The sequence below is a fragment of the Globicephala melas genome, chromosome 8, assembly GCF_963455315.2.
Source record: "Globicephala melas chromosome 8, mGloMel1.2, whole genome shotgun sequence".
NCBI classification, from domain to species: Eukaryota; Metazoa; Chordata; class Mammalia; order Artiodactyla; family Delphinidae; genus Globicephala; species Globicephala melas.
Genome location: NC_083321.1, coordinates 95558958 through 95847315, shown reverse-complemented (window position 1 = coordinate 95847315; position 288358 = coordinate 95558958). Strand labels below are relative to the sequence as shown.

The 288358-nt window shown below is 42.6% G+C and overlaps 3 protein-coding genes across 15 annotated transcripts in view; all 3 read right to left on the bottom strand.

Annotated features, from left to right (window-relative positions):
* GRIK4 (glutamate ionotropic receptor kainate type subunit 4) overlaps positions 1-108950 on the bottom strand; it is a 446784-nt gene extending 337834 nt beyond the window's left edge. For 6 of the 7 annotated variants that reach the window (XR_009564976.1, XM_060304197.1, XM_060304199.1 and 3 more), the window contains exon 1: positions 108772-108950. The gene's annotated coding sequence lies outside the window, so the exon portion shown is untranslated. The remainder of the gene's footprint in view (positions 1-108771) is intronic. The other variant, XM_060304198.1, reaches the window with a different exon arrangement.
* Positions 108951-127326: 18376 nt separating this feature from the next.
* On the bottom strand, positions 127327-271723 carry ARHGEF12 (Rho guanine nucleotide exchange factor 12). Of its 4 annotated transcripts, XM_030839438.3 has the most exons (41): positions 271482-271722; positions 208817-208840; positions 207207-207292; positions 205542-205598; positions 186533-186631; positions 185805-185854; positions 183614-183671; positions 181171-181349; positions 179381-179458; positions 179065-179184; positions 177383-177523; positions 172493-172567; positions 170120-170212; positions 168439-168549; positions 168054-168152; positions 162703-162745; positions 162308-162413; positions 161740-161877; positions 161211-161243; positions 160781-160895; positions 159975-160080; positions 158283-158495; positions 153555-153687; positions 153217-153252; positions 152089-152243; positions 150971-151117; positions 149790-149875; positions 146512-146637; positions 144780-144894; positions 143070-143170; positions 141128-141205; positions 139940-140015; positions 139244-139411; positions 138302-138389; positions 137732-137818; positions 137514-137593; positions 136982-137218; positions 134371-134841; positions 133164-133480; positions 131973-132042; positions 127327-131432 (listed from the first exon to the last, which is right to left on the bottom strand). In XM_030839438.3, exons 1-41 carry the CDS (start codon positions 271511-271513, stop codon positions 131422-131424), a joined length of 4638 nt encoding a protein of 1545 aa, XP_030695298.2. In that variant the 5' UTR covers positions 271514-271722; the 3' UTR covers positions 127327-131421. The 4 variants fall into 4 exon arrangements, with proteins under 4 accessions (XP_030695298.2, XP_030695308.2, XP_060160178.1 ...); XM_030839448.3 differs by lacking the exon at positions 205542-205598 and having other exon boundaries at positions 271482-271723; XM_060304195.1 differs by lacking the exons at positions 205542-205598; positions 271482-271722 and adding an exon at positions 233511-233665.
* Positions 271724-275088: 3365 nt separating this feature from the next.
* On the bottom strand, positions 275089-282620 carry TLCD5 (TLC domain containing 5). Of its 4 annotated transcripts, none has more exons than XM_060304191.1 (3): positions 282411-282620; positions 280144-280343; positions 275089-278383 (listed from the first exon to the last, which is right to left on the bottom strand). In XM_060304191.1, exons 2-3 carry the CDS (start codon positions 280340-280342, stop codon positions 277845-277847), a joined length of 738 nt encoding a protein of 245 aa, XP_060160174.1. In that variant the 5' UTR covers position 280343; positions 282411-282620; the 3' UTR covers positions 275089-277844. The 4 variants fall into 4 exon arrangements, with proteins under 4 accessions (XP_060160174.1, XP_060160175.1, XP_060160176.1 ...); XM_060304192.1 differs by having other exon boundaries at positions 280144-280318; XM_060304193.1 differs by lacking the exon at positions 280144-280343.
* Between the last annotated feature and the right edge of the window lie 5738 nt (positions 282621-288358).

Here is a 288358-nt window from a genome sequence, read left to right as displayed (position 1 = left end):
TCCATGATATTCGTTCACCAACCAACTTCAGTGAATATCAGTGAAATACCTACTACGTGCTATCCCTGGGGATTCCACAGTAAAGTGAACACTGGACCACCCAAGCCCAGATGCACCCCCGGTACTGACCCAGGGATTCCCAAGGCAACTTCAGCACAGACAGGGCCAGGCTTCACCTCCACCTGGCCCGTTTCTCCCAGGTGCCACCGACCAGTGTGCCCCGGGCCTTGGGCAGTGGAGGAGACCCTTGAACCTCCAGGTGTCAGCTAGCACATCAGGAACTGTCACGGTCTCCCCTGCTGGGGCTGGCTCTCTGTCAATCATGGCAGGCAGATGCCTCTTCAGAGCAGACCACGAGGCAAACGTTCTAGTTTCTTTGGTCCTAGAAGTTCTGGCTATGTGACTCTACCATCCTGATGAGCCCTGGACAAGTAGGAACAGGCGGGAAGTGCAGCAAGAGGGTTTCCAGACCATGTGGGTCCAAAGCAATGAATGGGCAGCAGCTTTGGAGTCCTTGAGATTTGATCCAAATGGGGGTTCAGACAGAGGGATGGACTTAGTGAGCTCTGGGGATCTCTAGGGGCCCAGTGTTCCCTGGGGAAAGCCTGGATCAAGGTGAGCTTGAGAAGTGAGCGCACCTAGAAGTAGTGTTAGTCTGGCCATGGGAAGATGGTAAGGCCATAGGATACAGGGTCCTAGAAGCACCACCCTGTGTGGCCTTGAAACAGCACAGCTTCCCCACTCCCACCCCAACTCACAAAAGAGATGTCACTCTCTCCTCCAAGGGCAAGGGAAACTCATTAGCTTCCTTCCAAGAAAGTGTCTACGTCAAGTCAATGAAAGCAAGTAAAATGACTTCAAGTTCTTCCCGGCGTCTAGTCGGAGTACCTTAAACCCATTCTTCATTCCCTGGTCTCTGTTCCTCTGGTGGCAGTCTTGCTTCATTTGTCACCAGCACACAGGGGAGGGAACTAAAGTCCTCCTTTCGTGGGCTGCCAGTAGCCCTCTAGATCAGTAACAGCTGTAACGACTCAAAGAGAAACACATCATGTTTTTATGTGATTCCCCAAATGAATTCTCTTTTTTTTAAATTAATTAATTTGTTTATTTTTGGCTGCTTTGGGTCTTTGTGGCTGTGCCTGGGCTTTCTCTAGTTGCGGCGAGCGGGGGCTACTTTTCCTTGCGGTGCGCAGGCTTCTCATTGCAGTGGCTTCTCTTGTTGCGGAGCACGGGCTTTAGGCGCGCGGGCTTCAGTAGTTGTGGTTCATGGGCTTCAGTAGCTGTGGCTCGCGGGCTCTAGAGCGCAGGCTCAGTAGTTGTGGCACACGGGCTTAGTTGCACCACAGCATGTGGGATCTTCCCGGACCAGGGCTCGAACCTGTGTTCCCTGCATTGGCAGGCGGATTCTTAACCACTGTACCACCAGGGAAGCCCAATGAGTTCTTTTTGAAAGCATCTTTGTTGGGGAGCACTTTGAAATAATTAAAGTCGTCCATCAAATGATCCTGGAGATCTCTTGCTATGAAAAGCCTTTAATTTCATCCTCCTTAATGTAATTCTATCCCAGCAGATGAACTCGGCTTTTTATATTTCTTCAAATACCGTGTCAGGGCCTTTAATCAGAGGTAGGATCTGAACGGAAGAGGGCTCAAGCAGTCCCTGTGCACTGGTGCCTGCGGCAGGGCAGCGGCGGCCACCATCCATACCTCCCCACACCCCCACAGGCCGCTTTCTCCACCGCCGACGAATCGGTTCCACCTGGAGGTGCTGATTCACCCATCCATCCACCCACCCTCCCACCAAACACACCGTTTCTTCCATAACCCTGGCTCTCTGTTTGGAACAGAAGGATGAGAAGATAAGGAAACACAAGACAGATAGCACTTCTGTCCACTGAAACTCAGGCCAAAATGTGGCCTCTACCAGACAGATGGAGCTGTGTCTGTTAAAGGGGGAGATAGAAGGACCTAGAGAGAAAGCGCAGCTGAAGAGCTGACCAGTCAGCATCGCCAATGCTAGTGATAAGAGGCAATGATACTGGAACTTCCCTGGTGGTCCAGTGGTTAAGAATCCACCTTCCAATGCAGGGGATGCAGGTTCGATCCGTGGTCGGGGAACTAAGATCCCACATGCCTCGGGGCAACTAAGCGCGCACGCCCCAACGAAAGACCCCACGTGCCGCAACTAAGACCCGATGCGGCCAAAATAAATAAATACATACATACACACAAATTTTAAAAAAAGAATACACCATTCATGTGTAATCTATTAAAAAAAATAGGCAATGATACTGAATCCCTAACCTAAAATGAGGCACAGAGTCTGTTCATAATTTCCATACTGCTTCTGCAGATCAGGCCCCTTTCTCGCTCAGCCTCCCCTGGCCCTTCTTCCCTCCCTGCCTTGGCTGACCACACTATGAAATTAAAATCTATTTTTAAATATTTGTTTACAGGGCAGCTTCATGACTGCTAGTCTTTAACTTTAATACGAGCGCATCTCATCTTTTCCAGGTCTCTCTTCAATGCCCACCACTGCCCTTCCCCCTGGATAACCAGATACACGAAGTGGTCTTCATTCAGGTGTGGCTTCCTGAGCTTTCTCTCTGGGGCAGCAGGTGGGGAGAGGGGCTGGACGGGGGCAGGGAGGTGGGAGCTGGTTCACAGTCCTGGAAGGAAGAAACAAGGGTCTGCACTGATGGATAAGGAGGAAGGACTGAGCTGTCAGCAATTCCCAACGCACCCCCAAAATGCAAACACTCTGGGGAGGGTAGGAGATCAAGGGTCCGTCAGTCTTAAATGATGTCCTGTGAAGGACTTCACCCAGGTTGCTTTCTCCCTCTGTGACAGCTGGTTCCAGAGAGGGTTCAAAGAAGCTGGGGCGGCCGGCACTGTGAGATGGGCAGGACAAGCCCTCCAGAAGCACCTGTGGGCTATTTAGCAGAGCCTTATAGGGTCTGTATCCTGGGTGTGAGGATGCGGATGGGGCAGCCGCCAAAGGCAAAGTCCGCTAGAGCCTGGCCTGGAGCCCAGCTTGGCACGTGGTTACAGGTGAGGGGCTGCAGCGGAGGCAACCACGCTGCCCAAAGATTTCTGTCCCGTAGGGTCCCAGGTTGATGTCCACAGAAAGGACTGAGCAGCCAGTTCTTGGGCTCTCTGTTGGCGATGCCCCCTGAGAACCACCAAGGGGCCCTCAGGAGCCACTGATGAAAGGCTGAAGCGGCACATTGAGATGTTTGGATTTCAGCATAATTACTGCGATAACAATTTAATCATTTAAAAACACTATCTTGTGCTGCTCTAATGAAGAGAGAGGCTCTTTTCCATATTGTTTGTGCCATCTGTGAACAATTTTCACATTAGCCTCTTAGAATGGCAAAGCAGAAGACTGACAGTGATGTAGAGGGGCAGAGCAGGGGCGGGGAGGGGAGAGAACATGGGATGGGGTAAGAGAGCGATCAAGCCCAGTGCGGAATCAGGGCCCCAGGGCAGGGTGGGGGCTGAAGTGTGAAGTGCGACCCTCTGTAAGCAGACCCCGTCCTGGGGCCACGGGAAAGACAGTGGATGGAGATGTGGCCCTGCTTTGAGGGTACTTCACATTCAGATGGGAAGAAAGTTCCTAAATTTGTGGGGACGGTAAGGAAAAGCAGAAGAACCCAGCACAGTGGTTTTCAAACTGTCGGTGGCAATCCGTAAGTAGGTCCCTGGTATTAATCAAGTAGATTGCAATCAGTAAACTTTTTAATGAAATAGAATAGAATGGACAATATCAAAGAAATATCATTCCCTACTGAAAGAAACCAGGGGTGACCTAAAGAAATTCCAGGTAAGGAGCAAGGAATACACGAGGTAAGCCTGCAACATCTTGTGCTAAAGAGCAAGGAACTGCCCCTAGACTAGTGGGGCCTAATGAACAAGGGGCTGCCTTAAAGGGGCTCCCACTTGGCCAACGATGGGACAATCTGAGCCTCAGAAGGAATAATGATGGTAACTGATGGGAACTCACTGAGAGTGTAAACATTCACCAGTAATTGTAGTAGATGATGGTGGCTCCCCTCAAACACAGGTTCCCGTCCTGATCCTTGGAACCTACGAGTACTACCTTATATGGCAAGCTTATACGGCAAATGGTGTGATTCAGTTAAAGATCTTGAGAGGAGGGCTTGTCCTGGACTATCAGGTGGGTCCTGAAGGTAACCATATGTATCTCTATAAGATAGACACAGAGAGCAGAAGGGACACAGAGGGGCAATGTGAAGATGGAGGCAGAGACTGGACTGATGCAGCCAAAAGCCAAGGATGGCCAGAAGCCACTGGAAGAGGCATAGAACAGATTCTCCCCTAGAGCCTTCAAGGTAACTCTGCTCTGTCAGCAGAGTTACCTTGATTTCAAACTTCTAGCCTCCATTCAGACAATACTACAAAGCTACAGTAATCATAACAGTGTGGTAATGGCACAGAAACAGATATATGGATCAATGGAACAGAATAGACAGCCCAGAAATAAACCCATACACCTAGAGTCAATTAATCTTCGACAAAGGAGGCAAGAATATACAATGGAGAAAAGACAGTCTCTTCAGCAAGTGGTGCTGGGAAAGCTGGACAGCTGCATGTAAATCAGTCAAGTTAGAACATACCTTCACACTATACACAAAAATAAACTCAAAATGGCTTAAAGACTTAGATATAAGACATGACTCCATAAAACTCCTGGAAGAGAACATAGGCAAAACATTCTCTGATGTAAATCCTACCAATGTTTTCTGAGGTCAGTCTCTCAAGGCAATAGAAGTAAAAGCAAAAATAAACAAATGGGACCTAATCAAACTTACAAGCTTTTGTACAGCAAAGGAAACCATAAACAAAATGAAAAGACAACCTACAAACTGGGATAAAATATTTGTAAATGATCCAACCGACAAGGGATTAATTTCCAAAATAAACAAACAGCTCATGCACCTCAACAACAAAAAAACAAACAACCCAATCTAAAAATGGACAAAAGACCTAAATGGACATTTCTCCAAAGAAGACATCCAGATGGCCAACAGGCACACAAAAAGGTGCTTAACATCACTAATTATTAGAGAAATGCAAATCAAAACTACAATGAGGTATCACCTCACACCAGTCAGAATGGCCATCATCAAAAAATCTACAAACAATAAATGCTGGAGAGGGTGTGGAGAAAAGGGAACCCTCCTACACTGTTGGTGGGAATGTAGATTGATATAGCCACTATGGAGAACAGTATGGAGGTTCCTTAAAAAACTAAAAATGGAGTTGCCGTATGATCCAGCAATCCCACTCCTGGGCATATAGCCAGAGAAAATAGTAATTCAAAAAGATACATGCACCCCTATGTTCATGGCAGCACTATTCACAATAGCCAAGCCGTGGAAACAACCTAAATGTCCATCAAACGGATGAATGGATAAAGAAGATACAGTATATATATACAATGGAATACTACTCAGCCATAAAAAAGGTGAAACAATGCCATTTGCAGCAACATGGATGGACCTAGAGATGATCATACTAAGTGAAGTAACTCAGACAGTGAAAGACAAATAGCATACCATATCACTTATACGTGGAATCTAAAATATGACACAAATGAACTTATCTACGAAACAGAAACAGACTCACAGACGTAGAGAACAGACCTGTGGTTGCCGAGGAGGAGGGGGTTGAGGGAGGGATAGATTGGGAGTTTGGGATTAGCAGATGCAAACTAATATATATAGAACAGATAAACAACAAGGTCTTATCCTACTGTATAGCACAGGGAATTATATTCAATATCCTGTAATAAACCATAATGGAAAAGAATATGAAAAAGAAAGTTATATACGTATAACTGAATCACTTTGCTGTACACCAGAAATTAACACAACATTGTAAATCAACTTACTTCAATAAAACAAATTTAAAAAGAAACAAACTGGCCTCCAGAACTGTGACAGAACAAGCTTCTGCTGTGTTAAGCCCCCCAGTTTGTGGTCCTTTTTAACGGCAGCCAGAGGAAACGGATACAATAATGATACCCAAGAAAGAGAAAGCCAAAAGCAATGAAAATAGGAACTGTCAGAGCACAGAGCACACAGCATTTCAGTTTGTATACACATATCTCTAGGTAATCTGGGTTGGGCTCTGACGTGTATTTCTTGCTGTGCATCGTGGTCAAAAGATTGAAAAACTCTGGCCCAGTGCTTGAGCGCATGGGCTCTGGAATCAAGCAGCCCAGATAAGCAACTCACTTCTGCCCTCTTCAGACCATGTGGCCTGGGGCAGGTCACTCACCCTCTTGGAGCCTCCGGTCCTCATCTGTACAATGGGATTGCTGTGGGGATACATGAAATAATGCACCTGCCATAGAACCTAAGGCGCCCTGCGTCCTCAAGAAATGCTAGCTGCTGTGGATTTGTTGTTATGGTTACTACTACTACTAAAAATAATAATAAAAGATATACATGAAGACAAGCACAAGCTCTACCCCAGGCCCATGGAGACTGTTACAAAGGCTCTTCGTCCTGACACTCCAGCTGAGAAGCCTCGAGGGGTGGCAGGATCAGAGTGTGTCAGAACTGACCCAAATCATGCAATCAAGTCCCTCCACTTCAGAGAGGAGGAAACTGAGGCCCAAGAAGAACACTGACTTTGCCCAGGTTACGTAGTTAGTAAATGAGCAAGATGGGGCTAGAACTCAGTCTCTGAATTCCCGATCAGAGGCAGAGGCACGCTATCCCCAACTCCCCTTAACCTTCCATTTGCCCCTCAGCCACTCCTGCTGGCCTCCTTCCAGCTCAAGCCTTCATGCCACCACCAGGGTCCCAGGGGAGGCTCCTCATGTCCACCCCCCAGGAAATCCCTTAGATGCAACGTCCATTGGTCATCCAGGAGAGGGTTTCTGTGCCATCTGAGCTTTCTTTGCACTGAACAAGCTCACAATATCCTATGATTACCGGTTGAAATGATTCCCATATTTCTCCCTGACAGCTCCAAGTGCCTGATGCCCTGATCCTGTTCTAGCAGGAGGGCCTACAGGCCTCCAAGCAGCCAGCTGATCAGCGACAAGAAAACGGCACAGTGAGAAAGGTTTCACCGGGGAGAGCGTTCCCAGGATCTCCTGCCAGCCCTCCAGACCCCCCGTACCCTGAAACCTTCCTGCCCTCACCCAGGACTCAGAGCAATCGAGTTCCTTTCCCAGTGGACAGGGGCTTTGGGCTGGGCAGCATATAGACTACTCCATGGCATCTCTCAGCCAAAGAGAATTCAGCTGATCTGGAGAAACAGGGAAAAGGTTTCTCCTTGTTCTCAGCACTGAGCCACCCAGCCCTGAAATAAGGGCTGAGGATATACAGGGTTTAGAGTCAGGCAGACTTGGATCGGAACGAGAGCTTTTCCACTGACTGGCTGTGTGATCCTGGGCAAGTGACCAAGCTGTTCTCTGAGCCTCATCTGTAAAAAAGGGGTAATGAGGTCGACCTCTTTGGACTGTTTTAAGGATTAAAAGAGATCATGTTTGTAAAGGGCTTAGCACAATGCCTGGCACATCATGTATGTCCCATAAATGGGGGCTGGGAGGAGCAGAAGACACAGTAGTGGTGGTGGCGGCAGTGAGCAGTAATAGTACTATAATATCTGGCACATGACTGGAGCTAAATAGATGTTTACTAAAAACACTAAACAAGAAATTTTCCACCGGGCTGTGAACATCTGCATTAAAAGCTTTCCCCATCTATGAACGTTTATTCCTTTTAATCACCTAGTCATCTAGCAATTATTTATCAAGCACTGCTATAAACTGAATGTTGGGATATGTTGGGATCCTAACCCCCAATGTGATGGTATTAGGAGGTGGGGGCCTTTGGGAGATGACTGGATCATGAGGGTGGAGCCCTCAAGATGGGATGAGTTCCATAAAAAAAGAAGCCCCAGAGAGCTCCCTTGCCCCTTCCACCCTGTGAGGTTATACCGAAAAGACAGACCAAATCTGCTGGTACAGAGAAATACATTCCTGTTGCTTATAAGCCAGCCAATCTATGGTATTCTGTTAGAGCAGCCCAAACGGGCCAAGATAAGCCCTAGCACTGGGAATGCAATGGAGGGCAAGGCAGACAGAGCCCCGCTCTCACAGAGCTTATCGTGGTTCTAAACCTTAACCGTCTGGGGGGTAAAAGAGTATTTTGAGAACCTAATTGAAAGTTTCAATCTCTTTCCCAGAAAGACACACATGACTACATATACATAACATTTTGCCGACATTCAGGGGGCTCAGAGAAGGTTCTCACTGAGAATCTTGGTCCTAAATGAACTTACTGCTCTAGCCACACTTACTCGCTACCGTTCCTGGACCCTCTTGGACCAATCCAGCAGAGGACGAGGAACCCAGAGCAAAAGCCCGGTATAAACTGTCTGCTGCAGAGAGGGTCCTGGAATCGCTTGCACAGGTAATCATAGTGTGTCACAGGCTCGCTCAATGCAAGGAAAACGCAGTGGTTCATGGCCTGATGCAGAGGGGCATCTGATAAAATCTGAGCAGACCCATTCCATGTCTGAAAACTGCTTCCTTGAGGTCCTGACTTGGTTCCACATGCTGGCCTTAGGTTTTCTGACCACCTTGGGAGGGGTCTGGTGCCTCTTGCGTGCCTGTCTCTAATCCTTCTACCGCCCACTCGAGGTTCTGCCTCTCTTCCTGCACAGGGGCCAGAGCTGCCCACTGTTCCTGGGTGCTTGTTACAGACCCAGCCTGACTCCCCCCAGCTCTCCCATGCTGGGCAGGGACGTGATCCTGCCATCACACCTTTCCTCGTACAGTTTCCCTAGAGAGAAACCCACTTTCACCCTCACCCTCACTCTTACCCAGTAAATCCTCTGGGGAATTTTCAACCATATCCCAGGCCGTGGTACTCCCTCCTCTTCTGCATTCATCTTCCACAGATGCTGGGAACATCTGACCATGGCCAGTCTCTGCCCATAGGATCTAAGCCCCTTGAGGGAAGGGTCTCTGTCTGATTCATCTGTGAATCCCCTGGAGCTGAGCACAGAGCCTGGCACATAGTAGGTGCTTGGGCGATGCTGTTTTCTTCTTTGGGAAAACAGACTACGGCCAGAGAGGGCTGGGGCAAGGGCAGCCTGGGAGGCTGGTGAAGAGGGGGGCGCACACTAGCTGAGCCCAGTGCCCTCAGGCTGAGGCAATGCAGGGCCGTTCTCCTAATCCATCCACCCTGGTGGAACAGCTTAGGGCCAAATCCTCTGGACCAAAGTAGCCAGCTTCCATCCGGTGAGAGAGAGGCCTAAGCATGGCTCCTTGGGGGACATCTCTGTCACAGCCAACATGAAAAAACAATCCAACAGGCTCTTCCTCAAGACCCCCTTATGAAAGCCCTGTTCTCCATCGCCGTCTTTATGACTGAGCTCCAGCTAAGCAGCCCCTAGGGATCCCTTAGTGACGGGGTTATTGGCCCAGAAGCCCAGCAGGTACAGTCCATCACGGCATGGTCCATTCCACCGGCCCCTCTGCTCCTGGGGCTGGGCCAGACGCCAGCGGCTCAACTCTGGCTGTGTTCCCAGCCCCCTGTCCCACCCACCACACACAGATCTCCCCGTTCTTCCCTCTGCCCCTTATTCCCACAGAGATCCAAGGCCAGCCGTGTTTTCAAGTTCCTAGGACAGGCAGGGTCCAAGGTCTCTGGGACTGTTCTAAGGATCCTGGGTGCTTGAACTGTCAGCTGGCAGACAGCTGGGACCCAAGGGAGACGGGCATCTGAAATCAGCCGTTAACCCTCTGCCGTCTCTGTAACCCAATTCCATCCTGCCTCTCCCTGACTCCTGGGATTTGGGGATTGGAAGGGATACTAGGTTCCAGCCTCAGCACATGAAGAAACTAAGGCCCAGAAAAAAGACGTACAAGGACACACAGCAACTAGTGGAACTTAAATCAAGATCTCCTATTCCTACCCTGGGCTCTTCGGCCATGTGATTAAAATGAAAGTGAGCACCCGGCTAAACAGGGCCCTGGGGTCCCCTGCCCACAAGCTGTGATCATGAAGCCAGACGGCAAAGTCACTGTTCCAGGCCCTGTGGGCAGGGAGAGTGCCAGCCAGGCCCAACAGGTGGAACGTGTTCCTGAAGGTCTCCGGGAGCTCCGTGGGACAAAGAGAGTGACAAGAAGGTGCTGGCACGGCTGGGCTTCCTGGAATCGAGGGGGGAGCTGGGCCCGGGCAGCTGTCAGGCCCTGCCAGGCAGAGACAAATTCATCAAAGGGCCAGAGGCTGGGATGTTCTTCAGAACTTGATTTAAAGGCAATTCCCATCCACCCAGGCCCAGGTCCCCCTCAATCCGTAATCCAGTTATGGAGTTACTGACGGACATTTAGACAGAGCTGACCTCATTTGGGTATCTTTACACAGAGGAGGCCCACAGGACTAGCCCACCCAACGTGTCAGCATTTTGGGAAATGCCAGTTTCCCAATAAGCAAGCACCCAGATCCTGAGATGAGGCAGAAGAGCTGGTACAGGGCAGAGTGAAGGCCCCGGTCAGAGCTCCAAACTTGCCTCCTACCAGCTGTGTGAACTGCGGTGAATCACTTCGCCACTCTTTGCCTCCGTTGCCTCAACGGAAAAATAATTTACATTTTTTTACCCTATTTTTTAAAAAAATTATCCTATTTCATGGGATACAGAGAGAGCAAGATGAGGTGTGCAGGAAAAGCACTGAGTACGGTGTCTGGCATCCCGGAAGCCCTCCATCAAGGACGATTTGTTTGTAGTTTTCATAAATCAGATCACTGCCTGGCTCTGCAGGAAATAAAAATTGTACAAATGCTCCTAACCCTGGAGGGCAGCTGGCACCTCCGTGTGAGACGGTTATGGCCCCAGGAGCTGCCCGTACCCAGTGGGCCAAGCACGGGTCTGGTCTGCAGGGAGATTCAGGGCGGCCAGGAGAAGCCACGGGGCCCTGCCCACCTCCCCTCACACTCTCCAACTTGAGGGCTTCCAGCCTCGGGCACATGCAGCTCACCTGAGAACTTTCTGGTCCCTGGAGCCCACGCAGCCCACGCACACAGGCAGGCCCCAAGTGTCACATACTTCGGTCAGCGGCCAACAGGATACCTTGCCCTCGGATGCTGTGCACTTTCTCCATGGTCCCCAGTGGGGCCGGGTGCTGGTTGCCCATAGTTACAACCTACTTTATTGTCTTCTTTCCCTTTGCCGTCTCGCTTCTCAGGCAAACGAGTATTTCCTGAGATCCCCTTCCAAGTAACTTGCACTTACATCTTCATCCCAGGTTGGCTTCTGGGGGAGTGAGGCTGGCCAAACCCAGGGTGCGGGCCAGCCACTGCACCAGGCGCCTGCGCTCACCACCAGCAGAGGGAAGGAGGAAGGAAGGAAGAAGGAAGCTAGCAAGGATGTGGGCGGAGCCTACTTATAAGGAGGAGGAGGGAACAGACGGGAGGGCGCACTGACTGATAACTTAAGACCAAAACCCAACTCCTAGGAGAAAACAGATTGTCAGCCACTGAGTCAAAGCAGAACAGAGTGTCTCTAAGTTCACAGATTCCCCAATTCTGGGCTACAGTAGGGCTGGCAAGTTTGCCAGAAGGATTCATCGGGCCAATTTTTAAATGTTACAAGCATCCTGAGACATTGAGGAGGGCAGCATGCAGAAAGATCACCCTGCACCAGGCTCTTATTCAAAGCTTCCCTTGGACCACACAGACATACATTCAGAACTTAGGTACTTCTCGGCCCCAGAGCCCGGGGTCACCTTCTAACCAAGGAGAGAGCCACAGAGTCTCTGGGATAGACAGACATGGAGGGCATCTTCTCCAAGTCCCGTCTGATACGTTAATCCCTACCCATCACTTCTACGGCACCCTCAAGGGGAGCAGAAACAGTGCATGTACGTGCACAGACACACATACAAACCAGTGTGCACACACACGTACATACACACATTCATTCATTCTCTCTCTCGGTTGCCCTGCCCTCCTGATCAGTTCGCCCAATGCGAATCAGCTCTACACAGATTAAGAGGATTATTGCTTATCGAGAGCTTTGTATCTCCAAAGCTCTTACCAACACCAGCTAATTAACCAGACACAGCCCCCTTTCCCTCCGCTGCAGTGTATACAAAGTGTAAGCCGTGAATTGACAAGACCTGGGATCTAGTCCCAGGTGGGGAACATGTCACCTTGCACAAAAGACAGAGGAGTCATTATTATGGTATCCCACGCAAGAGACGGAGAAGCGGAGGGTATAAGTAGCTTGCCGGAGGTCAGTCAGCTAAGAAGTGGCTGAGCTCGGCTATAAACTTAGGTCTCTGCAACTCCAGAACCCGAGTTCCCTTAGTCACTCCTACGTACGTACAGGTGTTAGTCATCACCCTCATCATTTTCAGTCTCCAAGATGACATGCAGAGACCAACCCTTCCAGCCTGGAAGGACTGTTTATCCCGCACCCCCAGCGCTCACACATAGAGCTCTACTCACTGGGCGGGTAGCTGGTCTGAAATGGTCGTCTTCTCACGCAAACACTCCAGTTAACATCACGTGCTCAGAAGCCCTCTCCCCTCCCTGGACTCCAAGTTGTGGGCAGTCACTTCTCTTTCCCCTGGGTTCCCTGCCCCTGGCCTCCAGAGCCTGGAGCTCAGGACTCCACATGTGGGGAAAGCTCAGAGCTGCCGGGGCCTCTGCCTGGCCCGGAACCCGAGCAGAGACCCTCTCCCTTGTGATATCTCCCGGATATCACAGGGAAAGCCCCAAAGCCAGGGACCATCCACCACAAGGCAACCCAATTAACCAAGCTGTTCATGAAGGTCACATTTACAACTTCTGTTGTTCAAATCGAATAATTCTCTTTAACTGAGATCTTTGCCTTCAATAAGGTAATCAGTGCCTGTGAGGAAATGAGCAGAAAACCTCTCAGGATTTCCACCCATCATATGGAATCCCACATGCCATATGTTTCAGCACTGGGATGCAGGTTTAGTCAATCCTTTCAAACACTGTCACTCTTTAACAAAGCTAATACGACTTTTTTTTTTCTCTTCTTGGCTTCGAAAGTCTTAATAGGATAGAAAATTTGAGGAAATCAATCAGTAATTAATTACCCATTAAATGTGATTTACCCGGTACTGTGAGGACACAGAAGTATTTAATAAGATCCTTGCTTTCTGGGAGCTTAGAATTCTGGATAAGCAGAGAAACTAGCATACCAAGTAATGAGGTAACAGCTGACTAGGCTCCTGGACTAGAAACAGAGTTAGAAATCATTCATGCCTTCATTCACTAATATACCATGTAGACCCCACTAGTAGCAGAATTTATACAGGTGGACACTGTGGTAGTTCCTAGGGGCAAGAGGTGTCCAGTAAGGAGAGCCATGGGGTATACCCCAAAGAACTCGGAGGAAACAGGTTATGGAAGCAAGGGACTACAGGACAAGGTAAAATGACAAATATGTCCTAAGAAGAATGAACTAAGTATTCAGAAAAGATGGAATCAGCAGGACGCGAGTTGCAATTGGCCCCGTAAGGAGGGAAGCTGGGTCACAGGCTCCCCGTCACTAGGAGGGGATGCTCTAAACACCAAAGCACAGCGTTCCCTGCACAGCATGAAAGAACTTACGATTAATCTTGGAAAATGAGAAGCTATGTTCATACTCACTGGCTTCATTCTACGCGGTGCTTACCAGGCCTGGAGTTAGGTCATTCATTCATTCAGTGACCATTTACCAAAGGCTGATGCTAAGGATACCAGGGAGAATGAGGCACAGTCCCTGCTCACTGAGCTTGCAGTCAGATAGTGGAGAAAGACAAATTCTAGAGACAATTGGATAAGTGCTTGTACTGCACACAGCGAGGTGTGGAATCCAGACTGGGGTGGCGGGTGACAAGGCAATATGCCCAGAGGAGGTGATGACCGAGCAGAATCCCGAAGGACAGGTAGGAGGTGGGAGCGCAGGCTGCAGCCCATGACGATGGTCACAGTAACGGGGATTCTCATACACCATCATTACCATCATTTTCTGAGTGCTTACCTTGTTTTGTGACAGAAACTGTACTTGGTATTTCTCTCTCATACACACACACACACGCACACGCACACATCAACTCAAATCATTTTTGAGTGCGTGTGTTTAGGATGTGAGTGATCCTTAACAGCTGCACTACATGTTCAATGTTATTATTCCTGTTTGATAAACGGGTTGACTGAGACCCAGAGAGGTGAAATGACTTTCTCATGGCCACAGAGCCATTGCCGGAGCTGGGACTTGAATCTGTCTGCGTTCTACCCACTATTCCAGACGTCAGAACTATGGGGTGGAGCATGTAACTGAATTCCTTCTTGGCCTCTTGGACCACTGAACCATCCACAGGTCCATGCAGTCAGAGGAGTGACCCCATCCCCGGGCCTTGGGCCCCCAGTCTCACACTCCAGTCCCTAGTGCCTGAGGAGGGAGCAACCCTGGAGGGCTGTGAGCCCAAAACAAAGTCTCTCCCCCTCACTTCCGACTGGAAACTGTTACGACGTGGCCTAAAGGTTCCTTCAAGACTGCCTGCTCTGACGGTCTCAGACTCTGGCTCTAAAAGGACTGATGGAGCAAACAAGGTGGAACAAGAGACAAGGCGGAGTTTCCCACCCACACGCTTCACCTGGGCCCGGCCAGGTGACTTAGCAAGGATGCCCAGTCCAGCAGAGCAGACCTCCCCAGAGCAGGGGTGCTAATCCCAGAGCTCCTGAAGCCCAGGACGCTGCAGGGGGCTCCTCTCTTCCGTGGTCTTCCCGCATTTCACCCCCTCTGAAGTGGGTACCATCTAGAGATAGCCACCTTATCCTGAAGCTCCCTCGAAAGCTTAAGAGTCAGCTCCTTGGGCCATGACGGACACGCCACCTTGTCTTCTGGGTGCGCTGCTCCTGAGGGATGGTGCCCTCCATCCCGTGCCCCCGCTGACCCCAAGTGCCCTGACTGCCGTGCTACTGCCTTCCACTCAGGTGAGAAAGCTCACCGGCAGGAACCGTGATGCCAGAAAGCTGTCCCTCCACCAGCCCCACCGGCCACACACACAGCAGCCCCGCGTTTCCTGAGGCTTCAGGGACGGGAACCAGGAGTCTGCACACAAGAACAAACAATCTCATCTCCGAGTGTATATTTTGTCTTCATTACGCCACCAGGAAGGTGTTAATATACAACTTACAACATATTAATCAGCCCTCTAACTTCCAAATGCTAACTGCATCATTAACATTCATGTTTTCTTCAATTACTTGGCTGCTCTGAGAGAGGAGAGTGAGTCAGCTCTTCAATAAATCCATCTCCCGTGGACGGCTCAGGGATCATAAAAGGCAGCCCGGGCCTCCACCCTTACTGTGGAGAGGGGAAATTCCTGCTCCCAGACTTTGTCACTGCTGCCTGGCCCAAATGCAGGCTGGCCATAAAAAAGCAATTGAAGCTGAGAAGTGAAGGGGAGAAAACAAAAGAGGGAGGAGAAGGCAGGTGGGAGGGAAGAGGGCAGGACACGGGGAGGAATCATATCAGCACCCAAGGATCATAGAGACCAATTAGTCTAACCACCTCATTTTATAAATGAGAGGACTGTGGCTCAGAGAGGGTGAGTGACTTGCCCGAGATCACACAGTGCATTAGTGGAGAGAACAGAGGAAAAAGGGGAGAGGAAAATAGTGCAGAAGAGGAAAGAGTGATAGAAGGAAAAGCTGGCAGAAAACTGGTCAGTAAAGATAGAAAGAGGGCGAGAAAGAAGAAGCAGAGAGGAGGGGACAAAAGATGTGTTACAAAGAGGAAAATCTGAAACAGATGCAGCGCAGAGTGGCCTTCAACTTCAACCCCAGCTGCTCAGCTCCCAGGTCCCTGAGGCAGGAGAGGGTTGAGCTATGGGTGTAACATTTTGGATAGGGGACGGACAGACCAGAGGTAAGGGGGAGGGAGGAACCGGGAAGCACTGGGGTTGGGTCTCTGCCCCAGGCCTCCAAAATTTAGCCAAACTAAATACACGCCTAATTAAAATGCCTTTATCCCATAGTGGCGCTATCCAAACTTCACTTGGAATTTGTTACAGACACTGGTGGCTATAAAATCAATTTGCTATTGTATTTCAGCAAAGCAGATTCAATCACCTCCCTGCAGCCAGTGGACTGCAGACCAGTCCTGAATTGAAGAGGAAAGAGAAAAAAAGCCTCCTGCTGGCCGGTCACTTTTTTGTCCACAGGCTGCCACCCAGCCAGGCCTGTCCACCTTGAGGTGGCATCCAAGGTCAGCACACACTGGCGCTTCCAGAAGGCTGAGCTGGGGGGCTCAAAGCCCAGCGAGCGGAGAAGCGGGGCCAGCTCTGGGGCCACTGTCCTGGGTCCTCCAAAGACACAGGCTCTGATGGTTGTTCTGACCATAGTTGAAAACCCACACAGGTCAGCACAACCTATACAGTGCTCTGAAACGACCAGCTGTTTGAGTCTCATGACTCAGGAGGTGGGCATGGTGGGCTGCCTCCACACTGAGGGAAAAGCCTCAGAAGGATTAGGAGCATGGCCAAGGTCACCCTCTCAGTAGGGGGGTCAGCAGAGACCATGTATGTTAATGACGACAGCATTCAGCCCTGGAACACACAGACACACTCACGATACGGCCGAGTGTACAGACTCCAGCAGAATGTGACCGGCGGGGCTGGCCCTGAGAGCCACTGCAGATGTGCCCCCAGGCCGAGCAATTTTGAGCTTTACCAAGTCTCCCCTGCAAGCTGCCGCCCATCTGTCTCTTCCTTTCTATGCCCACTGCTATATTCCAGGCCGGGACCTGGGATGCCTGCAGCAGCCCCCTTGCTGCCTCTGCTCTCTAGCTTCTGCTCCCACTACTCAACTGAAAATGCTCCCCAAACACCCATGACCTCCTCATTGCCCAATGGACACTGTTGCGTCCTCACCTTCCTGGACCACTCTCTCAGTGCACCTGTCTTCTCCAACCCCTTCCTTCCTGGAAACTGCCCCCCCGGGTTTCTGTGGTTTCCATTGCTTTTGTCTGTTCTTCTACCTCTGGTTACTCCTGAGTTGACTCTGAGCTTTCTTCCTTAGCTTGCTCTATAAATTCTCGTGTTTCCCAGCTCTTTCTTCTCTCATCTGTTCTTCTAACCCCTTACGTGACAACAAGTAACTTAATCTGAGCCCATGGCTTAGGCTCCACCTCTACCCAAATGAAGCTAGATTCTGTGTCTGGAGCCCACACCCCTCTCCTGAATTCCAGATCCCATCAATCAGCTACTTGCCAGGTGTTTCCACGTGGCACCCCAAACTCAACATGTCCAAACTCAACACATTGTCCCCCTTTCTGCCCCAGATGACTACTCCTCCCAAATTCTCTCTTTCTGAAACGGCATCACCACCTAATCAGCTGTCATCCTTGACTTCCACCTCTCTCTTAGCAACCGCAGAGATGCCAACAGTGCCCCTGCACGTATCCCCTTGGCAAGCGCCATTCCTGTACGGCAGGCACCTGTGACTCCCGGGCTGAGGACTTTCTCCTGCAGACCACAGTGCTGGGTAATTAAGCATGGATGCAACCCTTAGCCAATGACAAACGGAACCCAGATGATGACATCCCAGCTCCCTGGCCCTTCAGGTGGGACACCCTGAAGCCGTGTTCCCCACTGTCTCTGCAAGCCCCCAGCACAACGGAGCCCCGTGTGCCCACAGCACTAAACTGTCCTTTAAGATCCTTGCATTGAATTCCTTTCCTTCCCTGTCCTATTTTGCCATTGGTGTTTCCTGTGATCACCCCTCAAATAAACCTCTTACAACCTAAATCCTGTTCTCAGGGTCTACTTTTGGGGGAATCCAGCCTAAGTGCCCACCAATCCTGAATCAGTTACACCACTGAGTTCACATCCTAAATGTCTCCTGAAGCGGCGTCTTCCTCCTCCACCGGGATCCAGCCCTCATCACTCTCCCCTGGGTTACAGAACCAGCCAGTTGATTGGCTTCCTTGACCCTCCTCTTGTTCTGCTCCAAACCATCCCCAATTACACATCTGATCATGGCATTCCCTGCATTAAAACCCTTCAGTGGACCCCCACTGTCTATAAGATACAGCCAAATGCTTTTATCCTCACGGCTTCAAAGGCCCTCCGTGATCTGCCCTCACCTCCTGTCCACACTCAAGCCCATGAGGCTCCTCCCTCAACCCTACAATCCCAGCCATACTGAGTAGCTCCCAGATCCTCCAAGGCACACTCCACAGTGTCCTTGCCCTGCCTCTGCCCTCTGCACACTTACTCTTAGCCAAAAAGTAAATGCAAGGATCCCTCATTCTATGAAGTCTTTCTCTCTGCCCCATCCCCTCGCCATCCCCCCATGCGAGAACCCCATGCTTTCCTCTCCATACTCGCAGTTCCTCTGACGTGCTTCTCCTTGGACACCTATGGCAGTCTGGTGTCCTGAATGCCACATACACCTTCCTCTTTGAAGGTGAGGCAATAGTTTATCATCTTAAAATCTCCGGGGTTTAGCTCAGTGTCTGCCACTTAGTAGGGGCTCATGAAATGTCAGTTGAAAGCATGAGAGCTAGAACGGAGGGAAAGAATGAACACACTCACAGCCTCTTCCCCTCAGGCGCTGCCACTGGCTTGGCCACTGTCTGACATGGGATCTGGAGACATCTGGCCGAGACCTTCCACAAATGTTTATGATGCTATGCAAATAACTCTCCCCGGGGATGATACTGCGGTCTTTTTGCCCCTGGGATACAATGTTCTGTGCCAAGTGGGCTGTCAGTGGGGACACTCAAGCGAGACACTGAGGACACTGAGGTCTGCAGTGGAGGGGTGGGGTGAGGGAATATAATAAAACACTACGCGAACAAATCTGGGCCCCACGCCATGAAAAATGTGCATCTGTCCTTGACTTCGGTGGCAAATGAGGCGTGAAAACATATCAAAATGTGATATTCAATATATGGATGTATTTAATATTTCGAGAGACTGGAAATCGGTTACCAGAGGTTTGAATGATAAATCATCAAGCATATGGACTTTTTCGTGTCTGCACCTGGTACGTACCATTCCCAGGAAGAAAGGAGGGGAGAAAGAGAGAAACAGAGGACAAGAACGAAGGGCCTAGAGACTCTGAAAGGCAAGATCCAGAGACACTCCCCCACCCCCGGCCCCCTGCCACCAACACACCTCTTTCAAACCTCCCACAAGTTTGCACATTGAGTCCCGGCTGCCTGCAAGCACCTTGCCCACCTAGAGAACTTCATTCGTCCTGCAAAATCCAGTGCTTCCTTTGGAATTCTGTCTAAGCAGCTTCCCTGGCCCTTGTACCCTCTGGCCCCAGACCCACAGAAAGCAGGACACGCGTTGCCTGTGCTCAGCCTGGCCTGGCGTTCTAGATGCTGAAGTGTTGGTGGTTTAACACAGCTGCCTCCCAACCACACTGTAGGTTCTCTGAGGACCGAGACGAGGTCCCCCTCACTTCAGTATCCTCCAGAGCCTGGACCATCCCTGACACAGAGCAGACACTCAATTCACATGGCACTTGAACCCAAAGAGAGGAAGGTCCAGCAGCAAGCACTGTGGCCAGCAGACAGCTCTGGGGAACCTGCTGTGGCCCAGATGCTAAGCTAAGGAACTTGGCTCTCATGTTGCTCTTTCACATAAACTTCACCAAGACCCTGTGCTCGAAGTAGTATTTGTCCCATTTAACTGACGAGGAAAGTGAGGCTCAGAGAGGTTTTGTCACCTGTGCTGAACACTACTCTGTGCGCTCCCAGAGGACAGGAGACCCATCTGCCTCCTGACGCAAGCCCACAGCAATGCCCGGCGGGCGGTAAGTCTTAGAACCTTGGTTGCCTGAGTGTTGATTCCTAGCCTCCCTTGAATATTCATTTTGATGTTGAATAACATGCTCAGGTATCCCAGGTCCCCCCACTTGGCTGGCTATCAGTATCACCTGGGAGTTTTAAACATTTCAGAGCTCTGGGCCCCTCTCCTGGCCATTCCAATTAAGTCCAGAGTAGGGACTGACCATAAATATTATTTTTTCTTATTAAAGCTCCCTGGCTGATTCTGACAATGAGGCAGATTTGGGGACCACCAATGTGGTCCACATCTCAGAACCTCTCATCTGCATCTTGCCTATGTTCTCTCCAGCTCGGATGTTAGGGCTCCCGGGGTCCAGCTCCCCCTTCCTGGGACAGGAGCTCTTTTTGTTTAGTACCACCCCTCCCCACTCCCCGGTTCTTTTCCTTGTGAAAACCTCCCGTGTCCTCATTTGTCTTCAGGTCACAGCTCCCTCTGCTTGGGGATGACTGTGAGCCTTTCCTGCCCCAGGTCTGTGCATAAACTTGTCCGAGCTTAACCCAGCCCCACTCTGAAACCCACCTCAGCAGGACAGTCGGCTCTCCCCAAATGGTAACTCCCCTTCCTGACCAAGGTCAAAGTTACCCTTATCTAGTTCATCTCTTCCTGAGACATGAAAAGAAGGGAAATATTCAAGGGGCACCACCGGCTCAGCCAGGGGTCCTCGACCTCAGCACTACCGGCATTGGGGCTGGAAAATTCCCTGTTGCTGCCCTGTGCACTGCAGGATGTGTAGCATCACCCCTGACCTCTGCCCACTCCATGCCAGCAGCACCTCCTCCACTTGTGACAACCAAAAACGTCTCCAGACATGACCAAATGTCCCCTGGGAAGCAAACTGCCCCCAGCTGAGAACCAAGGAGTTAAGCCATGAAGGAACATTGAACTTGAAGGCAAAGGACTTTGAATCCCAGCTTCTGGCCCTTCCCTCCCTGCGTGTATGTCTTTATCTTTGAGATGGGTCAACGACATCTCCATGCTGGGTTGTTGCAGGAAGTAAGTGAGATTGAATTAAATAATCTGAGTTGGGAGAATATGCCTAAAACAAACCAGAGAGACTTTTCGAGAAAGGGTTGAAAGCAAATACCACGATCAGCAGTGCGCAGGTAAACTGGCTCTCAAGAAACATCTATCTAGATGAAAAGGTCTGATTTGTAGTGTTTGCTGAGTTCTACGGTGTGACTATGCCCAATATAGCCAATTTCAAGCCACCAACCTGATGTTACTGAACGTGGAGTTGGGCATATGTGCAGACTCCCTCTCTCTATTGGCCAGCCAAGCCTATGAAATAAGTGTGACCCAGGCAGGCAGGAGGCTGTTGGGAAAGGTGGGCCTGTAGCCTCACCAGTAAATGCCCACCCTGCCCAAAGACGTGCAAAGTCATTTCAGAGCGACAGCTTCTTTGGACAAACAAAGCCTGTCTGCCCACAGGACGCAGCCCGCCCATCTGTGACCTCAGCTCTAGCGATTCCCCATTGGAAAGCACTCCTCAGCCCTCTTTCTCCTTCTCTCTGCGTTCCAGCCTCTGCTGTCAGAGCTGGCACTGAACACAATGAACACTGAACAGGATACTAATATTGTTAGTATTAACAAGATACTAGTGAAAATGTAGTCAGGAAAGTCAGGTAAGACAGAGCCCCTCACACCCAGTCAGGCCTTCAACAGGGACGATGGCATTGGGTTCAGACAGTTCTGTGTTCAAGCCTCCTTCTGCCAAGGTAGAAGCACACTCCTTCAAGTCTCTGGGCCTTTATTTTCTCATCTGCAAAATGGGCTACCAATGCCTGCCCCCCCCCCCCCCACACACACACCAAGGGCTGTGATGATGCCAGCCTGAGAGAAAGTCTACAAGATGCCAAGCTAGCTCCTCGCTCCCTCTTCAGGCAGGTGCCAGTAGGACCGTCCACCCACTCCTCGAAAGGACCTAGCAGTCCCTAAATGGGGCTGCCGGGCCTGCAAGGAGCCTGTAGGGTGGTAATCAGTTCCTATCAGGTTCTATTTTACCTATTAAATGGAGACTGGCCCCAGGAAGCAAAAATTCCCATCAGCTGAGAATAGCAAAAGGATGTTGTCAGTTTCCTCATCATGTCAGAGAAAACAGACATGGGGGATCTAGGGCTTGTCAAAGGCAACAAAGAAAGAGGAGGGGCCCATCTGAGTGGAGCTGGTCCCCAGGGGCTCCTGATCAATACTGAAAGTGAAGCAATCTGGAAATGTAAGGAGCCGTGGGTTGAAAGGGAAGGATGAGAGCCGACAGAGGACAGCTCCAGGGTACCTGGCTGGTGCCTGATCTGGTGTCAGGAACCCCGGCAAAATCAAGGGCCAGGGTCAAGGGCCTAGAAGATGAGAGTTCCCTTTCAGTCCTCCAGGCCTGCCAAAGTCGGGGGACACACCAAGCCCAGCCCGGGGTCCTCACTTGAGATTGGCAAGTCCTGAGCTCCCGTTGTTCCAGAAAAAACAAAATACAGAAACTCCCTCCGGCTGTTTTTCCTGTTTGCTGCTCCTTTTCCTTCTCATTAACTCTGGCTTCAGATTTGCTCCCATTCAGCTCTGAGTTAGTTTCACTCCAAACTCACTGGTTGCTTTTTACTTTCACTTCCCCCACACATTGAGCCTGTTTATTCCTTATTTATTTTGCTCATCTCAGCCCCTTTACTTCTAGGAGTGATTTCAGCTACCAAAAAAAAAAAAAAAACAGAAAACAAAAACAAAACAAAACCAAAAAAAAAAAAGAAAACCCCAAAACAAAAAAGACCCACCACATACAATCAATTCAGAGACAAGCTGCTTGCAAATCGCCAGGAAGTGAGAAAAGGTCTCCCCTCCTCACTACCGGCCCCCTCCCCTTAAACGTAGGGATTTGATCTTTAAACCAAAAGCCACTAATGTGCTGTGTGATTTGAATCAAGTCACTTGCCCAGTCTGGGCCCAAGGTTCCTCTTGTCCACGATGAAGGAGCCACACTAGTTCTCCGGAGTCCTTAATCTTTTTTAGGATCACCGACCTCTCTAAGAGTGTGAAGAAAGCTGCAGGTTTAGCTCTCCAGTTCACTTTCTATACATACACGAATGTGGCCTGTAATGGCAGGGGCTCCTGGAACCCCTGACCACCCTCGTGAGAGGGGTTCCTGGGTCCCCGAACGGGATCTCCTGCAGCCCAGACAGGAGGAGCAAAATGGAGACCGACATCTCTCCCCAGCCCTCTGTTCAAGGAACAGACGAGGGCCAGGCGGGCCTTCCTGGGAGCCCCTGAGAGTGGAAAACCAGTTTCCCTGGCTTAGCCTGCGGCGCTACTTCTGGAAGGCCGCCATTCAGGCAACCAAAGCTGATGTGACATTTGTTTAATTTTCAGGAAAACTCTACTTTTTTTTTTAAAGACACAGAGGGGAAAAAGCCACCCTCATAAAACCTTTCCCTCTCTCGCTCTAATACGACACGTAAAGGCTGACAATCACAAAAAGTCAGTCACGCTGAGAAGCCCGCAGGCCGTGTGGAGAGGGTGCCGGGGCACTCCCGGGTGAGAAGGGCAGCCTCCGGAGCCTCTGCTTCCAGGGGCAGAGGATGCAGCCTTCGGTGTGGAGCTTTCAGGCTCCCACACTGGGGTCTCACCTCCCCCTTCTCCCCCTCCCACCTTGGCAACTGGAGCAAGCAGTTCACTACCACCTGAACCAGAGCTGCCAGAACCGCCCCCCGGAACCTTCCGCCAGGGGCTTCAGCCGCCTGCACAATGGTCGAGGGGCGAGCTCCCTTCCGGAGCGTTTCTCCTGTGCCAGGCCCTGTGCTAGGTATGCAAGCCAATGCAGGAAGGAATACGACCAAAACCAGCCGATAATTTGAACCAGTCTTAGCTGCAAGAGACACCAAAGGCCTTTCACGTTTGGGTCCCGGGACTTGGGGCCTGGCTGTGTTTGACTCACTCCCAGAGTGATTCACCCTGACAAGGCCGAGCTGGGGAAAGGCCCACGGTGTTTACACCTCCCACACCCCTGTTCTCTCCCTGTTGGAAGGTTTCAGGGAAACGTTGAACTGAGACCTGAGGGCCTAATAGTACCCAAGGCAGGCTGCCTTGAAACTGGTTCCCCTAAACATCTGATTATAGCAGTTTCTACTCAGAAAAACAGGTCACCGGGCTTCCCTGGTGGTGCAGTGGTTGAGAGTCCGCCTGCCGATGCAGGGGACACGGGTTCGTGCCCCGGTCCGGGAAGATCCCACATGCCGTGGACCAGCTGGGCCCATGCGCCACGGCCGCTGGGCCTGCGTGTCTGGAGCCTGTGCTCCGCAACGGGAGAGGCCACAACAGTGAGAGGCCCGCGTACCGCAAAAAAAAAAAAAAAAAAAACAGGTCACCATGGCCTTGGAAGCACAGGAGAGAGGCTGGGGGTGCTGGGAAAATAGAATCTGAGATAAAGCTGTCAAGGTATACAGAGACTCTGTCACTGCTCGGGTTCTTCTGAACCTGTCCCTCCTTCAAAGAGCCTGAAATTCTCTGGTCTGCATTTCCCAGACCATGGAGGGAAAACCACGTAAAGTTCAGATGGAGAAACTACAGAGCATGCTGTGAGCCCTAGAGAAGGGTGAGGCAGGGACACAGAGCTGCCCCCTCCTCCATCCTGTAGCTACAAGCCATGGAGCCAGGACGGTCCCCACCACCACTCCAAGGCAATCTGGAGCAGCTGGTCCAAAGAAATAAAAATAATGAAAGATAATGGTCAGTTATGAGAACGTGGATAAATTACCAATTGATGTTTTGTTTTCTCATTCTCTGCATGTTAAAAACAAAACAACAACAAAATGAAACATCTGTCTGGAAACAGCCTTGGTGATAGCCTGTCCAGATGTAGAGGATCAATAAGTCCCCTCTCCAACCCTCAGCTGACAGGACCAGGATTGTGAAATGGCCCTCTGAAGAACACTACCCTTTGTGGTAGAACAAAATGACCACAAAAGCTTCCCATCTCTGATTGCGACCCGTCGTACTGCAGCTTCCCAGCCACTCCCATCAAGAGCTGGAGTCTATTCTCCACCCCTTGCATCTGGGCTTGAACACGTGGCTTCCCTGGCCAACTGGACGTTAGCAGGCATAAAGTAACAGGGGCTCTAAAGGCGCTTGTATGTTGGGGCTTCCCTCCTCTGCTGCAAAGAACCTTCCACCACCACGTGAATGAGTAAAGACAGACAGGATTTAAACCCGCAGAGTTATTTTCAAAGACGAAGGATGGATATCCATGGCTACATCTATGTCTACAGCTACATCTGTAGATATGAAACACATGGAAGACGGGCCAGGCCGGGGCTAGCCTCCTGGAGGATGAGACCGTCTGGCCCTGGCCCCAGCTGATGTTGACGCAGGCCATCCAAGACTTTCCAGTCCTAGTCAAGCCAGCCCAGACCGTAGGAGCCATTTAGCTAACACAGAGCGGCAAAAAAACAACGAAGTTTGTTGTTTTAAGCCACTAAGTTTGGGGGAGGTTTGTTACACAGCAGAAGCTACGCACTGCACTCTCCCTGCCATTCACTCTCAAGGAAAAGAACTGGCCGGCTCCTCAGGGGTTGGGCTGACTGGACACAGCAGGCCAGGAAAGCGTCCTGGGCCAATGGGGAAAAGACCACCCAGCACCAGAAGCCTGAATTCAAACCACGGTTCTGCTACCTGCTAGCTGTGCGTGACCTTGACAAGATGCTGCAGGAGTCTGTGAGCCTCAGCTTCCCCATCTGCACAATGGGGACAGCAAGCCACTGCGTGAGGTCCTTGTGGGAAGGAGATGAGAGAACGTCTGGGAAAACCGCTACTCAAAAAGGCTTTGTCTCGCTTTGACTCAGCCAGACTAGACGGTCATGGTGTCTTCCGCCTTAAGTGCAGAAGAGCGGACAGTACAGGAAGGGTGCCCAGAGGGACCCACTCTCCCTGATTCCAGACCTGCTCAAATGGGAGTACCTCGCAAGGGCATGAGGGAAAGTCTGTCGCTAAAACAGCCACTCAGATCTGTCGCTGAGGCACTTGGTTTTTAATCTCTGAGAAAGAGACTCTTCATCCCACGTTCACCGCATCAGCAACTCCATAAGCAAAATGTAGAAAACACAATGTCTTTATTCATTCCATCAAGCGGTAATTAGGGCCTGGAACAGGAATCTTCCATCAGCAGGCACTCTGGCTTCTAAAAGCCAGGTAGGTTTCTAATTGGGCTGGAGGATGACTCTGGGGGGATCTCAGAGTCTGCTGAAGAAGGCCTCATCCACAGCTGCAATTTCTCTTTTCCATTCACAGCCTTAGAGAAAAGATTAGAATGCTGAGCTGTATTAGGAAATTAGACAAAGTGGGAGCCGCTGGGCAAAACACACACAGCCCACAACCTGGAGGACCCCTGCAGGTCCCTTAATGTAAACATGCTGGCAAAGCGCTTGGCTCAGGTAGCCAAGTAAGATGGAGAGGCAATTTTATTTTTGTTGTTTAAAAAGAAGCAGCTAAAGAAACTGCCTTTATGTTACACTGAGACTCTGCTGCCTGCCGCTGGGCTCAGCTGAAGAGCCAGGGCTCGGGCAGGGAGAAGGGGCAGGTCAACACCTGCTGGGTAGAGCAGCCAAGAAGGGGAAGAGAAAGGAAAGGGAATGGGCAGTTCTTGGGTTCCCGTGGTGGCAGGTCCTGGGAGAGGTGCTGTGCCTACGTGATCCCACTGCATCCTCCTGAGAGCCCAGCAAGGGAAGCTTCATCGTCCCAGTGGGAAGGGATGTGATGCCAGTCTCCCAGCAGGTAGGGAGCAGAACCAGATTGGAGCCCAGGAGGAGAGGGGTCAACCATCAGGGTGAGCGGAGACACTTCTGACAACCAGGCCTCCCCGGGAGCGAGGCCTTCTGAGGCCGGCCTGGCAAGAGGCTGCGGTGTTCCCAGTTCAGTAAGCAGCCGCGGACTAAGCCAGGGGTCCTGAGGGCCCCGGGTATTTACACACAAAGAAGCACCAGGTAAGGCGAGAACTGGGTGGGATACAAGGTTAGCTGCTGAAGCCCCTTCTCAGACCATAGCTCACCTTCCCTGCATATACACACCCTCCCTTACCTCGCCGGTCTGGCCGCTTCTTCCATATATGTTATAGCTACAGATATATAGTTATAGACACAACATCGATCTCCATCCTTCCTCTTTGGAAATAAATTTGCTGGTGTGAACCCCACTCTGCTCTCCTCCAACTTCCTCCCTGAAGCTCTCCCCAATACCCTATATCCTACTTCCCAGGCAGAATTTTTGTTCCTTCACGTGTGTTCACATAGCCTCTTTTCCCACACTCATCACATTGTATTATATTTACTGGTTAATAGGCCTCTCTCCCTTCCTAGGGTATGAGAATAGAGGCAATTTCTTATTCATCTCTGTATCCCCAACAGTCAGCACAATGGTTGACACACAGTGGGCATTTAAAAATATCACTCAAAGAAATCCATTAAACAACTAATTTTTAATCACCTGCTATGAGCTGGATTTTCAGGATACAATGATTTTAAAAAGTGATAAAGAAGGCATTCCCTCAAGGAACTCAGAGTCCAGGGGAGTCAGACAAGTGGGGGCCCACAGTACAGGCTGGTAAGTGCTTTGGTGGGTGACTGGGGTCCTAAGGGTACATGGTCTGGGGAGGGAAGCTTCAGGAAGAGGACGCATCTCAGCCAAGACCTATGGAAGCATGGGAGGTGCTGGGTGATGAAGAAAGAGCTGTTCCAGGCAGATTAAGCTGCATATGCAAAGGTCCAGAGGTGAGACAGACTAAGGAACATTCTAGAAACTACAATACCATAGGTCAGAACAGCTGGAGTACAAAGTGTAGATGTCACCGAGTAGCAGAGGAGATGGGAAGGAGGAAGAGCATGGACCAGATTGTTCCTCCATTCATGCAATCAGTCGGCAAACAGGAGGTGAGCACTTTCTCCCTGTGATGCACCGTATTAGGTGATCGGGCCAAGGTGATGAACAAGATATACAGTCTCTGCCCTTATGGAGCTTACAGGAGGGGAAGAAAAAGTGAACATAAGAAATAATTTCAAAAGGTGCAAAGGGCTATGAATGAAACTATTAGGAAGTAGACGGGGCAGGAAAACCTCTGTGCGAGAGCAATCTGAGCCTGAAGGATGGAAAAGCACTGACCACATGAAAAGCAGGGAACAGAATGTGCAAACCTTCTGCGGCAGGGAAGAGCTTGGCATGTCCACAGGCTGAAAGGCCAGTGAGGATGGGACACAGCGGGTGAGAGAAAGGTTATCAGTTAGGATGGGTTCGGTTGCAAGCAACAGAAAACCTTCTTAATGGGGACTGGAACCGTAAAGACATGTATTATCCCACTGAAGACGAGGCTGTCAATTACAGGGTGGATTCTGCTGCTCAACCGCATCTACAAGGACCTGCCCCTCCTATCTGCCATCCTCAGGGAGCGGCAGCATCCTCTCCCATCACGGTGCCCAAGCACCAACCTCATCCTCACCGACCAACATCAGAAAAGCAGGAAGGGTGCCTCATCTCCCCCTCCTGCCTAATTCTCTCATGAGGGCAGTGCATCTTTCCTAGAAGTCGCCAGGAGACATTCTTATCTTTTTGACTTTTAATAAATTTATTTATTTATTTTTGGCTGCATTGGGTGTTCGTTGCTGCATGTGGGCCTTCTCTAGTTGCGGCGAGCAGGGGCTACTCCTCGGTGCAGTGCACTGGCTTCTCATTGCGATGGCTTCTCTTATTGCGGAGCACGGGCTCTGGGCGTGTGGGCTTCAGTAGTTGTGGCACGCGGGCTCAGTAGTTGTGGAGCATGGGCTTAGCTGCTCTGAAGCATGTGGGATCTTTCCGAACCAGGGCTCGAACCCATGTCCCCTTCGTTGGCAGGCGGATTCTTAACCACTGTGCCACCAGGGAAGTCCACAGTCTTATCTTGAGTCCCATGGCACAGAACCAATCACGTACCCACCCTTAAACCAACTGCTATCAATGGAGTCATGGCATTACCATGATTAGCTTAGATTAACCATGGTCACATCCTGTGCAAGGGAGAAGGGCTCACCTTCCCTGAAAAAGTCACCACCTTTTTCGTGGAAAATCCCCCTTTCTGAACAAAATTGGGGTTCTGTTACAATGGAAGATGGGAGGAAATGGCTGTTAGGAGGGCAACTGCTCAAGAAGAGGGGGCACAATGAGGATGGGGAATTAGATAGGTGGGCCAGATCACAGAGAGCCTTATAAGGAGTAGCAAGGAGTCAGGATTTTATTCTAAGGATAACGAATAACCACTGCAGGGTTTAAGCAGAGGAATAACATGCGACAATTTATGTTTTTGAAATGCTGTGCTGGGTGAAGGACTGGAAGCAAGAGCGGCAGTAAAGAGACCAATTAGGAGGCTATGGTCCTAGGTCAGGAAAGAGGTGACGGTGGCCTGGACTGAAGGGTGGCAGGGCAGATGGAGAGAAGGGTGTACATCTGAGACACATGTTGGATGTAAACCAGCCAAACTTGGTGGGATATGGGCTGTAGAAGGTGAGAGGAAGGAGAAATCAGGGAGGACTCCCACATTTCTGGCCTTGCAAATTGGAGGACATGGGCGCCATTCACTGAGATGGGGGAAGATGTAGGGAGAAACAGATTTGAGAAAAGCAATCAAGAGTTTGGTTTCTTTTTACATGTTTGGGATATCTGTAGAACATTCAAATGAAAAATTCAAGTAGATAGATAGAATGGCAGGACCTACCTGAGCTCAAGAGAGGAATTTGGAAGTTATCACTATATAGATGGTATTTAAGCTTGGTAACAGGTGAGTTCACCTAGCGAGGGTGTACAGATGGAGAAACAGGCCAAGGATCAAGACGTGGACATCCAATGTTTAGACAAGAGAAAAGGAGGAATAAACGGAAAGGGGGGTGTGGGGATCCAGAGAAGCACAGCCTTCGGAGCCTAGAGAAAGGGTTTCCGAGCAGGAGAGGGTGTGGAATGCTGCTGAGAAGCCAAGATGAGGACAGCAAAGTGTACGTGGGAGTGGGCGACACGGAAGCTACCGGCGACCTCCAGGAGCTGTGAAGTGGGGTGGTGGGGAAGGACGCCAGATTGAAGTGGGCGGGAGGGTGACTGGGGTGGACAGTGGAGGCGGTGTGTGCCGACAGGACTTCTGAGTTGTTTGGCTGTGAAAGGGAGCAGAGATGGCGCAGGAGTTGAAAGACAAGGTACGATCGCAGGCAGCTTGTAGCTTTTTCAAAGATGACAGATAAGAGAGCAGGTCCGGACACTGCTGGAAAGATCCCAGGTGAGGTCTCTGAGAAGGTGAGAGGCTGGGAGCCAGAGCGCAGGTGGAAGGACCGGGCCTCGGAGTTTCAGGAGGGATGAACCCGAGCACAGCTGCAGTAGGCTCGCAGCCTTAGGGGCTGGAAGGATGAAGGGGCTCCAGTCTGATGCCTCTGTCTCCTCCCATACCTAGGTGAAGTCTGAAGTGAGATGCTGAGCTCAGGCTGAGGTGTGGGAGGGGAGGTGGGAGATCTAAAGGAAGAGAAGGGAAGAAATTGGCACCCTGCAGAGTGAAGAGTGAGTCTACTAGAGAAACAGACAAAAAATCTTAAAAGGCCATTGTCTTGAACTCCTATTTTCAGTTAGGCAATCTCCACCCAGCCTAAGGGAACACAGGGCTGAGCGGAACAAGGATCAATTGGGAAAACAGTGCAGAAAGCTTAGTTCCCGTTGTCAGGGCTCATCATTAAAGAGAAACTGGTACATTTCTATGGGGGTCTCTGGCGAGCATCTCTGAAAGGGTGAGTGCGGTCCTGTTTTGGTGAGTCAGCCCGCATTTCCCTACCAGCTCATATACAATTTCCGGGATGCTTCATCTTCATTTCCGAAGGATCTGTAATTGGCACTGGTTCTTAAGCTCGAACATAAAGTTTTCCTGTCCCTGAAGTCCCTCTGTCTAGTACTTAATGGCCTGTAAACTGCTTAAATAAACCAAAGGAGCTCCCATTTTAAGGCACCCAGCAGCAAATCCTTCTGTCAAGTGACTTTTTGTAACGCAAACAGTCTGGGCCTAGAGGTTTTCCTAAAGGGAGGGCCACTTGCATTCTGAGCTTTGTGGCCAAGAGCAAGCACAGGTGGTTTGTACTGACATCTTTTATTTCCTAGGACATTGACACACATCTGCTCAAATTAATGACTCTTCCAAGATCTCTCCCCTGACTCATTGGATGAGAACGAGAGCTCCTGGGCGGATGCGAATACAGAAGGGAGGGGGGATGCTAGCAGAGCAGGCCTAAAACAGTCTGCAACGTCTCACGATGGAAGCAACAGCACGCCACCGCTTACAACCGAAATGTTTGTCTGTGAGCATCAATCCAGAGCCACCTGGGACAAAGATAGAGAGAGGAGAAAGCTGTTGTGACAGTCCCGATCAGGGGAACTCCAGTAAGAAGGAGCGGGGAGAGGCAGGGAGAGGGAAGGAGGCAGAAGGAAGCTGGGGTGCACACTGAGTGCATCCACGGGGAACCCCGCCAACACGCTTTTCAGTTAAACTCCTGCCATGATTAGCACTATGGCTACGATGAGCAGATATCAAGAGGTAGGGCATGAAAAGGTAATCAAGTTACTCAGAGAGAAGGTGGCCACGGACGGATGATGCCCCCCAAGGCACCAGCTCCCCTGCTGACCAGTGGCACAGCCAGACCCAGGCCCACCTGCCAGACTTTGGGAGGACGGGAGAAGGGGAGACAGATGTGGCCGATCTCCCAGTATGGTGACTGGCCTCAGTTTACCCCTCCAGTCGAGAAGGAAGCCGGTGAAGAAGCCAGATCTCCTGTGAGTTAACCACTGAACAATAACCATCACAATTGTGTCTCTTGGCCTTAGGTTAGGGTCAGCCTAGAGGAACCCAGGGAAGGGAGGGAGCTGAGGATTAGTTAAGTCACATCATCCCTAACCTCTCGACATCTTCACTTAACCCACCTTTAAAAGAGAGATAGTGATACCCAACCCAGGGGTTGCTGGGAGAATCCACAACGTGGGTAAATCACTTAGCGCGGTGCCTGGCATCAGTAAGGACTCCACAAATGAAAGGCTACGTGGGGCCTGGGGGAAGGGACCCCGTGGCAGAGGCTGCCTCCAAAGTGCCATCAGATCCCACTGACATGGGTCACTGAGTCGTGCCTGTATCACCATATGGTCAGCCTTGGGTTCCCAAGAAGTGGCCTGAGTCCAGATCAGGAGGTCAGTAAAGTATATTCACGCATCCCCTGACTCAACTGAATCGAGTGCCAATTACATGTGAGGCACTGTGCGCAGCCTAGAAATACAGTATGAGGGAGGCAGCAGGCCAGCAGAAGGGAGCACCTGGACATCAGCGAGCAGGGACTCATCACTAAAGTTTCACCTGGAGCCGCGGACCGCAGGCCACCAGGCTGATCTGCACGGTCAAGGGTTCCTTCTGGGCAGGAAAGCAGAGCCTGCCCGATTTCATTCTATTTCTCTGGGGAAGACAAAGCCGGAGGCTATGAGGAAATGTGCCACCCAATCAGGATGAACTGAGAAACCAGGGTGTGGGGAGGGGCCTCCTAGTGCCAGCTGAAAGGAAGCAGAGGCAGGGGTAAGTGACAGCTGCTGGGGAGGGGCTGAAACACTCAGGAGAAAGAAGAAAAAGCCAATGGGAATTAATCCTTCATGGATAAAAAAGGCATTGAGACCTCCCAGGCCCAGACCTTGACTTTTGAGATAGGTTATTTCCTTGAATCAGCAGGATACATCAGTCAGAAAGAGCAGAGTCCACAGTTGACTCCGCCCCTCCTTTGCCATGTGACCCTGCACCCCTTACCTCCCTCTCTGGCCACAGGGGTTTGGGTAGAATAACTTTTGAGGCTCCTTCCCGCTCTGGTCTCCAGAAGTGATGGAGAGAAAAGCCTTTCCATGTGAAAATGCCAGCAGACCGAGCAGGGTTGTGTGTGCCTCCCTCCGGCCTTTTTGGCCATCAATACCTTTTAAATATATATTAAAAGAAACAAAAGCACTCTGCCCTGCTAAGGATGGTTGTTATTGCTAATGAGGGGCAGAGTGGGCAGAGGGCTGGGAGGCTAGTGAGACGCCCTGGGGGACCCTCTGTGGGGAAGGTCATGTTTTGTTTTCCGAGCTCCCCCTGTGAGCCAGGGAGTGCAAACAGGGAGTGCTCCCAAAGCAAACTGTATTAGGCTCAAAGTCTTTGTGCATTTTTCAAACCTTCTGAGCCCCGTCCTTCTGCAGCAGCTGCATCTAATTCTAAAGCTTGACTGGCAGCATGAGACACGGATAGCCAGTAGTGAGGAAGCTCCTAGGGCTGAGCCAGGAGGAGTTCCTGAGACTTTACCTTGGACCCAAAGCTTGCTCTCCAACCTGCTGAGCCCTCCTAGAAAGGTCTTTACTATTTAGATGGTGCCCAAGGTAGGACTTTGACCTCTGCTAGGAAGAGGCCAGGCACTGCATACCTACAGCCTGTAGACTGTTTCGATAAGCCTGGGCAATGAGTTAAATTTAGATCAGTGTTTCTCAAAGTGTGGTCCCCAGACCAGCAATATTGGCATCACCCAGGAACTTGCTAGAAATGCAAATTCTTGGGCCCCTACTGAATCAGAAATGCTGGGGAGCAATGCTGGGGACCCAGCAATCTGTGTTTCACAAGCCCTCCAGGTGATATGGGTACCTGGTAAAGTTTGAGAACCACTGAGATAGTATAATAGGTAGGGGTCATTCTTGGGCCCAACACAAGCTGTTTTAACAACTAGTGTCTTCAGGGACTTCCCTGGTGGTCCAGTGGCTAAGACTCCATGCTCCCAACTCAGGGGGCTTGGGTTCAATACCTGGTCAGGGAATTAGATCCCACATGCCACAACTAAGAGTTCGCATTCCGCAACTAAAGATCCCGCATGCCGCAACGAAGATACCACACGCAGTGGTGAAGATCCTGTGTGCTGCAACTAAGACCCGGAGCAGCCAAATAAATAAATAATTGAAAAAAAAAAAACAAAGAAAAAACAACTGCCTTCAGCTTGGACTACTTGGTGCCTTTATGTTACCAGCCAGCTGGGCCCCACACTGCATCTGACTTTTTTGACCCTTGGCAGAGAAGGTAGTTCCATTCCAAGCAAAAGTTCCTGATGACCAAATGCAATCGATAGGTGAATGGATAAACAAAATGTGGTATATACATATATACATACATCCACATACAATGGAATATTATTCAACCTTCAGAAGGAAGGAGCAACAAATAATCCTGAAATTGATATGGAACCACAAAATACCCAGAATTGCTAAAGCAATCCTGAGTGGAAAAAAAAGCTGGAGGCACAACCCTCCCAGACTTCAGACAATACTACAAAGCTATAGTAATCAAAACAGCATGATACTGGCACAAAAACAGACAAATCAATCAATGGACCAGAATAGACAGCCCAGAAATAAACCCACACACCTATGGTCAATTAATCATCAAGAAAAGAGGCAAGAATATACAATGGAGCAAAGACAGTCTCTTCAGCAAGTGGTATTGGGAAAGCTGGACAGCTGCATGTAAATCAATGAATTCAGAACACACCCCCACACCATACACAAAAATAAACTCAAAATGGCTTAAAGACTTAAATATAAGACATGACTCCATAAAACTCCTCGAAGAGAACATCGGCAAAACATTCCCTGACATAAATCCTACCAATGTTTTCTTAGGTCAGTCTCCCAAGGCAATAGAACTAAAAGCAAAAATAAATAAATGGGACCTAATTAACCTTATAAGTTTTTGCACAGCAAAAGAAACCATAAACAAAACAAAAAGACAACCAGGGGACTGGGAGAAAATATTTGTAAATGATGCAACCAACAGGGGATTAATTTCCAAAATACACAAACAGCTGATACAGCTCAATAACAACAACAAGAACACAAACAACCCAATCAAAAAATGGACAGAAGACCTAAGTAGAAATTTCTCCAAAGAAGACATCCAGATGGCCAATAGGCACATGAAAAGATGTTCAACATCGCTAATTATTAGAGAAATGTAAATCAAAACTACAATGAGGTATCACCTCACACCAGTCAGAATGGCCATCATCAAAAAGTCTACAAATAATAAATGCTGGAGAGGGTGTGGAGAAAAGGGAACCCTCCTACACTGTTGGTGGGAATGTAAATTGATACAGCCACTATGGAGAACAGTATGGAGGTTCCTCACTCCTGGGCATACAACCACAGAAAACTATAATTCGAAAAAATACATGCACCCCAATGTTCACAGCAGCACTATTTACAATAGCCAAGGCATGAAAGGAAACTAAATGTCCACTGACAGATGAATGGGTAAAGCATATGTGCCCACCCCCACAACACACACACAATGGAATACTACTCAGCCGTAAAACAGAATGAAATAACGCCATTTGCAGCAACATGGATGGACCTAGAGAACATCATACTAAGTGAAGTAAGTCAGACAAAGACAAATATCTTATGATATCACTTATATGTGGAATCTAAAAAATGATACAAATGAACTTATTTATGAAACAGAAACAGACTCTCAGACATAGAAAACAAACTTATGGTTACCAAAGGGGAAAGTGCGGGAGGATAAATTAGGAGTTTGGGATTAGCAGATACAAACTACTATACATAAAATAGATAAACAACAAGGTCTTACTCTATAGCACAGGGAACTATATTCGATATCTTATAAGAAACTATAATGGAAAAGAATCTGAAAAAGAATAGATTTATATACATAGATACAAATACGTATATATTGTATTTATATATAAATGAATCACTTTGCTGTACACCAGAAACTATCACACTTTGTAAATTAACTATACTTCAATAAAAAATAAAAATTAAACTATATGGCGAGGCTAAAAAATAAATCAATAAAATTTTAAAATAAAGTTAAAAAAGAAGATGGAAGAAGCTTAAGACATTATGCTAAGTGAAATAAGCCAGACACAAAAGGACAAATATAGTGTGATTACACCTACATGAGGCAGTTAGAGTAGTCACATTCACAGAGACAGAAAGCAGAAATAGTCCCCAAGGGGCTGGGGGTGGAGGGTATGGGGAGTTAGTATTTAATGGATACAGAGTTTCCATTTGGGAAGTCGAAAACGTTCCAGAGATGGATGGTGGTGATCACACCACAGCATGTGAATACACTTAACGCTGTTGAACAGCACGCTTAAAAATGGTTAACATGGAAAATGCTAAATTTTATGATGTGCATAGTTCACTGCAATTTAAAAAACAAAAACCAAAGCTCCTTGTGAGAGTTTGCCGATGCCACAGCTTTTCTGACTCATCTGCTCATAAAAGGCTCCCCCTTATCTCCAGAATGAAGTCCTAACCTTCTTTTTCATCTTGCAAGACTGAAACTCTATACTCGTTAGACAATTCCCTTTTGCCCCCTCTCCCCAGGCCCTGGCAACCAACATTCTACTTTCTGTATCTATACAGATAGACCGTATACAGACCTATACAGATTGACCGTAAACCTCATATAAGTGGAATCATACAATATTTATCCTTTGGTGACTGGCTTCTTTCACTTAGCATAATGTCCTCAAGGTTCATTCATGCTGTAGCATATGACAGGATCTCCTTCTTTTCTGAGGTTGAAGAGTATTCCATTGTATGTATATATATACATAAACCACATTTTGTTCATCCATTCATCCGTCAATAGACATTTGGGTTGCTTCCATCTCTTGGCTATTATGAACGGTGCTGCCGTGAACATGGGTGTGCAAATATCTCTTCAGACCCTGCTTTCAATCCTTTTTTCAATATATACATAGAAGTGGGATTTCTGGATCATATGGTAGCTCTATTTTTAACTTTTTGAAGAACTGCCAGACAGTTTTCCACAGTGGCTGTACCATTTTACATGCCCACCACCAGTGAACAAGGGTTCCAAATCCACTTCCCTGCCAACACTCGTTGTTTCTATTTTTTGACAGTAGCCATCCTAATGGGTGTGAGGTGGTATCTCACTGTGGCTTTGATTTGCATTTCTCTGACGATGAATGATATCAAGCATCTTTTCACTTACTGGCCCTTTGTACATCTTTGGAGGAATGTCTATTGCCCATTTCTTAATCAGGTTATTTGATTTTTTGTTGTTGAGTTGTATAGTCCCAATTTTCTTAACGTGAAACCCAGCGCCCTTCCAGACTCAGCCCAGCCAACCTTTCCACTCTAATCTCTCACCACCCGCTATGCCAGCCAGCGATTCTCAGTGGGAGTGACTTTGCACCCAGATGTTTGGCAAGTCTAGAGACATGGTTGGCTGTCACAACCTGGGGACTGGAAGGGATGCTACTGGCATCTAGTGGGTAGAGACCAGGGACGCTGCTAAATATCGTACAATGCCAGGACAGTCCCCACAGGAAAGAATTACCTGGCCCGAAATGTTAAGAACCCTACGCTGCTCCCTGACACCACACTCTTCCACTCGTTATTCCAAAAACCTTACCCGTGGCTTACACCCTTGACCTCCTGGAATGCCTCCCGGGCCCTGACGCCTGACTGAATCCTCCTGAAAACCCCACTGCTGCTGTAAGGCTTTCCCAACCAGTCTCGTTCATAGTAACTCCCTGACTCCGAGAACCGAAAGTTTAGCCAGTAAATACCTTGTATTATGCCTACTGCCTCCACCTCCCAGAATCCCTATCCGCCTCTGCTTGCGCACAGTAGGTACCAGATACACGCTCGCTCATTAGTCGCCAGGCAGTAAGAAAGGGAGTCGACTGGCAGGGTACTCACCTCACTGTAATACTCCAACACCAAGAACGCTCTACTCCAAGAAGCTTCTGCCGCAGCTGACCCCAAATCCAGGCACAGAGAAACCCGAGGACGGGAGGCATGCCAAGAGCACCCACCTAAGCTCTTTCCTCCCTCTGGATTCTGTGTCCTCCAGAGCAGGCCACACATGAGCAGAGACAGGCGCTCTGGACATCTGTGTCTTGTTCACCTCCGGCCACCCGCCCTCCTGAGTCCTCCAGAGCTCACAATGCAGACCCATACACAGAATCCAGGAATACGGTTGGGCAAATCCTGGCAGCCAAGCGACTGACAGCGGTTTTCACCCTGAGCCCAGCAGGGCTGGAACAATGAACACGTATCAGTTTGGAACGAGAAAGATCTCTTAATAATGCAGCCAGTGGCTCCGCAGTGGCAACCTTGTCCAACAAGGCCCCGCTCCTCTCACTCAATTCGAAAGGCAGCTCAGCAGCCTCCCTCCCTATGAAGACTTTCCCAGTACCTGGACAGGTAATCCAGCAGACCCAAGACACCACAACGTTAGGCGTATCTGCCCATCCGAGCCTCGGCCCGGCCAGCCTCAGGAAAAGACATTTTCCCCTACCCTTCACGTTTCCTCTGGTTGGTCTAAGAATCAAATTGACATGAGACATTAATAGGAGAAAAATCAAATCAAAGTTTAATAACATGTATACCTGGGAGAGACCCAGAAACACTGAGTGACTCAGCAAAATGGCTGAAACCCTCACCTTAAATACCGTCTTCAGATAAAGACAAAAGAGGGTGTTGGGGGTAGTGGTTTGGGACCTCAAAGGGGAGGAAGGGAATTCACATCGATAGGGAAAAGCAAATGTTTGGTAAGTGTTTGGCAGAGACAGTAGGACACAGAGAGGAATTTTAAGAAACAGACTTTGCTGGGTTCCCCCCCACCCCACCCCCGTCTACACTATAGTTCATACTATAGTGATCTATGCTGATAGCTCCTGTCCCGGAACAGGTCCTTTATCTACATTCTGTTAGGCAGTCGGGGGAAGGTCCGAGATTCTTCCTGAGTCTCTTGGGCCTTAAAAATATTCAAGCCTAAATGAATCCTTATGCCAAAGAGACACTTTGGGGTGGCAAATTTGCTCCCTGACACTTGCAAACAGGGTCTAGGATGAATGGGCTGGGCCTGAAGAGCTCTTGACTTGCTACACAAGTTCCCAGCCCAAGCACCTTAGCACACCCATCCCTACCTAGAACCCCCTTCTGGAGCGATCAAGATAATAATAACGACATATGTCTGATACTGTGCTAGGCAATTCACATCTGCCATCTCATTAGGTATCATTATCCCTATTTTGGGTGTCAGAGACTTGAAGTAATTTCTCCCAGGTGACACAGGCAATAAACAGCAGAGAGCTAGGATTCAAACCTTGAGCCGCCTGATCCAAAGCCCAGGTTCTTCTCCCCTTACAGTCTTATAATACAAATTACAAGCGACATTCTAAGAACCTTGTTTCCATGTCAAAACGGCTGCGTGGTTGTTTCCCTCCAACCACCCCTGCCTGGCCCGCGCTGCCTTCCCCGGGGGGCCTCTCACCCCTGATTGCCAGTGTCGTTACATTAGGCATCTTTTCAGTCCAGTTCCCATTATATCATCTCAGCCTGGCATTATAAAGCAGCCCCACCATAAACATCAGCTTGATTACAAGCAGTTGCCTCCAATAAAGAAGCATGCATAATGTATAGAGAGGCAGAAAGAGACACCTCTATATTTTCAGCTTTGTAAAGGCAAATCACCTCAATTGTTTAATCAATAATAATGCCTCTCTAACTCCTACTGTTATTATGAAGCAATTTCAGACAGAGTGAGAAAGGAGCATCACATCTGTACTGCTGTCAGGACAGACGGGGTCTGATTAGGCCGACGGATGAAAGCTCAGACCTGATGCCGGTCCACTGAAGGCCTGTGTCTGGATCCCCATCACCCCCGCGCCTGGGCAGAAGAGGAGCTGCAGGGATCTCAGGAGCAACTGCACATCAGGTTTGGGGGAGGCCGGAGCACAGAGATATTCACCTAAATGGTGGGGTTTGATCTAATCAGGGGATCCCTGGGGACAAGCACACTCTACAGGTCACAGGAAGGGCAGCCTTGCTGGTGGCGCTGAGGGAGGGGAGACTAGGAGTAGAGGGTACTCATCCTGAAGGTCTCACGTCACCTCTAACTCTCCATCCCTCCAGCCACTGCCAAGTTCAGACACTCTGCATCTCGCAATGAACATGTGCCTCCTCACTGACCTTCCTGATTCCTGTTTCATGGCCTCTAATTCACACTGTGGCCCTGGTCATTTACCTCAAATAAACATCTGAAGGAACAAGGGATGGCCCCTCCCTCACAGAAAGTTTGCCACTGATTCCCCTGATATATACACGAGAAAGTCCAAGCTGCTCTCTCTATGTAAAGGCCCTGCCTGAACTGGCCTTGTCTTCTTCCAGACTCCCATCAATCCTCCTACCCATGCACCTTTTCTCCAGCTGCTCCAAACTCTGAAATTTCCTGAACACCCTACACTTCATGCCCTAAAGCCTGTGCACATTCTGATCCTTCCCCTGAAATTTCACTCCCCAGATCTTCTCTTGGCAAACTCCTGCTCACCTTTAAGACCCACTGACTTGATGTCCTCCAAGGCCTTTCCCTGCTCCACCCTATACTCCTGCCCCAGGGCTCTGCTGCACCTTACACACACCTCTACCTCTGAATTCAGCACATAGCACTCTTAAGTGTCAGCTTACCTGTCTGTTTCTACGTGCCAATGACTTGTATAATGTTTGTCTCCAGCCCTTACCTCTGCCCTGAACTTCAGACTCATATGTCCAGCTGTCTCCTTGCCTAATTCTCTCAGGCCTATGGGCACCTCCAAAATATAACTCTAAACTTCCAATTCCCAAACTTGTTCTCTCCAAGGGTACCCCACCTTAGAAAGTGGCACCCTGATCCAACCAGTTAATTGAGCCAAAACTCACAGTCACACTTAATTCCTCCTTCTCCCTCATGTTCCACATCCAAAGACAAGTCCTGTCAATCCTATCTCAAAAACATTTCTAATGCAATGAACTATCAGAAAGAGAAATTAAGGAAACAATTCCATTTACAATCGCACCAAGAAGAATAAAATATCTAGGAATAAACCTACCTAAGGAGGTAAAAGACCTGTACTCAGAAAACTATGAGACACTGATGTAAGAAACTGAAGATGACACAAACCAATGGAAAGATATAATGTGTTCATGGATTGGAAGAATTAATATCGTTAAAATGACCATACTACCCAAGGCAATCTACAGATTCAATGCCATCCCTATCAAAATACCAATGACATTTTCCAAAGAACTAGAAGAAATAATTTTAAAATTTGTATGGAAACACACAAAAAAAACTGAATAGCCAAAACAATCTTGAGAAAGAAAAACAGAGCTAAAGGTATCATGCTCCCTAACTTCAGACTATAATACAAAGCTACAGTAATCAAAACAGTATATGGTACTGGCACAAAAACAGACACATAGATCAATGGAAGAGAATAGAGAGCTCAGAAATAAACCCATGCACTTATGGTCAATTAATCTATGGCAAAGGAGGTAAGAATATACAATGGAGAAAAGACACTCTCTCCAATAAGTGGTGCTGGGAAAACTGGACAGCTTTTTATTCTTTATAAAAGAATAAAATTAGAACATTTTCTCACACCATATACAAAAGTAAACTCAAAATGGATTAAAGGTCTAAATGTAAGACTAGAAACTGTAAAACTCATAGAAGAAAACATAGGCAGAACATTCTGATATAAATCATAGCAATATTTTTTTGGATCTGTCTCCTAAGGCAAAGGAAACAAAACCAAAAGTAAACAAATGGACCTGATTAAACTTAAAAGCTTTTGCACAGCAAAGGAAACCATCAACAAAATGAAAAGACAACCTACTGAATGGGAGAACATTTTTGCAAATGATATGACTGATAAGGAGTTAATATCCAAAATATAAAAACAGCTCTTACTACTCAACATCAAAAAATTAAACAACCTGATTAAAAAATGGGTAGAAGACCTGAATAGCCATTTTTCCAAAGAAGACACACAGATGGAAAAGATGTTCAACATTGTTAATCATCAGAAAAATGCAAATCAAAATCACAATGAGATATCACCTCACACCTGTCAAAATGGCTATCATCAAAAAGACCACAAAAAACAAGTGATGGTGAGGATGCGGTGAAAAAAGAACCCTGGTACACTGTTGGTGGGAATGTAAATTCGTGCAGTCACTGTGGAAAACAGTATGGAGGTTCCTCAAAAGACTAAAAATAGAACTACCATATGTTTTTTTTTCTTTTTTGGCGGTACTTGGGCCTCTCATTGTTGTGGCCTCTCCCATTGCGGAGCACAGGCTCCGGACGCGCAGGCTCAGTGGCCATGGCTCACGGGCCCAGCCGCTCTGTGGCATGTGGGATCTTCCCGGACCGGGGCACAAACCCGTGTCCCCTGCATCGGCAGGCGGACTCTCAACCACTGCGCCACCAGGGAAGCCCTAGAACTACCATATGATCCAGCAATTCCACCCCTGGGTATATACCCAAAGAAAATGAAAACATTTATTTAAAAAGATATACACACCCCAATGTTCACAGCAGCATTATTTACAATAGCCAAGATATGGAAGCAACCTAAGTGTCCATCAACAGATGAATGGATAAAGAAGATGTGATATACATATGCAATGGAATATCACTCAGCCACAAAAAAAGGAAATTTTGCCATCTGCAACAACATGGATGGATCTGGAGGGTATTATGCTTAGTAAAATAAGTCAGACAGAGAAAGACAAATACTGTATGATATCACTTATATGTGGACTTTAAAAAATAAAACAAACTAATGAACATAACAAAAAAGAAACAGACTCACAGATATAGAGAACAAACTATGGTTACCAGTGGGGAGAGGACAGTGGGAGGGGCAAGATAGGGGTAGGGGATTAAGAGGTACAAACTACTACATATAAAATAAGCTACAAGCATACTTTGTATAGCACAGGGAATATAGCCAATACATCATAATAACTATAAATGGAGTATGACCTTTAAAAACTGTGAATCACTGTGTTGTACACCTGAAGCATATATTGTAAATCAACTATACCTCATCAACAACAACAACAACAAAAGAATGATAAATAGCAAAAAAGAAAGAAAGAAAACAGTCTCTGCCACATAATAAAAATGCAACAAATCTAGGACCAAAAAAATTTTTAATTAAAAAAACCACATCTAATGCAAAAGTAATTCAGTGGAAGAAGGATATCTTTTCAATAAGTGGTGCTGAAACAACTGTATATGCATTTGCAAAAAAACAAAAAGCAAAAAAAACCAGAACCTTAACTCAAACCTCTCACTACATTAAAAAAATACCTCAAAATGGATCATAAACTGAACTTTGAGAGGAAAACATAGGAGAAACTATTTGTGACCCTGGATTAGGTGATGAGTACATAGATACGATACCAAGAGCACAAACCATAAAAGAAAAAATTGAGAAATTTTTAAATCAAAATTAAGAACTTCTGCTCTTCAAAAAGCACTGTCAACAGAATAAAAAGAATCCAAAAGGATTAAAAGCAGGGTCCCAAAGAGATATTTGGGATATCAGTTTTACAGCAGCATTATTCACAATAGCCAAAAGGTGGAAGCAATCCACGTATCCATGAACGGATGAATGGATAAACAAAATATGGTCTACACACACAATGGAATATTATTCAGCCTCGAAAAGGAAGGAAATTCTGATACTTACCACAAGATGGATGAACCTTGAGGGCACTATGCTAAGTGAAATAAGCCAGTTACAAAAGGATAAATACCGTACGATTCTACTTAATGAGTAGTCAAATTCATAAAGACAGAAAGTAGAATGGTGGTTGCCAGGGGATGGGGAGCTGTTATTTAATTGGTACAGAATTTCAGTTTTCAAAGATGAAAAGGGTTCTACAGATTGGTTGTGCAATAAAGTGAATGTACTTAATGCTACTGTGCTGCACACTTTAAAAAGTTTAAGATGGTAAAAATTATGTTACATGTATTTCACTACAATTTTAAAAAACAGAAACAACAAAACTTAGACCGTCAAGATAGGATTCTCAAAGAATCTCAAGAAGAAGCAGCGGTCTTCTGGAACTATTCTCTGAATGACAACAGAGATGTGGTCTCTGATTTTTAAAATTATATATTTAGTCTTTAGTCTTGGTTCTGTTTTCATAAATATACTTGGTTTTGTGATTTAATTAATTAATTTATTTATTTATTTATTTTGGGCTGCATTGGGTCTTTGTTGCTGCGCGTGGGCTTTCTCTAGTTGCAGCGAGCCGGGGCTACTCTTTGTTGCAGTACACGGGCTTCTCACTGCGGTGGCTTCTCTTGTTGCAATGCACGGACTCTAGGTGTGCGGGCTTCAGTAGTTGTGGCATGCGGGCTTCAGTAGTTGTGGCTCGTGGGCTCTAGAGTGCAGGCTCAGTAGTTGTGGCACACGGGCTTAGTTGCTCCGTGGCATGTGGGATCTTCCCGGACCAGGGCTTGAACCCTTGTCCCTTGCATTGGCAGGCGGATTCTTAACCAGTGTGCCACCAGGGAAGCCCCTGGTTTTGTGATTTAAATGAGAGAGAAAGTGAGAAAGACACAGAGACAGAGAGAGAGAGGGAAAGAGAAATCACAGACTGGGAGAAAATTCTTGCAAATCACATATCTGAAAAAGGACTTGTATCCAGAATATATAAGGAACTCTCAAAATTCAAAAAAAAAAAATAAAAAAACCAAACAAACAAGAATACAGGAATGTATGAAAGACTTAAACAGATATATGACCCAAAAAGATATAGTGATTGAAAATAAACAGATGAAAAGATACTTACAGCTTTAATCATCAGGGAAATGCAAATTAAAACCACAATGAGATACCATTATATATCTATCAGAGTGGAAAAAATTGTAAGGACAATATCAAATGCTGGTGAGAATTCAGAGAAACTGGAACTCACATACATTGCCAGTGAGAATGCAAAATGGTACAGCCACTCTGAAAAACGGGTTGGCAGTTCCTTATAAAGTCAAACATACACTAAGCAGATGACCCAGCAATCCCACTCCTTGTATTTACCCAGGTGAAATGAAAACAGGTTCACGTAAACACGTGTACGCCAATGTTCACATTCAGCTGAGCTTTACTTGAAATTGCCCAAAACTGAAAACAACCCAAATGTCCTTCAAGTGGTGAATGAATATAGAAGCTGATATTTCCGTAGAACGGAATACTATCTAGCTGTAAAAAGGAGAGTGAGCTCTTTAGATATATAGCAACATGGATGATTCTCGAACGCGCGATGCTAAATGAAAGAATGCATTATGCTAAGACTCCATCTGCTATATACCCTATGATTTCATTTATGTGACTCTGTAGAAAAGGCAAACCTATGGGACAAAAAGAAGATCAGTGATTGCCAGGGATGGAAGACAGGGGAACGGATGACCCAAGGGGCACAGGGGAGTTTGGCAGGTGATGCAATGTTCCATATCTTGACTGTGGTGGTGGCCACACGATGACATTCGGTTGTCCAAACTCCCAGAACTTTACACTAAACAGGGCAAATTTTATTGTATGTAAAGTGTACCTTCATAAAAAAAAAAAGACAGCACACATATCTGGAATGTGCCCAACAGGCATCTGCTGTTGCCAGGGCCACTCTGTTCAAGCCTCCATCAGCTCTCACCCAGCCTACTGCTACCCATCGCCTCTTAACTTTTCCTCCCCTCTAATTTATTCTTAAAGAGCGGTCAGAATTACTTTTCGCAAATATAAATCAGATTATGTCTCTTCCCTGCTTAAAACTCCTCCAGTGCCTTCCCATCTCTGTTTAGAATGCAATCCAAATTCTTCCCAGGCCCAAAGAGCCTGCTGGCGCTCTGGCCTCCCCACACACCCTCCCCTTTGTCGGCCATGAGCCAGCCACTCTGCCATCCTCTGTCTCTCGAGGACACCAAGCATGACCCACTAGGGGACTCTGCTCCCGCCTAGTTCCCCTGCGCTGGAGGCTTTACCCTGACCTCTGTCTTACCTTTCAGGTCTGAGTAAATGTCAGTAAATGTCTCTCGCTTAGTTCGTCGCACCTCGTCATCCTGCACCCTAACCCCTCATCCAGCCCAGGGCTGTCTTTTTTTTTTTTTTATTGAACTATAGTTGATTTACAATGTTGTGTTAGATTCAGGTGTGCAGCAAAGTGATTCCGTTTCATATATATATGTATTTTTTTTCAGATTCTTTTCCCTTATAGAGTATTACAAGATATTGAGTAGAGTTCTCTGTGCTATATGGTACATCCTTGTTGATTATCTATTTTATATATAGTAGTCTATATCTGTTAATCCCAAACTCCTAATTTATCCCTCCCCCCTTTCCCCTTTGGTAACCGTAAGTTTGTTCTCTATGTCTGTGAGTCTGTTTCTGTTTCGTAGATAAGTTCATTTGTACCATTTGTTTAGATTCCACATATAAGCATATCGTATGATATTTGTCTTTGGCTTACTTCACTTAGTATGATAATCTCTAGGTCCATCCATGTTGCTGCAAATGGCATTATTTCATGCCTTTTAATGACTGAGTAGTATTCCATTGTGTATATGTACCACATCTTCTTTCTCCATTCATCTGTGGATGGACCTTTAGGCTGCTTCCATGTCTTGACTATTGTAAACAGTGCTGCATCGCGTTCTGATAATATTTATTTACCACTGGTCACCCCCGCTCCACAAGAGTACCATCATGCTGAGTTTATTCACTTGTAAATCCTCAGTGCCAGGACAGGTCGTGGCACACAGTGGGTGTTCAATTAATGCTGTTTGGGCTGTTATCTTCAGGGAGGAGTCTGTCTCTGAGCCCTCCTAGGCACTCACGGTGGGGCTGAAGTAGAGAGGGTCACTCAGACGTGAGGAGAGAACAGCACTGCCCGCAGGATCCCCTACCCGACTCTGGGTGGAGTACATAACCTGGAACTTCCACTAGCCGGTTAGTGACACAGCTCAAACCCAGCCCGTGGAACTGGTGGCATTAACAACCCTCTCTGAGGCTCTACAGAGATGGGTCAAGCTGGAGCCATGCAAGAAAGGAAGGAATACACAGCAGGGCAGTACCAGGATCCTCTGGCCTCCTTGGCCCAGCCCATCCCTTAGCCCTGCCCACTCCCAGTAAGACAGGCTGGGACCTGGAACCCTTTGCTGCAATGCTTGCACCTGGACAAATGTCTCCTCAAGCAACAAAATACAAAGAAACTATAAGGGACTAAAAATAACTGCACACATGCACAGCTGGGGCAAATTATGGACAAGATACAAAAAGACCACAAAGCCAACTGCCACTTTCGAAGAGCCAGGAGCAAAAGCAGGGTACTGCATATGCCCCTGCACACAGCATCACCTAAGGGGTGGGCAGACCACCTAAGCCACCCCTGGACACACCCCTACGCTCACCCCATATAAGGAACCAGCTCGTCCCACCTTCCCCACCGTGGAAGCAAGCGAGTGAGCAAGGGAACCTGTTACTTGTTCTCACACCCTCTTGCCGCAGCAGGAGCCCCAGAAAAGCCTTGCCTGAATTTCTTGTCTAGCCGCCTATCAGTTTCTACTGATTAAGGAGGCCAAGAGCCCTGATGGTAACATTAGGTTCCAGGGCTGAGGGGCAGCTGCTGAGCGCTTCTCGGATTAAGGATCTGATGAAAATAGCTGTACTGAGAGCCAGGCGTGTGTCTGACACTGCGTTAGGCATCTTTCAGAGAAGGGAAGGTGGCTGGCGTGGCTTACTAGGTGTCTGTATGTCCTAGAAGCTCTAGCCACGTTGTCTCATTAACACCCACGACAACCCTGTGAGGTTGGCAATAGCATCCTCATCTTTATGTGACCTCAGAGAGGTCATGCATTTTGTAAGTGGCAGAGCCTTTTGGACCTGTGAAAATTAATAAATGGAAACCTCATTTAAAACGGAGTCAGGAGGCCAGAAGCGGGCGCTCTCAAATCCTGCTGCTCAGGTCAACTGCATGCCCCACAGGCACCATGCACTCCCAAACAGGAGATGCAACTACTTTACTCTGCAAAGGAAGAGTTTCTCCTTGCTCAGCAACAGCCCAGCCAATGAGAAGCCATCACTGCCCTGAACTCCTACTTCCATCCAATGAACTTTCATTTAGAACAGCCCCTCCCACCTCCCCCCTTTCCCTATAAAATTAGGTTCCCTTCCTTTATTCTCTGGACATGCCTGTGGTTCCCCATAGGCTGCACATTCTGAGTTGCAATTCTTGGCTGTTGCCAAATAAACCCATTTTGCTGGTAAAGTAACTTGCTGTTTCAATAATTTAATTTTTGGTTTTTTTTTTTTTTTTTTTTTGCCACCCAGCATGTGGGATCTTAGTTCCCCAGTCAGGGATCAGACCCATGCCCCCTGCAGTGGAAGTGTGGAGTCTTAACCACTGGACTGCCAGGGAAGTCTCTGTTTTAATAATTTTAGATGAATAGAGTCCTTGTCTAGAGCTGGTTCCATCACATGCCTAAGGGCAACTCTACACACATCCTCTCTCCAGCTTCTTGGGGAGTATTAATTCAGCACGTCCTCAATCTAAGAGTGGGGGAGCAGACCAGAGCCCAGAGAATCCTGCTGCTGTTGTAACATCGGGCCTCCCCTTTGTTGCCCCTGGGCTGTGCCCACTTCTGTCCCTTCATATTCTCATTTCCTGTCTCCTGTGAGAGCAGACTCACAGCTAATGAACCAATGTCCCTGCCCTCGGGAAGACAACTGGTGCCCTTCTGTCTCCCTGCCCCCGGCCTTGTGGCTCCCCTTCTCCTGCCCCCATCTCCCTATCTGCCCCGTGTCTCTCCCTTTGTCTCTGTCTGTTTCTTTGCCCTGTGCGTGCGCGCGTGCGTGCGCGCGTACATACACACACACACTTGCACACTGCCACCACCCCTTTTCCAACTCACTTCCTTCAACTGTTGAATTCACTCTGCCCAGAGGACAGGACCATGACAGATTAAGCCTCTGGATAACCTGCTGCAGGGACTCCAAGAGATCAAAAGACTGTCTGGGCCGCGGCTGTGGTCCCCTGGGCTGGAGCCGAGAAGCCTGTGCACCACGCAGGGGGGGCTCGTGGCCACCTGGACACTGCTCCAGCATCACCCCTCTTCATGAAGCTCTCAGCCTTGCTAAGTACATACCAGTCCACCCGTTGGCCATGGCTGCACACCTGGTCACCGGCGGGGAAGGGCTCTGTCCAGCAGGTGCTCTGGGCCAGATCAGCTGCCACCCAGTAGTGTGGTTGGGAAGGGCTAGAGAGGCGAAGGCAGGGATTGACATAATTTCACGTCTGGCCTTTCCTAGCCGACAGGCAAAATGACTCTGATATCCCCTAGCTCTCTAAATTAGTTGTATTTTACAATCCCTCGTCTGGCAGGAAATGTCCCATTAAATCTTAATGATCTGCCTTCCGACAAACTCCCCAGGCCCTCTGTCCCCTGGAGGACACCGAGCCCTGGAAAAACAGGGTGGGGTGCTGGTTGGGGAAAGGGGGAGATGAACACCCAGGAGATGGTGTCCGGAAGGGGCTCCCAACACCCTTCATTGGGCAGCTGTCTTCAGAACAGGAAGTAAGAAGGTCCTTCTGAACCAAGAGCTCTCCATCATTCCACGTGCTTCACAGGACCCAAACCTCCCTCTCTCCTCTCAGGCCACAGCCTACCCACCTATCTGAAGCCCGCCTGGCCCCCTCCATCCCAGGCGCCTGCTTCTGTCTCTAGGCTACAGAAACCAACAGACTCCAACTCCACAAGGCAGAGAATTCGGGACAGAGCTGCACCCTGCCCCACTTTCCATGCACACAGCCCCGGCCAGGGGAGAAATCTCTCTGTGAAAGAAAGACGCCGCATGACCTTCAGGATTATTCAAATATTAACTACCTGGATAAACAGTCTCTCCTATATTCTCATTACCACCTCTCTGGCTGAAGCTAAAGTGCAATATTTCTCTTTTATATCCAGAGTGAAGATGTTTCTGGTGGCTCCTGGGGAGAGGGGAAGGATGACGAGAAAGAGAAGGAGAGGTCAAGCTTAAGGGAGAGCGAGCAGGATCCTTCCAGGTCCCTCCTCCCCCAATACAGGCAATCTGGACGCCCAGCAGGAGTTAAGGGGAGACCTTTAGCGGCAGGCTAAAGGCCACCCAGGCCAAACAACAGCCAGCATTGTCACTGGCCCAGCACAGACTGGTGGTCACAGAGGGGTCTTGGGAACACAGGCTCATGAGGCTCCATCCATCCACCTCCAAGAGCCCCTTGCATGACCTTGACCTTGTCATCACTTGGGCCTGCTTCTCAGGAGGCACCACCACTTGCCCCTGGCCAGAAGGGCTGTCCATGACCATCAGAGCTGTAAGCAGTGCTCCTCCTCAACGACCTTCAAGTAAACACTGCACGTTCTTGGCTGGACCCTTTCTTTTCTCTCTTTATTCTCTTGTCTCATGTAACCTTTGGTCTCCACCAGGCCAGGATATGAGAAACCTAAGCACAGGTGTGTGATCCCTCCCTGCTTCCTCCACCACCCCTGGCCACTCAACACTCTCCCCAGGTCAGTAGCACCTGCTTCTCCACACTCCCAGTGCGCCCTAGAAGGGGAAGAGAAAAGGGAGGCCTCCGTCCTCCTGAAGTCCAGCCTCGCCCAGGAGAGAAGACAAATCCATTACCAACCCGCATTATCACAGCCCATTTTAAAGTTACTACTGTGGATTCTGAAGATGTCGACAATGAGGAATCCTATCATCCCACTAATTAATTCAGCAATCTCCCTGAAATAACAGGAGTTGTAATTGCAATTCCAAACTCACCCCTCGACCACCGGCATCAACTAATTAAACAACCATCAGCCAGTACCAGGCTTTCATGGGGAAGAGGGTCTACACCTTTTCATAGCTGCAATTAGGAGACACATTCAATAATCAGAATGAAATACAAATTTACCCAGGAGCCCAGTAAATTATGGCCATTCATACTCTGTTTTCCTACGGTCGCCTCCCAGAAAATGAAAAGGGGGCTGCATCTTCCAGCTGCAGCAGGACGCCACCTGGACCACCTCTGAGCTGCCCCTCAGGGTCCTCCTCAACAGCTCTCTGCTGCTCAGTTCAGAAGCGCCAGGCAAAGTGTGAAATGTGCTGGATGCCCACGCCTAGTTCTGCCAGCATCCCAGGGGTACGCAGCAGGAGGTCAGAGTGGCTGGAGGCGAGAATCGGAGTTGTACACACTGTCGTGCCTGGGTGGGTGTGTGACGCACACGCCCCAAACACACACTCATGCTCTCAAGAGCACAAGCCCTTCAGAACACCCTTTGCATTGTCTGCAAAAATGCCCCAGGGCGGGAGAAAGGCTTGGAACGTGGGGGGAAGACCCACAGGCCAGAGGGAAGAGATGCAGATGAGTTTCAGGAGGAGCCACTGAATAAGGTGTGAAAATTAAATCAGGCAAAAGGCAGTGGCTGGGCAGGGAGAGGGGAGGAGAGTTGTGAGAAGATACACACGGAGAGATACCAGCACCACCAAGGCGTCCTCGGCCCACCACAGGCTGAGCGGAAAACCTGCAGTCTTCAGAATTTGCAAAAACGCTCATGTCCTCAAATGGAGGGAGCAAAAGATCCCAGCATTAAAGCACATAATCGAATCATCTCAGTTGGTCTACCTGAGCGATCCTGGGCATGGCAGGGCTCTCTGAAGTCGAGAGGGTTCCAGAGCACGGCGCCTGTTCGCCCCTTCCAAGAACTCCCAGATGGCAAAGCAAGAGTGATTGACCAAAAGCACAGGAGAGCTTTAGGAGAAATTCAAATGAAGGGGTTTCTTGGCAGAAGAAACTGGAAACTCCTTGTGGTCGCGGGCTCCTTCCCTCTCACTTAGTAGAGACCTGGGCACATAGTAGGTGCTCAATAAATACACGTTAAGTAGAGGGGCTGGTTTCCGGGACACCTCTCTACTCAGTGGGCACTGCGCGGAGACGCAGAGGAAAGAGCCCCCCTCCCTGAATACTGATTGACAGAGTGCTTCATGGACCACAAGTGATGCTCTCAGAATGTGTTCGTTCATTCATCCAAAAACATTCACTGAGCGTCTACTCCACACCACCTGCGTGCCAGGCACCAGGGGCTCCATATGAGCAAGACAGGCAGAGCCCTGCCCTGACAAGCCCACAGAGCCAGGGAACAAACGGCCAGGAAGAGCGAGAAATGCAGCAATAAGGAGGTAGAGGGTTACAGCCTCCCCCAGAGGAAGAGAATTCAAACTGAGACCTGAGGAATACATAGCAGGGAGCCAGGTGTCTCCATGCCCTCATCTGTAAATGGAAGTAATAGGAATGCCTGCCTCATAGGGCTGTTGTGAGAATCAAGGAGATGATGTACGAAGGTGTTCTACCAGGTCTGGTGCCCGGCACACATGGCTTAAGTGTTTGCTATTTTACTACTATTACTTCTACTACTACTCTTATTATTATTACTATCATCCCCTCTTCGGGAGAAGACCTCTAACTACAGAGGTCCATCCTTCCCAGAGGCTTAGTCTCAGATGCTCTTCCCAGCACCGTGCCCTGCCCATTTAGGCATAATCACACAGTGTGGCCCACTGTTCAGTTCAAGCAGCATTTACAGAGCCCCTACTGCACACCTGGCACAGGCTGGGGTGTGTTTTGGACTTGCTCATGAGAAGCTTATGATAAGGGTGGAGAGAAGACACACAAATTACTAAATCTCATATTTCCCAGACTATCCCGGACGCACTGGTATTGGCCCTGGAGGTGAGAGGATTTGTCAGGCGATGTTCTCAGGACTGGAAGGCCCTCCCAGGGCAGCAGCTCCCAGCCCGTGAGCCAGCGGGGATGAGTCAGCAGGAGCCCCAAGGCCTGGCCATCAGCCGCCTTCTGTCTGGGCCCCTAGGATGTAGAGGAGCCAAAGTGAGAGGCACCTCCAGATATAAGGGGCTGGGAGAGGGTCCTGAGCCCCAAGCCCTGGGCCTCGGTGGCTCCCTGGCTCCCAAGTCAGGCCCGTCCACAAACGGTGCATGGCGGCCAGGACCAGGGCCTGCTGAGTCCCAGTGCAGCGTCCCCCCACTCCTCCTTCCTTTCCTGGTCTGCCCTCTTACGTACTCGCTCATGACCATTCTGAGTCCCACATGCTCCAGTTCAGACTTCCCATCCCCATGTGCAGCTCCTCCTCCACCCAGGGAGACAAGATTTGAGCTGGACACCAAAGGCCCGCCAGCGAGAGCGGAGGGACGCTGAGCTGGGGTCCAGGGTCCCCAGCAGCTGTGGGGTGGCATGGGTGGGGCAGCGAGGCCTGGACTAATTCAGTGACTTCTTGTTTTCTGCTCAACTTCTCAGCAATAAATTGCCAAGGCCTTTTTCATACGCCGCAGCTCTTGGAAACCATAAAGAATCGGATTGAGCACGCTTAGCAGCACATTCAAGGGGAAATTCTCACACACATGAGTACAGATTTATTCCCTGATGACAATGGCATATTAGCTTTATTGATCAAGCACCAGCGTCGTCAACAACAAACATTTATGGGGCTCTGGCTCTGAGCAACTGCCTGTCCTTCAGCCCAAACCGTGGACCCTGAGGACCCCATATTGAACGGGCAAAACCAACCAGAGATTCACATCCTCGGGGTGATTACAAGCCACAAGGGGTCAGTTTGCTTTAAATACAGTTGAAATACCTCAAATTGCAAGACACTGGGCTTTTATCATGCCTAGAACTCTACTAGATCAATAATAGACTACTGAGTAAATGAATGAATGAGTGAGTAAATAGTCACCTTCAGTGGCTTTGAGCCTCATTACCAGATTCATGGATGACTGAAGCCTCTTGCTTTTCCATCTTCTTGTAGCAGAATATTTAATGGCCTTACTTGGGTCACTTCATTGCTCATCTGTACCTCAATCAGAAGCAGAAGGAGGGAGCAGAGGGGATGAAACGGGGAAAGACACAAATCATTCAGTCTTGTTCTATTTAGCAGCTCTGGAAAGGTCTTGTGGGTAGGCAAGATTGAGACGAATGGCTAAAGCCGGGTCTGGGAGTTATCCGTGGATTTTTATTTATGCAAGACTCCTGGCATGCATTGCCATCTTGCTTGCACTCGGCCTGGGAAACATCCCAAGAAAAGCAATGCTCTAGGCGGGGCTTGAAAGAGGGACAGAAGGAAGCCGGGAAGGAGGAGGCAGCGTCCTTAAAGCAGGCCGGGCAAGTCCTCCCAGAGACAGCCTGCAGGAAGACAGGCCCTACCGCTCTGTTCAGCATCTCAACACGCTCTTACCCACTGAGTTACAAGGGACTTCAGAGGAGCCTCACTCTCTCTCCCACGCTCTTTACTCCTTTACCTGCGGGATTCAGGCCTGAATTCTTTCAGGCAAAGGCTAGTAGGCCTGTTGGAGAGGGGATCCCTCCACTGACTTCCTGCCAATTCAAAGGGGCATGAGCCAGGGGGAGGGATACATTAGGAGTATGGGATTAACAGATACATCACTATATATATAAAATAGGGAAACAACAAGGATTTACTGTATAGCTCAGGGAACTGTATATTCCATATCTTGTCATAACCTATAGTGAAAAAGAATCTGAAGCTGTGCCCGAAAATAACACAATTTGGTAAATTGACTATAGTTAATTTAAAAGGGGAGAGGGGCATGCGCAGAGCTGGAGGACAGGCAAAGCAAGCTGTAGGACAGTGATGGCCTGGATCCTTACAAGGACCCTGGATCCTTGAGCCAGTGGATCTGGGTCCAAGTCACAGTTCTGCCACCTACTAGTGTGACATGTGCAAGGGCCCCACCACCAACCGGCCTCCCTAAAACTCAAAATCCTCCAGCAAGATGAAGGAATAAGAAAAAGGACAATGTGAGCTACAGAAAACAGGAGGGAGAGGGGACTGCTGAGCACCAGGTGCGGAGGGCACTGGTCCAGAGTGTACAGTGCCATTCCACAGACTGTGGTCACCACGCCCTCGGCCACTGCACATCTTTCGAACCCGAGAAAACTCCTGGAGAATGTGCTCCAACAAAACAATGGAGCAAACCAAAAAAGAAGATGCAAGATCCTAGCAATAGGGAATGTAAATCACAGAAGAGCAAAGGGAATTCCCAGGATCAGAGCAGAGGGAGGTGCCAGGATAACACAGCCGCAGGCCTGGGAACAAGCTACCCCAGACAAGACAGAACAGAGGTGTCTGGGAGCAAAGTTTCCGAGAAATCTACTGGAACTGATTGATTGCCTGATGAGAGTGACCTTGAGGAAAATTATTCTGAGAGGCTATCGGTAGGCACAAAGAAAATTAAAGCAAAAAAATTAAGCAGAACAAGGCAGTTATTAACAAAAACAGGAAAAAAACAAAAACAAAAGAAACATAACCACAGTATAAAGGTCAGTTGTGAATAATATTCAAATAGGCGTAACATTGTAAATCCTGAATATTGATTTAAGTAAAATTTGAATACACTATATAAGGGGTAAGAATCAGAGAGGAAGGCAGTGTGAGAGGACTAAATCCTCATTACCATAAATAGTCAATAGACAATATAACCAATGCATTAAACTATAACAATACATACATATAATTTAGAACTATGGAGATACCGAAATGTCAGAAGAAACAGCTGAAAAGTCGAAAGCCATTGTTTCTAGGAAGGGAGGCTGTGGGACAAGGGGGTTTAGAGCAGAGAAATACTGTCTATTGTCATAAGCCTTTTAATACAGTTTGACCCTTTTTTTTGGTATAACAGAGTGAATCAGCTATACATATACATACATCCCCATAACCCCTCCCTCTTGCGTCTCCCTCCCACCCTCTCTATCCCACCCCTCTGGGTGGTCACAAAGCACCGAGCTGATCTCCCTGTGCTATGCGGCTGCTTCCCACTAGCTATCTGTTTGACATTTGGTAGTATTTATAAATCCATGCCAGTCTTTCACTTCGTCCCAGCTTACCCTTCCCCCTTCCCACGTCCTCAATTCCATTCTCTACGTCTGCAGCTTTATTCCTGTCCTGCCCCTAGGTTCTTCAGAACCAATTTTTTTTAGATTCCATATCTATGTGTTAGCATACGGTATTTGTTTTTCTCTTTCTGACTTCACTCTGTATGTTGTTTGACTTCTGAACTACGAGCAATTATTACAATTAGTTATTTTTCATTTTTTTATTGTGGTAAAATACACAAAACATAAAATTTACCATCTTAACCACTTTTAAGTGTACAGCTCAGTAGTGTTAAGTATACTCACACTGTTGTGCACAATTTAGCTTTAAAAGTCCTCAAACCCTGACCCTCTGGTGAGGGCCGTGGAGGGAGGCTCTCCAGTGAGGCAAGGCAGCAGCCTCCTTCTCCCCTGACCTTTGTCACCTAAGCTTCATCTTGTCCTGGGGGGGTCTCACTCTCTCACTCATTATGCTGACACCAGCAGGGTGGTCTCAGAGGCAGTCACCACCCCTTTCAAATAATGCTTTGCTGTGGACATGGGTCCGCTGCCTTCATGCCAAGAAACACAACTAATGAGACTGGAATGATTAAATAAGACTTTTCTAAGAGCCTGGAAATACAAAGGGGAAAGGAACAAGGAACCTGGCTTTTTGTGGGTAGTCAGACCCTCTTCGGGGTTCCCAGTTCACGCTTACGACCTAGACCCTGCCTGCCCATGCAGAGACAGCACCTTTCCCTATGCCAAGCCTCCTCCAAGTCTGTATTCACAGGAGTGGGGCCCAGAGCTTCTCCCCTGCCACCCTGGGGTCCTCCTGGCCACTCCTGTTTCCTGGCTAACAACGCTCCTCTTCTCTCAGTGACTGACCCTCGGCGACACTGCCCTTTAGGGACGCCCACACCTCCTCCCCCAAATCAGAAAGCCACACAAAATCCCTGACACTCACAAGGGGACACCCACATACAGAAATGGGAGGATGAGAGACGGGGAGCCTCTTCATCTTGGACAAAGTAGTAAACACCTGAAAGCCTCAGTTTTTTCATCTGTAAAATGGGGACTATAGTACCTGTTCCAATCTTAGAGTGCTAATCAGGACCAAGATAGAGATGGCTAGAAGGCAGCATTGTAAACCCTTACAAATGTGAATTATTATTGTTAATACTAATTTTTTTTAATTAGCAGACTATGAAGAGATCTTTGAGTGGCAGGAGAACTGCCACTGAAGTTAAAAGTCTCCACAGCGGGCAGCCCTGTCCCTCGGTAACCACGGGGTGCTTCTTGGTCGGTCTACTCTTCTCCTACCTGCAGTGGTGCCGGCTGCCCCGCCTGGAGCTGCAGACGCCCCGGGCACAGACCTTGATGCCTCCGGTCTCTAAACACCTGTGCCATTTCCCCTTAATAAAATAAAGTCGCTCACGAATGCGCCTCTGCTCCTTTCATACAAATGGCAACAGCCGTTGTTCTTACTGGATTGTAGGTGAATCACTTGGAAAATATTTTGGGACACATTATAGAGGGAATAACATAAAAGAACCTGCAAAATGTCTCTGTGTTGTTTTCCACTTTGCAAACCCAAACTGGATCCTGGGGTTGAATTACATATTTTTGTCTCCTGTTTTTGAACAGAAGTGCTTTGCTCATTTCCTCTCCACAATGGGGAAAGGGATGCGTGAATCACTCCTGAGTGGGGTGTGAAACCCTCCAAAGGCCGAGCTCCGTCTTTGGCAGCAAGAACTTGAGTGAGAGGAGAGATGGGACTTACATACTAGCCTTCAAATCTAGGAAGAGTGACTGGGAAGATGGCAGTGTACACCTGTCTCCTCTGAGGACAGAAGAGAAGGGGCGGCAGCAGTGAGAAGTCAGGCTGGACCCCAGGAGGACCAGCCTCACTGCAGGGAAGTGAGCAACATTTGATCGCATCCCCTGAAGAGATTGCAAAGTCTTCGTTGGAGATTTCATGGGGCTAGACAACCATCTGTATGGGATGTTTTGGGTTTATACCTGCCTTGTGGCAGGTGAAGGGACAGATGACTTGTGAAAAGCCCAACAGTGTGACATGATAGTTACACAGGAAACTCCTCCTGTTGACATCAGGTGACACTCGGTACCTAGGGCCAGGCGCGAGGGTCTCGGAAGGGAATATGGGCTTCTCTCTCTGTCCTGGAGACCATCACTTCATCAGCCTCTTCCTCTGTTCAGGAAGGGCCAGCTGGCCACTCTGTGGCCTCTCTTGGAGCCCTGGCACCCAAGGCTTCCAATCATGTGTCCACGAGTCCATTCTACACCCATAGTTCTGCTAACCTCCACAGAAATCCCCTCTCCAGCCCCTCTCCCATCCTGCTGAGAGCTTTTAAAGTATTAATTCCAACATCAACACACCAAAAACATAGAAGTGGGTAAGAACAAGGACAAAGTGCTGCTAACATGCTCCTAGAAACTCCCTCCTAGCTGACAGACATCAACCCAGCGACTGCTCAACCAACTATGAATCCACTTAACTCCACCATCTCCCGTTCAGAAAACTGAACCTAAGAAAGCAAAACTATGGAGATGATAAAAAGATCAGTGGTTTCCAGGTCTGGAGAGGGGGAAGAGATGAATAGGCAGAGCCCAGAGGATTTTTAGGGCAAAGTACTCTGTATGATACTACAGTGACGGATTTACGTCATTATACATTTGTCCAAACCCATTAATGTACAGCACCAAGCGTGAACCCTTAGGTAAACCACAGATCTATGGGTAATTATGACGTGTCAGTGCAGGTGCATCCTTGGTAACAAGTACCATTCTGTGATGCTGATGGTAGTGGTGCTGATAACGGAGGAGACTATACATGTGTGGGAGCAGGGGGTATGTGGGAAATCTCTGTACCTTCTCCTCAATTTTATTGTAAACCTAAAACTGCTCTTAAAAAATAAAGTCTTTTAAAAAAAACTGAACCTAAAGTCAAAAACAAGTTTGCATGCTGTTAGAATAGTTTGTGATGTACATGCCAAGCACCTTCCTGATTCCAACTCTGGTAGGTCTAAAACCACATCATATGTTGGCCCAACTAGCCCACAGATTAGTTTGCAATTACCTCAAGTAGACCGTATTTTAATACAGCATGGATTTATCTGACGTCCGAGGCCTTATTCAGAAGGGATGTGAGGTCTGGTCTCCTTTCTCAGTCACTTCCTGGCTGGATCACCCTGGACAAGTTGCTTAACATTGCTGGGCCCCCGTCACTTCCCTCTGAAAAGCAGAGGAAATAATATCTCACCTTGATCAGAAGATCTCTCGAAATCCCTTAGATTGTTGCTCAAGGGCTATAATTCCTCACTAAACGGCCTCTACAAATGAAAAATTTTTTCCCGTTTCATCTGTCAACTAAAATCTGAGGCCTAATAAAAAGTGAATGAAATTGAGTTATTTGTAGTGAGGTGAATGGACCTAGAGTCTGTCATACAGAGTGAAGTAAGTCAGAAAGGGAAGAACAAATACCATATACTAACACATATATATGGAATCCAAAAAAAAAAATGGTCATGAAGAACGTAGGGGCAAGATGGGAATAAAGACGCAGACCTATGAGAAAATGGACTTGAGGACACGGGGAGGGGGAAGTGTAAGCTGGGACGAAGTGAGAGAGTGACATGGACATATATACACTAGCAAATGTAAAACCGATAGCTAGTGGGAAGCAGCTGCATAGCACAGGGAGATCAGCTCGGTGCTTTGTGACCAGCCAGGAGGGTGGGATAGGGAGGGTGGGAGGGAGGGAGATGCAAGAGGGAAGAGATATGGGGATATATGTACATGTATAACGGATTCACTTTGTTATAAAGCAGAAACTAACACACCACTGTAAAGCAATTATACTCCAATAAAAACCTTAAAAAAAAAACCCTGAGGCCTAGGGTAACAGGCAAAGTATAGGCTTTGGAGTCTGAAGGACCAAAGTACAGATCCACGCTGCCATTTACTAGACCCTGGGATGTATGACTTAACCTCTCCAGGCCTCGCTCAGATCTCTATCATCAAAATAATGACAGCTACTGGCACCACAGTTAATGCATAGTGAACACACGATCACCCTCCTTCCGGCTTGAGTACCAAAGATCTCCCCAAGCCCAGAACAGCTACGCAGCTCAGCTCTTTCTCCTGGATTTCCTGTCTCACCTTTTCCTCCCTTTAGGAAAAGATGGCTTTGTCCATTCCCTACCAACTAATGTGCTACTAGTTTTCTCTTGTGGACAGATATTACCTCTGAATTATAAGTGGAAAGACTGAGACGTAGGGAAAAGGGGGGGGAGGTAGTAATTAAGGAGACAAAGCCTTAGGCCAGACCCTGTATTTCTGCTCATTAACCAGTGAGCGCTGCTCTGGGTTGGAGACCCTCTTCCCCTACCTGTCTCTCCGCATTCGGCTGTTCTGTTGTATCTCCTACAATACTGGATCTGTTAAATGCTGTATATTCCATTTGTCAACGCAGGGCTGATTCACAGCAAGATTGGGTTATTACAAATTCAGGAGGCATTACATACACGGCTGTCATGTTTCAGTTACCCTTTCTCTCGATTTAATAAAATTTGCCACACTAATACAAAGCCATCTTTTATCGTTCTCCCTTCAGTTGTAACAACTTGTCCAGCTCCCTCCTGCTAATTGAAGGAGGAGGGGATGCAGCAGCTCACTGGGAAGCGAGTTTCCAGGGAGGCTGTCATCTTTGCAGCCACTTAGCTCAGGTTCTTACGGACCTTTAACGGCCCTCTCCTCCATGATAGGAGCCCTAATGAGGTCAGCAGCTGATGGCGACACGGCAGGCAAAGCCCTGCTTGGCGCAGCCCAGGTACCTCCACCCGCTGGCAGGAGAGCAGCACAGCACTCCCCCTGGGCTGGATGACGTGGGCTCCGCAGTCTGTCCTCCCACGCCTGCCCCAGCATCACTGCCTAGGCCCTGATGTGTGTGACAGCCTCCCTGGCAAAGGGTCCCCAACAGAATATCGGGGATTGGGAGGTGGGCAGTTCCTCCTCGCCCCATCCCCGCCGCCCCCCGCCGGGTGAAGCAGATAACCGGAAAGGGGGAGGAGGTGGGAGAAAAGGAAATGGAAAGGGAAAGAGGAACTGTAAACAAAGAGCTGCCCTTGTGCGAAGTCCTGAGATGGGTCCAAAGCAGCCCGCTTCCGGAAGGCCCACGCTTCGTTCGTCATCCCACTCGGGAGCCTTTAGGGAGCGAGGCAAGGAGAAGGGCGCCTGTCTTCACTGAGAACATCTACCTCCGCGCCGGTCCCCATCTGTCCAGCTAATTACCTGCTACGGCAGCCGGGGCCACTGCCCTTTAACAAAATAAGGAGGCGCGGGCGAGCGGGCGCATTATTATTCCGGGCGCGGGCGGCCTCCCCTGGCGGGGTGGGCAGGCACCGGCAGACTGTGGCTGCAGGAAGCCCAGGGACGGGGGCTACAGCGCCCTCAGGGCAGCGTGGGGAGCCGGCCCCGTCCTTCCCCAGGAGACACCTCCTCTCTGGGTCCTAAGACCCTTTCCATCCGTGCGCTTCGACCCCACTCCTAGCGCAAAGTCTGGGAATCAAAGCAGGTCAGGCCGAGGTCAACTCTAGGGCGGGGGCGCTTGGGGCGGGGCGGCCCCGCTGATTAGCATTCGGCGGCCGTCGCCTCTCCCTTCCCCCGGCGGCGCCCCGGATTCCCCGGCCCTCTCGCCGCGAGCGCACACTAATAAGTTTCCAAATGGAAGCCGGTGGGGCCGGTTGCAATAAAAGGCAGAAGCTCCGCTCGGGCGCTTCAATGAGAGCATTTTCCCCCGTAACAAGGGGCTGGATTCAGCTGCCTGCTGCCGTCTGAGCGGGGCCAGTTGCCAGAGTAACGAAAGCCTAGCGCACACTTGGGGAGAGGGAGCAGGCGGGGGCTCCAGCGCGCGGTGCCGCCGCCATCCGTGCCCAGGCCCTGGAGCCCTTCCTCAAGCCCACAGTCCGTTCTTCCTGAGCATCAGCTGCCCCTCCCCAACTTTCCACTCTGCACGGGCTCTTACGATCCTGCCCACACCGCACACCCCCGCCCCCAGCCTCTGAAAGGTTCTCTGGGAGCTTGTATTACACCTGAGACACACCTGGAGCACCTAGTCCGCGATGGATGATGTGCCAGGCCCCCCGGGAGTCAGCCGGGCGTCAAAATGGACCATAGCTGTGCTCACGGCAGGCCTGGGCAGCAAAACTGACCCCTGGTATGGCAGGTGCCAGAACGGGCACAAAGAGCCAGCGAGAAAGCCGAAGGGGATTCATGTCTGTCTGAACACCAGGTGGGCTTTTCTGAAGGGCGGGGAGGAATTCAGAGCTAAATAATCCGGAGCGCCCCGTCTGATTTCCTTGGATGGAGGAGGACCAGAGGACAGAGTTCCAGAAATGCTGGGGTCTGCTAAACTGAGGGAGGAGGCCAGCTGCGTGATGAACAAAGCCCACATGCCCCTCATAACCACAAGAGGGCTGCTGCTGCTCTCCCCCAGCCGTCGGCCTAAGCGTGGCCAAGACTGAACCTAGCTTTTGGTCCTCAGTTTTCAGAAGTTCCCATTTTACTCTAGAAAGGCATGGTTGTCATCCACCCTGCTTTCCTCCCAGGGTCCTAAAAATATAAGGAGTCCCTTATCTCCTTTTACAAGCTTCTCCTTGGGCACCAGGTTCACCCAGGCCCCAGAAGTTGTCCCCTAGAGCCCAGAGAAACTGGAGTATGGGGGAACCTGGAAGCAACCCCCAGGACCTCACAGCTCCTGTCCCAAAGCTAGGCTGAGGGCTTCAGGGCAGCTGCCTTCCAAATGGCCATGTGCTGGTATCCCAGGAGAAACTAGGTCCAAAAGGAGTGCTTACTGGCCAAGCAATCCTTAAGCCACACAGGAAAAGAGGACAATAATAGACACTGTCCATATGTCCAATACACGGAAAGTCAACTTCCTTCGTAACCGACAAAGAAGAGGTTGTGCCTTCGGGGAGGGCGAGGCGGAGAGGCCCACTTCCCTAGCCCAGCTCCCGGGAGCTGGGCCAGCTGGGTCCCTGCCTGCATGACTGACATCTCAATAGGCACATGCATCCCACAGCCCAGTGGTCATAATGCATCTACTGCACCCACATGAAGTCAGAACAGGGCCTGTGTCCGCGGTGAGGATCGCCACTGCCACAAAGCAGGCAGGCCACACATATCTGGGGACTGGCTGCCCATCCTGGTGCCCCAGACCTGGCTCCTCCCTTCTCCACAAATGACACTCCCCATGTCCAATCAGCACAGAGTCCTATCAATTCTCCCTTCTAGAAAATCTTTCAGATTTGTCCACTTCCAGACCTTAGTTTAAGCCACACACGTTTCACACTGATGTCTGCAGTGGCCTCGTGGTTTTTCTGCCTTCTGTTCAGCTACCGAGAGCAGCGGTCCCCAACGTTTTTGGCACCGGGACTGGTTTCGTGGAAGACAATTTTTCCACGGACCGACCGGGGGTGGAGGGGTGGGGAGGGGGTGTTTTCAGGCAGTAATGCAAGTGATGGGGAGTGATGGGGGGCGGCAGATGGAGCTTCGCTCGCTCGCCCACCGCCCACCGCTCACCTCCTGCTGTGCGGCCCGGTTCCTAACAGGCCGTGGACCAGTGGGTTGGGGACCAGAGGCTCTCAACCTGGTCCCTTTTGTATAAATCCCCGCAGTGGCTTCCTGGTGCCTTTAGTCTGACATACAAGGCCCTTCACGATTTAATTCCTGCCAACTTCCTAGCTTCTCCCCTTGCACCCTGGTTCCAGCTGCTTGCTGTGACCCAAACACAAGTCCTCACTCGCTTCTGTGTGTTTGTTGAAGCTCTTCCCCCAGCCTCATGATACCCTACCTCCCATTCTTCCCCCAGCTGGCTCCTATACATCCTGCTACATTCAGCTTGGGCATCACCTCCTCCAGGAAGCCCTCCCTGGTTCCTTGCCATCCATCCTAGGCTGAGCTCCCCACTCAAATATATTCATCTGCTCTCTAACTAGACTGCAAGCTTCTCGGGGGCAAGGCCTGGCTCCCTCAACTTTTCAGCAAGGCCTTATTGGCAAGTGATTCAAAGTGACTGAAAGCCAGATTTCTTAGCTCTTCCATCTGGGAAGGTCACTTAATTTCTCTGAATCACAGTTCCCTTATTTAAGTGGATAATAGTAATATCTTAAGGATCTTAGGGTTAAATGAATTAATGTGTTGAAAGGATTTAGCACAAGGTTTGACACAAGGTGAGACAGACTCTTCTCTTTACTCTTTGTATCTCCGTGGCATTCAGCGCATCTGGCACGTTCTAGCCACCAACTCACAATGGCTGAGTGAATGAATGCCTGAAAGGAAGAACATGACATGGTTCTGAGTTCCCTCACCACCTGGCCAATCTACCCTAGATAGGCTTGGGTTTGTTTGTAGCCCTTTTTGAGTGGGTCACAAAGAGCTGGTGACCAGCTGACATGCCCATCATCATTTGTCAAGAGTCAAACCCGGATACCTGCATGGGTGAGAGTCAAACCCGGATACCTGCATGGGTGAGGAGGCAGGAGAAAGCAGCACAGACGGGGCTGCAGGTGGGTGCCTGTCTCTGGGTCATCTCAGGGCTTGAGGGAGGAGAAAGGGAGCCATGAGGATGGTCAAGGTCTATAGAAAGAGACTTCACCCAGATCTCCTCGTCTGCTGTTTCCTGACCCCTGGAGATACATGTGCTGCCCCCTCTGTGTGGTCCGAGAGACCATTTCTATGCGTGAGACCCTCTCACAGCGTTTGCCATTGCTGGGGCAGGGGATGCCCAGAACAGGCTCCCCAGCTTCCCAAGTGGCTCTCCAGCAGTGCCAGGAACTATCAGAACTGATGCTTCCTCTGAGGTGGGGTGGGGGGCATTGCCTAGCCGGTGGGTGGGTGAGTAGGCAAGAAAACCAGGTAGGAAGCCTAAAACAGGAGGCAAAGAAGAGACAGAAGGGCTTGAAGCCCGGTTGGGGCAGCCTGGATGCAGATCTAGAACACAGAGCGGTAAGCCGCCATCAAAACTTCCGAACTTCGGGCTTCCCTGGTGGCGCAGTGGTTGAGAGTCCGCCTGCCGATGCAGGGGAGACGGGTTCGTGCCCCGGTCCGGGAAGATCCCGCATGCCGCGGAGCGGCTGGGCCCATGAGCCATGGCCGCTGGGCCTGCGCGTCCGGAGCCTGTGCTCTGCGACGGGAGAGGCCACGGCAGTGAGAGGCCCACGTACCGCAAAAAAAAAAGAACTTCTGAACTTCCAAGTGGGCCGAGCTGATGACCCGCAGTAACCAGCCCTCTCCTGACTGCCCTCAGCCCAGGGTCTGCTCCTGTTTCTGCTCCAAAGCTACTGCTAAAGTAACACACCATTGTAAAGCAATTGTACTCCAGTAACGATTTTTTTTCTTTTGGTGGTGGGGGGGGGGCTCTCGCTGTCGTGGCCTCTCCCGTTTTGGAGCACAGGCTCCGGACGCGCAGGCTCAGCGGCCATGGCTCACGGGCCCAGCCGCTCCGCGGCACGTGGGATCTTCCCGGACCGGGGCACGAACCCGTGTCCCCTGCATCGGCGGGCGGACTCTCAACCACTGCGCCACCAGGGAAGCCCCAAGTAACGATGTTTAAAAAAAAAAGTTGCTGCTGCCTGGAGCCCCTGCTCCACCCACCCTCACCCTGAGACCACACACCAGGGAGCTGGACAGCCTGACTCCCTCCCTCGCTGGTTTGCAATTTTAATTCCTCACCTTCCTAAACAGCCAAGATTTATGGCACACTCGACAGAAATATTTAATTTTCCAAATGTCTATTATTCAAAGGCTGTGGAAATCTCCAGACCTAACATTTCTGCATTAATATCCATCTAGCACTGAGGCCAAATAAAGATCTTCCCAGAGACATGGAGGGGGGAAAGGAGGCGTGTAATCCTGGGCAGAAAGGAAGGGCCCCTACACAAACCCCCACGAAGCTCACACCATCCCTACCAGATGCACCAAACCGAACAGCGAAGCTTTTTTTTATCATCATTATTAACATGAGCAAATGCTTATTATGTGCCAGGTGTTGTGCCAAGCAATTTTAACAGCCAGGGCCTCATTTCATCCTTACAACCCTACGAGGCAGCCACTATAATTATAATTATCCCATTTTTCAGATGAGGAACCTGAGCCATGCAGGAATCAAGGTCACCCAACCAGAACCCCAGTTTCACTAACTCTTACCCACAGTCAGACTGTCTCTTTTGTATACATGATGGAAATGCTCTCTTTCTGTCTAGTGGTGTAACTATTTCTATTTCCAGCGGAACTAACTATTCAATTTAACTCTCTATCTCAGTAAGTAGATTCATTGATAAAGTCAATGTGTACCTGTGTGTAAGGACCCTGCTATACATGGAGCACTGCTGTGGGCAAAACAAATGTAAAGTCAGGTCGCCTGCGGACCATGATCTGAAAATCTGGAAAACTGGGCACATGGGCCAACAATGCAGCGTCGACACAGGTAGTACCGTAATACCACCCAGCTGGGGGCCTCAACTCTACAGAGATAAAGAAGGAAACGGAAAGGACTCAGAACAAACAAGGGAGACCCTCGTGGCCGCCACTCTAATCCTAAATCCAGGAGAGTTTGTTCCCACCAAGTGCAGAACAGGGAAGAGGAAAAGGGAGGTCGACAAGCTGGCAAAAGTAAGAAGAGACAACCAACGAAGGAGGAGAAAAGAGAAAAATCGCAGAAAGTGGATAAGGAACCCAAGGAGTTCCGCTGTGGGGGGAAAACAGACTATCCCACCAGGCTCTGGAGTACTGGCTTCTTAGCACACAGGGTAGTAGCTAACATTTACGATAACAGCCCTGAGTAATGAAAAAATGAACCAATTTTGTTCTGAGTACACTGGTTAAGAAAGCACGCATAATTTTTTTTTTTTTTTTTTTTTTTTGCGGTACGTGGGCCTCTCACCGCTGTGGCCTCTCCTGTTGCGGAGCACAGGCTCCGGACGCGCAGGCTCAGCGGCCATGGCTCACGGGCCTAGCCGCTCCGTGGCATATGGGATCTTCCCGGACCGGGGCACGAACCCGCGTCCCCCGCATCGGCAGGCGGACTCCCAACCACTGTGTCACCAGGGAAGCCCAGCATGCATACTTTTAGTCACACTTTGTTCATGTCCATTTGGATGGAAAGAGTTCATTAAAGTGGCCAAAATGTGTTTTTTTTTAAGTTTTGGTCCTTAAAGAAGTGAGTTACATTCTGTAACTGGTTCCGTAATTAAGTACCACAGCCAGTCAGGACCGGGAGCTCCTGGCGGACAAGAAGATTGTCTGGCCCTCTCTGCTAAGGGCCCAGCACAGGTAAGGACCCAACGAGGGATGACAGTCCTGTGGCTGCTGGTGCCCACATGCCTTATTCACACTGAGAAGGTAGGGGAAGCCAGGGAGTCCGTGCCCCTCTCCCCCAAAGCCAGTCCTGGGAAGCCGGAGACCTCATTTCCCAGTTCCCAGGAGGCCACGCTTAGAGCAGAATTGCCACCACCTAGCCCATGGGGGCCTTTGCTAACCCCTCCGCGTCACCACTCCCAGACTTCTCTAGAAGGAGTCCTAATCAAAACTGTCAGCAGATAATAGGGGAGGTTTCTCTATTTCCCTTTGCCTAGTCCTAAATGGGTCTAGTCACTTGCTGCCTGGAAAAGTGACAGAAAAATTAAACGAAGCAAAAAGATGAGGCCCCATCACCATCACCATGGTGAGGCTTTACTGATGATGTCAGAAATCTCTGTAAAACCAAACGCTCACAGTTAGTGAGCCAGAGCAAGACAAAAAGTACAACACAAAAGACAGACCAATCTGTGAAACCCATACCACGTCTGGAAGGTGAAAACTTCTGCCCATTTTCTTTCTATGGTGAACCTAAAATATCCCCTGAATCTGTCTACCTCAATCAACTGAATTCATCCAACTGTTCCTTCTATATAATCTGATTGCCTGTTAATTTTCTATCATTTATGTTGTGTATAAATGCCACTACATCAGTACGGCTGAACCAAAAACACCCATGGGGTTTTTAACTTACTTCGTATGGGGGGAAAGGCACTAACATTTATAGAACATTTACTATAATACAGACACTTCACACAGGTCTCTCTCATTTCACCTCATAACAGCCCTCCAAGAGGGATATCATTCCCATTTTACACATAAGAAAACCGAGGCTCAGAGGGGTTAAGTAAGTTGCTCAGAGTTGCACAGCTAGTAAAAGCAGAGACTGTTTCAGGAGCATCTGACCCTGACTCCGATACCACCACCGATGCCTTCTTGATGTTATCACCAGCCAAAGGGCAGAGAGAGGCCTCTCAGGTGGCAAATCCGGGAACAAGGAAGACTGCTTCTGACTTCAGACAAAAATGCTCTTCCTTTTTGCCCTAAGCCTGGCTGGCATTTCGGGGACTGACTCACATGATGAATGGGCTCAGGGCACACACGAGATGTAATATGTCTTGATTTAGTGAAGCGCTTGATAGGTCGTCTGATTAAATTTTACTTGCAAAATTAATTCAGATTGTCTTGGCTGGGTGCTCCCGTCACCCAGACAGCTGAGAGGCTGGGAAGCCGTAAACAAGTGGTCAAGAGAAGAGGCTGGTGATGGCAGAGCACGGCGCCAGAGGCAGGGAACTGCGTCAGCAGGAGGTACTGTTTTCTCTACCCCAAGGCAGCAGAACTAGAGCCTGCGGCAAGAAGGGGGCAGGTAGATGGAAGGGCACCGTGCAGAGCAGAGAGTTCCAACGGGAAGAGGGCGCTTTCTCTGGTGGATGGTTGGAAGGTGCTAGCTGATGGCAGAGGCCAGGGAGGGGAAATGACCTCGTAGGCCTCCTTCCAGTCCCTGAATTCTCTGTGGTCATAACACACGGCCCTGAAACACACTGCTAGAGCCACAGGAGAAGAAGAGTCAGCCCTGGTCCCTGAATGCTGTGAGCAGGCAGTTCTGGACGGAGGGGGTGCTCCAGTGAGGATGTCAGCTCTCACTGGGAAGGGGCGGTCCACCAGGAGGCCAGGGACCCAGCATAGGGTCCTTTGTGCCACTGGCGGGGAGGGAGAGTGACGACTGAGGAGGAATCATAGGCCCGGTGCAGACTGGTGGGAAACTAGCACGGGGGTGGGAATGTGTGACTGCAGGTCACCATTAATGGAGCAGTGGAGAGAAGATGAATTACCGTAATTATGAACCTATGGAGCACAGCTTTTTTAAAAGTGTCCTCTTATGTGTGTACGCAGTAGGTGATGGGGGGCGGGGTTTGTCCTCCTAAATCAAAGGGTAGGGGTTAAGCCCCGGATATTGAGGACTTATGCAGAAACCTAGGGACTTTTAGAGAGAGTGGGTGGGCAGAAAGAAAACCAGGCAGATCCCCAAAGAAAGCAGGCGCCCAAGGAATCTTTTTTTTGCGGTACGCGGGCCTCTCACTGTTGTGGCCTCTCCCGTTGCAGAGCACAGGCTCCGGACGCACAGGCTCAGCGGCCATGGCTCACGGGCCCAGGCGCTCCGCGGCATGTGGGATCTTCCCGGACCGGGGCACGAACCCGTGTTCCCTGTATCGGCAGGCGGACTCTCAACCACTGCGCCACCAGGGAAGCCCCCAAGGAATCTTGATCCCCACCTCTTTGTGGAGTTGGCAGGAGAGAAGTGGAGTTGGCTGGGGTCGGGGGTGGAGGGGAGGTAGATGCTGCCTCCTGGATGTACTCTGCCTTAACCTTGTGAAATGACTTGATCTGACTCGCATTTTCAAGGTTTACTCTGGTGGTGATGTGAAGAACAGACTGTGGGGTTGGGGAGAGGGGTGAACAGGAACAGAGAGTTGAAGAGAGGGTGGTAGTTCCATCACCAAGTCTTGGGTGATGGTAACTAGCAGAAGGTGAAAAGGGACTAGATTTGGGGTCAATTTTTCAGGTAGAACAAACAGGATTGTTGAAGAATTGAATCTGGGCTGGGAGATAAAGAAAGGAATCGTAAATGAATGAATATATGCATGCCCCAGCCTGGCTGCGTTGTTATGCGGACCCAGTGGAATGACCTTTCCTTCTCCCAGGCTGAGCCCCGCTCCCCATCAATCTCCCCTTCAATTTAAACCTTGACCTAGTCTCACCCCTTCCAACTAGCTGATAATTTACTTTAATCCAAGTTAAACAGCCCTTTGTGTGCTGGCAGAGAAACCTAACCATCACCTGAAAATGTATTTCTATGAGAAAAACTGTTTTCAAGTAGCCAACAGCCAAGTTATAAACAAGCTGCTAGGAATACAACCTGTACATAAGTGGGAAGTGCCTATATAAACACTGTCATTGCCTAAACCGTCAAATCCAAGGCAAAGCAATTTCTGTGGCCTCCGAGACTACTGGGCACAGCCGGGCCGTGATTCTCGGTGGGCAGAGCCAGCGACAGTGATGACGGTGGGAAGAAGCCCCAAGGCCTCTCACAATAACAGAACAGCTGGGGATGGAGGTAAAAGGGACTTGCGGACTTGACGCCACTCAGAGATTTCCCAGAGGTGCAAAGGGCCAGGGGTAAAGGGCAGATCTTCTGTCTGCCCATCCCCCCACCAATGCCCACCTCACCACCTAGACGCTGGGTGCTTCTCAACTCTCTTTGTCAAATAAGAAACTGCCCGGAAGGGAAAGGCAGGTGGCCCAGGAGAGAGAAGGATGCCTGCTGTGTGCATCTGGCAGCAGCCTCAGCCCCAGCGTGAATTCTACTGAGGGCAGATGAGAAGATCTGGGAGCGTTGGCTGGGCGAATGAATGGAGTAGGTAAACAGACCCAGGTAGAAAGCTTTCTTCTTAGCAACCTCGATGCAAATCAGAATCGGAGAAACACAAGCCAGCCCTGTGACTGCTGTGTCAGCTCCAGAGAAGCCTTTCTACCCTCATCTGGCCCCATGCCTCGCTGTGGCTTCTGGTTCACCACCCGGTAACGAGAGTGCCCAGCCCTAATGAGTCAGCAGGAAGCTGCTGACTGGGCTCTGCATTCAGAATCCCCGCCAGCGAAAACCACCAGAAACGTGGGCTTTCTGGGGCTGGAAATGTCTCCATGTGCAGGAGGTAAGCGTGGAGTCATGGTAAAGACTGGGAGATGGCACAGCGACACCTGGGCTCTGACCCAAGTGTGCGTGACCTGCCCCATCCAGCAGACCTCTGTGGACCACCCTTCCGGGACACCCGGTTGCAATGTGGCTGCAGTCTGCTTGCCACACCCTCAGGCCGAGCAGACATCCCTCACTTGAAAGGAAGGGGAAAGGGGCATGGAAGCATCTGAGCCCACTCACAGGAGACTGGAAAGGAAGAGGAAGCCAGGTCTCCCCTGTGACTTTATGCTACACACCAGTTTGGGGAGTGGGGAAGAGAAACTGGGAGAAAAACAAAACCAAGGTGAAGGCAGGAGTCCATGCAGGGGCTGCAAGGTTGGGAGATACTGTCGTCCCGCGCTGACACCTGACAGCAACCCTGACACTAAAAGAGACGGCAGGACATGCTGTGAGCCCGCCGTAAAGGCTTTCACGGTGCAGAATAATGAGTCGCCCCTCCGACGATCCAGGGCTGTTTTAGAGCATAAACTGTCTCCGCCAAGACATCCTGGGCTCAGAACCTCACACAATCAACGGACCTTTCTGCCAGTCCCCTGGGGGCCCGACCCTAGGTGTTTTAATGTCAGATATTCATTCACTTTTCTTTTGTTCGTGGAGCCTTACGGGTGCCTGTAGCTCAGAACTACTCCAGGAACTGTGGCGGGTGTGAAACCCTTAACATTCTCCCCAATGTAAGTGTCCCTCATGCATGCACCCCCTCCAAAGTGGTTTCTCTGTGTGAAAGCTTGGCCTTGTCACCGAGGCCTGGACCTTCCTCAGCCCCCTCCCCCCGAGCCCCACTCTGCCAGTATCGGGAGAGCCCTGTCTGCTTTACTACGGAGTGAGAAACCTCCAGGCACAAGTGACTCGTGGGCAGGCAATTTACACTCACTCGCTTGTTCAGATTCCACAGGACACAGCCCTCGCCCCAGCCTGGTCCCTGACCCCTTTTCACGCCTCCTTCCACGTCTCCAGGCCCAGAGCGTCCTCTCACCCACAGCTCCAGGCCCAGAGGAAGCCAAGTGCTGTTTTCTGGTTCCAGATATAACCCCCAAGTTCAGGTCCTAACTTCCTTTCCCTGTAGCCTCTTGGAAAATTAATTAAACCCACTTCTCATTTCTCCAGACCCAGGTCAAGTTCCCTCGTTTCTAACACTGTTAATCCCTCTGAACCCACTCACGGTCTCCCCTCCCTCCCCCTCCCCTCTTCACCACTAGGTCACCAGTGCCATCTAAAGGAATAATTCCCGCCTCCCAGGATGGCTGGCCTGTCCTGCTCCTCCTTCCTTTGGTTTCCGTGACACCACCTCTCCTGCATTCCTCCCTCCCGTTCACCCCCAAGGCTCCTCCACTCACCCCTTAAATGTTGAGTCCCAGGGTCTGATCACTGGCCCTCTTCCTTCTCATGCCGCACCCTCCCTGGGCAATCTTGTCTAAACCCTTCACCAATTCCCCGCTGGCTGATGACCCCAAATCTTTATTTCCACCGTCTTTTCTATCTCAGAGGTTCTTGGATACGCATAATTATTACTCCTAATAACCTCTCCCTTGCAAATGACCTCAGTCCCTTTGCCCCTTCCTCCCTCCTTCCACTCCCCAGGCTGAGCCCCAAGTCCACCTGAATCCAACTCTCTATCTTCTCCACGCCTGCACCTCAGCCCCCGAACGTCTCTGGAGGAGACCGCAGAGCCAGGCTGACTTCTCGCACTTTAATTTTATAGCCACAAGCTTCAAACAGGCACTCAGCATCGCCCCGTAATATCCTCCTACAGATCCCTGGTGAAGTTACCCTCCAGTGCTCTCAGACTGCTGCTTTATGCCTCTCCTCCTTCCTCAACTGCCCCCCGCACTCTCAGCTCTTTGCCTTACCTTGTCGTCCACCGAGAAAACAAGGTAACAGAAACCCCCTTAATTTCCTACCACCAAATCGACAGCCTTACCCCCACCTGATCTCATCTTCTCTGTCGTCCCTCCACTTGTGCTCCCAGCAGAGGCCAAAGCAGTTGTTTTCCAACCCCTCACTTTCATTCAGGAAGGGATCCCCCTCTTTCCTGTATTATCAATGTATCCCCCTCCACTAGATCATTCCCATCACCATTCACATGCTCTGCCATCTCCTGTCTTTAAAAATAAAATGCCCTCCTCAGAACCCACATTCCCCTCCAGCCACAGCTCCACATCTGCTCCTGGTCATGGCACACCTCCAAGAACCTTCTGCAATCACTCCCCTACTTCTCCCGTTCACTCTTCAGTCACGCCGGTCTGGCTTCTTAGTTCAGTCACCAATGACCGCCATGTTGGACACTTCTCTGTTCTTCTCTGTGTGACCCCCTCAGCACCCCTGGACACAGCTGACCTCTCTCTGCCGGGTGCTGTGGGCCCACAATGCCCTGGCGGGGCTCCTCCCTCTCTAGCCACTCTCTCTCCATTTCCATCGCTGGCCTCTCCACTTCTACCTGATTCTAAGATTGGCAAACTTCAGGGCTCTGCCCTCAGCCCTATATTCTCCTCAGCCTCTGTATTTTCTCCCTATGTTACTTTGACTTTCTTCCTGATCACTGATTATGCCCAAATTAATCCTGACCTTTCGTCTGGGTAAGAGACTGATACCCAGCTGCTGACTTGTTATCTCTGCTTAGTTGTCTCATCAGCATTTCCAATGGAACCTGCTCAAAAGAGAAATTCCAACCCATCCCACCCACCGACCCAACACTCCTCAAGCCCTGTTCCCAGTCAGTGTCACTAACGGCCCCATCCTCCTCCCAACCATTCCCATCCTTCCAGGCCACACACAGCAGTCTCGTTGACTCTACACCAGCTACCCCAGCACTTGGCTGACATCTGCCCCCTCTACTATGACCACCCGAGTTTAAGCCACTCCTTCTCCCATCTAAAGGGCTGCGACGGCCTCTCGAGGGGTCCCCCGCTTCCACTCGTGCCCCTCTACTGCCCATTCTCACCCCGCAGCCAGAGTGATTTTTTTCCACGTGTAAATTAGGTCATGCGTTCCTCAGCTCAAAACCCTTTAATAGTTTTTCATTGCACTTGGAACCAAATCCATTGCGAGTAACAGAAAATCCAACTCAAACTGGCTTAAATGATAAAAACTAATTTATTGATAGCAAAATGTCGGAAGCCGTTGCAGACTGCGTCTCTTTGCACCTCAATATCCAGGGGAGCCTTTTCCAAATGCCACGAAGGGCCCCGGAGGCCAGGAGTGGACCTGGCGTCGGGCTGCAGTCCTCAGCGCCCAGGCGCTCTGGACGCTCGCGGATTTCCCTGGTCTCCCCTCATGCGTAGTGGCTGCCTCTCCCAGCTCCTCCTCGACACCTGGGCTCCAGCCGCTGCCCAAGCCACCCTCCTCAGCCTCTGCCCGTTCCGGTCCCAGGCTTCTGCTCTGCGCCCAGCAGCATTCTGTGGCACGTAACCTTTCCAGGCTTGGGATGGGGGTGTTTTTGCTGTGCCTCTCCCATTTCCTCTCCCTCCCCATGTCCTTTTAAAGGATGGAGACCTTTAACCATGGGCTGCTGCAGTCCCCATGAAGGGTTCCCTCTTTCTTGCTTAGACTCTGTGTTGGTCCTCAACTACCGTCTAACAATATCCCACGGGGTGTGTGTGCGGGGAGGGGGGTGCGGCATATTTCTTTGATAAGAAGCAGAGTATCCTTCAGAGCCCCCGGGGTCCCATGGCTGCCTGGGATGACAGACGGTGGCCAGGCCTGCCGGGGCTGTGTGCCCACCCCAGCGTGTCCGACGGGCATCGTATGGTTCCAGGTTCCCATGGGGCACACGTGCCCCAATTACAGAGGTGCTCTCCCATGCACAAAGCCCTTTCTCCCCTGCAAATCTGCCGCCCCCGGCCTGCTGAGGGACTTCCCGTGAATCACTGAGCCTCTCAGGGCTCGGTGTACTGTCCACGAAACGTAGGGGCTGGGAGGGTGATCTCTGGGCCTACTGTGGCTCTAATATGCGATGCTTCTCTGGCCTAGAATGTTGGTTTAGAGCTGTTTCCACACAAAAGGCCTGGCCCCAAAGAAAAAAGTTTGCTGATGCAACACAAAGGGTCTTGGGGCTGAGGCAGGTGCCCAGGGCCGCGCCTCTGCTCCACGGCGTCTGTGCCCAGAGCCACACACAGGTGGTAAGACTCCTCCCGCCCACACCTGTCCATCCTCCACGCTGCCATCAGAGAGCTCGTCCCCAAACGTCAGCGGGATCACGTCGTTCTCTCTGGTCTGAATCCTGCAGCAAGGCAGTCAGCAGGCAGCTCACGCCCAGCCTCCTCTCCTGCAAGTCAAGCGAGGCCGCCTCCTCTGACCACCCCCTCCCTTCTCCACACGGCCCCACCTTCGCTCAGCGATCCCTCTGCCTGCAGTGCCCTGGACTTTGCGCCCCATGTCTCCACCTCGTGCAATTCTCGGCTCCCGTGTCCTCCACGCATCCTTGTCCACTCCCACGCCCATCAGAATCCAGGTCACCTGGACATCCACGTACCGAGGCCTCTTCTACACGCCTGCCACAGCCAGCGCTCACAACACGGCGCGATGCGTACTTCACGCATCAGGGAGCTCCTGGGTGCCGGGCAGGGTAAGGGAGAGAGCGTGGGCCTGGAAGTCTGGCAGCCTGAGCTAGCATCATGCTTCCAGCACCAGGTAACAGGTGACGACTCACACAGAGGCTTTCATCAGGACGCCTGTGCCTGCATTTCCCCAGTGTCTGTCCGTCACGTGAGCCCTTCCATGGAGACCCTCGGGACTCACCCTGACAAAGGGCCAAGCAGCCCCTCTCGCCCTGGCAGGTGCCCAGTAGCGGTAGGTTACAGATTCCCTGCACACCCAGAGCATTTATCCCCCTAACGAGAAGTTTCTTAAAGCTCTAACCAGGCTCTCTCCATCGAGCAGGTTCAGGAACAGATTCTTATAAAAAATAAATTCAGCACATTAAACCCCGATTTCAGCACATTAGTGGACTCATGGGGAGGGGACTGAATTTACCAAATATCAGGCCGTTGCTGTCTTTTAATTAAAAAATAATAATGATGAGCTGTTGTAATTTCTGGTCTCTCCCTAAGAAAGATTTTCTGGTTTTCCCACACGAGACATTTTGGTAGAAAAACTGCATGTTCATGTTGGGACAAAAACCACGTCTGAGTGGCTAGAATCAGGGCTAAGTCTTCCCCGCTTGGTCTCACCAGCTCCAACCTTCTTTCTCCACTTATCTGATCACTGCCTTGAAAGTGTGTGTGAGACTGCATGCCTGTGTGGGCATCTGGCCACCTCGGATGATGATGCTGCCTGAGCCCCGCCCCATGTCATTGTAGTATTCATCCCTCTGTGTCCCTCCAGCCATCCAGCCACCTGCTGTGGTCACTGCTGCTGGGAGCTAGACATGCCCAAGGCAAGGTCTCTGATCTCGGGAGCTCACAGTGTAGCTTCAAAGAGAGAAGTCAAAACAAACGAGCACAGATGCTAAAGGAGGCCGCAGTGGACACAAGCCCAGGGTGTTCCTGGGGCAAGAGGAGGGGACTGTTTCTAGGAAAGGCTTCCAGGCGAGGCTTCACAGAGGAGAGGGCCACTGAGCTGGCTCCTGAGGATGAGTGGGGAGGCGAGGGGGGCAGGCACTTCGAGTAGATGGGACGGCCGTGCAAAGGGACTGGGGCACGCCAGGCAAGAGCTCACAGAGGGAAAGAGCCAGAGCCCAAGGGGCAGGCTACCAGGGGAGGCACCCCGGGCTCTGTAGGCAAGAGGCTTAAGCTGGACGGTCAGGCAATGCCAAGGCCCCCTCGCTGTTCTGAAGCTGGGCTCGGTCCCAGAATCTGGCGGGATTAGAGATCAAGGTCATATTTGGTTCCTCTAGCAAGATTTTGAATTGTCTTCTTTATATTTCTGTGCCATACCCAGTTCATGGAGGCCTGAAACTCCCCACAAATTCCATCCTTACACCTAATAGCCACATGGTGGGGAGGTGACTCTGGGAGGGGGTGGTATCTGTGACTCAGAAAAGGGAGTGACACAGTAGGTACTCAAGGTTAATGGTTGAGCTGAGAAATGCACAAGCAAACCCACATCTGCTGGGGCTGCACCAACTGAACAGGAATGGCCATGCCGATAACATGAGGGGTGGTTTTCAGTGAGAGATGCTGTCTGCAAACACCTCCCTTCTCCTCTGCGCACTGGCTCCTTAGAAGCTCAGGACTGCCGTGCCCTGGGGCCAACACCTTGACCGACCCATGAGGACCAAGGAAAGACTCTGGGCCATTGGCCACAGGGGCACCAAGGGGAGAAACCGAGGGCACCCGGGCCACACTGTGGGTACCAGACCACAAAGCAGAGCCCAAGGAAGATCAGCCCAAAGCCACTCCCCTTGCCAAGGACGGAGGGAGACCCTGTCCCTGGCTCATCCCTGTATGCACGCAGCGTCACCCAAGGGAAGGGCTCAGGATGGAGTTCACCTCAGTGGCTCTCAGTACCTCCTCTGTCTTCACAAAGCCTAAGTTAAAGAACCGCTAGGTGTTGTTACCTAAAGATTCCTGAAACTCATGGTCCCCACCTGACCACTATAGTCATGATTTCTCAGGTCTCGAGTAGGCAAAACCCACTCAACAGCTTCAACTCCTCCCTTTCCAAATCCATGGCTATTTGCTATTTCACACAAGAAAGAGGGAATTAAGAGCCTGGGCCCTGGAGTCACATGTGTATAGTAAGATCTCATCATTTCCTGGCTGTGTAACCTTTGCAAAGTTACTTAACCTCCCTGAGTCTGTTTTCCTCACACATAAAAAAGGGTTAATAATGGGGCTTCCCTGGTGGCGCAGTGGTTGAGAGTCCGCCTGCCAATGCAGGGGACGCGGGTTCGTGCCCAGGTCCGGGAGGATCCCACATGCCGCGGAGCGGCTGGGCCCGTGAGCCATGGCCGCTGAGCCTGCGCGTCCGGAGTCTGTGCTCCGCAACAGGAGAGGCCACAACAGTGAGAGGCCCGCGTACCGCAAAATAAAATAAAATACGACATTGTTTCTCCCCATCAAAAAAAAAAAAAAAAGGGTTAATAATAATAGTGCCTTAAAGCCCTTAGAATAGTGCTGACTACACAGCATTCAACACGTGTCAGTTATGATTATTAACATTATTATACACGGTAGGATTATGGGCCATTCCCACTCTCTTACTGTGTTTTTAAACTCTCTTCAATGAGCATATATCATTTTATAATAAGAAAAAATTGTCTTAGGGAAAAAACCTTCAATTAAATTAATTCAATATCGTTTCAGCCAAAAGAATATTCTAAAGACTAGAGATTAGGTGGTTTGGAGTGAGCAGAGCTCCATTTCTGGTGTGACTACATAACGCACAGAAGTGCTCTCGGCCCCGTTTTCAAAATGACTCCCATGTCTCCTCACAACCGTGGCTGAAGAACTATACCCCCAGGTGAAGCAGGGGCCACTGGTCCGGCCACCCCCAGGCCAGGCCCAGACCCTCTCTGGTTCGCTCAAGCCTCTCTGACTCTGAGATGCGTCCCCCAGCGCAGCCATGGGAGACAGCCATGCCCTGCCTCGCAGCTGGACCTCTGCAGCCAAGTTCTGACCCCACCACAGACAAGCTGTGTGGCCTCAGGTCAACAGTGCAACCTCTCTGCCCCAGTTTCCCCATCTACAAACTAGAGAAAACAGGAATCTCCAGCACAGGGCTGTTGTGAAGATCCAGGGAGGCACCTCGGGCGCCCCACCTGGCACTGGAAGGGAGCCTGGGCTGTGCTCAACACCTCAGGTCCCGCACGGTGTCCTCTCCTCAGGCCACGTGTGAAACAGGCCACACATGGTTCCTTGATGACACCTCTGGTGACTCTCTCCAACCCTCCATGTCCGGCCCTGACCCCTCTCCTACCTTAAGACCAGAGCTCTGATGACCCAGAGGACATCCCCCTTCCTTCCTTGCCCTGGTAACCAAACTCAGCCCGTTCCAAACCCAAGGAAATATCACTGGGGAGGAACACAGCTTTCCCGTAACAGCAGTGCTGCAACTGTTCCAATTGCCAAGCTTAAAACAAAGGGTATTTTTTCTTGATACCTACCTGGTGTGGCCATTTTGGTTGAAGGGGCTTATTCAAGTCAATATAACACATTTTACTGAAGGTGGACCACCCCTGCCCTCGAGAAATACTTAGTCTTCTGGTGAAATAAACACAGGAATAAATGATTTGAACACACTGAGTGGTAGGTGCTCTAGTAAACCTGTTTAAGCTTTGATGCTGGCTCAAAGAGGGGGCAGTCGGCGCTGCCCAAAGGGGAGGGGTTAGCAAGGCTTGAAATGGGTCTTGAAGGATGAGTAGGAGTTTGGTAGGTGGGCAAGGAAGCAAAGACAGAGAGAGCAGCACTGGCAAAGCCCCTGAACTGTGAACTAGCACGTTCAGGGAAGCTGCGCCTAAATCCCGTGCCTGGTCCCCAGGCTTGGGGGGAGGTGATGTAATATGCTGGCCAGGGCCTTATGCAGCACACGAACAGGTGGTGCTTTGTATTTCTGAGGCCATAGCCCTCTGTGAGAACCTGATGGATACTATCGACCTCATACCTCAAAGGCACAGATTCACAACTTTGCATCCAACTCTGGAGGCTTCCCAGCCCTGAACCCTATCAATGACCCCTGCATGTTTATGACGCCCAGGTTATGAACGCTGGGCGAGCATCCTCAGGAAGAAACCTGGTAACAGGTGCTCAGACCCTGCAGCCTGTGGTGTGGGTTACCCTTCCCTAAAAGCATCCTGACACACTTGCTCGCGTTAAAGCCACCCTGCTCTTTGCCGGCCGCCTGCCTAGGCCGGCAAGACCTTTAGTGATCTCTGCCCAGAGGCCAGGAAGCACCTCCGACAAACCCAGGGTTACCATCATTCCCACAGGTGCCACCCGGCCAGGAAACACCCCATTCTCTGCTCGTCCATCCCACCCTTCTCTTTCTGCTGCCAGCTTCTCCACCAGTGATCGAGTCATAGCCACAGCCCTACGGTAACGCAATCCTTTAAAAATTGCCTTTGGGACTTTCCTGGCTGTCCAGTGGTTAAGACTCTGAGCTTCCGCTGCAGGGGGTGCAGGTCTGATCCCTAGTTGGGGAACTAAGATCCCACAGGCCACGTGGCCAGAAAAAAATAAATGAATAAAAATTGCCTTTGGCAGGCAACCTGGAGAAGGCCTTTGGAAGCCAAGCAGGTTGGAGCTGTTTGTTCCCCTTTACCTGGCTGCCTCTTCCCCCGTCAGGGTCCCCACTCACACGCCCTGTGCAGAGACCCACCATTGGGCTGCCAGTGGAGGCGTCTGGATGATACGTTTGGTGACCCTGTTCAGCTGGGAAAAGCTGACACAGCTTTAAATATTTCACCACTTTAAACACATAGGTAATGATAATAACTTTGCGGATGGCATCTCGAATTAAGCTCCAGATCAAGTAAGATTTGTTGAAGCCAAAATAGTTCCAATTAAGTCCCTGGCCAGCTTCCCTCACAGCAGACGGCCACAAGGGACAGCTGTGTATCCCAGACAGACCGCTGGCCTTGGAGTCCACTTGCGAAGAGGGACAGATAGTACTCTCTCTCACTGCGTTGCTGTGAAAAGCATGAGATCGTGAGATCGTGTTTGCAAAACTGCTTCCTTTGGCGACCTGTTATTAAGTGGATACAAATGTAAGGGATTATTATCACGGAGAGTTTAAGATGCTCCCTACTCATGCGAAGGTTCCACTCTATGATCTGCCACACCTCTTAGGCTCAGGACTGTCCCACAGGCCCCCAGAAGCCACCCCAACTCTGGCAAAGGGGCTATACTCTCCTCTCACAGAGTGATTCTTCCTCTGAGGGTGCGGTCCCCTAGGTGCTACTTCCGACCTTAGGGAGCCCTCCCCCAGCTAGAACCTGGGCTGAACGCCTTTCACCTGCTCTGGACGTGGCTCTGCTCTTGACGTTACCAGCGCTGCTTTCCTGCCCTTGCACAGAGTTCCCCAGCCTGGGGAGTAAGGAGAGAAGAAACCTCTCATCTGACCTCTGGACCAGTGAGGACACTGGCCTTCTCTCTGATGCCTCCGTTGGGAGGACCCCAGCCCATCCTGGGATGCAGTCAGAGCCCTGAGCCCCGGCTGGCATCAGAAGAATCATCCTGCAGACTTAGTTAGATTGCTTTGACTTGCCAGTGGAGAAACTCAGCCCTTTTTTCTTTCTGACTTTCACCTTCTCTGGGGTGAGCCAGGTGCTTGGGCAGAAGAGCTGCCGGTTTACGGGTCTCAGACAAACAGCGACTCTAGCACCTGGCCCAGCTCTGCACTTGAGGAGAAGGGCAGACCCGGGGCAGTCTGCCCACCCAGCCCCAAGCAGCAAGGAAGCCAACGACGATGGCTAATGCAATACACACGATTTCATCACTAATGTGAAAACTGATTCTAACTCACGGAGAAAGAAAAAGGAAATCTGCTTGGAACGTTAAGTCCCAAGGATTCGGAATGGTTGGATGGGCCTGTCCTGAGAGAGTGGGCCTTTTACAACGTAGACCTCATGGGGAGGTAATCAGATAGACACTTGTGTGGTGGACTGGGGTGAGGACAGCGTCAGAGGTGGAGGTGTCACCTGGACACTTTCTATTTCCCAGAATAAGTGCCCACCTGTCAGTAACTCCTATGCTCCACTGTTTCTTCCCAGGAGGAACAGCATCTCCAGAAACACGCCTCCTCCCCACTAGCCTGGTATCAAATCTGGCTGGGAAAACAGAGCCACCGGGAGACAGGCACATGTCCGGAGGGCTGTGAGGGGCTTCTGAGACTGTGAGTGGTGTCGGATACCCAGGCTCCTTCCTATCGTGAGAGGATAGGAAGACTTCTGCCCACGTTAGATCTATGTGATACACGGCTATGACATCAAAACACACTTTTGTTTACTAGGGCTAAATAATTAAGACCAGGTTTTTATTTAAACATTGGCCTTGGCAGTAAATCATGAACTTGCTCTGTGGTTTTCCTTGCTGTATGATATACAGCTATAGATCCCCGCCCTCCACCCTGGGTCCATCCCCTTAACAAAGAAACCTCATTCAAAGGTTTGTTTTCGTAAAGAACAAGCAAGTATGTGTTCCACCCTGTACAGAGAAGAATACATATTTATTCTACAGCAGATTCACTCATTCATTATTGAGCAGCTACTTTGTGCGTGGCACGGGGCCAGGGCTGAGGCTATGAAGGGGAGCAGGCAGCTCCACAGTGTCGGGGGAGGAGCTGCAAACACCCATCCGCGATGCAGCCCGTCCACAATGCACTGCGAGCTGCCTGCTGATAGTGGCGGGTACAGCGGGCTTGGAGACCAGAGAAGCAATGATTAATTCTGCCTCGGGCTTTGGGGAGAACTTCCAGGAGGCATCTGCATTAGCTCCCTTTACTGTGGGTTTCCAGGTGGGACTCCCCCGGGCAGTACACAAGCTGCTCTGCTGAGATCTCAGACATTTCATTTGTACACACTCATCTGCCTTCTTTTCATGCCCAATAAAAAGCAATGCAGCAGCCTTACTCAGGCCAGTGACAGTATATTTGGAAGCTGGCTGTATGGCTGGGACCTGTGAAGCATTTGGCCATCCCCACCTAGAAGCTCCCCACCTGACACCAACCCACACTTCCTCCTGCTTTCCATTCTCTCATTTCTAAAGAAACTGCTAGCCTGGTAAGGAGGGAATGCTGGAACTGTGGAAAAGAAAAGGAGGGGTCCCCTGTGTCTGCAGATGGGGCAAAGAATAAGGGACAGTGACACAGATAAGTAAGGTTCTCTCTCCTAGAACCACACGGCGGACCTCCCAATGTTTGAAGCAGTCACCCGGAGTCTTCTTTCCCACCTTCCTGCAGCCCCCTGGCCATCTCGCTGGCTGGCTCCCGGATACACTGAGCTTTTGTTTTGTTTTGTCTTTATTGGGGTATAGTTGCTTTACAATGTGGTGTTAGTTTCTGCTGTACGGTGAAGTGAATCAGCTAGATGTATACATATAATCCCCTCTTTTTTGGATTTCCTTCCCATCTAGGTCACCACAGAGCATTGAGTAGAGTGCCCTGTCATTGGTAGAGCAGTGGATCGACCTACAGACTGTCATACAGAGTGAAGTAAGTCAGAAAGAGAAAAACAAATAATATCGTATATTAACACATATATGTGGAACCTAGAAAAATGGTACAGATGAACCTATTTGCAAAGCAGAAACAGAGGCACAGACGTAGAGAACAAACGTATGGACACCAAGGGGGGAAAAGGGAGTGGGGTGAATTGGGAGATTGGGATTGACATATATACACCTGCTGCACTGCGGTTTTAATTGACCTGTCTCAGAGTGAGGCACTGGGTCCTGGGCCCAGGGCGCCCCCCACCATGATCTAATCAGGGCGTGGAGTGGGGAACACACCCTTCACCTCAACACACCGTCCTTTTCTCAGATTGCATTGGGGCCACATGGAGCTTGGGTCAGCCCCACCTCCAAGTCCTCTGCCCTGAACGAGGCCAAGTCAGGCCTTCCCGTTCTGTGTTCACGTAATCGATTTTTTCAAAAATCTGGATGCGAGACTTCTCATCTGCACGTGGTTAATTCCATCGGGATGGTTTTGGCCCGTTGTTCTGCCCATCGATCATCCTACATACGGATTATGTCACCCAATGGAGCAGCTCCTCTCCCTCCCAGCCTGGTAGCATGCGTGCACTTAATAATCTGCCTTCTTTCTCTTCACCTAGGACATCCAAAGATACGTCACCCAGGACGAGCCCAAGGATGACACCCTTGGCCCTAGAGACCTACAGGAGGGGCTCAGTTAATACCTGTCACACAAATAAGTGAGCAACTGAATGGAAGCTCAGACAAAGGTGAGTTCCCTTTGGGTCCACCTTGATTCTTAGTGAAGGCTCTGGATCCAACTACTCAACCAGCTTTGAATCCACCTGTCTGTACATCAGGGCCATTTACAGGTTTTCTTCTTATTCCTAAAATGCAGTCCAGACTTGGCTTAAAGCTCCCTGAAGTTAAGACCCCCGTGTCTACGACATTTAGACTCAGTAAGTTTTTGAAAAAAAAAAACAGAAGGTGAGGCTGACCTGGCACGTTCTTTGTGAGCACTGCTGGCCCTGGTGAGCACCTCTGTTTTCCCAGAGCTCCAAAACTATCTGCTCCACTCACTCTTCCAAAATGTTGGAGGAAAATGGCCTAACACTTACTGCTTCATAATATTTTTTAATCTACCTTTTTCTTCTTTGTGAAAACATCTGCCTGTCTCCAGACTTCTGACACCTCTCATCCTCCCGGCAATTTCTCGGCACAGGGTCTCTAGAATCACGTTGATAATCTTCCACAGCTCCCCTAAGAATGACTTTATGGTTACCTTTGTTGGTCCTCATCTCAGATTGATCCCTAGCTTTGGCCCACGGAGGTGTAACTGCAGCCCTGTGGTCAGGAGCTGCCTGTCAGGCTCACTGATACTGTATTCATGTGCACTCACGCCTACCACCGAGAAATAAAAATGATGCCTGCTGATTGGAGGCGGCCTGTAGCGTCACTTTCGTATCTTGAGGACCGCTCATTATGTGTGGCGATGCAAATGTGCGTGGGTATGCGTACCAAAAGCATTCCACATTCATTGGGTTCCTGCCTTAATAAGAATAGTTCATGTTCACGTCACTTACTACGCTCAGGTACTAAGTGCTTCGTATGTTTTACTCGTTTAATCCTCACTTCAGCCCTGTGTGGTGAGTGCTCTCATTATCCCCACTTTACGGCAAACAGAAGCACACAGCTGGAAGCGGTACAGCTGGAATTGGAACCCAAGCAGCCTGGCACCCGAGTTTGGGGTCGCAACGACTGTTGTCTTAGGCGTGTTTGTTTACATCAGCAAGACCCCATCCCAAGATTTCCACTTCGTTTCCTTCAATCCACCAGCACATCTCACATTCTTTACATCTGGGCACTCCTCATTATTCCCTGAACATTCCATGTACTTTCACACCACTGTGCTTCTGTTCATGCTATTGGCTCTGTCTGGAACCCCCTTCTTCCTCTTCCCCACTCAGAAAACTCCTATTCATCCTTCAAAACCCAGTTCAGTGTCATCTTTTCAGTGAAGCATGTCCCACTCCCATCCTGGATAGAATGATTTATTCCCTCCCTCTGGTCCTATAGTAAGCTGTCTGCACTACACAATATCATAACTGGTTAGATCAGGCTTTATAAATAGTGCAAGATTCTGGAACAGGGGTGTAGGAGCCAGGCAGCTGACAAAAAATAGCAAGAAAAAAGTTTGCAGATTATTTGGGGCTTTCACTTAATTCATTCATTCCATACATACTTATTTAATGCTAACTGTATACCAGGGACTATTCCAGATACTGGGGATTGAGCAATTAACAGAACACAGAAACCCCCGCCCTCATGGAGCTTACATTCTAGTGAGGGGAGATAGACAATCAACAAAACAAATAAGTAAACATACTAGAAGGTAGTAAGGAGAAAAGATGGGAAGGGGCAGAGAGCACAGGGGAAGGACAGGGATGTTTCGCCGCAGGATCCTGATCTCTGAGACTTACGCTCAGTTGCCACTAGAAGGTGCCAACCAGAATGGCAAAGAGGGTGTTCCTTTAACTTCTCACGGAACTTGGCCCGGGTCTCAGAGAAAATGCGGGCCCCTCGGCTGTCTCATTCCTACCTCTAGCGGTGGCGATGGTGCGCCAAGACTATTCCATCAATTTGAGGAGGCAGATGCAGATTAGAAGGGCCGGCCGACAGCACAGCTGGAACTGACCCACAGCCGCAGTGATGATAGCTAACATTAACTACCCACACGGGTACGCTGCCCAACACTTTACGTGGATTATCCCTTTGAATCCTCCCAGGTTTATAAGGTGAGTGCTATTATTATCCCCCTTGTAGAGATGAGAAAACTGAGGCTCGGAGAGGTTAAGCATCCTGGCCAAGGGCCCATGGCGTCTAAATGATGAGACTGGGACTCAAACACGGGTCTGTCTGACGCCGGGGCCACTAAACCCCTCAAGTCATTAGTCTAGAGCTGCCGAGAGTCTTTTTCTCTGGGTCCCTAAAACATGCCCAAGAGCAGAGACAAAGTACACCAGGAGGGAGCAGGGGGGACTCTCAAAGCCCAGCCCTGTTCCAAGGAGGGAGCCTGGATGGTCCTGGGGTGGCAGCGGGGCTCCTGGACTAGGCATTCAGTTCTGCAGCCAGGATGAGGGGCTTGGCTGACGGGAGGGGCTCGCAAGCCAGGCCTGACCAGGTGCTTCCCTCCTGGGCTCCCACACGCCTCTCCTGCCTCCCCAGACTCAGCCCAGTGTTCCCGAAACCACGTCCCATCCTTCCCTGCTCTGGAAGAGGGTTTCTCCACGTTCCTCGCAGTACGGCCAAGTTACAGCACAGACACATCTACCCAAATGTAGGTCACACGACTCCTGACCATTGTTTCATCTTTCCCCAAACCAGCACCGACTGTACAACTTGTACTCCCTCTCTCCCCAGCTGCCTACTGAGCCCCGTCACCCCCTAAATTCCTGTGCCTCGGAACACAGTGGGTCACTCACCCCTTCATTCTCCAGGCCCAGACCCGCTCCACACCCTCCAGCAGAGTCTTCCCTGCCCTGATTGGCCTGAAATTCATGGCCGATTGCCTCGCTAACCGTAACCCTGAGCCCTCCTAGCCCGCCCTTGTCCTTCGATCACCCCTGTCCTACCAAACCCCAACTGGCCAGCTTCTTCCCTCCCGTCTCCTCAGCAGCTTCTCAAGGCTGTCAGAACAGTGTGGTGACCGTACGTGCCACCACCCACCCCGACCTTCAGTGCTGCTCCGTGACCCTTGGGACCCCGGTCTGCTCCCTCCCCCTTTCCTACAGGCTTTCCCAAACTCCTCCAGCCTCTCCCCTACCACCTACCCCCTTCACACTCCAAAAGCGAGTTTGCCTGTCCTTCCTTGAGACCATCAAGGCCGTGGCAAGGCCCCGATGCCCCCACCCTGCATTTGGTCCACCCTTGCCTCCTTATTCTGGTTCCCACTGAGGGGAAGCCCCTCCTGCCCCCGGGGGCCCTTCCTGGGCTCTATCTCTCCCTACCCCCTACCCTCTGTGTGCTGGAGCTGGCCTAGACCACCCACAGACTAGGCTGTGACACCTCTTCCCAACTCTGGATTCAGTGACGTCATGCTGGTAGCTTCCATGGGTCACAGCAAGAGTATTCACACCATGAGAATCAGCAAACGCTGCACATCAGGCTTCCCCCACAAGACCCCTTGTCCAGCACCGACCAGCTCACCACGGGACTGAAGCTCTCCCAGGGTGACCAATCGTCCCAGTTTGCCTGGGACCATCCTGGGTCTTAGTCTCGAGTCCCAGGCATCCGGGACATTTGGTCACCCGCCCCTCTTCACAGTAAACTGTGCTCAGGTCTCCCTCAGGTTGGAGGGGCTTCCCAGGAAGCTCCGCCCCTGCCCAGGACGCCTCCTGGTCTCTCCTCCCCTCTCCTGCCAGGATACTGAGACCACCTATTACAAGTCCTCCCCTGTCCTGCCCGACACTCCTCCACTACTGCAATCACCTCCTTCCCATGCCCCGCCCAGTCTTCCCCCTGCAAGGTCCCCAAGGACCCCTGAGTTGCCAAATCCCTAAGCATGATTTGTCCTTGCCTTACTCACTGTACCTTTCTGTAGCGTTCCGCACTGTGGACCATCCCCCCACTTCTACCTGGGCTTCTGTGATACCTTTCTCTCCTGGCTGTCCTACCTCTGGCTCTTTCTTCCAGTCCCTTTCGTGGGTGGACTCAGGCCCTCAAGGTGGGCAGGCTCCACCACCCCATCATCAGCCTTCCTCTCTTCTCACACTAAACATTCTTTCAAGGGGAGCTCATCCAAACCCGTGCGCCCCCCATTTGCCCCAGTTCCAAAATCTGCATCCCCAGCCGTTGCCTCTCTCCTGGGCTCTCGGTGTGTATACTCAGCTGCTTGCTGGACATCTCCATGTGGATGTCCCTCAGTCACTTCAAATCAGCTAGTCTACAAGGGGACTGAATCCATCACCTTCTACTGCAATCTAGTCCTCCCCTGTACACCCTGTCTAGTGAATGACTCCCAGCTGCCCCAAATGAAGATGCTGAGATTACAAATGCTGGAGAGGGTGTGGAGAAAAGGGAACCTTGCGCACTGCTGGTGGAATTGTAAGTTGGTGCAGCCACTGTGGAGAACAGTATGGAGGTTCCTCAAAAAAATTAAATATAGAACTACCACATGATCCAGCAATTTCACTTCTGGGAATACATCCAAAGGAAATGAAAACACTATGTCAAAGAGATACCTGCACCCCCATGTCCATAACAGCATTATTTACAATAACCAAGACATGGAAACAACCTAAGTGTCCATCGATGGATAAATGGATAAAGAAGGTGTGGCATATATAACGTATAACTGAATCACTGTGCTGTACACCTGAAACTAACACAACATTGTAAATCAACTATAGTTCAATTAAAAAAAAAGATGTGGCATATATAAATAAGGGAATATTATTCAGCCATTAAAAGAAAAATAAAACAGAGGCGAATCCTGCCATCTGTGACAACATCGATGGACCCTGAGGGCATGTTACTAAGTGAAATAAGTCAAACAGAGAAAAGCAAAAACTATATGATCTCACTTATATGTGGAATCTAAAAAACAAACAAACAAATCAAAATTATAGAAAAGGAGATCAGATTTGTGGTTACCAGAGGTGGGGAAGAGGGAGGGGGTACTGGAAGAAAATGGTCAAAAGGTACAAACTTCCAGTTATAAGATAAATAAGTACTGGGAGTGTAACGTACAGCGTGCTGACTATAGCTAACACTGCTGTATGATATATAGGTAAGTTGCCAAGAGACTAAATCCTAAGAGCTCTGGATTTAAGGAAATAAAAAAAATTGTTTTTACTTTCTCTTTTTACTGTATCTATATGAGATTATGGATGCTAACTAAAGTTACTGCAGTAATCATCTCATAATATATGTAAGCTAAACCATTACGCCATACCCCTTAAACTAATACAGCGATGTATGTCAATTATATCTCAATAAAACTGGAAAAAACAGAAAAACAAAAAAAACTCTGTCCTATTAGAGTAACTCCTATTAAGAATTCTGTTAGCCAATAAGCCTTACAGTGACATTTAGAGGGCCTGAAGTACCAGAATGCTTTTTTTTTATTAAATCATGTTTAGTTAGTTTCAACTTGTATCTCGTCTGTGTTTTGGAAAACATGCTATCAACGAATAATGCTAGTGAGTCAATGGTATATCAACTTACGGTCTTCAAGATTCGTGCCACAGCTGAGTCTTCTGGTCAGCAGAATCAGCATGTTGCAGCTAGAAGGGATTCCTTTCTCATTTTAGGGAACGCCAGTGTGAGGTCTTTATATGATAAAGATATTTTTATCGATTGGGGAACTGTGATATTGGGATTTATAATAAGAAATATATATGTCTCCATTTCTGGCACAGAGCTCCTAAAAACCCTGGAATTTCCTAAGTGATGAGAGTGAAAAATTATCTTTTGTTATGTTAATGAGGTGATGTTTGGACCCCACCTGAGGATGGGGACTGGTTGCCAGGAGATCTGACCAATAATTAGAGGGTTCCGGGAGAGGGGAGGGACTGGAGGTTGAATCAATTGTCAATGGCCAAGGATTTAATCGATCATGACTATGTAATGTAACTGCCATAAGAAGCCAAAAGGACAGGATTCGGAGAGCTGCCAGGTTGGTGAACACGTGGAGACTTGGGGAGAGTGGCACCTCTGGAGAGGGCATGGAAGACCCTCACCCTTTCCCGGTACCTCGTCCTCTGCACCTCTTCCATCTGGCTGTTCCTGAGTTACATTCTTTAACGGGTAATCTGGGAAGAAAAATGTTTCCTCAGTTCTGTGAGCTGCTCGAGCAGATTAATCAACCCCGAGGAGGAGGTGGTGGGGAAACTCTGATTTATAGCCAGTCAGTCATCCTGCGTTAGAGGGGGTCGTGGGAACCTCCATCCTTAGCCAGTGGGTCAGAAGCACAGGTAGCAGCCTGGGCTTGCCGCTGGCATCTGAAGTGGAAGATGGTCTTGTGGGACTGAGCCCTTCACCTGGGCTCAGTCCCACAAGACCATCTGATTCTGTCTCCCGGTAGATGGTGTCAGGATTGAGCTGAATTCTTCAACACCCTTTTGGTGTCTGAGAATTGCTTGGTGCTGTGAGGGAAAACCCCTCCTCCTCCACACATTGGAAATTACTCTCAGAACACCAAAAGAGGAACTGTAACAGGTAATCATTTGACTTTTGATGAGACTTTATCCATGCACTTTAACAAAATAAATTTTTGTAAACTTTTGATTAAAAAAAAAATCTAAGTCATCTAAACACCTGCCTTCACCCACCGTCCCTCCGTCTCATCCAATCAACCCCTAGGTGTCCTGCAGATTCTGCCTGCCCCATGTCTCTCGAGCCCGTGCCCGCCTCTGTGCCCGAATTCCCCCGCCTTAGCCAGCCCCCAGCCCTTCTCGCAGGGTCACTGCCCCGCTCAGGAGCTGCTCTCTGTGCCTCCAGTCTGCATCAAGTTCCACCCACCCTCCCCACTGCAGCTAGAGGGATTATTTCTAAAAACAAACCTGATCAAGCTATTCCTCTGTTTAAAATTTCTCAGTGGCTCTCTGTTGCTTTCAGGATAAAGTTAAAACTTTTCAAAGTACACACGTAAGACCCTCCATAATCTGGTTCAGCAAGGACACCCCAAGGTCACTGACCCGTCCCTTGGTGTAACATCCCTGGGACAGTCACAGCCATGAGGCAGCAAGGTGCTGAAGGAGGTGGCACTCCTGAATCAGACACCTGAGGTTCCCGTCTCTGGTCCCTTCACCAGGACAGGTGGGATACAGCCTCCGCCACCTCAGCCATTAAAGGAGGTGCCAATGGCACCTGCATGTGGGGTTTGTTATAAGGACTAAACTAGATAATCCAAGGAAAGCCCTTAGACACTGCCCGACTCTCAGTGTGTCTCAATACAGTATCATGGTTGTAACTATTATCAGTACCTGGCCTGCCTCTCGGCCACCTCTCCCTCCAGGAGCCCAGCCATCACTCGCTGCTCGCTCTGCCTGGGATGCCCTCTGCCAGGCTAACTCCTCCTTGTCCTTTGAAATGCAGCTCAAGCTGTTTTGCAGGCACTGCTCCTCCTCCAGGAAGCCTTTCCTGCTGCCCACATCTGATTTCAGTGTCCTCTCAATGTCCCCATGATCCCCTGCCTTGACCATCACGCTGCACTGTATCAGTTGTTCACTTCTCCATCTCTACTACAGAATGCTGAACTCAGGAATTTGTCCCCTGTGTGCTGATCACAGGGCCTGGCATAGAGCTAGTGCCTCGTTGAATGAATGAATGAATGAATGAAGCAGCAAAACCAGGGCTCATCCCCTAGGTCTCCTGGCCACTTCCCTTTCCACTCCTTTCCAGAGAACATCTCAAAGCATTTAAATCCCCAAAAGAAACGCACCAAGCAGACTCCGTCCTGGGTCTCCAGTCGAGGAATGAGTCTTGGGAATCCACTTGGGAGGGACTAAGGGCCACAGGGAGGCCAAGGTTGGTGCCAGAAAACAGAAGATGCTTATCACGAAGCCAGTGAAATGAAGCTCAGGTTGGGGTGCGGGGAAGCAGCCCACATTAGAGAAAGAAAAACGAGGACAAAGCAAGCAAGCTATTTCAGCAGTCGACGGAGACTCAGGGGGGAAGGACAGAATAAATCAAACCCCTGACAGGCAGTCAATGGATATTCAATTAACAGGTATAATATTACTAATCTACACAAAATGTCTAAGCAATACCCATTCTCCCCGCTGCCAAGACCTTGCATTCAGTGCCTCCCAGCTGTTTGGACTTTCCCTGCTAACACTGCAGGGCCACCAGGCCCCGGTGCCCACACCTGCGGCAGACCCCATGGCAGTGCGTCAGCCAGATCAAAAGGCGCTGGAGTGAAGGGTGGGCCTCCGCGAACACTCGGAGTCTGGCCTCAGGGCTGGGGAAAGCGGCAGGGCCACTGGGGAGGAGAATCGAGGATTCAAAGAGGCCAAAGTCAGAATCAGGCAACCATCTCTGCATCTACAGCCCAGGAGTCCGAGCAGCCCCAGGCCCCAGCTTGGCCTTTGGGCGTCTGGCTCCCCGCAGTCCGTGGTGCTTGGAAGGTAAAATGCTGGCCGGGGGCATCGAAGTCTTTCTTCCTGCTCAGAGCATCCGGAGATGGGGCAGGAGGAGGGTCTCCATTTGGGGGTAAAAGAGAGGAAGGGGGATGGTAGCCACGCCACAGGGACACCCCGAGGTCACTGACCCAACCCTTGGCATGGCAGCCGTGGGCCAGAACCTTGAGGCAGCAGGATGCTAGAGGAGCCAGGCAGAGCTCGGGTCTAACCATGACCTTGGGCAGGCCCCTCACTGCTCTGAGCCTCAGTTTCCTGCTCCAGTAAAATGGGATAATACTGGTGCCCACCTCAAGGCTGGCTGAGAACTGGAGAACACGTGTGCGGAGTGCTGAGTCCACGGTGCTGGCGACTCTTGCACCAAAGCACTGATGTGGGCGGCGCTGCAGAGCTGGTGTCCATGGTGGGGGTGGGGAGGGCAAAGGGAGGGGGCAGGGGAGGCAATGCCACTCCTCGTCCATCACTGCTGATGGATGCAATCTGAAAGATGTTGCGGGTACTACCTAGACACGCAAATCCCAAACCCCCTCACATTTTCTAAGCCCTGCAAAAGCCCAGCTTTAAGCAAAGCCATTTCTTGAGGAAAGCATGAGCACTGTCTTCAAATATCTGAAAGGCTGTCATATAGCCCTTCGACTCACACAGCCCTGTTTTCCCCCTTGATCCTATGAAGTGAGCCCAGTGGGTCTCATCACCCCCATTTGATAGATGAGGAAACTCAGTCACAAAAAGGTTAAATGAGTTGCTCAAAGTCACACAGTAGCAGGTCTTATCTTTCTTAAATTATATTTTTTCCAGCCTGCGATGCTCCTGAGACACAGCAGGACAGATGAATTACAGGGACAGAGGTGCTGTCTATCGTAGGGGAGAGGCGTGGTCTGAGTCCCCTCCACTCCCCAGGGCCTGCTGTCTCTCTTCCTAATTCCCAGGCACCGTGGAGCCTCTATGTCCCTTCATTTTTCTTACAACCTTCTTAGGTCTCTGCCCTGCCCGCAGGGCCCATCCTGCTCTATAACTCAGGTGTCAGAAATGGAGGCACGCATCGGATGGCAGGCATGGGACCTTGCAGGAAGCGGCTTTCCAAATTACAGATTTTAAGCACAGAAAACCGAAATAGACACTTGAGAGCTATTCCCCCAGCCAACAGCTACCTCCTCAGCCTGGAGATGCTGCCACCGTTGGCAAATGCGCTTTCAACAAATTTTAACATGCAGATTAATGACTTCTCGAACTGGACCAGGAAAACGACTAGGTGTGGAGAGCTGCCCCCCAAAATAAGCCCTCCCATCCCCCAGCCCAGTAAGGAACCTGCAATGGCTTAGCCCCCCTGTCACTCGTCTCCATCCCGGCATCCTCTCCCCACAGGCCATTGACCAATTCATTTGCTCACCATTATTTTTAAAACTCAAATTTTATTAGCAGTGCAGCATGAGTAATAAATAATAATACGCTGTTTGCACTTGAGTTAGCCCTGCCCGTCCTGAGACCACAGGGCTATTTGTCAAAGCCAGACTTCCTCCCCACCCGCACTCTGTGGTCGGGACACAGGCCTTCCAAGGTCACGGACTCTCAGGGGCCAAGCAAGGACAGGGGTGTGCTCTGAGGACTCACACTTTGGGGTTCCCTGACTCCTAAGCAGGGCATTGAGCTGCCTGGAAGGAAGAGCAGCTACAGTGGGGCTGTAATGGTAGAAAAAGAACTGGATCCTAGCCCTGCTGCTTACCAGCTGTGTGACCTGGGGCATGTCGACTTAACCACTCTGAACTTCCGTTTCCTCATCTGTAAAATGGGCCAATAACACCCACCTCTCAGGGCTGCTAGGGGGATCAACTGAGAAACTGGATGTGAAAGCACCTAAAAGCAATTTGCACACAGTGGGGACAGTAGCTGGGGGGGAGACTTCTCTCCACCAGGAGTCTAGGCCACCTGAAACCACCTCCATCCAGTTCCATGGAAGGACAAAGGATGGGCAGCACCTTTCCTGGTTGCCCCCAACTCCCGACAGGGGGCTGACACATTTGAACTTCCAGGCACATTTGTGGGACACTCTGATGCAGCATCTGTGTGCAGATGTCAGGAACTCAGCACTGAGCAAAACAGATGTGGCCACTGGTGCCCACACTGGGCTCTAGACTCCTGCCTCTACAGCTGTTTGGGGGCTCAGCCTCAGCTGGACGGAGTCATGGCTAAGGGCATTCTTCCCAGGGCAGGTGGACACAGCAGCTGGGCTCCCAAACTGAAGCGCTGGAACCTCACCCCTCACTTTGGTGCTCAACGGCCTCACTTCTTTCAATAAACATTCAGCAAGATCCTCTGTGTTAGAGGCTGTGGCACAAAAGTGGATGTGACGGCCCAATCCAATCCCTGGCTTCTCAGAGCTTGGTGCCCAGCGGGGGAGACTGAACAATGAACAGGCCATTACAGTGCAGTCTGGGGAGCACTCCGAAGGGAAGGAGAGCAGGAGTGGGCGGAGCTGCAAGAGGGGCCCCCTTAGGCTGCAGGAAGCAGCAGGAAAGGGCTTCCTGGAAGAGGAATGGAGAAGCAAAAGTAGGAGAGGAGGTGGAGGAAGGGGTTCCAAGCAGGTGAACAGCATGTGCAAAGGTCCTGAGGCAGAGAGTCAACTCTACACTGGAGAACTAGAGCCAGCACTGCAGACTGGTACTTGCTACATGGAAGGAATCCCTAAGGGAGGTCCAGAGGAAGGGTCCTCATAGTCCCTGCCTTCAGCCAGCCTCCAGGCAAATAGGGGTGACAGGACCAACGTACTAGAGATAGACTTAAGATAAAAACAATCATAAACAACCAGAACTTGCTAGTGTGTTTACTCTGTCCACAGTGTTTATGTACCTCCTTGCTGAGGGCTGGGATGTAACCATCAAGAGCTGAAGGGGTGGGCTTCCCTGGTGGCGCAGTGGTTAAGAATCCACCTGCCAATGCAGGGGACACGGGTTTGAGCCCTGGTCCGGGAAGATCCTATATACCACGGAGCAACTAAGCCCATACACCACAACTACTGAGCCTGTGCTCTAGAGCCCACGAGCCACAGCTACTGAGCCCGCGTGTCACAACTACTGAAGCCCGCACGCCTAGAGCCCGTGCTCCACAACAAGAGAAGCCACCGCAATGAGAAGCCCGCGCACCACAACGAAGAGTAGCCCCCGCTCGCCGCAACTAGAGAAAGCCCGCATGCAGCCATGAAGGCCAAAAAAAAAAAAAAAAAAAAAAGAGTATGTGAATTATATCCCAATGAAGGTGTTAAAAAAAAAAAAAGAGCTGAAGGGGTTTATCAGGGCAGGCCTCCCAGAGGAAGTGAGCGGCTCTGCTGGCACAGAAGCTGTCTGCCCTCCAGCACCCTGAATGATGCTACCAGGCCCTCGTTTTCCCATGTGATTGGAAACATTAGACAACAATAAGGCTTTATCTGCTTTGCCAGTTGCATTTAAACGCAAACACAATGGCATCTCTCTCTCACTAGACAAGGGCACAGGGCAGGGCTGCTTAGTCTGAGCTCTGCTGACTTGCTTAGCCAAAGAATAAAGGCAACGAAAGTGCCTGACTTCCCATCTTCCTCCCAGCCCCCAGTCCACCCCGGGAAGAGGCAAGTGTGCCCCCCACTCCTCCTGGCACAGCCTCTGGGGGTCGGTGAAGGAATTCGCATTATGCAGAACAACTCCCTCTTGCCCTGGCTGCTGGGAGGAGAAATACTGCCATTGTCCCTCTTACCTGGCAGGGATCTGCCCTGGAAGGTTTCAGTTGAGCAAGGCATCATTTGCTCCGGACCCCCCACATAGTCCCCTCCCCTCCCCACCCCGCCTGCACGATCTAGAGGCTCTCCAGACAAAGGCGTTCCTCTGGTTCCTGCTTCCCACTTACTCCCATCCTGGAGGCATCTCCAGATTGGGACCAGCTCGGGAACGGCGCTGTTCTGCATCTTCCACCACAAGCTGCGGGCCAGTGGGGCCCTGGTACCTTCAAGTTAAAAGACAACACAGACCCAGGAACCACCGCCCCCCCCCCCGCCCAACCCCAAGTTAGCCGAGGAAGGAGTCAGGGCAACATCTATGTCCTTCATGCTCTACCGAGAGGGCTGCTCTGGAGTCAGACCCAGCCTGTGCCCACCTCTGCCCCAGGCTGGCTGACTTTGGACGACTTATATAACCTCTCTGAGTCTCAGTTTCCCCACTTGTAAAATGGGGGCTGTGGAAGGATTAAATGAGAAAATGCATGTGAAGTGATTAGCACACAGCCTGAAATATTCCACAGAAACCCGCTACGATTTCTATTAACGTCATTCCAGGTCTCCTCGTGGACATTCCGTCAAGCGTCTGGCTGTTAAAACCTGGCCATTCTAAGCATTACAAGCACTTTTTTAAGAAAAAGTTTTTAAATTGAAGTATAATGTACGTACAGAAAAGTGCATATAAGTGTAGAGCTCAGTGAATTTCCCACAGAAACAGCTCTCAGATAAAGAAAGAGCATTATGAGCATTCTAGAACCCTCTGCATCCCCCTTGTCCTCTTCCAAAGGTAACCGCTACCCTGACTTTTATTACCATAGATTGCTCTGCCTGTTCTTGAATCTTATGTAAAGTCGTACAATACGTACTGAAAGTACCTGACTTAAGAAGCCCTTCCATAGATGTTGTCCTATTTGCTCTTCCCCAAGCCCTAGATTATGTGTTTTATTATCCCCATTTTATTGCTGAGCAAACAGAGGCTTCAGACATAGTAAGAGACTTGTCCAAGGCTGCAGAGTAAGTAAAGAGGTGGGGACTCTAACCCCAGGCTGGCCAAGGCGCTCTGCTGTCATCTTTCTACCACACCAGGCTACTTCCCATTCATCACACCAGCCCACCCTCCACCCCAAGCTCCAGGAAAGTCCCCTCCTCCAGGAAGCTTCCTGGGATTGCTCAGAGGAGAGCCATCAGCCTGTCCCACTCTGCTCATTTCAGCCTGGACACTGGGTCTTAACACACGGCTAACTGGGCATGTCCCTGTCCCTGACAGGTGTGTGTTTACTGCCTCCTGTGGGTTTGCAAGACGTCTCTGCCTGTCTCTTCTCCACATGGCTCTTGGGATCACAACTCCCAGAGGGCAGGGCCTGCTCCCAGGCTCATTCCCTGCCCTGCCCAGGACCGATGGGGCTGGCTAGCAGCTAGGGAGCATGGGGGCACCAGTGAAGAGGGAGCAGTGGAGCAGGGCACTTGCTCCCCTGGTGTGATAAGAGACTCCTGGAGAGCCAATCTAGTGAGAGGCGTGAGACAAGGAAGAACCAGGGGCCAGGGCACCCCATTTCGAAGGCTGATGATGCAAGTGATGTGACCTCGGGCAAGTTACTGCCTCTCTCTGAGTCTTATTTCCCTCACTTGTAAAATGAGCTGATTGGACTAAATCCGACTTGACATATTTATTGCACCCTGTGCCCCTGGAAGACATCCCAAGTCAACCCAGGCCCCATCCCAGGGAGCCAACGCTCAGACCCAGACCCTTTTCAACCCAGCACTGCAGGCACCGCCACCAATCAGCAGAAGTGGGCCAAGGAGGAAACCCAGCAGACACCACTGACCACAGCCAGCACCAGGCAGCCCGCGTCACTGGGACCCTGCATCCACGGGCAGCACCTGACTGTGCCCCAAGATCCAGGGGCTGAAAGGTCACGCCCCGAATCCTGGGGCCCTCCATCCCCACAAAAGGCAATTACGTTTTCCTAGGTCCTCTGCCCCACTGTCCTTACGCCCACCCTGCCCGCGGCCCTTCCACGTTAACTCTACCAGGAAGAAATGAGCTCTGGAGGCATGCCGTCCCTGGCTCCCACTGCGTGTGTAGGGGAGCACCCCTGGCGCTCAGGCCTCTGCTCCCAGAGCCTCCTCCTGACTCACAGGAGCGGCAGTGTCCCCACCCTGAGCTAAAAGTCAGAGGTCTCCCCGCACGTGCCACCCCCGCTCCCACTAGACACCCCCGTCCAGTCCCCCTCAGCCCCTGATGCCAGGCTCAGTCGGGTTTGAGGAGGGGTTGAAGTGCTTGGGGCCACGGTCCAGGAGGACCAGGGCTGCCCTTTGTACTGGTTCGGCTCCATCACGGGTTGTGTTAATCCCACTATCCACCGGGCAAATGTGCTTTGAGATCTACACAACTGACTCTTTGGTCCCACACGTTTTTGAGCTGAAGCAGCCCATCCAAGCTTTCCAGAGCCGAGGCTCACTGCTAGCCCTGGGCTCTACCATCCAGGGCCTCTGCTCACAAGGGGCTCCCCAAAGAGGCCATTCATTCAACAAATACGTATTGAGCACCTACTATATGCTGGTACCATCCTAGCTGTTGGGGATGCAATGCTGAGAAACAGACACAGGCCCTGTGCCAGTGGAGCTCATGTCCTGGGGAGACAGACAATGACCTCTGCTGACCTCCTTGAAGCATATGACTGTGGCCTGGCTGGCTTCATGGTCACCTGCCCTTGACCCTCCCCGAGGTGAGCCGTTTAAGTTCCTCCCCTACGGGGACTGGAGGCTCAGGCAGAGACACCTACTGGCTCCTTGGAGAGGCACTGACCCCTAGGAGAAGCCACAGGTATAGAAAAAAGGGGCAATGCTATGGTCCAGCTGTGTGACCTCTGATTACCCGGCTCTCAGAGCATCCGTGATCTCCTGGGTCAAATGGAACCAATAATCCCTACAGTGTAAGTTGCTGTGAGGATTTGCCAGGACATATGAGGATGGACACTTGAGACGTGACAAGAGGGACATGGGACAAAGGTCCACCCCAGTTCCTGAGGCCCAAGGTCAAGCCCTGAGTGACCCCCCTCTGCTAAGCCCTCCCCAAAGAGGAGCTGAGGGGAAGAGCGAGCCCACGAGCCGCCAGCCTGGCTGGCCTCACGCTGATGGACGCGCACTTCCTCAGCTGACTTCCCACTACTCGCCTCATGCAATTGCCTTGTTTGCTTCCGACCTGCAGCCTACCTGGCAGATCTCATGTTCCAGCCGTTTACTCTGGACTCTGGCAAGACTCTTGCTTTTCAAAGGAGAATGGTACAGTGCTACTTCCCATACTCACCCAAACCGGGTGACTTTCTCCACCTAGTTGCCTCCCCTTAGATTTGGGTCATGTGAACTTTTCGGCCCTCTGGTGGGGCGTCTGCAGCAGCACCTGGCCTCACAGGAGCTCGAAGGAGCAGGTGGTCACCTTGGTCCTCAGTCCCCTGCCCCCAGGATCTGAGGCCCAATCCATCATCTGACAGATGCAGAAGATACTTCCACACACATTTAGTAAAGGCCCAACCCTGGGGGGCGCCCACCCAGTGCCACTTCGTGGCCGTGCCTGCCACCTACGAGGCACTCGGGCAACGTGTGCTATACGTGGACATGACCAAGCATCGGGCATCATGGGTGAGCCTTGAACAGAAACCCAGGAAGAAGAAGGCTTTGCTTCTCGCTCACGAGGTATCTTCACACCCCCAGGACTGGAAGGAGAAGAAGGGTAGAAGTGCCTCACGGGGCCCCAAGGAAGGCTGTAGAACAAGGACCCGCGGGAAGTAGATTTGGCTCCTACGAGGCAAAACCTTCTGATACTTTTGGAAGAGAATCATTAGCATTTCCTGAATACCTTCTACAGGCCAGGCAATGTGCTGGGTGCTCCCACGTGCTCCCTCATTAACAGCTTCCCCGGGGAGGGATGGCCTGCCTCACGAATGGTCAAAAGCACGGCCCAGACTGCTGAGTTTATACCCAGGCTCCACCGCTTACTGGCGTGTCACCTTGGGCAAGCTATGCAACTCTCTGAGCCTCAGCTTACTCATCTGTAAAATGAGACGATAGTCCCTACTTCATAGGGCTGTTGGAAGATCAACTTAATACATCTCAAGCAACTAGAACACAGTAAGTGCTCAATAATGTTAGCTTTCAGAGGATGAGGAGGGACTTCCCTGGTGGCGCAGTGGTTAAGAATCCGCCTGCCAGTGCAGGGGACACGGGTTCGAGCCCTGGTCCGGGAAGATCCCACATGCCGCGGACCACCTAAGCCCGTGCGCCACAACTACTGAGCCTGCGCTCTAGAGCCGCGAGCCACAACTACTGAGCCCACGTGCCACAACTACTGAAGCCTGCGTACCTAGAGCCCGTGCTCCACAACAAGAGAAGCCACCGCAATGAGAAGCCCGCACAACACAACGAAGAGTAGCCCCCGCTCGCCACAACTAGAGAAAGCCTGCGCACAGCAACAAGACCCAACACAGCCAAAAATTAATTAATTTTTAAAGCAAAGTATTATTAACAAATGTTTTTTAAAAAAAGAAGATGGGGAGGAGGGGGAGGAAGAGGTAGCTGGGGCTAGATAACTAGCCAGGGGAGATTCTGTCTGTGGACACGAGGAAGGCATAGGTAGGATGCTGACTGAATGACCTCAAGTTCCTTCCAGGAATAAGATTCCGTGATTCATTTAATCTCCCTGGGTTTCAGTTTTCCCAGCAATAAAATAGGCACTATCATTCTTGGACAAATGTTGCTTTATTCTGTGCAACGTTCTCAACCTGAGGAAGAGAAGGTGTGCCCTAGGACCACTGCTTCCACCATCCGCACAGGCAGCGGTGGCCTTCAGAAGGCCTCAGGAGTCCTGGACCCTGATCCAACCTCTCAATCCCTAACTCTTGTTTTTGGCTAGTTACTGAAATTCTGAGAGTCTGGAATGATAATTCCTACCTGCCCCATCTACGTCACAGGTTTGTGGCCCTGTGAGATCCTTGGGGGAGAAGAAATCACCAAGACATCACAAGTCTCTGCATATGTGATAACCACCAGGAAGGGGCACTGGCAGCCTCAGCTCAAGGGCCAGTTGTGCTGATGGAGGTTTGAGGTGGGGTGTGGGCCCGGTGACAAGCTCCACCCACGACCTCCGCCAGGAAATGACTCCATGGGGGCCTTCTGCCCCCGCAAACGTACTCTAGCTCTCTCTATGCCCGAAAAAGTCTTTGCTGCCTCTAGAAGGAGAGATGCCCAAACTCCCCCCGTCACCACCCTTGCTGGGGACGGTCTTCTGCTGTGATCTTATGAACCACACTAGGCCAGGGAGATGCTGTAAAGATCAGTAATAACCACACCGTAACAGCAGGGTGCCTTCAGATTTTTTCCAGGCTCCACGATGCTTCTGAGAGTCCAAGACCCCAGGGAGATCCCCCGATACTCTGGGCAGCCATGCAGAGCAGCCTGGACCGGGGCCCTGGGGGTACAGTGAGCACACTGACCCTGGCTGGTCTGGGCAGGGTGAGGCCGAGGACCTCGCGGGGTCCCGTGTCACCTGAGCTCCATCACGCTCAAACTTTTCAGCTCACGAGAGTCTTGTGAAGGCTTCCCGTGGCTGCCTCCTCTGGCCTCCACCCCAGGCCCTCGCCTGGATGGCCTCCATGTTGGAAAAGACTGGCACACGATCAGGTACCGCTGCAGAAGCTCTGTTGGGGGTGATCTTTAATCGTTCCCCCAGTGTTGCCAGTGTGCCCTTACTCAGGGGTCAAAGGAATCAGGCCAAGGGAAGACAAGCACCGGAGCACCAAGAGTCCACTGCTCCCTTCCATGCCTGGCCTCCTTGCCTACAGGATGGGGAAGAGAAGTAGTGAGGGAGCCAGAGGGGAGTCTAGGAAATTAGGGGAGAATCAGTACACATTTCACATACATGTGCATGTGTGCACACACGTGTATGCATCCACACACGCACACAGAAATTTTACCACCAGAGTGTGAAATCAGATCGCCTGGGTATAAATTCCAACTCTGCTTCTTACTAACTATGAGACTTTGGGCCAATGAATCACGTGCTCTGAATCTCAGCCTCCTCATCTGTAAAATGGGTGTAATAACAGTACCTTAAAGTTACTGAGAGGATGAACTAAGATCACATGTGGAAAGCACTGTGCATCATACTTGGTACGTAATAAGCAGTCAATAATTATTAGCTGTTATTATTGTCATTGGTGGTGGTGTTGTGAACTAACTTGTCCACTTAACAAGTATATCCTGAGTACCTACTATGTGTCAGCCACGTGCTAGAGACAAAAACCCAAGGCTGTATCCCTGCCCCCAAGGAGTGCACAGTCTGCTGCCTTAAAGAACAAGATCATTCTCCTTCTTAGTTCTAATCGGATCTTGTTTGGATGCCGAGATGGGACCAAATGATTTGTAGAAGTCTCTCTTTTCCAGCCTCTCACTCCTGTGTGGAGGGCCACGAAGCCCAGTGAAAAGGATGCCCCAGCTCTGCCACTCCCCGCCTTATAACCTGGACAAGTGACTTAAGCTCCCTGAACCTCAGGGCCCTCCTCTGTCTGCGGTTTGGACTGAACTCACTCTAGACTTCTCTGATGATTTCAAAATATGCCCCTGCTGCCTCCCAATAAGGCCTTCCCACCCTCTCACCGACCTTGCCAGGGATGGTATTCTGTAACATCTTAGGAACTGAACAGGGCTGGGAGAGACTCTGTAAAGATGAAAACGTAATCGTACTTCTAACAATAGCAACTGCAACCATTTAACAAGCACTTAGAGCACCTGCTGAGACTTACAGAGGTGGGCACGTCGCTCCTCAGCCCCTGGCCAACACCACACGATGGGACTGGAAGACCTGGGATTGGATTCCCGTGCAGTCTGATCCAGGAGTGGCCACCACCGCCCCACACAGCCTCTGGGGGAAGAACAGGCCCTGCTCAGGCCACCCGACAGGCAGAGAGAAGCAGAGAGCTGTCCCCAAAAGATGACAGCAGCACTTCATCCCTAAACCCAGCCTCCCCACTCAGGGGCCCTGCCAGGCTGGACAGCAGAAAGGGCCTCGGCTGCCCCGGCGCCTGCGATGTGTCCATCCCCCTCGGCTTCTTAAACTTCTCCTTCTTATGAAGTGCGCTTTGTAGCCGGCCTCTCACGTACACACCGTAACCTCCTCTGGGCTATTGACTTCTCATCTTATTAAATCCGCAGCTTTAAGTCTGGCCCTTAAACTCCAATTCTAGGTATGTGTTTTCTCCACAGCCACTCTCCCTGTCCTGGGGGGTCACACCCCTCCCTGCTCCCTCCTCCGGGGAACCTCTACTCCACGTGATTCTCTCACTGAATCGGGAACCCATGATGTCGAGTTTATCGTAGGCCCCAGATTGTAGAGAGAGGAACCTGAGGCAGCGAAAAGTAGCCTGGATTTCCCGTTTCCAAGCCAGTTCTCCCCCACGGGTCCACAGCATACCTCCTCCCCACCCAAAATGCCCCCCGAGACTGTGCACACCCAGCTTCCCTTTCAGCCTCTCCATGGCCAAAACATCCCCCCAGCACCCCAAAAAGAGATAACCACCGACACCTGGTTTTCTCTGCTTTCTCTGAGCAAACTGCTCCCTGAGAAAAGCAGAAGGAATGAGAAGGCAAGAGGGGGGGGCTTCAGGTGAGGGGCGGGGCTAACCCCAGGTGAGGGGCGGGGCTAACCCCCCGGTGGGGGCGTGACTAACCCCCAGGTGAGGGGCGGGGCTAACCCTGCAGGTGGGGCGGGGCTAACCCCCAGGTGGGGGGCAGGGCTAACCCCCAGGTTGGGGGCAGGGCTAACCCTCAGGTGAGGGGCAGGCCAGTCTCAAACCCAGGACTCAGTAACAAAGGGAGGCCTACCAGCCTCTGGACCCTCGCTCCTTCCAGCATCCTGGGGAACAGGCAGGTCCAGCACTGAGTGGGGGGCCATGGCGGGGAGGAGAGAGTCACAGAGATCAATGCCCAGTGTGACGGAGGAGCTCGGGAACCCTCACTCCCAGCGGCTGAAGGCCCACCCAGCCTTCCTCTTCCCTCCTCACCCACCGTGTTCTACAAACTTATCTCTGCAACAAACACTTACTAAACACGAGTTGAGGCCACTTAAATAAGACAAATATTTATTTAGCAGCCGCTCTGTGCAAGGCAGGTCCCCTGGAGGTGACAGGCACACTAAGTGCTGGGCACAAGGGGCCCAGCACCAGGAGGAGAGGACAGAGCGGGCTCCTAGGAGGCTGGGGAGTGAGATCCAGGCATCAGAACCGCCTGGTACCAGCCCTGTGGGCAGCCCATGCCCCTAGGCACGCGCCCTCGCACAGACTGGTGGGCTGCTGTCCAGGACCCCACGGCCACCCAGGACGACGCCCCATCGCCCTGCTCACAGCACGTCTGGGAACACACTTCCCAGCCTCCCTCAGACCCCCAACCCCACCCTGGCCCCCGTGTTCCCGAAAGCGTTGTTGCCATCCTCCAGACCGAGACTAGAAATCTCTGGAAATCTCGAAGTTTCCTCCGACACTTCCTGCTCCCTCATCTGCGAGCCCAATCTGTCAGCACATTCTGCTGCTCCGTGGAAGTGTCGCTCAAGTGCACCCCCGTGCCGTCACCACCCTCCAGGCCCGCACCCCCCTTCAGGCACCGCTCTCCTCTGCCCAAGGATCCCGAACCCCTTCTCCTTGGCTCTCAAGGTCCTGCAGCCTCGAGTTAGCTCTGCCCCAGCCCTGCCCCGCTTCCTCCCCGAAGACAGGACCCTGCCTCACCTGCCCCGTCCCTCTGCCCATCACCCAATCCCTGGGACACCCCCTGTCCCCACTTGACCTGTGCAGCCCCTCCTCGCCGGGAAGTCCTTCCTCCCATCCCTGAGCTCCAGCCCTGTCTGAACACCTGCTCATCCGGAGGCCACTGCGAGTCCACACCCATGCCGCACGTGCCAGCCGTGCCCTCCTGTGCTCTCCACTGCTCATAACCCTGCTGAAGGAGGCCCTGCCTCCCCGAGGTGCTGGTAACCACACCCCCATCTCTGCTGGGCTGCATGGAGATGACAGAGGTGCTCAGCTGTTTAAAGAAAGCCTGGGACGTATCTTTTTATAAAGAGCCTCTCCTTCCCTTTTTCAGGCCCAAGTCTAGGGGAAGGAAGTGGGGTTCTGGAGCCCTCCCTGGTCTGTGACATGGCACGGAGTGGGCTACACCTACACCACAGGGCCCCCTGTGAACCCCCTTCCTCACCTGTAAAAATGGAGATGATCACGTCTAACTCACAGGGTCTCGGGGGTGACTGAGTGAAATGAGCAGACTTTGCAGGCGGTATAACATTAAATTGATTCTCTCCTTCCTTCCCATCATTTACCTCAGCTGGTACTGTGGTTTAAAATGTTTTTTTCGTATTGGAGTTGCTACCTGTAAGGCACACCCTATTTTATGTAACCAAATATTTTTATCAAGTACCAACTACTTCTTAGTTCCTACTATGAGCGGGGGCCGATGTATGGGGTGCTGAAGGACAGGGCTTGCTCCATGGGAGCCAAGGATGTGAAAAGGCACCAGGCAAAGGCCTTGCTCCTCAGGGGACCTGCCGTCCAGGTGGGGAGACAAACAGGGACAGGTAATTCTCCAGAGCAGGTAGGAGCTGGGAGCTAAACCACAGAGGCAGTGTGGGAGGAGCCACCGGGGATGCTCCCCGGACACCTCCACATTCCCATTCTGCTCCCATTCATGCCCACAACAACCCTTTCAGGCAGGTGAGATTACCCCCATTTTACAGGTGAGGCAAGTGAGAGGTTAAGCAATTTGTTCAAAGTCACTCAGGGAGTGACAGCAGAATAGGAACCCCAGGTCTACCCAGCACTTAGCAGCTGAAGCTGCCTCCACTTCCTGCTGGGACGGAAGGCCAACATGGGGGCGGGGGGGGATCCTTCCCAGCCTGCACCTTGCGTGGCCCCAGCTGCACCTTGAAGGCTGGGAAAGATGTAGTCGGGCAGAAAAGAGAAGGAAAGGAAAAGGCGAGGCATAGAGTGTCTGGGGTGAGGGGGCAGAGGGTCACGTCCAGAGGCACAGTCAGGGCCAGCATGTGGACGTCATAAACTCCAGGCCACAGTCTGGGAACTCTCTCCAGAAACCCGGGGCCGCCGACGCTCTGGAGACCTGGTCACATGTTACAAATACCATCCTTTGCAGGAAGGCAGGTGTGGCAGCCGGGTGCCTGCAGGCTGCCCAGGGAGAAGGGTGTGTTACCATAACCCAGGGGTGAGCCACTGGAGCCCCAAATGGGACAGTGGCCGGGGAGAAAGGTCAGGCTGGGCACCAGTGGGATGGGGGGAGCCGTGGGTTCCAAGGTGACCAGACCACGTGCCTGGGAGAACCTGGAACTCTCTGCAGGAGGGGGTCAAGAGGAAGCGATGCGCTGGGGTGAGGGGGGCAGGGCACCGGAGCAGCCAGTCTACGGGCAGGGAGAATGCAGAACCAAGGACCAGCCAGCCCCCAGAGCGGGGAGAGGTGCTGAGCTGACACTGGAGAACGTGAGGGCTCAAGCACGGGATATGGAGAGGAAGGGCTGAACAGCTGAGACTTTAAAAAGCAACAAGTAGTAGCACAAGAGGCCTGGCCTGGGAGCCCAGAGGCCTCAGGTGTGGCTGCAGAGCCTTGGACAAGTCACTTAACCTCTGTGAGCGTCAGTTTCCGGGGGATCAATAACAGCTCCCCGCAGGGCAGTGGTACAGACAAAATGCTTGTCTGGTTCAGATCAAGTGAAGTAAATTTTTCTAAAAAGCATTTGGAAAACTGCAGAACTCAGTCCCCACATAAGGGATCCGTACTATGCAGAAGCAACAAGAGATGTTTTCTTCCCACACATATTCCCTGCCACTACCCACTCGCACCAGCCACATGGCCAACGGCTTCCTACTCGCTGTTCCTCCTGTTTTCCGCACAGCTTTTCCCCGTCACCCAGGACAGGTCATCCTGCCCTTCTTCCTTCCTTCCTTCCTTCCATCTCGGTCGGGCTGAGATCCACACCGGGGGCAGCTGAGGCCCACTGTCCAGGAGGCCTTGCACCCCAGCAGCTGGGACCTTCTCCCTGGAGCTTCCACTTCTCCCTCACCATGCAAAGTTCCCTTTCCATCCTCAGGGAAATCCACACTGGACAGCCAGACCAAGCAGCAGACCCAGTCTCTAGGAAGAACTCTTGAGTGCTGGGGAAAATGCTAGCCAACGATCAAGATGCCTAGGGAGGTGGGGTGACAGGGAAAACAGAAAACCAGAACCTCCTTTCAACCCCCCTCCACAAACAAACCCAGACACTGTAATGTGTGCATATGAGATTAACTCTCCAAAGGGTCGTGACCTTGAGGAACACATCCAGCCAGCGAGGAACATAATAAACCTGATTAATGAAGAGGCATGGGCTGCAGCTTCAGCAAATACGAGCCTGATGATGGCCAGCGGAGTTCCCGGGGCTTCCTTTCCGGGTGGGACCGGAGCACAGCTGACCTCTCCCCGGCCCTCGCCCCATCCCATGAGCACAGACACTTAGGGAGCAAACAGGACCAGATTTCTCTCTCAGGTGCCCACTGCCAACCCAGGCATCCTCTATCCCAGGGGATACCACGCCTGCCGTTGGCAGGTGCTCCTGGAAGCATCCCTGTCTCCCAGGGAGCTTAGGTGAAGGTAGTTCTCTTCGTTCCTGGCAGGTCTCCGGGCTCTTGGCCAGTCCTGGGACCTCTCGGTCTGGTCTTGACTAGCACCCAGTGCCTGGCACAGGGGCCCAGCCAAGCCCAGAGGGCCCCTCCTCTTTCCAGACAACCCAGCCCTTGGGAGACATGCCCAGGAGAGCCACTGGAGGGAGGCAGGGAGGTGGCACCTTGTGGCATCACCAGACAACAGCACCAGGAGGAAGATGGCAGCATAAAGTAGAGATGCCAAGAGCTGTGCAGCCAGAGGTCCGGCGGGAGGGAAGCTCGGCCGCACTGCCCCGCCACTGCCAGGCCGGCGGCCCAGAGGGCCCAGGTCCTCCCCTGCCGCGACCTCCCCAGCCCAAAGGCCAACTCTCCCCGGGCTCCAACTCCTCCCCTCTCACTTTCCTCAGCTCAAGGGAGCCAGAGGCAGAGACACAGGTGCTCTCGCAGCCCCAAAACCCCTGTCCCAGCTGTCGCAAGCTCGCCACCAACCCTGGCCAGGTCTGAGCCTCTCACCGCTCTGCCAGTCCTCACTGGGGAGGATCTCAGGCAGCTCCCCTCCCCCTCTCCTCGCCAGCCCCCTCCTGCATCATACGCCCAAATGCAGGTCTCTAGAGTTTCTCCCTCACTTCCCACTCGGGTGAACTAGGGTGGGATGGGTAGGAGCCTCATTAGTCCAGGGAGAGAGGGTCATTTCTCATAGGACGCTATTCCCCCGAAGCGAGACGGCGTGTAGGGTGGGGAGGTGGTGACAGGAGTCCACGGAAGGGGCCGGGGGCAGTCGAGGCAGATGGCAGTGAGGAAAGGCGGAGGGGGCTTCGTGGGCTCCGGGCTGGGATGGGGCACAGGAGCCGGGGACCGAGGCGACCGAAGAAGCGGAGGGTGACGAGGTGTGGGGAGAAGCGCGGGGTGGGGAAGGGGCCGTCATCCCTGCAGGGGGCAGAGGCAGAGCTGGGAGTTGTACAGGGGCAGGGGGAGGACCAGAGCGGGAGGACGACGAGCCCGAAGAAGGGATGCGGAGGGAGGGAGATGGGGATGGAGACTGGAGGAACTACGGGCGCAGAGCGATGGGGGTTCGGAGCCTGATGGGGAGACGCAGGGACCGGAGTGCAGGGGACAGGCTGGCTGAAGGCGGGAGAGGGAGGAAAGGGCGCAGGGAAGGGGGGTGGGGGCGGGGGCAGGGGAAGGGTGCGGGGCCGCGGCCCCGGAGGGCAGGAGAGGCAGAGACGTCAGAAGTAGGGGATCCGGGCGCGCGCGGAGCTCCGCGCGGATGGGACGCGGGCGGCGCAGGGGCAGCGCAGGTGCGGGCCTGGGGCGCCGCGGCGGGCCCTGCCCTTACCTGGGCGGCTCCGCACTCCGGGGGCTGAGCTGGGGCTGGGCGCTGCTCCGCTGACGGCCGGGCTGTTGTTTCCCTTTTTTTTCTTCTTCCGCAGCAGCCGCGGCGGCTCCAGCGCGATCCGCTGGCAGCTGAAGGCAGAGTCTGTGTCCGGCTGCGAGCGAGCGTGGAGCCGGCAGCGCGGGAGGAGCGCGGTCGAGGCGCGGGGCGCCGCCCGGCGGGCAGCGCGGGAACTGCGACGGCCCGCGCACGCCAGCCGCGGGGGCGCCCCTTCGGGGCCCGCGCGCCGGGCCGCCGGGCCGCCCGCCCGCCCGCCCGCCGCCTCTCCCGGCGCGCCCGGGGCCCGTGTGCTGGAGGAGGGCAGCGGTGGCGGGGCCGAGCGGCCAGGGGCAAACTTGCCGCCGCCCCGGGGATGGACCGAGGCCGAGCGGGAGGCGCGGGGCCGGGGACGCGGCTCCGGGCAGGGGCGCGAGGGGCGCGCGCGACAGAACAGCCGCGGGACGAGGTGTGGGCGCTGCGTTTGATCGACCTCTGGGGGACCTGGGCGCAGCCCGCATCCTGCACCGCCCTGCGCAAAGGGTCGCCCACCCCGGCACAGAAGAGTTCGAGCCCGGCCTGCTTCGGCGGGCAAAGGACGCCTCCTGGTGGGGCTTTCGGGAACAGCTCGAGGGACGAGCGAGCTGGTTACTGGAGACTGTGGCCTCAGTGGTGGCGAGAATGGAGAGCGCGAGGTCTCAGGGAGAGAAAAGACTAAATTGTTCCAGGAGTTTGGAGAGAGACGGCTTGTATTTAGTAGTTCCAGAGCACTATTTTATGAATACAAACATCTTTGGAGGAGCCGTCATCCTCATGTCACGGATGAGAGCCCCGAGGCTCGGAGAGACCAAGGGACCAGCCCAGGAGCCCAGGGCTCCACGTGAACAGCGCAGCGAACGGCAGCACCGGGAGGGCAACCAGGCTTTCTGACACGCGGTCGTGGCTCATTTTACGGTGTCACAGCTGTCCTCAGGAGGAGCTGGGGAATCGGGGATCTTGAGGAGGGCGGTCCAGGGATACGTGACCTCCTCAGACGTGAGTTCCTCCTTTCCCACCCGCACGGTCTCTGTCTGGGGCAAACAACGAACTGATCACAGAGCCCTCCCATCGTCAACGTCTTGGGCCGCCTCACGCAACTCTCTGCCTACCCACAACCTAGTCAAATTCTCAGTGAAGTGTTTGTTCCCAGACGCCCTTGGTTTGGTCTTGGGCATGAAAGGCTGACATCTGGACTAGAGAATATTCGATGACGCTGCGTTCCCCAGGGAGAGCTAACCACCCTGCTCTTCCCACTTCTCTGCCACCCAGGCTGCAGGGAGGAACGTGGGTCACAAGAGTGCTGGCTTTCCATGCCCACCTCCACGCAATGGGCTTGGCGAAAGCTCACTAGGGAAAACACCACGTACCCCTACTGGGTGCCAGGACTACACCACTCACACGAGTAACCCTCACATCAACTCTGCAAGGGAGGTGTGAAGGTGACACGAACCTCATTCCACAGATAAGGGAGCCCACTAAAGCGTAGGATCCCCCTGAAGGCAGCCACGCCCTGGGGTGAACAGGCTGCACAGAACTATCTAATTCCAGCTCTGTTTCCTCACACGGGGCCTCATCTGCAAAGAGGCCAGACAGCAGGATGGACCAAGCAGACTGGAGGAGTGAGGGGCATCCCTGGGACCCCGGGCAAGCTACTTCACGTCTCTCCCCTTCAGCGTTCGCATCCCTAGATGTGAGGGAAGCGGACTGAATAAGCTCTGAAGTTACTTCAAACTCTGAAATGCCAAGCCTGCGTCCTGGGCCCTTTTTCCCGGAAAGATGCAAGATCAGCGAGACCATAGAGGCTTAAGTGTTTGGAAAGAAAAATACCATCTATGTGAAACGCTTCATCTTATTCCTTTGCCTCCTGATAACCTGGGGGGGGGGGCGGGGTGGGAAGGAGCTGTCGGTGAGATCAGAGGGATTGCAGACAGGTCTGGAGGTAGACTCAGCTGTGGCCTAACGAGGACCCCAGTTTCTCCCCTTGCTGCCAGGATGATTCTTTCATTCCCTTCCTTAAGGCCTCTGACCCTAGAAGCAAGGGGCCCACTAGCAGTCAGATGGTGGGCAGCAGTGGCAGAGAAGCCTGCCTCCAGCCCCACCCTGGTTGTCCCCCATCCACCTTGCTGTCTCTTCCTTCTGCTACTATAACCCCGGAGTTCTTCTGAGTGATCACTGCTTGCCGTCCGCTTTCTTTACTCCTGAAAGGCAGTGCCGTTTGTCAATCAAAACTTAATTCCAGGCAAGCTAAGTTCCCAGCTCGACTAGGGGTGGGGTTGGGGTCGGGGAGGTTGGTCCAGATAAATTTTGGATCCCACAGCAGGGCTGGGTCGGAGGGGAATGAGGCCGGCCCAGCTGAACTACCTCGGAGGCTGCAGCCTTGAATGAAATAGCAGAAGGGTTGGAAATGGGGGTCCCTCCCCGAGAACCTCTCATCTGAAGCACCCACCACAGCCAGCTGCTGGGCTGGGCTAGACAGACAGCGTCCCGGGGGCTAGGGCATCATGGTTAAATCTAGTGGGTTCGAGCTCTTTGGTGGCTGGAGCCCACAGGAAGGAGTTTGTTCTCCTGGATTTATGTTAGCGTCTTCCTTCTTTGTATTTGCTTCAGGTGTATCCTTGAAGAATGCTTGATCTTAAATTTACCAACCTGTCTTTTCCAAAGGTCCATTTGAAGGTTCATCACAAGTTCATAATGAACCCATTGCATAAGCAGGGCCAACTCGGGCACACAGTGACTGGGTGATTTGTCCCCACTTGCTTAGGGGCACATGCCATCCTCACGTCACTGTCTCTTAGAAACTATTGCAACAGTCTTCTAACTGACCTCTCTGCCTTTAGACTGGCTCCCTGCCCTTTAAGCTACTTCACACTCTGGCTTAAAACCCTTTCACGACCCCAGATGGCCCCTAAGGTAAAACCCGAGTTCCAAACTGCCTAGCACCGTCTGAAAGCTCTGCTCACGTCTCCTGTCTCACCCGTCTTCCACCACTGCCCCTCTCACACTCCATCAATACCAAACGCTTACAGTTAGTCCTCTGGTCCTCCTAGTTTATGCCTCTTTGCCTTTAACACCTTGACTTCTGCCTGGAGCCCATCCCCCCACTCCCACCCCGCAACCCTCACACACAGATAGACAAGGTAATATTTACCTTTCCCAACTCAGTTTAGGAATCTCTTCCTCCTGGAAGTTTCTCCTGACCTGCCATCTGGTCCCTTCCCTACAGAATTAATCACTCTCTTCTCTAGACTTTGCTTGCACTTATTAGAGCTTATGGCTACTCACTTGTTTCATGTCTGCTTTCACTAAGAGACTATGAATTTGGTCTCCTGGATTTATTTTTCTCTTCTTCTTCTTTGTATTTGCCTCAGGTATATCCACAAAGAATACTTGATCTTAAGTTTACCTACCATCTCTTTTCGAAAGATCCCTTTGAAGGCTCATCACAAGTTCATGGTGACATGTTGCTGTATTAACGGCACAACGCCTGGGAGGGTACAGGCGAGTAAATGTGTTCAGTGAATGAACGGCCATGCAGTAAGAGTTAGTGGGTCTACAAGTCTGGCAAATCAAGTTGGCTTCTGTGGTTGGACCAAACGAGTCAGATGAAATGACCTAACTGGCAATATGAAGCGTTGGTCCCCGCTACATTGAAGCCTTTACAAACCTAAGCTAAAGTTGGGGTTCACGTTTGAGGGAATGAAGCTGAAGGAAGCAAGAGCCTGATTGAATAGCCTTCTTGCCACACAGTATTAAAATGCAGCAATCCTGCCAGAGTACTGCTGCACTCAAACTCCGGATTAAATGAAAATGATTCTCCGTGTTCTTCTTGCCACCTGTTTGGGGATGAATGGTTCCTTCGTAAAGGATGATGTCTGACAGAACCAGTTTAGGAGCAGAATTGAAATTAGAAAGAGAACTGTTCTTTGACTTTGATTTTTACTCATGCCTTGAAGGATGAGACAAGCCGTGGTTTTGCCTAATGACATTGTGGCCAAGTGTTGGCAAAGAGCAAATATACACGCATGTGAGTTTAGACTTCTGTAGCCTCCGAGCCTCCTAGCAGCAGGTCGCTCAGCCTAGCTGGCTGCAAAGACTCCATCTGATGCTAAAAAGCCCCACCTCCACTTGACAACTACATTATCACGCACTTCCCTTCCCCCAATGCCTCTTGTCTCCATTTTATGAGTCTAGGCATAAAGAATACTGTTCACATTGAAATTAAAATGAAAACTTGGATCATCCCTGATCAGAATACAACCTGCAGCCCTGCTCTCACCCCTAAGGGGAGAACCTAACTCATCCCACCATGTATCTTGGTTTCCATTTACCACCGGGCAGAAGAGATAAGCCGCCGTGGCAATTACTTCTTCTTCAAGAAATTGTTGGTGCCTATTATGTGCAGGCACTGGAGACAAAATAGAAGACAAGAAAACAGACAAATCCAGGGCTTCCCTGGTGGCACAGCAGTTAAGAATCCGCCTGCCAGTGCAGGGGACATGGGTTCCCCTGGATAAGGAATTCCCGGATCCCTGTTCCAGGAAGATCCCACATGCCCGGAGCAACTAAGCCCAGATGCCACAAGTACTGAGCCTGCGCTCTAGAGCCCACACGCCACAACTACTGAAGCCTGCGCGCCTGGAGCCTGTGCTCCGCAACAAGAGAAGCCACCGCAATGCGAAGCCCGTGCACCGCAATGAAGAGTAGCCCCCGCTCGCCGCAACTAGAGAAAGCCACGCGCAGCAACGAAGCCCCAACGCAGCCCAAAATAAAGAAAAATAAAAGAAATACATTTACTTAAAAAAAGAAAGAGAGACAAATCCAGCGCTTGGCCTCTAGGAGTTCACAGTCAAGTGAAAGATATGGGAGAGGTAGACATTCTCCTTCTAACAGCTGTGGTCCATTCTGACATCAGGTATCTTCTGTATGGTATTTCACATACAGTTAATTCAGTTACATAGTCATAGTCTAGGTTGGCTGACTGGGTGTAGGTGGGGAGCAGACTGCAGGGGCGTGTGATTCATGGCAATTCCGGAGTTGGGACTGAGGGCCTTCAGCACACACTGGCTCGGGTCCACACCCAGAATTCTCAGCCTGGATCTTCTACGGACCTACGCTGTGGCTGGAGGCTGCACCTTGGTGGGAAAGAGGGACTGGATTCACCTGCACTAGTATGGGCTCTGCCCAAGTTTGAAATACTAGAAGAGATGCCTACCTGCTAGCTGCAATTGCAACAAAAGTATTGTATTGGGTATTGCATGGTATAACAATCATTTCCATTCTTGTTCTTCCAGATTCCAGGCAAAAGTCTTAATTTAAAAGGCTCTAGTTGTCTTAATTTGGAAAAGACTAAAGGAAGATGTTGCAGCTGTCTTCAAATACTTAAGAGCTTTCCTACGTTGCTCCATAACCAGGACCAATGGACAGAAGTTACAGGCTGATTTTAGCTCAAATAAGAAAGAATTTATGAGTTGCCTCAGGCGATAATGAGCTCCCCAGCATTGGAAGTATACAAGCAGATGGATGGCCATCTGCTAGGATTGCTGTAGAAGGTATTCCAACATTGGATTAGGAGGTTGAATGAGCTACCTTCCATCTCTAAATTCTTGGGTTCTTAGCCTGTCTCCTTGGCCCAAGGCTAAAAGGAAATTTCAATCTCTGAAGACATGTAATACTTATTGTTGAAAGTAAAAACATGCCGTATGTATTTGGGCCTTCTTAGATGCATGGGCACTTTTCTGTAAATGCAGTGAAGACACTGAATACTAGAAAATGCAGTAATTACTTAAATGCTCTCTTGACAAAAGTGATATTATTGACACACTCAAGTGTTACTAGGTAAACAGCATTAACGACCTTGTTCGAAAAAGGGAATCTATTTACATGAAAGGAAGATAGTTCCAAAATAAGGCCAATCTGAATAGATGAACGTCGTGCTTGTTTTTTAAATGACTTCTCATAACACACACACATGCATACAGATGCAGGAATGGAAACAGTGAGTAGAGCAAAAGGAAAAAGTATCTCAATATATCTACTGCTTTTAAGGCTCCGAATCAGACTGTAGCTCCTGCTAGCGGAAGGATGGTTTTCTTCACGCATTTTCAAGCACTTGGGTGAAGCTTGGCACACACAATAATACCTTGTTCTTCAGCATACAAATTGACCCCAGGTCACGCTTCCCCCAGTCTGACGGATGCACTGCTTTTTAAATGCTAATTAATTAGGCGCACTGTAGAGGTGATTATGATTGACTTAAACATTTGGTGGGGAAAGAGGAATAAAGAAAGTAAATAGAAAAAAAAAAACCCACCACAAGAAGAAGAAAGAAGTAGATGCAAGCAAAATTGCCTACACAGAAAGACATTTAATAACCAAAACAGGAAGCAAGTCTTCCCTGTCCCAACTCCCAAGGACAAGATTTTTACTTTTCCATAGTGCTCTAGGGATCTGGTTTATGGAGTAGTTGGATAAAGCAGTAGTTGGGGGCAGGCGTGAGAGAGGTTATTAAATAACAGAAGTTCCTGCTGAGGATGTGTTTTCAATCTTCAGCTGGGTTTGGTGAACAGTTGCTTAGTAGCTACTACTAGGCACCAGGCCCTGTCCCAGAGGTGGGGGACACACATGGTCCCTCACCCCTGTGAGGTCCACAGAGTCAACCCCATTGATTCCAGTCCTCTTCGTAACACTGCTGCCCCTGCACCTTCCTTATTAAAGGCAAAATAAATCTGAATGCAGGAGTAAATACGTTTGGATACATTTCTTACAGGTAAACATATGCAAATGGATAGTAAGAGTTCGCAGGATAAATACTCTTCAATTCTGTCATCAGGTAGGTGCCTAGTCCATCTCATAACAATTAACGTTTGTACAGCACTTCACAGTTTACAAAGTGTTTTCATGGCCACCATCACATGGGTTCCTCATCTCAGTGCTTGTGACAATGTTATCTTCATTTCAAAGTTAGGAATTAACCTGTTCAGTAGTAAATCATGAGCCCCCAAGTTGTATTTTCTGATTTTAAACCAGAAAATTCCCCTTCTATTATGGTTATATATATATATATATATATATATATATATTTTTTTTTTTTTTTGCGGTACGCGGGCCTCTCACTGTTGTGGACTCTCCCGTTGCGGAGCACAGGCTCCGGACGCGCAGGCTCAGCGGCCACGGCTCACGGGCCCAGCCGCTTCGCGGCATGTGGGATCTTTCCGGACCAGGGCACGAACCCGTGTCCCCTGCATTGGCAGGCGGACTCTCAACCACTGCGCCACCAGGGAAGCCCTATTATGGTTCTATTTTAACTCTGCTCTCCTCATGTAATACATATAGAACCTGTGGTATAGAGGGTGTAACTGACAAAGCTATGCCACTTCTTGGTTAGGTGAGCTACAGTCCAGACTTAAACTCCTTAAACTTCCAGGCTTTCTCCTTGTTAATGGAGCCAAGCCACCAATTTTGCCCTGGGCCAAATGAAAAGATCAAAACGTTCTTTGTGGAATGAAAAACGAGGTGAAACCAAAATACCTGGAAAATTCAACCTATCACTTGAAATAAGAGCAAAAGTTAAATGTTACTTTTAAATCAATCTTACTTTTTAAAGTGAGTTCCCAGTGTATTTTATTTCTGTCTCTTATTTTGCACCTTGTTTTATATACATCTCCCCCAGGGGCAGGGTCTAATGTTTATTAATTTAATAGAACATATTTGGAAAACATCCCCTAGGATGATATGCATTGTCCACTATACCTTTTTTTTTTTTTTTGGTTATTAGGGCTAAAACGCAACTCCCATGTACTCTAGGTTCTTAATCCAGACAGAACTATGCTATTCTTTGTGTTTTACTGACCATATGGTTGCCATTTAATAAATGTTAGATAATAAAAATAGAAGCGGTGCTTCCAAGTGACAATATCTGAACATCTCATTAAGCATCAAGTAAGGTAAACGAGCTGCCATCACGCATCTGGATCTGCGCGCATCCCTAGGCTGCTACAAAAGACACAGACCAGTTGGTCTCCCGCCGGACGTGCTGGACAGCATTTTTCACTCACCGCCAAGGAGAGAGAAAGAAACACCAGCCTCTTTTGTTCAGCTCTCTTTCCTAATTATACCTGGGATCCAAATAAAGAAAATACAGCACACATGATCAGAAATAATTGAGAAGTAAATGAAAAGCAACAGAGTGGAGGGTTTAATCACATTATCAGTAGCAGGGTCAGAGGGACAGATGGGAGCGTCAAATTATCTACAGTGGCATGAAACGGAGAAAGAGATTCAAAACCAGAGGAGACGATTCAAGAAATTAAGCTTGGTTTCCATGTTAATTCAAAACGGTTTGGGGGCTTAAGGAAGGAGGAAGCGATGATAACTCCAGCAGGGAAACTGCTCATTAACATCCTAGCAAAACAATAACCTCCGATAATAGGAAATATTATGATGTCTCCAGATAACAGAGAGAAATTCAGATTTATTCTCCCATCCGTGGAGTTCAGTTTAATAGAGTATATTCAACACAGCTGAAATAAATGTCAACAAGAAGGTTAAAACGTTGATTTGGGGCAATATTTCACACTCCTGACATCTGGAAACAAACCACTTAGAAAAGCAGGCGAGGACACTACTACATATAAAATAGACAGCTAATAAGGTCCTACTGTATAGCACAGGGAACTCTACTCAATACTCTGTAATGACCTGTATGAGGAAAGAATCTAAAAAAAGAGTGGATATATGTATATGTATAACGGATTCCCTTTGCCGTACGCCTGAAACTAACACAACCTTGTAAATCAACATACTCCAATAAAATTTTTAAAAAAGGGCTTCCTTGGTGGCGCAGTGGTTGAGAGTCCGCCTGCAGGGGACGCGGGTTTGTGCCCCGGTGCGGGAGGGTCCCGCGTGCCACGGAGCGGCTGGGCCCGTGAGCCGTGGCCACTGAGCCTGTGCGTCCAGAGCCTGTGCTCCGCGGCGGGAGGGGCCGCAGCAGTGAGGGGCCCGTGTACCGCAAAAAAAAAAAAAAAAAAGCAGACAGGGAGATTTAGGTTCTTTTATTCCCCTGAAAGTAACACTGGCTGCTGTTCCAGCTACCCAGCAGGAGGGAATGAGGTAGGGGGTGGGGAGGAGGAAGCAGAGGGAATGAGAGGTGGGAGTGTATACTCCCTTGGTGCAAAGCTATTGAAGGCAGCTACTACTGGGTTTATTACGGTATTTTATGAAGCAATACAGGAGATTACCCAGACATCTTCAGCTAACACCAGCATTGCACTAGACGTGTAATATGACAAACGGCTTGTAAAAGGTTACCGAATATTCTAGATGATGGAACCTGCATAAACCATGCAGATGATGGAAACTGCATAAAATTATGGGGCACCAAATCCTGTCTAGGATTTGGTGCCCCATAATTTCAGAGCACTTGTCTAACCTTTGCCAAAACAAGGATAAGAAGGCTGAGGTTGAGACAAGAATCGAGGAAACAACTCCTTGTTGCTTTCACACACTTTACCAACTACCTTTCTGTGTATGTCTTTTAATTACCAAAGAGCATTGGGATATTAGGAAGGTTTGGGTCAGCTGCCTTATGCTAAATAAGACTCCTGTCAACCCTCTTAGTGTTATTGGACCTTTGGGGGAGAATTAAATGCAAGCTCTCCGGCATCTTGCCTGGTCACCATACCGCTGTCGAGGTCCCAAAGCACCTCGGATCCCTTGCCACCCTGTGCAGGTGCCTCTTGAAGGGAAAAACAAAACTGTTGGCAAATTGACATCACTGACAGTAAACGCATCAGTAGAGCCTATCAAGATTCTTAAACAAAACCAACAAAAAACCATCTTTACCGCTTGTTCCCATAATGTCATTGTCCTGTGCTCCTCAACTTGGTGCTCTAGACTTTTGGGGCTATTGGACCACCAAATCATTAAGTGTAGTAACTGGGTCCTTACTAGGTATTCGGTGCTGCTGAAAGAGCAGGCGATAAATAACAAAAAACTAAGTGTTACCACTTAGGGAGTGCCGACTCTGCACTTTACATGCATTGTTTCATTTCCTCAGTGCAACCCTGTGAGGCAGGTACTATTATTTCCCCCATTTTGCAGGTGATGAAATTGAGCCTTAGTGAAGTTAACTAATGTGCCCAATGTCATGCAAGTTACTAAGTGGCAAAGCCAAGACTGTCTGACGTCCAAAGTCCGTGTTCCGTATCCACTATGCCACATACACCAGTCAGAGGTCCAAAAACATGGAATGAGTTACTGTGTGAGAGAGTAAGTTCCCCATGATAGGAGATGTTTAAGCATCTCCAGTGTAAGTAGAGGATGGATGAAAGCATTGAATCCCTCGGTGTGGAGCCAGAGTAGGTGATCTCCGAGGTACTTTTCTCTTCCATTTTTTAAAAGGTATAATTCACACGCCATAAAATTCACCCTTCTAAAGTGTACAATTCAATGGTTTTTAGTATATTTGCATTGTTGTATAACTATCACCACTACCTAATCCCAGAACATTTTCCTCACCACAAAAAATTCCAGAATATTTTAACCGCTCCATACCCTTAGCAATGTCCCCTCTCCCCAGCCTCTGACAACCAGTAATCTACTTTCAGTCTCTGTGGACTTACTTATTCTAGACATTTCATATAAATGAATCATATAATATATGGTCCTTTGTAACTGGTTTCTTCACTTGGTGTAATGTTTTCAAGTCCATCGTGTTGTAGCATGTGTCAGTACTTCATTTCTTTTTGTGGCTAAAGAACATTCCACTGTACGGATATGCACATTTTGTTTATCCATCCATCAGTTGGCAGACTCAGTACTTTCAACTCTCAGAATTTATGAACACAAGGCTCCTGTCCTTAATCCAGCTGGGACAACTCACATGTACGACTCAAGTCAGCTCCGGGACTGTATTTGCAGCTTCTTGGTGGACATCCCCAAGCTGATATACTGCTGCCTAAAACTCAACATGGCCAAGTTAAACTAATTCTCCCCTCAAAGTCTATCTCTCCTCCACGATTCCCGACTTCTGTTAAGGGCAATACCAATCTCTTAGGTCCACGAAACAGTCCTTTTTTATGTGTTTTTGATTTTTTACTTTTTTATTTTATTTTTTGGCCGCACTGCACAGCATGCGGGATCTTAGGTTCCCTGACTAGCGATTCCCCCGCAGTGGGAGTGTTAACCGCTAGACTGCCAGGGAAGTACCTTTTTTCTTTTCCTTAAAATTGAGGCATAGTTGATTTACAATATCGAGTTAGTTTTAGGTGTATAGCACAGTGATTCGGCCAGATTCTTTTCCCTTACAGGTTATTACAAAATATTGAGTATAGTTCACTGTGCTATATAGTAGGTCCTTGTTGTTTATCTATTTTATGTATAGTAGTGTGTATATGTTAGTCCCAACCTCCTAATTTATTCCTCCCCCTTTCCCTTTCGGTGACCATAAGTTTGCAAAACTGTCATTTTTTTAAGCTCCTCCCTCTCCTATATGTTAATATTAACTTACATGCCAACATCTGTAAATTCTACCTTAACTATACCATTTCCCCCCCATTCTGTCACTTAACCAAATTGGAGCTTCCTGTTGGATATTACAGCGGTTTCCACTAGTCTCTCTGCCTCCTAACTCTCCCATTTCTACTCTACACAACTCAGTGTAACTCAGTTGCTGAATTCATCTTTTTTATGTTCAGCTGCGTCCAAACCACTCCCAGGGTCAACCACCTTAAATGACATGCAAAGTTCTGCCCCTTAGCCCAGTGTAAGTAACTGCAGTTTAGTAAGGGAGAAAGGTAGAAAAGTGATATTCATGTATTTGTCTTTGCCATTTGATTGTAAACACTTTTAAAAACAGTGGGGTGGGGCTTCCCTGGTGGCGCAGTGGTTGAGAGTCCGCCTACCGATGCAGGGGACGCGGGTTCGTGCCCTGGTCCGGGAAGATCCCGCATGCCTCAGAGTGGCTGGGCCCGTGAGCCATGGCCACTGAGCCTGTGCGTCCAGAGCCTGTGCTCTGCAACGGGAGAGGCCACAACAGTGAGAGGCCCACGTACCACACACACACACACAAAAAACAGTGGGGTGTCCTTTCCACAGTGGAGTGATAAAGACAGGCTGTGGTGGAAGACAGACCTTGCCTTGAATTCTGGCTGTTCCACTGGGAACATCATCATCACCACTAGCTTCAGTTGCCTCATCTATTAAAAAAGGGGAGAAGCACTTAGCTCTCAGGGTGCTTGTAAAGATGAGGGGTAGTGTACAGAAAGGGTGCAGCACCTAGCCCCATAGTTGGTACTAATAAACCGTGGCTACTCCTTTCACACTCATGGTGGAGGCCTCCCCAAACGTGGCACCCTGCACTGTACAGAGCGGGCCCTGGGGCATACTCGCCCTCTAAGTGGAAATGCAGCGGTCAGGTGGGGTACAAGGGAAAACCATGACTGCAGGAAGAGTTAGGCCAAGGGAACAGTAACTAGTGGTTGCAGGAAATGAAAAGGGTGATCTGGAGGAGAGAAGCGGGATCCAGTTAGACAGAGAGGAGGACCAGGTGCATTTCAGATGACGGACGTAGAAGCAAAGGTTGAGGCAGGACCTGGATGCCAGGTGAGGAAGGCAGGGAGGAGGCTAAACCCTCCTGGAGAAGCAGGTTCATGGCAGGCAGTAGAGGGAAATAAGGTTGGCTGGATAAATCATGAACATCTCAGACACTAAGCAGAGTTTAATCTCTGTAGAGCAGTAACCGTAAAGTCATCGTAGGCTCTTAGGCAGGCAAATGCAGCGATGAGCGTAGTGTTTTTGGAAAACCAGATGGGTAGCCGCGTGCGTGGCAGATGGGAGAGCACGAGGAGGCAATTCTCGCGGGGTTTTAGACATCCACATGTGTGGCAAAATGACCTGGCTCCAGCGGGAACAGAGCAAGGGCTAAATCAAAGACATTTTGAATGAAAAAAAAAAAAATCACAGGCCCTAGGAACAAGTACTGCAAATGAGCTTGATCCCTAGCCTCCCTTCCCTAAGGCCTATGTTTTCTTTTTTTTCTCAAACCATTTCAGACACTCTACTCCTCCAAGTCTTCGTTTTCTCAAACAAAGGTGGGAATCAGTTGATCAATTAATCAATAAACTCTTTAATCGCTGCTGCTAAGCTGTTCTGGCCCAAGGCAGAAAGATTCCTGCTCAGAACTTCAGAACTGAAGAGAGAGGAAGAAGGAAGTTGGAAATGTAAGTTAATCCATCATAACTCATGTCTGAAGACCCAGAACCTTCCCTACACACTCCTCCTAGAATGCAGATACCCGTCCCCCTCCCCTCCCCGAAGCAAACATTAGGCTTTATATGTATTGCAGCTAAATGTCACTGACTGCTGTGGCAGGTTAGAATGTATCCCAAAGGGCACAATTTCTAAAAGAAAAAAAAGTGACAGTCAAGAATATCTGAGTCTTCTACTTTCAGTAGGTGGCATGGCATAGGAACAGTCTTGTCCTTGAGCTGTTAGTTTATAAATATTGGATTGCATGAAAGCTTCCAAGTTTTCTGGGACTTCTTGTGGCTGGACCAGTTTTTCTGATAGTGCATTTTCTTGCTAAATAATCGATCCAGCTAGCTCATGTTGTGGGCACTCAATCACTGTAAATTCTCTAAGTTTCATAAACCTTTCAGAATCGGCCATCACTTGGGACATGAGCTGGGATGGAGATATAAGATCTGTCAGCCTCCCCTCAGCCGATGCTCAGAAAGTCTCCTCTGAACCAGGAATGTCAGATCTTCTTCCAGAAAAAAAAACCAAGTTTCTCGTAAAGTGCAGAGATCAGGACAAAATAAAAATTCAAATAACACTTCGTCAGACTATAGGTGACACTGAACTAGAGGAAGCTATCAAAATAAGAAGATAAATATTCCAAAGAATAGGAGAAAAAGAAATGTCCTTTAGTGAGTGATACTAAAATTACACTCTTATCTGGAGCAACATACTAGGTGGGGAAAGGATAGAGCCTCCCTGAGACTAGCCAGCAAGCAAGAGGTAAGCTGCCTCTAGGTTCCTGTGTCCATTTCACAGACTTGCTCAGTGTAAGATGAGAAAACAGAGGCTCAGATAAAGGACTTCTTCTAGGTTAGACAACCTGCTAACAGAACAGAGTGGAAAGAACTCAAATATGGTGTGGTTCTGCTTCCCTGGCCCTGTGTATGGTCCTCTTCCTATGGACAGGAGGGAAGGCAGAGAGAAATCCAGAAACCCTGCCACACGCTGGGCTTCAGGCCATGAGGTCTGCGTTTGGGTTCTCCAGAAAAGGTCGTCTTAAAGTACTATCGTGATTTGAATATGAAAATCACTCATGCTCTTTAGTGCTGTAGGAGTGGTGATCAGTGCATTTTTAGGAAAACACAAACTCTCATTAAAATTACCACAATATAACTCTTTCTCCCATTAATTAAAAAGAATGAAAGCAGTCATATATTTTAAGAGAATAAAGATGTTTCAAAACTGCCAAGATCTAGCTTTAAATGGAAGATAAACCCAAGTAGTAGCAGCACATTTCATTATAGAAGGGGGCAAGACGAAAACCACTAATTCCACACGATTACTGAAATTTCTGGAACATCTACTACCACCACACTCCACCCCCTTAAAATAGTAGCATCATAACAGCACAATATACAGGTTTCTCTAAAACTGCACCGGTTTTTTGTCTCCCTCCCTTCCTTCCTTCTTTCCTTCCATTTAGAAGAACAATCAGGTTAAACAAGTATATTATTATAGAGGTCAGCAACAATTCTTTAAAAATGAACATACACACAATATCACACACCCTAAGAATCTAGGGTTTAGACACACAAAACCATTATAAAACATGAAATATGGCTGTATTGGTAAGAGATATTTAACATATTCTAAATTTATTAATCACTTTTCACCTTTCCTGCTTTAAGTACTTAAATCTTACAATGAAAAAAAAAAACCTTTGGAGAGACACCAGTTACATATTTGACGATTTCTCACTTACCAGTTCTTCCAACAACTGTTAGGATAAGTATTATTTACCCCGATTTACAGATTAGAAAATGGAAACTGAGAGAGTAATCTGCTCAAGGTTGCACAGCAAGTAAGGAGAAGAGGTAGAATTGAACCCAGATCACCTAAGTCCAGGCCCTTTTCACTACGTCAACAATTCTGCAAGTGTGGTCTGCAAGCCTCCGGGGGTCTCCAAGCCCCTTTCATAGTGTCCAGGGAGTCAAAACTATTTTCACTACTAAGCGTCCAGGGAGTAAAACTATTAAACTACTAAAACATCATTTGCCTTTTCACTATGTTAACATTTGCACTAAGGGTGCAAAAAAGCAATGGAGGGTAAAGCTGCTGGCATCTTAGCCTAAATCCAGGTAATGACAGTAAAGTTCACTAAGAGTCACGGCTTTCTTCACTGCCACTCACTTGCAATACAAACACTGCCAGTTTCACTTCAGAATGCCCTTGATGAAGCAGTAAAAATTAAAAACTTTATTAAACCTCAACCCTTGAGTACACATCTTTTAACAACTCTGTGACAAAATGGGAAATATGCATAAAGCACCTCTGCCACGTACAAAAGTGCCCCAGTTGTGTCTCAAGGAAAAGTACTTGTGCAATTGCTGGAGCTGGGTGCTAAACTAGCCACTATTTCCCCCCCAAATGGAGGATTATTTGAACTTGAAAGAATGACTGGTAAGGCGATGCTATTCAGATTTCTGTGTTTGGCAGATATTTTCTCAAAACTGAGAAAAGTGAGCCTGTATCTGAAGGAAAACAACTGTATTTGTTGCCAATGGTAAAGTGTGAGCCTTTAAGCAAAACTTAAAAGCTTTGGAAATTTGTATATACCACCATGAGACTTTTCTGATGAGACTGGCTGTTGACATTAACCAATGTGATTTTTTTGATATTATATAAAGAAATGTATTAACATTTGAAGACCTGAATAATTCAGTAAACCAATATTTTCCCAATGATCAATACAGGGTATTACAAAATCATGCATGGGATGGGAAAAATATTCCATTCTTTACATATTTAAAGTATTAAATGGATTGGTGCATTTGACTGTGACAAAGTATAAAAATTTCACTGATATGGCTTCAGAGTCCACACTGCAGCTACTTTTTTTAAAAGTTACCACTTGTCGGGCTTCCCTGGTGGCGCAGTGGTTGACAGTCCGCCTGCCGATGCAGGGGACGCGGGTTCGTACCCCGGTCCGGGAGGATCCCACATGCCGTGGAGCGGCTGGGCCCGTGAGCCATGGCCGCTGAGCCTGCACGTCCGGAGCCTGTGCTCCGCAATGGGAGAGGCCACAGCAGTGAGAGCCCCGCGTACCGCAAAAAAAAAAAAAAAAAAAGTTACCACTTGTCAAATTTCAGTGTATTATCAAAAAGAATATCTAAAATTATCTGAAAAAGCTATTATTTTCCCTTTTATAAATATATGTCTGTGTAAGGCTAGATTTTCCTCATCTATTTCAACCAAAACAATGTATCATACCAGACTGCACACAGAAGTAGATATTAGGATTCAGTTATCTTCTATTATGTCAGGTCTTAGAGATTTAAAAACTATAAAACACTCTTCTAAATAAAGAAGAGTGGAAAATATAGGATTTTTTCATAAAAACCTGTAATGGGTTTACCATTATTTTTAAATGAATTAGTGTTCTTATTACTTTTCTCATTTCTCATAAATTTTCTCATTTTAATTTCTAATAAAGTAAATATCGATAGCTACAATAATCCACATGAACTTAAGTTCCTCCATAAGGTCAATAATTTTTAAGAGCATAAAGTGGTCCTGAGATCAAAAAGATTGAGAACTGCCACATTCTATCATGCTAACTGCCTTTAATATTTAAAATAATAAGATAGTAGAAAAAATTTCTCTGTATAGACATTTCTCCAAAATTTTTTAAAAGATCACCAAGATGTACCGTAATTATTGTTACTGATCAGAATGTGTTCAGGCAGCCCCAACGCTGTGGTCACACCTACAAAGAAAGGGATCCTCTGAAATCAAATGCTGTAAAGGATGCCTTAACTTATGGGTTCAACAGCACCCCAATCAAATGAAGGGAAAAGACTAGAGAGCTCTGCCTACCTTTAAGGATTTCAAACCAAGGCCTCAGCTGATGCTCAGGGAATGATGATGTCTCGCTAGTAATAACAGGGGGCAAAACAAAATATTCCCTTGAAGTGTTTTCAATCAGTCACAAGAATTATACTTGACATTACAGAAAAAAAAAAAGAAAAACACCTACATCTAGCTAGTTATCTGTAATGTTTTATGACATTTGTCATAATGGGAAGATATCAAGTTCAATTGAAAAGCAAATTTTTCATCAGTATAGATCCTCTTACCTTTCAAGTCAGCATTAAAACTTTGGTGAACCAGTCATCTGGCTTAAAGAGGATGGCAAAAAGTGGAAGTAATTGCTCACATGCAAAGACAGGGTTTGACCTTCTCCATTCCTGTAAGAAGACGGCTGTCTAGGAGCAAGTGGGAATAGTATGGGTATTTATTTCTTCTATCAGTTATGTTTATAAACAGGGCTAAGAGTACAGACAGGTTAATTTCTGCAAAGTACATTTGACTTAATTTTTTTTAAGGTTTAAAAGATCTACAAAATCCTAAGCATTTTTATTAATTTATTTTTTATTTTTTGGCCGCACCGTGGGGCTTGCGGGACCTCAGATCCCTGACCAGGGACTGAATCCTGGCCACCCCAGTGAAAGCCCAGAATCCTAACCACTAGGCAACCTGGGAACTCCCCCTAAGCATTTTTTATTATGCTTATTAGCTCTATCAGCCGAACGCCCTGCTGAATGACTGGAAACTAAACTATTATCCCAAGAATAAATCAAAGTATACCTCTGTGTCAAAACCAACATACAAAAAAGCCCAAAACTCAAGGTTTTGAAATGGGAGAGTTGGAATGGGATCCATAAAAGCACAGAAATGTTGGTAGTCTAGGAAGTCCAACACTGAGGATAAGAAAGGTAATAAAGACGTCTTATTTCATTTAGGGTAGCGTTAAACCAAAGTTATATTTCAGTGAGCCATAAAAGCTGCCCCATTTATCCCACTAAAGTACACTTAAAAATTCTGTTATATATATTATACCATCATTAAAAAAATAATGTAATATATAAAAAAAATCATTGCATTGTACATTTTAAATGAGTAAATTGTATGTTACGTGAACTATATCCCAATAAAGCTGTTAGAAAAACAACAACAAAGCTGCCCCAGATGCTGGGGCAATTCCAGCTGTGAGCGTCCTCATGGAAGTCTATGTATTACGGAGATCAACTCGCTGGTCTCACTAGTAAAGATGCTGTAACAAGCAGGAAGATATCTGACAGTCACTGCCAGTAAGATCACTTAAGGCCTCCTTGGTGCTAAAACTTTTCTAATATAACTTGTATAAGACAAATCAAGAGGAATATAAATAAAAAGTCACATACTTGGTTCCTTTAAGCATATTTAATATTTGAACTCTCATTTTCTATTTTCCCAGACCCCAGAAAACAGAGTTTTTAGATGACCAATATTTTGTTCCAGAAACATACAGCCTTATCAGCTAATTCATAAAAGAGCTATTTTACAAAGGTACATCTGGATAATTAGATCAATAAAGTCTTTTAGGCATTTCAAAATGTGATCAGTAAAAATACATGATTATTAATAAAGTTTTTTTTTAAGATAGTTCCAGATTTCTTTAAAAGTAATTTCTGTTAAAGAGTACATGATTGTATGGTGAACAAGGAAAATAAAATGTTCTAGCAGGAAGAGGCTGACTAAGAATAACCCACAGTGTGCATTACAGTTATGTTTGCAGTACGTCTGCTTAGCCATTGGCACCTGGAAATGGTGGACAGGGCTTCCTTCTAGGAGGTACAATTTTTTCCTACCAATTTATTTTCAAAACCATCAGTACCAGTGGGGAAGAATGAGGCAAAGGAACTCTTTTCTTGAGGAAAAAACAATTTTTCAGATCACTTTGAAAAGGGGCAGAAAAGTCAGCAAAGACATGATTTACAAAACAAAAATTGTAATACTGGGGGCAAAAAAGCTAGCCAGCAGAAAGCTGACTGGAAGTTCCTGCTAATTTTCTGTTCAAGGTCTTCTGTACACAGTTCTGAACGGTGCCCCCCGTGACATATAGGGAAGGAAATATTGACCAAAGCTCTAGTAGCTCAAAATAACATCACATACCACCTTCAAAGAAGACAGCTTCCAGTTTGAAATACAGACTCTCCACATAATACACCAAATCTAACAATATCAGAACGAAAAAAAAAGTATGTGAGTAAAAGACAACTCACAGGAAGCATAATTATTTTCTTTAGCTTTGAAACTAAGGAAAAAATGGGCTCTTCTCCTCTACTATCACACTAGCTCCCCACCCGCTTCCATAAACACCTTAACAAAAAAACTTTAGAGGGACTCATCCTTTCTAACAGCTGTTAGAGTTGTTTTAGGGAAAAGAAAGCCCAAAAGCTTATAAAATATACCTTCTGTGCAGCATAATACAATAGTAACCGTTTAGGTCCTAATAGCCAAGACAACTCAAGCAGTCCGAGTTAGCTGATTTTAAAGTATGCCAAATATATCGTTTCTAGGGCAGTGATCATGACTTTAAATTACAGCACTCTGGGGGTTTGTTGATTTGCCTTGATTAATTCTGTTCTCTGAAAAGGAAGGAGACACTCCAAATGTAATGTGCCACTTAATAGCAAAGGAGCCATTAGGGCCACATGAGAGAGCACGGGGTCACGGCAGGTCACTACAATAGAGCTCAAACCCAGCTCTCCTGCTCCGGGACGGTTGCTTTGTCTACCACCCTCGGATCTTTCCGTATGGAAGTAGATTCCAACTTCTAGTCACGTAACTTTGAGAAAATGGCTTCGATGGTAACCAGCCTCACTCAAAGACAGGGTGAATACCTAATTCCATCATTCTGAAAGGCAGGTAGAGTATCAAAGTCGAATGGATGTGATTATAATGGCCAAAAGAAAATAGAGGGTGTGGGAGGCCAGCATGAGAAGAAGGGAAGAAGTTAGGTTGGTAAGATAAAAAGAACACTCAAAATTGTGGAATCTTTTCAGAATTAGACTTCATTTGGGGGCTTTGTTTGACAATCTGGATATGAATTTATTTGGAAGTACTAGAGCTATGGTCAAAATATTTTTCCAGTTAGCCCTGTTTTTGTTCCAAGGAGAGGTTAAACTTCAGGAAAAAGAAAAGCAAATAGTTGCTAAGGACAAGGGACTGGCTGAGCTAGAAGAGAAACCAAAACTCTGCTAACCTACAAAGCTTCTTTAAAGGAACGAGCGCTAGAGAATTATGCAATTACCCTGTAGCGTCTGAAGTTAAGATGAAAGTTCTATTTGTATTTACCGTTCTCCTGATTAACTGTCCACAGATGGTATTAGTGTCAAGTAACTACAGGTGCAATTCTTTTAGTTGGGAGTGACTACATTATTTCCAGCAGCACAATGTAACCATTTGGTTTTTCCTTGCTTCTCTTAAGAGATACAGAAAGTTCAAGTCCCAAGCTTTACTTATATATTAGCCTCTGCTTCTAAAAAATTTTAATCCCATTTTGATTTAATTTATACTTGGGCTACAACTCAAAGTAAAATTCTAATTTATAGATGAGGTCCAACAATCCAAGTTGGTCTACTTAAAAACACAGATCAGTTTTGGAAAAACGGAAACAGGAATCTGGACGTAGATGAGCTTGTTAAGTTGTAGTGGTGTTTATAAAAGTAGTTGGGAATCCTTACCACTTGTGATGAGGGGAAATTTATATATATATATATATATAAAATATATATAATATATATATATAATATACAATATATATATTTTATACATATATATATATATATTTGGGCAGAGGGTGGGGGGATGGCAAGGAAGAGTAAAATTACATCCTAACTACCCACAGAGTTCCGAGGGCACTACTGAAAGATATGAGCAGTGGATGAACTCCTTGCATACTAACAGAATTTTCGTATTTGACAAACGATTTAGTTTTAGTTGGCAAAAATACTCCAAAACATACATACCTGATGCACAAAGAAAACCACAGAAAGCCACCAGAACTGAAGGAGTTCTCAAGTTACAGTTCTGAAACATTTATCCTCTGGAGGGTGCTGCCAGTACTACTATTCATTCTAGAGCAGGCAGTTACCAATGCCTTGCCTGCAGTATCCAGTGTATGTTCTGGTCTGCAATTTTTAAGGTCAGTCATGCACCAGTGTGGAAAAGGCTCCAGCAGTGAAGTCAGAGGAAGTGCTTCTGGAGCTGGTTGGAGCAGCTCTGTCTTCTCCACCACAGCTTTCTCCGCTCCACTCTCGGCTCTCTTTTTAACTCAAAGAGCCCTTTGGCACCATCAGTGCAAAAATTAGAGTCAAACCTCCAGGTACTAAAATGTTACTGGCCTTATAATCAGCAGTACCCGTGGCTAATGAAAGCCATTGTTCAACTCAGTAGTGATTCAGTTACACAACCTTCCCAGACTCTCACCCGCTCCCACCCCACCTTCCTTCAGCGACCCCCACCCCTGCCACCACCTGAAGCATCGCCGTTTGCTTGTTTTTACTTCCTGCTCCATCTGCAGGGGTAATTTTACACAAGTGCCAAAGTCTAATGTATAATTATAAAAATGAAACAATACCAAGAATAACAAACTTATAGTCAAGAAAATAAAATTTGCTTTCCTCTCCCTCCCAAATCCCAACCCTCAACAGAAAAGGAGACAATAGAAGAAAATACACCCATTTTCAAGTGCCTGCTCTTTAGTACATTGAGGATTCCTGTTCATTGGGAGTGGATCCCAGCTACAGAGAAGAGGTGCTTGCCTCGGGTGGGAGGAAGCCCTACCTGGGAGCACAGAGCTCAAGTCCTCTGCACTCAGGAGTCCCAGCAGACTACGCTTTTGAGGTGACCCTCAGACAAGCAGCCTACTGGATAGCAGAGGGCACGGGATACAGTTTGGTGGAGGCCACATGCTTCCCCCTGCCCTGCTTACCCCGTCCTGCTCTTCACCTCTCTACCCCACCTCCTAACACCCCATACTGAACTCTTTGCTTCGGGAGCAATCGATGCTTGGGTGTACTAAGTACAAAGGGCTAAAACTCTCACTACTCAGTTAAAACAAAACATGGCAAAATAAAAATTAAAATGTGCTTTCAAATACGGAATGAAGTCAAATAAATACATCTGATTTTCTCTTTGTCTTAAGTCTAAGTAAAATTTCATATTCTACACCCAAAGCTCTATACATTTGGTTTTTGTTCTGAATCAAAATGCATTTCTGATAGTGAGGAGAGCAGAGTGAGAGAATGGACGTCCCCTCACTGACAGACTAGTGCAGCTGCCAGGCTGTGAAGAACCAGTCCCGCTCCGGGCCCCTGGGGCGTGGCTACCCCAGGGTGTTCGCAGGCAGATCCTCTGTCACACACTCTCTCTGCGTCCACACTGGAGCCAGGACGTGGTGATACAAGGCCGATGCTCAAATCCAACAACCTGCAGTCACCTCCAGGACACGCGGCTCTAACTTTTATCTGGGAAGAACAAGGAGATGAGGAGATCAAATTAGGAAGAAAGAACAAATTAAAATGCACACTTAGGGAATATATTTGAAATGCGTGGACACTGTTAACACCTTTGTTTCTGGATCAGAACAGCCTCATCCAAAAGCATGAAAGCGAATGAGTACAAATGGCTGCACTGAACACAGATCCGTCGGTAGCCACAGGGGGACACTGCTTTCGCCGTCAGGGGAGACACAAAAGCACAGCAAGACCTGAGGGGGACCTGCCTCCACCACTAGGGAGCCTCAGTTTCCTGGGCCCACCACAGCTCTGCCTTCTGCTTTTGCAAAGGTGAAGAAAGACAGAAGGAGGGTGGCGTGGGGACTGAGCTGAGTCAGCAGACAGCGGCCTCTGCTTGATATATGATGTTTGGAAACAGGCAGTTTTTCTAAGACAGAGAAGAAATGGAATCTCAGAAGGTTTCCACTTGAAAGAATAATAAATCATTTCATTCAATGCACTGTTCAGGCAGGATGATGCTTGAGTCTGAAATCCACAGTTTTCACATACCTGAGTGCTTGTCTGTGAGGGCTGATCCAGCCAGCCTTTGGCAAAGAATGCTGTAACTTTCCTCCACCTTCTGTAAAATAAAACCCATAGGTTTTTCATTTGAACATCATGAAAAATTTATTTTGAAAATAGGAAAGAAGGCTTTTTTATATTATAGGGACATGCTTCCAAATTTCAACATTAACATCATTAAAAATTTTGTTAGTAGGCGAAAAAAGTAAATTTCATTCCTTTTACCTGTTCCTCTCTTGAGTGAATAACTTAAAATGTTCCCATATAGAAGAAAGTAGAGGAGAGGGCAACCGGTAGAGGTGATTATCCCACCGCCCCCGCTCCCCGCCCGGAGTCACCCTGAAAATGGTCCCACGTGCGGCATGAACTAAATTAGAGCCAATGTGCCCTCAGTGGCCTTTTAGAATCCATCAGCCACAGGGTGACCCTACATCTAACCATATGAAGAAGGGAAAACCTACCACATGAAGTTAAAAGAAAAAGTAAGGGAGACCAGTCTTCAGCTGAGAGGCTAAGGACACTTTAAACTCTGGTCCCTGAAACCTCTACTAAATGATGTCATGACAAACATTTGGGCTCTACCAGCTGTGCCTACTGATGGCAAACTTATAAAGTCCTGTTGTCAGAAATGACCACACAGGTCAGTTTTGCAATGGTGGCTTATGCAGCGACATCTTCAATTATCAATTTACAGAACTCCCACTCACAGGCAGGCCTTTAAATTACAGGAGCCACTGGAGACAATTTCTATCTGTCACAGCACCTGGGAAACTACCAACATCACCTAACAATTCACAGATAATTAATAGGTTATGGCAAGTTAAAGCATTTCCCAGCCTAGATTCTTAACTACACAAACCCCACCTATCTCAGCTTACTGCCCACATCTTCTCATGGAGGCCAACCAATCATCCCAAATATATTTAGGTTCTTAAACTTAGAAACCCATACAAACACACAGTTTACAGAGCTACAATTGTTTCTGTTCTTGTGATCAGATTAAAAAATGCTGATCTCAGTTTTTCACCCAGGTCTATTCACAGACAATCGTCAAAGAAAACATACAAATCTAGACCCTGAGCAAGGTTACTGACAACAACCTGTTAATCATTCTACACTTCCTCTCTGTTAAATGTGTTTTTTATATCCGAGTCCTAAGGATGTTGAAGTCTGAGGTACCTTTAAGTGTTCCAGGTCAGCCTCTATCTTACGAATGTACTCCATGATCTGGCTTTGTGAATCTGCACAAGAGGAGGGACTCCGGATCTCAAGACAGGAATCCTCCATAGCTCCCCAGCGCTGCTGGACCAGGAATTCTGGGGTGAAAGGTGAAACTGCCCCATCAGAATGAGCATTCTGGGGAGAACGCTGCTGCCGGCGGGTAGAGTCCATAGAGGGGATGCCTGTCGCAGGCTGCGGGGGAAGCGAGGAAGCAATCTCCTCATCCGTGGAGCTCTCCTGCACTGTTTCATAGCCATCAAGGATCAAACAGGTTCCTATCGATAGAGACAGAACAGTTTGATGAGATTAGTGCTGCCATCATCACATTAGAAAACAGACATGGGGTGATTTGCTGACAACTTTAAAAGTTATTAAAGAAGGGGAAAGGCCATTAATTCCCAAAGTCCCAGGTTAAGTTTTAAGTACCTCAGAATTTTCTTACATCAGGTTAAAGGTAAACTTAGCAAACTTTCTCGGTAATTTCTGAGTAACTTCATATTCGTTAGCATTTTAAAAGTGAAAAGCTGAAAACTACCGAGTCCCTACATGATCTTGCCACCACCCTCCCTGCCAAACACCTGCCTTGCTTCATCTCCCACCACTGTCTCCCTCACCCTGCACTCTTTAACCACAGAACGCCTGCTCCTGCCTCACAGCCTGTGCGCTATTCTTCTCTGCTGGAACACACTACTTCCAGGCACCCACATGGCTTTTTCCTTCACTTCTCTTGGGTCTCTGCTCCCATGCTACCTCCTGAGAGGCCTTCTTCCCTGATCACCTTGTCTGCCCCCGTTACCCTCTGCCCCTCAGTCTGACTTATTTTTCCTCCTAATTCTTACTATCTGACATCTATTTATTTGTTAACTCATTTACAGTTAGTTACTCTTTCCCCAAGCAGTGCTTAAGCATCATGACAATGGTGGATTTTTCCGTGTTTTATTCCATGCTATATCTCCCAGCACCTAGGACAGGGTGTGGCATAGGGTAGATTCAGTATTTATTTATTGCATGAAAGAACAGATACTACACACACACACACACACACACACACACACACACACACACACACATGAGAGAATGCTTGGATACCCGAGCGACATCCATTTCAGCACATAGCACAAATAACAATGATTGAAATCAAAGTTTAAATGTGAAAGGAACTTGCCTGAGATGCGCAAATTAACATCCTTCTCTTCCTTTTTAACTGCTCCATCACCTTCTGATGGATTATCATCACTATGTGCTTCACGGGCATCAAAAAAGTGCTCTCCACTCTCATCAAGACCCCCTTCTGGCTCTGCGGGAGGCATCTCTGGGGTCATAATCATGTGGTCCATTACTAAAATGTTACTTGCCTGGCTATCTTGGAATGCCAGTACCACTGAATCCCGTGGAGCAGAAGATTCAGTTGAAGTCCATGGACTGTAACAAGTTGAAATGTCACCAGTTCCAGTTCTAAAGGGCATCTGTCCTTCACAAGGATGATAGGCCTTAATATTGCCAGGCTTCTGGGTTCCACTGTCTGCCTGCGCCCCCAGAGAGGCTGTCCTGCATCTCGGGAAATGCGGCCAGTCTTCCTGAGTGCTCTTCTCAGTCAAACCCAGCTGTTGTACCAGCAACTGCTTCAACAAACCCACTAAAAGATTTAGGAAGGGGGGAAAAGCACACGCATTCACAACTATAACCTCAAACTGACAGAATTAAATTAGAGGAATGATCAGTTCTCTTAAAGTAAGTACCTTTTTAGTAACATGCAGGCAAAAATATTAATTTCATACAGTCATTTTTTGTTTTGAGAAATGAAATGAAACACCATCTAGAGAAAATTTAACATCAAACTTGTCTTTAAAAAAATTTAAGAATTCTCAGTGGGAATTCTCTTATTATTCTCCTATATGCCTACCTCCACATTTTCTACCATATAACTGGAATAATACCCCAAAGGTACTTCTTAAAAGGATGTTGAAAAGCCGTGTTAATCTAGACAAAAGAACCTGAAAGTTCTGCTTTTTCCAGAAGCAGACACTATCTACATAGGCATTATTTTTTTCTAATTTTATTAGACACAGAGAACATTTACTTTATCATTTATAATAACCCAAAGAATCTCCTTAAATGGTGAAGAAGAAAATAAAACTGCCCTGTAAATGTAATTCCATGTTTGGTAGCATGCATAATTTCAAAGGATAAGGAAATATTTATTAGTTTTTTAAAATGACCTCACTAGTACCACAGCTTCCTCTGGTTGTTGAATATAGAATGGATTTAATTTTAAATGGACAAGTGCGTGCTGTGAGGTCACTCACCCAATGAGAGGGACACTGGGACAATGTTAGTGGAACCATCAGAAATCATTACCACTGTTAACTCTATGAGTCTAGAATAAATTAGGTTTTAAAGAACTTGACCAATTCCGTACTTTCAACTCGGCCTTAATTTCTACCTTCTGTCTCTTTAAATAAAGTTTCCACATAGGTTTGGGTCTTTGACCCTCCTTCTTTTTGCTCTGCAGTCACTTCCTGAGAGACGCTATGAATACTTATGGCTTTGACACTCAGATCCATCTCTCTCCCTGACCTCCTCCAAAATTCCAGTCTTAAAACTCTCAACTTCCTGCTCATCCTTCCTCTTAAATGGCTTGCCATTCATTACCATAATCTCAACATGTTTTAAAATTAAGCCCATAACCTATGGCAAAGAAAAGAAGGAAAAAAGAAAGTGTAGCAGTGGTGGTTCTTTTCTAATTTTTATTTCTGACAAAAATACTGAAATTATCTCTAAATATTCCCTTACCTTTGCCCTCACAGCCAAAGAAGCCAATTGTTTTAAGTATCTGTTGGTTTCTCATTTTATTTTTATTCTTCTAACACCATTCTAGCCCAAACCCTTTTAGCCTCAAGCCCAGACCACTCCAACTCTATTCCCATTCAAATCCTTTCGCAGATCTCAGCCAGAGTAATCTTTTTCCATTAGTCATACACCCTAGCTTAGCAACTTCACATGGTTCTTTCTCTGCAGCTAAAGCAATCATTCTCAGCCTTTTTCCCACCTCCAATACACCTGAGACATGTGATCCACTCCCACTTGTAGCCGTGGTTCTCAACCAGGCTGGAGAGGGAGTGGGTGGCTAACCAAGTGGCAAGGACCACCCATTCATGTGTGTGTGTGCGTGTGTATGCGTGTGCGAGTGCGTGTGCGAGAAGGATGGGTCGTGGTGAAGAATACTACAATCTCCACAAGAAAACAGAAGAATATCTGTAGCCTGAAGAGGTCCTCAAAACCCTGCAGCCTGCCACCCTTCAAGTCTGGAGGACTCAACCTGCTCTTCAAGGTCCACAACAGCTGGGCTCAACAACGCGTCCTCCATCTTTCTAACCTTGTCCCCCATGACTCCTTTAGCTTGTGCGGTCTGCCCCAGGCCAGCTGCCCTACCCGCTGCTCTCGGAACACCCTCAGAGTTTTTGCCTCTGTGTTTTGGTCCTACCATTTTTCTTGTCTGACTGACTTCTATATATTCTGCTAAATACCTATCTGAATTTTACCCATTCTTCAAGGCAATAATCACATCTCTCTTGTTTTCTAATGCCTCCCTCCTCTGGTCACGCCAACCAGATCAATTTTGACATCCTATAATGTTTTCTTACTTAAGAAGGTGAGGGAAAGTTTTGTCTCATCTTCCCAGCTAGACTGTAAAATTCTTGAAGGGAAAATTCATGGTACATTATAAAACTCTGGTGCTTAATAAGTATCTGTATTAACTTACGAATAAAACTTACAATTCCTTAGTGCATCCAACGCCCACCGTTCTTCTGAGACAGGCAAGTGTGGATCTGGGACTGTGATTTGATAATTGACTCCAACTTCCTTTAGGGTTCCATCTGCATGCTGCTCCTTTGCAAACTGTCTCTCAGCCACAAAGAGATCATCATCCACCTCCGATTTCCCAGAGGTATCCAGTGAATGAGATTGAGGTTTTGACGACATTAAAGGAGACTCTAATCCCAAATCTCTGTCTGTTCAATGGAACAGAAAAAGCAGAACGTATCTTAACAAAACTTTTAACGTGAAGCATTCAGGAAATATTTGGAAAAAAATAACCGCATGAGCTACAGAGACTGTCCGCTAAGTAAAATACATGGCACCCAGTGCAGTGTGATTACGGCACGCACAAGGCGCACAAGCAAATTTTGTTAAAGTGAATAGCTGATGCCAGGTCCTGCATAAACCAAAAGAGTTAACGTTTCTTCACAGTTTATTGAGTAATAGGTAGACTCCATTCTTCCAGGTTAATTTAACAGATCAGTTTACCTGGACTCTGCAGACCAGAGACTGAAATGCCATGATGTTCCACTTTTAATTTTGGAGGTTCTTCTTCATCATTGTCTCCTCTATGGAAGGGAAAAAAAAAAATCTTTCAGCTTCTTGAGGTGCCTAAACATCAGTGCAACAAAATGTTTATAATTATCCATTCTTTCTCTGACCAAAACGACAAAGTCGTTCCTACTCGGAAGCAAAGGCACACTCACTCGCAAGGTGGTGACTGTGGCAGTGGAATTGGCTTTGTGGACTGCTCCTTCACTGATGCAGCCATCCGACAGATTAGGTCCTGCCAGCTGCAGGGAGTTTGAAAAGAATACAAAACACGGGAGGGAAAGGAAAAAGAAACACACTTTAAATACACTCAGAAAGCAAAAATAAAAACTAACAAACCATACCAGAAACGAAATCAAACCAACAGTCAAAAAACACTATTTCTGCCAGAGAATAGCTTTATTTTGGTGACATACTATTAAGTAGAGATTAGAAAACCTCACAGTGTTATGGATACACTACCCATGAAAAAAACTTCACTTGAAGCTTCTGAGAATTTTTTCTTTAGGAAAGATACTTTCAATAGGATAGAACCAAAATAAGAGAGATCCAGCTAAAAAGGAACAAATTCTTAGAAGAACACCTCTCAAAGAACATAGAGGAAGTACTTGTTTCCACATAGTTTTTGGTTTTCAAAGTCCTTTTACAAAAGCAGTTAAATTGTGGAATATTATATTCAGGATAATAAAACATATTAGAGCAAGGTAGCTATATCCAGTACATACACAGTCTTTTCAGAAACTGTCTGTGCCACCAGTTCATAAATTTGGGCTCCATTGTCAGACATGGAGATGACGAATAAAGCTTTGTTATCTGGGAAAACAAGACAAAAATTACTCTAACAATATGACCCACAGAGGCTGGGAGAGATGTTTCTAGGGTCCTGGTATTATTCTGCATCTTAATCTAGGTAAAGGTTACACCTGATCACTTTGTAAACACACATTCACTTTGTAAAACTCATCAAACTATAACTTAAAATCTGTGCAAATTATTGTATGTTAAACTATATATAATATACTTTAATAAAACAAAGATTATAAAAGCTAGCACTAATTCCACAGTAATTTCTTAAAAACAAGTGTCAACGTATCTAAATTACTGAACTATAAACACTATTGCTCTTTTTGAATTTATTCAGAATTGCCCTTTTGCTAAACAGTTAGTCAGTAACATTCAGTGGGTGTTGGAGGAAAGAGGTCATAAATTTATCTTACCACTATGGAACTAACAAGTTTTAAAAGGGATCTCCTTATTAGTACAGTTAATATGTAACTTCCTAACTGAAACTGATTTTTAAAAACCTAAACCACACCTACTTCTTCAGTTTTTGCCTTTTCCCCACCATATCAAAAAATGAAACCTTTTCAACGGGATTACCTCCAATTCATTGTCTTCACTAGTGTCATCAATGATTTGAACATGACATAAAGATAAAAGTAATATGCAGAAAAATTTAAAATGCAGAAAATTATTCAGAGAATCTAAGCATCCTCAATAATTTTGGGGTATTCACGTTCTAAGCAGTAAATAAATTTCATTTAATCTGTATAAGAATAGAAAAGGAACAAAACTCTACGCCAGCTGTGCTACTTCAACGACACTGAGTATCTTATGCAATGTTACGATGAACCTGGAGGTTAGCGTCATTCAGCAGACATACTCGCCTGTTGCCACTTGTCGAACCAGCACTGTATTCAACTTGATGACAGGGCTAAATGTGTGTTTGCTATCACCTGTAGATGCCAGAATCTTACTATGACACCTTAACACCAGTCTATCGTCCTGCTTTTGTAACAATACAAGAATATCTTCCAGCAGCAAAGTGTATAGATCTAGAAATAAAAATGTAGGAGAGGTGATCAGTACAGAAATTGAGATGTGTTTTATAAACTTTATAACAATTTGACGTCAAAAACTGATTTCTGTTAAATCTAGTAAATTTTAAAAATGTACTTGCTATTGTATTTTTTAATTTCATTTTTTAATAATTCATTTTTAATGTATTACACCAAAGGGTCAGTTTGTGACTGACAAGAGATAAAAAACACTGGTTCTTCACCACAGATAGTTTGAGATACAGTGGTTTAAAGGAAGCTGAGACTCATTAGAATACAAGGATGGAGACAGGACTGAATCATGACAAAATTTTCTGCTTCATCCTTAAATGAGTATTTAACATGCTTCACATATAACAAAATAACATAAGCAGATCTTCTGTAAATGAGTAATAACACAAAGTACCATTGCTAATTGCTGTCACTGAAAAACGTGAACGGCTATCTCTTCTCTTTGGCATAAGGAAAACTTCCTATTCTTTTCCCTTCTCCACTCTCCCCCAAACCAACAGACAGTACACCTACCAATAGTTTTATCTCTATTCACCTTCCAAACCAATGGCCCTTCGTGAATCATCTTCCTTTTTGTTAAATCCAAATTCTGCCAAAATAAAGAGAATTACACACAAATTATTTCCAAGCACTTAGTGAGATGATATTCCATTTAGTCTCCTTTCCAGAAATTCTTACTATAAAAGATACCATTTACGTTCACTATTATTGATATCCGTCAACTACTGAAAATGGAATAAAAATCAGGTTAAAGTAAGCTGCATAAAATTTTCTAGAAAGGAAAAAGCATCTTGCAGAAAAACATTCAGGAGTACTGTCTTCCAAATTTCACTCTAAACAGAGGTAACAGCTAATGAAAATGAAGCTGTAAATATTCAGCTACTAGATTCTCAACCCCTTCCTTATTTTTTCTATGAATAACTATCTAGATGAGGATGATGTATAGCTTATCTGTAAGAAGCCTCTGATCTAGGCTCTCATTCCAAAAAAAGTTCTAAGGAATAGCATTTCACAGAAGTCCAGGTAGTACTGAGGCTTCCTCTAAATATTAATAACTTAATAAGAGAATCATCTTTTAGCATAAGAAAGATCTCATTCTCTGGAAGTTAAGGGGCTCAGCATATTAGCATGCTTTTTGATAAGCTCTTAAAATAAATAAATAAAAGTCTATTTTAACAGCCACCAAATAAATCTGCCAGAACAACCAGTGAAACAGTATAAGAAAGACTTAAAATCCTAAGTGACTCAATACAAAAAGCTCCATGTACTAGAAGGGGCAATTAATAAATATTTTACTATCATTCCTGTAATGGTTTCAACTTTTATGCTTTTGAAGAGCTTCATAGAAAAATAATTATCTTCCTTTACTCAAAAATCTGGAAAGTTCCCACAGTAAACAGCCTTACTCTTATTCAAACTACAGAACACAATAAAATTAATTTTAATAATAAGTAATGTTCCTTAGTCTCCTACAAATCCTTGTCACAAAAAGTTAGTTTCACATAAAATATTCCCCTACTGAAAGACTAAAGCAATCCTCACACAGACCAAGACATTTAAAAGGAAGAACAGAACCATAAATACAGACAATCTATGATGCAAGAACTCCTTCAGGTCATGTATGTTCCCACTGAGATGTTAATTACCTTCCAAGTCTTTAGCAAATTTTATGTTTTAAATTATGATTAGACCATCCCTTACCCTGAGCTCTTCAACATTTGGGTACTCTGACAACTTCAGATTGGAGGTATCAAGGCGACGCTGATAATCTTCTAAGCGCTGAAAATGAGACAGGACACAGCTAAGGTTACTGCTTTGGATATCAATGACCTCCCTGTTCCTAGATCAAATGGACACTGTACCTGCATTCTGCTGAACTCTCTGCAATATCAGACACAACCGACAACTCACTCTTCCTTAAAACACTCCCTTCTTTTGGCTTTGGTGATATTACCCTCTCCTAACTTTCCTCCTACCTCGTTAGCTGTTCTTTTCCAATCTTCTTTTCAAACTCTCTGGCTGCTAACTAGCATATATTTACTTTCTAAATATGTAAATAATGTACATGACACAAAATTCAGAAGGTAATATAAGGCACACAATAAACAGTAAGTCTCCCTCTAAGCCTGTCCTCTTGCCTTCCCAGCCCCAATTTTCCCTAAAGAAGAAACCTCTAATACCCATTTCTTGCGTAGCCTATGAGAAAAACTCTAAGAAAAAAGAATACATATGGATGTAAGCACGCTTGGCTCTGTTGCGTGTAGATATAGCTTTTTAAAAAGAAATATATGGTAACATAATACATTCATATGTGTATTACTCATTCAAAAGGTAATGCAATATATTCATATACACATTTCTCTCTCTCTCTCCCTGTGTGTGTGTGTGTGTGTGTTTATCAGTCATCAATATATCTTGGAGACTGTTCCACATTAGCACATAGAGAGAGAGTAGTCTATTTTTCCAGTGGCTGCATGGTATTCAACTCTGTGAATGAACTATAGTTTTTTTAACTACACCTTACTGATGGACAAGTATATTAGAATAAATTTCTAGAGAAACAACTGTTAGACTAAAGGGTACATTTTTCCCCAAGATTATAAAAATTTCCAAATATACAGAAAAGTCTGAATGTGTATAGTAAACACCCATATACCCACCATCTACATTCCACAACTAACATTTGCTACATTTGTTTTATCATATACCTATCCATCTATTCATCCCTCTATCTATCCATCAATCCAGCTTATATTGTGGATGTATCTCAAAATGAGATAACACACTTTATCTCTAAACATTTTAGCACGCATCTCATTAACAAGAGTTCAATATTTATTGACAGTTCTTTTTTTAAATTAAAATTTACATACAGTGAAATGTACACACTTTAAGTATACCTTTCCACCAGTTTTTACCAATGCATATGCCTGTGTAATCAAGCTCCTATCAAGATATGAAATATGACCATCGATCACCTCAGAAGGCTCCCTCATACTTCCTCCTAGCTAATCTCTGTCCCTAGATCCCCAGTGACAACCATTTTTCTGATTTTTTCCACCATAAATTAGTTTAGCCTTAGAAATTCACATAAATAGAATTACATATTTGTACTCTTTTGTGTCTGGTTTCTTTCACTCAGTATAATGTTTGTGAGAGTCATCCATTACTGCTAGTATTACTTTAGTTTATGACTATATTTGCATTTGGTTTATGCTATAAACATTCCTGCACAAGTCTATGGGCACGTATCTTCCTTTCTCTTGGGTAAATCACCAGGAAGAGAATTGCTGGATCAAAGAATGGACGTGTGAATACGTACATTTTTAATTTAAGTATAAATTGCCAAACTGTCCTCTGGAGTTTTCATCATTTTACACTCCAAACAATACATTTGGAAGTTCCCGTTTTTCTACAGCCTCACCAACAGAGTGAATGAATGAGCAAACAAGCAGCTAGAGGTGCTCAAAAAAGCCAACTACAACTCTGATGTTCTATCCCAAATTGATCCGGACCCACCTACTACATGAATGGTTAACAAATATCCCGCCCTTCAATTATGTAATAACAGATTCCAGGTAACACTAATTTAATATTCTTATTCTCACTGCCATCCTGTGTCTTCTTGCTTTTTCCTTCTTACCTGCTTGTTTTCTGCCTCCTTAACGGCCTGATTTACATAATTTAAGATCTGACGACAGTGATCTGCAGCTTTCTTGACCTTCTCCCTTTCTGTTGGCCATTCTAAATACGGCAAGGAAATCCAAAATGTAAAATGGAGGAAATAAGAAAAGAATGTAAGTATATACATAAATGAGATACCACTTTATTTCAACAGTTATAAAAGCATAGTAAGACCTTGAATATTTTAACTTTTATTTTTATTTATTTATTTTTTATTTTGTCTGTGTTGGGTCTTTGTTGCTGTGCACGGGCTTTCTCTAGTTGCAGTAAGCGGGGGCTACTCTTCGTTGCAGTGTGTGGGCTTCTCATTGTGGTGGCTTCTCTTGTTGCAGAGCACAGGCCCTAGGCGCATGGGCTTCAGTAGTTGTGGCACATGGGCTCAGTAGTTGTGGCACACGGGCTTAGCTGCTCCGTGGCACGTGGGATCTTCCCGGACCAGGGATCGAACCTGTGTCCCCTGCATTGGCAGGTGGATTCTTAACTACTGCACCACCAGGGAAGTCCAAGACCTTGAATATTTTTATACCAGGCTAAAATCCTACAGCAGAATCTCAATTCAGGTAGTCTTTGGACAGGTAAGACTTCTTATCATAGTACTTTAAGCATCAATACTAACCTTTAAAAAGAAACCAAATCCAAGGAGAGATGCTTTATATCAAGTATCAGGTCCACCCAAAGGAGTGGGTTTCATTCACATTGTAAGCTATATAAATGGGACCCCTTTCCCCCTATCAAAGTGCACAGCCTACATGATTATGGACAGTGGACCCATTAAACAATATATTTTGAATGATAAAACAATTCAAAATAACTCCAAAATATGTTTCTTTGAATTTGGTATTATATTAAAGAAAGAAAATAGTTTACAACATTTGTATCATTAAAAGAAGACGAACTTCATCAAAATGTGTTGAGATTATGTTGAGGTTCTATTTTGGTAAAGAATACCAAAATCAGAATATTCAAAATTACAATCCTCCAAACAATAGTCCAACTATACTGAATAAATATATTAAAGTATAAAAGTTAATGTGTATGAGTATTTTCAAATTCCCAGGCATAAGAAACAGGCGTTTGATTGCATAGAATTATTAATGAGAGCTAAGTATAGAGCCTAAAGCTCAACTGAGAAACTCAGATTCACTTCACGTTTCAAAACAGGAGAGTTGGAACGATATGCATTGGTTGGACTTAATGAAAGTATATATGTAGATACAAAACATCTCTGCAACCCAGTATAAGTCTTCTTCAAAGCAAATATGATATATGCTAGAGGAAGTATTGGTAAGCTTTTTTGTACACTTTATAGGCCATATGGTCTTTGTCACAACTACTCAGCTCTGCTGCTGTATTACAAAAGTAGTCAGAGACAACATTTCAACAAGTGAGTATGATTATGTTCCAATAAAACTTTACTTACAAAAATACATGGTGAGTCAGATTTAACCCGTGATCCAGAGTTTGCTAAACCCTGTGCTAGAGCTATTAACGGAGTACATTAAATCAAACAGCCCAAAGAAGACTGGATTGAATCTTGTTAGAACATCTTGCCGTACTATTTGGAAATTCAACGTCCACACACCAGGATGCTGTGAGAGATTATTCAGCAGAAAATGTGTTTTTGTTGTTGTTGTTCCTAAGCTCTTTAATTTCAGTGAGAATGCTGTACCTGTGTATTTGGCAATATTATCCAATAGAAGAGGGTACTTAGTAAGCCTCTGCATTTGGGTGGGAATGATATCTTTCAGCTGCAGACGACGACACAGTGGATTACTCTCAGCATCCTAAAATTAAAGTCAAATAAGTGAATTTGTAATTCTTATTAGGACTATGATTACCTAACACATACCACATATTCATCATGTAACTACCTACAGCAACACAGTTCTGGTTATTAAATCAAGACTTAAAACCTGCCAAGACATACCACTGCCACACTACACTTCTGCTTTCTCCTTTAATCACATAACGTTGCCTTTGTCACTCAGCCAATGGCTTCTGTGTTATCTATTCAAGCAAAGACTGAGAGCATCCATAATCAACTCTAAGAACTGCTTTCTTGTGAAAAAAGTTTTATCTTCACGTATTAAAAAAATCTAGTTACATTTTTCAATGACTGGCATTCCTACCAAAAGCTAGTCAGTTAATTTGCTATCTGCCACTCCAAGTAGGCACAACAGCTCACCAGTCTCGATATATCAGCTCAACTGTACTAGGGTTCTGTAAGCTTTTCAGTGAAGCGCCAGACAGGGAATATTTTAGGCTCTGCACGCCATCCGTCTCTGCCACAACTATTCCACTCTGCTGTTTTAACACAAAGCAGCCACAGACAATACACAGAGGAATGAACTTGGCTGTGTGTAGTGAAGAGTTCTAAGATGGCCTCCAAGATGCTCACTTTCTGGTGTACACACCATACAATCCCCCCCCCCTTGAGTGTGGACAGAACCTATGAATATGATGGGTGACAATCACTCCTGTGATTAGGTGACTATCAGTTAACTCTGAGTCAATCAAAAAGGAGATTGTCGTAGGTGAGTCTGACTTAATCAGACGAGCCTTTAAAAGAAAGCTCTGTCAGAGAGACACATTCCTACTGGCCTGGAAGAAAAGGACACATCCATCTTGTAAACTGCCTACAAGGGCCACATAGCAAAGAGATGTGGGCATTCGCTAGGAGCCGAGAGCAGTTCCTAGTCAAACAGCAAGAAGACAGGGCTCCCGGTTATAGTTACAAGGAAACGAATTCTGCTGACAACCAGCGTAAGCTCAGAAGAGTGGCAGATGAGAATTGCAGCTGCAGGTGATACCTTGATTTCAGCCCGGTGAAAGCATGAAGAAAGGACACAGATAAACTGTATCTGTACTCCTAAACTGTAAAAGCTGTGACATAATACATTTGCATTAAGTTGCTACATTTGTGGTAATTTGTTATACAGCAATAAAAATATCAACTGTGTAAATACAGCTTTGTAAACTTTATTTACAAAAACAGGGAAGAGGCTGGATATGGCTGGTGGGCTATAGTTTCCTGACCCTTGGTCTACACCAATATATGCCCTAGTAAGCAGTGTTACGCTCTTCCATGGGCTTGATATAAGGCCATTCTGATGTTTTGACGGTATTATTTTAATAGTGTACATGGGCCATTTCCTGACAGTATCTCCATGGCAATGTGGACTTCTATGTCAAGTATTGTAATCCTGCCATATATTCTTTATTATTCACCATTCCAGTATCATCTTTATATTTTCCAGTAATTTAAGAGAAAATGTATGGCTTTAAAAACGTAAACACAGACATAATCCTTGTAAAAAATTTAGTCGTAGGATTCCCCTAGTTTGTTCCGTAATTGATAAAAAATGGCATTTCTTTTTTCTTACATGACTCACTCAACTCACTTGCACAAAAGTCTGGAATCGAGAATCCTTTTTCTGACGAGACTTGATCATTTCCAGGGCAAAGGGTTGGTTACTGCAAAAGGTAGCAGCAGCATGTTTCAACTTTTCCTCCCCGGGTCCACTGAACTGTGCCAAGAACGCAAAGAACACAACAGAGAATGGGATACTGAGTCTATATGAGGCCAGGCAAAATGAGAGACAGCCACAATCCTTCCAATATTCCAATAAGTATCCTCAAGTGACAAGAAACAGAAATCTACACATTTTATGTGGATTATCAATGATTCTCCATTAAAAAGGGTCTGACCCTGACATATCCAGACCTTTCCTGATCATTGTCCAATGTTTTCTTGCTTGTAGCCTCTACCATAACTTACTACTTTTTCAGTCTATTCCACTTCTAAATCAGATAGAAACGTTGACACTTGGGGGAATATGAGACACAAAATGCTTAAAGACTGGGATTAAATTTGATTTTCTTAGAATGTGACACCTTCACAAAAATTACTGTCTTACTGCTCTAGGAAGAAAATCCTTGGGATTCTAAGCTTACTTTCTTACTGTGGAATCCGGGGCAGGTCATAACTTTTCTGGGTCACAACAAAATTAAATCACTGCTGCTTCACCCATGTAGAAGGTAGGGATCCATCCCTTGAATTTCTCTTGGGGAAGATTCATGAGCCTATGACCCTCTTTTACTAAAAATTATACTTTTTACTGATATTTTTCATTTGTAAATTTAAGTTTGTATATGCCACGATTTTAAGGTTTCTTATAAGACACCTAACAAGTGCTTCACTCATAATAGGTATTCTTATAAGTACAGGTCGAATAAATGATTTTTAAAACCACCTTTATATTTGTAGCAATTGCTTTATGGTTTATAAAGAAGCTTTTCATAAAAATCTCCCATTTAAAGACATATTTCCAAAAGTTTATACACGAAGGCATTTTGTAAAAAATCCTTTTGTAGGGAGTTTGTAGTTAAATTCAGAGTATTTTTTCTTCAACTATGACACATACGAAGTGATATTTTAATAGGTTGCTCCAATGTTGTATTCTTATTCTATTATAAATATCACTCAACATATTTAGAGATGAGACTGGCGCATTTTTGGTATGTTAGTCAATCCAGGTGTCACGCAATTACTAACAGTGGCTGTTTACAAAAGAAAATAACACCCTAGCCTTAAGCAGTTTTACAGTGGTTTTACTAGCAGCATAAGTATATATAAGGTGACCTCAAGGGACCAATACTGGAAAAATATTCTCCAAAACTATTTTTTAAAAAATAGAGTAGGGCTTCCCTGGCGGCGCAGTGGTTGAGAGTCCGCCTGCCGATGCAGGGGACACGGATTCGTGTCCCAGTCTGGGAGGATCCCACATGCCATGGAGCGGCTGGGCCGGTGAGCCATGGCCGCTGGGCCTGCGCATCCGGAGCCTGTGCTCCGCAACGGGAGAGGCTGCAGCAGTCAGAGGCCCGCGTACCGCAAAAAAAAAAAGAAAAAAAAAATAGAAAAAGAAATAGAGTAAAGCTAGACACCTGTTTATGATTTTTGCTTTTAGTATTTCTGGCCAACACTTTGCCCTAAATTAACCCTTTGTACCTAGCAGCTACTAACCAAATTGGTTAGTCCATTCTGCTTTTCCTCAACATTTTACAGGCATATCACATTGGTCAAGAATACAATTCTTTTTGAATGTTCTAAAATAAATTTGTGGTCCCACTTTTAAGAGGTATCTCCACTTTATTTTACCATGTAGTAGATTTATGCAGTCCAAAGGACTGTGGTAAGCGGACCAATGTACTTCTGTACCTTATTAATGATGAATCTCACTTGACACTTGGTGTTAAACGTTATTTTTATTAGATGCAAATTAAACTGCTTAGGAATCAAGATTGATATCATTAGGTCCATATGACTTACAACTTTTTAATCCAAACTTAACAAGAAAATTGACGCTACGCTATGTCATACTACGAATTTTCTGTTTCAAGTTGAGTAGAGTGCTTCCAAGGCAACAGAACTCAGAGATCAAGAAACAAAATGAGTCCCACCATCACAGAGTAGCCACAGAATAAGGGGGATTTTTCAAGGAAGTCAAGTCTCCTTAATAACAATGATGTCAGCGTGGGTCTAAGGAGAAAATGCTTTGGAAAGTCCAGTAAATCCAAGATGAGACTGGATTATGATTCCCTGATCTTGCTCTACGTGTCAAGTGGCTAATGGCTAAGAAGAGTTCTACTAATAGATTAGGAGATTCTGAGTTACAGTCTCACCATCAATGAAAGGAGTAGGATCAAGATTGTTTTAGTCAACTTTCTAGTGTTTAATCATTGTAAAATTATCAATCATTGTAAAATTACCAAAAAGTTATCATTGTAAAATTACCAAAATCTTGTGACATTTCCTCAGTCTACATATTGAAGTAAATATCTGTCGGCATAGCTAAACAGTTCTTGTTCAACCAGTGTTAAAATTTTGAGAACTACATCACATATTTTACTATTATTCACAGCCTTAACTATAGTACTTCCTTTAAATGTCTGGATCAAACCCACTTTCCCCTAGGAAGATTTTCTGTATGTTCCAGTTCAGGTCTCCTTGCTATCTATTCCCATAATAACCTGTATTCTCCCCTTTTTGTAACACTAATCACACTTGAAATAACTAACGACTGTTTTTTAATTTTTTTTTTCCCATTGACTATAAGCTCCACTAGCACAGGAGCCATATCTGTTTTGACTGCTACTGCATCCCCAGTACCTAGAACAGTGCTTGGCACGTAAGTATATATTATGGAGTATATACTGATAAAGAGTCAGCTGGAAAGATAAATACAATTTGACAAACAGCTACTAGAGTCTCTGAACTCTTTCCTGGTACATAAGATTAAGTAATTTTCACCCTTCTACTTTTGTGATGGTAGTTTTGGATCTACAATTGTCTAATGTTTTACAGTACAATTCTGAGATTTTGACAACAGAAGACAGTTAAAATTCTACATCGGTTAAATTATTTTTTATCAATATCCATGTTACTCTACATTCTTTTAAACACAAAGAACTAGTATCTTTAATTTGATGAGAAAAGAGCATGTAGTTGATTGGGCACTTATTAGAAGAATAAGTAAGAATACACAGTTGGACCCCTTTTCATCTTTACATTAGCTTTGCAAAATGGAGGAGTTTGCATACTTGGGAAGGTTAGCAACTTAACCTTGAATCTGATCAAGTGTCTATGACAATTTTTAAATTAAATAGCAAATCTCCTTACCCAAGTCAGCAAATCTTCCCCAATCTGATCAATAACAGATGTCTCATTCCTCTTTCGAACAGCCTTCATTTGCTCATTCAACCCAACTAAGGGAGAAAAAAAACAATGAAAAAAATTAAGCATACATTCATTTCAGGCTGAGATACTGGTAATACCACGAACCTAAATTTTCAAAAAAAAAAAAAAGGATTTTCAGAGTAGCATACAGCTGCTTCTGATGGCCTTAAATATAAATCTGGACCCAATTCCTATAAACCTAAATGTTTTGAGTTCTATCTGAAAAACAGTTGCCAAAGCATAAAACAATGTGGAAACTAGCACATTATACACAGTTAGATGCATCAAATACGCATTTAACCTCAAGACTCCATCTATAACCAATCATGTTCATAAAAAACAAAGTTCAATTGTATAGGTGACTCCGTCCACTGTTCCTCTCAAAATGTGTGTGTTCCCAGGCAATGGACATCATCATGCTTGAATGTGTCCGTGCACACTGGTGAGACCTAGGATCACCCACAAAGGGGCAAAAAGCAACCATTTGGTGGGAGGGTGTTGGTAGGTGGTGATGGCATCCTTGATGAAAGATAGACTGAAAACTAAGGGTCCTGGAGAAACAGTGACTTAAAAAGAGAGGAACTGGTACCACTGCCTACAAAAGTCCAAGATAACTACAACCAGGGAAAGCCAGCAAGACAGATTCTTTATGTATTCACTCAAGCAGTCCAAGCAACAAAACAATAAAATAATTTAATTCCTGAAAATATTCCCACCATGGGATTATATGCTGTATATTACTACTTACAAAATATATTTATACATATATTATTATATAGAATACATTTTTAAAAACATATATATTGTAATCAATAGGGAATTTCCAAGGGTAATTTTAACTATTCATGTTTTTCATCTCAGGCATGGACTTTAGGCCCTAAGTCCTGTGTTAACACTTTGTATAAAAAAGGCTGATGGGGGCGTGGGGTGGGGGTAAAGGGTTGGGGAGAAATTAAAAGATCCAATCATTTCTTTATGTTATGCTCACATTTAATTATATAATTTCAGGAAAGCTAACACGTGGATACATTTATAAGATTTTACTGTTATGGTCCCTTTACATACTCACAGTCTTTTATCTATTGGAAATGATAGGGGAAAAGATCAGAGTCAATTTCTCTTACTGTGAAGTTGAAGAATATCTTCTAAGTTTGAAAAAATTTTCCGTAGTTCTGAAGGTGACAGAATTCCTTCTCTGGAAACTCGCTGATAGAACACTTGATCTAGAACCTTCAATGTTCGAACATGAGCTCTTTCAGTGTAGAACAATTCTAAGCAGGAAAAAAAGGAAATATAAAATGTTACCTTACTTAGAATGGGATCCAACATAGGCTTTAGCTGAAATTAAGTAGCAAATGAGTTATATAATAATTATTTGTAGTTTTGAAAGGATATAGTATCTCTGAAGTCACTTCTTGATTACATTAAACTCTCCTACAGAGCTATAAATACTGGCAAATGAAAAATATCATCAAAACTATTTTGTACTTAAAACTTAACAACGTACTCCAAAATCCATTGGCTGGGAGCACCAACCAATCACAACTACAGCATTAGAAAACTGTAAGCCCAAATAGCATACGGACCTTGAATTGAACCCTCTTCAGAAATAACAGCACTGTGGTACCTAATTTGCCTATAAACTCTTATTTCTGAGGCCAGACTTTATAATCTCACTATGTCTCAATGCTGCTAGAGACAGGAAGGATATTTATTCAAATCACAGCCTAAAGACAGTAGCAGGTACAGCTTCCATGTCATCTCTCTGTCACATATATGCTAGGATAAAATAAAGAACATGCACGAGGATAAAGGAAGACCTAGATTCTAGTTTTCTTCCAGTCACTTATCAGCTGTATGATCTTGACTAATTCAACCACTCATCCTGAGCCTTAGCTTCCTCATTTACAATCTATGCATAAAAATAACTTAGCCTGAAAGTAAAGTGATGGGACAAATGTCTCAATGATTTTTCAAGTTTAAGATCTATAATGCTAAGAATTTTAAATAACCTGAATGCTAAATGCATTTTCCTTTTAAATTATCAATAAGAATCATACAATCATTTGCATTTTTAAGTTGGAAAGTTCAAGGATCATCGATCTATTAGTTTAATTTCCTCTCTGTTCAAAACAAAAGGCTAGCAGACACTTCGAAGCAAACTCCAAGGCTCAGGGGTTGGTTTAACTCTAATAAAACTCAATATATGTGAATAACAACAACAAAAGCTAATTAAACTCACCATTAATTACTTCCTGTCTTTTGATCTCACAAGGCTTTAGTGCCAATAACACTTCTCGACTAACGAGCTGTTGCCAGTTGGGTGGATCTGTCTCTAAGTCATTTTCAAACTGTTCATCCTCACTTTGACTTTCTCCAAAAGCTATGCTGTCAAACCTAATGAAGAAAAAATAATTCTATTTGAGGATTCTATTTGAGGATATCACATGGACAATAGCACAAGTCTTTACACTACAGTCAATCAGTCATATTTCTGAAGTACTGCTTTGCACAGAGCCTGAAACATCATCCTCTCTTACAAAACAGCTTACATGTGTTATAAATACATCATCGACTCCTACAAAACAGCTTACGTGTGTTATCAATACCTCTATAAATATCTTTTAAATAATTGTGTTTATTAAGAAATTTCTTTGTCCATCATCGGATGAATGGATAAAGAAGATGTGGCACATATATACAATGGAATATTACTCAGCCATAAAAAGAGACGAAATTGAGCTATTTGTAATGAGGTGGATAGACCTAGAGTCTGTCATACAGAGTGAAGTAAGTCAGAAAGAGAGAGACAAATACCGTATGCTAACACATATATATGGAATTTAAGAAAAAAAAATGTCATGAAAAACCTAGAGGTGAAACAGGAATAAAGACACAGACTTACTAGAGAATGGACTTGAGGTTATGGGGAGGGGGAAGGGTAAACGGTGACAAAGCAATAAAGAGGCATGGACATGTATACACTACCAAACGTAAGGTAGATAGCTAGTGGGAAGCAGCCGCATAGCACAGGGAGATCAGCTCGGTGCTGTGTGACTGCCTGGAGGGGTGGGATAGGGAGGGTGGGAGGGAGGGAGATGCAATAGGGAAGAGGTATGGGAACATATGTATATATATAACTGATTCATTTTGTTGTGAAGCTGAAACTAACATACCATTGTAAAGCAATTATGCTCCAATAAAGATGTTTAAAAAAATAAAAATTTAAAAAAAAAAAAAAAGAAATTTCTTTTATACTATCTAACAGATTTGTGTACAGGGTTTCTTTTCCTTTAAAACTAGGACTTTGGGGAGAAAAGATATATTTCTTAAAATATGCCCTATTGAAAGCGACTTTAGGAATACTTACCTTCGAAAGGGCTTCGGTGTCCCATGTTCAGTCACCCTAAAATGATGGAGAACAGAGAGTCAACACGAAAACAAAACAGAAATCAAGAAATTTATGACAAAGATACTCAAAATTGTGTTAAACTACAGTGGCTGATAAATAATTCTGGATATTGCAATGATTTAGTATCAAATAAATTAAAAAACATTTCAGTACCGATCTAGTATTTACTACCAGTAAGTTCTACTTCTTCCCCCAAAAAACACATGGGGGAAAAAATGCTACGGAGTGTAGGCATACTATACAGTGAAAAGCTTTTAAGCAATGTCCTAAACGTCCCTAAGATACCACTGAATTACCTTTCCACTTCCCATTCCTCCTCCTGCACTTGGTCTAATGGAGGAGGTGGGAAGTCAAAGATGGTACTGGGAGTACGAGGTGTGCCATCTAAGGAGTCTCCAGATGCTGGCGTTTCTCCAACTTGCTTTGATCCTGAAAAGACACAAGTCAGACATTCAGGTGGTGTTACTAAAGACAATGATTAAAAAAAAAAAAAAAAAGAATTAGTAACCCAGAAAGTTTCCACCTCACCCATAGCCAAATTCTTCCTTAAACAATTGCAGGTTAGCTAGAAACAAAACTCTAATATAAAAATTTTAAATGCACTAAAAAATAAACAGGAAAATCATTTTTAAGCAGGTTTTAAAAAATCAACATAAGATATGGCAACAACTCAGAAGGGCGTATGATAAGGAGACACATTCTCTTACTTTATCCTTTTTTACCCGCAGTGCCAATCTTTTTCATTCAAATTTTAGTTATTATGGGGGTCTACCTCCAAATAATAACCTCATAGTTCTTTTTCTTGATTTATTATATTTAGGAAATATCTATCTCTTCTTCCTCCGAGGATTTTGCTCACTTATACGCCCCATCTTCACTTCCCTCCCCTTTTTCTTCCCACTGTTTAATAACTATATTATTATTCCTAGTTGGCTTATTTGTTATTCCCTAAGCTTAAATGATAGAATTATATACATATCTTTTTTCCAACAAGGTGTTAGTATCTTAATTCTCCTCTATGTCAAATTAGGTATTTAGTGTCCATAACCTTCTCTTTAATTATATTTCTTTCCTTTACAACTAAATATTCTGTGCTTTGCCTATTAGGTTGATTCTAAAAGTCTGAAAACAAATAGTGTGCTTACATTATTATGACCATACACATATTGTAATACAACATATATATACATATTATTCATGCCAGGTTAAGAGGCATGTTAGTTAGGATTAGGTTTTCTTTTCTACTGGTCCAATCATACAACTCCTAGGCCACTTGAAATAGAGTATTTATTACATTAAAGTCATATACTCAATCAATTACCTTAAGATTATGCCATTTTTTAATTCTGCTTCATGTTCAAATCATGACAACTTTCTTGAACAATTCTGTTCTTCTTAGCATTTCTAAATGCCTTTCTTTTATTGCTGTCAAAGTAATATAATTTTACCAAGTCACAAACTTTTTCATCTGTTACTGTAAACTGCTTAAAATCTCCTTTTCTCTTATCCCCTAGGTTCTTCTTGTGTTCCAATCTGGAACAGCTGTTCCCTTGGCCTGTGACACAACTATCATCCTAGAACTGCCCTTCACCACTTTCCTGGGTTGTTTCCACTGTTTCCTGGACCCCATGAGATTTTCTTTCTTAATTTTTCTCTCATTTTGCTGGAGTGCGTATCTTAAATTATTTTCAAGGAAAGGGTGCAGTTCAGTTAAACTCTGAATCCTGGAGTATCTGAAAATGTCTTTGTATCTTTCTTCATATTTGATGGGTAGTTTGGATGGATATAGAATTCTAAGTTCAATACCATTTTCTTTCAGCAAGTTGAAGGCATGGCTCCTTTGTATTCTAGCACCTAATGTTCTGAGAAATGTGACATCATAATCTCCACTTTCTTTCTCTTGAAAGCTTTCAGGACTCTTTTTCTTTATCTCTGATGCACTGACATTTCCAAAGCTACTCTAGGCATGGGTCTTTTTTTAAAACATTATTACTCATTGTAGTTGGTTCCGGGTGAGCCCTTTCTGTTTGAAAGACATGTATTCTTTTTCAGCGCTGGGAAGCCCTCTTCTGTCATTTCTCTGACTGCCTCTCCTCCAGTTCCTCTGCTGATGTTTTGTGAATCTCCGTGGTGGCTCTCTACATAATTCTTGCCTCTCCAATTTCTATCTCTTGATGTCTCTGATACAGATTCTGAAATATTTCCTTGACTTTATTTTTAGGGACTTCTTTTTTTCTTCTTATTTAATTATTAGCAGCTGTGGTGGTCTGAAAATACGTCCACAAATTCTTTGCTACTCCTCCCTTCACAGCAGTGGCACCTAATTTTTCTCTCCTTGAATGTGGGCTGGATTTAGTGACTTGCTTCTAACTTGCTGAAATAAGGGGGTATATCCATACAGACTAAGTCATACAGAAAAACACTGGGATTTCTTTCTCGCTCTCCTTTGGATCACTCTGGGAAAGTCAGCTACCACGTCAGGGAACACTCAAGCAGTTCCACGGAGAAGCCCACGTGGTGCGGAGCCGAGGCCCCCAGCAAGGAGCTAAGTCTTCCTGCCACCAGCCACCTGCGGAAGCACGGAAGAGGTCTACTGGCCCCACTAAGCTTTCAGATGGCTGGTTGACATCCTGACTATAGTTTTATGAGAGACTCCAAGCCAGAACTGCCCAGCTAAGCTGCTCTTGAGTTCCTTACCCACCAAAAATGTGAAGTAGTAAATATTTTTTGTATTAAGCCATCAAGCTTTGGGGTAATTTATCACAAAGCAATTAATAACTAATAAAACAGTTATTATATGTAATAGTTACATTAAAACATTTTGGTCTCTGCTCCCTTTTTATAACATCCTATTCTTGCTTTAGATATAATAACCTCTTTAATTTCTTCAAGAATACTATCTAATTTAGAGGTATTTTTATAAGTTCTTACTTATTGCCTAAATTATTTTCTGCTAGTGGCAGTTTTTGTGTTTATTTTGTATTTTCTTTTTTATGCCACTAATATGTTTGGCATTATGTATTATCTTAGGTCTGGACTCTAATAACTTTTGCCAACAGTGAGTAATGCTGTTCATATGTAAGAATAAAAGACTGGGCAGCTGACTTGGCTTTCCGTTCTGCTATGTGGAAGTAGGGCCATTTCAGCCGGAAGCTCCTCAGAGCAGGGTAAGCCCCTGGCATGCCTATTGTCATGCTCCAGGCCCCCTAAAGTGAGCTCCAGGGCACTAATACCATGGAGGACTTAACTCCTTATACAATTCACTCAACTTGTATAACAAAGAGCATATTCATTTTCTTCCGATACAGGAATGACACACTGCTTATATTCTACAATGTAAGGATCAGAAGCTGCTGACATAACTGTTTTGATTACAGACCTTCAATTAATTCATCATTTTCAGCTTTACTTCTTACTCATGTACTCCATAACTTATGCCAACTCTGAGCCCAAAGTCTCTCCTGGGTTCTAATTGACAGACTGGCTCCCACCTTGGACTCCTTAAACGAACTACAGGCTCCGACTTCCTTTATGTTGTTTTATCCATCAAACCACTCTTGCCCACTTTCAATCTCCCCAAAATTTGTTGAAATCTCTTACTGAATGATAATATCTTTTCTTCCTCTACTTCTTTTCTCTTTATGATTTTTGTTTATTCATTACCTACCATGCTTTTATTTCAATGAGACATGAGAGCCATGAATTAATGCATTACTCAGTCCTACATCTTCAGAATTCCATATAAGACAGAACCTCCACACTTCTCTACAAATATCACCCCTACTTCTTTGTCTTGAGTAAAAACTTTCGTATCCCATGGAAGGTAACCTCTTCTGCTACAGCCCTCTCAAACAGAGACTGATGTTTCAGTCATACACTGTGTACTGCAGGGTGGAGATGAGATAGAGACCCTTCTTTTTCCTCAGTACTACTTTTAGACTATTATCTTACCTTCTTATAAAAATCCCTTGCTCTACTGAGGCTCTCACTCTCTGAATAATATCACATGTTCTCCCCCCACCAACAACCATCTAGCAACACTGAACCTTTGGCTGCTGGCTCACAGTCTTCCTCTCTGTGCTATTACCATATGCAGTGATCTCAAAGTCGGTGGTATAAAGGTATTCAAACCCTTGGTTCCTTGTTCCTTACCCTCTTCATCTATAGTAACCCCCTCTTTGCCACCTTGGTGACCACTCCCACAGATTTATCCTTGATCTTGTCATATCAGAAATTGAACTGCTTCCAAAATCACCAATATAGAGAAGCATTTCCTTCTCCAAATAAAACCACCTAATTCTTCCAGATCACTTGCTTCAGAAACCCATTATAACAAGTATGAAGAAATATGGTAATAAGCTCTTTCCTCAATTATCTACAATTACTTCCTATCTTTCTTTACTTTTCAAATCCCCTTGCCCTTCTCACTAAATCCTAACTCTCAGCTAATAACCTTGCCCTTCACATACACCCCACATATCATCGCTTCTCTCCTTCTCAAAACTTTGTTCTATTGGATACATAGTCCAGCGCCCGCATTTTCAACCTCTTCCTCTCCACTGGCTTCCCCTTAGCGTTAAAAAAAAAAAACAAAAAACAACCCTGGTAATCTTAGATTTTTTAAAAAGTCTTCTTTAGATGCACCCCACTCCCCGCATACACACATCTGCCTCTGACTTCTGACCAGTCCTCTCAACACTCCCCACGATTTGAAGTTTTTATTTGTATGACTTATCTTCCCAGAAGACTAAGCTGCATGGGGCAAGAATCTACATATTACTCTGTATGATAACATCTGGCACAGAGCTAATGCCTGACAGAGGAGTCCGTAATAAACATTTTTTGAATGGATAAGAACTCAAAATTACCATTCAGCACAGATTTGTCACTGGTTATATAATATTAAAATATTAAAACTAAAACTGGGATTCAGTCTCGATTTAAATAACCTGCCACTCTATTTCTTAGTATAGTTGTTTTAAAATCCTGACACTTAGCTAAGTTGAACTACAGCATTAGCTCACCCATATCATTCTCTTTCCCTCCTTCCTGGGAAAGAGTGGCCCCTGAAACCATGGAGGACATGGAATTGGCTGGCAGGTATCCAGTGTCTACTCCTTCACTTGTTAATCCACTCTGGCGCAACTTAGCAGAGTCCTGAGGTTCAGGACTCACAGATGAGGGTGTGGATATGTGCTTAGGGTGGCGCTGCTTCTGTAGTTCCATGGCTCTGCCAACTGAACAGAAAGCAACAGTTAATAATTCATGCTGCAAAACAGCTTAAAAAAAAAAAAGATGATGAAAAGAATCTAGAAAAATGTCTGGAACATGGTGGGCCCTAGAAAAATATAACGTGAATTATTATACAGAGTGAGGGATAGATAGATAGATAAACAGATCGACAGAAAGAAGGGAGGGAAAGGAAAGAAAGGAAGATAGAAAGAGAAGGAAGGAAGGAGGTAGGAAAGAGAGAGCAAGAGAGACAGAGAGAAAAAAAGAGAGAAAAGAAAGAGAGAGAGAAAGAGAGAAAGGCAGGAGAAGGTGAAGGAGGATGAAGAGAAAAGGGTGGGAGATGGTAGAAGATGAGGCGGGTGAGAAGAGGCAGGAGAAGAAGGGGCATGAGAAAAGGAGCTGAGGAGAGCAACAGTGGGTGGGGGCAGAGGGGATGCCGAGAGCCGGAGATGGACACGTACGAAGCTGTATTCATTTGTAAGAGAGAAGATGAAGCCTTTTAGCTCTGTGAGCTCTTAGCAAGCCCCTAGCTTCTCGCTAACACTCACAACTTCATCATCACGACATGCCTCAGAGACCATGCAGAATAATCCTTATGCTGCCCATTACCACTGTTCACATCAGTCACCATGAGAAGCGAAAGACTCTCAGCTCATCGTCCCCCATAACCTGGCACATCCCCACACAGCTTTGTACATCTCTAATCCTAAAATTCTTCCTTCCCCAATTCCTACAATTCCTCTTCTGTATTCCTTGGAACTCATGGTCAGCATCTGTGAAATGCTCTGTTCTCCTCAACCTCTTCTCTAAAAATTTCCTTCATCTTCTCAGTGTTTCTCAGCAAGGGGCACCACTGACATTTTGAGTGAGAGGTCCTCATTGTGTGGGACATTCAGGTTCACTGTATCACAATACCCCCCCAACTCCAGCCCATGCCAATATTGTCAAATGTGGTACCTGTCACCTTGAAGACCACTATATGAGCTAATTTCTCTCCCCACAGCAGCTCGCCCACCCCTACTTCTCCTGCAGCCCTCTCTAGGAGACTGCCTCTCCAATAGGCCTGAGGGTGGAGGGACATCAGGAAATAAAACACAATGAAGAGGTGGAAAAACTGCAGAAGTATGGAGTAAGTGAGTAATGTATGTATAAAGAGGAAAAACAAAGTGTGGTGGAGAAATCCATGCACATCTTGTTTTATAAATTTAACAATCAGAATTTGAATGCAAACAAAATCAGAACAGGTAAGTAAACTATGTTATGGACAACTAATGGAATACTCTACTGACATTAAATAAGATGTTTATGACAACTGTGAAGTCACATGGGGCTTTAGTTCAGAAATCACATTGAATAGAAACAACGGAAGTTCAGTGGAAACATTTCTGGAACACCTTTTTCCAGCAACCCATTCTAGCTAAATGAGCCTAGATGTAAAGACGGCATGGAATGGTGGGAATGCAGCATTTTAAACTTCAACGTACTTGCACTGTTGTCATGACGGCTTGGTCTCCTTGGGGGTCCCAAGATGCTGGGGAATCCTCTTCGCTTCCCTTTTTCTTCGCCTTCCCTATCTTTCTTCATACTTTGCTAGAGTTGAGGTACAATCAAAAAGATAACACATACGTAACAGAGTAGATTTCTTTTGTTGCTTTTAAACAGAAACACATTCTAATGGTCAGTTGAAAGAAACTGGTTAAATGTAAATGAAAGACACACACAGGGCACTCATTAGAGGCTGGCACACAGTACTATGTACACATCAAACTCAAGATGCCTTTTCAAACCCTTCAGAACTGACAATTTTGGAAAGTAAAAGGTAGGTTTATAGCACATTTACTGGGAGCCTGTTCTAAGTAATTCATTCATCTGTTGAACAATATTTACTAAGCTAATAATGTACGAAGGCACTATGCTAAAAGCTGGGGATACAATGAAGGAGGTCCTTATCTTCATCCAGATTTACAATCTAACAAAAAAGAAACCAAGCCATACAAAATTACAAACACTGACAGGTACCATAAAAGAAAAGTATGAGGCCAGAACAGTTAGGGACAGCTCTCTGTATAAACTACTAGTTTCACTTTTCACACTGCCTAATAAATTAGCTTGTATGGCTGGATTTCTCACTAGATTTTGAGTTTCTTGAGAACAGGGACCACATCTTATTCCTATTGGCATGCCTAGCACTAATTTGCTGAAAAAGTAAATACTAAGAAGAAGGAAAGCACTGCAATCAGATGTAAAGAAGCATGGAGACCTTAACACACTATTATTATTCTAGTCTTACCTTGATTTTTGGAAGGAATCCAATCCGACCTCGCTTGTGCTCCAAATTTCGAGGTTCTTTCACTTTTACTCCCAAATGCTTCATGTACATGAGAATAACATATTGCATTGTTGAACTGAGGGAGAAAGGATTAAGTAAAATAAGACTTCTGGGAAGGGATGGTGGGTAGAATAAAGATATCAAATGACTTCCAAAACCCCAATGCTGAAATTCTTAGAATTCATCAAGTGAAAAATAAGGAGCTATCTATTCACTGTGAATAGTAAAGGATTCTACTCAAGATACTAGAATATTAGTCAAGTAAAATACAGGCCACCAGAGGGAGACAGTCTATATTTTTATGTTAAAAGAAAGAAATCATAATTTAGGGCAGGAGACAAGATAGTTTCTTTTTTCCTTAAAAATTCTAGGAAAAAAGTAGTTATATTACCTCTTATCTTCTTCTACAGCCTGAGCAGTCATTCTAAAAATAAAAACATTTAAAAATGAAACATTAAAGTTTAATAAAAGAGCTGTTATTAAACTCAGATAACTGAAACAGCAGAACAGAGCCAAATGCTTTGGGACCCACCCCAAATCTCTGTCACCTGGAATAAAACATCAGAAAAATTCTAATCCCTGAAGGAACCATATGCTTTTCACACTCATGTCATCAACCGTAAATGTCTGATAGCAAGAAACATTTCCAAAGTCTGTGAATTGAAGCCAATATAAGTATTCAACCTGTTTTTGATCAGTTAGAAATTTTATAGTTACTCATTTTACCAACACCCAGAAAAAGAAATACAAGAACGTCATCGAAAGTATCAGCATAAATGTAAAATTCCAGCTTCTCAAGTATTACGACAGAATAAACAGCTCCACATAGACAACCTGACCCCCCTTCTAAATTTGTTCACTTTAAGCACAATTAGCATCTTAGTAGAGAGGGCCTTTCTACATGTATTTCTGTTACTTACAACACTTCTTCAATTTTGGCAACAATCTGCTCTGCACATGCCCGTTCCTTCTCCAAAGTTACCCGGTCCTTGTCTCTCTCTGCATCAATTTTAGTCAGTTCGCTTTCAGCCAACGTCAGCCCCATGCTACGTTTCTGTCTAAAGGGAATAGGAGAAATTTCCTGAGGTAGCCTAGAGAAAAACTACCTCCCTCTGGAGATGTTTCATCAGAGTTTCCACAGCCGTGAATTTCTAGCAACAGGCAAAATGTCACAGTTTTCTATTTGGGGGCCCATGTCACCTAGGACACTGGAGGAAGAAAATTCTAGAGGCCATCACTCAACAGAACGCATATCCTGAAGGACACACTTAGCACAGAGTACTAATGCTAAGCACAATTGCTGACAGCGTAAGGAATGGGGACTATGCGCTCTCAGTACCACGCCAACCTTCTGACTGCAGATGTGCATTAGGCTTTAGTAACAGTGCTAAAGACGATATGCTGAGCCAAGGACTTAATGTATAACCTTTTCCTGCTTAAAAAGAAAATTAATTCAGAACAACCATATCAGCTTACCACCAAGCTTACCGAAAATCTTCCAAGTGCCTTTGAACTTCTGGGTGGACTCTTTCTTGCATAGTTTGGATATAGTGGCGATGGAGATCCTCAGGAATAAGCTCGGGTCTTCTTTTTTCTGCATAAATAGAAGAAGTCACCTGATCTAAGGCATGTTTTTTGCATTATAACTGGCACGATTTGGTGCAAACTTAACTTGAAGTAAGACAAAGAGAAGTTCAATGCATTTTATGTATTTCATCTCAGAATTCATCTTTCATTTACCCTTAAATGTATTATAGGCTTTTTTTCTGCTGTGAGTCATATCACCTACTAGTCACCACGTAACAGATAGAAACCTTAGGGAGGAGCTGAACTACGTATCTATAGAGATGTAATTCTCCAGCATATTGGTGCTCCAGACTTACCTAGATCTACTGATATTTCATCAGGAACAGAAACTTTCAGGTGCTAAAACAAAAATGCAAACAAAAAGTGAAATAGTACTAAGAGTTTTTCAGGATGCATATAAGGACTTATACAAAATAAAGAGATACAACTTGAATATCTATTTTTACAAGAATATTCATGTATAAGCTCATTTTTTGGGTTTCACCCATCTAAATTTCATAGCTCTGGAATGTTGTATTGTTAAACTTGAAAATAAGCCTTTTTCCCAAGGATCATATTATAATGGAAACATCTACACTTGTTTTACTAGATGACTGAATGCTTCTGTGCCTTACTTATTCCTGTTGGCTTTAGTTTTCTAAAATGAATCAATATTGGCTTGGGCTGTCTAGAATCACTGGTTAAGATAATCAGTTATACATCATTTGAATCAATACAGGTAAAACCTCAACTACGTGTATATCATATGAAAAATTTACTCATATATAATGATGATTTTTATTTACTTTTTTGATATACTCACACTACAGACCATGATATTCCCAACCATTTTGCTGTGTAAAGCTAAAGAACCCTCACAGCAATAGTCACACTCCCAATGAGAAAGTGTTGCATATCAATGTGGAGGCTCTGGAGTCTTAAATCTCTAGGTCTTTCATGTGTAGCTCTTACTCGTGAACTAAGACGACTGTGTCATAATTTACTTCTTCTTAGCTAGGATTTGTTCACATAATAACTGCAGTTTTTGGTCCCATTACCAGATAATTATCTCCTGTTAATTTGGGAAATGTCTTGGAAAGAAATTGTTTTGCATTTGGAGAAAATATATTAACTTCTTCATGGTTACTTTGTATTATACACCTACTTAAGTCATATCCTTTCAGAATTTAAACAATTAACATGAGACCTGAAGTTTTACATTTGAAAATAAGTCACTGCTAAAAATTATGAGATCTCTAATATTTATTTGAAGAACAGTGAAATGGATTTCAAAGCTTTCTCTTTAACTGAAGTTGCCAAAAAGTAGCTCAAATCAACTTTCCTAAAAGTATTTCTAGCACAAATGCAAAAAAGTATATATATGTTCATTTCTGTATGTGGGTATTTATATGAAATAAATATGACCTGTGGCATAAAAGCATAATTAGCAAATTAATCTATCAGGGTTCTTACACTTTCATTTTGATAAACTTACATAGATCACGAGCAGCAAAATATAAAGTTCTGACTTAGCATGGAGCAAGCACTCTTAAGAAATGTGAAATACAAATATACTGTCATTTCTTCATGAAAGAAAGTTATCTTAATAAATATATTGTGTAATATTTTAAACAATGGCAGTGTAATCAGAACCCTACCTAATCCATTCAGTAACTATCTGAGTGACCACTCTGCCAGGATCTATTCAGTGCTGGTGAAATAGCAGTGAACAAACAGAACAAAAATATCTGCCCTGATGGAGCTTACATTTGGGGTAGAAGAGTAGGAATATAGACAAAAAATAAATTAAAAAAGAAAACATAAATTCTATAGACAAAAATAACACAGGAAAGGTGACAGAAAGTCGGGGGAGATGAAATTTTAAGTAAATTGGTCAGGGAATTCAGGCTTCACTGAGAAGGTAACTGTATTCAGCCATGTGTAGGTGTACAGGTAACTTTGCAAAAAATACAAAGAAAATGGGGCAAGTGCTGGAGGAAGAAGTGGAGCCAAAATGTTTCTATGTGAGTTTGTTTTAAGATAAGAGAACTAACCATGTCTGCATGCTAATATGAATGATTCAATAGAAAACAAAAAAACTGATGATGCAGGAGAGAAGAACTGCTAGAATAACTAATCTTTAAGTAGGTATAAGAAAATACACTCAGGATAAACAGGGGAAGAGGTGGCCTTAGATAAAAGCAGAACAATCCCTATATAGCATCAGGAGAGAGGGCAGAGCATATGGTATGATAGAGGTAGGATGATATATCTGGTAGAAGTTATCTTCTGTGTAATTTAAATTTCTCAAAGAAACAGCAAGGTCATCAGTTGAGAAAAGAACAGGAGAGGAAGTGATGGAGAGTTTAAGAGAGAAAAGGTGTGAAACAGTCATCTAAGAGAAATGCAAATATGAAAGAACTAGGGACATGCAGCATGATTCTTCAAGAGGTATTAAGGGCTAACTGTTATTTACCCTATAGCAAGGCTAATAATAAAACATACTAGAGCAGAAGCAAGAAGAACTACAATCCTGCAGCCTGTGGAATGAAAACCACATTCACAGAAAGAGACAAAATGAAAAGGCAGAGGACTATGTACCAGATGAGGGAACAAGATAAAATCCCAGAAGAACAATTAAATTAAGTGGAGATAGGCAACCGAGCAGAAAAAGAATTCAGAATAATGATAGTGAAGATGATCCAGGACCTCGGAAAAAGAATGGAGGCAAAGATCAAGAAGATGCAAGAAATGTTTAACAAAGACCTAGAAGAATTAAAGAACAAACACCTAGAAGAATTAAAGAACAAACAAACAGAGATGAACAATACAATAACTGAAATGAAACATACACTAGAAGGAATCAGTAGCAGAATAACTGAGGCAGAAGAACGGATAAGTGACCTGGAAGACAGAATGGTGGAATTCACTGCTGTGGAACAGAATAAAGAAAAAAGAATGAAAAGAAGTGAAGACAGCCTAAGAGGCCTCTGGGACAACAATAAATGCACCAACATTCACATTATAGGGATCCCAGAAGGAGAAGAGAGAGAGAAAGGACCCAAGAAAATATTTGAAGAGATTATAGTCGAAAACTTCCCTAACATGGGAAAGGAAATAGCCACCCAAGTCCAGGAAGTGCAGAGAGTCCCAGGCAGGATAAACCCTAGGAGAAACATGCTGAGACACATGGTAATCAAACTGACAAAAATTAAAGACAAAGAAAAATTCTTAAAAGCAACAAAGGAAAAACAGCAAATAACATACAGGGGAACAGGAGCTCCCATAAGGTTAACAGCTGATTTCTCAGCAGAAACTCTACAAGCCAGAAGGGAGTGGCACGATATATTGAAAGTGATGAAAGGGAAGAAGCTACAAGCAAGATTACTTTACCCTGCAAGGATCTCATTCAGATTTGACAGAGAAATCAAAAGCTTTACAAAAAAAAAAAAAGCTTTACATTTACAGACAAGCAAAAGCTAAGAGAATTCAGCACCATCAAACCAGCTCTACAAAAAAATGCTAAAGGAACTTCTCTAAGTGCAAAACACAAGAGAAGAGAAGGACCTACAAAAACAAAACCAAAACAATTAAGAAAATGGTAATAGGAACATACACGTCGATAATTACCTTAAATGTGAATGAATTAAATGCTCCAACCAAAAAACACAGGCTCACTGAACGGATACAAAAATAAGACCCATATATATGCTGTCTACAAGAGACCCACTTCAGACCTAGGGACACATACAGACTGAAAGTGAGGGGATGGAAAAAGATTTTCCATGCAAATGGAAATCAAAAGAAAGCTGGAGTAGCAATACTCATATCAGAGAAAATACACTTTACAATAAAGAGTGTTATAAGAGACAAGGAAGGACACTACATAATGATCAAGGGATCAATCCAAGAAGAAGATCTAACAATTATAAATATATATGCACCCAACATAGGAGCACCTCAATACTTAAGGCAAATGCTAGCAGCTATAAAAGAGGAAATGGACAATAACACAATAATAGTGGGGGACTTTAACAGCTCACTTACACCAACGGACAGACCATCCAGACAGAAAATTAATAAGGAAGCACAAGCTTTAAATGACACAATAGACTAGATAGATTTAATTGATATTTACAGGACATTCCAGCTGAAAACAGCAGATTACACTTTCTTCTCAAGTGCACATGGAACATTCTCCAGGACAGATTACATCTTGGATCACAAATCAAGCCTCGGTAAATTTAAGAAAATTGAAATCATATCTAGCATCTTTTCTGACCAGAACGCTATGAGATTAGAAATAAATTACAGGGAAAAAAACGTAAAAGACACAAACACATGGAGGCTAAACAATACATTACTAAATAACCAAGAGAGCACTGAAGAAATCAAAGGGGAAATCAAAATATACCTAGAGACAAATGACAATGAAAACACGACGATCCAAAACCTATGAGATGCAGCAAAAGCAGTTCTAAGAGGGAAGTTTATAGCAATGCAATCCTACCTCAAGAAACAAGAAAAATTTCAAATAAACAATCTAACCTTACACCTAAAGGAACTAGAGAAAGAAGAACAAACAAAGTTAGTAGAAGGAAATAAATCATAAAGATCAGAGCAGAAATAAATGAAATAGAAACAAAGAAAACAATAGCAAAGATCAATAAGACTAAAAGCTAGTTCTTTCAGAAGGTAAACAAAATTGATAAACCTTTAGCCAGACTCATCAAGAAAAAGAGGGAGTGGACTCAAATCAATAAAATTAGAAATGAAAAAAGGAGAAGTTATAACAGACACTGCAGAAATACAAAGCATCATAGAGACTACTACAGGCAACTCTATGCCAATAAAAGGGACAACCTGGAAGAAGCGGACAAATTCTTAGAAAGGTATAACCTTCCAAGACTGAACCAGAAAGAAACAGAAAATATGAACAGACCAATCACAAGTAATGAAATTAAAACTGTGATTAAATATCTCCCAACAAACAAAAGCCCAGGACCAGGTAGCTTCACAGGCGAATTCTATCAAACATTTAGAGAAGAGCTAACACCCATCCTTCTCTAACTCTTCCAAATAATTGCAGAGGAAGGAACACTCCCAAACTCATTCTACGAGGCCACCATCACCCTGATACCAAAACCAGACAGGTACTACAAAAAAAGAAAATTACAGAAAAAACAAAAACATATTAGTTTAAAACCTTACTAAGATTTCTATTGGTAAAATAAAACACTACTATTATCTATTATCATTTATACTAGTAAGATCTTTTCCACCACTTTTCAGTTACCCTTGTGCCTCCAAACTTCAGAGAGGCCAACCAGAGTTCAATTATACAAATATTGCCCTTTCAATCCTAATATATATGTATATATATGTATATCATTTATGTTCTCTTTTTCACTCCCTCATCCTAAATATGCACATGTATAAACCCCAATATACATATATATCCCTTGAAACTTACCGTGAGAATTCATATGCCTACAACTAACTTAGAAATGATACAAAAATTATAGTCAAGAATAATCAGTAATTGAGATATAATATAGATGTCAGAAAGCACAATGAAGTCCAAAAACATGGGAGGGAAGACTAGAAGTAGGAGGCCAATACTTCAATGTACTAAAGCAAAGATTATAATATTAACTTGGTAACTTACTGCAGATCGATCCAGGAAGAACTGATGAAACTCAAGGAAGACACGACGAGTCTCCTTGGAATTGGTCTGTTTATACAGGTCTGAATAGAGATAACAGAGCTGTAGTAGAGAAAGAAATGGGGGAGAAATCATGAAAAATGTAATCTGCTGGATCCTCGTCAACTAGGAATGCCTTGAACAAGTAGGTCACCATAAACAATGTAGTTATTACCATATAACCAAGTCTTATAAAAAAATAAATTAGTAACATTTTAATCATCTTTCGTATCTAATATGTTTAGAAACCTGAAAGAAGTCCATCCACTCATCTTGCTGAAGTGAAAAGTTTTATGGTATATGAATCAATGTAAGAACTCTGAATTGGTGAAATCATAAAATATATTACCAATGTTGCAGGGTCAAACTGTGAAACTACATGGTGTAAGAAAACAGCCAAGTGAGCAGGGCGAGATTTTAGCAGTTCAATGCTCTGGAAACAGCTGCACTGCCCATTGATCTAGAAAAAGAGGTAATTATACATCAATAATGCCAATATATAAATGCAAAATGTAATGTCAGCTCAATTAAACGTAACTGTCCAAATTTCACTTTAACCTACCCTAAAAAAATTCAAGATTTAAAAAAATTTCACTAGAATTTATTAGCAATACAGGCTATGGACTCTCCTCCTCTGAAAATAATCTCTTGGGAATCGGATGGAGGGAAGGCCATCCTGGGAGAATAAAAGTCCAGAAGATGATTATCAAAGAGCTCACATGTCTACAAATCAGTATGCAAAAAAACAGGCTAATAACACTTCTAAAAATGCAATGGAAGGCTTTTTGCCTAATAACAAAATAGCTGTCTTCCTTTCGAGCTAATCGTAGAAATGGTGGTAGGAAAGGGAGCTGTATGATTTTAAATAAGACAACTCCTAGAATACTTGTATATTCCCAAACTACACTGAACACAGAAAACAGCAATAGTTAAACTTAAGGTAACCTAGAATCATATAAGTTAATCTAAACAAATAATACCAATTCTACACAATCTCTTTCAGAAAATACAAGAGGAGTAACACTTCTCAACTCATTCTAAGAGTTCAGCATTACCCAAGTATCAAAACCAAAGACATTATTAAAAAAAAAAAAACTACAGACTAATATCCTCCATAAACACAGATGCAAAAATCCTCAGCAAAATAAGAGTTAATTGAATCCAACATTATTATGAAAAGGAAAATATATTATGACCAACTGTGGTTTATCCCAGGAATACAAAGCTGTTTCAAAATGCTCATAATATCAATTAATGTAATTTACCATATTGAAACTAAATTTTAAAAAACAACATATGATCATCTCAGTCATTCAACAAAAGTCAACATCCATTCATGATAAAAACTCTTATCAAACTAGGAATAGAAGGAAACTTTCTCAATTAAAAAAAACAGTATCTACAAAAAACCTATAGCTAACATCATACTTAATAATAAACGACTGAATGCTTTCTTCCTAAGATCAGGAATAAGACAAGGATGTCCTGTCTCACCACACCGATTCAACCTCATACTGGAAATCCTAACTAGTACAATAAAGGTAAGAGCAAGAAATAAAAGATAAACAGATTGGAAACAAGGAAATAAAAATTGTCTCTGTTCGTGGTTGTCTATGTAGAAAATCCTAAAAAGTTACTTTAAAAAGCTCTTAGAAGTAGTGAGTTTACTAACAAGATCATGGGATACAAGGACAAGAATAAAGCCAATCATATTCCTATATACCATCAATAAACAACTGGAATTTGAAATTTTTAAAAAAATTTATAATAACATACCCCTCTCCCAAGATGAGATACTTAGGTATAAATCAATGACTTCTTATCAGCTTCAAAAGCGAAGCCATTTCTATTGGTCAAAGCTAAAATAAGCAATTAACCTGGGTAATTAGCCAATTAATTAATCTTAGTTCTAAGATTTTAGCTTCAAATCCTTGTAAATATAATTTCAGTCTCCAGAAAGTGTTCATTTTTGCAAGAAATCAAACATCTCAGAAAATTAATAATTTGTTTTTTAGAAAAAAAGTCATCACCTGTTCATGTTCAGTACCAAAGTCATCATCCTCTGCTCCAATAATATGAGGTGCTATACGGGTAGAGGGACTCCCAATAAGTGATTGAGTGTCCTGGTGACATTCAGAGAAAAGGAACAGAAAAATTATCCAGTGGTCAATTTCAGAGACAGGATAAAGCCAAACCATCACAAAGACATGGTTCACTAAACTGACTGGATTTCTTTTTATTTATTTTCTTTAGGTACTTTATTTTCAGAGTGGTTCTCAAATTTTCCAGTGTTGACTGTTTCTTGGGGGCGGGGGGCGGGGGAGAACATTTCCCCTGGAAATAATAAACACCCTTTGCTTACTACACCCTTGGTTATCTGATTCTAATCCCTCTCTGTATACTTCATTTATTATTTCATACATATCTAGACCTTGTTATAGAAAGAAATAAAGCTGGCTTACATAAATAGTTAACAATTTTTAAAAGTTAGTTTAAAAGTGAATGAAGACAAGAAGACAAAGGAAAAATGAGAATAGAAGTAAGTTCAGCAGAGAGGTTAATACAAAAATTTCTATTAAGGTCATATAATTGAAAGCTGTCACTGAACCTTATTTTTTCATTTAAAGTTCATTTTCATAAGCACACAATGCAGGGTTTTCAATCCCGGTACTGTTGACATTTTGGGCCAGATAATTCTTTGTTGTGGAGGCTGTCATATGCATTGTAAAATGTGGAGCAGCATCCTTGGCTTCTCCCCACCCACTAGATGCCAGGAGCAGCCTCCCAGTCATGACAATCAAAAATGTTTCCAGACATTGCCAAATGTCCCCCAAAGGACAAAATCACTCCTAGTTGAAAATCACTGTCATAATGCAATAAAATGTTCAAGTAATCACACAAACACTGCTATAGAAACAATGACAACAAGACTGTAAAAATAAATTGTAGGTCGGTAGATCTCACTCCGGTGCAATAGCTCATCTATGTGTCAATTCACTTACAAATTTGGATTTCACATGAAAAAGGCAGCGGTGGAACATTACTGTATAGTGCAAAAAATAAGGGATATTTGAATACTACCAACACTGAAATCAGAGACCATACAGTATTAAGAGAAATAGAAAATTTGGAACAAATATGAAAAAAATGAGTTTGGCTTAAATATGACAGCAGTTGAATGCTGTACGATCTGGATTTGAGCAAAGAGAGTGAGGCTCTCTTTGATAGTGATTTGGAAGTTATCTGCACAGTAGTTACAGTTGAAACTATATACATGGACCAACAAGTTATAAATTAAGTGAATAATACATAGCTGTAGCTTTTCTTCCTTAAGTGTGTTGCAACTCTATGTATTTGCATTTCCTGAACTTGATTCCGCCTTTTTTACTCTTGTTTTTTAAACCATAAGCCTTTAATATTTTTTTAAAAAAATCAGGTAAAACAACAGAAATTTGTTTAGAGTATCAGTGAGACAACTTTTTATTTTGTCTTTGTTTATTTTGATGTGATACTTCTGATTTTTCAACAGTCCTTATGTTGCTAATAATAGATGAATCACAATATGCTGTTAAATCTTTTACTATAAAACTTTATACAAGTCCTAATTAAAAAATAAACTCAGAATGCTAAAAGTATTCAATTAAGAAGATGCAAGATCTAGCAATTCCATGCTGAGTATACACCCAAAAGAACTGAACGGAAGAACTTGAACAGATATTTATTTGTACATCCATGTTCAGAGTAACATGATTCACAACAGCCAAAAGGTGGAAACAACCCAAGTGTTCACTGATGAATGAATGGATAAACAAAATGTGGTATAAACACAAAATGGATAATTATTCAGCCTTAAAAAGGAAGGAAATTCTGATACATGCTAAATCACTGATGAACACTGGAGACATTATGCTTAGTGAAATAAGCTGGTCACAGAAGGACACATATTGTATGATTCTACTTATATGTGGCTCCTAGTCAAATTCAAAGAGACAGAAAGTAGAATGATGGTTGCCAGGAGCTGAACGGAGAGGATAATGGGGAGTTAGTGTTTTAGTGGACACCAAGTTTCAGTAGGGAAAGATGAAAAAGTTCTAGAGATAGATGTGGTGATGGCTGCACAATGATGTGCATGTAACAATGCCGATGAACTTAAAAAAGGTTAAAATAGTATATTTTATGATATGTGCACTTTATTATAAAAAAAATTTAACCACCTAATATTACTAACTATAGAGTAGCTCTCCATTTACCAAATCTTTATTAAGTTCCTTTAATAAGTTTAAGCTTTTGCTCCAAAAAAAAAAATATACACACACACACACACACAAATATAATATATCTCTGTCACTTAAGTATAAGGAAAGCTAAAGAAAACATTATCATTTCATGGAGTTCATACTCACAGTGTCCTGAATTACTTCACTTTTCTCTGGGTTTTCCTCTAGATAAATCCTCTCTTTCAGGCCACTCTTGGGACTCTAATGAGAAAAAAAAAAAGACATTCATTGCATTTCGATAGGCTCACCAAAGGAGATAAAGAAAAATTGTGTGAAAGAATAATGTTCTGAATTTCATATTTGTGTTTGAAACTACTGAATATCTTTCATATAATACTTGGCTCTGCTACTTTTTACGTGACTTTGGCAAGTCACTTATTCTCTTAGCTTTTTAGTTTTATGTTGATAAAACAATATAGAGTAGTTTTATTTCATCTTTAGGCCTGAGGGTTAATTTCTATCAAATAACTCTAACCAGATATATTATATATCACAAATTCATTATGTCAGGGCTTCCCTGGTGGCACAGTGGTTAAGAATCTGTCTGCCAATGCAGGGGACACAGGTTTGAGCCCTGGTCTGGGAAGATCCCACATGCCATAGAGCAACTAAGCCCGTGCGCCACAACTACTGAGCCTGCGAGCCACAACTACTGAAGACCACGTGCCTAGAGCCCGTGCTCCGCAACAAGAGAAGCCACTGCAATGAGAAGCCCGCGCACCACAACGAAGAGGAGCCCACACTTGCTACAACTAGAGAAAACCCGTGCGCAGCAACGAAGACCCAACACAGCCAAAAAAAAAAAAAAAAAAAAAATTCTTTATGTCAAAATCAAACTGTATCTTTATCCATTTCCTCTAAACCTTTCTGCCCCAAACTATTCTTTCTAACCAAGTTAAAAGCATTTTGGCCTATTTATAGGAATGAAAATAAGCTTCTATTTTTCTGTTACTACCTCATGTAAACTGATCTACGGATTTTTATAAACTTTACATGGTATGTTTGGGATGACCTAATGTAAAATACAAACTATATGATACACAGAACTTCAATTTTGGGGGGACGAAGAACACCCCAAGCAATGGGAGCCATTCTTCAGAGCAGCTGAAAATGAGATACAAGAGATTTTTGTGTGAATGCCTACATGGAAGATATATGCTACCTATACATATGCCTAGATACCACAAGATAGAGAAAACAGTAGTTTCAAATATAAGCCCCACCTGGGAGAAATGGATGACTCTGGGTCAAGAGATATAAAAGATAAAGTGAGAATAATTTTGTCACACCAAAATGAAAGAAAGCTATGTTACTGGGGAGTCATGTCAAAAGAACATAGAAGACAAATTGAGGGGACTACCACCAGCCCAAAAAAAGGGACAATTTAATAAGTATCAAAAAGAATAATGACTGCAATGGACTGAAATGCAAAAGGCAAATATGTTAAAAATCTATAAATTCAAAATATTACACAGGTACACACATGTGCACACATGTGGGCACACATCCCACATTAGTGACCTTTGGAGTATGTTAGGGCATCAACTCTTCTGAAAACACACACATAAAGGAAAATAATCAAATGTTTATATATAAGCTATATTTTAGGGCAACTTAAAACTAGTAAGGGAAAATTCTTCTTTATAAAATAATTCCATCTAATAAATACAGAATGAATGACAATATTATATTATCATTTTGAAACCTCTAATTAAATAACGGATGCAGGCATTTTGCTATCAATGGCAGGTAAAAACATTAGATAAAAGCTTAATGGAGAAATTTATAATGAAGGAATCATGCTGACATCACCTGAACACCTTATACAGACTTAACAATCACAAAAAGACAACCAGACATTCTCCTCCTGATGTGATATGACAGGATATACACAGTATCACCCATGAATTGTTCTTGCCAACTCTCAAACTTTAATCTGTTCAAGACTCTAGATCTTACTACCAATTTTCAGCAAATATATACTCAAGGAACATGCTCAACAACACCATGAAAATACAATTAGAATGTGGGTGGTTTTACTGGACATGTGACCCAGTTTAACAACAACAACAACAAAATAGCAAAAAAAAAATAAGAGGAGGGAACTATTATAACTTAACAGACTTATCAACCAAAGGCTGAAGACGTTGACTGGATCCTGATTCAAATAAACCCACTGAAAATAGATCATTATAAGACTATTGGGGTAGTCAAATTGCATATTAAGAAAATATTAATTAAGATTTGATAATGGTATTATGGCTATCATTTCTTTGTCTTTTCTCTTAAAGATGCATATTAATGAAATACTGTCTTAGACTTACCTAAAAATAATCCAGCATTTGGAGGGTATGAGGAATGAAGGAAGACAGACAAAAACAAGTTTGAGCACTTGTTGATGACTGCTGAGCTGGATGATTAGGTACATGAGGGGAATCATTATCTTAGTCTAGTTTTGAATAGGTTTGAAATTTTTGAAAATAATTTTTAAAAAGTCAGGTGCAAAATGAAAACCAGAGAGGCAGATGTTCTAAGTTTGAGATGATGATTTGCGATCAGGTTGCTTCTCTTGTGAGAACCAGAAATGTGGCTATTCTTTAAAGCCTTCTCTGAGGTGATCCAAAGCAGGGAATTTTACAATGATAATGATATCACAAACACCATAAAGAGATTATTTTATAAAAAAGGAGCAGAAAATTGAAAAAAAAATTAAAAGCATTGATCAGTTCCTACAATCTTAACACAGTACAACTGAAACAAACATGGAAATCTATAAGCTAAAAGCAGCACATCTCTAGCTTCAAAAAGACACCTGTACGAATTACACGAGTTTGTTAGGCGTTCAGCGAATATCCTAGTCTGCACCATATCATCTCTCACCTGGATTTCCACAACATCCACTTATTTGGCCTCAATTTCCTCAAGATTACAATGAAAGTTAAAAAGAATATCTGTAAAGCATTAGGTACAACCGCTGTCACAAAGTAGGTATTCAATAAATGGGGACAATTTATCAGCCATTTAACACACATTTGTTAAGTTCCTCTTAAGCCAAGCAGTCTTCTTTTCTTGCTGATCTCCTGTCTCTTTACTCCAATTCATTTTCCACACTGACATGTTTCTGACTGTGCCTCTTTCCTGCATGCATAAAGCCCAAACTCTTTACTCATTCATTCTGTTGTTCAAATACCAATTAAACACCAATCATGTGTCAAACAGTTTTAATTCGCTGGAATGCCTGTTCCTACACTTGCCAATTCACTCTGTATTTCATAAAGTTATATTTCTAAGCCACAGATTTTATTGTTAACATTTCTCTAAATACAAGATAAAATTCAAAATTTTCATTTGTATCACTTGTTCTGAATTCCTACAATCTGCCAGTCTTTGTAGACATAAAGTCAAATATGATGGGTGCTTGGCTCTCAAGAAACTTTCCATCTAATGGTAGAGACAAGCCATGAAAACAGAGAGGAGAGCCAGCACTAAATCAAAAAGGAAAAATGTGAGGATTCCCAAAAGCAGTACTGCTGAACAAGTTATAACTTGGACTCAAGGCTTTGCTTCGAAGATCAATTCCAGCCATTTCATCTATAACCCTAGTACACCTGTAAAATTCTCACTGTTCTCCCCAAATGTTATGCATTTGCATACCTTGGAGCCTCTGAGTACTGGTATTTTGAAACTAGGTAGAGGCAGATCACTTACTAGCTGGGTAAGTTTGGCAAGTTAGTTAACTCACTTTGGCCTCAGTTATTTCTTTTATTAAGCTGTGATAACAATACTACTACTTCATAAGGCTGTTCTGAGAATTAACTAAGATAAAAAATGTATAACACATATTACAGCTTATGGTATATATGCCCAATAAATGTAAACTACTATAATTGTTTTCTTGAGTCAAAATTGAAATCTTTCATTAAGACAGCCTATCCAATCATAAGATTCCTATCAACATCTTTCAAAAAAAAAAAATCCTCGAATTTTCCTTGCATGAGGAACTGAGTCACTGAGTGTTAAGCCTCAAAAGATACCCTAAATGATGGCTTAGAACAGTGGTTTTCATTTTTTTTTTTTTACAACCTCCAATAAGAGAAATTTCACACTGCTAACCAGCATGTGCCCACATGCATACACACACACACTGATACATGTGTACATATACACACATGTGTATATATGTGTGTGTACAACAGAAGTCAAAAAAAGTAACACTTAGCTCTTCTACATGAAAAGTACTCATACTTCCTATCCTATTATTTTTTTTAAATGTTGGCCCCAACCCACTAAATTGATTTTATGACCCACATTGGGGGAAAAAAAAAAACTGATTTAGATTACTTTCCTCATCACTTTTAAAGAGGGTGATCTATTTTTAATTTCTTATTCCTATTATTGCACACTACTTACAAAGTATTGCTGAGTAGGTAACACTGAACTTAGCTTTTAAGTATTCATATAACTACGGTGCTACATCATATGCAGCTTAAAATACTTTCTGATCATCTTCTTAACAAAAATCCACGTCCATCTGGTAATGTCTGGGTTAATCAAGAAAGCATTACTAAACATGGGCTATTAACTAAAGTCTACCTAAGAGGACTAAGGCTTTTCCTCTTTGTAATGGCAAAGTGCCCCATGATTCAAGACTGAGTCACTCTGACCACAAATGGAATATTAACATGCTCTTAAAGATATCAACAGTTGGCCTCTCGGTTCAGTAAGAAAGCACTGGCATTATTAACTTCTCTACCCACAAATAAGACGCCTGCTGGGAAATTCCATCTCCTCAAAAGAAACATTTGGCAATGGTGTCCAAGGGAAAAAGTGAAGTCTGGAATTAAAAGCTCATATACAACGGTATCCAGAATTTCTGTTCATCAAATTGCTATATTAAAGATGGTGACAATAAAAAGTAAGTAATAAGAAAACACCTGTAGCTCACAAAACTTACAATCAAATGGAGAAAGAGGCTGTAGAGAAAAATACAAGAAGATAAAGGGGTAGAACACTTACATCTGCACTTTCACTACTGGGCCGAGAAGCATCTCCACTGCCATAGTCAATTCTGCCTAGTCCATCACCAGGATCTGCTTCTATTTCACTGACTGCTAGCCCATCGCCTAACGGCTTGGAGGACGTAACTGCAGCTCCATCCTAAAACAGATCAAGCACACACACACACACACACACACACACACACACACACACACACACATTAAAAACAAACAAACAACAAAAAAACCCTTTCATTATGGACTGTATAAAGAAACAGAGTTGCACTGCAACCTCAATGGAGACTGTTTAAATTCACCCAGTTTGATGTAATCAAGAATGCTAAAAGCTCTAAAAGTCAAAAGCGTAAATGACTACTAATTCTGGGGTTCTCAAATGGCATGACCTTAAAGACAGGGAAAGTGGTATTTCAGTAAAGAGAATAAAATCTCAAACTTCAAATAAAGCAAAAAGATAAAACAGTTTAACATATAATTTATATTCCCTGCCCTTTAGTAAAGATTATGACACTATAACTTGTGGTTAACTGCCTTCCAACACTTTAGAATTTCAATAAATTGCCAATTCTGGGACACAATGCTATACCATAAATTATTATAAGCTTTTAAATCAGGAACAACAGTTTTACTATTCAAACAGAGTAAGATTGTTGTCTTTGCTCAGTAATAACCACAACATAAACTGTCGATATTACTGAGGCGGAATACTCAAAACTTCATATAGCTAATGGGATTAAAAGTAACAACAGCAACAAAAATGTGTAATGAGAAGTACACTGAACCAGGAAGTCGGGAGGCCTTACAGATGTGTGACCTTGTTTGAGTAACTTAACCAATTTAGGCCCTAGTTTTCTCAACCATTGCATGATTTTTTTTTAACTTTAAAATGAGCAGATTAGGATAGATGATTTCAAAGAATCCTTTTAGTTCTGTGAACCTACAGACCTAACTCATGAAGAATAACAAGCAAGCAGCTTTTACTCATTTCTCCATATCCCCAATCTAAATATTATAGAACATAAATCTGGTTGATGTATAAACGCTAAGCTATTTTTCTAGTGAGACTACCATCTTCAAAACATATCTATATAGCAAGTCTATTGAAATCTATTTTAAAATTAGAATAAAAATAGTTATTAATATGAATGTGCTTTGAATTCATCAGACTGGGTTTAAATACCAGTTCCATCACGTTTGAGCTACATGACCTCAGACAAGTCATTTAATTTCTCTGAGTTTCTCTAAGTGTTTATGTAAAATGGGGGGAAACAACAGTAACATCTAATCTCAAAGGGTGTTGTGCAGATTAAATAAGAAAAATCGTACGTCCCTACTTAAAAAGATAACTGCCGTTCTGTTTTACAATGGCAGAATACATCTCAAAAATGTAAATATATGTATCTAAATATATTTTTGTAATCTGTGATATCAAAGCAAAAACACTCAATTCTTTCTAAAATTACTGTGGAACAAAGAAGCATGGTATCATGAGCAAGCAAACAATGAGAAGCCCACATTTCTTTTAGTTAATCATTATTTCTGTAACATCCAACACAGGACCTCCTGTTGGCCTATGCTAGAAAAAATAACTTTAAAAAAAGGCAACTGCAACACTCTCTGACACATTCCCAGAAGAAAATTCTCCTGCAAAAGGTTGGGTAGCACTTTTAATAGCGATGCTACCTGAGCAGAGCCTGTGGCTTTGGATAACTGCTCTTGCAGTTGAGGAATGTGTTTCTTGGCCTCTTGGATCTCTTTTAGCAATCTTTGGGCAGGTGTTCGGCTGTAATCTTCCTGCAATAACTGAAAAGTTATAAAAATATTTCAAGAATTAATTACTTATGTCAAGAAAATCTTTAAAAGTCTATTCTTAATCAATAAAATAGCTGATGGCGTTGATTACAATAGTGCTTAATTATGATTATGATAAATACCAACTCAACTATGCCCACTCACATTTTTACTAGCCTATAAAACAGCCCCATTTCTAACTTAGTACCTGTAGCCGTTCCTGTTCTTTCTGTAACATTTTTCTCAGAATTTCTACTTTCTGGTTATGAACCACATTGTTTTCCTCCTAGAAAAAGACAAAAAAACGAACAAAAAGACAAGAACCAATACAAGGAAAGTGAAACTAAGTATCGAAAATGAGTCGTACAATGTTACATCTCAGCTCCAATTTTCAATACCTATCAGGATTTTCTTATTTCTGGTGGTTATGAAGACAAACTTTTAAACGTGACACTTAAAGATAAAAGGTTACAGGGAAATGTCAACTCTTCTATTTCACTTTTGCTAAACTACGTTCAAAAAACATTAAATATTGATATTAGTTGAAAAAATGAAGTTTCCTTAAGTATAAGACTAATATCTTGGGCTTCCCTGGTGGCACAGTGGTTGAGAATCTGCCTGCTAATGCAGGGGACACGGGTTCGAGCCCTGGTCCACGAAGATCCCATATGCCATGGAGCAACTAAGCCCGTGTGCCACAACTGCTGAGCCTGTGCTCTACAGCCCGTGAGCCACGACTACTGAGCCCACGTGCCACAACTACTGAAGCCTGCACGCCTAGAGCCCGTGCTCCGAATGAGAAGCCACCGCAATGAGAAGCCTGCGCACCGCAACGAAGAGTAGCCCCTGCTCACTGCAACTAGAGAAAGCCCAAGCACAGCAACAAAGACCCAACGGAGACAAAAATAAATAAATAAATAAATAAATAAATAAATAAATAAATATTTTTAAAAAAAGAAAGAAAAAAATAATATCTTACACTTTCCCTCCTTTGGATTTTTACTATCAACCCCCGTGCATGGTTCAAATTCCCAGTATTTCCTACCTGAAGTATTAAGACAGATCCCTAATTCATCTCCTGTCATTTCTCCTTGTTTTACAACCCTATAATATTTTATCAAATAAGTCTTCCTAAAATCCTGTTATAATCACATCACTCTCTTCCTCAAAAAATTTGTAACATATTCTTACTGCCCATTCAGTTACTTGTAAATTAGCCTCGTAGTTGTGACTTTTCAAAATAAATAGTCTTACTTTTTTCTACTTTTTCCTCATCTCCTACTTCATAAATCTTTAACAGGCAACCAGCCAAACAAGAGTCCTGGCTATTTCCCCAAAATACTTGATGCTTTCTTGGCTCTTTACGTCTGTTAATCCTGCTTCCTCTACCTGGGTTGCCTTCCTCCCCACTGCCACCATTAGAATGTTAACTGTTTTTCAAGGCTCAATTTAAATAATAGCTTTCCATAAAGTCATTCCTTATCACAACTGGATGTGCTTTCTCCCTCCTTTGAAATCTCATAGAACTTAATATTTTCCTTCTCATAATGTCTACAGCTGCCTCTGTAGTAAAATTACTTGTATACTCTTGATTCAATCTCAAACAACAAAGGTTTATTAAGTACCTAGTACTATATGCCAAGCAATATTTCAGGCTCTGGGGACACAACAATAAATAAAATAAACAAAAAGACCCTGTCCTCTTAGAGTATATATTCTAAGATAACAAAGGACCTTGAACATAGGATATCTTAATTATATTTTTGTGAGTGGCACCCTGTTTTGTATATGGCAGGTGTTAAATATTTGTTGAATTATATCTGCTATCTCAATACCCTGTAATCATTCCAAATTATTAGGTAATTATTTTTATCAGCAAGTTATCTTCTAGAATCTTAAACTTAAATTTGTTTATCAACTCAACACTTTGAAACTCAACATGAAGCAAAAGCATTATTATACAACTGAGCATTTACAAAGACGTTTTCCCACTCTTACCCCCATGAGCACAGGACTAGTAATTCTCTCCATATTCCCAGATGCTCCAGGTGAATGAGGGGATGTCATGATGGGAGACATATGTCCAACGACTGATGGCTCTACTTCAGAATCAGCAAGTGGAAACTGGGGCGACCCAGGTGGGCGTCCCTGAACAGTGAGAGCTACATAGGAACCCGCTTGGGGTGGGCAGATGGAAGAAAGGGGAGGGAAGGGAAAATAACACTGTCAAAAAATTTTTACTACTCAATCTTTGATAGTTCTAAAAGATCCAGTTATATGAGAAAGTTTCATCATCTGCTAATCATTTCTCCACAGAAAAAGAATCCTATTTGTCATTTCTCTTTTATGGCTCCCCTAAAATTCTAAAAGAACAATGCAATTTTCAGATAGCAAATCACTTACTCATAAGGTCAGATATTACTTAAAAGCAAGTAAGATTTATAACTCCAGTAATTTTTTTTTAATTTAGAGAAGAATAAGTTATTATCAACTATCTACTAACGGCTATGTTCAATCAATTTCTCAAATGCAAATTTTAAAAATCACCATATTAAGATGATACTAATTAGACAAGGTTTAACTAATTTTCTGTAATGATACAATTTTAAATTAACTTTAAAAAATGTGTGTGACAAGAAATATCCGACAAAAAGCAGAAAAAAAAAACCACAACAAATAAGTTGTGAGTTTTAATTTTAAAAATTTGGAGAAGACAAATTCACTAGGCATTTTACAGGGAAAAAACTATGGAAAGCAAAATTACCCATAACCAGAAAGACTCTGAAACAGACATTCATGAGTTATCTAGAATCAAGAAGAAATAATGCTTTCCAAATAAAAAACTTTTCTAGATAACTGACCTTTAATGACAAAATCTTTCTCTTAGACTTTTCAGTAGAACTTTAAATTGTATTTCATACTTTTTCTCCCAATTTAATCCTCCCATGAAACTCGCTGGTAATTATTTCACAGTGTTTGGGGTTCTAAAAAATTTTTTATACTTAATGATCACAAATGCTGTGATACTGGGGAGATTTTAAGCACATACACTTTTTAAAGTTTTTCAGTCATATTTCTCTCTGTCACAAAGTCATCTAATATATCTTATTGACTTATCCATGTGCTTGGTTCTCATAGCCTCCTCGTTCTTCCCTTCTCTTCTTTAGATGTTTTTAAACTGGTTTGATTTGAAATCACTTTTATTATGTCTAGAATATGCATTGAAGAGTAGGACATGAGGGAGCTCTACTACAAGTATAGCCCACAGGGTTTAGGCATTTCAAATTTATATCTGTTTTCGATACTCAGAGTGTTTTATGCTTATTTTGAGTTTTTAGCTAGGCTCTTGTTATTGGATAAGTAATCTATTGCTACAGTCTTAGGATTTAATTTTTTAAGTAAAATTGATATTGGAACAAGTAAAATATATAACCTAAAAAGCTAAAGAAATAATCTTTTCATACTCTGCAACAGTTAGTTACCAAGCATATATTTATTATCATAAACCATCATATTTATGTAGCACATAAAAATTCATAAATCACAATCTCATTAAATAAGTAATCAAATTTATTCTAGTATGAGGATCTAATTCTGATCATCCCATTGCTTTTTAAAATGTACTAAAGTTAAGAACTAAGATCAAAGTGATCATTTTAGAGCACTGGTACTCTGATGAAGAGATAAAGGGATTCACAGGTTGCTTTATCTGAGCAATAATAAGGCCAAGAAGGATTTGTTTATTAAATTTATTCTAAAGATGTCCACTTAATGAAAAGAAGTAATATTAAATTAAAAAGTAGTGTTTCTGCTTGGCCATAAACAACTATCTCTTAACTGTAGTCTATTACACTGTGAAATAGTCTGATGCAGAAGACTACAAATTCTTAACCCTGGAGATTTCCAAGAGAAGACCACTCCCCTGGATTATTTAATCATTTACTTATCTGAGGGAACATGATTATGCTACATGATTTTGAAAGTTCCATTTCAGTTCATCCAGGCCACTGTGTCTGATTTCTCAACCTCTTCTCTTTCAGGTCAACTCATGCATTTCTTTCAAATATACTTTCATTATTACCAAGAATAACAAGGATATTATAATCAACCACATAAATGAAGTGGACTAAAGATAGTTATTAGTAAATTAAGAATTTTCACCTCAGACTTTCCTTTAATACAGGGGTCAGTAAACTCCAGCCAAGGGACTAAATTCAACCCACAGATTGTTTTGGCAAATATTTAGTTTTACTGAAACACAGCCATACCCATTCATTTATGCATCGTCTATGGCTGCTTTCACATTACAATGAGAGTCGAGTAGTAGATTATCTGACCCACAAAGCCTAAAAAATTTACTATCCGGCCTATTGCAGAAAATGTTTGCTTATCTTTGCTATAAGGGTTTCAGAAAACAAAACTGAGGATAACATTCACCTACATTTGATTAGCTTCACCACTTCCAGATGGTTTGAATGAGTCACCAGAGTTCCATTCACCTGTAAGAAAATGAAAATAGTGTCTGTCAGATAATTCTAGTTGAGACAATTAAACTGACTTCAGGAATTATCATATGTAATACAACCAATTATAACATAGTAAACAGGACTATATTAAAATGCATATATATTTGGTTCAATAGTCACTTTTACCACTATTCTATAAGGTATACTCAGCAACAAAATGAACTTGAGCACAAAAAAAGGCCTTGATTTAAAGAGATGCAAGAGCTGGGGTGGGGGGGCAGATATGGGGATATATGTATACATATAGCTGATTCACTTTGCTATACAGCAGAAACTAACACACCATTGTAAAGCAATTATATTCCAATAAAGATGCTTAAAAAAATAAAAAGGATGTTATAACTATTATAACTTATTCACCATGAAAAATGACAAAACATACTATGCAACAGATCTGCAAATCCTTCACAGTGAAGAACCCTTGCAAATTAAAAACTCCCTTTGCTTTTAATTACAAATTCGCTGATTTTCCAAAGGCATAATAAATTTTTTAAAAGATGAATAAGCAATATTTCTCCAATAATATTCAATTTACTATTAGTTTTCCAATCATCACCTAACCTTTACAAAGAAAATTAATTTTCAGACACGCTAAATGTAGGACGTGTTATCCAAAGTTTCCACTAAACCAAACAAATTAAGGTAAAAATATCAAACATGAATCTAACATTATTTTTTCTCTGATGCAAGTAACACTAATTTTTACAAGTTCAAATATATCGGGGTATAAAATAGAAGTAAAAGTACACTTGTCATGCCCACCAGAGATGATCACTGTTAAGCATGATGTTTAATCTGAGACATATTCTAGCATACACACACCAGATACACAGACACACATACATATACTTTGTAACTGCCTTTTCCTGCAAATAAAAAAGCACTGTTTTATTACATTATGGACGTCTTTCAATATAGGTACAAACAGACCTAATCTATTCTTTTTAAAAGCTGGAGGTGAAATGCAATTTATTTCTTTAGCCCTCAGTATATGCATATTTAGATTGTTTACAAGTTTTCGATACAATAAAGCTTAAATGAATTTTCCTGTACACGTATCGCTTCACATTTAAACACCTATTACCTTAGATAAGCTCCTAAAAGCAAAATGGTGGTCAAAGGTTATATACTTTTTTAAAATATGTAACTTTTGATACATATTCACAAATTTCCATCCAAACAGATTTCACCTAATTTATATTCACAACAAGTTTATGAGAGTAGCCATTTTACCACACCCAAACTATGCCAAATGTGTATCATTAATCTTTAACATTTCTGACAACCAAATATATTTTCACCTATCATTTAATTTCTACTTCTTTCTTATCAGTGAGGTTGGACATACCCTCATTGATATATTATTTCAATTACTTTGGAGAATTGCCTTATAAAATTCTTTGCCCTTCTTTCTGTCAGACTATCTATACTTTTGTTAGTAATTTGAAAGTGCTCTTTACAATTAAGGCTATCATATTCTGTAATATAGTTCAAATATTTATTTCCAGATAGTTCTTTGTAAATATGTTCATGGTGTCTTTTCCTGTATAGTAATTTGATTTTAAGTAATCACATTAGTTAGTTGTCTTAAGAGTAATTAGTGACTAATCCATTCTTTCCCTACTGATCAGAACTTAAGGGCTGTTTCTGGACTCTCTATTGTGTTCCACAGATAGGTCCATAGGTATAATAGAGTCACTTGCTTCAAATTAATCTGCACCATCTCACCTCACACTTATCCATACACATAATACCTTTGCAAAGTTCACTTAGAACAAATAATCATTTGGAAGCTTGACAAGGAATGGCACACCTCCCCAAATTTATTAATAAATTTTGAGGGAATTTCTTGCTAAGAGATTAACTTGGAGAAATATGATCTTTACAACAGCGAGTTATGACTCCATTTATTCAAGCCTTTTATTATGCTTTTCAGTAAAGGGTAACGTTAATTTTAGAATGAATGAAATAAGTTTTTATAGTCAATAAATCCATCATATATAATCTGTAGCTTTTAATAAAAATCCAAGTTAAAAAAATCAAGATATGGCTAATATATGCTGTTTTTTAATTCTATCGTAAATTCCATAATAGTCTTTTCCTTACCTTGATGATTCGATCACCTGTCTGTACGCCAGCCCGCATGGCTGCTCCATCTGTAAGAGAAATTAATTCTTAAAATGCAATTCATTTACCTTCACTGATAATCTTCTTGAAAAGAGGCAGTGTAACAGAATGGTTAAATACATGGATTGTAAAGTCAGGCAGACTTAGGTCCAAATCCTGCCTCTGCCACTCACTAGTTGGTTGGATGACCATGGACAGATTTTATGTTTTTTTTTACTCTAAGCCTCGATATCACCTGTAATATAGAGATAAAAAATACCTACCTCAAATTACAGCAACCAAGATAAAGGAAGTATTCAATACATGGTAATAGTAGTTCAAGATATTACTGTCATTTGGGAGAAAAGGATGGATATTTTTGAGTCTACAGCCCCTTCTTTAATCTGTCTCTACCCAAATCTCTCTGGTGCCATTAAGAAATAAAATTCCACAAACTTCTATAAGTGATGATGAGTAAAGTATCATGACTAAGGAGTCATAGGATTTCTAAAACAATATAAGAACTGTTTTCTTTCCATAAAGTACAAAAGAAAATCAACTGGGGTAAATTCATGCCTATAACCGTAACACTAGAGACAACTCTAGCACAATAAGGCCATATGACCTGTAATGTATGTGATTATTTTATTCTAAGCAATAGACATTTTTAAACTATTCTATTCTTACTCTGCTCCCAAGTGACAAGACTGTTTTTAAAAATGCCTTGCCTTCTTTGACAGACTGTACGAACACTGGATTGTCTCCACTGACCGTCAGCCCAAATCCATTGTCATCCTTCTGGATGATCACACAACGCTGAACAAGACCTGCACAAGAACCAAAGGGTAAAGAGAGAAGGAAAGAGAAAACAGAGAAAAAGACAATAATTACATATTAGTAATGAACTGTAGTCTGTCTGGAGAAACACAAGGTAGCACATGAAACCCATATAAAAAATAAGAGCACTAACCCCATGAGCAAAACAAACACAAGAATATCACAAAGAATCATATATACTGGTTTCTCACAGGGGAGGTACAGCAGAATTGCTCCAAGATTAAAAACAGCTAAGGCAAACTGGAAAATATGAAGTATTAGAGAGGAGACAGACAGAATGCCCATTCACATCTATGCAATTAATTTGTAATATAAAATCCTCCCCCACCTCCCTGTGTTTTTGGTGCTCTAACTGGTGTTTAAACCCAAGATAATCAAATATTTTGGGACATTAGGCTAGAAGCATCCCATGGTAAACCCTAGAGAAGTCCAACCTTACTCTCAATAAAATATACTCAGAAAAACAGACTATAAAAAAGAAGGAGGTGCTTATAGAGCACCTGCAGCTCTTCTCCTGAAAGGGAGAAAGAAAAGGAAAAGTCCAAAGGAAAGAAAAGGAAAAGTCCAAGGGAAGAAAGACTTTGACTCGTAGAAAAAATAAAAAGAAAAGAGAAAAAAAAGTAGGAAAGATAAAGAAAGAACCTGTGAGTTCAACCAACTCTTTGATTTCTTTCATATACTTACCTGATTCCTACAGAGAATTTGTTTTCCTTCTAGTTAAATAGCAAACAAAAATTGTCAAGGCAAGGTGAGAAAAAGAAGACCACAACCAAAGGAACAGGGACGTCCCAAAACAGAACCCTGATTAGTGCCCAGGGCTGTTTTATCGTAGATCAAGATCAGAAGATCCTGAACTCTTTGTTAGCCAAAGATTTAATATATACTTCCAGCTTTTCAGAATCTAAGTGTTTTACCAAAAATCAGTATGCAAAACATGTAAACTAACACAAGTATAATGATTAAAAAACAAAAACTACTTCAAAATTAAGATTTTTATACAAAGAGCCATGATCTTTTAAATAAGTCTGATGTACAAAACAAAGGAAATGCTAAAGATTGCACGTTAATGAATATATATGCATATTTCTTGTTGTTAATGAAATGACACAAGTATGAGCCTACTACAGATGAAAAACTAGAATAACTGGATCCCAGAATAGAAAACACAAACTTGAACCTTAATTTATAACCCTACACAAAAATTAATTTACAGCAAATTATGGACCTGAACATAAAAGCCAAAACTTTTCATAAGAAAACATAGGAGAAAAGCTTCAAGACCTTAGGATAGGCAGAGATCTTTTAGGATGCAAAATGCATCCATAAAAGAAAAAACTGGTAAATGGGACTCAAAATTTTAAATAGCTGCTTTCCTAAAGACACTGATAAGAAAATGAAAAGGCAAGCACAGACTGGGAGAAAATATTTGCATTACAAATTATCTGATAAAGCACTTGTACCCAGACATATATTTAAAAAAACAACTCTACAACCCAATAATGGAAGACACATTTTAAAGGGACAAAAGATTTGAACAAAGAAAGATACACCAATGGCCAATAAGCACATGCAAAGGTGCTCAACATTTGCAGTCTTCAGGAAAATGCAAATTAAAACCATAATGAGATACCACTATACACTAACTGGAATGGCTAAAAATTAAAAGACTGATAAATACCAAGTGCTAACAAGGATGTGGAACAACTAGAACTCTCATACATTGCTGGTGGGAATGTAAAATGGTGGAAATTTCTTATAAAGGCAAGTATATATTTACATATGACCCAGCAACTTCACTCCTAAGATAAATGAAAACTCATGTCCACATAAAGACTGGTAAACAAATGTTCACAGCAGTTTTGCTCATAAGAGAAAAAAACTAGAAACAACTCAATTGTCCATCAACAGACAAATGGATAAACAAACTGTGGTACAGCCATTACAATAAAATACTACTTAGCAAGAAAAAAAGGGAACTACTCACACAGGCAACAAACACGGATGAATCACAAAAACATCATGTTAAGCAAAAGAAGGCAGATACAAAAGAGAGTACACACTACATGATTCCAGTGTAGAACAGGCAAAAAGTAAACTAGTAAGGAAAAGCAGATTAGTGGTTGCCTAGCGGCAGGATGGGGTGGAGAGGTAAGAATGACTGCAAAGAGACATGAAGGAACTTTTTGGGTTGATGGAAATGTTCTATACATTAATTAAGGTAATGGTTACATGAGTATTCATCTGTCAAGACTCAGTGAACTGTACACTTAAAATGAGTGCATCTTATTTTATGTAAATTAGATCTCAAAAAAGTTAATTTTCAACATTTAAAAATTGAGTGAGACCTCAATTCTAGAGACTACTAAGTACTAAACAGTATTTGAATTCACAGTGTCACCACTCCTACAAAATAGGAAACTGCAATGGGGTCAGAGGAAAGATAACCCATCAGAATTTAACCATTTTTCTTTTGTTTAATGTTGCTTCCTTCAACTAATTAGGAAAAACTCTAAATAGAATGGGTATAAATACATAAAATCAAGGAAAAAGACATTCTTTATAAATTTCTAGTACATAATACAATAAATATATCAGAGAATAATGTTTTACAGGAATCTTTTAAAATGAACACCCACTTTTAGAAACATAAACATCTGATGCCTTTCTTTACAGTCATTTGAAATTTCAAAATAAATTACATACTTTGAATTTTTAAAAGTCAAGACAACTGCAGCACTGAATATATATATTTTTCGTGCTATAATCATCCCTCCCAGTTATCTCATCTCACTTCCAAAGGGCTGAAAATGAGTGAACTGAAGGATTCTAATATTGATGTTTCCTGTGCTAAGCCACTGGGCTTCTCAAGCAGACTTTCTTCCAGGTCCCTGTAGTGAATCGGGTACTTGTACACAATGAGGGAGAGGAGTAGTGGGGGTTAAGAGTTTGCTATGTTTATGTATTTCACTTGAATATAATGTACCTAAAGTATTTAGCTTAATGCCTGACAAATACTAAGGGTTCATAAATGTTAGGTATTATTTTATTATGACTAGGGGTGGGTTGTGCTTGGATTTTCCTGCTCAGAAATATATTACTCATTTACCCATGCCATCAATTAAAAATACATTTGTGGGGGCTTCCCTGGTGGCGCAGGGGTTGAGAATCCACCTGCCGATGCAGGGGACACGGGTTCGTGCCCTGGACCAGGAAGATCCCGCGTGCCGCGGAGCAGCTGGGCCCGTGAGCCATGCCCGCTGGGCCTGAGCATCCGGAGCCTGTGCTCCTTAACGGAAGAGGTCACAGCAGTGAGAGGCCCGTGTACCACAAAAAAGAAAAAAAAAAATACATTTGTGTTAACGAACTCCTATCATTAATGTAAATGCTCCTCAGAAGGATCAATTCTCATTTATGACGTCTTTGTGTGAATTTTGTTTTGGTTTAATAGACCAGCAAATTACTTTGAGATGGGGAAGGAAGTAAGGAAATTTTACAGAGCTTCTTGTGATAGGTAACTTTAGAAGATGAGAGACAGCATGACACCCTCAAGAAACAAATCATCTCCTCTTACAAAACTTTCCCTAAATAACAAGACTGTGTTAGGTGCCCCCTTCTAGACTCCCACTGCACCCTCTATTTACTCTCAGAGTATCTTTGTCACTCACAACTGATTTGTATTTGTTTTTATCCTCTCATTAGATTAAATACTCCCCTGAAAGCGTTCAGGGGCTCTATCTTGTGTACAAACTTATCTCAGGACCTGGTATATGTTCTGGCATAAAAGGAAATTTTTTTAAATTGCTAATGAATTAACGAAAATCACAAAAGTATAGGAGTCTAGAGATGAACGGAAGCTCAGAAAGGGAGGTGATCAGAGAGAAACAAAATACGACTACACACAGTTAACTTTAGCAAATATGCTTAGGGTCCTAACAGACTGCTAAGCACTGAAAGAATTTATTAGGGTTGCCTCAGAATACTGCAAACCTGTATTCTCCAATTCAAAACTGTTCAGCATGATAACTTTCCCCTTTAATTCTACATTAAAAGGAGAAGATAAGGAACAAAGAAGAAAGAGGAAAAAGGGAAAGAGCTATGTGAGCATCGTATTCATCTTTTTCCTCTCCTCAACACCACTATACTGTCCATTTAACAATATTATTATTCTAAGTCCATCTACTAATCTGAGACTCTGATATACTTGAATATCTAAGAATTACTAGACTACCAATACAAAAAGAAAACATACATACATAGCCAATTCAGAATCTGTAGAATTCAAATTACTGAAATGTTCTACTTATTGTAGACCAGAAGCTATTTTAACCCACCACACAGGATAAACTCCACCCTTAACATTGACATCACCAATACTGACTATCATATTTTTGAAATGTCCTTTTTGACAAAAAAAAAAAAAAGCCACTTTGCTTTAGCAAATTTGTATTGAGCATCTGTCTGCTCGTTATTTAACACTGTAACCTGCAGGTGTTATGAGGAATACAAAACAACTAGGAGTCTTTGCTCTCAAAGAACTTAAAATCTTGAAGGGGAAGGATAATAGAGAAACAAAGAGAGAAACAATCTGACTAAAATGATATGATAACAGGCCCTATATGTTATTAAAGAAGGGAGAGAGAAAAGGTGGACTCCTAATTCCAAAATAATCATTTTTGAATTTCACTAATTAAAAAAAAAAAAAACTTTCCATCATTTTAACTTTTTCTGGTTCTTACAAACACATATAACCCATGGTTGGTTTGTTGGCTTATTTTGCTAATTCCCTTATTCTCTGGTATAAAGAGTATTAATTATAATCACCATACAAGTGTGTTTATCTCTGAATTTTTTTTTTTTGCGGTACGTGGGCCTCTCACTGCTGTGGCCTCTCCCGTTGTGGAGCACAGGCTCCGGACACGCAGGCTCAGCAGCCATGGTTCAGGGGACCAGCCGCTCTGCGGCATGTGGGATCCTCCCGGACCGGGGCACGAACCCGTGTCCCCTGCATTGGCAGGCGGGCTCTCAACCACTGTGCCACCAGGGAAGCCCCATATGAACATTTTTTTCCACAACTATCTAGTTTTTTGTTTTTAAAAAAATAAATTTATTTATTTATTTTTGGCTGCATTGGGTCTTCGTTGCTGCGCGCGGGCTTTCTCTAGTCGCGGCGAGCGGGGGCTACTCTTCGTTGCGGTGCGCAGGCTTCTCATTGCGATGGCTTCCCTCGCTGTGGAGCACGGGCTCTAGGCAGCTGGGCTTCAGTAGTTGTGGCACGCGGGCTTCAGTAGTTGTGGCTTGTGGGCTCTAGAGCGCAGGCTCAGTAGTTGTGGCGCACGGGCGTAGTTGCTCCGCGGCATGTGGGATCTTCCCGGACCAGGGCTTGAACCCGTGTCCCCTGAATTGGCAGGCGGATTCTTAACCACTGCGCCACCAGGGAAGCCCCACAACTATCTAGTTTTTAAGTGCATACGGAATATTGGTAACAAAGTGCATCTCTACTATCATGCTTACAAAAAAGCACTTCTTTTGTACCAGACTGTAAACTTCTAGAAAGCAGGTACAGTCTCCTATTTTCTTGATATCTATCCCTTAACATAGTACCTGGCATATAATAGGTGCTCAATGAATATTTACTAAGTAAATATGAACTTATTTTATAAATAAATCATACTCAGTCACTTTTCAGGAAACAGTAAAATCATATCCATGAAAACTATGCCAAGTAGAGAAATACTCCTACACAGACACTAACCTTCTGCCCTGGCTAAATTCTAACCAAAGTAATTTGATACTCCATCTACCCTAAAATAACTCCTCTAGTTCTTTACTTCCTGCCTTTTAAGGAATATGATATTTCACCTGGAAGCTGATAATAAATGTCATGCTTCATATGATCAGTGAAGTAAAGATAGATGGTCTACCAAATTTATGTAAATATTATCCTTTCCTATTTTTTTTCTCTTTAGAAACAAAGGACATGTTTTCCTGTTATAATAATGTGACTTTTTTTCTTTTTAAATGCTTTTTTACTGAAGTACCATTAATTTATAATATTGTTAGTTTCAGGTATACAGCATAGTGATTCAGTATTTTTGTTATAATCTATTACTACAAGATACTGGATATAGTTCCCTGTGCTATACAGTATATCCTTGTTGCTTATCTATTTTATATATAGTAGTTTATATCTATTAATTCCATACCTCAAATTTGTCCCTCCTCCCTTCCCTCTTTCCTTTGGTAACCAAAAGTTTGTTTCCTATATCTGTGAGTCTGTTTCTGTTTTGCATATATTGATATATTCATTTGTATTATTTTTTAGATTCCACATGTAAGTGATATCATACAGTATTTGTCTAAGCATAATGCTCTCTAGGTCCATCCACATTGCTGCAAATGGCATTATTTTTCTTTTATGGCTGAGTAATATTCCTTGGTGTGTGTGTATGTGTCTCTATGTGTGTGTATACACAAGACATCCTTTTTTTGAAACTGAACTATAGTTGACCTACAATATTGTGTTAACTCCAGGTGTACAGCTAAGCGATTTAGTTATATACATATATATATTTTCAGATTTTCCATTATAGGTTATTACAAGATGTTGAGTGTAGTTCCTGTGCTATATACATCTTCTTAATTCAATAATCTGCTGACAAGCACTTGAGTTGCTTCCAAATCTTGGCTGTTGTAAATAGTGTTGCTATGAACATTGTGGTGCACATGTCCTTTCAAATTAGTGTTTTCGTTCTTCCAGATATATAACCAGGAGTGGAACTGCTGACTCATATGGCAGTTCTATTTTTAGTTTTTTAAGGAACCTCTAAACTGTTTTCCACAGTGGCTGCACCAATTTACATTCCCTCCAATGGTGTACAAGGGTTCCCTTTGCTCCACATCCTCTCTAACACTTATTTGTAGACTTTTTTTTTTTTTTTTGCGGTACGCAGGCCTCTCACTGTTGTGGCCTCTCCCGTTGCGGAGCACAGGCTCCGGACGCGCAGGCTCAGCGGCCATGGCTCACGGGCCCAGCCGCTCCGCGGCATGTGGGATCTTCCCGGACCGGGGCACGAACCCGTGTCTCCTGCATCGGCAGGCGGACTCAACCACTGCGCCACCAGGGAAGCCCTAGACGTTTTAATGGTAGCCATTCTGACAAGTGTGAGGTGATACTTCATTGTGGTTTTGATTTGCATTTCTTAATAATTAGCAATGATGAGCACCTTTTCACGTGCCTGTTACCCATCCGCATATCTTCTTTGAAAAATGTCTATTCAATTCTTCTGCGCATTTTTTGATTGGTTTGGGTTTTGTTTTGTTTTGTTTTTCAATATTGAATTGTATGAGCTGTTTGTATACTTTGGATATTAACCCCTTGCTGGTCACATCATTTGCAAATATTTTTCCCCATACCATAGGTACTCTTCGTTTTCTGCTGTGCAAAACTTTTAAGTTTAATTAGGTCCCACTTGTTTATTTCTGCTCTTATTTCTTTTGCCTCAGGAGACTGATCCAAGAAAACTTTGCTACAATTTATATCAAAGAGTGTTCTGCCTATGTTCTCTTCTAGGAGTATTATGGTTTCAGATTTTCCATTTAGGTCTTTAAACCATTTTGAGTTTATTTTTGTATATAGTGTGAGGGAATGTTACAATTTCATTGTTTTACACATGGCTGTCCAGCTTTCCCAGCACAACTTGTTGAAGAGACTGTCTTTTCTCCATTGCATACCTTGCCTCTTTTGTTGTAGATTAATTGATTGTAGATGCATGGATTTATTTCCGGGCTCTCTATTCTGTTCCATTGATCTATGTGCCTGTTTCTGTGCCAATACCATGCTGTCTTGATTACTGTAGCTTTGTAGTATAGTCTGAAGTTTGGGAGGGTTATACCTCCAGTTTATTCTTTTGTCTCAGGATTGCCTTGGCAATTTGAGGTCTCTGGTAGTTCCATATAAATTTTAGAATTATTTGTTCTAGTTCTGCAGAAAATGTCCTGGGTACTTTGATACGGACTGCATTTAAATCTGTAGATTGCTTTGGATAGTATGGCCATTTTAATATTAATTCTTCCAATCCAAGAGCCTGGGATATCTTTCCATTTCTTTGAATCATCTTCAATTTCCTTCATCAGAGTTTTACAGTTTGCAAAGTAAAGTTCTTTCACTTCCTTGCTTAATTTTATTCCTAGTAATTTTATTTTTTTGATGTGATTTTAAACAGAATTGTCTTTTTTACTTTCTCTTTCTGATATTTCATTATTAGTGTATAGGAACACAACAGATTTCTGTATATTAATCTTGTATCCTGCATCATTCCTGAATTCATTTATTAGTTCTAGTAGTTTCTCAGCAGAGAATTTAGTATTCTCTATATAGAGTATCATGTCATTTGCAAAGAGTGACAGTTTTACCTCTTCCCTACTAATCTGTATACCTTTTATTTATTTTTCTTTTCTGATTACTGTGGATGGGACTTCCAATACCATGTTAAACAGAAGTGGTGAGAGTGAGCATCCTTGCCTTGTTTCTGAATTTAGCAGGAAGGCTTTCAGCTTTTCACTGTTGAGTATTACGTTGGCTGTGTGTTTGTTTTACCTTTACTATGTTGAGATATGTTCCCTCTATACCCACTTTGATGGGAGTTTTCATCATGAATGGATGCTGACTTTTGTCAAATGCTGCTTCTGCATCTGTTGAGATGATCATGTGACTTTTGTCTTTCCTTCTGCTAATGCGGTGTATCACATTGATTTGTGTATGCTGAACTATCCTTGTGACCCTGGAATAAATCCAACTTGATCATGGTATATGATCCTTTTTATGTATTGTAGGATTTCGTTTGCTTATACTTTGTTGAGGATTTTTGCATCTATATTCATCAAAGATACCGGCCTGTAATTTTTTATAATGTCTTTGTCTGGTTTTGGTATCAGGTGGCCTCATAGAATGAATTTCGGAGTGTTCCCTCCTCCTCAATTTTTTGGAATAGCTTAAGAAGGATAGGTATAAGTTCTTTATATGTTTGGCGGGATTCCCCTGCAAAGCCATCTGGTCCAGGACTTTTGTTTGCTGGGAGCTTTTTTTTTTTTAATTATAGACTCAACTTCACTTCTAGTGTTCAGTCTGTTCAAGTTGTCTGTTTCTTCTTGACTCAGTCTTGGCAGGCTGTACGTTTCTAGAAATTTGTCCATTTCTTCTAGGTTGTCCGATTTGTTGGCACATACCTGTTCATGGTATTCTCTTATGATTTTCTGTATTTCTGTGGTATCAGATGCTATTTCTCCTCTTTCATTTCTTTTTTTATTTGTTTGTTTTGTTTTTTGGTATTTTTTTAATTGAAGTATTGTTGATTTACAATGTTGTGTTAATTACTGTGTACAGCAAAGTGACTCAGTTATACATATATACACATTCTTTTTCATATTCTTCTCCATTATGGTTTATCACAGGATATAAAATATAGTTCCCTGTGCTATACAGTAGGACATAAATGTTTATCCATTCTATATATACCAGTTTGCATCTGCTAATCCAAAACTCCCAATCCATCCCTCTCCCACCCCTCTCTCCCTTGGTAATCACCAGTCTATTGTTCACGTCCGTAATTCTGTTTCTGTTTCATAGATAGGTTCGTTTGTGTCATATTTTAGGTTCCACATATAAATGATATCATATGGTATTTGTCTTTCTCTTTCTGACTTACTTCACTTAGTATGATAATCTCTAGCTGCATCCAAGTTGCTGCAAATGTGGCATTATTTTGTTCTTTTTTATGGCTGTAGTATTCCATTGTATATATGTACCACATCTTCTTTATCCATTCATCTGTCAATGAAAGTTTGTTTCCATGTCTTGGCTATTGTGAATAGTGCTGCTATGAACATAGAGGTGCATGTATCTTTTCGAATTATAGGTTTGTCTGGATATATGCCCAGGAGTGGGATTGCTGGAACATATGATGATTCTATTTTTAGCTTTCTGAGGAACCTCCATACTGTTTTCCACAGTGGCTGCACCAACTTACATTCCCACCAAAAGTGTAGGAGGGTTCCCTTTTCTCCACACCCTTTCCAGCATTTGTTATTTGTAGACTTTTTAATGATGGCCATTCTGACAAGGGTGAGGTGGTACCTCATTGTAGTTCTGATTTGCATTTCTCTAATACTTAGCGATGTTTAGCATCTTTTCATGTGCCTATTGGCCATGTGTATTTCTTCTTTGGAGAAATGTCTATTTAGGCCTTCTGCTCATTTTTCAATCGGGTTGTTTTTTGTTGTTGTTGTTGAGGTGTATGAGCTGTTTGTATATTTTGGAAATTAAGCCCTTGTTGGTCACATCATTTGCAAATATTTCCTCCCATTCTGTAGGTTGCCTTTTCATTTTGTTTATGGTTTCCTTTGCTGTGCAAAAGCTTATAAGTTTGAACAGGTCCTATTTGTTTATTTTTGTTTTTATTCTCTTTCATTTCTCATTTGCATCCTTTTTTCTTCTTAGTGAATCTGGCTAAAGGTTTATCGATTTTATTTGTCTTTTCAAAGAACACCTTTTGGTTTCATTAATCTTTTCTATTGTTTTATCTCTAATTAATTTATTTCCTCTCTAATCTTTACTATTTCCTTCCTTCTGCTGACTGTGGGCTTTGTGTGTTCTCTTTCTAAATCTTTTAGGTGGTTAGGTTGTCATTTGAGATTTCTCTTGTTTCTTAAGAAAGGCCTGTATCACTATAAACTTCCCTTAGAATTGCTTTTGCTGCACCCCATAGATTTTGGAAAGTTGTGTTTTCATTTTCATTTGTCTCAAGGTATTTCCCAATTTCCTTTTTGATTTCATCATTCACCCATTGGTTTTTCAGTAGCATATTGTTTAGTCTCTACATGTTTGTTCTTTTCCTGTAGTTGATTTCTAGTTTCATACTGTTGTGGTTGGAAATTATGCTTGATATAATTCCTATGCTCTTAAATTTGTTGAGGCTTGTTCTGTAACCTGGTATGTGATCTATCCTGGAGAACGTTCCATGTGCACTTCAAAAGAATGTGTATTCTACATTTTGGGGGGGAATGTGGTGTCCTGTAGGTATCAATTAAGTCAAAGTGATCTACTGTGTCGTTTGAGACCTCTGTTGCCTTACTGATTTTCTGTCTGGATGATCTGTCCATTGAGGACAGTGGGGTGTTAATGTCTCCTACTATTACTGTATTACTGTCAGTTTCTCCCTTTACATCTGTTAGTATTTGCTTTGTATATTTAGGTGTTCCTATACTGGGTGTGTATATCTTAACGAGTGTAATACCCTCTTCCTGCATTGATCCCTTCCTCATTGTATAATCCCTTGTATTGATTCCTTTATCCCTTCTCTGTCATTATAGCTTTCGTCTTAAAGTCTACCTTGTCTGATATGAGTATTGCTACCCCCACTTTCTTGTTGCTTCTGTTTGCATGAAATATCTTTTTCCATCCTCTCACTTTCGGTCTGTGTACATCTTTCACCCCGAAGTGAGTCTCTTGTAGGCAGCATATTGAAGGCTCTTGTTTTCTAATCCAGTCAGCCACCTTATGTCTTTCGATCGGAGCATTTAGTCCACTGACATTTAAAGTAATTACTGATAGGTATGTACTTATGTCATTTTATTCCTTGTTTGGCAGTTGTTTTTGTAGTTCTTTGTTCATTTCCTCTTCTTTTTGTTTCTGCCATTGTGGTTTGATGATTTTCTTTTGTAGTATGCTTGAATTCCTTTCTTCCTTTCTTTTACAGTACCCTCTACTGTAGGGTTTTGATTTGTGGTTACCACTGGGTTCATATACGTTGACCCATAATTGTATCTACTTGCTTTAAACTGATAATCATTGAAGTTCAAACATTCTAAAAGATCTACATTTTTTACTCCTCTCCCACATATTTTGTGTTTTTGAGGTCATATTTTATATCTTCATGCTTATCCCTTTACTGTTTATTGTATTTATAGTTGCTTTTACAATTTTTTAAAAGTGATCTTCAATCCTTACTGTATATTTACCATTCCCATTGGGATTTTCCCTTTCCTGTAGATTCTTACTTCTTTTCCATTTAGAGAAGACCTTTCAACATTTCTTTTACGGTAGGCTTAGTATTGCTTTATTCTTTTAGTTTTTGCTTTTCTGAGACATTATTTACCTCTCCTTCTATTCTAAACGATAATCTTGCTGGGTAGAGTACCCTAGCTTGCAGGTTTTTCCCTTTCAGCACTTTGAATATACCATGCCACTCCCTTCTGGCCTGCAAAGTTTCTGCAGAGAAATCAACTGATAGCCTTATGGGGATTCCCTTGTGTATACCTCTTTGGTTTTCTATTGCTGCCTTTAGACTTCTCTCTTTACCTTTAACTACCTTTTGCCATTTTAATTATGATATGTCTTGGTGTGGGTCTGTTTGGGTTCATCTTGTTTGAGACCCTCTGTACTTTCTGTATCTGTTTCCTTCGTTAGGTTCGGAAAGTTTTCAGTCATACTTTCTTCAAATACATGTTTGATCCCCTTGTCTCTCTCTCTCCTCTTTCTGAAACCCTTTTAATATAAACATTGGCATGTTTTATATTATCCTGAAGTTCTCATATGTTGCTTTCATTTTTTTTTATTTGTCTTTCTATTTGTTGCTTTATTGGGTGATCTGCATTAGTCTATCCTCTGGATCACTTATGCGTTCTTCTGTGTCATTCAGTCTGCTATTCGTTGCTTCTAGACTGCGTTTTATCTCAGAAGTTGAATTATCTATTTTTTATTGGGTCTTCTTTATGGATTCTAGTTCCATGTTAAAATGACCTGTGCTTAGATCAGTTCTCTTTCTTAATTCATTTAGCATTTTTATAACAAACTTCTTGAATTAATTATCTGGTAGACTGATTATCTCTGTTTCATTATTTATTTTTTCAGGGGTTTTCTCTTGCTCTTTTGAGAGTAGTTCCTCTTCCTTACCATTTTACTTAATGTTCTCTGTCTCTATGAATTTAGGTGAAATAGTTATCCATTGTGGTCTTGAGGGATGTTTTTATTTGGGAGCATCCCACTGTAGACTGTATATGCCACTGTCTCTGGTGTGAGGGCTGAACTTGATGTAGATGCCAGCCACATTTTTCCTCAGGGTATGCTAGCCACTATCACCTTGATAGGGAGTGTGGCTGGTGTTGGGGGAACTAGAGGCTGCACAGGGTCTAAGGCTAGATTTCCTCTCTACTCAGTGGCAGTCACCGCCTTGTCAGGGGTGGAGTCTGCTCTCAAGTTGCTGGAGCAGAATCTCTGATGGTCAGGCTCCAACTGGCTCTGTTCCTTTTAAATATGTGTTTTGATGGCAAGCCAGTACCTGCATACTCCTCACAAGTCGAGTCTAGGCTTCTCCAGCCTTTCTATTTGTCCCACTGGTTCTCCAAGCAGCCAAGGGCCTGTCTCCTCTACACAGGATCCCAGAACTGGGATGCCCAGTCTGTGGCTCCCCAGGGTGAGTGTCCACCCATGCTATCTCCCTTTTCCTCTTAGTTCCCTTCTAAGGGCAGAGATCTCAGCCTGATGTTTTTCTTCCCATCCTACCCAATTATGTGGGAATCTTTCTTGCAGCCTTGGTTGTATAGGAGTTTTTCTGCCAGATTCCAGTTAGTTTTCAGTGAGAATTTTTCCTCATGTGGATGTATTTTTCATGTTTTTAGGAGTAGATGAGCTCCATATCCTCTTACTCCACCACCTTGATCCCCCTTTCCAATGCAGCATTTGAAACCCATATAAAAAAGACTGTTCTTTTTACTCAAAAGTGAATTACCAAGGATTGTATTTTGAAAGTGAAAAAAATTAAGTCTTTGTAATGCTTTGCTGTGGGGAGGGGAAGAAGTCTTTAAGGTATTCTGAAAAGGTGAAAAAGTACTCTCAAGTTTCACTGTAATACATTCCTTGAACAATGCAACAACTATATTGCCAAACAGAAAACTAATGAAAATGCAAGGCAACATGCTAAACCTTTCATACTGCATTTACTTTAGGAAAAGCACATTAGTCTTTCTTCACCTTTGATTTTATTGTATGACCAAACTTCTCTAAGTCTCACCTCTTAAAAATTAGCTTCAGGGAAGGGTGTGGAGAAAGACCATGTGCAACTCCATAAAAACAGCTCATTTTTAAACTGCTGGCAGACATCATGTTTTATGAGTTAGACCTCAGATAATCCTTTGATTAAGAAGTTTCTTGATTCTAAATGCATAATGCTGCCAGCAAGAGGAGGCTTAAGTTCCAAGCATGCCGATTTCATTCTTTTAGACTATAACCAACAGTAAGTCTCTTTTCAAAGTTACATTTTCTTCTACCTTAAAATTTTTCAAAGGAAAGCAAAATCCAATTATGATGAATCAACATTGTATTCCATCAATTCTCTTTACTAAAATACTTCATCCCAATCTCAACCACTCATTCAAAACTCACTTAACTGAGTGACTCCAGTGTGTCAGGCGTTATGGGAGATGCAAAGATGAATATAAATACAAATAACTTGATACAAAGCAGGATGTCAAAGTTGAGACAACAAAAGTAACTGGGTAAACCTAGGAAAGCCCTATGAAAGAGGCAGTATTTGAACCTAGGCCGTGAAGGATGGGGAGAATTCTAATAGCGAGTTATAGGAGATAATCCATTCAAAACAATGGGAATGGCATGAGCAAAGAAAGAGGACCAAGCCACATTTGGGAAAGGAAAATTTGGAGGACAGTCTGGTACCTTTGGATGAACCGTACTAGATTGATGGAGAATGATGAATTGGAAACAAATTATGGCATATCTTAATAACTATTTGTACTTTCCCAAAAAGTGAATGACCAAATCCTTACTTTAGTAACACTCATCTGACTGAATACAGTAGAATGGAGAAAAGGAAGTGAATCAATGTGAAATAAACATGAAAGAAGGTTATGGGTCTATTAAAATAGTCTAATGACATGATGACAAACTGAACAAAGCAGTGGAGATGAAACCAAACAGCAGGGGGTGAAAAATAATGTGATGGCAGAACCAATTAAACCTGACAAGTAGTTGACAATAAGGGACAAGAGAAACGGAGAAGTCAAAGATAAATTTAAGAAAATAAGACTAAGTAAATGGGAAAATGACCAAGTCATTGAAAGAATCAGGGAAATCAAGGGGAAGACTGATTTCCAGCCATAGTTAACAATGATAAATTCCAGATTGCTCATTTGGATTTTAAGGATAGTTAGAGTGCAAGGATTCAGCAAACAGTTATAAATATGAGACTGGAAACAGGGAGAAAGATCAGGGACAGAAACTTGAGTCATGCCTATATTTATAAGAAGGAAAAAGAAAGCAAGTACAGAAAAGACAAAACCATTATAAAGAGAAAAGAAATAGGTTGATTTAATATTATATACACCAAAGAAAGGGCATCAACATTGCCTAATGGCACAAGGGGAAGGTGAGAACTGAGAAAAAGTTCATAAATTTTCAAGTTGGATATTTTGATTCACCTTCCAGATAGTATGTGTTCAGATTTTAAGAGGTTAGGAAGTGAGTGATTTATGAGGACACAGAAGGTTCATGTAGAATGCTCTTTGCAAGGTTGAAGAAAGAACAGAGAATAATAACTTGGTGAGAGTAAAAATCAAACCAAGAAGTTTTCATTTGACAGATATGAGAAGCTGGAATAAAAAGAAATATGAATTAAAAGAAAAGACACGCTGAAGTATCCAAACCTGGATATTTCAAGACCTAACAATTCGCTTCTGTTATGGACTAAATGTTTGTGTCACCCCCACAAAATTCATATGTTTAAACCCTAACTCTCAACATGATAGTACTTGGGAATGAGGCCTTTGGGGAGGAACTGGGGTTAAATAAGGTCATAAGAGTGAGGCCCTCATGCTGGGATTAGTATCCTTATAAGATACCAAACAGTTTGTTCTGTTTCCCTCTCTACACATGCTTGCACCAAGGAAAAGACCATGTGAGCACAAAGCAAGAAGGTGGCCGTCTTTAAACCCAGAGAAGAGCTCTCACCAGAACCTGACCAATGCTGGCAGCCTGACTGCATATTTCTAGTCTCCAAAACTGTGAGAAAATAAAGTTCTGTTGTTTAAGCCAAGTCTCTGGTATTTTGTTATAGAAGCCCCTCTGGTATTTTGTTACAGAAGTCTTTTTGAAATAGACTAAGACAGTTTCAAAAAGACATGGTTTATTTTCTTGTACATAATATCATCAGCTGTAATCTCTTCAGGACACCAAGACAGAAGCTGTAGACTAACTCAAAATTGCCCTGTTAAATCTCTCATATTCCTCAAACCCCCACAAAATTTCTCTATTACGATATTAGTAAGGAAAATAGAAAATTAAGCATCATTAAAATTGCAGATCAGAAAATATACCTGTACATGGTCAACAGACTCCAAAAGGTTCAGAGGGGAAAATAAGGGGAAAAGGAACAAATATTGACCTACTGCGCTGGGCAGAAACTTAACAAAGAAGTGGATACAAAACAAACATTTGGTTTCCTCTTAAAATGAGCAAAGTAAATCTATCTCACAAAATGGCTCTAAAAATGGCTAGGAAAGTTTAAATAAATAATTTGTAAGTGAATGACTAGTATTTGTGTGAAGTACCCAGCTAACAATTTTACCCCAAGAGAAGACAATGTATAATCTTAGAAGTTAAAAGTGGGCTTGTTAAGAGACCCTACACTAAAGCAATGTCACCAGTTGCTATGATTCTACTCAGTCATATTCCAGTATTTCCAAGCTTTCCATAACTCTCTAGAGATTCCTTTTCACCCACGCTAACTGCACACAGTCTGAAGAAGTCTATTCACACAGGTGATAAAATATTTGTAATGTCAAAGAGATTTAATTTAGCATGCTAACTCTGTTCTGATCAACTCATCCCTCTCAAAAGTTCTTTTGAGAACTCATGGCTCAGTTCCTTCCAAAAAAGGTATTTCAAGGGTTCTCAAGAAACAAACACAGAGAAGCCACACCTTACTTCCCCATTACCACTTAAAATGTTTCTATTACTACCAAGCCAATGGCATGTCTGAACTAGTGTTAATATTCCCATCTCTGGTAAGAAAAATCTTAGTATACTATTTCTAGTCATGGATTCCTAAATGGTTAGTCTCATCCAAAGCAAACAGCAAGCTTTTGCATACATACCACAGATCTAGGAAAATGGTGGGGGAGATGAAATTACAACATTGCAAAGGTTGCTGGAAAAGAATGGTGCTATAAAGATAGTGTTCACATTCCTAAGAAGAGAATAAACCATAGGAAGTTCTTTATATAGAACAGAAAGACACGGTCTCAAGAACTTATGAGGAGCCAAATACTTTGGAAGGAAGAAAAAGCATGAACTTGACATGCTATAGGGCATGGCACACTTGCCTGTTGAACTACTGTAAAAGGTTTAACTACACAGAAAAAGTACTGGTCACATAAACCCAAGCAAAGAACTATATGTATGTATCTAACACAAAAGCATTAACTGATTTATAATCAAACACAGGCCTCATAATACTAAATAGTATCTGACATTATGTGTTCAAGTGTCAGGAGATATAAATTATAAAGTGTCTTAAAAGAGAAAGGGGGCATTTTCATGTATTTTTTCCTTTCATGTGTATATCAAGCTAGGAAACAGCTACACCCAAGGAAACTTCCACTTGATAAGACTTTCAGCCTCTATTGGAGAAGACCTGGTTTTCCTTTGAGGCCAAATTTGGATTCTTCTTTTTAAAAAAAAAAAACTTACTGGTCTTTCAGAGATTATTTTAAAAGTCTAGGGCTTCCCTGGTGGTGCAGTGGTTGAGAGTCCACCTGCCGATGAGGGGGACACGGGTTCGTGCTCCGGTCCGGGAAGATCCTACATGCCGCGGAGTGGCTGGGCCCGTGAGCCATGGCCACTGAGCCTGCGCGTCCGGAGCCTGTGCTCCGCAACGGGAGAGGCCACAACAGTGAGAGGCCCGCGTACCGCAAAAAAAAAAAAAAAAAAAAAGTCTAGGTTCCAGGCAGTGCTTCTCTTATCCACTTTTCTCAAAACACTAATTAGATGCCAAATCAAGAAAAGAGGACAGGTAAAACTATGCAGAAGGAAAAGGAAAAATATGTCTGAAATTCACAAACATGGTTTATATTATCTTTGGAAGACAGGACATAGCCTGGAAATATTAGTGTTTTAATCATCTGTTGCAAAACTTGACCATTCAGGTTAAAGCTGCTCTTTGCGAAGATTATTTTTTAAAGGTGTCATTCTGAAATTTTCCCATTCAGAATAAGCTTTAGGGAAACTTATGAAAGGCAGAGACATTCTTCATGCTACAAAAATAAAATGCTTAGGCTATTTTTGCTGTTGTAGATAAATTACACAAGAACAGCATTTCCAGATGATGAGGCAATTAAAAATAAACAATTAAAAATAAAATTAAAATTCCAAAGAACTGCTAACACATCAAACTATACCAGTACTATACTTAGAGAAAAAGACTGGTAGCACTGATGAAATTCTACATGATCCAAACTCTGCAAACGGGACATGGGAAGAAAATGCCAAGAATTCAAAGCTCATCCATGTTATTTGGAGAAACTTGACCCAAACATATTAGAGATAATCACTTTCCTAACATAAACAAGACGAAAGAGAAGATGGGTAATGTGCCTATTCTTACTCTACAATGTTAGTTTCTAGCAACCTTAAGCTTCCACATCACAGCCACATTAAAACCCCAGGCTCCCTTTCCCTGCAATAGATCATGCCATGCAGAGCAGACACAAAAGAGACTGCAGTTAAAAAAAAAAAAAGAAAGAAAGAAAAGAAACAGCATGAAGCAAGCTCCAAGGTGCAAGGCTGAATTGGCTACATTAGCTTACCATATATCTCGGGCTACATTAGCTTACCATATATCTCGGATCTACTCTCCTCTGAACTAGACTTTGTCTTCTTGGAGGAGCTATCTGCACAGGAGCGGGAGAAAAGGAGAGAGATATAGAAAATATGGAGACCAATGTAAGGGGAAAAATTCATGGGGGAAAAAAGAATGAATCATGATCAAGTTAAATCGTGCAAACACAAAGTATGAACATCACAGGTGATAGCCCTTAGAATAGTCACGAACAGCACAGGTAATGACATACTTTAGATTTATCAAAGAAAAGACAGTGCAATAAAAATATGTAACAAAACAATACATGAAAAGTCTACAAAATATATCATCTGACAATTGTAGAGATGACAAAAGCACTAAAAGCTGTAATAATCTCATTATGAGGCACTGAATACCACTTTGCTAATCTGTCTTTGGAGATAGGCACATCACAGATGACCAATACAGAGTTAAGTCAATCTAACAAGACTATAATGCTTCCATGAGCACAGGGCAGAAACATGGGACACTAATTATCAAGACAGTAACTAATCATATAAATGAAAGCCTCTGAGCCCTATGACATCAAAATTACGTGTCAGAAATAAAGGATTTTTCTTAATGGAGATGCAAGAACTTACATATTACATACTTCCACCACCAAAGCCTCCTACATTGATGATTGGGATTTTTCACCTACCACCCAAGATGCAGGTAACTTAGTAGCTATTCACCTCCCATTCTTCCCTTCCTAGATAATATTTATATTTTTCAAAATAAACTAGCAGTCTATACTAAAAGTATAAACAACCTTAATTAGACACAAAAAATACTCCATTAAAAATTAAAAATTTTACTTCTAAGTGAAAATACTTAAAAATAGATATATTTATGTATCTGAGACCTTAGCATTTACTTACTTCATCTTTTGTCATAGGAACATACAAGTAATAAAAGAGTATATGAACAAAGAATAAGTTTCAAATGACAAAAGCAAAATTATCAAGCAATTTTTATAAATTAAATACTGAGTGGGTTTACAAGGGGAAAGCAAAGGCCTATACATTACAAGAGGGGTTCACCCTACAGATACAAAATTAAGAATATAAACAGTCAAAAGTCTACCAGCATGAAAACTCTAGGAAAGATCAACACTACTGAGGTTGAAAGACAGCTGTCTGAGTTTAGAATACTCTTTGAAGAAAAAGGGATTTCTATTCATTTGCTTATTCTAAAATGAGATGATCATCAATTTTAAATTATTTTATCTAATACTCCAATTTACCATGATCACACCTGAATTTTTAGATGACTACAGAATATGTAGTTGTTATCAAGCCTTGATTACAGCCTTGATTTTATAAACATACTACTGTTCATACCTAGGATTTACCCAAGTTCTTGGTCTGACCAAAATCTCCAATTATGATACAATAACCATTTCTATTATCATCATTATTTTAAAATATAATAGAGTCTATAACGATGCTTCCATAGTGGAATCCATAGTGTTGAAAGTTAAAAATGCTTGTATTCCTCCTGAGTGCAAAGGTTTTATATTATGTAATTGAAGAGGAAGGAGAGTCTTAAACAGATCAAACAGCTACTGCTGAGTGTTTCAGGTGGTCATGCAGCTTAAAGTGTTATTACTGGAAACTTCACTACTCTCAATATTCTTTGGCAGAACAAAGCGCTTTACCTGTGGGGTCAAAATCATGTGATGTACTGCGCTCAACTTTCTGCTTCTTATCTGTTGGTGACTCTCGGTTCAAAATACTTCCATGCCTAAATTAAATAAAAGCAATTAAATATTTTACTATAAGGAAATAACTGGAATAAAAACTTAATTTAAAAATCCCAAGTGTGTCTTACAAAGAGAAACCAAGAAATCAGTTTACCTTACACAGTCTCATAAAACTCTCTAATTTATATTTTTCAAGAAGTTTTAAAATTCAGTCTATACTATGTTTAATACAGAGTCTATTTACCTGGTTATAAAAAGTGCTTAAAAATAATGAGTGGTATTTAGTAATAAAGTCTATTTTATTCTGAGAAATAACTGCTTAAAACCTTTTAGTGGTTTTCACAGGTTAATCACTATTATTTCCATTTAACAGATAAGAGAACAGTACCTAAAAGTAATTAAACATATTCCCCAACCCTATGTATATTATGGCCATGTTCAAAAACACTGTGTAAATACAGCATGGATGAGAACAGTTTTAAAAAAGAAAAATCTTAGGCAAGGCTTTTTTTTAAAAAAATTGGGGTATAGTTGTTTTACAATGTTGTGTTAGTTTCTACTGTACAGTGAAGTGGGGTTCCCTGTGCTATACAGCAGGTTCTTTTTAGTTATCTATTTTATACATATTACTGTATACATGTCAATCCCAATCTCCCAGTTCATCCCACCCCCCCACCCCGCCCCGCCCCTGCTCTCTCCCCTTGGTGTCCATACATTTGTTCTCTAGGGCAAGGCTCTCTTAAAGCCTGCCTATAATTCTTGCCATAGAAGTCTTTCCAAGGCCCAGATGGCATAAGAATTATTATTTTTCCTATGACCTACCCAATTATACTTGATCAGATAATGGCTGGGCAGCAAACAAGACCACTACTATAATACATACACTTCTAATTACTTGAAATGCCAAGATTAGCATTGGTATCCTGGACTATGCCATCACTAGAAATGATAAAAGTACTGTAATAATTAGGAATGACATACTACCTACATTTTAAATAATACATACAACAATTAAGATGAAAGAGAAAAAAGATGCTGAAGAACGAGTACTGAGGAAGAGGCATTTAATCTCAGGAAATGAATAAATATGGAGATACAGGCACAGACATATTTGGACATTTTGGATTTTTTCCTTTACTGTCTTAGAGTAATTAAGACTGATCCAGTTTGTCAAAGTTCATTAACTAAAAAGGCAGTTACAGTTACCCAAGTGATAAAACACATCAAAAACTGGCAATCCATTTACACTCCCCAAGCTACTCACAACTGAAAACAGTCACAATAGATTTTTAAATTAAATCTCTTCATAGGGAGTGATCTTAAGTATCAATTTGAACAAACTTTTAAAATGCTTATATTAAAAACATTGGAAATGTTATCAAAATAATGCTGTCTTCCAGAAAAAATATGCAACACCTGTTATATTTTAAATTTGTAAAACATTTTGAAACTTTAAACTACTTAAATCCACATTTTCTAAAACCACAAAAATGTACCATAATTTTGAAGGAACACTTCTAAGTAAAATTTAACCTAAACATATGAAGTGCAACTGAACAACTTACCTTATAGGTTTTTTGAGGGGAAACCTGAAACAAAGAAAAAACAAAAAGAATAGATGTAGTTATTTCACTTGCAAGATTGTTATTAAGCTTATTCATTCTACAAAACCAGAATAAGGGATTTAAATCTTATACTAACTTTCCCAAAGCAAGATTCAACAAACAGGTGGAGTTGGATACCATTTTTTAACATCTTAACTACTTTGTTAAATCTTAAATTGCAGGTGTATTTACCATCAGCTGTCCCTGAGTATGGGTTCTCTTTTTAAAATTCAAATAATAATAGCAATAGCTACATTTATTGAGAGCTTAGTAGATGCTAAGCACTATTCTAAACTGTTCACTTGTAATATTTTTTAATCCTAAAAAAATAACTACGAAGATATTATTTCCATTTTACAGATTAAAAAAACTTAAGCAAAGAGAAATATTTTACCATTAAAATATTATATTTAGTTTTCCTAGCAAAAGTTCCTTCTTCACCTTTCCCCATTCAAAATATCTGGATACTTATTACTGCCCTATTGGTTGGTCTGTGTCTAACCTTTGATCATGATTAAATCATTCTTCTCAATTATTTATGTTTAGGTAATACCAGAAATCTAGAAAAAATTACCACTGGGGTACTATCAGTTATTAAAAATATATTCCAAAAGTAGAAAACAAAGGTACTTTAAATGTTTTTTCAGTTTGTAAGCTAAAAGAACTACAGCCTTTTCTCCTGGTTGTCTTTTTTAAAGGAAATATTACTGGAGGCTTCTTGATAAGAGTTTGATGCTATACATAAATGCTAACCTAAGTCTAAAAGAGTGTTCTCAAACATCCTCCCATGCCTCTTCTCATTTCTGTCCTTTTTAGAATTATCTCAACCTATAACATTTTATGTAAAAATTATTTAGGTGATAAGAACAGGGCTTATTAAGAATATCAGTAAATTTTTTTAAGGCTACTAGTAACAGTAGTAAGAAATAAACATAAAACGATACCTGACTATTTTATTTGGCATGGAGGTAGTTTAGTTTAAAAAAAAAAAACCTTAGTCTAAATATAACTTTAATTATAAATCCCTTTACCTCCTATATAAGTAAAAATTGATTCAAAGAAAAAGAGAATCTAAAAACTTCCCTAATAAGCGATAGCATATTAACTCTACGACCAAGTTAGGGATAATAAGGAAAGGGGGTTCTGGGATAAAAGAGAGGACACTGCTCTAGAGAATATACTGATTACAAAAGATAACCAAACCTTCAGAAATAAGAGTTCCTAAGTAGTCCATCCTTACTTGTTGGGGGAGGTGGGAGGGAATGGGATTTAAATTTAAAGATGAACATAAAAGTTGGCAGAAAAGAATTCCCAGCTGAATTTCTGCAAAGGACAATACCTGCAGTTAGCAACCTTAGCCACTTGGCCTGACAGCCATTATAAAAGCTCCTACCCAAAAACAATGCTGCTTGCGTCAGAAACTGCATCATCCAGAGAGATTCTGGTAAAGAAATCTGGAAGTTCCCAGACTACTGACTGTAAACCAGTTTCCTGAGTTATTTTCTCTTACAAGGGAATGGAAAGGAAGGGAAAGAGGACAAAAATGGAATGAAAAGATAAAGAAGAAGGACCGCCCTACAGTATAACTTGCTTATCATAATCGACTTACTATATTCAGAAAGTACAAAGAACTTTTCTCAAGAAAAGCTTTATGTACATCACAATACTTTTTCTCTAGTCACCAAATTCCACTTTAAAGTATGTAGTAAAACAAACAAATATGTATGTGCAGTTGCATGTATGCAAGCAACAAAGTCAAGGGCCCTCCTGGCTATTTCATCTTCCCTCTGCTCCAGCTAAGAAAATCACCAAGAGAATCCCATGGTTTTGTAAAATCCCTACCATCTGCTGGATATTGAGATGAAGATGTAATCAGATAGCTGGAAATAGAAAGCTAGAACTCCAAAGAAAAACTTGGGGCTAGAGTTGTAGATTTGAGTCACCAACCCACTGATGGCCATTGAAATTTAAAACAGCAGGTAAAGAGAAAACACCAAGGATCAAATCCTGGGGGAAAAAAACCTAGCTTCTGAACAACTGAGAAAGGATGTGAGAGCCAAAGAAGGAGATTAAGAAGATAAATCAGAATGGAGAAAGGGTTGCCCTAGGAACCAATAAAGAAGAGGTAATACTATCAAATGCTACAGAAAGGTAGGTCTAAAGGCTAAGAAATGGTCATGTTCTAAGCAACAGAGTAACCCAACACAAGGCTGATGAAACAATTCTGTTGTACAAAATCCCATTTTCAAGTCCCTGTCCATTGTATAGTCCAATCATAAAATTGTGAAAATCTCCTTTGGTTAGATATTTAAGTACAACAGCTGTATCTGAATGCTGACATGTTGGATATGCCTAATTAACCAAACGTGTCTGGCTTTTGAAAGTATCATATTGATGACATGGACATTTAGTCAACAATGAACATGTTTCATGCATATTTATATATGTGTATATGTATTCTGCTAGTTATAAAACAAAGTCAAACTGCCAATATGAAGAACCATAATATGTAAAGAAAAGGGTTATCAGGAATTTGAGCCATTGGGATAAGGTGACTAGATGCCCCTATTTTTGATTACCTATACTAAGCATACTCGTATGCCAAAAATCCTAACCAAGGGCCTTAAATGTCACAATACTTTCACTCACTTGACTCACGATGCCTTTTCCTTGTTAGTTCTGAGCTCTAGCATTAAATCACTAGGTAGCAATATACAGAGGCCTCCCCCAATTTTTTATTTTCCCACTCCTCCCAATATGTTATTATAGAGGGAAATGTGATTTGGTAATTAAATAACCCTAACCTATAATTAATATATACTGGAGTAAAACTTCCATTTTTTAGCCAGGTTTTTGTTTTTTGGGGTTTTTTTAATAAACTTATTTATTTAGTTTTATTTATTTTTGGCTGTGTTGGGTCTTCTTTGCTGCACGCAGGCTTTCACTAGTTGCAGCAAGCGGGGACTACTCTTCGTTGCGGTGTGCGGACTTCTCATTGCAGTGGCTTCTCTTGTTGTGGAGCACAGGCTCTAGGCACGCAGGCTTCAGTAGTTGTGGCATGTGGGCTCAGTAGCTGTGGCTCGCGGGCTGTAGAGCGCAGACTCAGTAGTTGTGTTGCATGGGCTTAGTTGCTCCGCGGCATGTGGGATCTTCCCAGACCAGGGCTCAAACCCATGCCCCTGCACTAGCAGGCGGATTCTTAACCACTGTGCCACCAGGGAAGTCCCAGACAGGTTTAACTATTCTACAATATACATACACATACACAATGTTATAATTGTTTTTAAGATTTTAAAACTTAAAACTTTTAAGATCGTTAAACAGAATTTCTTCTGGATCTAAAATATTGCAAAGAACAGCCAAAGTTTTGTGTCATCACATATTTGCTTATAATAAATAGCCTACTAGAAATCGTATTTTCCTTTTATTGATTTTGGTGAGAAGAGCTAGCCTTTTGATACTACTCCAGTGAGAAGTGTTCTGAAAGCAGAAATAGGGATATCACAATCAAACCTTAATTCCTACTCTCTGCCTCCTCCAAGATATTAGATTTTTCTCCCTTGGGTTTAGTTATGATTAGGAATTTGGGAGTTAGATGGTTCTTAATAATGGATAACTGAAATGAAGGGGAGGAAGTTAAGGAAATCTTACCTACATTGGATAGTGGTCAAGCTTTTATTAACAAACAATGTTAGCTACTAAATTTAGAATTCTCAAAAATTCCACTGTAAGATACATCCTGATTTTAGTGATATTAAAATGCAGGGGGAAAAAAATCACTCCAGCGAGGAGAGTTACTAGACAAAGAACTCTGCAAAACAGATAACAATTAAGATAATTCTAAGGCTCAACCCCTCATAAAGTGATAATAAACAATAGTGAAAAAAACAGACTATTCCAATATTGTTATAGTCGATGAAAATTACAAGTGATCTCAGGGCCTTAGGTTCAGGGACTCCTCAGAAAAAATATAAATAGGTTCATATTCTAGTTTCACAATGAGAAGGTACTTGAACGTGGGCAAGTTGCTTAACCTATCTGTAAAACAGTGACAATACTAGACCTACCTCACAAGTCTGTTTTGAGGATTAAATCAGAAAATGAGAAGGATTAAATGAAAAGCACTGCCTAGCACATAGTAACCACTTAATTATTATTACCTATTACGGAGAACAAAAATAAAATCTGAACTTTAGCTGCATGACTTCAAATTCAATAGAAAATAAAAATAAAGACTAACAATATTCCAATCGTTTTTTAGCTCAGTAAAATCCACAGAAATGCATAATTCAAAGCCAGTGATGAAACTATAAACTTAACTTGCCAAGTCATATTACATAAAATTAAGGGCAATACTCAAGTTAACAAACTTCCCAGATGCTACAGGGTAAGAAAAAATATCGGGTTACGACCAAAACTTTTAATTTTCCTGGCAAGTAAGGTCAGTGATTTTTATTTAAACATAGTGAAATTATGTTGACCATACCGGCCACTTAGCAAAAAAGTCCATTATTTCCTCATCTCCTTTAAAATATCAAGAATGATTAAGGCATTCTGTGTCCCAGATGTAAATCGAGTTTTTCATTTATATATTTCTATTAAATAATTTAAATAACCTGAAGTATAGCACTTAATTTTGAAATTACTCTAATATGAATATGAACCAGCTAGCTCAAGTATTATATCATTTTTCACAAAATAACAAACATAACAGCTAAAAGAACATTTGTCTACAATACACAGCGCCCGTAAGTATAGGGATTCAGACCATGGTACTGACTTCAGCTGAACTGTTAATTCAATCTTTAGATCTCTGGACAGCAAGATTCATAGAACCAAAAGTAGTAAATGACCACTACCACTTCCCTCCCCCCCACCAAAAAAAAACCACACCAGTCATAAATTCTTATGCCACCTATAATTTATAACTGGTCTAGCTTAGAGTCACTAAAAGAACTAAAAAATTTGGAACTAGCCAAAAAAAGAGTCTGAACATTATCTACCATTGTACTTTTTTATTAGCATATAGATCCAAAGCATGAAAAGTTTAGCAGAGCTGGCAATAAAACATTAATTAGTTATATCAGACAGGCTCTAAAGCAGAAGCTACAGCTGACAGGATGACTCATGGAGAATTCTTCATGGTGTTATTAGTTTTAAACTTGTGGACCTTGCAATACAAACCACAGAATGACAAGGAACAAGGAGCTCAGTTCTGTGTAAAATCCAAAAATGATTCACTAGAATGTAATGTAAGGTCTCAAATTAACTTTTAAAACATAGCTTAGTATACTGCCACTTTTACTGAAGAACTTAAACACAAGACAGACCCTAAGTAAATGTCTCTTACTTCTTGGACATACTTTGACAAATCAAATAGTAAATTCTAAATTATTTTAATTCCCTCTGCCAGAGCTATTATAAACTGCATATTGGTTGTTTCTGAACTGGAAAAAGTAATTCACAATAAAAATAACAGCTTATTAAACTTTCACCTTTTTATTGACAATCTGGAACATTATCATTTTTGTGAGTATTTCCTGTAAGATTTCTAAATAAATTTCCTTTGAGATCATGAGTATCACCATTAACTTAGTGTCTTTTTAGACTTCAAATTATTCACTCCAAAAGAAAAAAGAGTAAAAAAAAAAGAAACTTGAAAAAGTCTGAGACCCTCAAACTACTTAAGTATCCTCATCTCATTAAATACCATTCAAGCCATCAAATCCATTATTAAACAAATATCAGCAAGAAACTGGACTCTACGGAATAATCTCATGACTTATAAATCAGGGACAACGTATGATTTTCATTAGATAAGGATTTAAATCTTAATCTTGTTTCACAATTCCCTATTTCAGGGTATGTTTGTGAAAATAAAAATGAGAGAGAGAATAAAAGGTCTCAATCTGGGATAGACATGTTTCCCAACAAGATTTTACATAACATATATTAATATTAAATGTTCATATTTTGTAAACTGAAGTGACAATGTGCAAAATTTGTTAGGACAAGCTGCTTTCTGCAAATTTGCAGAAAGATACAATTGTGCTTCTGAAGAAGTAGAAAGTCTTAGTTATTAGCTTTTCACCTTTTGCATTGAGGTACCACTGAGACAAGCTTCAGCATTAATCAGAGCTTGACAATTTCATAAAATATAAAATTATAATATAAAATATGTCAAATAATATTTTATTTTCTATTATATAAAAAAATTCTACTCAAAATTTAAATTATTATGTATCAGTTAAAAAATAGAATTCTGGGGCTTCCCTGGTGGCGCAGTGGTTGAGAGTCCGCCTGCCGATGCAGGGGAGATGGGTTCGTGCCCCGGTCCGGGAAGATCCCACATGCCACGGGCCGGCTAGGCCTGTGAGCCATGGCCGCTGAGCCTGCGCGTCCAGAGCCTGTGCTCCGCAACGGGAGAGGCCACAACAGCGAGAGGGCCGCGTACCAAAAAAAAAAAAAAAAAGAATTCTGTAGCAAGGAATATCAATTAAACAAGAAAACAAATTATAATGGATTTATCTTAAGTGCGCCTAAACATTTCTTATCAAGTGTCAACACAATTACAGGATAGGACTCTTTTATTTCTAAAATCTTGGGAGAAGGAAAAATAACCAAAACTACACTAACTCCCAAATCACAAAAGATTATTCTTGATCTCTGCTTACCTTCAGGTGTTGGTACTTGGTGTGCACTCATTCCTTGAATACAGGAAGGCTAATCACTGCCATAGCTATACTTAACCCAAGTTAAATGGCAAGGATTGCCCCCAAAATCACAAGAAAATATAGGGAATGAGAAAAGTATAAACTTAGTTCCCACATACTCTAAAAATGTTCACAATTTCCTTGAACTAAACCAACATATGTCTATTTCTTTTGAGGAGATAAAAACCTCATACACTTTCCAGGAAGAACTCTAAGGGAATAAGGATTGAGCATATTCTATGTTTTCTACTTACGATTTGTATAAATTATATAAGAAATGCTTTATGGGTAAGTATTTTGATTACATATCCTTATATTTAAGTCATATTCCTTAGTTGGTGAAATATTTCTATAAATAATGAAAATTTAGAGGCTATACGGATATAAAATATAGGTAAAGATAAGACTACTAAAAAAACTGATCAGAGCCAATATCATTACAATTAAGTTTTCTATATAACACACCTTCCACATCCATAAAAGTGTTTTATTTTCTTCTGAGGAGATTATTTTTCATTGAAAATACTTTTACTGTCTATGTATACAATGAATGATCTGATGAAAATTTTGGTTTTAAACTAGAGACATTTCTCTTCATAAACACTTTGGTTCTGCCATCAAATATTAACAATTCCTCAATTCCTCTTAACTGTCCACTTAGTTTACCATAAAACCACACTTTCTGCTGCCAAACCTGAATACCCCAAACTTTCAAACTACCGCAAAGAAAAAAAAAAAAACCTCTGATTTTGTGGAGCAAAGGTGAGAAAATTAGTGATATGCATGCCATCTCACCCTTTCTTCTACAGAAGTTTTTCTTGATCTAAAACCAAGGAACTAGAGTTGAGGTATACTCTTATCAGTAACAATGGCTCACCAGAGCACTTCATCTGGAAAGGCGGAGAGAAAGGGTGTTTTAATTATTTTGACATTCTTCTTACATCATCCCAGAATTGAGAATCATTGCTTTACAAAGTTCAGTTCATTCTGAATTCACTGACATTCAGTTCCATTTTCTCCCTTAGATGCTAAAAATGTGACTTATCTTAACATGCTTAACACATAAGACTACTGATATTAATAATTTCTAAATAAACCTATGCTACTAATATCATTTTTATAACATTTTCAAGATAATTCCTCTCTCTCAAGGGATTGAGGAATGAGACTGTTATCTTTCCCAAAATGTAAAGTTTCCTATTAAGCAATGGTTCTCTACTTTTTAATATGAAAGAATATCTTTTATTCCCAAAGAAATACATGTACACAATTTAAAAATTAAAAAGACAAAACAGAAACCAAAAATCAGCTATAATCTCAACACCTAGCATTTTAATGAATATTTCCCCCATCTTTTCTCAAGATATAGATTACTGTATTTGTATATAGTATAAACACAGTGTATAAAAGTTCTTTTTATAAAACTTAAAGCATAATGGACATATTGTTTTGGTAATTTTTTAAACTTAATATCAACATAATTTTACATCATTACATTTTTCACTACAGCACTGGTTTTAAATTGTGCTGCATAAAACCCTAGAGGTTCGAAAGAGGTCCCTCAGAGGACAAAATTGGGTAGATGAAGACTCTAGGTTCCCCATACATCAGAGCTGCTTAGCTTTTATTTATTTTATATATTGAACTTACAAATGAGATAAAGATTTAAAAAAACAGGGCTCTAGATAATTCTTGATACCTGCAAAGTGCTTTGTGATATAGCTACTTAATTAATTTAACCAATTCCCATTTGTAAATACGTAGGCTACATCCACTTTTTAGTATAATAAGCAATGTTGTAACAAAATATCATTGTAATTCAAGTTATGCACTCCCTCTTGATTTCTTCCTTAAGATGAATTTATCTACAGTAAGGAATCCACATGGGAGTTTGGCTAGAAGTAAAGAGGAGTTTCTGTGTGTACCAGGTAAACAGAAAAGGGAAGACACAGCAGTGTCTCATCTCAATCCTCCTAGCTCAATCCCATGAACTCATTTCTATCCCTTAAGGAAACACACAGAAGCAAGAAGCTGAAGGAGCTGTTTTAGGAACAGACTTTGTAAGACAAAGTAACATTATTTTGGTGTCTGAGTGTCAAAGTTCGGCACAAAATAGGTGAAAGAGACTATTGCTGTTAAAAGTAAAAACAGACAAAGCAGAGATCCACATAATAGCAGTTAGAGGTATATTATCCACAAATTGAATAAACGCCAAAAAGCTACAACAAACTCATAATATTTTCAAATGAACTTGTATTTATTAATTACAACACCATCATTGCATTTGAAAGAAAAGTAAGCAAAGATATGGAAGATGCTTTACTTACACAGTATGGGAATTGCCCTTAGTATATAGAGAAATTCTCAGTTCCCCTGCATTAAACATAGAAGCAATCCCTAAACTGGGAACCACTACACTTGTTATGCATTGAATTGTGTCCTCCAAAAACATATGTTGAAGTTCTAATCTCTGGTACTTGTGAATGTGATCTCATTTGGAAACAGTCTTTTGCACACACTTCTGGTGTCATATCTAAGAAACCTCTGCCTAACACAAAGTCACAAAGACTTTTCTCCTACATTTTCTTCTAAAAGCTTAATGATTTTCAATTTTACTTTCAGGTCTATGACATATTTTGCAATAATTTTTGTATAGGGCATGAGTATGGATAGAAATTTATTTCTTTGCATATGGATATCCCATTGTTCCAGCATCATTTGTTGAAAAGACCATCCTTTCTCTACTGAATTGCCTTTACACTTTCGCTGAAAATCAGTTGTAAATATATATGTGGGCCTATTTCTGGAATACCACAGAGGTGAAATGCCTTTCTTATCACATATCAAAGGATGCACAATATCAACGTGACATCACTAGCAATGTTAACCTTGATCATTTGGTTAAGCTAGCATTTGCCAGACTTCTCCCTGTAAAGTTCCTTTTTTCCCCTTTCCATACTCTACTCTTTAGAAGCAAGTCACTAAATCTAGTCCATACTAGGGGTTGGGAAGATTAAGCTCCATCTCCTGGAGGAGGCAGAATTTACATATGCTACTTGGAATTCTTCCCATAAGGAAAATTTGTGTCTTCTCCTCTTATTTATGCAATAATTTCTATCAGCATGAACTCATGTATACTTATTTTATACTTTGAGTTCTAATCCAATACTACATTATTTTCTCGCTCAAATGATTTCAGCTTCAGCCATTGAGATTTCCTTCACCTGTATCCCTTTGACATGCCCCCACTGTTTTATTTTTTGAGCACTTCCTGTTTCTGGCACTACAAAGTGCTTTAGGCTCATCTTATATCTTCCCTACTCCAGCCCTAGAATCAACCATTTCTCTAAGGAGTCATTTTATTGGACAATGGTATTTAGAAACCAAGATCTGGGTGCTGAGTGTACTTGCTGCTACTGGGGTGTCAACACTTCTTGGCCCTCTCAGCAAACAAAGCTAAGAAGTTCATGTGTGTATACTAACTCATGTATAGTATCTATCCATCTGCATATTTATTAAACTAAACATGAGTTCATACTGATGTCTCTGATTCTAATCCAGTACTACAGGTTCATTCACCTTCCCTCTTTGCTTAATTTCGCAATCTGACAGTGAGAAATCTAGCTCCCATCTATGTATATGTGTATATATATATATATACATACACACACACACACATATACATGTCTTTTATATGTTCATATATATGTATTTTATATGCTATTTATATATTATATAATACATAGGTATATATACTTATGTATTATATATTAATATTGTTGGGATTTATAAAATTCCAAACCATAATTCACTTAAATTGTTAAATTTACTGGCATGCTATTCATAATATTCCCTTATAATCTTTTTAATATTTATAGAATCTGTAGTGATATCACCTCTCTGATTCCTGCAATTGGTAATGTTTGTCTTTTCGTCTTTATTCCTGATCAGCCTGACTAGAGATTTAACAACTTTACCGATATTCTCAAAAGAATTAGCTTTTGCTTTCACTGTCTTTCTCTACTGTTTCTACTTCATTGACTCCTACTCTGATCTTTTTTTCTTTCTTCTGCTTAATTTGGTTTAAATTTCCTCTTATTTTTCTAGTTTCTTAAAACAGAAGTTGATGTCACTGACTTTAGACCTTTCCTCTTTTCTAATAGGTATTTAATGCTATAACTTTCTAAGTAATGCTTTAGTGGCATTCCACAAATTCTGATATTTTATGTTTTCATTTTAATTCAGCACAAAATAATTTCCCATTTCCCTTTTGATTTCTTCTTTGAGACATGGGTTATTCAAAATTCTGCTGTTTAATTTCCAAATATTTGGGGGCTTTCCAGAAATCTTTCTTTTATTGATTTCTAACCTAATTCCATTGTGGTCAGAGAACATACTTTGTATGACTTAAATCTTTTTAATTTATTCAAATTTATTCTGTGGCCCAGAATATGATCTATCTTAGTAAATGTTCCACAGTGCACTTGCCAAAAAAAAAAAAGTGCATTATGTTGTTGGCTAGAGTGTTCTATAAACACAATTAGATCAAATTGGTCAATAGTGTTAAGTATTCTGTATCCTTGCTGACTTTCAGTCTACTTCTTTCAATTATGGAGGGATACTGAAATCACTGTTAATGATTGTACATTTGTCTGTTGTGGTTACATCAGTTTTTGTTTCATGAGTTTTAAAGCTCTGTTAATAGATGCATAAAAGTTTACAACTGCTATGTTTTCTTCTCCTTTATTGACCCCTTTATCATTATGAAATGACCTTCTTTATCCCTCATAATATTTTTGCTCTGAAATCTACTTTATCTGATATTAATGCAGTCATGTTAACTTTACTTTGATTAGTGTTGGCATAGCATATCTTTTTCTATCCTTTTACTTTTAAATTGTGTGTATTTATTTTTAAGATGTGTTTCTTGTAGGCACCATATAGTTGGGCTTTGCTGTTTTATCCAATCTGATAATCTCTGCCTTTTAATTGAGGTGTTTGGGCCATTTACCTTTAATGTGATTACTGATATGGATAGGTTTAAGTCTATCATGATTGGTATTTGCTTTTCATTTGTCTCATCTGTTCTTTGTTTCCCCTTTTCACTTTTTTCCACTTTCTCTTGGATTCAATTATTTAAATCAATTAATTGATTTTTTCCAGTTTTATTGAGAAATAATTGACACACAGCACTGGATAAGTTTAAGGTGTACAGCATGAAGGCTTAATTTACACATATTGTGAAATGATTACCACAATAGGTTTAGCTAACAAACATCTCTTAAAGATACAATAAAAAGGAAAGAAGAAAAAAGGAAAAAAAAATTTCTCCTTGTGATAAGAATTCTTAGAATTCATTCTCTTAAGAACTTTCCTGCAAGTTATACAGCAGTGTTAACTATAGTCATCGTGGTGCATCATGTTGATTTTTTTGTTTTGTGTGTGTGTGTGTGTTTTTGCGGTACACAGGCCTCTCACTGTTGTGGCCTCTCCTGCTGCGAAGCACAGGCTCCACATGTGCAGGCTCAGCGGCCATGGCTCACGGGCCCAGCCGCTCCGCGGCATGTGGAATCTTCCCAGACCGGGGCACAAACCCGTGTCCCCTGCATCGGCAGGCGGACTCTCAACCACTGCGCCACCAGGGAAGCCCCATCATGTTCATTTTTAAAACAATTTTAATATTCTGTTAACTTGTTTGACTCTCTCACTAAACCTTAAATTATCTGAAAGTGAAAACCATGTTCTATCTGATTTTGTATTCCAATTAACTAGTAGAGTGCTGAGCATATATCTGACAATTCAATACAGGTTTACTAAATGAATTCATTCATTAAAAAAAAATTTTATTTAGAATTACAGAGGATATAAGTGATTCCCAATCCAGAAACCATAATTTTACTACTACTTTCCTCAGAGCCCAGCTGACTCAGAGAAAGATGACTCCATTTGCAGCAAAAAGAGATGGAACTTTTTGGCCTAATGTAATTCCATTCTCGGGTAAGCGATTGATTCAGAAAGCGATTGGAGAATAGAAACAAAGTTTACCAGACACATCTGTGAAAGTATTTTCTTACTCTTAAGAGAGAACCACATGAAACTTCTTTTCCTCTCCCACTGGATGTGAATGAGGAAGCGAGTAGCCCTAACTTGCTAGTTAGCATCCAATCTTAAAGGTTAGTTTAAGATGAAGCTGACAATGATGGCAAAAGTGGAAAAATGGAAAGAACCTGGGCCACTGACACAGTTAAGCCACTAAGTCAAAAATCCCTCAACCCTCCCTCTAGACTCTTTATGTGAGCCAGTAAATGTCTTTACTGCTTAAGTCAGTTTGACTTAGTTCCTGTTACAGGCAGCCAAATGCATACTGAGTTACAGGAACAGCAATCTGTGCCAAAGCAGTTCTAGACACTAGAGGTTCATCGGTGAACAGATAAGGCCTCTGCTCTCAAGAAGCTTACACTCTACAAGAAGACAACAGACCAAACAAATAACTGTACCAAATAATTTCAGATAGTGGTAAGTGCTATGAGAAAAATAAAAGACATGTAACTGTGATTAAATGAGTTAATTTAGTTTATTCAAAAAAAGACCTCTAAAGCATTTGAGCTGAGACATAAATGAGGTAAAGGAGCCAGCCGTGAGACGATCTGGAGCCAGAGGTTTACAGGCAAAGGGAACAGCCAGTACAAAGGTCACAAGGGAGAAGAAGCTTACTGTTTTCAAGAAATACAAAGTCCACTGTGGCTTGAGCATAAAGACCAAGAGAGAAGTACTAAGACAAGATCAACAGATCTTTTGACAGGAACCAGATAATGTAAGAATATGAGCCATGTCAACAAATTTTGATTTTATTCAAAGTACAATGGAACACCACTGTAGGTTTTTAAATCATGAACTGATTTATGTTTTAAAGGAGCCCTCTGATGAATGAACTTTCATATTCCATAGATTTGAACACTAAGAAAGTTTAGTTCAGTCTATGTTTACAGTAACAGTGTATTTTGCCCCCAAAATCAAATACTTATGAGGCACCTAATAGGTGGAGAATACTATATAAAGTTTATAATGTTGATATATTCTGTCCCCACCAAGCATGAATTCCACATTATCTTGAAGTTAGGAAAAAGAATAAAATGAGGAAACTAGCAAAGAAAGGGGGGGTAGCTGTTAGATTGTCCTTTCTATCCTAATTTCTCTAGATAACACCTGAAACTCATAGACTCAATTTTTTAAATTTATTTTATTTATTTATTTTTGGCTGTGTTGGGTCTTCATTGTTGTGCGCAGGCTATCTCTAGTTACAACAAGGGGGGATACTCATCGTTGCGGTGTGCAGGCTTCTCATTGAAGTGGCTTCTCACGTTGCGGAGCACGGGCTCTTAGGCACATGGGCTTCAGTAGCTGTGGCACGCGGGCTCAGTAGTTGTGGCTCATGGGCCGTAGAGCACAGGCTCAGTAGTTGTGACTCACGGGCTTAGCTGCTCCGCGGCATGTGGGATCTTCCTGGGCCAGGGCTCGAACCCGTGTCCCCTGCATTGGCAGGTGGATTCTTAACCACTGCACAACCAGGGAAGCCCCTCAATTTTTTTTTTAAGCATAACATGACTGAGAGCCATCTGGTAAACTTAGAACCATAGTTCAGCCATTTAGTCTCTGCCCAGGCAAGTGCTTCAGCCCTGTTCTAACACAAGTATTTGGATTTTTCCAAGAGCTGATGTCAGGGCTTTTCACAGAGACAGAATGGCATTTACAGGCCAGAGAAGGAAAAAGGTTTCCCCAGCAGCTATGCTCAATGTGGCCTTTGTACTGTTCCACTGCTAATGGCAGGAAGACCCTGCTAGATAAAGCTATTTAGTTCCTGAGAAAAATTCTACCCTGGGAGGGTGAATGGACAGATTCCCCATTAAGGGAATCCAGCTTAGTTTTCTATCAGTGCTCAAACCCAAATTTAAATGGGCTCATCATCAGAACAAAGGTTTCTGAATTCTTATGAGAAAAATCGTTCTGCTGAACTTGTATTTTAAAGAAGAGATAAACTGGCTGGAAATAAGCATAAATTAGAGAGGTAAAGAACAACACAGTAGGACTTCCCTGGTGGCGCAGTGGTTAAGAATCTGCCTGCCAACGCAGGGGACACGGGTTCAATCTCTGGTCCAGGAAGATTCCACATGCCATGGAACAACTAAGCCTGTGTGCCACAACTACTGAGCCTGCGCTCTAGAGCCTGCGAGTCACAACTACTGACTTCACAACTACTGAAGTCCGCACACCTAGAGCTCGTGCTACACAACAAGAGAAGCCACCGCAATGAGAAGCCCACACACTGCAATGAAGAGTAGCCCCCTCCTGCCACAACTAGAGAAAGTGCACACGCAGCAATGAAGACCCAACGCAGCCATAAATAAATTAATTAATTAAAAAAAGAAGAATAACACAGTAAGCTGGTCCATATTTCTTGAGGTTAGATTCCCTGAAAAATACTCATTTGGGAAGAATGGTTATTAGCTGAGGAACACTCAATACCTTCAGGTTACACTTGGTAGTTAAAAACTATGCTAGGCAGATTGCTCCAAATATACGTCCTCCATTACCCAGGATAAGAGTAATCATTAACAGTTAAAATCATGATTATATTAGCTAAAACGTACTTCAGTACTTACCATATGCCAGTCTCTGCATGAAGTATTTTATACGTATATATTAGTTAATTTTATTCTAACAAAAATTCAAAGAGAGAAATATTATTTTTAGCTTCTTTTTATAGTAGGAAACTGTGAAATTCAAAGAAATTAAGTAACTTATACAAGCTATATAACTAGTAGATGGAGGACTTCTGACTGAAACCCTCATAGTCTAACTAGAGTCCCTACTCTCAACCTCTAGACTACTACCTTACAAGAAAACATTATCTTCCCTTTGTATAGTTTTTTACAGTTAACTAAAAGTTTTCACATGAGTGAGAATCAGAAAAGTATATCTGGTATAGCTACAAAATATTTATCTAGAAAGGTATTCATACCCTTTATTCGTTTTAGGCAGAGATAAGCCAATAAAAACTGGTTATGAAAAAATTCCCAACCCTACAGAATCCGTGTCTCCAAATCTCAAAGCTTGGTTGAGAATTTAGTTAACATCTACTTGCCACATGGGCAACTTGCCAGCTATGCATCTAAGGAGAAATCTGTTTCCACCTGAATGTGTTTATTCATGGCAATATTCTCACAAACCACTCATTCCTTCAATGCAATAAATATGCACTAAACTCCAGGTAAAGATGAAAAAGAACGAAAGCAGTTTTACTCCACTAGCCTTCCTCAACACTAAAAGCAAAAATAGAGGGGAAAAAAAAATCCATCTTCCATGAAAGAAGGACGTGAGTATAACCTTAAACCACTAACTACAAAACATACTTGCCAAATCTATTAAATTCTCGATGCATACCAAGGAAGTCTTAGCAGACCTGAACAGGAATCAGATTTCCTTAAGCCTAAGGACCACAGATCTGAAATGAAGATCTAACTATCCTTTGACTAGGAACACAACATCCAGATGTGTGGCTAGAACAAGGGAATAGCGGGTCTCTGTAGAAACAGAACAACAGGAGGAAGTAAAATTAAAAGGAAAACGAAACAAAACAAAACATGTTGAAACATTCCTAGGTTTAGGAAAATGCTGGAGGTAAAGTGGAGATAACGATAGAAACACAGAGCAACTGCCACACGACACAGAAAACCCTGTGACCTCAAGAACTTTGCTGTGAGCCACACAGGCCTTTTGAACACTAACAGAAAAGAACAGTAGGTAACAGGAAAATGGAATAGTTAATAGTAATAGCTAACACTTACCGTGCATGTAACATATGCCAGTAACTGTTGCAACTGCATTTTATATATATATATATATATATATATAAATTCATTTAATCCTCAGTAAATACTACTATTATCCCTGTTTTAAATGAAAAAACTAAGGAACAGAAAGATTAAGGAACTTGCCCAAGGCCAGATAGTAAGCAGAGAAGCTGAGTTGTGAACCCAGACCTTACAGTTCTAGAGCCTTGTTCGTAACCATTACGCTTTATAGGGATAAAAAGAATATTCAAAAATATATTTTTAAAAATTCAAAAAAATACAGAATAATTTGTATCTGAAGATGGGAAGGATACAATGCACCTTATAAAAACAGGCACAAAATAATCAACCCTAACACATACACTGTTAAAGTTATAGAAATTTAAGATTTTTAAATAAAGAGTTATATGAGCACCTAGACAAATAAATGTAAGTTATGTGCAAATGGGAAAGATTAAGTTAGCCTCAAGATTTCTCCACAATAAGACTCCACATGCTAGAAGATATGACTCCAGTGTGAGAAGAGAAATGACACAATGTCTAAATTTCCTTTAAAAGTTTTTATACATACTGGAAATAGAAATAAAAGAAATCTTTAGAGAAATAAGGTAATAAAGCACCTATGAGCTCTTCTTGGAGAGGAGGGAAAATCTACTTAAAGCCAAAATCCATCCAATAAAAAACAGTCAAAATAAACAACTCAGGAATGTAGAAGCTAAGGTGAGAGAACTGAGGGTAAGCACTAAATCAACTAACATACAGAAATTAATACATACTTGTAACAAAAGCCACCCCCCACTGCCATCCAGTGAAAGATGAATGTTTCCTCAATGGAGAATTGGTCTTAATCTTGTGCCCTCACTATACCCCATATTGTACTCATTTTTTAAAAAGCAATTATTTGTTGATCTATCACCCATCCTACCCCTAACCTGCAGGAATATAAACTCTATGATGTAAGGATCTCTGGTTCACTGCTATATCTCAGGACAGTACTAGGCAGAGAGTAGGTGCTCAATAAATATTTGTCTAATGAAAGAATGGATATTAGACATTGTCAGATGGACTTCCTCTACCTTCTGGGCCCCAACCAACTGCCGTCTGGGCATATGCATTTATATATCCCACTGGCATCTCAAATTCAATAAATCTATAACTAAATTCTTACTCTGTCTCTCAAAATCTGCTTCTCCATCTTAATAAACAGACCTCCATCCACCTAGCTGATCCAGTCAGAAATCTAGAAATCATTAATGACAGCTTCCTCTCCGTGAGGCCCCACATCCAATGCATCCAACTCTCCATCCATCCAACAATATTTATTGAGCATTAACTGTATACCAGGCACTGATCTAGAAATTGAAGACACAAAATAAATGTCACTATTTTCAAGGAGTTAACATTCACCATCAAAGTCTACTGATTTTACCTTCGATACATATCTCATTTGTCTTTTTCTGACCTTCACCATTGCTAGCCTAGAGCTAGGCATCTCATCTCAAACCTAGACTACTGCAATAGTTTAACAGGCCTTGCCACTTGTAGTCTTGCACACATCCTCCAATTCATTTTCCCATACAGCAGCCATATAATTTCAAAACACCAATCTTAACATGTCCTCCCCCACTTAAATTCTTTCCCACTGCATTCAGGAAAAAAATCCAACCACCAAACATGACATGCAAGGCCCAAATATGAAATATAACTCTTATTACCTTTCTAATCTCAACCTTACCACTCTCCTGCTCACTGCCTATGCTCCAGCCACAATGGCCTACCTTTAGTGCTTCACATGCATGCTTCCCCCCAAAAGGATATCTTGTATTCTGCTCTGAGACACTCTCCCTACCAGCCCAACTCCTGCGTATACTTTAGGTCTCTGCTTAAAGGTTTCTACCTCAGAAAGGCCTTTCCTGACCTCTGCTCTCCAATTTAAATTAAGCTCCTCCTGTTATTGTCTCCCATAATCACCCTTTTCTTTCTTTTTTAATACCGTTTACCACATTTTATAATGATTTAATTATTTTGTGTTTAATGTTGGTCTTATCATTAGACAGCTCTGTAAGTACACAGTAAATCCAGCACCTGGCATAGCTCCTCAAAATGTTCAATAAATATTTGTTGAATGAATTAATAATTCAACCAAAGAAAAGAGTCAACTAGAGAAATTATAAGCAAGGGAAGAAGCATATGCTGATGTGTTTGGAGAAAATGCAAGTAGCTCAGTATGGCTGGAGTATGGGGGTTGGGTGGGAGGAGAGTAATGATGTCTGGAAAGAATAAACAGTTAGCAGATCAAAGGGGGTCTATATACCATACGGAGGAATTCAAATTTCAGTCTGTAGAAAGGTTCTTAATCCAGGTTTCAGCTTCTATAGGTATTGAAAATTTTAGACTATGAGACTCTCTAGAGAGGGTTTCAAAAGAGGTCCATAACATTCTTCCTCCAAAAAACCACTGCTAAAGACAATGCAGGAACACCAACAGATTGTAAGCCAGGCAGTAATATGATCCAGTATGTATTTTAGAAATACCGCCTTGAAAACAGCATGAAGAATGGGCAGGAAAGGTATGAAGCTGAGTGCTGGAAAACTAATTAGAAAATAATAATATTACAGATTAAAAAATGATGAAGAGTGCAATAACAAAGGAAATGAAGAAAAGGGGATAAATACCAAAAATAATACTATGAAAATAAGCACTGAAGTTCCAGCAGATTTAGGAAAAAAGGTGGAAAAGGATTTTTGCTTAGATAGCAAGACATTTGTGCCACTCACCATGAAAAGAAATGCAAGAGCAGGTTTTGGAAATAAGCAGTTTTATGTTAGTCAAGGTACCTTCAGGACATCATAGTAGACATGTCTACTAAGGACTGGAGTTCAGAGAAGAGACTGATTTGGCAATTCAGATTTGGATGACATCGCCATGATAGCAGAAATCATGAAAGTACATGAGACTCCCCAAGAGATTCACTTAACATCATCTGTAAAATGTAAGGGTTAGACTAAATCTGAGATATACTGCGAAAGTTATATGATTTTACTCCTTATTATTGATTTTTATGGAATCAAAATATCCATAAACTTATAAAAAAGCTTTATTTTAAAGGACATTTTATGTATCTCTAGTTTCTACTTCCCCATCATGTTCTTATAATATCTTTGACTCCAAATTTATGTCACAACAATTACATAGCAGAAAAAATACTAAAAATGTTTAGTTATGATGTCCCTTGCAATGCCAGAATATTGCAGTGGTGGAATTCACCTGTTAAAAGAGTATTAGAATGAAAAATACTCCGAAAGCCTTTCTTTGTAAAAAATGTAAATGTGATCTTTTCTACTTTTAAAAACCTTTATTTAATTTGAGCAGTAGTGTTATAAATTACATTTCTAGTTCTTATAACAATAAACACTCATGAAAAGCCTAACCTGATAAATGGCATCTATAAAACACCCTACAGCTAACATCATGCTTAATGTGAAAAATGGAATGCTTTCCCCCTAGGATTAGGAACAGGACAGGGATATCTCCTCTAACCACTTTTACTCAACACTGTACTACTCTAGCCAGTGCAGTAAGTCAGGAACAAATAAATAAAAGGTATCCAGATTGGAAAGGAAGAGGTAAAACTGTCTTTATTCACAGATTACATGATGATCTACATAGAAAACTCTATGAAATCAACAAAAAAGCTACTAGAACTAATTAATAAGCTTAACAGGACTTTAGGATTCAAAATCAATTGTATTTCTGTATATTGTACTAGCAATGAATGATTAGAAATTAAAATTGAAAGGACAATACTATTTACGATAGCATTAAAATATTAAATATTTAGGGTAAATCTGACAAAAGATATATGAGACCTGAAAACGGAAAACTAGAAAACATGGCTGAGAAAAATTAAGACCTAAATAAGTACAGTGATATGTCATGTTCATGGACTGGAAAACTCAATATCATTAAGACATCATTTTAACAACACTGATTCAACAAGATCTACAGATTCAACGTAATACCAATTAAATTTCCAACATGCTTTTTTTTCTGTAATTGACAAACTGATTCCAATGTTAATGCAGAAATGCAAAGGGCCTAGACCAGGTAACAATTTTGAAAAACGAAGAACATAGAGGACTAACTCTATTTGATTTCAAGACTTATTATAAAGCTACAGTAGTCAAGACAGTGTGGTTTTGGGGTCAAGACAGACAAAGAAATCAATAGAACAGAATAGAGACTTCATGTATATGGACAACTGATTTCCAACATAGGTTCAAAGGGAATTAAGTGGAGAAAAGATAGTTTAAGAAATGGTGCTAGACTTTTGAATATTCGTATGTAAAAATATGTACTTCAATCTACACCTCAAGCCATATTAAAAATTACCTCAAAATGTATCACAGACCTAAAAGTAAACTTAAAATTATAAAACTTCTAAAAGCAAATATAGGAAAAATATCAGTTAGGTAAATATTTCTTAGACATACCAAAAGCATAATCCATGAAAGAAAATACTGACAGACTGAGATTTAAAGTTAAAAACTTCTGATCTTTGAAATGTGAACTACATCTCAATTAAGCTTTTTAAAAAGAGAGAGAATACCAAGCAAATGAAAAGACAAGCCACAGACTGGGACAAAATATTTCCAAATCATATATATAATAATGGACTCATATCCAGAATATATAATGAACTCTTACAACTCAATATTAACAGAGAACACAATTAAAAACAAGATTTGAATAGATAATTCATGAAAGAAGACACAGGGATGGTAAATAACACATAAAAAGATGCTCAGCGTCACTGATCATGAGATGAAATGCAAATAAAAGCTACAATGATACCATTACACACCCACTAAAATGGCTGAAATGAGAAAGATTAACAATACCAGGTATTGGTGAGGCTTTGGAGCAACTGGAACTTTGCTGGTAGGAATGTGACACAATAAAACCACTTCAGAAAACTAGTTTGGCAGTTTCTGAAAGAGTTAAATACACTCTTACCACATGATTCAGCCATTCCACTCCTAGGTGAAATGAAAATATATGTCCATACAGAGACTTATATGTCCAAAGCAAATTTATTCTTAATAGTCCAAAACTTGAAAATAACCCAAATGTCCATCAATGGATAAATGGGTAAACAAATTGTGGTATATCCATACACTGGAATATTATTCAGCAAAAAAAAAAAGGTATGAATTATTGATACACACTACACCATGGACAAATCTTAAAGTAATTATGCAGAATAAAAGAAAAACAAAAAGAACATACACTGTAAAATTCCAATTATATAAAATTCAAGAAAATGCAAACTTATCTAAATGACAAAAAGCAAGAAAATAGAAACTAATCTATAATGACAATATCAGTGGGTGCCTGACGATGGGTGGGGAGGGTTGGGAGGGAAGAATTACAAAAGGTATGGGGTGATGGATATGTCTATTATCTTGATTGGGGTGGACAGTTTCCCAGTTGTGTGTGTATGTGTGTGTGTGTGTGTGTGTGTGTGTGTATATATATATATATATATCAAAACGTATCAAATTTTATACTTCAGACATATACAGTTTATTATACATCAATTTTTACCTCAATAAAGCTACTGAAATCTCAGAAAGTCTAACATTCAAATGAACCAAAACTACCAGTTAACATAATGTCATACTTCATAATGTCATACATTATGTCATATGACATAATGTCATAATGTCATACATAATGTCATGAAATATCTTTTAAGTAAAAGACTCAGTGGGGTCTGAATATTTTCTGTCCATTGTAAATTAATAACATTTGAAAGTATACATAAATTAACAGATAAACCAAAAAGGAACTTTGCTACTATGTTTTTCTTTGCGTATGTGAAAGAATCTAAAAATGCTTTAGTATTTTAAAATACAATATTGGGTAAACCTATGGTTGGCAAGTTCTATACTATCAATAATTTTGTATGGGGAAGTTCCAACAAATTTAAGTTTACTTGCCTAAACTCAATTGTTTTGTAGGTTTTCTTCTTTTCAAAATTCTCACACTAATTAGTTCCTTAAATGGTCATTGTAATAGTAAAATGAATAATGTTAGCCCCAAGAGAATCTGTTGGTATTAAAAAGTATGAAGTTACTTATATATCTTACCAATGTACTATAAAAGTCTATTATTCATTCATTCAATAAATGAATTTATAACTGCATACTATGTACTCAGGCACTAGTCTATGTCCTTGCAATGTATCTGGGGGAAAGGCAAGAGGCAGACAATAAACAACAATGATTTAATATATAAATGTATACTGTAATATATTAGGTGGTGATATGCACTACAGAGAACCTCTGAAGAAAAATTAGAGCAGGTTATAAAGGATCAGGAGTGGAAACTAAATATATTTATAATAAAAACTTGAAAGTAATGATATTTGTTTCCATAAGTCACACATGAAAATCTCTTACATGGAATACAATCATATAATGTTAGAACTGAACTTTAGGTGACCTAGTCCAACCTTGACATTTTATAAATACGATGCTAAATTTTTTATCCATTCAATTTCTGGCAGAGACTAGGATCTCCTGCTCACTCTATTGGCATCACTCTTTGTGATGTCAAATAATTGTGATAAAATGTTTTAATCTACTCATATTAAAACTACAGAAAGAGTTTTAGAGTTTGACTGACCTGGGCTTCATCACTTTATGGTTTTGTTACTTATGATGAATTATTTAACCTCTCAAAATATAAATTTCCTCATCTATAAAAGAGGGATGGAGATAGTTTTGTGATGATGTTATTATGAGGATTAAATGTAGTAGTTTATGTAAAATACCTGCATGTCAGTACGTAAGTATATAACCAATACTTGTATTCCAGCACACACACACATAAAAAAAATAGTGCATGATATGCATAGGTTTTTTATACCCTCTGCTAGACGATAAACCATGTTTATATCTAAAGTACTAAAGTAATGTAAACTCAATGAGCATTTGTTAATTTATTAGTATTCTAAGGAAACAACCAGCTTTCAAAATGTGGCCAATAGTATGATAACTCGTATCACTATGATGGAGATAATCAAACTAACTGAAAGCTTCAGAGTATACTTTAAAATGTTTTTGGTCTCTCGTTTCTCAACAGAAAAGTCTGTAGCACTAAACACTTCTTAGTATCATAAACTATGGTCCTGGGTCTTTCTGTTTAAAATAAAACAGCTTCCACCATGAAGAACACCTTCAGAAGAAAGCAAAAAAGCCTGCGGCATTTTATACCACTTCTACTTTTTACATTCATGCCTCTGCTCCTGTATTCACAGATATGAATGCAAAAAAAAAAAAAAAACACTCCTCAGAATTGCAATTTCAATGCCATCACATAGTAATCTGGCAGCTTCTTCTTATTTATAACCAACATTTTAGCTGATAAGAGCAAAAATACCACAAACTGAACAAAGGATAAAATAATTCAAATTGATAAGAGTGTTTGGTATCATGGATATCGTCACCATTTCCAAATGATTGTATATTTCAATTTAGCTTCAAATGAAAGAAAAATCATGAAGATTACTCTGTAAAAACATTCCCTTCCCCCACTATAGGATTAATCCCTGGCCCCCTCATATCCCACCCAAGATCTCTTAGGTATCAAAGGGAAACAAGCATCCTGAAGCTTCAGATAATTAACTCACAATTTATAGAATAATAAATCAGAGTCCCTAGCTAAGATTCAAGAAAAGTTATGTCAATTCAGTTCTCAAAAGGTAAAAGAAGGATGCTGCTTCCTATCCTTTTGAATAAAAATATCCCTGCAATGCTGGATGTTAAAACCTTTGTTCTCAAGCTAAGCAATTAAAGCACAGATTTTTAAAACTAGGAATTTTCTTCCTTTAGGTCAAATTAGTCTCTTTAAACATGAAAAAAAACCTTAAAAGCTATTTTAAGAATAGTGAACAATGTAAAAATACCCTTTTCCTTTTAAATTTTATTCCTCTTTTATAAGTATATCCCTTTCACTAAAGCTATTTTTCTACCATTTTGCTACATTTCATACACCACCGAGAAAACAAAGACTGCTATAGATTACCTGGATCACCGGACAAATCAGCAGACAAGTAAAAGCTCAAAAGGCTCGTTTCCATGGAGTAGAGGAGAATGACATCCTCACTAAAACACCACTCCCTTAGCATTCCTAGGCTTTTCCTTTATATATACTCGACATCCTTGGAAAGGCATTTGTCGGATGATTTTACTGACCACAAGAGGGATGATGAAGAAACTCCACCTCTTCTCCACCCCCCAATCATCCACCATCATCAACCGAAGCCCAACACTGTGCTGCTAATGGAAATGCAAAGAACAGCATGCACACACGCTGCTCTAAAAGATTACACTGTAAAATTACATAAATGATAAATAAAGCAAAGATGCAGCTGGCAATATGTTAAGGGGGTGGGCCAAGCAGCTCCCACAAATTAAAAATACTTGTAAAAGGTCCAATTCTAGAGCCACAAAAAATTAATTTTCTTCATAATTTCCTGAATAAAGTATGATTTTTAGAAAAATATACAGTGTCTCTATCAAAAATGGAGTTCCTCATATATCTTAAAATTTGTTGTTGCCACTGTTCCTTTCCCTAAAGCCAAATAAACCAAATACATTAGGATTAACCAAAAGAGTCTCCTTTTGTTGGTAGTGTGACCCCTTCAAAGATACTCTGGAACAAGAGGTGGGGGTGAAAGAGAAACAGATAAAAAATGGGAGGAGGAAAAATATTTTCTGACCCAATAAGCCTAATTAAGTTTGTAAGCAAGGCTGAGAGGATTGAAATTTCTTCATGCTACTCTGTCAACTTGTGTTTGATTATTGTAAATCTTCTCTGGTCTCTAAATATGCCCCAGGCACTATGATGTCTGGCATTCTGTTAACTAGCATCCCTGCCACTTACACTAGAATGAGGGACGGACAATACACACACTCATTCAATCTAATCCCTAGAAGCCATGTAATTCTTCTGTAACACTAATTTTCCCCAAACACTGTTCTCTAACAAATGCACTGACACACTAAGAAGACTCATTAGCCTCTACCTTCCTTTTCTGAAGAATCAACCCAACTTGACAATTTGCACACACATAATTCCTGGGATCAATGCATTAGTAATGAATGAAAAACATACTCTTTGTTTCATAAAACACATTCCCTAAAACATTTGGATATATCTAATTATAAGTTAAACCCAGTAATCATGTCATTCACATAAATTATAGCCCAGAGTTCTATGGATTTATGGATGAATTCACAGAATCTCAGAACCACAAATAGTGATCTATGAAGAATCGTCTTCTAAGAAAGCACACCATGGCAAATGTAGCTTGTAAAAAATAAACAAAAGAATAACGAAAGGATAGATAAATTAGTAGATTTTACAGATTTTTTAAACTAGAGACTGATTTTAATGCTCTCCATGGGCAATATTAAAGGACAGATTTACTGAATTTATGGTTTCTAAGTACTTAATAGAGAAGTAGTGATATGATTTACCATACAACCCAGAAATCACACTTAGGTGTTTACCCAAGTGATGTGAAAATTTATGTTCACACAAAAACCTGTCCATGGATGTTCATACCAGCTTTATTCATAATTGCTAAAAACTGGAAGTAATCAAGATGTCCTTCAATGGTGGAATGATTCATCCACACAACAGAATACTCTTTAACAATTTTAAGAGAATGAACTATTAATTCACACAACAATATGGATAAATCTTAAACGCATTTTATTATGTTCAAGAAGTCAGATGCAAAATCCAAAGATTTTCATACCATTCCATTCATATGCAACTTTAGAAAATGTAAAAGTTAAAAACAGATAAGACATAAAACAGATTAGCAATTACTAGGGACTAGGGGAGGGGAGAGTGACTGACTACAAAGGGGACACACAAGGGAACACTCAGACTGCAGGATCTGTTCTGTATAATACTAGGGTGGTGGATACATGACTCAACTCTTTTGTCAGAACCAACAGAACTGCACATTAGGAAGAGTGAACTTCACTGAATGCTGACTGTACAACAACAACAAAAACCATCAATCAGACGGTTGGAAGATTCCAAGATGAAATGTGGACTGTGACGAATGAATCTAACAGCATTACAAATTATGACATACCTGCACCAAAGGGATGGGGGAGGGGAGGAGCTGACCTAACTAACTTTGGAAAACAATGTTTTGACTGGAAATTGTAAGGCTAATAAACAAAAATAAACACTGTACTCTAAATGAAAAATGTGTTTCTCGTGGGTATACGGAGTAATGGTTCTAAAATAGCTTTTCATGTATACTGGAGTTGAACAAATAAGTAAATGGATAATGGATGGTCAGAGCCAGGTTTCTCACTGTCAGATAGGGAAGTTACACATAAACAAGAAAGGAAGAATAGAGTGAACCCTGTGGTACTGGATTAAAATCAGAGATCAGTATGAACTCATGTTCAACTTAATACAGATACAAATGCATACAGAAACAAGTAGAGATACATGTGTAGATATACATACATTACTAGCTCTACCCCTCAAGAGGGCCTAAAAGCAATGGCACCTCAAAAGCAATGAGCACACCCAGTGCCCACACTTTGGCTTCTAAAAACCATTCTCCAATAAAAGGAATCATAGCTCCTTGGGAAAACAGCTGATTCTATAATCAGGGCAAAGAGTATACAATATGAGGCTGAGCATCTTAGAGCACCAGGAAGTAAGGAAGCACTCAAAAAACAAAAGCATAGGGGCAAGGGCCAATCTGAAAGCCTTTCCAGTGGTCAAAGTTGGAACAATATGAGCAACAAAATAAAAACACAACTGGATTCGAACTCAAAATATGAAATAAATATACAACAATCCATATTGATATAGATAATTGAGTAAGTAAATAAGTGAGGGAAGACACAAATTTTCCTTACAGAAGAATTCCAAATCAGATATGTACATACTTCCTTCTCCCTCAGGTGTGGATTGGAGTTAAGTGACTTGCTTTAAAAGAATAGTATATGGAAAGAGAAAAAGAGTAACTTTAAAGTGGAGAAAGCCGGCAAACACTATCTTAGCCAAGTGGTTCAGGTTAATCCCATCAGTGATGCTACATGAATGTCATGTAGACTTCATATACCCTGATAAGATGAAGTGAAAAGAGGACTTTGCCTCTGGGTATTCCTTCCACAAATGCATAACCCTAATAATGAGACACAGCAGCAAACCCAGACTGGAGAATATTCTAAAAAATACCCAGCCAGGACTCCTCAAGGCTGTTCAGGTCATGAAAAACAAGGTAGGCCTGAGAAACCGGAACAGACTGGGGAAATAAGAAAACTAAATGCAATGTGGTATCCTGGCCAATGAGACCATTAATGAAAAATCTGGTGAGATCCAAATAAAATCTGTAGTGTAGTTAATACCATTGGTAGTTAATACCAATGTCAGAGTCTTTGTTTTGACAAATGTACCACAGTAATGTAAGATGTTAACAATGAGGAAAACTAGGTATGAGGTATATGGAAACTCTCTATACTATTCACAACTTTTCATTAAATCTAAAATTATTCCAAAATAAAAAGGTTATTTAATAATTAGCTTATGATGCTAAAGTCAGAATAGTAGGCACTCTTAGGTAGTGACTGCAACTGTTGGTTAAAAACATTCCCACAAAAAATATTCTAGGCTCAGATGACTTCACTGATGAATTCTCACCACACATAAAGAGATGACAGGGACTTCCCTGGTGGTACAGTGGTCAAGAATCCACCTGCCAATGCAGAGGACATGGGTTCAATCCCTGGTCCAGGAAGATCCCACATGCCGCAGAGCAACTAAGCCTGTGCGCCATAACTACTGAGCCTGTGCTCTAAAGCCCACAAGTCACAACTACTGAGCCCATGTGCCACAACTACTGAAGCCCACACACTCTAGGGCCCTCATGCCGCAACTACTGAGCCCATGTGCTGCAACTACTGAAGCCTGTGTGCCTAGAGCCATAAACAACAAGAAAAGCCATCGCAATGACAAGCCCGCGCACCGCAATGAAGAGTAGCCCCCCTTGCCACAACTAGAGAAAGCCCGCGTGCAGCAACAAAGACCCAAAGCACCCAAAAATAAATAAAATTTAAAAAAAAAAGAAATAGAGACAATAACATCCTATACCCACTCTTCCTGAAAACAGATGACACTTCCCAATTCATTTTCTGAGGCCAACATTACCCTGATATCAAAACAAGTCAATGACATTACTAGAAAATAAAAAACCAATATCCTTTGTGAACACGGATATAAAAATCTTTATCAAAATATTAGCAAAACAAATCTATCAATATATACAAAAATTAATACATAATGATGAAATGGGGTTTATCTCAGGAATGCAAGGTTGGCTCAGCATTCAAAATTCAATGTAATTCACCATATCACCAGTCTAAAAAAAAAAAAAACAAAAAAACATATCATCTCAGTAAACACAGAAACTGCGTTTTACAAAATTCAATACCCATTAATGATAAAAATTTCTTGCAAACTAAGATAGACGGTAACTTCCTCAAACTGATAATGGACATCTATAAAAAAGTAAACACAGGGGCTTCCCTGGTGGCACAGTGGTTGAGAGTCCGCCTGCCGATGCAGGGGACACGGGTTCGTGCCCCAGTCTGGGAAGATCCCACTTGCCGCAGAGCGGCTGGGCCCGTGAGCCATGGCCGCTGAGCCTGCGCATCCAGAGCCCATACTCCGCAAAGGGAGAGGCCACAACAGTGAGAGGCCCGCGTACCGCAAAAAAAAAAAAAAAACAAAGTAAACACATTAACATCATACTTAACAGACTGAATGACTTCCCTCTAAGATCAAAAACACGGCAAGGATGTCTACAGGCCTGCTCTCACAGCTTCCATTTAACATGTTAGTCAGAGGAGTAACACAATAAAAATAAAAATATAAAAGGCTCACAGAATGGAAAGAAAGCAGTACAATTTTCTTTAATGAAAGGTGGTAATCTATGTAAAAAATTTAAAGGAATTTATTTTTAAAAACTAGTAGAACTAATAAGTCTAGCAAGAAAACAGTACACAGATCAATACACCAAAAGCAATTATATTTCTATTACTAGCAACAAATCAAAAATTAATTTTTAAATATCATTTAAAATAACCTCAAAACACATGAAATAGATAGAGATGAAGTTAAACTACGTGCAAAACCTGTACACTGAAAACTGTAGAATCTTTTGAGAGAAACTAAAGACTTCAATAAATGAAGAGTGAGAATATGTTGATGGATCAGAAGACTCATACTGTTAAAATACTGTTTCTCCCCAATCTCAACTAGATTCAACATAATCATACTCAAAATCACAGCACTTTTTAAAAAAACAGAAACTGACTTGCTGATTCTAAAATTCATATGAAAATACAAAGGACCTAGAAGAGCCAAAAGAATTTTTAGGAAAACAACAAAGTTGGAAGACTTACATTATCTTATTTCAAGATTTAAGGTAAAGCTAAAACAAGACATAAGGATAAGCATATTTATCAAAAAAAAAAAAAAGTAAAAGAGAGCATAAATAGACCCAGGAGAAGATGGTAAGTTTTTAACACAGATGTCAAGGTAATTCTATAAGGAGAGAATAGTCCTTTCTACAAATAGCACTAGAACATATGCCGAAACAAACACACACACAAACAAACCTCAATCCTTACCTCACACCATATACAAATGTTAACTTGACATGTATCATAATGCCTAAACATAAGAGTTAAACTACAAGACTTCTAGACAAAAAATCAGGAGAAAATTCTTGTGATCTTGGGTTAGGTCAAGATTTTTCAGATAGGATCCACAAAGCAAAAATGTAAACAGTTAATAAATTGAACTTCATCAAAATTAAAAACGTCTGTTCTTTGAAAGACACTGTTAAGGAAATAAAAGGACAAGCCACACACTGGGAGAAAATTTTACCGAAAACATACCTGATAAAGGGCTCTTACCTTGTATCTCAATAACAAGATAAGCCAATTTTTTAAGATTTGAACAGACACGTAACAAAAGAAAACAAATGGCAAAAAGCATGTGAAAAGTCCTCAACATCATTAATCTTAAGAGAAACGTAAATAAAAAATACAATGAAATGGCCATTCACACTGACAAAAATGACCAAAAAGACTGGCAATACCAAGTATTGATATGGATGTGGAACATGTGAAACTCTCCTACCTTGCTGATGAGGGTGTAAAATGCTAATCATTTTGGAAAAGAGTTTGACAGTTTCTTGTAAAGTTAAACATACACTTGCCAAACAACTCAGCAATCCTAATTCAGGGCTTTTACCAAAAAGAGACGAAAATGTGTATCACACAAAAACTCATATGCAAATGTTCAGATTTATCTGAAATAGCCCAAACTGGAAATGATCCAAATGCCCATCAACAGGTACACAGATAAACTATTCACACAAATGGAATACTATATGGCACGAAAAAGAAGCAAACTGCTATAATATGTAACAACTTGAATGAATCAAAAAAGCATTACAGAAGACAGACATAAAAAGGTTATACACTGTTTGATTTCATTTACATGAAGTTCTAGAAAAGACAAAACTCTTGTGACAGAAAGCAGATCAATGGTTTTAGGTGAGTAAATGCATGACCGAACTTCTGAGAGTGACAGAAATGTTCTGTATTTTAATTACAGTGTTAGTTAAACTATAGTGTTAGTTAAACTATAGGGTTAATTAAAAATTATATACACTTGTCAAAGCTCATCAAAATATACACTTAAAATGAGTGTATTTTATTATATGTAAACTGCATCTCAAAATGTTTATTTTTAAAAGATAAAATAGAGTAAGTCCAGAATTTAAATAGCTTATAAATTGACTAACTCCTGTAACTTCCTACTTAAAATATTAAAACCTTAATTGTTGCTTTAGATAAACATAAAATCTTTAGAATGACACAAGAAAATAAACTTTTATTTCAAAGATAAAACTTGAAAGCCTGAACATTTTAAAAATTTAATTCTTAGCTCTAAAAATACTGTTTGTAAAAATATTTAACATTTCAATGAGCACTATATCAATATGATGATCTTTTTGGCCACGCCGCGTGGCATGCGGAATCTTAGTTCCCCAACCAGGGATTGAACGCGCGTCCCCTGAAGTGGAAGCACTTCAGTGGAGTCTTAACCACTGGACTGCCAGGGAAGCCTGATGACTTACTTTAATACCTAAAGCCAAGTAATTACCAGAGCAATTCCTGTAACTAGGATATTCTTACCAGAACATTCCAACACTCTATAGTGGAGAAACCTAACAAACACTACTTCAGCCCAGTCATCAATGTCACTGTCAACAGTCATAAATCATGTTGATGGTATATACCCTTGATATGGTATGATGAAAATGGCACTATATCTCTGTGATCCTCCTTCCAACAAACCATAACTCCAGTCTAATTGTGAGAAAAACATTAGACAAATTCCAATGTAGCAGCATATTATAAAACACCTGACCAGTACTCCTCAAAACTATCAGGATCATCAAAAACAAGGTAAGTTTAAGAAACTGTCACAACCAAGAGAAGCCCAAGGAGACAGGACAACTAAATGTAATGTGGTATCTTGGGTGTGATCCTGGATCGGAAAAAGGAGAACAGGTAAAAACTAAGGCAATCAAAATAAACTTTGGACTTTAGTTAATAATAATGTATTAAAACTCATTGATTAATTGTAACAAATGTACAGTACTAAGGTAATATGTTAATAATCCGGGAATCTGAGGTCAAGTATGGGATACACATTCCCCTCTGTACTAGCTTTTCAATTTTTCTATAAATGTAATCTAGTCTAAAAAATAAACTCTTAAAAAAAGCTCTCCCTCCTCCATTCCCTCATTGCCAAATTAAAAAGTCCATCTCATCAGTAAAACTTAGAACACTACAAGAGAGGAAGGGAAAGAAACAAAGGGAAGGGGATCAAGAAAAGGATGGTACAGGTGCTAATTTAAAGAACATCATTACAGCTTTGGTAGAAAATTACATTGTGAAGCCTTTTTTTTTTTAACTATTTAGTGGAAGAAGAGAATGCACAAAAAAAAAAAAAGGTCAAAAGATGATCTAACAAGGATGTTAAAAATACTCTTCCCACTGCTTATACAGCTGTACTAGTGTTTTGACGTCAATCTCAAGACTCCCATGGAGTATAGCAACATTTCACTCTTTGGTGTTTGCTGTATAAATTTCAAAGTAAAACCACTTGTTAATGAATGTCAACAGTTTCCATGATGAGAAAACTAATTTTGCTTAAACTCTGAGAATTATAGTGGCGAACTATGGGAGGAGGAAGGGCAGAAATGGAGAGGGTCATTCGAAGCATGCTTAAATTAAGTTTAAATTAAGTCTTCTCTCTTAGCTTTTTAAGTCATTTAACTCTCATTCTTAATCTTCACTGGGAAACCAGAGTGAAATACCAATCTCTTTCATTGCTTTTACAAGTCTGAAAAAGATTTGGTTGGGTAAAAGCAAATTGTTAGTGTGCCCTTCAAAATTGAGGGTGGATTCCAACATTTTTGAAACTTCAAAATCCAAAATATCTGTATTCTGTATCATAGATTTAACTTAATAGAGCTATGTTGGTGATTTAAATCACTAATCTACATGGTTCAGTGTAATCAGTTATTCACCAAAACATATTCTTTGCTAAAACCATCACATAAATTGTTCACTATTCAAAGAGAAATTTGTTTTTAAAAATTTTTTTCCTAAGTTTGCAACTTATGAGGACTGAGAATGTTATATCAAAATTCACAAGGTTAATTTTATACACTGAAAGGTAATTTCTGCAATGTTGTATATGTTGTATTACTGTGAATTAATGTGTATTAATGTGTATTAATTCTGAATTAAGTAAGAAACTTAATTCAAAAACAGGGTAACCAAAAATCAAAAACACACAACAGGTTCACAAAAACCAAAAAGAAGAGAACACAAGCATAATACAAAAGAAAACCATCAAACCACAACAGGAAAAACAAAAAGAGCAAAGAAGAAATACAAAATCAACTGGAAAACAAGGTTTAAAATGGCAATAAACACATATCTATCAATAATTACCTTAAATGTCAATGGACTAAATGTTCCAATCAAAAGGCACAGACTGGCAGACTGGATTCAAAAAAAAAAAAAAAAAAACCAAGAACCTAAAATATGCTGCCTACAAGAGACCAACTTTAGAGCAAAGGACACACAAAGACTGAAAATGAGGGATGGAGAAAGATATTTCATGCAAACGGAAATGACAAGGAAACAGGGATAGCAATACTCATATCAGACAAAACAGACTTTAAAACAAAGGCCATAAAGAAAGATAAAGAAGGACACTATATAATAATAAAAGGATCAATACAAGAAAAGGATATTACACTTGCTAACATATATGCACCCAATATAGGAGCACCTAAATACATAAAACAAATGCTAACAGACATAAAGGGAGAAACTGATGGGAATACAATAATAGTAGGAGACTTTAATGCCTCATTCACATCAATGGATAGATCTTACAGACAGAAAATCAATAAGGCAACAGAGATCCTAAATGATACAATAGAATAGTTAGACTTAATTGATATTTTCAGAACATTATATCCAAAAACAAAAAACCAATACACATCCCTTTCAAGTACACATGGAACATTCTCTACGATTAACCACATACTAGGACACAAAGTAAGTCTCAACAAATTTGAGAGGATAGAAATTATTTCAAACATCTTTTCTGACCACAAGGGCATAAAACTAGAAACCACTCACAGAAAGAGAAACAAGAAAAAAACAATTACATGGAAACTAAACAATATACTACTAAAAATTCAATGGGTCAACAACAAAAATCAAAGAGGAAATGAAAAAATACCTTGAGACAAATGACAATGAAAACACAACCATACAAATCTATGGGATGCAGCAAAAGCAGTTCTAGGAGGGTAGTTCATAGCAATACAGGCCTTCCTCATAAAACAAGAAAAGTCTCAAATAAACAACCTAACCTACCACCTAAAAGAATTAGAAAAGAACAAACAAAACTTAAACTCAGCAGAGGAAGGAAATACTAAAGATCAGAGAGGAAATAAAATAGAGATTTAAATAAATAAAACAAAGATTTAGGGGGCTTCCCTGGTGGCGCAGTGATTGAGAGTCCGCCTGCCAATGCAGGGGACACGGGTTTGTGCCCCAGTCCGGGAAGATCCCACATGCCACGGAGCGGCTGGGCCCGTGAGCCATGGCCGCTGAGCCTGCGCGTCCGGAGCCTGTGTTCCGCAACAGGAGAGGCCACAACAGTGAGAGGCCCGCGTACCGCAAAAAAAAAAAGAAAGAAAAAAGTGGTTTGCGAAGTCTTGTGCTACAGATTTCTTGCTGGACGGTGCTCCATGGTCGGGAAGACCAGTTTGAAGTTGATAGCGATCAAATCGAGACATTAATTGAGAAAAATCAACATTATACCACGCAAGAGACAGCCGACATACTATAATCTAAATCAAGTGTGGAAAATCATTTGCACCAGCTTGGTTACGTGAATCGCTTTGATGTTTGGGTTCCACATAAGTGAAAAAAAACTTCTTGACCGTGTTTCCACAAGCAATTCTCTACTGAAACGTAACAAAAACGTTCCATTTTTAAACCAAATTGTGATGGGCAATTAAAAGTGGATACTGTACAATAATGTGGAATGGAAGAGATCACAGGGTAAGAGAAATGAACCACCACTAACCACACCAAAGGCTGGTCTTCATCCAAATAAGGTGATGTTGTGTATATATGGTGGGATTGGAAGGGAGTCCTCTATTATGAGCTCCTTCCAGAAAACCAAATGATTAATTCCAACAAGTACTGCTCCCAATTAGACCAACTGGAAGCGGCACTCGATGAAAAGTATCCAGAATTAGTCAAATGAAAATGCATAATCTTCCAACAGGATAAGGCAAGACTGCATGTTTCTTTGATGACCAGGCAAAAACTGTTACAGCTTGGCTGGGAAGTTCTGATTCATTTGCCGTATTCACGAGACATTGCACCTTTGGATTTCCATTTACTTAGGTCTTTACAAAATTCTCTTAATAGAAAAAATTTCAATTCCCTGGAAGACTGTAAAAGGCACCTGGAACAGTTCTTTGCTCAAAAAGATAAAAAGTTTTGGGAAGATGGAATTATGAAGTTGCATGAAAAATGTCAGAAGGTAGTGGAACAAAAGGGTGAATACGCTGCTCAATAAAGTTCTTGGTGAAAATGAAAAATATGTCTTTTAGTTTTACTTAAAAACCAAAGGCACTTTTTGGCCAACCCAATATATTCAATATCCTGTAATAAACCATAATGGAAGAGAATCTGAAAAAGAATATATATATATAAAACTGAATCACATTGCTGTACACCAGAAACTGACACAGCATTGTAAATCAACTATACTTCAATTTAAAAAAAAGAAAGAAAGAAACTTACTTCAAGAAATTCTTAGCTTTGTAAACTTCTGGATGGAAATGAGCAGAAAAATCAGCTAGAGATGTTCAGTAGCTCAGTGAAGCTGTTTTTATCAAGTATCATAATGTTCACACACATACTTAGTTATAACAATAATCCAACTTAATCTCCAGAAGTACCTCCCTACTCTTTAAAGGCAATTAAATCAAAAGGAGTGAATGTTTCTCCTCCTCCCAAGAATAAAATATCCAAGCAATGCTTAACCTGCTGAACTGCTACAGAGACATTTAAAAAATGTGGGAAATCCCACAAAAAATGAGCACCTGTCTTACCTCTAAAAAACAAACTTCAGTTTTCCATAAATAAATCTTTCAAATGCAAGGAGTTAACCAAGAAAGGATTCTTACATTCTGTTGCTCACTTGCCTAGAGAAGATCAAGATATGTTTACGAGCAGATCCAACCCTGCAAAGCAAACTGATTAATAACACACTGGGAGAAAGGTTTGCTAAAAGAACTCTGTACTAGCCTAGTACATGACACAGTGTGTAGTGAAGCACAAACAACTATAATTCAGAGACATTAAATAATATCAAGTCAATGTTAAAGATGGTATATCTATTAGAACATATAAGAACTTTGCTTCCTGAACACAAAAGAAAACGTTCTTAGAGCAATAAACAGTTCTCCTGAAACCCAGATTGCAGTGCTAATGGGGACTACTTAAATAATGACATAGCTGTGGATTCTTTTGAAATTTATAAGGTATTTTTACTGTGGTAGTGGTTATCTTGTAGTTACTATTACTTATCTAGCATTCTCTTGAAAATTTTAGTGGCTTTAAGGTGTCACCATAAATTCCAATATTCAAAAGTATGAAGGTAACACAAAAACGTTTATATAGAGTACCACTTCTCTAGATTACAATCCAAGTTAGTGCCTTATAAATTAGATTACAAAATATCTAACTGACAGTAGCTTAGTCCACTCAAAGAATCAGTTTCAGTGAGTTATGCTTTATATTACCTCCTCAGTTTTTTATTAAAGGTGATTAGAAAAGACATTTTTAAAACTGCTTTTAACTTGTCATGAAACTGTTGTAGGAGAAACAGTATTGTCATGAAACCCATGTGACTAATATTTTTTATGAATTTAATGGCAAATAATAAAAATTTTGCTTCCTTACAAAGGAGGAAATATACCCACTAATAGCCAAATCATATTTATCTCTTTCCCACAGCATCCCAAAAACAGAGAGGATTAATCACAATGGTTGTATTAATCATAATTGTAATATCTGCATTAACCTCACTGTAATAACTTGACTTCCTATTTTTCTTTTAATGTATTTAGTTGGGATGTGTGTATATGTGTGTGTGTTCTTTATTATAAACCACTTCACATCCTTTTGGGCAAGTGGAGTATAAACATAAATAATTTTTAAGTCAAAATAAGTGTATGTATTCATGCATTTTTCTTTAATATTATTGATTTTAATAAATATCTCCCTCTGCCCCAAAGTAACAACTTTTTGCATTGAGTTTTTAATTAGGAAAAAAAATGAAATCTCATTTGATCCTGTGATGTAGATGGTATGAAAGTATTATTCTCCTATGTAGATTAGGAGAATTAGGCTCAAAAAACAGAACAAAAAAGTTGACTTAGTTATCATGTCATCCTTGAGGTACAAAGCTAGGATTCATTTTAGCAATTCTGACGTCCATATGCTTTCCTCTATGCTACACTACTTTAAACAGAACTTTTGGCAAAGACCACACAAAATTAAAATATTAGATGATACAGAAGGGAGGGAAGGACAGAGGTAAGAAGATGGGAATGGTAGAGGAAAGAAGAAAAAAATGAAGGAAGAAAGGGAGGGAGGAAACAGAAGGAGAGGGGAGGGAAAGGAGGCCAACCATTCATAACAGCAGTGAAAATTATGAAGCATCTAGAATAAACTTAACAGAATATGTGTTAAGATTTCTACAGATAAAATTACCAATTATTATTGAAGAACATAAGAGAAGACCTGAAACTTCTTAAGAAATACCATGTTCAGGTATAAGAAGACAACATCATAAAGATGTTCATTTTCCCCAAATTAAACTCAACCTTCAATGCAAGTACAATTAAAAACCCAACAGGGCTTTTTATGGAATCTAATAAGCTGATCCCAAAATTCATACAGAAAAGAAAAAGCCAAGAATAGCAATGAAAATTTTGAAAAAGAAAAACTGAGTAAAGGAGACTTACTCTGCTTACAGAGCTTAAGTAATTTGGACAGCTTGGCGGTATAGAAAAACTTAAACTGACAAAACAGAATAGAAAGATCAGAGACAAACCCACAAAACATGGAAACATGATATATGACAAAGATGGCACTGCAAATCAATGGTGAAAAGATAAACTGTACAACAAATGGCAAGACAACTGGTAATCTCTAAGGAAAATAAAACTTACTCTCTACCTCATACTATATTCATATTTTATTAATTAAAAAACACCAGTTGCAAAATATACACAACATGAATTCAAATTTTTATAAAGTTAAAAAACTGCCCCCCTAAAAAACCTCTAAAATGTTTGAGGATATATAACTATGTAGCACAAGTATAAAAACATGCATGAGAACAATAAACACCAAATTTACCAGAGTATAAGTGAAGAGGAAGAGTAGAGACCACAATTAGAGAAAAGTATGCAGGAGAGCCCCAACTTTATCTGTGACTGTTATTTCTCCTCCTTCCCACCAAAATGATGATGCTACACAGTAGGTACCTGGATGTTCATTATGTTCTTTTTTTTTTTTTTTGTCTTATGCTTGCAATATTCTACAATGAAGTAAAATGAGGGGAAAAGAAAATTTTTTAATTAGATGTTGCAGCTAACTGAGACTTCTACTTAATAACAGAGAAAGCCAGGTTTTTTCAGTTTTTAAATTTAGAATTCATTTAAAGAATCAAACATTCTTTTATATCTCAGAATAATACTTTTGTTAAAACTGAGTAATTCCAATTAATTTCTATAAAATGATAAATATAATGCTTAAGTGGCTTTTACCACCAGTTCACTGACTTAAAACTCTCTAAAATTAAATAAATAAATAAATAAATAAATAAATAAATATGCTATTCAAATATAAGACTACCTTAAATTCCACACAAGTTTTTTCCTCTATTCCACAATGAAATCTTTGGGTCTTATTTTATCATTAAAAAAGTATTCCAACTTTTTTAAATTAAAAAAATTTTTAATTTAAAAATTCCAACTTTTAAAATTTCCAAGATTAAAAAAAGTTATTAAAAGCATCTAAACAACAGAAATTATTGATTTTTTGTGCTGTTCTATAATCCTTGGAAAAATTCCCATTAACGTGCTTTTCCCCAGAAGTATAGGAAAAGTTCCAAACTTATTCACATATCACAACAGTTCTGAGATGTGAATAGCAGAACTGCAGATCAATCATCTACTCTTTCCTTCCCATAGTGTGTGATCCCTATTTGTATAATCACCAGAAGAATCGGATCCAATAAGACTGTTGGACAGCAATTAAGCTTCTTAAAACTACCTGACTCTACTTTGCCATAGTGTAGTCTAGTTAAAATTTTTTTCTTTCCTATTTATTTCTATCCACCAATGTAATATATGTTATCACGTGACCCTGAAGAAGGGAAGATGGGTAAGTTCAGAATTAGGAAACTGGAGTCAGGAGGTTGGGGTCAGAATGTGGTCATATTATTTACCTGCTGCTCACAACCAGAAAGAGATTAGCCAATACTTTCGTGGAAAAATAAGGAAGTTCATATTTGCGATACAAGAACAAAACACTCGCTATATTATTTTATTGCCCACAGCATCATGAAAAGCTTTAAAAAAATTTTAATATAACACCCCCAAGTAGATACATTTAAATTTAAATTTAACTTCAGGTCATCAAGAAAGATACCTTTGGTATCATTTTCTGTTTTTAATTGACCCTTTCTCCAGAGTCTTGCAATGGAGGAATAGTTGTCAGGATTTCTTTGTTTTTTTTTTTTTGACTTTTGCTGTTGAAAGTGCTACCAGGGGTACATGTAATTACTACAATTTAACATAAAAATTATCCTTCCCTACTTGTGAGGTGCTGTTTTTCACTAAGATTATAACTTTACGAGTGGTGCACATAAATTGGTGAGCAAGTCAGCTAATACTTATCAAGATAAGCAGGTTCACTAAACCGGCAATCCACAGGGTGACAGACGTCAGAAACACATTATCTTCACAGTCATATCACCTATTTGTTCTTCTTAACCATAACAAATTAGAAGTAAGATCTTCAACAACATATAAAATTTAAAGAATTGAAGTAAATGGGAAAAGGAACCTGAAGTTGTTAATAACCTCATTGAATTTAAATATTCCCCAAATAAGAATACCTTTTTTTAAGAGCCAAACTTTCATCTCAAAACCTTTACATTAAACATTCAGAAATTTGGGAGTCATCCTAGATCCCTCATTTTTCTTTGTCCCTCTAGCTCATTCATTGGTCACTACAGTCCTCTCCAATCCATCACCCCTGCCCTAGTGCAGGAACTTCTCGTATCTCCCATTATAGCCTCCCATTTGCATTCCTAGTCTCAAGAATTACTTCCTTCTGATCTTCTATCAAATTACTAACATAGTTTTTCATTAAAATAAAAGTCAATCAATTAAATAAAACTAAATAGAGTTTTTACTTAAAAACAAAACATCTCTAATTATAAAAGCAATATATATTCATGGTTGAAAACCTGGAAAATACAGATAAATATAAACAGTAAAACAATCATTCATAATCTCACAACCCAGAAACATTTAAAAAATTAGCACAAGACCTAGAAGTCTTTTTTTAAGCATTATATTATTATGTATGTTTTTAAAAACATAACTGGCATTGTATTTGGAGTTTTATCTCCTACTTTTCACACACCATGGACACCTTCCTATTAAGGTTTACTTGAAAATGTCTTTAGTGCTTATATAAATCTCTATCAAATGTCATAAGGTAATTTATTAACACCAGTCTCCGGGAGCTCCTTGCCATCACCTCTTCAGAGGCACCTGACTTAGACTGGTTCTTCTTTGCCCCTACTAGAAAGAATGGTGTGGCTGACATCTTTGTATAAAACTTGATAACTAAATCTTTACTTCCTTTACGTCTTGAGAAATACACCAAAATTGGCATTACTGGATCAAAAGGTTTACATATGTCTTAGGCTTCTGAGCTATATTTGTAAAATTATTTTCTATAAAGTTTAAACCAATTTATATCCTCAACTGAAGAGTACAAAAAACACTGCCTTATCACAATCCTCCCTAGCATTCAGTATTCTTTTAAATTACAATCTAGAAAAGGAAAAAAAAAAAGATGAAGTTCCCAACACAGTAAGGCACTGTCTCAGAAATTTTCTGCTCAGTACCCAAGATTATGCCTTATGCTACGGCACTATACCTCTTATTTGGATTTATTTGTTCATTTATTCATCAATTCAGATATTTACTTCACGGTCCTCCAGGTACTGGGAACACAAAAGTGAATAAGACAGACAAGCTCAGTAAAGCTGAAAAAATTAGTTCCATGATTCCTTCATCTAAAGGATTGTCCTCAGAACTACCAAATTCCCTCTCTACTAACTACTTTATGGGTCCGGTCTGGGCTCAGTCCTTGAGAAGAGGCAGTCCCTATGTTGATCAACATGACATTTGTGATAACAGAAAGCAGTGAGACATAAAGCTGGAGAAGTCAGACAAAAGCCAAGTAGTGAACGGTCTTAAATGTACGTTAAGGAACCTGCCTTTAACCTCGAGGCTGTGAGTCCCCAAATACTTAAACTCTGCCTTAATCACCTGCCACCGTCACATAATGCTAATGTTCTGTTTTCGTTTCAAAAGGAAACTTTATTTCACTATTATAAATCTAAAAAACAATATTATTTGACATAGAAAGCAATAAGAGACAAAATACACAAACTATTATTAAATTTTTAAAAATTTAAGATGAAATGCAAGTAAAGCATTCCTGGAAATAGGAACACTAACAATTAGCGCACCTGTAACATGGTCATTATAGCAGCCTTGAAAAAGAAGCATTTCATGTTTCCTTCTCTTCCAATCTCCTAAAGTTATGACATGCCTCTAGCCATACAGTAAAAACTGTCCTATTCAATTAATTGGTACCAGTGATTGGTCATTTAATGGAAAAGAGCGGTTAGAGTAAGGAACCGTTTCAAAAAAAAAAACACTCATACACAACTTAAACTTCATTCCAATTTAAAATATATATGTGTACATTTATTTGCCAAATTTTAAATGCAGGATCAAGGCCTTTTCTTTCAGTAACAATATGTTGGAGTGCCCTACGATCCTTCTTTTATACACCATGCTAAAATACACATGCTATGTTTATTTCCTGTTTCAGTTTCCTTACAGTGGACAAAGAAGCTAAAGATAATCCCTGGACTCTTTTTTTTCCCAAATAGCTAATAGTTGTTTTTCATCCATCTCTAATTTGACAGCAATTTCTTTAGTTACAAGTCCCTACTCGTGCTTCCAAAGCACATACAACTCAGTTTTCACAGAAATAACTTTCTTTTTTATGCTCATATTTCATCGGTTTTCATAATATTTAACTGAACTATCTAATTCCAATACAAGTACAAAAGGTTGGGATTATACAGTTCAACTGCAAGGAGTAGAAATATTCAAACATACTACAAGAGGAGCCTGTAGATGTAAGCATTTAACCCACTGTGGGTAAAAGTCACGCTCTACAGGGGAAATGGAGTGAGTCCACTAAATTGAGGTTAACGAAGAGATTTCAACTACTACTTTTCCCCTTTCTTCTTTAATATATTGGTCACATCTTTCAAGACTGGATAATGTTAGCTTCTCTTGATTACAGGATTTTGTGAATTCCTAAATGACCACTCATCTTTACCACATGTTTCCTGCAACAGTTCCTTAAATGTAATCAGCCACCTTGAGACACTCCAAAACTTTTATCTTAACATCAAGAATGCTACTCTTTCTTGGCACTTTTGCAGCATCTCCAACACTATTATTTGCAGGCTTTTTGTCAGCCATTACAGCTCAAAAACATTCATTAAAAATCTTATAGAAGTATTCCGTATCTTAACTTCAAAACTAGAACTACATTACAGAGTTTGGCAGAAATAATGGAAAAGTCTTCACACATCCATTTGAGTTGCAGGAAGAATTTCAAATATTTCTGGAAGAAATCTTCAATTTGTGAGATAATATGCATGAATGAGACAACTTCTGCAAATAAGCACATCTTGAAAAATATATCCGCTCATGCGAACAACTTACATTTATCCTGACAAATTTAAGTATTCCACATACAAAACAAAGTGAACAAGATAGGTGCAAAACTAGAACTATGAAATACATAAGTGAGTTGGATTCTTGTTCCCCTCTGAAAAGACTACTTAAGGATTCCTCTGAAAAACCACTGAAAGTATTCTGAATATTATAAAGGATGCATGGAAGATCTGATAATTTTTCACAGGAATTTTCCCAAACTGGATGGCAGCAAAGAGGGGATGAAGAACCCCTTTTCTACTTCACAAACACGAACTATTAACTCGACACATTCAGAAGAACAGATTCTAAAGATTATGTTAGATGGTTTCTTTGAATAAAAGGCCTAACTTTTATTAGTATTTAAATGTAGAACAAAGTTGACCATTAACTATTTTCTGATCTTTCCAACCACAAACACTTGAGAGTTAGGATTCTTGGTGCTTGTTAACACCAAAATTTAAAAATGAAACTGTCCCAATGACCTTAAATCTCATGTGAGTTATATACCAAGCAATGTCCAAAGAAGTATCCCTTTCTTATTGACTAAAAGCAGTCTTTCACTGAGGAAATGATTTTTCAGGCAGACATTTCTGTAAACAAAGGATGCATTACTGTATTTTTTTTTTTTTGCTGTACGTGGGCCTCTCACCGTTGTGGCCTCTCCCGTTGCGGAGCACAGGCTCCGGACGCGCAGGCTCAGCGGCCATGGCTCACGGGCCCAGCCGCTCCGCGGCATGTGGGATCTTCCCGGACCGGGGCACGAACCCGTGTCCCCTGCATCGGCAGGCGGACTCCCAACCAGTGCGCCACCAGGGAAGCCCCTGTATTTTTTTTTTTTAAATTTAATAATAGTTTGTAATTTTTTCTACTGTTACCTTCTGTATATAGCAAAAATACTGATTTTCTATTTATAATAATGAAAGTTTCCTTTGGAAATGGATTTTCAATTTAAAAAGTAATGTTACAGAAGATTAAGTAACTGATAGATGAGGGATTAAATTATTTGGATACTATCTAAGTCATTAAGTTAATATCCAAATAATTTAAGTATGGGAAACAACAGCCTTCAAGATAAAGGCAAGTTCCTTTACATGCATTCAAGACCATTCTAATTATCCTTCCAGTGTCTTTTCTCACCACTTTCCCTCATCACAAACTTCATGTTCTAGCAATATCCCACAATAACAAACCATCCTTTCTGCCTAAGATGTCTATTCTATTATCCATATTATGACCACCACCACCTCCACAGACCATGACACACACACACACACACACACACACACACACTATACCTAACACCCAACCCAACTCCTTACATTAAAGAGGCTCTACACTAAGGTATTATATTCCTCCGAGAAATTCTCCGTAACCATATCTCCTCAGGCTGTATTCTATGTTATTAGAGACTTTGTTTTACTCATCTATATTTCTTTCTCTGGTTCCCAGCATATTCGATAGATAATTTTTGAAAGAATGACTCTTACTTGACTAGTTTGTATCATTTAGCAATGCTAATTACACTCTACTTTCAACTTTTATCCCTTCTTGAAGGCTCCTTTATAAAGTACTCCCCTGGTACTCCTACTCCTCTGTAAGCATTCCTTTGATTCTCTGTAACTTTGATTCTCAACAGCCTTTGAAAGCACTTCTCTCTTCACCAAAACATGTGACCCATGATACTATATGGGCCATCCTTCTGGTGCAGTCTCTTTCTTGTTGAACTCACCTATTCAAAGTACTTCAACTACCATCACAAACACAATAGCAGTAGCCAAGCCCTCACTCCTTTACATCCAGTCGCCTACTGGACGTTTGCACCTGGATGCTTCATAGGTACCTGTGGTGGGCAGCCTCTAAAATAACCCCCAGTTAATTCTGCCTCCTGGAATTCATGCCCTGTATAGTTCCCTCCCACACTGAACAGAGCTGATCTCTCAGCTGAGCTGAGAGAACTTTACAAAAAAGAATGTGACTTCTGAGGTTAGCTCATAAAAGTCATTATGGCTTCCACCTTGCTGTCTATGATCACTTGATCTGGATAAAGCCAGCTGCCTCAAACACCACCATGAGAGGTCTTCCTGGTGAAAAACCGAGGTCTCCTACCAACAAACAGCACCAGCTTAGCCAGCGTGTAAGTGAGTCACCTTGGAAGCAGATCCACCAGGTCCAACCAAGCACTCAGATGACTCAAGCCCTTGCTTCAGTAGCAGACATCCCACTGCAACCTCATTAGAGACCCTGAACCACAAACCACCCAGCTAGGTTGCTCCCAGGTTCTTAATTACAGTAAACTGTATGAGATAATAAAGGTTTAGCACTGTCCAGCAGAACTTTTTGCAATGATTAAAATGTTCGATGTCCAATGTCCAAAACAGTGGCCATTGGCTACAAATGGCTACTGTACACTTGAAAGTGGTTAGTGTGACTGAAGAACTAAATTTTCAACTTTTTCTAATTTTAACTAATTTACATTTAAATAGCCATGTGTCTTGTGGCTACCATGTTGTATAGTGCAAGTTTATTTATTGTTTTGGGATAATCTATTATGCAGCGTTAGATAACTGATACAGTACCTTAAACTAAATCTGTCCCTTACTACCTCTGTTTTCTTCTCCATCTTTCATCTCATCAGTCAACCAAACAAAAATAAAACTGTGCCTCCTCCCTTTTATATTCCACACCTTAGTGAATGGTACCAATACCCATCCGAACACCCAAGCCAGAAAGGCCCTCGCTTTCACCAGCTACCCTTCTTATACTACTGGTATTCTTAACATTTTCTTAATAGCTCTATTTGTCTCTTCTCTTTTAAATGTAATGTTACAACTTTAATACTTCGTTCTTTTTCATTATTGAAAAATGTCTCCTTATTGGTATCTCTGCCCCTAAAACTTCTCAAGACTAATCAAGTCTTCACACTGCCGCCCAAATGATCTTTCTATAACATAACAATGATCATATCACCCCTCTGATTAAAGACCTTCAGTGGTTTCCCACAATCCAGCGGATAAAACCCAAACTCCTCAGAAGAGCATAAAAATAATATGATGCCTCCTATCACTGCAACTTTACCAACTGTTGTGAAGGAAGTCAACCTCCATGCTCTTCTCATACTGAACTACATGCGTTCTTAGAAAAGGTGAGCTATTTCACCTCTGTGCCTTTGTTCATACTGCTGCTTTACCTGAAATGATCTCCCATTCCTCACCTGTCTGATAACTACAACCCATCTTTAAGGATTCAATGGAAGTATTCATCTCTTGTTTCTGATCTGTCCAGAAAGTATTGATCCTTCTCGAGTCCCACTGCACCCTGTGCAGCTAGCTGCCTACATGTCTGTCTCCTTCTATTAGACTAGAAGCTCCTAAAAGGCAGAAGGAGTACCCAATTCAATGCTGATTCTATCTGGCAGTATACCATAGTGTTAAGAGTGCAGGTTTGGAAGTCAGACAAACTTAAGGTTAAAATCCCAGTTTTGCCACTCACTAGGTATGCTACTTAAACTTTCCGAGCTTCTGTTTCTTCACCTGCAAAATGAAGATTATATAATAAAACCCATTACCTCACAGTGTCATTGTAAGGAATAAGTAAACTATTATGTATAAAATGCTACAGTGCCTACTATATGATTTTTAATGAATAAATGTATTTTTGATGAAGAGATTAATGAGTTACTACCTCCTAGGTGGGCAAAGAAAGGGTGAGATAGGTCAAAATAAAAAGTATCATCTCTGAAATCACTTTTGCTAGGCTACTCTAAAGAAAATTGGTAAATAATACAGGAGGCCTCTCACGTATCTACCATGTGGTCAGAAAATGACAGAGAACGGCAAAAGGACTCAACTGGAAATAAATAAAAGTTTGAGGAAACTAAAAGGTTGAGGAAGAGGAGAGATTCTAGATGGGGTCAGATGGGAGAGATCAGAAGCCCAGTGATGACAATGAAGGCAAAGAATGCATAGAGAAGGGAATGGGGGGGAGAAGGAGAAGGAGAAGGTAAGAAGTAGAAAAACACAAAAACTTGAAAGTAGAATCTTTCCAAGCAACAAGAAGATCTAAGATGTAGTCATATAGATCCTAGGATAAATCACATGAAACTGCAAATATTGAACTATTTTCGACTAAAAAACCAGACTGGTCCATTTTTAAAATAATAAATTGGACCTTTTTTAAATAATAAAATTTGGGGGATTACATATTAATTCCATTAATTCCATTTTACATTCTACCTTTTGCCTTGAGTGCCTGAGACAATGTAGGGCTCCTAAGAAAATTATGGAAAACAAAAAAATTACTTTCCTATTAAAATGTCCTGGATGTTCTCTGGAACACAATTTAGAAATTGCTGCTGTAATTTACATTAAAAGATAAGAGACTAAATAAATAAACTTCTTTGGCTGAACCCTCTCATTTGAATTTTATACTTTCTAGTTGTGTTTGGATTCTAACTTCATAGAAATCATAGTTACCCAAAATTATGTGCAGTAACAAATACAATGAACCAAGAGCCATAAGACCTGGATTTTAAAGCTGGTCCCAAATATGTATTAGCTGGGAAATACTGGGCTAGTCAATGAATGTCTCTGAATCTAAGTTTTTTCTCATCTGTAAAACAGGAATAACATCTGTCTTGTGTTGTTGTATGTATTAAATATAATGCATATAAAGCACCTAGAATTATACTTAACAAATGGAAGCTTATTGTTACTAAATGAGGAAACAACTGTGAAAGTGTAGTAAATGAGAATGTAAATTACTCTAGTATCATACAGACAAAATATATGAAAGTGACAATGATTTGACTTGTTAGATGTGACAAGATTGAAGTGAATCATACTGTTTGTATGATAATAACCTGCTCATTTTTAAATATGGAAAACAAGCATGGGCAAATATTTCTATAATAAATAGATTATTTACAGGCTGTGAATTTGTCATCTACCTCCTCATTATATTTTCCAATGTGACTTTTAACTTCATCAACCCGAAAAGATAACAACATTCTCCAGACGAGTCATATCGATAACAAACTTTGCAAGCTGGATAAGCAAAGATTTCCTTATTGCTAACAGTGTGAGGAAGCAATGCTAGCTAAAATGAGATATGGTAAATATTTATGCAAAATTAACAGAACTTTACCCCACTGGGAGGCTGCAAGCATGGGAAAAAGCAGCTTCCCAGAACTCAGCATAGCGGATGTCTGTAGATCTCCCTAAGGGCTATAAAGTCTCCACATCCATAAGAATGCTTCAAAGGGCACTGCCTTTTTGCATGCAGCCTCTTTGTAAGTCTGAAACCTAGTAAAATTCTCAAGTCAGAATTCTCTAGCCTTTCTCTACCTAGAAACAGTACTTATTAAATAATGATTTGGTTTGTGGGCTTCTTTTTTAAACCAACTATCTGCCTATCTCTGTTCCAGATTCTCTAGGGTTACTAAGAAAATGCAAGAAAACAATTCATAGCTCAAAAGAGTTAATAGGTTAAAAAACAACACACTGAAATATCTCTTAAGCAAGTTTTCCAATGTTATGGCATAAAGAGTGGCTAGACTAAAACGATTCATGCCACGGAATTGTCAGTAACAACAATAAAAAAAATCATTTACAAAGAAGAAATGAAGATTAAAAGTAACAATGTATTATGGCACAGAAGATGCATCTAGAGCTAGAATAAAAGGGATATTTCTTTAAGTGGCAGAAAATATAAACTAAATGACAAAGAGAAGATCACTACTATAACAAGAAATCTTTAAAAAGAAAATATAGTCTCCATGACCACTTAACCAAACATAGATACTTGCTAAGAAAAAACTTAAACCCAATTTGCTTATATCATTTGTTCCACAAAGGCCCAATCACTTACTATTAAAATCATTCATTTGCTGCCTTTTCTTACTCTTATGTACTCAGTATAACGATTTTTTGAGTCACTTCTGTTTTGTGTGCCTATAATAAAAAATAAATAAATAAAACTTGTATTAGATGGGCCTTAAAATTCTTTTATTTATTTATTTATTTGTTTGTTTGTTTGTGTTGGGTCTTCGTTGCTGCGCGCGGGCTCTCTCTAGTTGCGGCGAGCGGGGGCTACTCTTCGTTGCGGTACGTGGGCTTCTCATTGCAGTGGCTTCTCTTGTTGCGGAGCCTGGGCTCTCGGCACGTGAGCTTCAGTAGTTGTGGAACACGGACTCAGCAGTTGTGGCTCGTGGGCTTCAGAGCACAGGCTCAGTAGTTGTGGCGCATGGGCTTAGTTGCTCCGCGACATGTGGGATCTTCCCGGACCAGGGCTCAAACCCATGTACCCTTCATTGGCAGGTGGATTCTTAACCATTGCGCCACCAGGAAAGTCCCTTCAACTTCTTAAAAGAACTTTGGAATAGTTATAATGTAAAATGACTTACAAGCAATACATATTCGGCTTCAAAAAGTCCAATGTTTACAGATGTATGTATATATTTTCAAAAAATGAGTAAGAAATGGAAATACAATGTAGCCATTTTTTAGAGGAAATGAGACAAAATCCCTCTGGAAAAGGGAGTAAGTAAATAGGCGATTAAGAGTAAAAAGAATAAAACATAGTTATGAAATTATAATGTAAAGACAACACTTTAATGGTTTTGTTGAAGACAAAATCCACTTTCTGGGTTTCATCCAACTGATTTAAAAGATCCACTGACTGGTCCAGATGAGCCAATCATAGTATAAGCAAACCTGAGACCAGTAGGCCAGAAGAAAGTGGGCATTGGAATCATAATCCCAATTCTTCTGTTTAGAAACAATGTGACCGCAATTCTTCTGTTTTGAAACTATATGACCTTGAGCAAGTAGTGAAGGTCTCAGAACATCATTTTTCTCCGTTTTAAAATAGGAACAACAACATTTAACTTACATAGCTGAGAAAAATTTAAAAAGACGATGCACAGAGAGCACCTAGGACAGTGTTCAGCATTTAGTATGTACTCAATAAATATAAAATCCTTTACCACATCCCAAATTTCCTTATAAAACTAAATTTCATCTCAATTTTTGTTTGTTTGTTTTTTTGCGGTACGTGGGCCTCTCACCGTTGTGGCCTCTCCCGTTGCGGAGCACAGGCCCGGACGCGCAGGCTCAGCGGCCATGGCTCACACGCCCAGCCGCTCCGCCGCATGTGGGATCTTCCCAGATCGAGGCACTAACCTGTGTCCCCTGCATCGGCAGGCAGACTCTCAACCACTGTGCCACCAGGGAAGCCCTCATCTCATTTTAAATGTTCATTTTTCCCCTAGTTTCACCTTGCCACCTTTCTAATGTGTAAACTATTAGAGCAACAAGTCATCATGACTTAAGCAGTCTTCCTAATAATCAAACTACTGTAGTTTCCAGAATCTTCCACTGATCAACTCATCACCATATTTATCACTGGATGACAAAGTATAGGCTTAATGGGTTGCTACTACCTTCAAAGAGGTAGCTAATGAGTAGAGAGGTTCTCCTTCAAGTAGTGACTAAAGCAATGCCTAATCAATAAAATGTGATTTCTTCTATGCAAAAGCAATGGACATCTAAAAGCTTCTCAAATTTCAACCTATTCCATGCCCTTTTCATCTTAGTTTAGATACTCACCAAAAAACAATTAAATTGAAAAATAGAAACGAAACATAAAAAGATAATATATGATAAAAAGTAACATTAATTTTTTTCTTTAAAAAATAAGATAAATTTAACAATTATGATTTCATACCACTACTTCACCAAAATACACATGACTTCCCACCTTAACCTTCAACACTAATCAATGAATATCACTCTTACGGGTAAATTTCGTAATTCTTAAATGTCAATCAGCAGGTAACAAGAACACAAAATAACTCTGCCGACACAGTGACCTACACAGAGTAGCCATTCAATATTTAACTGAACAAATGAATAAACAAATGAACTGATGTTGTCCAGACAGAACTGGACAAATTCTGAGTGATCTAAAGCAGATTTAAAAGTTGATTGTCCTAATAAGAACCTGCTGTATAAAAAAATAAATTAAATAAAATTCAAAAACAAACAAACAAAAAGAGGTTGATTGTCAATCCTAAAGTCTTACTGATTCTGTAACTAGAGATGTTATTGTTTCACAGTCTGAGTTGAAATAACTGTCTCTTTAGTCTATTCCTCACTTGCAAATGCACCTTAATTCTAAGAACAGCCTATAATTTGAAATATAAGAGAAAGGGAATATTAACACAGCAAGGAAAAAACACTGTCACAGCAGTAGCAGCAGCAAATACATATGAATTAAAAATCATTTTAAATGCATAGATCAAAGTTGTAGGAAAACCTAACTCATTTCTGAGGTTTAAACAATAAGAGCTATTATAACTTACTGACCTCTTTAATGTACTTAAATACATTCTCATTTAATCTTCATGACGACGCTAAAGGTAAGTGATATTATTCCAATTTTTACAGATGAGAAAACTAAACTGTTGTTCAGAGACGTAAATTTGCCTGAGGTCTTCCAGCTTGTAAGCAGAACAAGTCTGACGCACCAAAACCCAGGCTCTTTTCTCTACATCATCCTCATTCATTTCCCTTTTATTACTCCTCTCTTACAAAGGCTAAAAAATTAAAACTAATATATATATATAATTAAGTGCTAAAATATCTTTTCCTTTAAAAGCTGCTTTTAATCTCTAACGAAGAGAAAATCTCAAAAAGAACTCTGCCAGGGAAGTCAAAATTAATATAATTACTAATATTTATCAATAGATATATTTTACTTAATTCTTTTTTTGGAAACAAATTATACCTTGTATCCTGTTATGCAATAATTGCATGTTAAGAACCTTCTCTCTCTCTTTTTTTTTTAACTATTCACATCCATTTACTAACACACCCAATTTACTTTTAATCACTGTCTCAAGAATTCTGATCATGTAGGGCTTCTGGATAAATACACAAGAAGCACAAGTAAACACAAATACATAAGTTACAAGAAACCACAAACCGTTCCCCAAATTACACAATAAACAAATGCAACTAAAACGCAACCAAAGTGCAAGTATATTATTCTGACAAAGGTACTAACAAACTATTATCTCTGAAAATGAATGTTTTTCAATCATGATACAACAGAAAAATAATATGAACAAAAGGCAAATCAAAGAGTTATTCTCCATGGGAAAAAAACTGCTTATTATTATTTTTATTAAAAATAGACTGTATTGCCCCAAAGCCAGAATCAATCCAATGCCAAGAAAAAATCAAATTTAAATAAAATTTTATGTGCAAATCAATGATAGCCAATTTTCTACTTCAGTCACTACATGGATTCTGAAATGAGATTAACAATATAACTTAATCAAAGAAAATGAAAACTACTTGGATACCTAGAAAGACCACTTTAATCTAAGTATTTCTATGCACAGTGAAAGAAGCCAGTTAAGAATACATAATTAGATAACACTATACTAAAATAAACTATTTTCTTCATGTTATATACAATAATTTATTCACTAGCCTGAATAAATCCTCTTTGATCACCTCATTGTCACCTGCCAATCTACAAACTGAAGAAGGGATTATATCTGTTTTAATTTGATTCCCACTGTTACATAACACCCCCTCCCCAAAGAATGTCGTGTGAAACTTATGATTCTAGATCCATAATATAATGTCTATTACTCCCATAACCATAGAAATGATAAGTAAACTTACTGTATTACACTATATGCTAGTAAAATCTATAAAGTCTTGAGTCAAAATGGAGGCTTTAAAAAGGCCTTCAGATGAACTAACCTAAGCAGTTGAAAGTGACTTTAATTATTTCTAAACTAAAATTAGACAGATTCACTTCCATACTTTTTATATCATCTTAGGGATCTCCTTAAAGATTTGATAGAACCTTTCTCTGCACAGCAAACAGCAGAGGTGAATACAGAATTTTTATAAATGATTCTGATGTTTGTCTCCAGAGTAAATAACATCACTGACTGGGAACTCCCAGAAGACTTAGAGCCATTAAGGGCTGGGATTCCTTTCAGTTGGCATCATTCCAACAGAGGCTCAGTGAGAAATGGAACCTCCTGCAAATCAAATCTGTTGCAATGTTATTTTTTCCAGAGGTTAATTACCTGCTTATACCACACACACACACACACACACACACACACACACACGCACTAAAGTAGAGAAAAGGAGGAATTGGAAAAATAGATGACATTCTGCTGTAAGCCTCCTCCAGAAACACTCAAAATGAAATCAAAACAACTTTCTGGCTGTCAAATCCTAGACATACTTCATGAACCTCCTTTCCTACTTGACACCTGTCAGTCCACAGTACCATTACCTCCAACTAAATAGTAAGAATTTACTAAAAGAAGTTACACTTTCATATTTTATCTTTCAGAGATACTCAGTGAAATATTTATGGGTGAAATTATGATATCCAGCAACTGCTTCAAAATAATCCAGTGGAGAAGCAGGGAAAGGAAACAGATGAACCAAGATTGTCCATACACCGAATGTTATTGATGAGAACATGGAGGTTTATCATACTATTCTCTGTACTTTTGTATATGTTTGAAATATTCCATAAAAAAAAACTTTCACATTTAACAAGCATTTATTGATCACCTCCAGGGGTAGACTATATTATTGCTCCTAATAATTCACTCTCCCATTTCCTTCCTTAAGAGGATTATACAGCCTCACCCATTATCATTTGACTTGCAATGCCACCTGTGGGAGGAGTATACATCCGTGGCCCACTGACAATGAGCGTGACCATATGACTGCTTTGGCCAAGGACATGTAAGTGATGTAATGTACACCTTGATTGAGTAGAAGTTTTAAAAGCCATTGTATGTTTGCATGAGCAGTTTTCCTGCTCTTTCCCTCTGCCACAGTAATAACATATTGGGTTCCAAAAATGCTTCAACCAATCCACAGCTGACAAGATGCAATGTAAGCAAGGAGTAAACCAGTAAGCCACGGATATTTGAAGGTGTTGCTATGGTAGCACAACCTAGCAAAAGCTGATAGATACACCTACTACAGGCTAGGTACAAAGAATATTAAAATATTATAAGAATGTTTAGGAAAGTAGACACACACAAAAATGAACTATAGTTATCTTTGAGAGGAGAGTCTGAGAACCAGAGGGTGTATACGAATAGGGCTAAGATCAGAGGGAGACTTTATATAGTATTATATCATATTATCTATCACTTGAATTTTCATGCGTGTGTACGTGTGTTTGTGCGTGTGTGTGTGTGTGTGTGTGACCTGTATGTGTGACCTGAATAACGTCATCTGGACAGCTGGATAATTTGGGCGATTTTTTTTTCTTCCTTATGCTTTTTAGCATTAAAAGGGAATAAAAATATAATAACGCAGATAATAATTGATTAAAAATGAATAAGAACTATCCTCCTACCCTTAAGGAACTCGAAAATTAGTTGCAATTTAGCTTTAAAGAAAACTTCTTTCCATAAAACATTCATTGTTAATTCTTTAAAGTGGCAAAGGCTAACTGGGAAAACAACGTTTTTAAAAATTAGGAGTATAACACATGCAATTCTATCAGTTTGCTCATCCTAAGGTTTCAGCAAAGCAAATATAGGGTTTTGTATATGGGTGGTGCAGCTACCGATCTCAAAGGAAATCCTCTCAATTACATTATTTTAGTATGCCAATTAAGCTGCTGAAGAAGCTCGCTCTAGGTGTTAAGATTTGTGAATAAGCCTTAACCACAGACAAGCCTTAACTATAGACAAGGTATCTACTCCACTAAGTTAACCCATGTAGGGTAAAATTATTTTAAAAAGCATTAGAAGAAAAAAGAAAAGGAAAAAATTCTAACCATGACTCTTGTGGTGATTAAACAACACTTGAATGGTTACAGAAGTCTCAAGGCCAATAAACTAATGCTTTACCACATGACTATGTTTTTACTTAAATTTGAGCAATAACCTGCAAATATGATTAGGGACATGTCCACACTTTTCATCTTAGGATCTCAAAGCACTTTACAAACATTAATTTAACCCTCATATCGCCTGAGAGTTAAGTATTATACAACATTATAACCATCTATCCTGCCACTAAAAAATATTTAAATACCCCTTCAGCAGTACTTGCCCTGAGGAGGTCTTGCCCAAACAGCCAATAAGACAGGAAGTAAGCTGACAGTGCTTGGCATGTGCTACCAACAATCTCTGAAAAGATCAGACCCTTACCCACAAGAACCACTTCCCCTGAGTAAACCACAGAGACTGTACAGGACAACCACAACAGATCAGCTTGTGTCTGGAACACAGGCAGAGTTTTCCATCTAAAATCTATGGAAGGATATGTCTAAGCACCTTCACAAGGTATATGTATTTAAGTATATAAGTATATTTGGGGGACTTGTTACTCTTCTGGACAAGACATAGCCACCTTCTGCCTTGTATGATCAATTTCACATATAATTTATTCAGATGCTGAGAAGTCTCCAGTTTTTCAACAACAGAATAATCTACATTTTCTGAATCCACAGAAGACCTGCAAAATCCTCCTTAAGCTCAAGTGTGTGAACCTAAGATCAGCATTTAAATGTAATATTTAACCAAAACTATAGTCTCAGAGCAATACCTTTAAATGCCTACAATAGGCAACAAAAGACAAAGCAGTGTGACAAGTGGCTAAGAGTAAACATTAACTAAACCAGGTTTTCTTACATATTTCCAATTTCTTCATGAATTGTTACTCACAGTCCCACGACAAGAAATCTACTTTTTCACTGCCATTATTAGATTTGCTTCTCTCTCAACACTGGGAAGCCACCCAGGCCTATCATGTGACTGTGATCTCAAAAACCAGGATTCAGCACTTGAATTAGTAAGAGATCCTGTTTTGGTATGAATCTAAACTGTCAGCTGCATTGGTGCATGTTAATTTAGTATGGAAAATTTAGTATATTTCTCCTTTTACTTAAAGTCAGTAATGCATTCTTATGCAATTTAGGCAAGGCCTCTGACCTTTGGCACCATCATGAATTACCTCTGCAAAATCAAAGAGCTGAAAATTATTCTTGGTACTAGCTTCATAGGTTTGTCTTGGAGTTAGAAACTCTCTTATAAACTTCTTTCTTATAAGGCTATCTTGGTACTCTAGATATCCTAAGTAGAGAAAGTAAAATGCCCTAGATCTGGCCTGTTTCCAAAATTCTAAAGTTTGAGGAAACAAAATCACTAGCAAAACACAAAAGAACAAAGACATCTATTTAAATAATTTTAAACTAAGTATCAACGATAAAGGTCTACTAATACAACATTCAAAAGCTTTATAATCTTACATATATATATCTTATAATAATTTAAGTACCCACTTTTCCCTTCTGTTACTTATCATTAATAACAATTCTTGTAAATACAGTAAGAAACTAAAACATTATTTCAACATTAATAACAGTATATCTTACTCAAAAAATAGTGCTAAGCATTGAAAGTCTATTTCTTTTCACCAATATGTAGAAATAACAAGAAAAAATAAAGTAAAACAACACACGCACAAACAATGGAAAAAATGACACACAATTTAAGATAAGACTGAAAAACCACCGCAAAAAAAAAAAAGAAAGGAATAACAACTTACAGATGTATCTCACCATATGGTAACAGATTTTACTTTAAAGCTACAATTACATCTCTTCACTTACTTCTAAGTTCAGAGATGTTTCACCTTCATTTCTGATTAATTTTCAACCAAGGATGGCTTATCATTTGCTACACTTTTGACACATAACTGATAACACTGGTTACATTAGGGGCACTCATATTGGAAAGAATCACTTCGTAAACAAGGCTTTTATAACATGAGTAATTGCTTAATTAGTCGATTTGCTAATTATGCTGTTTATATAAACCTGTTTGGTTTTTTTTTTTTTGATGGTGACATGTCCCGCATCCATTCTAAAAACTATCTAAAGTAAAACTGAGTTAAAATGATCTTGAGAATCTCTTTACTCATAATTTTGGGCTATGCCTGGAGAAAACTGAAGACCCCTGTATTACAGTAAAACTAAACTGGAACTTGCTGTTCTAGCATATGGGTAAACATAAAATATAGAATATCATACTTTGCAGTAGGACAGCGCCAAAAGAAAAAAATCACTTTGCATTAGAAGAGCAGTTGGAGAAAAGTTAACAGAATATTAAGAGGAACAGGTTAATTTTAGACACGAATCAACAGAACATACAACTTGGCTAAGCAAAGAATAAGGGTGGGGGAAGGAAAGGGTGGTGGATAACCGTCTGAACCATTCACAGTCACATAAACATAAAATGGGAGGAGATCATTATTTAGCCTGGTAGAGCAAGTATATACAAGTAACAGGACAACTTAAAAGAAAAGTCTGTGCTAAAGATCAGGAAAAACTTCCTGACTACAAGATCTATCAGATTGTTGTTCAGTCTCCTGAGGAAGTGACGAGAGCTTTATCCTCTAGAGATACTTAAAATTAGAATGGATAAGGTACTAGAAAGCATCCTGTAACAGAAAAATCCAACTCTGATTTAGTCAGCTTGGAAAGTTACAAGAGAAGTAGAACAGAAAAAATACACATAGAAAGACAATAATTTAAAGTGAAAAGTGGGGGACTTGAGAGCCAGAAAATCTAGGTCATAATCCAGTTTTATAATCTTGACCTAAGTGCTATGAGTTGCCTAAAGTGTAAGTGATGATCTGCCTCACGCTGAGCTGAAGAACTACACTACTATTGGGTATCATTACATACATCAGGGTATTTCACACAAAAGGAAACAAAATATTTATAATTTTGCTGATTTTAAAACTTCAGTTCAAATACCACTATTCTGAAGACCCTTAATTATTAAAAGGAAAAGGAGCACGTCTTCAAATGAAGCTTTAAAACATCATCCAAACCAAGTTTTAATGGTTGAGACTTAATGAAGTTAAGCTCCCTGTTTGTGAAAATGTGGCATGGTCAATTTCTAGGAGATAAGCAATTATATGATAAGAAACATTTTTAGTAACTTTGTTAGACAACCATGATGTAAAAGCGCTTCTCCAATTACCTCTGGAAAACCATTAATATATTCTGCTGCTTCTATAACCCGTATCAGTATGGTAGGCAATTCATACCCATTTCTAGACAGCTTTCAGAAGAGGCAATCACATTTTGTTTACTCAAAGATTTTCCAACTGTTTTCCCTAGAATCACAATGCTCCACAGAAAAATATGTAAAATCCATCATTTATGGGTTTCATCAATGTATGCCTCAAATATCATTTCCTAAATTGAAATTTTTAAAAAGTCGTACATGTTAACTCAATGTCATATGCTACATTTTAACAACTGGAAGCCACTAATGTGTTAAGTGGTATTACCAGGTTAACATATTTTTGTAATGATTCAAATAAAGCTTCTCTTGTCATCTCACTGAATACATATGAACATCTTATAAATGTGCCATTTATCTGTAAGACTATAGCGCTGTACTTTTAAAAAAATTTACTTCGGACTGTACATGTTGACTCATGTAAAAGTGTACAAGTGAATCTACTACTGCATACCTGTATGAATCAGGATTTTAAACTGAACAACTAGAAGGAAAGACAACATAAAATTGAATACGAAGCTAGCACTGTGATCCTGGTCCCCACTTTCAATTTGGTATTTATCAAATGACTGATTTTGTAAGTGAATGCGACAAATAATCTCACCTTGCAGATGACTCAAGCAGCCTTGAAGATAGCACACATACAGAATTTTGTTTTGTTTTGGTTTTTAACCAAAAGCATTCTTATATGGCAGTGTTGGCAGAAAAAGTATCATGAATGAAAACGCTAATTACTGGGTAAATGCATATAAAGCCACAGGTTTCCGGACTCACTTTAAAAACTTTCTTCAAAAAAAAACAAAAAACACAAAGAACAAAAAATCTGCTTCAGTTAAACAAGCTTAAAGCTGACCTTACAGTTTTTAAAAAAAAAAAAAAAAGCCAATATATTTAAAACCTTTGTTTATCTATAAAGCAAAAACAACAAAATCCACAAGTCCTAGAAAAAAGTTCATTTACTTCAACAAAGACCTTTATAACAAAATCCCACCTGTATTGTCCCTGAAAACTCATTGTTCTAGAAGATAGCCTGAAATAATTTACTCAGTCCATTGAAAAAGCATTCTCTCCTCGTATCCCTCAGAAGAAATTCCAATTGCCACACAACCCCTAAACTCTCAGGGAGACACAAGCATCTAGGAGGATCAGAAACAATTAGGATATATTTTAGGACTGAATGCAGCAATCAATGTAAACCGAACAGCAGCAATCAGATATTTCTACCACTTTTAAAGTGCTGGTTCTAAAAATTGAAAAACATAGTCTCCAGGTCTCAAAGAAGTTACAGAGCAAGACACTGGATGGTATTCAAAAGCTGGTTAGATTTTTTTTTTTTTTAACAGTTCAGATACACTACATAAAAACAGTAGCTACCGTGAACACACAGTTTGAGTTTTAAATTGATAACTACGCCTTTAAAAGGGGGGCTGGAGAGCCTGAGGAGTAGAGGATGAAGAGGAAAAAAATGGTAGTAAACAAATGTGTTAATTTAACTGCAAAATAATAACAGGACATAACAGAGTTCTGAGTATCCAAAGTAACCAATCAGAGCCTAAACATAGCTGAATTCCATCCCAGCCCCAGCACGTCCCTAACACAAGAATAAAACCCTTCTTATCTTGTTCAGCCATGTGTCGCCTGCCACAAACTGCAAAACAGAACAACGCCCAAAACCAGCTAGTCTGATTTCAACTGAGGACAGACAGACTCTGTAGTCAGAAGCACCACAATGAAAGAACTCTAACTCACACAGCTGGCCTGGTGGGTCAGCACACTCTACAAAACAAAGCCACACCACATACAGTACTTCAAACTTGAAAGGACCTTTAAAAAGGCACTGTTAATTTGCCAATAGCTCTAGAATCAGCAAAATATACCTACAGGTCACTGGAGTCAGACAATGAGAAAAGAGGATGAGGTAGGTAAGGCTGAGAAGAAGCTAGGAACTATTCTATACTCATAACTTTATTAAGGCATCCTGGCACAGAAATAACACTAAACCAGTACTTCCAGATTTCACCCCTACCTATGTTCAAATCAGGGACAACTACTCTCCTAAGAGCCAATGGATGCTTGATATTTACAGAATAAGATATGTTTAAAGAAAAAGCAATGGTCACATAAGAATAAATCTTGTGGGTGGGGGGGGAACTAGTAGTAAATTCCAAAGAAACACAAATCTATACTGTCTCAGCAATGCACATTAAATTAGGTGGCTTTTAAAGTCTTTCTTCTTTTAAAGAATATGTGAAATCAGGCAGCACCTGAACTCATCCAAGAATATTAATACCCAAACCAATCTGCAGATTCATCTTAGAATATTCATCTCGTAATCCTTTGTGCCTAGCACAGTGCCTGGCAAAAAACAGGCATTAATTAATTTCATGCTTATTGTACATTTTTATCTCATCTAAGTTACAGAAAATACAAATCCCAAGATTTTATTTCCAAGATAATGGAAAGAGGAAGAAAATCTCTGAGAAGCAAAGAAGAAGAAACGTCATTACTCGGGGGCTTTTAGGTGATTTTCATGCAGAATGAGCTAGTGACCCTAGGTTCTGTTTCTACAAAATTAAACACCCCTACTATTGCAATGAAAACTACCAACACCACATTAGTTCCTAATAAGACTTGTCTGCAGGGTCAACAGAGAAGGCAAGAATTGAATGAACAAGGAAAACAATTAACCCACACACCCATGAAAGTGATTTCTCAGAGGCAAAAAACACCCTGAAAGGAAAAGGAATGGGAATAACTAGAAGAAATCAAGATAAGCATTGTTGCTACTCGTATTAAATGTACTCTGAGAAGCTGAAAATTAAACACAGTAAAAAAAAATACACAAACAAAGAAATAATAGTTTAAATATTTAATGGAATCTCTTAGGTGAACATTCACGTGATACTGAAAAGCATCAACAGGAACAGGAAATTCTGTTTCTGGAGTAGCTGTTATGGTATGACAATGGAATTTGGCCCTTTTAAAATCAACAAATGAGTCTTACAATTGGGTGAAACTCTCTTATTAGGAAATTCAACTACTCTCTGCTGGAGTACTATTGTTGTACTTCTCATCAAAGTGCTTTCTTTGGGCCCTTACTTCAGTTATTTGATCTTTTTTTTTTTTTTTTAATGATGTAATAGTTTGAAGGTTGACCAAAAAAAAAAAAACCTGACTGAAACTTGGGACCTGGATACAATGTCATAATTAAACTGATAAATAAAATGTAGTAAAGGAATATGCTTTTATCACTTAACCTAATATTCCAAAGAATAACTCTTAAGAGTAAGGGAACTCCACTGAAACCACAAATGGTTTAGCTCAATTCACCAACCACCACCAAGCAACACAGTTAAGTACTATAAAGGACTCACCCAACTCAACAAATCCACCTGCCAGCTTCTACTACATAATTCGCTTAGGCTTTACACCCCTTAAATGCAAATGTTTCTGGAATATGAAATCCTAAAAATGCAATAATTAAGATCAAGCCCCATGATGTTCCCGAGCCCTTTTTCAGTTCCTTGATACTGTTCCCACCAGGAACCTGTGATTTACTAGTACTTCCAACATTCTGGAAAACTATTAGATAATAAACACTGTGCAAGTCAATGCTTCAAGGGCATCAAATTCATAAATCATGCGGCAGTCTCAGAGTGAAGTTCACAAACAGAAAGTCCTAAAATGCAACAGGCTCTAGAGAACTACAGGACAGGAGTAAAACTGATGATGCACCAATACCCCAGCCGACATCGGGCACTGACTGACCTTCACCCAAAATGACCTTCCTCTCTCTGGTTCCAAGATCAGTACAGAATCCTAATGCACACTAAGGGCAGAAAAACACAATCGTGGCTTTACCTACCCCTCCTCCGAGAATCTGGAGAAAAGTTTCTCTCCAGAAAAAACAAAACAAAACTACGTTTCCAAATTCAATCAACCGGGTAACTTGGCAGCAACCCCAGACTAATTGGAGAGCTCGGAAATAACCCTCTGTCCGCTGCCTGTCAACTTCACTCGGCAAAGGCAATCAGCAATCACTGACCCTCCTGCTAGGTCGGGCCCCATCCTGGGAGGCTAAGCGCAGGGGGAGCTTCATACCAACCTGTCGGTGATAGTAGACTGTGTGCCACTCATTGGGGCCCTTGGCGAGAGGTCCTCCTTTTATCCAACTTGCATTTTACAGTAACACCTCCACCCCACCCCCAGCGCTCTGGGATCAGGCCCGACTCCGTAGGGGACACAAGAGTCCAACTCAAAACTCCATTCAGTCATCTAGAACGTCCGACTGGAAGTGGTCAAGGAAAGGGGATGTGGGTGGGAGCGAGGCAAGTTATCTCCCAAATCAAACCGAGCAAGTCCGCCAGCAGGCGAGTTCTAGAGCTAAGGAGCGATCCTCCTCGGGAAGGCACCGGAGAAAACTTTGTCACGGAGAGAAGTCGGCGAGCCTCGGGGAAGGCGGCCCGGGAGTCCCTCCGGGGCCGGGGTGGGATCGGCTCGGGGCTGGATGTCGGCTCCTCCTCGCGGCCTTGGGGGCCTGAAAGTCTCCGCGCCGGGCCGGGCCCGCTGGGCTCCGCTGTCTATCTGGGGCTGCCGGCCGCTCTTGGCCGCAGTCTCGGCCGCGTCTCGGGCCGCCCCGCGCCAGGCGCGCGCGGCTCCATGGCCCCGGACCGGGGGACACCGCTCGTTCTCCTCGCCGCCCCCACCAGGCTCCGGGCGCCGGGACAAGCGCGGGTGCCGGGCAAGGGGGGGGTCCCGCAGCCGGAGGTGACAGGAACCTGGTCTCTCAGCGCCGCGGGCTGCTACCCATCCCTCGGAGGCCCGGGCTCTTCCGCGGTCTGCACAGGCGGCGGCAGCGGCTCCTCCCCGACGCGCCGGTAGGCGACGGTTCCCGCGAGGGGCGGGAGGTTCCCGTCCGACCCGGCCTGGAAGCACCAGCGCCGGAGGCCGGCGGCGACTCGGAGCGCAGGGCCGGCTCGCCGGGTTCTGGGGCCCTCGCGGGAGCGCGCGCGGCAAGCAGAGGAGGCCGCCAGCGGTGGGGGCCGCGCGACAATCGCAGGCGCGCGCACGGGTTCCGGTTCCGGTTCTGACTTCCCGGCCCCGGCCGCATCCAGCGCGAGCTCTCTCTTCCCCTCCCCCGTCCACTTTTTTGGCCTCCTCCCCTCTGACTTCGGGAAGCCGTCTCACCCGGGATCCCTCCGCGGCGCGCCGAGCCGCACCCGCCGCCCGCGCGACCCGCGCTCGCTGTCCCGCGTACCGCCCTCCGCTCGCCGACCGCGGATGTGCGCCGCCCCCGCGCGGACGCCTCCGCCGCAGTCTTGTTGGAGGGAGCGAAAAAGTAGTTCTGCGGGGCGGAGGGAGGTGGGTTCCGTCTGGCTCTGGGAGTTCCACCCGCCAACCCACCGTTGTCCCCAGGTCCCCGGGAATGCCGGAGATCTGTACTTTGGAGTGTAGTTTGCACCAACTCGGCTTTCGCCTGAGACCGCCAAAGAGCACGCCCCCAATCCCAAGGAGTTGTGGATAAGAGGCTTTTTGGAAATTACCCACCCTCTTGTCCTCGAAACTTGTATTCTTTAAGGGAGCATACTTGTTTTCCTTTTCCGATAACACGCACATACTGCTTTTGGCCGATGGAAGCGAACTCAGATCCGGGTTGCCGGACTCCACTCCTCTCTTGTGAAACAAACCCCAGCAAAGAGAGGTTTTGGCCTTGGCCGCTCACCTGGGGCACCTGCTGGCCGCATCCCAGGGCAGGGGCCGCCGCACACCAGTTTTCGCTGCACGCACAGGGTTAGAGGATGGAGGTGTATAGGGCTGGGGAACTGGAGCCAGGATTTCTTCGTATAGTGTTGCTTTTAGGCTGCTTCTGCCTTGGCAAAATGATATGTATTATTTGCCAAATTGAGCAAGCATGGTGCTTTCCACAGCGACTTAACAAGCTTGTTGTGGAAAGAAATGGGAGCAGAAAATAAAATATATTTATCCAGTAAATAGCATTACAGTTCTCTTTGAAGAGTTCCCCAATAATATTTTTTTTCCTTCTGGGCAGATAGATTTAGATAACCGTCCAGTTTTGATTGCATAATTTAGGATTACAGCGATTCAAGTACCATGTATAATGTATTTCTTCAATTCCGCCTGCAAACATCTGAAGTGGCTGTCTCTTTATCCAACTATTTTCAGACTTTTGAGTTCAAACCTGTATTGATGGGTAAGGGTCTTTAGCCTCTTTGTGGAAATCAAGTGGCAAAGCAAATCTAACAAACAGTGGACGTGGAGAGGGGAAACAATTACTTCTTAACAATGCTGTTTCTAAAAGTCAATCCGCAACAGTGCATAAAAGGATCATTATCCCTGAATAGATGCATGAGCTAAGGCTGACGTTAGAACGGGTAAAAAAAAGAAAAAGATAAACAGAGGCCAAAGATGACTCTTTATTGCTTGATTTTTTTTTTTTTTTAAGTTCAGCGCACAGCCAGCTAATTTTGTAATGTTTATTTTGGGAAAGAATAGAAGCAGATTAGGGTTCCAAGCCACTTTCCTAATGATCCAACCAGGACACATTGCCACCTGCTGGTGTACCCTAGCATGATAATTCTATCTTGAAAACTCATAATTGCACATTTTCTATATGTAACTGGAAAGAGCTCCATCAATCTACAAAAAATGACCAAAATGCAAACCTTATCCCCAAACGTTTGTCTTTCTTAGACATACTAAATATCTTTTTGGCCCTATTCTAATAATTTTATAGTGTGGGTATCAAATTAATTGGACCCAATGACTCATCAAATCATGCATTTTAAAAATGAGTTCCCCTCTTCTCTTCAAGAATGCCTCACTACACGAACTTCAGGAATAAAACAAACTGGGAAAGTTTCCTAATTCACCTTCTCTTCCTTGCATACAAAACCTCTTGGCAGGCTGCTTTCAAGATCTTTCCAAACTTAAACAGACCCAAAGTTCTAGCTGTGAGCAAAGAGGGCATTTGCTGTGGGAAAGCTTCAGAAGATGGTAAGCAAAGGATTTAATTAAGTCAGTCGTTATTCACTCCAGAGCTATTTTTTTTAATGATGAAAATCTCTATATTCAGGCACAAAGCTCTAATGGTAAAAAATGTCCCTGAAAGCCTCTTAACAGCCGTTGATAGCTCTAGACTGTTTTGAGTCTGTGTATAGAATACCTTCAGAAGAGTCACACCAATTTAAGCAGAACACACGCCCCAGGGACATTAGTCCTTTACCTAGAAAAATGACATTGGTGACACCATCCACTGTGCATGCTCTTTGAGAACGTTTTCCAATGGGGGGTAATTCTAAACTACATCCTCATGCCTTCATCCATTCTTTCAACCTGCTTATTGAGCACCTACTATGTGTCTAACACTGTTCCAGGCATGGGAAGCAGAGTCCGAGGACAGCCGAAGGGCCTGTCTTTGTGGACCCAACTGGACATCATCATTCTCAAGGCAACTGCTCAAACAGGTGGCAAAATAAGAAAGAAATTAAGTTCTTCCACCTTCTTTTGGCAAACTGTTTTCTATATGTAGATTGTTGCCTCAAAAAGTAAGCAGTATTAGGAATGGTGGATGATAAGAACAGCTACGAAGTATTTTACCGATAAGTATAAATATGGGTCAACGTTTCTGCAGGCCAAAAGCCTTTTGTTTTTTAAGCTTCTGGCAGAACCAGAACAAAGACATAAAGCCAGACTCTGGGTTGATAAAAAGTTGTTTATTTTTATAAAATTTAGTACAAATCTCATTGAAATATAAATCCTTCTTGAGCAGTGTTAATGACTATTACATAGTAATCTAAATGCAAATGAGTCCAACCACACCACATGTTAATTAGCCCTTCATGTACCTCTCATGTACAGACTCAGCATCTTAACTGCTGAGTCACCTTCGTTTCACATTTTTCTCTCAGCGAGTTTCCTTCAGAGTTTTCAGCTACAACAGCAAGAAAAGCTGAAATGAGGGATTCTCCTTCCCTTATCACTAGATAGGTTTCTCGAAATTCAAGAAACCTAAGTACGTTCCCCTAAAAGAGCAAGGTCTGCAATCCCTTCACTTCTGAGGTGGAAGGAGAGAAGAATGGTACCAGATTAAGTCTATTCATTTGTCTGGTGTGGGACAGCTTGCACTGTGCCAAAACTCAAGAGACGGCTTTTTCCTTTTCTTTTTTTTTTTTTCTTTTGTGCCAAGCCACTTTTTTTTTTTTTTTTCTAACTAGGCTTTTGCTAAAATCAGCATTCCCCAGCATCCTACTTGGACCACAATTTTGTTGGAAAGAAGCTAACCAGCATTTCAGGGATACTGATCATAGAAAAAAAGAGATGGAGATGCTACTGTCAGATTATTCTCATGTCCAGCAAATCTCCTTAACCTGAAGACAGTCATTTTAAAAGACCCACGGTTAACATGCCTTTAAAGCCGCTTTTCCCAGAGCAATGATGACCTCATGCAGTTCCAACCACTTGGTCATACCTAGACAATGACGTCCATCTTCAAGACCACTCATTAGGCTAGGATTACCACTGAATGGGCTGATACTTCCTACTCACGTCCAGCCTTGACTTCAACATCCCCATACCCTCGCTCATCAGCTGAGCTACTCGCTCACCACTGGTCTCAACAATGCAATCAAATGAATAAATAAACAACAAACAAATAAAACTTCCCTTTTTTCCCATAAAAGCCCTACATTAAAGACCTGCATTAATAAAACACCACCTAATGTCTCTGTGAAATTCACAACGGGGTATTTCCTTAATTGACAATGGGGTTTAAACTGAAGCAGAGTAAACAAGTGACCTGCCCAAATGATCTGGCAGGTGAGTAGCCAAACTAGTTCAAAGAAACGAAGAATTCTCGACTCCTAAGCCCTTCTTCTACACTTCCGTTCTTGCTTTTCCTAGCTGAGAGACTACTGATTAAGAAATATTTTTTCTTTCCAACACGGGCCTTGCCATGATATATTATCCAGAGAGAGTGGCACCTTTTCCAGAGAAAAAGTAGTAACAGGAGGAACAGGTAATGTATCTGAAATGGAGAAAAACAAGTAGCCTCATCACCCTGAGGCCAGGACATTTGGTCTTTGGTTTGCAGTATGTATAGCAGAGCTGAAACCTGAACTGGCATCTCAAGCCCAGTGGAATCCACATGGTAAATCCCTATGGAATTCAGTCACAGCTTCTCATGCCTAGGAGATTAATGCACAAAAGCCCTGAGAACTGGCAGAGTTTTCCTGGTAGGGCAGAACCCGTACAACAGGGCCCGGTAAATCTGCCCACACCTCATTCATCTCTCATCCAAAGCTCTAGCTCTATGGTTTTTGTGCAGAAAAGAGTTAATATAGTAGGCCTGGAAAGGGCTGTTTGCAAGGTTGGCCCTTGGCTGACATCTGAAGACTTCGATTTCATTGGGAAGGTTCCCACATGAACTGATGAGACTGGCTCACTGGCTCTAAACTGTTTCTACAAACAATGTGGTTCACGGTGAAAACCTCCTTTACTTCTGGGAGTCAGGAAAAGACTGCCTACATGACCAGCCCCCCATTAAAACCTTGGGTACTTAGCCTCTAACAAGCTTCCTTCTAGACATTTCACACATATTGTGAACAAATCGTTGCTAGGGGAATTAAGCACATCCTGCATGGTCCCACTGGGAGAGGGCTCTGGAAGCTTGGGCCTGGTTTCCCCTGTACTCTGCTCCAGGTGCCTTTTCCCTTGGCTGATCTTTTGTTGTATCCTGTTGCTGTAATAAATCAAAGCTCCAAGTACAACTGCGTGCTGAGTCCTGTGAGTCCACTGCACCAAGCCTGAGGGTGATCTTGGGACCCCCAAGTACAGGGAGTCCTTTATGGTATATACCAAGTATATGGTATAGGGAGGCTCAGTAAGTAGCCCCACCCCCACCGTCACGGTTGCACCCACATCCTTCTCTCATCCTTCTGTCCCCCCATTCAATTTCCTCATCCAATGCTCAGAATGCCAAAGGCATGTATCTTCCTGAAAGTTCCTCACTTTATAGTAAATGAGGTGCATTTCTTTAAGCTGCTACACAGAAAGTAGGAAGAAGTATTTGTTGAAGGAGTCACTTCTCAAAGGAATAAGGAAGAAACAGCACTAATGCTTTTTGAGTTCCTTTCTAGGCTGTCTGATCACCAAGCCTCCCAGAGACAAAGGAGCCAGGGTCACCACAACTTAAAAGGAAGGCAGCATGCTCACCTCACAGTTCTGACTTACAACTACTGCTGGTAGTCTCACTTTCTACAACTGCACAGCTGCAGAAGTTAGTGTTTTAATACTGGGATGTGTCCCGCTCCAAGACTGACCAAACGGATGGATAAATTTAGCCCTTTTTAGAAACCTAAGCTCGTCATAAGCAGGATTCTGTAACAGCCATATCTCCAACCTGGTTCCCGTGGCTGACTTAACCCAATCCATTGTCTGGAGCAAGCCTTGGCTAGTGCGTCTTGAGAAGTCCATTGTGTTTTACCTGCCGCTCCTCACTCCGCCTGCTTCTCCAGGTGTGGTACTTCTTGCTGCTTTTCCTCCATGCAAAACGCCAGATGCTAACCATGAAACACCAAGACACAGCATACATCGCAACTCCCCCGACCTTCACAAACCACTTGGGCTTGGGTGAGACCATTTCACAGAAGAGGAGGTGAGCTCCTACGCCAATCCTCACTCCAGTGAACAGAGCTGCAAAGAGGAAATCCACCACGTCTCCAGTGAAACTATGGTAATGGCCTGTTTCACGAAGAAACCAGCGCATCTGTAGCAAGGGATTGGTAATCTCGCTTCCAAAGAGGACTGCATTGACCTCTGTGCCTGACTCTCCAAGCACCAGGGCCATGATGATGCCCAAGATACTCAGTGTGTGGTGAGCCAGCATCAGGGCCCCCTCAGACTGGAAGTAGATGCACCAGCCCAAGTCGAAGATGAAGTAGCCCAAGGTGAAACACAGAACGTGCACTTGGAGAGGTGTATTGGGTGAGCCTGAAATAAACCAAGACAGAAGCAAATTGAGTGGCTGGGAATCGTGCTACCTTACACAGAGATCCTGGGTTGCTCTTTCTCAAACTTTTCTGTATCACTGAAAACAATTGCAGGCATGTGCTTTTTAAAGGGAACCAAAAAATAAAAAACCAAAACACTAAAATCTAAAACTTTGGTCTTTATCAAACCAATGTTACAGGGCCCAGGAAATGCTGTTCTGAAGCACCAGATCTCAATGAGTGATTTAAGCACCAGCAATTATCTCAGCATCCTCTCTGTGTAGCAGCATAAAATCCAGTTATTTTGTTCTTTCAATTAAAATCCTACACAGTCTCTTTCTTGTCTTTTTTTTTAGCCAGCTAAAGCTCTGTTTCTAGACTCTTTTAGTTATTCTCTCCCACTAGCAGCAGATGCTAACTATTATATATAGAATGGACAAACAACAAGGTATAGCACAGGGAACTATATTCAATATCCTGTAATAAACCATAATGGAAAAGTTATTCTGTCCCAAATGTCAGATTAATTTCTTAGCTTAATGGGTTAGATTATTGGACATTGGTGGCCCTAACTCGTCTTGAAAGTGGACTCTGGAGAGAACCCCAAAAGTTAGTATGTTCCCATGTCCAAGAACATAGCGTGCAAGGACCTGACATGTTTTGAATCCATTAAGAGCCTTCATATAAAATATAAAGCTTAAGAGTTGCTTCCTATCAGTTTGACAGTTTGGGGGAAATTTCAGAAGCTCAATATGGGAATCTAAAGAAATTATAAAAAGAAAGAATCTAAGGAATTAAAAAAAATCATATTCTAGGGAACTTATGGACTGAACTATGTCCCTCCAAAATTCGTATGTTGAAGCCCTAAACTCCAGTACCTCAAAATGTGAATATATTTGGAAATAGGGCCTTTGAAGAGGTAATTAAGTTAAAATAGGGATGTTAGGGTAGTGTTCTTATAAAACAAGGACATTAGGACTAGGATGTAGATAGGCACAAAGGAAAGACCATGTGAAGACACAGCAAGAAGGCAGCTCTGCACGCAAAGGAGCAAAGCCTCGGAAGAAATCAAACCCGCCAACACCTTGATCTTGAACTTCTAGCCTCCAGAATTGTGAGAAAATCAATCTCTGTTGTTTAAGCTACACAGTCTGTAGTATTTTGTTATAACAGCCCCAGCAAACTAATTCAAGGGGATATAGGTTTTGTATTCTAAGGGAGTAACACTTGTATCAGTATATCTAGCAGCTTAAAAATTAATATAACTGCCCCAAATAATGCGGCATTGGTTAAATAAAAGATAGTAAATGCATACAACACAATATTATATAACAACTGAAAAGGATAAGGAAGATCTATATATATAGACATGGCAAGATGATGTCCTTTGAATATACAATCAAGTAAAGATTGCAGGTTACCAAAAAGTATGTTTAATGCAGTCCATTAGTGTCTGTTTGGGGCTGGTGGTAGATGTTGATATTAGCTTTATGATTTATACATTTTGGTCGATTAAATTGTGAAAAGCAATTAAGATTTGTTTTAAAAATAGAGAGTTATGAAAAGCAGAAACAATAGGTGACACATACAAATCAGCATTAACAATGAAGATGAATGGAGACTCCCAAAGCACATTATAATAGTAATTATTCTTCAATATTCTTCAGTATTATACAAATTCTGTGGAAAAGTCCCATCCTTCTAAGACTACCCCCAAATCATAAATTCCTAAGGGAAAACTCTCTAATGTCTCCCACCTACCTGGGTGGGTAAAAGGCCAAGGGCCATCAATGAAGCCAATATAAGCTGAGAGACCTATCGAGAGGACTCCGTGGGTGAACGTAACCAGCCGGCAGCTCCACTCATAGCTTCGGTGATTATTCAGGCGACAGAAAGAAATGTAGAGCGAGAGCCAGCCCCCCAGGCTGCACAGCGCCTGCAGACACAGAGCTAAGGCCATCCTACGATGAAAAGACCAAAACCAGAAAAACAAAGGATGCACCCTAAGAAAACAGCATTGGGTCATTTTGTGTATACGTCTTCATTTCTACTCTAAGACAGTACAAAAATATTGCCTTCCCGGAAACACTTTTTCCTTATCTACAGAGCCAAGAATCTTCTACTGAAGCGTGGCTGTATTTCTGATTGCGTGTTCCTTAGAGATAACTGGTCAAAACTGTAAACCGAAAAGCAGGAACTGCATTCTGAGTTAGCAGATGGTCTAATATGGTATATGTTGTTATGATGAGTAAATGTCAATAACCTCCCAGTGATGACTGACCTTGGACTACAATACACAAGTAATTTAATATGTGTATTAGATAATGTGTTCATATTTCAAAAATCTCAATAAGAAGCCCTCACGGAAAAACACCTCCACCACTTGTGGTCTCTGCTAGAAGTTATATGACACGTGGCAGTTTAATGTGGTTTTAAGCTGATACTAAACTCAACTGAAGTCTGGGTTTGGATCATGGGTTTATCAGTCAAAATCAAAACTTGAGGTAAACCTAAAGACAGAACTAAACAAAGACCTAAATAGTTTGGAAGGGAAAAAAAAATAAACTCCTAGTTCTATTCAGTTCTGAAATCCAACTCAAAGACTGACCAAGGGGGAAGCAGGAGTTTGAGGTACAAGTGGGGAGTTTTTGTTAAGATATAAAAATATCTTTAAGACAATTATTTAGTTAAAAATGAAACAATGTCAGAAAGCCACTGACTGAAATTTTTACCGGTGATAAATGTTTCAGGACAAGAATGAGTGTAATGGAGTCAATATAGTCAGACAGGACTAAAATCTGAAAATAGCCAAGATGTCCTTATTAATATTCATTAGCTCCTCTATTGAAAGTACAAATAAAAAAGTAAAAAACATTTCAGATATCTGTCTCATCTCAGCAGGAATTTTCTGCATGGCTACACTTATTGCTTAACCCTATTCTGACAAGTGAAATAGTATCTGTGGACCAACACACTTCAATACACAAGCCACTCCCAAGAATGCTATCCAGAGAGGGCTTTATGAAGGTCAAGTGCTGTACAGCTTTCATCTGAAATCAGATTAGAAAACAGCAGTTGTCAGTCATTGACCTGAGTTCCAGTTCTGTCTCTGCCCCTAAATAGCCATAAGAGTGTGAGCACTCACTTTCACCTCCTGAGACTCAGTTTAAAAAAAAAAAAAAAGAGAGAGAGAGAGAAGAAAGGAAAGAAAAAAGGATTGAAAATAACTCTATGATCCGGCCCAGTTCTGACAAGGAGTTCTGAGATAATTTCGTAAAACATCCAGGCCAATTTTCAGAGCAAGGGCCAGAGGTACAAAGGACCCAGAGTGAAAAGACCTGTCCTCTCTCACTTCCTTTTAAAGGCCAGGGTCACCGGCCAGTAATGCGGATCAGCTCATTTGGATATGCCGATTAGTATTTTTAGAGTCCTCTTCCCTCAATCCTAATTCCCTGGCAGAACAGAGGACACGGTAGCCCATTTACAAACAAATAAAAGAATGGACATTTATAAATGGCAGATACAACTCTGTGACCTTGGGAAAGTCACTCCATCTCCGCGTTTCGGCTTTTCACTTTTGGGTGAAAGAATGACAGGGTATTTAGATGGCCGATGGCCGTTCCAGCTCAGAATTCCAAGGCTCCTGTCCTTGCTCCTCCCGGTCCAGGGCCAGATTCGGGAGGAGGAGCGCTGGGCGGGCCCACCTGGCTCTGGGCCTCGGAGCAGGCGTGGCTGGAGCGAGCAGCAACCTCGGCGCCTGGCAGGCACCGGGAGCGCATCTCCCCCGGACGCGCCTACCTACACTGTGGTCACGCCCGGCTTGGGCACACCTGAGCCGGACCGCTATGCCAGCATCCCACCCGGCGCCCGCGCCGGCGCCCAAAGGCAGAAGGAGCCCCCTCCCCTCAGAGGCCAGGCCAGGCCATCTGCCCGCTTCCTTCCCCCGCAGCGGACCGCGCAGGCCGGGCCATCCACGTCCGGAGCCCATCCCGGCCGCGGGAACCGGGCGGTCCCCGCCGCGCAGTTACCTGGCCGAGCGCCCCGGGAAGCCTCGGGAACCCCGGCCCCGGGGCTCAGGGCCCGGATCCCGGGAGCAGGAAGCAGCGGAAAGAGGGAGAGAGGACGAGGCTCTGACGGCTGCAGAGGAGGAGCCGGTGGTCTGGGGGCACCTGCTGGCTGGGAGGACGGAGCGCACAGCCAGAGCTGGACCAGAGACTGTTCAGAAAGCGGGCGGGAGGGTCCTCCTTCTACGCGCAGGCCTGAGGGGGCGGGGCGGTGGTGGTGAGGGGTGATGATGACCTAGTGGTGACGTGAGACCTGCAGGCTGTTGCCCTTGCTTATGTGTTTGTTTGTTGTCTGTTTGGTAGAATAAATATCCATCCCCTCCCCCCACGATGGGACAGCCCATCCCATAACCAGTTGTAGAGCACCTACTAAGTGCTTGCACCCCTGCTAGGCACTGTGTGAGATGAAAGACATAGTCCCTGCCTTCACGCTTGAGTCTAAGTTGTGAAACAAGCACACAAATAACTAATTTCCAGGGAAGCGCTCAGGCCTGAAAATTAGAGTTACCTATTCCTTCTCATGTCAACCCTGTCACCAACTTGGCAGTAGAGTATAAGGCTTGAGGGTAAACCTGGCTCCGTTACTGACTGTGTATTTTTGGACAAGTTACTTTTCTGTGCCTCCGTTTTCTCATTCATAGAATGGGGATAATAATAATAGCTGTCTCATAAAGTTATTGCAAGCATTCTACACACTTTTCATGTGGAAAGTGCTTACAGCAATGGCTGGTGCATGGAAGTCGTTATATGAATGTTAATTATTGTTGTTGTTACCTCACTTTGGGTTAATCCTCTCTCCTCTCTGGATCTGTTTTAATACCAGGGAAAGTAAGTTTGAAGAGATAACGAAACATAAGTGTGGAGATGCAAATGGGGTAAAAAGAGCATCTGAGTTGGTTGATCAGGACAGGCAAAGGTAGGATGCTGAGAGGCCCAGACATTCTTAAGAAGAGAAGACCTTGAGCAGAATTGTGAGCATTTAGGCCATGTCTGGGAAATAATAAATAGTCTTGTTTGGGTCATTTGTCTTGCCAGCCCTTTAAGAGTAAGGATCACACTCTTTTCATTTTTGTTTCCCTAGTACCTGGTACAGAGGCAGGCGCAATAAATGTTTGCTGGTTGAATGAATGGGCAATGAGCCTGGAAATGTATATTGGAAGCATACTGAAGCTCCTAAACCTTCATGACCATCTAGACCACTTGGGAAGTGTTTTCAAAATACCCTTTGTTCAGGCCGCACCTTGAAGGTTGTGCTTTAGTAGGCTTGGTGTGACGCCCAGGAATCTGTATCTTTGAAAATCTGCCCATAGATCTTCAGATGATTGGTCACATTTGGGGACCACTGATGTTTAAGGACCTTAAATGACTGATGCCAGCCTAAGATGCCAGGCTGAGGCATCTTATTATGCGGATAATAGGAAACCTATGATGATATTGGGCAAAGGGAATAATTTTACCATGCTCTCCAAGTCCTTGGTACTGAAAGTCTGGTCCAGGGACCAGCAAAATCTACATCACCTGAGAATTTGTTAAAAACACAAAATCTCAGACCCTAACCCCAGATCTACTGAATCAGAAACTGCATTTTAACAAAGTCCCCAATGATCTGTATGAACATTCAGGCAGTGGTTCTCAACCTTGACAGAACAATAGAATCACTTGAGGAGCTGTTTAAAATCCCAATTCCCTGGGCCACATCCCAGACAAAGTAAATCAGAATCTGTGTGAGTGTCAAATTTTTTTTTCAAGTTTCCCAGGTAATTCCATTGTGTAATCAAAGTTGAGAATCACTGCCATATAGAGACTCAATGAAAATCAGTATAAGACTAGTTGGAAAAGACCAGATAAGAGATAGTAATAGCCTGCAGGAAGAAAACAAGGAAAGATCCATTTCACTAAATGAACATATAGTATGCACATCTCAACTTTTTCCCCATTTGTTTTTGTTGCAGTGTTGTTTTTTTCTCCTAGTATCTGAATCTGGAATTACCTTCTTGCTGCCACCATTTCCCAGGAAAGAACAGAGTACATATTAAAGGCTTCAGGAGTCTAAAGACTGAGGGGATAAGGGAAGGTGCTAGTTCTTCCAGTGGAGCCTTTATTGGGCCTTTATCCTGGGGTGACTGGGATTCCAGGTTCAAGCTCCATTACTTGGGATTAAATTTTATTAATTCACATATCTTTGGCCACAACCCTTGTTCCACCAAATCATATGCTTGTCAACTGTGGTGTCCCCCAGGAAAGTTCTGGGCTGTTAGAGAGAGCAGAGGACAGGAAACTCTCCACCAATTTATTTGAATAACAATAATATCATAATAATCAGGATAATAACAGATAACACTTATTAATGTATCAGGCATTGTTCCAAGAACTTTACATATATATATATTATATATATATAATATATATATTCATTCATTTAATTCTCACAACAACTCTACGAGATGGCTACTGTTGTTATCCCCATTTTACAGGTGAGAAACTGAGGCACAGAGCACTTGAGGAACTTGCTCAAGGTGACATGATTAATAGGAGGCAGATTTGGGTATGAACCCAGGCGATATGGCACTGGAGATCACGCTCTTAACCACCAAGATAGTCTGCCTCCACTACAGATGGTACTATATTTTTCTATATTCATAGCTCCTAACATCAGTGAAAGGCACTAGAAGTTGTTTAGAGGTTGAAAGAAAGCATTCAACTTTTAAAAACCTGAATTGCATATTATGTACTAGTCGCAGTGCTAGTCATGGGAATACAGAGAAAAAGACAGACTCAGCTACAAGGAGCTCCCCACAGTCTAGCACTAGAAGCAGGCGAGTCAGCAAAACCAGTCCATGAATGTAGCATGGGGATGCAGAGTGCACAGGGAGAAGAGGCACTGAACCGGCAACCTGGGGCCTCAGGACAGGATTCCTAATTTGAGTCTACGACTAAACTCATTCTCTGAGTTGGACCAAAAGCCCTTAGTATTGGGCGCCCACAGCTGGGCCCACCAGTCTTGAGTCAACTAAAGATCGAAGTTTTGCAAGTGCAAAAAGCAGCGGCAACAATTCTTTTTCCCTTCCTTCCTCCTAAACAATGACTGGTTGTTGCCCTTTGATTCTCTTGTGCCTAATTAGATGCTGAAGAAGCTGACCAGGCTTCTGTTAAACTTGACTGGAATGATGAGTTTTACAGAATCTTGCAGACATGAAATGTGAATTGGTACCCACCTTCAGGTTTGACTCTGTTCAGCAACTGTCCAAGGCAATGGACAATGGAAGCTACGGGAGGCTGAGCAGTTAGACTGTAATTCTGTTTATTTCTTTCATGAAAACCATGGTCAAATAGACCCCCGTAAATACAGTCAACTGATCTTTGACAAAGGAGCAAAGGCAACACAATGGGACAAAGGTAGTGTCTTCAACAGATGGAGCTGGAACAACTGGACATCCACACGTGAAAGAATGAACCTTGACTCAGACTTTACACCATCACAAAAGTTAACTCAAAACGGATCACAGACCTAAATGTAAAACACAAAACTATAAAACTCCTAAAGATAACAAAGGAGGAAACATACATGATGCTGGGTGTGGTGATGCCTTTTTAGATACAACACCAAAGACAACCCATGAAAGAAATAATTAGCAAGCTGGACTTCATTAAAATTAAAGACTTCTGTGAAAGACAATATCAAGAGAATGAAAAGTCACAGACAGGGAGAAAATATTTGCAAAAGACAATCTGATAACGGACTGTTACCCAAAATATACAAAGAACTGTTAAAACTCAACAGTAAAAAAAAACAAACAACTTGATTAAAAAATGGGCCAAAAATCTTAATAGACACCTCACAAAGAAGATACACAAATGGTAAATAAGCATGTGAAAAGTTGCTCCACATCATGTCATCAGGGAAATGCAAATTAAAACAAACAATGAGATACCATTATACACCTATTAGAATGACCAAAATCCTGAACACTGACAACAAAGGCTGGTAAGGATGTAGAGCAACAGGAACTCTGGTAATGTTACTGGTGGGAATGCAAAGTGGTACAGCCACTTTGGAAGACAGTTTGGTGGTTTCTTACAAAACTAAATATACTCTTACCACACGATCCGACAATCACGCTCCTTGGTATTTACCCAAAGGAACTGAAAATTTATGTCCACACAAAAATGTGCATGCAGATATTTATAGCAGCTTTATTCATAATTGCCAAAATTTGGAAGTAACCCAGATGTCCTTCAGTAGGTAAATGAATAAATAAACTGTGGTACATCCAGACAAGAGAATATTATTCAGCATTAAAAAGAAGTGAGCTAGCAAGCTCATGAAAAGACATGAAAGAAACTTGAAGGCATATTACTAAATAAGCCAACCTAGAAAGCCTGTATACGATGATTCCAACCATGTGACATTCTGGGAAAGGCAAAACTATGGAGACAGTAAAAAAGATCAGGGCTTCCCTGGTGGCGCAGTGGTTGAGAGTCCGCCTGCCGATGCAGTGGACACAGGTTCGTACCCCGGTCCGGGAAGCTCCCACATGCTGCTGAGCTGCTAGGCCCGTGAGCCATGGCCGCTGCGCCTGCGCATCTGGAGCCTGTGCTCTGCAACGGGAGAGGCCACGGCAGTGAGAGGCCCGCTTACCGCAAAAAAAAAAAAAAAAAGATCCGTGGTTGTAAGGGCGTAGCAAGGAGAGAGATGAATAGGTAGAGCACAGAGGATTGTTAGGGCAGTGAAAATACTCTGTATGATATTATAATGCTAGATCTACATCATTACACTATTGTCCAAAGCTGTAGAATGTACAACACCAAGAGTGAGCTCTAAGGTAAACTATGGACTTTGGGTGATTGTGATGTGTCAGTGTAGGTTCATTCTTGGTAAAAAAATTTTACTTTCTCGTGAGTGATGTTGATAATGGGGAAGGCTACGAACGTGTTTGGGCAGGAGGTCTATGGGAAATCTCCACAGCTTCCTCTTAATTTTGTTGTAAACCGAACACTGCTCTTAAAAAATAAAGTATTTTTTAAAGGGTCAAATGAGTGAAAACCAGCCTCATGGACAGTGCAGGACATCAGCTTTCAGCACTCGCCTGAGCAAGATGTCAAGGTGGCCAAGACTGCTGCAGGAAAGCATCAGCTCCGGCCCCCAGGAGTATGCAAGGAACAGTGCATACATACGTGTGTGTGTGTGTGTGTGTGTGCGCAGATATGCACAGCTGGGCTCATGGGTGGCAGAGTAATTTCTTTACATACTTTAATTATTGCTGCAGGCTCCTCTTGTCTCTTTGACACATACCGAGCCTCTTTCAACTGGATCTTTTCTTGACAAAGTAACCGCTACCAACAGGCTTTCTTCCACTTCATGACATGAAATACGAGTCTTAGTATAAGCCCCATCCAAACATGAAAAGCACTTAACTTATGGTTATTTAGGTATGGATTTCTCCCTTGGATATTAGTATTTGCAACAAATGTTTAATGCCAATTTTAGTTTCTTCCCTTCAGTCATTACATTTTTGAAGGGCCTCCCTTTCCCACCACAGGTCAATGTTTGCCTCAAAAATGGTAACTCTTTAACTTTTTATTAACCCAAGAAAAACCACAGGGATAGCCTCCTTGCCCCTCAACCCTCTCATCAAAAGTCACAGTGCATTCCAAAGCCAAATAGATTTGACTTTTGAATTATCCCTTGTCTCAAATATCTATCACTTTTCATTGCAAATAATGAATAATTGACCTTCAGGACATCCTGAGATATGAACTATTAGCCTCAGTCTTCACCTCTTAAAGTCTACAAATGACTTGACCTTAAACATTTTCCATTCTCCCACTTACAAAATGAGGAAGCCAATCTCTCACCTACTCTGTCCTCAAGGCTGTTCTGTCAAAAAGAGTAGAAACTCTGAACTCTTTGG

Bases quoted from the DNA above. Each gene is read 5' to 3' on its own strand.
- ARHGEF12 (XM_030839438.3), bottom strand. From the start codon at position 271,513: ATGAGTGGCACACAGTCTACTATCACCGACAG. The intron at 168,153-168,438 runs GTAATATATTTT...TCTCTACTACAG, and splicing joins AGTTTGACCCTGCAACATTG to CTCTGTTATCTCTATTCAGA. The intron at 161,878-162,307 runs GTAAGCTTGGTG...TATTCCCTTTAG, and splicing joins AGGCACTTGGAAGATTTTCG to ACAGAAACGTAGCATGGGGC.
- TLCD5 (XM_030839479.2), bottom strand. From the start codon at position 280,408: ATGACCCAATGCTGTTTTCTTAGGGTGCATCCTTTGTTTTTCTGGTTT. The intron at 278,384-280,143 runs GTAGGTGGGAGA...GGTTTATTTCAG, and splicing joins TTGGCCTTTTACCCACCCAG to GCTCACCCAATACACCTCTC.